Genomic DNA, 263,785 nt, shown 5'->3' with positions numbered 1-263,785 from the left:
CGGATAAAATTATTTACAATCGTATTTTTAATGTAACATCTATTACTAGTACTTAATTAAATGTCTACCGTTATTTTATGAGTAAGTTATTAAGTTATTAATTATTATTTTTATTTTAAGAAGTCAATTCCATTTAAGCATTAAATATAAACAATTTTAAAATATATGTTTTTAATATAACACAGTTATATAAATTTCCATTTATTTCTTGTACTGTTAATACTACCTTTGATATATTTATTATTACTCTTATGGGCCTTAAACTGTGTTATTTATTATAAAACGCAGACTCGACATTTTATTTTATTTTCATTAGTATATTAACAATATTTAATTGTTTTTAAAATTATTTCCCTGAATTTTTCATTATTTTAATTTATTGTTAAAAATTTGTTTGAGTACTGGCACCATTATTATTGTACAATATTTATGATTTACAGAAACCCAGCATAAGTGGTAAAGAAATACACAGTGCAATACAAAACATAGCCATTTATATCAACCACCATCCCCACAACACTTTTATACAATGTAACCGTCATTGTTATGTTCGTAACGAACGTCATTATACAGTGTATACATTTTTATTCTACACCACGTGCCGGTATTTTCGTTAAAATTGTTACTGTACCAAATGATTATCTTAGATCATTATAATATTTAATATTATGTTATAAATTGTGAGTAGTTTTCTACGCTTATCAAATCTGCTGACTAATGTGAGCTTAACTTACTATGATTTAGGACTAATCTGTAAACATCTAATGCTAACTAGTATTAACCACTACAACTAACTTTTACGAACCCTTGTTAGAAATATAATGAACAGAAATATCTATATGATCAGAGTATTTAGAAAATTATATTTTTATTTTTATTTTAAAATTTTGGACTAGATACTTTGAACTGAATTTTTACCGTTACAGAGCAATACGCAACTGGAACGAAGCATACCAAAAAAAATATGTAAAAATTGTAAGAGTGTTGCACAATAAATATTTGCATATTATGTCATAAACCAATAACGGTTATAAATAAAAATAATTAGGTGATTTATACTCAGTTAATTCTTTAAATTAGACTTGCAAACAATAATAGTGGCCCAAAACATTAAAATCATATGTTTAACTAAGAATATTATTAATATAATTGTCATTAAGCGAAATAACAGTAGAAAAAAAAACAGATTCCTATTGTTGGATGGTTCTTCAACAGACGTCGTTATAGGATATTGAATGGTATATAATATATTAATACAGATTATAATAACCTATATCTTTGTTACGGCTTAGTTGTTGTTTTTCAATGGCATAATAATTACACGAAATAAGTTACTTAGCTAAATGTTTTACTTTTCAAATTGAAAAAAATAAAAATATTTCCTTATAAAATATATGTAACGTAGATATCTACCCAATACGTTTGAAAATGTTTATATTTTCATACAACAATGAACAATAATTTAATATTTATTATTAGCATTTAACGTTAACCAAGTTAATAAAAAAGAGAAATTTAAAAAAGGTGTGGGTTACCTCTCCCCTAATAAATCTTATATTAAATGTAAGATATAGGTTACTGTTTATAAATCAAAAAACACATTTTAAGTCAACTTTAGGGGGAGAAATAGCAAATAAAATATATATGTTTTTCATTTATTATTAATTCTTCAAAAATAATATAACCTATTGAAATAACTAGTGTTCAAATTTAAAACATTCAATCTGCATAATATATAGGAAAATTTATTTTAAGAAAACATCTGTTTCTTAATTATGTAACTAAGTATATTGTAATATTGTATGACATAAAATATTATCTAGATTATTACTGAACTTTTTACCACTACCTTTAAAAATGAAGCTATGTATTAAGTAGCTTACTGTAAATTTATTACTAATAATAGACAACATCTAATAAATGTGACAATAATTATTGTTGTACATATTTATGTATTATATAATATAATATGAATAATTTCTAATTATACTTAACTCTCCGAAGAATTACAATTATTTACTGTAGTAAATATTAAGAACCATACCGTTTAAGTCTCCAGTACTGTTACCAAGGTAACAAAATATTACTTGATGTTAAATAATTATGTTTATTAATTATTATAGACATTATTTGCAAATTTTACATTATTTTATCTGTTTATTAATGAAACTTTAAAAAAAAATGTCAAAATTCCTAAGTATCTTTAATGCGGAATATTTCAACTAAATTAGAGCGGTAGATATAAATCTAATTCTCCAATTAAAACATTTAAAAAATATATAAGAAATATATGTAAAACATAATTTATTGATAAAAAAAAAAAAAAAAAAAAATGAAAATGACAATTATTATACTATTTTATTATAGACATAGGCAATTATTGTTCAATTTTTTTTTTTTTTATAATTACAAGATTAACTTTTTATAAAGGTATACCAAAATAGTATAAAACATGTTTTGAAAGTTAAATTTAATCAATTTAACTGAATAATATTATAATGTATATTTTAAATTGCATTATATAGTATAAATTTTAATAACGGAATATTATACTCTACAATATAATAATTGTATTATAATTTATAATACATACTTTGACAAAAAATTTAAACTTTATATATTCTCAAAATAAAATTAACTGATAAAATTATTGTAATATTTTACATTATTTGTCTATTATATAAAATAAAATGAAAAACCAAAATTGAAACTATATTCAAGATATAACTGACAGTTATGTCAAATTTGATTTATTTGATTATAATAAAAAACAAATATTATAAAATTATAAACATTTAACCAGACTTTTAGTTTAATCAAAATACAATAAATTATTAAAATTTTAACTTTTTTTGTGATCTATACTTTAAAAAATATTAAAGAACGGATGTATTTTAATTTTTGTCTTTAATTTCAAATATTGAAGGTACTAAAGTTGTTTTTTTTAAATTATTGATTTAAAATCTATTATCTACTACATATTTACTTCGACAGAAGTAAAAGAAGTTGTTTTGTGGTATTTAGTGATTTCAGAATATAATGAAACATAATATTATAACTAACTTATAACAATAAAGTAACATTGCTAGAATAACGTTAAAAGAAAGTTTGTGATTGAATTATATAGTTTGGAATTTTCTCATTGGCGTCACAAAACACTAAAAAATTAAAACATGGTTTGAAATCTCTAAACTCCACATAATGCCTTTAAATCAATATATCACCGCAAGTAATACCCAAATATATGTTCCAAAGTAATCGATAAATATGTCGTACATGAAAGTCAAATACTTTTATCACAACTATAAATAACATTTATACGTTCACACGATAACTTTAGTCTTTAGGTCATGGAATTGTCACAATGTCAAATTCGACATCGACACACGTATTAATACCTAAATAGTACTAACTTTACTTTTACTTGAGTTGTATAAACGACCGTGTTGTATGCACAATGATAGGTTGGCATGCGTATTTATGTACGTATACATAAATCTGACGGCTTTTATTTTCTGATCAAAATATCCTTAGGTGGTTTAAAGTTCAAATACGTCCTTATTTATTTATAAGCGTGCGATTTTTATTCCCCATGACACTAGTAATATCATCCTTTCACTAGGTTTGAGTATACTGTCCGATAATGTGTATACAATTTCGAGAATAACGAAAGTTCATATTAGTTCACAAAATAACCTAAGATTATCGATCTACGGAAACTGACACATTTCACCGTTGAAAACATGAAAAATAAATGATTTTTTATCTTGTTAAACAATATGTTTTGTTAGATTAAAAACAAAATAATATTTTAAAAAAATATATTTTTAAAATCATAGTGATGTATCTTAAAAAGTTACTGGAATAATTACAAATAGAAACATTTAATAGGTTTGTTTAAAAACTTGTTTATTGTAACTTGATAATAATATTATAATAAAGTTTTTATTTTTTTATCAAAACTAGAAAAAAACATTTGTTTTATATAGTATTACGTTTAATTTTACTGTAAGCATTATATCGATTAAAAATCACCTACAGTTAACTATCTGATATACCTGTTAATTTTTCAATAATTGTTCTAATAGATTCTCTTAGTATAAGAGGTGATATTACGGACAACATTTATTGAATATAACCAGTGAACTGCAATATCGTTAACCGTACTCGATGTTTTATTATTATTTCAAAAACGGTTGGTAAAACATTACTTCCGGCAAAGTAATATGAATTCGAAATCTTTTGATTCAAGTGTCAATATGTTATACTTAAATACCGATTTAAATAATAACTTACTGTAGATCGATAGAACTATAGAAAAACGATATTACGAAGCAAAAACGATTTTAATACCATACTGCAGTCGGTACAATGTTGCGGAAACATATAATACAATCGTAATTCATCTGGTAAGTAACTATTTTGGTAGTTTTGTGGAACCGCAAACGTCGTCTGACCACACGGGCATATCACAATGATTTATTCTCGTTGGTCGTGTGCGTTTACATTTCGCGAACGCGTAAATTGGCAGGGTGGTGGAAAATGGTCAGAGGGGTTTCTTTTGGCCGCTGGCCGGCATAAACACGTCGCGGCGATGCGACATCATTCGTCTGGGTACCTATGTCAATCGAAAAGGCTAAAGCGGTGTTTTTACGGTTCGATGCCCGAGCTGCAATTTGGTGAGGAGGAACGGTGGAAAGAGGATCGGACACGAGCGAAACGGTCTGCGTACGAAAATTCCCTAGTAAATTTCCACGTCGGGGTGAATTGTGAAAGTGTGGCGGCGACGGCAGCGAGTTTTACTGTTGTTGTTGTTTTTGTAAGCAATTAGAAAAGTTTGAGCACCCTTCGGCCCTTCGGCCCACCATTGACGACGACGATCACGACGACGACAAACGTTAGTGTTTGTGTTTGGCGAGCGGTGCGGTGCGCGACCGAAGACCGATGGCGTCGGCTCTCCAGCGGAACAACCGAACCGCAAACACGTTCACGAACTTCGATACATGCAATAACTTATCAGTGACAAAACGATAAATCGAACGGAGAGGTCGTCCGACGGGTTTTAGGTCCTCCGCGACACCACACAGACGACTCTACTATGCGCGTTACAATAATATAATATTCATATACTCTTCAAGTACATTGGATATTTTTCCAAAATCTAAAATTTAAGATAATATTAAAATAATACAATTTTCAACTACCCAATATCAATGTATACTTAACCATTTTATAATGCAGTTCTGCAAATATCGGTTAATGACCTAGTTGTTGAAGTCTTTATTCGTTATAGGTTAGTTAAAAAAAAAAATACATAATATATATATATTTTCCCGTATCAGCACCGTTGTTGACCAAATAATAATAACAATAATAATAATAATAATATTAACACACTGCGTAACAAGAATCTCTGTTCTTACCGTTTATATTATAACATATACTTATAATATATATATATATATATTGATAGATATAGATATCTATTGAAAAGATTCTATTATTATTCTATTCAATAATTTCATATGAAAGTACCGTAAAGAAACAACTTTTTCCTAAAATCAATTTCATAAGTTATAAACTATAACAGTAAGGCAAAAAACGGGATTAATACGGGACAGATTTGAAAATACGGACAAAAAGCGTCTTGAAAGAAGATTGTCAGGACAACAAGACTTAAAGTTGAAATAAAGGACAATCCTATTTAAAACAGGACGTATGGTCACTCTAATCTATGATATTCAAAGGAAATAATTGTCAATCGTGCTGTGGATGCCATTGATTCGATATTGATATAAGCGCGAAAATAAAAAAACAAGACTTGGCTCGACTTTTTTTGGAAAAAAAATCGGGTTGATTAGGTTAGGTTAGATAACCTAACCTGACCTTTTCTATCTGCTATTTTATACTTGACTACTACCAATAATAACTTATTTCTAACGCAAAAGACTTAGGTACATCGTAGCAGGATAACAAATATGCATAATAAAAAAATAGCGAGAAAGTGGGCACTGATTTGCTTACAGTATGGGTCGAGTAAGGTTCATGGCAATGAGTCTACTCGTATTTAATTTGAATAAAATGACATGACATTGTATAAGTAAAATGATAACAAGCGAGGATGGCCTGTCAGCAAAAGATATTTTAAAAGCAGTAAAATTGATATTTAAATTAAAAAAAAAATAATAAAAATTTTGGACGTCTTTTTATTTATAAATAGTCAAAAAAATAATAAAAACTACTTGAGGAAAAATAATTACTTTACTGGTTCTTTTATGTACCTAACGTTGTAAAAATGTAAGCTTCAATTGCTCATATAAAATAAATATTTCATATATTTGACTTTCTAATTGAAATTTTTTCTTTGAATAAATTAAAGAACATAAAAAAAAAGAATTTATAATCTTTAAATATTAAAAATAAATATTAAATATTTTACGAATTTCCAACTATGAAAAAATAATTTACTAATTTTCGTAATTTGGACGAAATTTGTTAAAATCCTTATAAAAATGTTTATGTGTTTATACTCAATTATTTTTTTTTTTAATTTCTTTGAATTTTTAAATTCATAAAACATTTTACCAAACAAAGATTTTTTATTGACAATCAGAAAATAATGTTTAATTTAAATTATCTAAAAATACCTTGAAAATAGTCAAAATGTTTGAATATTATATCATGTATACAAAATGATAAATAAACACTTCATAAAAATGTAATAAGTATCAAAAACTAAATGCAAAATATTTACATATATTGGTTTTCGAGTTGAGTTGCGCAAAAAAAAATGGTTTTATTGAAGGTTGGATTCTCCTGCAAATTCTCGTTATTCTAAATTTTGTTTTTCCTCGATAATTAAAAAAAAAAAAAGAAGAAACTGTTGGGAATTTTCAGTTTTTACCTGTTTATGTAAAAACTAGATTTAATTTTTTATCAGAAATTACTCTCATAGTCGATAATTTTTATTGCTCAAATTAAAAATCTAAAAAAGAACACATATCAAAATAAAATCAATAAATCATAGTTTTAACCAGAAGTTAAATTAACAACTAACTTTTAGTGTTTGTTACGTTATAAGTAATAGCTCAAATGCGATACGTAAAAAATAAAAAGTCCTTATTTTGTGTATAATTTAGTTGCGTAATGTTGATTAGAGTTCACTAGGGATTTGTAATTTTCGTTTAACGCTATAAAATAAACACTTTAAAAATAAAGTTTATTATATTATTTAAACATTTAAATAAAATTGTTATATCGTTTTAGCAAATTATAAGTTTTGAGAATAAATTAAAAACTTTAATCCAGGTATAAATGTGAATAAAAAATAAAAAATTAACTAAAAAGGTCATATCAAATAGCAATGAATTACATTTTAAAAACCAAATATTGTTGTAATATACTTATAAGTATTAGTAATTTCTTGTAATTACAAATACGTATGAATATTTGATGAACATTTCAAATCTATTTGACTTTTAAACATCTATATAAATATTAAAATATGCATAAATTGTTGCACAAAAAGAAAAGTCGATTTTTCAATAAACTAGTGTGTAAAAATCTTAGTTTTTCCTGATTTTTTGTGTCTATTTTCAGATACTTGTAATTTAAAAATGCAGGCATTTTTTTACTTTCGACTTCCTTTTAAAGTAATAATTAATTTTACCATCAAAGTTAAAAGAAAAAAAATATAAATAAAATTACTTATATATATTATTATAAAACCAATAGTAATGCTCAGATTCTGAAACTAGCGACCGACTATTAAATGAAAAATATCTTATTTTACCTCTATTCTTTCATTTTATTTTATTTCTAATAATTAAAAAAAAAAAAAAAAAACAATACGTTAGAAAAATTTTAATTTTGATTATATTATATTATTATCTGTGGCTAATGGATTATTACAAAATACAAAATAGTTAAGACACACACGATACTTCTGCAGGCGGTTATTTAGCTTCGTTTTAATCGTCTCTTGCAAATTAAAGTCACGTTTTCAAGATACAGGAATCCACCGTCTCCCATATTTCGGCGAGGGATGCTTGAATGAATAAAGCAAATTCATTATCTCTAAAATAATGCAGTATTATATCAACGATTAAAAAATAATAATAATAAAATTAAAAAAATACTAACTTTAGTATAAATTTGATCGTTTATCATTAAATTACTATGACCAAAATAATATCACGGTTCCAGGAAATAATTTAATACAACACGCCATCTACTGAATTTTACATTATAGCAAAATATATTAAATATTTACATTGTACACATACCAACCCCAAATATACTCTAATAACTTATAATACAATCAAATTTTGATGAGTTAAAATTGTGATCATTACCCTGCACATTATTATAATTATATACCATTCTGTGAATGGATCCGTGTTTATCGGGTGTGCAAAGGGATATTTGCAGGTTTATAATCATTTAATAACAGTTTTAACGTGAAATAGTGTTTATAAGTCTGAAATCTGTTAATAATGTGTGTGCGGCGTGTTCATTCGGTACAAATATTTAAGTCCGCCAGTTGAGGTAAATATTTTTTTAGACCATCTCTGTCTGTGCTATTCTAGGGCCACTCTTTCACTTTCAACAATATTTCTGGTTGCAAGCCTACGCTTTAACGGTAGTACTATTATATAGTATATTATTATATGGTTTTTTACGCGCACTTTTCGTCGGCTTAATTTATTAAGTTTTCGTTCTGTCTAAACAAAAATCCAGATAAAATAAACAAAACAATTAAACACGACATCTCAACAGTTTCTTGAACATATAAACTTTTTTAAGCTTTTTTTTTCGGCGTTATTATTTTTGAACTTTCACGTTATCACACTCAGTAAATTTAATTAAAAATCTGTAGCGAATATGCCACCTACTGTGGCGACTAGGATCAAGCGTGGAGGAGTTGGTTTCGAAATTAAAAAGTCACTCGGTGTGTTTATACATGAAAAGGGCACGCCGCGCAAGAGTTCTCCGACGACAACGATGACGGTAAATCAAGAGTCGCTTCTCCGCGAATAGATGTTCATCTCTCGGAGGTACCCACACAAAAGAAAACTATTTAAGCTCGTCACGATAACGTGCGGGATAAAAGAACGGTATAAAAACGGCGCAGGGTGGGGTAGAAAGTTTTTTCTCCTCACCCCACGACTAGTATCTTACCCCCATCCACATGGATCGAGCGAACTGCATGTTTGTTGGACTAAAATTCTTTTATGTTTCGCGGTAGGATAGTTATAAATCCTTTCGAAACCGGCCCGCGTAATTGAATCTCTTTTGTTGTCAGTTTGCGATGGATATACGTCTATAAAACAACCAGGGTGAAATGAGAATGGAGAGAAAAAAATTAATAATGTACGTTATTAAAGATTTGCAGGAAAACAGTATATATACATATATGTAAGTACATGCAGTATAGATATTTTCTTTTGTTACTAAACAGTATACACTATCGCGCTCTTGTTATAATACGCTATGCCACAGCGTTTTCATTTCATTATTATTATTAGTTATTTTAGTAAACGATTACATTTTACCGCTTCCGTGAAGACATTTATAATAATCATAACCCCCAAAATATTACCATTAATCATAAATATTTATAATAGTCATACAGCATAAATGTTCGATATTGGATAAAGATATATTTACATCTTTTAAATATCACTTATATCGCATACATTTAAAAAAGAAACAATCTTACAATTAATTTTTTTAAGTGTTTGTGTCACAAATCACAATTATAAAAATGTAATATATTAAAAGTATTTTTTTAAGACAATTGTAAGTATAAATGTTTTTTAATGTAGATATATAAGTAATGTATTTAATTCGTAAACTAATTGATTATATTAAAAAAAAAAAACATTTCTCGTATAGACCCATTAGTGTTTATTAAAATTTTTTATTTTGTATTTATTTTTATTATATACTTTATGAAAATTAACGAAAATAAACATAATGCAATTGTATAGTTCTTATAATATTTTTGTTTTTCAATTAAAAATCTTAAGATGATATCTAAAATAGTACGTTGGCTGAAACCGTTGTTTCAAAATAGCTGAAAAGTTACACTAGTCTAAAATAATGGACTTATTTAATACGCTAAACTAGCCTAAACTGCAATAATACTTTAATACAATGTTAACATAAACGGAATTTTTATATTGATAAAATGTAATTTGTGTTATTTCATGACATCATACATGTTTGCAATGCTACAGAAAAATATTTCATTGAATTTAATTTATCCATGCCAATCTGTGCACTGAAACATGGTCAGCTAAAGAAAGGCTAATTATTTTTGAAAAATAAAATAAAATAATTAGCTCTCTTTTAGCTGACCATGTTTCAGTGCACTAATTGGCACGGGCAAATTAAATTCATTGAAATATTTCTTCGTAACATTGCAAGAGGGCTAATTATTTTTGGCGTAGATTGGACCGAAGGTCATCAAACGACTTTTGGTGTTGGACACATTTGATTTACGCGTGAAACCACACGCACACGATGTTTCGAAACGCTAATTATTAGTTGAATCATCTAATGTTAGTCAACAAGTTGAACGGTGAATTTCTCCAAGTGAAAAGTTCATTTATTCAAACACATACACGAGCAATGTTTGTAGTATGTATAGTTGTAATTTATAGACTCAACAAATTTTAGAGATTGACCTTATAAATACAATGTACATATAATACTGAAGAATAGTTTAAACTATGTCCAATAGGTGACGGTGAACATTTTTTTTTTTTTTTTTTTGATTAAATGTATATTTATTATAAGTAAATTATCATCATAAATAAATACCTTATAACATTTTATTATCAGATTTTATTGATAATTATTTGAAAATATTAAACTGACAATATATAGGAAACATGTAGAAACATGGCCAAAGTAATATGTATATTAGATTTTTTCTAAAATTATAAAATACACTTTGTTGCTTTTCTAGTTGGAACTGTATAAAAAAAAAAGAATATTTTGTAACGCTAAGCCAAGCTATAGCGTATTATATTTAATATTTATTATACTTGATAATTATTCAATTTCATACTTAAATCGCTTTCATATCTAACACAACTATAACGGAAGAAGCGGGTAATTTAGCTATATAGAAATGTATTTTTTTTTTCTTTTTAAAATGATAAACTTATTTACAGTTTACAAGTATAATAGCATAAAAGTTAATTTAAAGAAGGAAAACATACTGTTTAATGAATATATTTTTTAATTTGTAATACATGTACCAGAAGTCCTTAATCAAAGACCTATTTCTTATACCATGATGCATATTAGCAAACAAATTAACGGAAATGATGAATTTTTTTTCAAATAATTTTCAAATTAATTCTTTCTTAAGTTAAGCAAACAACTGTAAAACTGTAAAAAAAAAAAAAATGCCGTATCTCCAAAAGCACTAACAGTTTTAATAAATATAATGATGTGCACGCTATCTGCTTGTTGTATTTATCAACAACTTTCACCTCCAGAGTACACTGTAAATATAAAACTATTTTAAGAGTTCAGCTAGATCTTAAAAAATGAAATCTCCTATATAAAAACAGACTTAACTAAAATTTGTATATGAAATGTATTAAAAAAAAAAATTAAAACCGACAACAGAATATAATAAATTACTGATGGTTGGTAAAACTATCATTATGAAGTAACGATAAAAATAAAATTAAAATACTTAATAATTTTACCTGACCCCGAGATTATCTTGTCTATTATTACTTTTGAAAATAGTGATTCATAAATTTAGATAAGTTTCACGAGAACCCGACTAAAAATTTCCTCGCCGTTACTAAATAATTGTCTGTAAAACGAAAATAAGAGGCATACAACTATTTTGTTTAACTATTTTTTTAATTATCATCGTTAACTGTGATTGTAAAAAGGACACAGCTTGCACCAATGGCACCGGTTTTCTAAACGCGTGACACAAACGGACCGAAAATCGAAAAGGTTTACGAATACATATTAATCACGGTTCGGTGGATTTACTCGAAACTTTTCCGCCTCCTAGGCAATCCAATTATATTATATTATCCTCGCGCGTTATATTCAGACGACGTTCTTTTACCTCCTTTGTAATTTTCCCTGCTCTTTAAAACTTTGCAACACAAATCTTTCTGTTTTGTTTTACAGTCACTTTTTTTTTTCTAGACCGTTGGATTAATCTTAGAAATTTAACTATAGTGACAATTTGCGAATTATTAGATATGCGCAGATGTTAATTTTAGGAAGTACAGTTTAACTACTAGAAATCCTAAAGGTACACCAAATCTTTTGAATTTTATTTGTAAAATAGATTTAAAATTTTAGAGATTTTTTTCCTCTTTTTATTGTGTTTTGTTAACATAGATATAATATATATTAAATAAATACAACGTCAATAAAATACGATTTTTATACTACTACCTAGCTCGAGTTAGATCTCAAAATATGAAACATTACTTCCATGTTTCTTATACTATCTGCTTTATTTTATTATAACCCCATAAGGAATATAAATCATGATATATTTATAGAAATTGGTCATACACTATGAAACGGCACAACTACACGTATCAATATTTTGGAAAAAGGCTCTTAACAGAGCCAACAATTGACACATAGTTACGACAACCAATCATAACGCAGGATGAGCGCAAAACTCCACATTTTAAACTTAAGGGTTAAATCCAAGTCTTCCCTTACACCATATAGACATCCTATACACATCAGCGGATAGGGGAAGATGAGACAAAGACAACAATGCTTTATTCATGATTGTATATCAAAAAACATCGGAGATATGACCAAATTCGTCACAAGACAAAACACAACGATCTACCGAAAAATCGATGTGTTTACTAGTCGGTACGGACATGAGTACTTATACTGGTAAGATTCGGCAGTGAGACCAGTTTCATTCCACAGTTCTTCTTCAACCTTATACCAATAAACATCGAAGATTGAAGATCAGAAGAAACACCAAGAGTGACTACCAGCGAAAAACGACCGATACGATCCCGTGTGCAACTCTTAACGAGCATCGCCACATTTTGATCGTACGGACGAAAAACGACGACAACGGACCTCGGCGCAACCAGCTATAAACGACCGATACGATCCCGTGCACAATTCATACCGAGCTTTGCCACAAATCGTTCAGACCACACGACGACTCATGGGTGTTGCGGACTGCCAATTATTTATCTCTGTCCACGGAGCTAATCAAGTGGTAACCTCTCGTTATATCCGACATTGGAGAATGGTGTAAACCGGAACTTCGACGCGGATACTCGATGCGCCACACATAGATTCGTGGTATAGAGATATAATCCAGCGTCCCGGAAAATCTACAGAGATCTACACCAGACGGGCACATCGAGCGAATCAGAAGACGAGCCAAACTCGAAGAAACCAAAACTGTCCTTTTCAGGACAACCCGTATATAAAACAAGTCCCCTCAAGTGCGCCTACCTAGGCCACGCCTAATTCGAACAAATATTGTAAATTAGACGCCACTTATTTGAGCGGGCATAAAAAAACAATATTCTTGTTCATCCCATGAAATGCAAAATTGTAAAAGTAATTTTATTATGTATATATATGTATTCAAGTATTTATAATGTATTTACTTATATGATAATTAAATTACATTATTATGAAAAAGGGTCGTATTCATATATAAATACAAAACAATTACATTGTTACATGGTGTGAACCGTTACAACTATTAAGAAGTAGCGATAAGCCTTGGTTTGATGACGAAATTCATACTGATATAATTTATACCTAATATTATTTTGTATTAATTCGTATGTTAAAAATAATTTATTATAACTAATTATTTATCTACTTATTAAGATCTTGTGATTTTTACCACATTTTTTTTGGAATCCAACAAACAATTTATTATTTTCCAATAAGTTTAAAGCCTTTGCGTATAAACTTAGTTTTCTAATTTTACATTATATATATATATATTTTTTTTTTTTGATGTAAAATAGTATAATGTTCTCACTTTACTCAGTTATTGTAATATTTATTTATTAAGCGTATAATTTCAAATAACTATCGCTCTCTGTATGTCATTTTCCACAATTACTATTATATTTTCCATTTATCCGACAGAGTGCATCATAGTTATATATATATATATATTAATTTTATAATGTAGTATAAGAGTTTGTTATGAATAGTGAGGACGATAATATTCCAATTAAATTTATAATTTTTTACTTAAAAAGTAATTTTAATAATCCATTATTATCATTATTATCAAAATATTAAAGTTAAAAATAAAATTATTACGGAAGAATGAAGAAAAAATGTTGGCTTTTTTATAATTTATAAGTACTTTGTATGCTTATAAATACTTATATATTTGAATTCACTACAACTAAAATTTAGTGTACTCGTATATATTAATAAATGCATTACTTATGGTTATTTTTTCATGATTTATGCACCATGATTGATATTTTAGTAGAACGGTTCAAAATAATATTAGAGCATACTATTATTGTTTCGGTGAAATCCACTACATGACCGTTTAATCCATCCAGCGTAAAATCACTGTTATATTATTATTAGGTATAAATTGCTGAAAGAAACATTAAAATTGCATTGTTATGTAACTCGTTAGGTACTTGTTACAGTTCTTGTAATAAGATTTACTCGTTCAATACAAAATGTTCGTAATTATTACTTCTGAACTACATTAATAGTGTATGCCTTGTTTTCTTAAAAACTGTTGATTGAGTTTAATAGTCTTAACACAATCCGAAGTCTATACTAATGGTAAAATTACATTTATTTATATTATGGCGTTATCAAATCGTATTACAGATTGGCCATTTCAATCTAAGGAAGACTGTATTACTACACGTATTAGGTATAATACGTGTTTATTCATTTATATCATTCACCTAAATTTTTGTGTATGAGGTCTTTATACAAGACACAATATCTATATTGGTATGAGTTATTGTAACACATAAAATTTTAAAATAATTAATGAAATATACTGCACTTCATTTTCACGACAGATGGAAAAATTCCTAAGTTATTTTTATCATGATCATATTAAAATTTAAGGATAAATAAAAAAACCGATTTTTAATTTTTATCAGTTCTATTGATTAATACAATTGAATAAAATTATAGGAAATTAAATAAAATTTTTATATTTATTTGTATAATAAGTATCTTAATACCTATATATATATATATATACATGTGTGTGTGTGTATGTTTTCAAAGAAAAACTTTCTTTAAAATACAAAATTAATATAAGTCAAAAAAATTAAATTTAGAAAATATTAGTATTTTTAGAGAATGCAAAAAAATGCCTATAAAAAAAGTGCACCTTATGGACTTAAAAATATAAATAATGATCTCACAGTGTAATCATAATAATAATATAATATTACTGCAAGGAATATTATACGGTTATGAACGAACAACTGGTCGTTTGCAACGCTAGAGATTATTATCAACCCACCTCCGTCTCGGGATTTCCGAAACCATCCCAGTATAAGTGGACCGACATTATGTTGCGTAATATATTATTATTATTATTATTATTATTATTATTATTATAACGTATAGCGTATATATGATGGACCCGTGGAAATCGATGAACCGCCAGCCGGTCGAGACCTAATCCAACTTTGAGTAGCTCACGTAAAGTAGACTATACGTATAAAAATAATAATAATATTGTAATATAAATTGAAATAATATCGTACCGATGATGTGACCGCATAGTTGTTCGATGCTGTAAATCGTGGTTTAAGATTTGCATAACCCATGTCGTAAGATTTTAATACCCACTCAATTATTATGTTTACCTACTACTCCTGATAAAATATACATAATATCCTAATTACTAAGTAATTGAGACTAAAGTAGTAATACGCAGTAATATGTATTTCTTGATATTAGTAGATGATTTATGTCAAAAACATCTTCATAACATCTATATACATTTTTTTTAATGATTAACGTAACAGTTACTTTTGTCATGGTTTTTTTACCTATCTGCATTGTTTTTTTTTATTTAAATGATTCCATCTAATATAAATTTGAAAAATCATCTTAAAAATTTGCTATAATAGTTATTTTTAATGTGGTTAATCTAAAAACAAAAATATATATCCTCAGAATAATTGAAAATGTGGTTTTTCAGTGTCTAAAATGTAGAATATGTTGTACAAATTATATTTTATTGTTTTTAAATGCTGTGAACATCGATAGCAGATAATCAAAATAACTAAATATTCAAATAAAATAAAAATATGAAGTGTTAATTCTAATTACTTCGGTCTATAATTCATGTCTATCACAACAAAATCTCAGTACTACAAAATTAAAAATGTTTTGAGTAGACAAATATTATTAATTTTTCTTTTTTTTTTATTCAGATAAATAAAATTAAAATAATGTTCTTAAAAAATTATATGCTTTATTTTATAATTCAATAACTCAATTCATTTTTCGAATTTGGATGTTTTACAGAATATATGTTTTAAATTACAATATAATATTATAAGATTAGGATGATATTGTTAAAATATAATTCTTGTAAATATTTTAACGAATTACATATTTGTGCATTTTAACTATCGTTGTTTTATAATATTGTTAGCAATAATATGATACATAAAATAAAAAAAAAAAAATGTACGATCTTTAATTATATTGTTGATTTACAGTTAGTTAATGTTAAATAAACACTTGAAATTAACGATCTTTGTTTTATTTTATCAACATAAGTACAAAAAAATATTACGATATAAAATATAAAATATTCATAAGCAAAAAAAAAAAATAATTAATAATGTTCATCTTGAATTATTTGAATAAAATTTATGTATATAATAAAAATATTATATTTTATCGTAAGCAGTTTTTACTGAAATGTTAAAAGATAAACTAATATTTAATAAGTAAGCTAAATGAATGACTAAATAAAATATTCTACGGTGACAAAATGCATGACATATTTTATATTACTTTAGGAATCAACAGTTTATAGTTATAATATTAATTCAGGAAATTTTAGTTATTTTAAAATTAATAGAGTTATAAAAGTTAAATATTTAGATTTGATGTTCGATTATAATATTAAATAAAATAAATATATATGCATAAAGCAAATATTGTACATCAACTGATAATTGTTTTTAAATTTTGTAGCTTAAACAAAATTATTTCCAAAAAATACTATGAATATTGTATACTCATCAATATATTGATCAACATACGTATTAAAATAGTATCAATTTATGAAAATGTGTACTTAATAATAAACACAATACTAATTAAAATATTTTAATTGTTAATAACTTAATAAAATTCATGTAAATTTACTATAAAAATATATTGATATTTCTTTGTAATTATTTATTTTATTTTTTTTTTTTGTTATTTAAAGGCTGTATATAAAGAAAATAAGAAAATATTAAATGTTATATTAAAATAAATTATTCAAAATGAATGTTTTATGCAAAAAAATATATTATTATTTATAAAGCAGCTAATTTTTTAAATGATTATGTTAAGGACTATTTAATAATCAATAATAATTTTCATATCAATACAATTTTATATATAAATTGTCTATCATAAATATAAAAGTAAGAATCAAATATTATTTTTTTTCACTATTTTTTATTTCATTAAATTCTTAAGCGTAAGGTGATAATTATCTACCTTTAACTTAATCTATTCATGTATAGAAGATTGGTAAACCATTTCATTACCAAATTACTAAATTGCATTTATTTTATATTGCTTAAAAAAAGTATTTAAAATAAAAACATACATTTGTATACAAATTATGTATAATAATTCACTAATAAGGTTAAAGATCAAAACGTTTTTATTAATGTCTTAATTTCATTATTGTAGAATAGACTAAACATCGTACAATATAATTATTTATCAATATAATGTCTAGAATATACAGAAATATTATCAAAATTGTTTATCCATGTCTTTTCATTACATAATATCTTAATTTCACGGTAACACGTATATCTATTATTTTTTATACAATTTTTTAAAACATATAATATTATAATAAGCTAAATAAAAATATTATTTTATATAGTATGTCATAAATTTTATAATTTTAAAAATATACTTTACTTGTTTTTAATAAAATAATAGTAAATTAATAATTTTCTAGGTTTAAATTAATAAAAAATATATCGTTACATATGGAGACATCAAAACCCACATTAAAAACAATTTCTCAAATAAAATAGCAAAAGAATTGGTTGAAACAACGGACCAAACTCAGAGATTTTAAAAACACTACTCTAAACTGACTAAACCCGAATCTCAACAGAAGAGAAAAAATCATAATTAATCACCTTCAAATAGGCCACATAAGGCTGACTCATAAGTTTCTTATGTTCAAAGAAGAGCCCACCCAATGCACAATCTGTGGGATTACTCTAACAGTAAGATACATAATAACATATTACTACTAACACTCCGACGAACTTAGAAAATTCAACATCCCACACAACATATATGAAGCATTAGGACTAGGCACTGAAAACATCTCAAATATGTTAACTTTCCTAAGAAATACCGACCTTTACAATAAAATTTAAACCTTCTGTTGATGATAACTATAATATTAATGTTAGTAGTAATTACGTAAAATTAACAACGTATTAATTGTATAATTTTAGTTATAGATACCACGTAATATGTATTAAAGACAAAAAATAATAACCTTTGCTGTTGATGTTTTTTTAAGTTCAATAAAAAAAAAAAATGAATACAATTATTTTATGTCTTTACTAAAAATAAATATTGAAATTACGTGGTATCACTTAAATTATGTTTTTGCTGTAGTATAAATAGCATAATATTGCAATCGGATTATTAAAATTATATAATCGAAATGAAATGACAATTTCGAAAGCGGTTAATTATTTTAGATATTACGAACAAAATAAATATTTAACTTAATATTTGAAAATAGTTACTAAACTGTATATCCTTGTTTCATTATGTTATAAATTCATTAAAAAAAAAAAAAAAATATGCTGGAATCTTTTTTTTTTTTTATATGCAAACATAATATGCATAAATCATCCATGAATGTTTCAATATTTCTCTGTTTTACTACATTTATTAAATTTTTACATTGAGTATTTACTTACCTACCAACTATTTTTTCTGACTACTCACTATACGTGGTACAACTAATTAAGTCGTATTTTAAAAATTTAAAAATTCCTCAATTAAATTTTGCTAATAATTAAAAGATACTGTAACGTCTTCTATCAAACGTACCTAGTCAAATAATTACGTTTACAATGTTCGTGATGCACATAAATGCTGTAATACATTAATATTTTAATGAATTAGTGGCAGGTACTATAAGTTAAATACACGCCTATGTAGCAAAATTGCCTACATAACACGCCGTCATACTTTATATAATAATATATTATTAAATATTAAATAATAACTAGTTTTTTTAATTTTTTTTTTTTTTTTTAACTAGAATCGTACAAGTTACAACGCATCAATTAAATATTTGTTTTTTAAACTGACTAAAAATTAACAGAAAAAAGTGTGGGGTTATCTTTGAATAAAATAAGAATCATTATTGAACGCTGTATATTATGCTATACTAATACAAGCGACTGATTAAACAATAATAATAGTCTAATGTAACAGTTATTAAAGAATAAAAAAAGTATGAGTATACTTGATAAATAACCCTGTTTATTAAATTCGTTTGAAAAACAATTTATGAAATTTAAATATATTATTATTATATTTGATTAATTGCATTATAACTAAAAATATTTATCTTTTTATAATATTATTAACCAGATAAAATGATTTTAATTATAATTTTATTTATTTAAATACAACCATTATGTAAAATAAATTATCTAGAATGTTTCATAACAAAATTTTCAATTTTATTCATTATTATGGGGATGTGTTAATTTATCTAAACTAGTACAACAAATAGCTTATTAATTTGATTTTAATTTTATGTTATTATATATATATAAATATATATTATATATATATATATATATATATAAATATTGCGTGTGTCTTATACAATGCTATACTATTTATCTTCTGTAAACACCGACAGCAAAAACTGGTGTTTTATAAATGCAATTTTTGAATTAACTGTTATATCTAGATAATTTTTGGATTATATTTTTAGAACACTACTGTTCTATACTTCACATTAAAAGTTGATAATATATAGTTGGCGGACCAAATATTTTAAATAAATGGTCTATTAGTTATGCCAGATAACTTTTAATTTTGTTGAAATTAAATTTGTATATCTATAAATCAACGAGTATATTTATTTATATTTAAAAAAAATAACACATATAATATTACGTCTAGAACAATTTTTTATACACATCATGTAATATAACATATTCCACTGAATTACTAATACTATTACATTAATATTATTATTATTATTATTATTATTATTAACAACATAGTTTTATTTATTATTTATTTATTAAGTGAAATTTTAAAATAAATCGAGTATTAAAAATTATACTCAATTTACATATTGTAATTATTGTTAGTAATCTTTCAGCTAAGTAAAACAATACAGGTATAACATTGATATGGTATTTACACATGGTACAGTTCTTAACTTAATATTTTTGTACATCATAAAAATTCCAGAGGATAACAAATTAAATATTTGAAAATTTTCTAAGATATTTATATCCAACGTTAAGGAAAACTTTTGATGAACATTTAAGATTTTCAGTAAAAGTGTTGTTAAGGAATGGAAAACGAATGCAAAACAATTCGGTGTAATTATGAAACAAAATTATGTTATTCGGTTAAGGACCGTGTCATTAAATGAACAATTTTTACGATTACATTTGAGCAGTTTTATTTTAAATCTTTACAGACATTAATTGCGCGTAAGGTTTTGTTAGATTTATCAAAGGTTTATATTGAATTGTTGTAATTAATCAGAAAATATGATGAAACATACAAAAAAAAATAAATAACTGGGTCACTTAAAAATTTATTTGTTCCAATAACATAAAAAAAAAAAAAGTTTTGTTTGTTTAACGAACAATATTTACAAGTTTTCATAGTTACTAAATCAGTACTTACATCGATAAATTGTTGACAAGGTTTCAGTTTTAATAAGATAAAATGCGTAACCAATTAGTCTGTAACAAATTATCTTGGATATACGTTATAAAATAACCATTTTCGTATTTTATTATCCTTAGATTGAACGTCAAGTTTTCAAAAAGCTTATTAAAAATAATCAAGAAAGCGATTTCACTCGTATTATATGAATTTGTTTGAAATTGACAAAATAACTATACGCGAGATTAATTATTCATTAGTTATGAATATTAAAAATCAGTTATGTTGATACGAGTATAAATATATTTTAAAATTGAACAATTGTAATCACAACAAATCAACAGTTTTAGAAATTTGTCTGATTGCAATATATTAATCAAAATAGCGAATGTTATATAAATTAATAATGTTCTTTAAACGGAAGTGATAGTTATTCGATTATGTTAAATAGAATATTAGATTAATTTTGTATATACGTGTCGATCATCACGTTATTTTGGTTTTCAATTACGTGCCCAAATAAAACCGCAGTGAAATTTAATTAGTATCATTATTATTGGTTGGTTTGTGGGTGGGTCAACGGTAACAACACATACCGTGTATGTAAGTATTCAGAGATCACATGAATGTGATTAAGTCGGTTAAGTGGTGAGTGATGTAATACATAGTACTTTTCTATGGTTTAGGGGAGATGATAAAAAAAACAAAAAAAAAAAAAAAAATTACAAAAACTTAATTACATGAAATTCAATTGAATTTCTTTCAACTTATATCCCTTGTACGCCTCTGACGTGTGTGATTATTTTCACTTGTGTAGAACTCCTCGCAGGATTCAGTTCAGAAGCCACAGGACCAGTGGCGGCGAAACAGCTAGCGCCAGTGATACGAGGCCACCTACGGCGGCGTCTACTGGACAACCAGTCGACCAGCTGGTTGTGGCGGCTGTCAGAAATGCCAGCTCAGCCATGATGCTCACTGATTGGCTGATCGTTGACTGGCGGACCCGACTTGAACCACGGCTTGCCCGGTGGCTACTGCTTTTAGTTTCCATTTCACCCGCCGACTCGACGCCGTTTATCCGTAGACCAGTCTTGTCGTCTGTTTTTCCACCAGATTTTCGGTCACCTGGAAAAAAGGAACAAAAAATTACATATCTACGTTAATAACGCACTAATAATAATTATACATTTAAGTATTGTGATTGATATTTTAAACAAATAATGTATTTGTTACAATATGTTTAAATTTCTATATTTTTGTAGAAAAAAAAAAAAAAACTATGTTTAAATTATTGTAAAGTAATGGAAGGCGGATAGAGCGAAACGAGTTATTTAGAATATCGTACTGTGATAACACTTCACACTGTCTTAATGTATTAATGAAATATTTATAGTACCTATTCATTGAAATATAAGTATAGAAATGAGTTATTTTATTTTAACTACGAAAATAATTACAAATTTCTATAATTACTATATGATTTGTGTATTTATTTACAAAATATTTAATATTTATAAAAAATGAACAAATTAATCACTATATTTTAGGTAAATTAATTATTGTCGTTCATTAGTTATGATACTTATATATTGTTATGTTGTTTAAACTTACTAACTACCTAATCATATTATTATATTATATTCTAATTTAAGTAGGAGTATTATATGGTTTTTGATAAGTTGAACAGCGAGAATAAAACTGAGGTATTAGCTTTTGCTGTACAGTAAGTTTCAAGTGTAAATAATTTCAACTTTGAATTTGAGGCGGTAAATGTGTTAAATTTGATTTCAATAATAAACTATTTTAAACGCATATAAGGTTTAGAGCAAAGCTAGCGGATAAATCAGAATCTTTTTCTATAAAATATTCTCATAATACTATGATTTAACTTTTTTTTTCTTAATTCAGTAGGCAATATTAGTTTTTATACAGATCGCTTTATAATTTATACAATACTGAAGTTCTATAAAATAGCATGGAATACAATTTTATTATTATAAAAAATTTAAAATTGTTCCAAATTACTTGAAAATGTAATTGTGTTAAAAAAATTATCATGAACCTAATATTAAAAACTAAAGTGTCTTTTTTGAATTGCAACAAATTATCTAGTAGCATTTAAAGCAAAGTTTTTTATCTATTGTTTAAATATTTAATTTCATTAAATCTTTAATGACATATTGACAATATTTTTTTAAATTTTAAAGTTTAAGACTTCTAACACTTATAAAAAAAACAATTTTTATTATTTTTTAAAATGTATGAGTAGTCTTATAGAAAAAATTTATGAGAAAATATAATTTAAGTTTATTAAGACTTTTGAATGAATAATAATAATATAAAATGTCTATAAATAACTTAAATATATATTTATTATTTTGAAATGTCTATTTTTACGTCAAGGAATAGTTAATTTAAATACTTTGTTAAAATTTAAAGTGTATATTTTTTTTTTCTTGAATAAAGAAAACAACTTCTTTTCAATACTGCGATATTGTAAATATTATGATTTTTCTCAATTATTTTTTTTTTGTTCATTTTTAATTTATATATGTTTAATTATTTTACTTAACTTAAAAATCTAAAATAGGTAATAGAACCTAGTTTTCTACCAAAAAATCCTTTTTTTGTTTAAAGCGTAACAGCTCCAAAACATGTTGTCAGACACATCAATCCACATACAATTAAATTTATTATGCTGCTAAGAATTTAAAATATATTATTATTTTTTAATCGAACCACAAAAATAGTATGATGGAACACCTGTCACAGAATTAGACCAATTAATAATAAATATTCTTTATACATGCAATTCCTTGCTTTCCGGAAATGAAAATCTTAAGATAATAGATGTTCAGTGGCAGTACCAGTAGCCATTTGGCGTCCTCCGACACATAATAAGATTCTTCCGGTGCCCGTATTCCACATCATTATGTTTGCACTATATTATTATTATACTATAGAAGATTAATTGTTTTCTATGTCATAGAACAATTCTGACGTTAATAATAATCATACATTTTCATAAAAAAATTTGTCGTTTAATTCCACACAGTTTTCTTAAAATCAAACCGTTCAATACCGCACAAACTGATATAATAATATTTACATCAATTACACAAGTATTTATCTAAAATCACATTATCGTTTAGAATTGCACTCCATAAAAGTATATTAAATCAAAATTACAAAATCATTACCAATGATTCTAAAATTATCTCAATCTAAGTATTATCAATTTTAAATTCTTTTCTTTATGTTTTATACTCGGATACTGAATTATTTTTAAATATAATTTTTGATTAAAATTAAAATTGTTATTCATCATACATTGAATAATTTTTATGAAAATTTGTTTGCTGCCAACAAATGTTTAATTTTAAAATTGTCAATCAAGTAATTGCTGTTTTAAATTATTGACCTTCATTTGATCTTTTTAACAAAAAAAAAAAAAAAAATTGTTTATAGTATTGGACGGATCTAAAATGTGTAGTTGTGAATGGTAAGTGTGCAATTTCGAATTACGTCCAATAGTTATGTAAATTTTACTGTCTATTCTATTAAAAAAAAAAAAAAAATTGTAATGAAGGTAACAAATAAGGTAAAAAAAATTAAAAAAAAAATTAAAAATGCCTATGACTAATAATAAATGAAAAAAAATTTGCTAAAATAACGATTTTATAGTGAAATACAAAAAAAATTGGAAAAATGAGTTTTTCCAATAATTGGATTATAAGAGATACTGCTTATTCCACTAAGAAAGAACTATAACTGTCTAGTTTTAAGCTCAATTTAATCGTATACTTAAAATGGGCTTTAAAACAGTAAAAAAATAGAATATAATATGTGTACAAATACGTGATTGCGTATATCATATATTATATTAATTTGAAAGAATTTTTATGTAAGCTAAAATAAATTTAAAAATTCGTTTTAAAAGTAGCATCATAGATTTAAAATATAGCTTGTTACAAAACATTTTAATTTTTCTATTCTGTTTCGATTAAATTTAGACACGTTCATAATTTTTTGCCCTGTTTGAACATCTTGTATTGCAAGAACAAGAAGTAAAAACGTGAATATTTTACATTATATGCGTATGTTATTTTTATTATTATTTCGTTCTCCTTCGACTACGATGGCTCTATGCGATTTAAATAAAAATCCTTTTGACACGATAATATGGGGGCGAGAAATACTTAAGGAATGCAATTTTGGCGAAACGTCATCGCCACCAATACTGCTATTGTTATTACCATACATTGCGACAATCATACTATTACGGAAGACCATAATGTTGTTAGACGTTTTAGAATAATATTAGTAATACAACAAAGATTGTATTATAAATATATATATACATTAGAAAAAAGTTAAACGACAACGTTTGTGATAAAATCGGTAGGCAAAGGTTGTGAAAGTATGTTTACGAACCTCGAAATAAACAATTTACTGATTGTATACGAATCAAAACAGTTTTCAGATTATCATTACTAATACTATATCTAATGTTTTGAACTACGTTTAGCTAAAAGGGTAGAACATGATGTGAAACACTCTATATTACACTCTTCATCCACCGCCAACGACAGACAGGCGGGAGACGGAATTAATGAAAATTCCATTCTCCTATATAGATACCCGTGTATAACATAGTATTGTATGCCATCAGAGCATGATCGAACGCATGTAACCAAATCTAAATCCGAGGCCGATCATCGTAGTGTGGTGAATATTATTACAAGGTCATGAACTCATATTAGTGTATGTATAGGGTATGAGAGTGTATGCTAGAAACTTTAACTAAAGTGTGTGTGTTTGGATTTCTCTTTGAATGGAAATGTTAATGAAATGGGATTTTACTCGTACAATTATTCCTCATCACACATAGTTAGGGACATAATAATAAGACGATTTGTATTTTCTTCGGAAAATCGGAAATCTCCATGAGTTATCTTACAACGCAAAATCATACGAAAAAAAATATAATATATTATGTAAAAAACAAATAAATTTAAAACATTTTGAACACCAAAAATATAAAACGTTCTTCATAAAGAATATCAACAGGTAAAATAAAATGTAATCAAATAAAATTAAAAACACACTATAAAATATATAATTAAATAATCACAAATAACTTTTGATTTATCGTAAAATCAAAGTGAAATATAAAATTATATATATTAAAATAGTTTGATGTGATAGAATATATGTTACGTATGTATGTTAAATAATTTTTGTTAGTCTTGGTAAAATAAAAAAGTCAATTTTTTAGATTTTATTTTGTTTAAAATAGAAACCATCATAGGTTTATAATTAATATATATAATTTCTCAATTATTCGGGGACATAAGTAAAGACTATAAATAAATATACTTAAAACCTCATCCGCAGTATGCTTTATACATTAAACAAAAAAAAAAAAAAAAACCACATGATAAAATATTTTGTTGGGTGAGTAGCCAAAGTTTCTATGATTTAAACCAGATCGTCTCTGTTCGTCTTTATGTATAAAATATATAATAGTACCTTTTACGTTTATAAAATTATATCGTGTAAGGCATAAAAGCAGTCATTTTTAGGTGTAATAATATTTATTGTTATTTATATAATATATTATAAACCTTTAGATAATGGTTGGCTTTTATATTTTTCAGTTTAATACGTTAATAATATTTTTAAAACAATAATTTATATCATATAATATATATATATATATATTCATATTAAAAATGAATACCTTGGTTCAAAATAATTTACTAGTTAAGAAAATTACATGCTGTTCTGTTATCCACGGACATTAAACAAAATAAAAGCTATTATGTGCGTGTCATTTATTTTTATCAAATCAATTTAATATAGGTATGTATAAGTATAAATTTAAAATTAACATATACTACATATATTTATTCACAAAGTTACTAAGTTTTTCATAAATTAAAAATACACTACATGTTTATTTACGATGATTATTGTTTATATTTGAATATGGTTTTATTCTACGAGGATTATATAATAAGCTACAGGATATGGCAATACAGAAGATTGTTGAGATACTCGTCTCTTAATTGAAATTATGTTGTAGGCATATTGCCACGAGAAGAATAGGCCACAATGCCAAAATTGAAATACATAGGTGTTCTTCCGTGAATACTATAGCTTCTAAACGTGGGTATAACATTTACATACATACCTAGTTGTACAATTTTTAACCTATATAGTTACCGACGCAATTAAAGTATAATATGATGGGTATAGATCAGAATTATTATAATTTTAAAAACTTGATAGCTATTTTGAGTTACTTAGAAACAATTTAAACATTTGACTTTTAAATTTTTATTGGTATAGTTTTATGACAAAAACCTAGAAAATTCAATAAACACAAAATATCGCATATACTTTCTTACAGTAGAAAAATATATACATAAAATTGCAGTTCGTTTTTTTTTTTCTTAAATGTTTAAATCCTAATAAAATAGACTTACCTAAACCAAAGAACATTCGTCACAAAAATTAACGGTGTCCTTTCCCAACCCCAAATATCGACAGCAGTTGTTCCCCAAGGCAACGATATAGCCCCTTTCATTTTCAATGTCTTTACCAGTGATTTATCTTTAAATCCAAACACTCTACTAGGTACATATGCGGACGAAATTGCTATTCTCACTATCGACAACGATCTTATCCAAGCCACTCAAAAAATTCAAAACCACTTATCTGAGCTAAACATTTGGTTTTACAACTAGAAAATCAACGTAAACCCAGCAAGATCCTCGCAAGTCACCTTCACCCTACGCTCCTTGGAATTCCCTCCAACGTTTATCGATAATACACAAATACCTTCTTCCAAATAAACTAAATACCTGGGTCTAACGCTTGACAAACGCCTCACTTGGGCTCCTCATTTAAAAAACAAACGCAAAGCTCTCAACTCGAGACTTCACCTTCTCAGATCTCTACTCCGCTCCAAGCTCTCCCTCAAAACAAAACGCACAATTTACATGGCTCTTCTAAGACCCATCTGGTACTATGGTATCCAATTTTGGGGCTCAGTGAAATCGTCCAACACCAGAACAATTCAGGCTTTCCAATCCATTTGTCTACAATTAATAACAGGCGCTCCTTGGTACATTACCAATGACTTACTACACAAAGACATTTGCATTCAAACATTAAACAATCTTGCTTCATTCGCTTACAAAAAAACACACAAAACTTTTAATACTCACACAAATCCTATAATCACTAACCTTTCATCTAAACAAATTCCAGGAAACCCACCCAGGCGCCTCAAAAGGAACTGGTGTAGGGACTTACTCTCTCCCTAAAACATTTTCCTTCGGGGTGTCACTACTGGGCGACTTCCTCTTCCCACCATTATAAAAACCATCAAATTTACTCATTATATAACTTGTAAATACAGATTGTAAATATAAATTGTTTTAAAATAAATAAAAAAAAAAAAAAACTTTTATAAGAAAAAAAAAAAATAATAAATAGTATATTTAGAAATAAAATTAAGATTTCTTATTAAAGATTCTAGTTATTTTGCTTTAATTCAAAACAAATTAATTATTAAGTATATCATCATTATTTTCTATACACAATGATATTTTCAAAATATTTAGATTAAATTCAAGCTATTAATAAACGTATACATCCATGGTACACCGCAATCAATATATTTCTTGTTGATGTGATAAAATAAGTTTTTGGTTTTAATTAGTTAAAGCTACCAAATTGATAAAATAACGATTATAGAAAAAAATAAAATACAATAAACTAAGTATTTTTAAAAATCAACGTATATCTGCCAGTCTTATTTATTTCGAGCTATTTTTTGTATTTAATTATATTTTTCATCAAATTCAAAACTTTAAATATGTATTACATTGATTTACTAAATAACGTGATTACATTATACATCTTAAATGTACTATAGTCTATAGTTTATACTAAGTAATTTACCATATATCTTTGATAATATTTACTATTACGATTAAAATATATACGGGAATGTTATGTACTTATGTATTATGATTTTCAAAATATTGAAAATATTAATTTATAATAACTAAGATAAGGAAATAGCTATGTTTTAAACAATTTAATTAATTTAATTAAAACATGTTATAATTATGCACGTATTTTTTAATATTAAATCATTGAATAATTTGTAAGAAATTTTAATCAACCGTAAGGAGTTGAATAAATTATAATCTACATTTAAATATATACATGACAATGTTGTTTAGTAATTTCTTTGATGTTTCAATAAAAAAAAGTTTGCTTTAATCAACTAAAAATAATTATACTTGCCATTTAATCAATTTTATAATTTAAGAAATAATTATTGCTTAAATATTTATAGTTTAACTTTACCAGGTATTACATGACTCTTCCTTTTCGTTGCTGGTGATGGTATCACTAAAAAAAAAAAATAAAAACAAATTATCAAATCGTTAATTAACTCATAGATAGTTATAGATAGTTAGTAGTTTTGAATAAATACTTTCATAGTTCTGTTTGAAAAATCCCAAAACTAAGTTGCCCCAAAGATTTAATTATTTTTCTTATATTATTTTGTATATCTAGTTAATAACATTAATTTATCTTTTTAAAACTATTTAAAAATTATAGGAATAATCCTGTAAAATATGATTTTATAATTAGCACTTTTTGCTAAAAATGAATTAAGATATTACTTTTAAGTCAATTTACACCAATCAAATATTAAAATAAAAAATTAATAAATGTTGCTTAAGATTCAAAGGCTTAAAACAAAAGACTTATAGACGAGATGTGACAAGAATTGTTTTACTAGGTTAGTGTATGTTAATGTATCTATATATTCCATAAAAATTTTAGCTACATTAAAAATTATTGAAAACATATTTAAATAATTATATTTTATTTAGATTAGTATATGTTATATAAAAAAACATGTTTAATATAGCCTGATAAAAAAATTATGTTACATATTTTAGTAATATAACTTTACACTCATAATATTATATTATATTTTCTGTTATATTAATATGTTTAAAAATGTAGGTTTTTATTGATTAATAATGTTTATTTTTTTTTTTTTTTTGTCCGATCACTAATAAATAGCAAGGTAAATGGTTATTTTTAAAGTTTTATTGTGTTGTTTAATTTTTCTACCAATGATAGCATTTATTATTTTATCAAAACAACATAATATAAAGATCAGAGACTGAAATTTTAAAATAAAGTATACTTAAAAAAAATATAAATGTATTAATGTTTTTTTTGTAATAAGAATAACAAATGTTATTTATTAAAAAAAAATAATATCCTACATGGAATAAATATTAAATAAATATAAAATAAATGAGTGATAAACAACCATAATATGATTTAAATATAAAATTGATTTGTAATTTTATTTTTAAAATAATACGAACTACACCTATTTATATCTCAAACATTTTGTTTTAGTAATTTTTTGAAGTGTATTAATAAATTAAAATTCTTTACATTGAAACGAAATTGAGGAGAATTTATTATTATGATTTTTTCGTCATAATTGATTGTATTTTATATAAATAATAATTTAATATAATATTATTCATAACACCAATCAGTCTAATTAAAAATCAATGAATTTTTTTTTTTTGTTCATACAAATTACAATTTTTATTTTTTTTGTTTCCAAAACCAAATAAATTATAGAATACACATTGAACATAGTACTATATAATTTATAGTTGTAACAATGAAGGATGTACCATCAATAGAATGTTATAAATGAATTTATCGTTAAATTTACAAGCTACAAGATATCGTTTGTGAATGATGTCTTATTTTAATTTGAATTACAGTAAAATTTTCACGAGAATTCAGTTAAAATGTTCTTTATTGCATTTTTAAACAACTTTAAAATGAAAAATTCTAAAGTACAAAAAAAAAAAAAAAAATAGTACCACAGTAGAATTACATTTTCATATTTTTTTTACTCAGATAAAAAAAAAAAACTTTTGAAGATAATTAATAATTAATAATTAATTATTGTTTATCATACTTTAAATGATTTCATACTCTAATTTAAAATACTTTCAGTGATGGGTATATTTAATTGTTTATTTTGCATTTGTTATTTAATCCTATAAATTTAGAAAGTATAGAAGGCGATATTAAATTAAATATTTTACAAAAAATCTTCAAAAATATTTTTTCTTCCAATATACCAATACAATATTATTTAAATTATTTAATGAAATAACAAATAATATAATATTTTGATTATAATTTAATAAGATAACGTGATGAGAGTAAACAATACATAATATAATTTTAATTTTTATGTATTTTTGAAATGATTCTCTATCAATGTTATCAACGATAATTAAACTTTAATTATATTCCATATTAATAAATTAACACATAGTATGTATTTATTTATCGGCCGACAAAAAATAGATATTTTTTAGGCTATTTAAAATATTAAGAATGATATATTGACTATTTTTCAAGCATAATTACACATATTATATCCAAAAGTGAATTTGGTGTTGATAATAATAATTTTCTAATAAAAATTGGAAGTAGATGCTATTGTTTAAAAAAAAAAGTAAAAAATGAAATAGTTTAAAAGGCTTATTTTGAATGTTAAATTTTTATTTATGAAAACAAATTGAGAAAAATCATATCTGTAAATAGGTACTTTATATTTTTTAACCTATCATAGATTTTTGTAGATAAGGGTTCTAAAAGTTTAGAAACTATAGGAGTGTATCAGTTTAATAGGTTAAAATTCAGAAATTAAATTTGGCGATACTACTTGTCTTTTCAACACATACTAAACATATCATTCCATCCATATCATTATATACATGACATTTATTTATATAATTATCATTACATACTCGAATATGTTTGTAACACCTAACGTATAGTAATACACAATGAAATAAAATAATTTACCTGTCGAGGGAGGAACCATTCTTGTGGTAGATGGTAACGTCGTTGTGGTCGTGGTCGTTGTGGCGGCGGTTGTTGTGGACGTAGTTGGTGGAACGGTTGTCGGCATTATTATCTCTGGAGAAAACAGAACAAAAATAATTATAAGCATTTCATACCTGTGAACGTCGTACAAATGTTATAGAGTACCATAGGGAAGGTAAGGGGTTCTGAAATCTCATCCTTTTTGTATTATTTTATAGAAAGGATGACCCAATTTTTTCAAGAAGAATAATTTAATTAGCTTTGTATTATCGTAAAATAAATTATTATAATACGCGCTTTTCACTTATATTATGCGCAGAAAGTAAGTAATGTCCACCTGATTTAGGCAGAGACAAAATCAAATGTTTAATTAAAAGGAATAGAAGAAACAAGGAGTGTGATTGTTTAATATTCCGGTACGGGATTACTATGAACTGCCTACGTGATTGATTTTTCTAATAGCCTTCTTCTATTTCTCCATTGTTTCTTTATCGATGAACTTAATACAGTATTGTTTATTGTGAGTACGTTTACCGTATAATATATTTAGGTGAAAAAAAAAATCAGTGATTTAATATACGTACCATCTAATGGTTAAAACATTGAAAAACTCATTACAAATAAGCGTAAAAATATATGAATGTAGGTATATATCGGCATATTAACAGAGAGATGATATATTTTGTTCAAATATAGCTCATAATAGTACCATACGTTACATTAAAATATTGCTTTTACAGTCGAAATATGTTTATACGTTTTGGAACAAGTACAGTTGTATAGGTTTTAAAGCGCTGGTGGTTAAATTATTGTGTTAAAACTAAAGACATGTGTAAAAAAAACTTATTAGTTTTCACGATAAGTAATACAATTTTTTAAGTGAACCATGCGAAAATATTCAAATACATATTTCTGAATAATTATATTGCTGGAAATACTCTCAACGTATAAATCGCTCATAACAAATCTAAAATAAGTACAGGCAGTTATAATCTGAGAAAGGAAAATTGTTTATTAAATTCAAACAATTATAATATTTTTTAACTCACATGTTTAAATTATGCATATTAGAGGTATTTAATGTACACTTAATATCCATTATTTTGAAAACTATACAAATAACGTTTCAGTATTTCATAAATATCGATTATAATATATTTGTTCGAAATGTATTTACAGACCAGCTATTTTAAATCTGAATACAGTTATGAAACTATAAACAAAATTTGTATATACGTAACAAAGAAACAACTTTTTAAGTAACACGATGAATACAAAACGATGATCGTTTTTGTAGTGTTATTAATTACACAATACCGGCTATTTATAATTATATTCTTCTATAGGATGTATAACCTAATTTAAAAGTAACAAAAGTATTTTTAATGAATCACGAAAATACGATTAATTTGTTTACAAATGGCAAAACAAACCGCCACGAGTTATTCATTGCATAATTAAATAATTTAAAATTTAGCTCAAATATGAAATTATAACTACTGAAAATGACGGGATAAAATAAAAATATTTGCATTAATAGAGATTAAGTTTTATGGAAGATGAAACTAGCTGTCTTTTAAATTTACAATGGACTAATTTAATGTCTACATACTAAAATTAACCTAAGTTTTAAGATTTAGTCTAAGCAATGTAAGCTTTGAAGATTCAATCCAAAATGTTTGTATCAACACAACAAATGTATTATTAATAACTTAACAAACCGTTTTTAATGTAGTTTTAAAATTAAACATTTTAATTTTGAAGTAATTCAAGATATGTATTTACTTTATATTAACTAATGAATATGTGTATTTCATAAAGCATCTAAATACATACATACATATTACATAGATACATTTTTAACCCAATTCGATTACAATAATTGTAAATATTGTATGATATGAATCAAATGGTATAAAATTAAACCTATTAATTTATATGCGATTTTATATTAAATGTTATAAAAAGTATGTACCTAAGAGCTTCCATAGTAAAAAAATAAAATTGTTTTTCAAAGATCGTAAAAGTCTCATATTTTACACACGCAACTCCAGAGAATGACCAATAACCAGAAAAAAAATATTAAAAAACATTCTCCAAAGGTTCAATCAATTTAAGTTTCTAATCGTGTTACTCAATCCTATACCAAAATCTATACAGAAGCTGCAGTAATCAAAACTCACCCACTGATCACATTTCTGGTATTTTTTTCCAATTAATTTCTACTTTAAACGCATTATTCAGCCAATTTATTAAACTCTTTTTCTTTGTTCTAACTTCTAAATGAACTCTTTGTTAAAAAATACTATCTAATATTTTTTTTTCTTTTCGTTCAATTTCTCTTAAATATAATCTTATCTATTTTTATTACACTAATAAACAACATTAATGTTTACGTTTTATAATCGAGTTTCACCTAATTTTTTTTTTTTTTTTTGACCTTAATTATGTTATAATATGTTACTATATAATGATTTATGGCATTCATTGGTTATAACTAATTTTACTAATTTAAGTAATATCGTAATATCTTGGTATATTAGAAAAATTGTGAAAATAAGGTATTTTATATCATGATTAAATTTTTAAAAACTTTTGAATAAAACAAAATCACGCTTTGTAGTAAATAAAATTATTTACTTAAACATTTTTCTAACTATAAACCAAATTTCCATGACTGCTTTAGTTAATATATTTAATTTGACGCTAATTTTATTCTCAAATATTATCTATCATATCTTGTCAATTCAATTAGAATCATTAAATACGTATTTATATAACTTTTTGTATAAAAAAAATATTATTATATTCTACTTATACAAATGATCAATAATATTAAGGATTTAAATAAGCTTTCATTTTTCTATGTTTTAAACAATTATATGCACAATACAACACTATGGGTTTAGGTTAGAATGATTTATGGTCTCAGAAAACTTTTATTTGACACTTATTCCATTTGCACAACACTTTCACCATCTTTCGTTTTTTTTTTCTTTTTCTTAAGCTTTACACGAATGTTTTCTAGTGACGAAATATTATGTGTACACTCATGATTTATGGCTACAGTGAACAATCGTCCAAAATATTGTTCTTTGTCCTTTCAAATTTGGTCCATTTGAAAGTTTATTTTATTTTTTATGTTGTATAATGCGTTTAGATAATACGAATAACAGTTAATCATTGTAAAGAACGAATTTGAAACATGCCTATTATTGAACGTTTGCTTAATGAGACAATAATAATAATACAAAAAAAAAAAAAAAAAAATCACTGCATCTTGTAACAAATATTCTTTTTGTGAAATCACATAATATGAAGTAATATACCTATGCATACTTCCCATTACACTAAAATTGAAAGTAGATACAAATTTATTATTTAATTTTTAAGACTTAGAACCATAATTTAACATTGTATCAAGCAGTTTTTTTTTTTTTTATAAATTATGTAAACCTTATATTATATAAGACACAAAAGCGATTTAATGAAAATAATTTAAAAAACGAAGTAACTGTATAGACACGTTGTTCAAAATAATTTTTTAAAAAATGTAAAAGCAAGATCGACCTATTTTATTTATTTCTATTCTCCTAGATAGCAGCACTATTGCTTATACGTAGTCATTTTTGTTTTTATTATAATTGTAACACTGGTTTATATTTTAAATTACTGTCGATTAGGCCAATATCGTAATCAAATTTTAAAACATTTTTAATAGACCGTTATAATATCTTTGATAAAACGTAATAATGGATAAATGCCACATTGCCATCGTTATTTGTATTACTTTAATGTTGTACAAAATATCTACAGTGTAATTTGAAATGTAATTGAGGTGCTACTGTAAATTAAGTATAAAATAAAAAGCGTATTGAAGTTATAAATTGTATTAAAAATGTTCTACATATACATCTACATTTAATTATTCTAGAAATAATATTTGAGATAGAATTATTTAAGTTCCTATTTTGACGTTTAAATACTATATATATATATATATATATATACTCAATATTGTATAATCTGTAAAACAAAAACACAATGATCCAATTTTAAATTAATATTTTTTCAAACCAAATCTTCGACAGAGATTTTAATTTCTCATTTTATCCTTTATTTTCTAACAGTTACAAAAAAATGTGGCATTTTTATTACTTAAATAAAATATATAAACAAGATATAAAGTCAAATTAAATGTAAAACATGAAATCCATCTGAGAAAATTTGAAGCTGCTCGTCATGGAATAGTTTTTAATACACAGTTAGTTAAAATAAACATATGGTAATATAAAATAATAAATGTTGATTTCGGTTTCACAAAAACTCTTGCAACTCTAGCCTTATATATTGGTATAGCTTACTACAAAAGGTAATTGTAAAACTATAATTTAGGTATACACAATTTAAGTAGAAATTATACTTAAGTGTATGTATAGGGAAAGTACATAGCCTCAAAATCAGATCTTGTATTTTACATTTTGTAAAGAATTATATAAATAGGTACAAAAAACTTTTAATGTATAGCGACCAATGTAATGGAAAGAATAGTAACATTAAAATGGCTTTAATCTATAATTTTATTATATGTTCTGACCATTTGCCTTCCATAGAAATACATCATACATTTTTAGTGTCTGAAAACTCCTACTTATCTTGCGATAGAGATTTTAAAGTTATTAAAAAACAGAAAAGTATCATCTTGTAATATATGTTTCTAATAATTAGATTAAAATAATTTGATATGCTCGGAAAAAAAATCCTCCAAGGCAATAAAAAATACTTAAGACAATTGTTTCCACTTTACTTTTCGAAAAAGATATAACTATTAGAAAATCAAATGGTGATCGATATAAAGTAGAATAATTAAAATGTCAATGGATTGTATTTAACAACTATAAGTCTTACTAAATGTTTTATAAATATTCAAATAATATATATTTTACATTATCTTGTGCGCATTTAACTAAACATACAATGGATAAGTCAAAAATACTCAAAAAGCTCTATTCTAATGAAGATAATCGTATTGAAAAAATAAAATACGAACAAATATCTTACTGAGCAATTGAAATTTATACCATCTATACATCGTGATTTTTACAAAAAATATTAAACAGAAAAAGTAAATGATTATTTTTTTTCAGCTAAATAATATTTTATTTTAAGACATAATAATGATTTTGTTATGTTTTATTTTCAAACAATTCATTAGTCTGTATTAATGTATTGTTATTGTTTAAAATGTATTACTATAAATTATAATTGATTAAAAAGGTTAAGTGTGCAATATAATATAATTGATTTTTTTTTTTTTTAAATATAATCTAAAAATCCCCTCCTAAAAAAAAAAAAAGTTAAAACTAAAATATTTCATGTTTATGAAAATATATTTAGTTTTAATATGATCCTCAGTACTGATTTAATTTGAATGATGGTTGAGTGGAATAGGCCGCTTTGGCGCTCAGCTCTTAATACACTATATTATATTTTCCTTCAGATTATATATAATATATCAACAATTAATTGGTTTTTCGTTGATATAGTGTCAAAAGTTAAATAATAAAAATAACAAAATCAATATACTTTAAAAAGACATTTTTTTCCCTTACCAATTACTTAAAAGCCACAAGAAACTTTCATAACAAACTTAATTAATCATTAGTATGAACCGTCAATTATTGTCATGTTTTGAAAGTAGGACACTTGCACTATAGGAAGGGTAATTTTGGAAAGTAAAACATATTTCTTACACCAAGGATTAGGAAATTTTGAAAATAGTTTGAAGTAATTGTTTTGTCAAAATACTTGATAATAGATGAAGTAACTTTCCGGTTACCTATAAGGACATAAATACGTATATAAAACTATTGATGTAGTATATCTAGCTGTAAATGTTCTAAATAAAAGATAATTTCATGATTTGGTAGTATATTATATTAACTAACTTACCACATACTGTTGTTTTATTAATTTCAATATATTATTATTAAAAAAAAACATATAAAATACAATTTTCAATAAAATATCCCCCCAAAAAAAAATTCTTTATATTTAAATCAGAATAAGTATTCAAAAGAAATATGATAAGAATTTTTTTTTTAAATTAATTTAAAACTACTATTGTATTCAATTTATATTCTATTGAAAATAAAATATCCTTTGTTTAGATTTGCTCGAGAAAACTTTTTAATAAGATACTCTATATATATCAAAAATTAAAACTATTGAAAAAAATAGATTTTTTACATTATTCGTAATGTTATCGACTTATTCAATAATTTTTCGTTTTAAATAAGTAAAAAATATAATATAATTATGTATTTGTGAGTGCATATAATCTTTGTGTTACTTTCTTATAGTTCCTAATGAACAAAATATGTATTTAACATATATTTTTTTATTTTTTTTTTTATTTAAACCTACTTATGTTACGATAACTTGATTATTATTTTTATTTAGATAAACAATTATCAGTTTCAGTAAATAAAACTTGAAATATTTTTGTTTATCTAAGTATCTTACCCATTGTATGTAAATATAGTTTTTTTCTATAGAACTATGTATATAATATATTAAATTTTCTGCTCCAATAAGTGATGGCAGGTAAAAAAATAATTATAAAAATTAAACGTAATTTTAAAACTTACTTAAGTTTTCAAGGTTTAGCCAAATTTGAAATATTTGAAAATTACCGGCTATAATAGATAATAAACAAAAACTCTGTTTGTTCAAAAATATCAGGTATTATTTTATTTTAATTTTAACTATAATACCGGACATCACTATTTTGCAAAAAAATGCATTATTTAATTTTAATAACGTGTTCTTAAACATTTATTTTATTTGTATTTTAATATTAATGAGAATTGGATTTTGAAAAAAATTATAAAGATCATTGAATCTAATAAAAAATACATGGTATTTGAATCTTGAGTACATCATAGATACATTCAGATATTCTCATACTTATCTTATCAACCGTATGCCGTTGATTGATTAATTATCTTATAATGCAGTTTTCTCAAATTGTGCTATATAACTACTCTTATGCAATATTTTAGTTCAAAAATTAGTTCAATTTATTTAACAAATTTAGAATATAATGTATAATTAATGTGTAAAGTTCCATGAGGCTCAACAGTTAAAAAAATCTTCATTAAAAAAAAACAAATAAATAAAAAAACAAAAACATCCATAAATGTAAATCCTTAACAACAAGAATAATTAAAACAATGATTTGAAATAGTCGTAATGATTTAATCCACAAAGTGTTTTAAAATAAATATAGTTTATCAATTCTACCAAGAATATCCTGAAAATATCTATTGGAATTAGTGATCCGTCATTCGTCAATCACTCGTCAATACCACAATACAGCATTTGAATACATTATAACGATGACTTATTTGAATATTATTACAGTATAATTAAATAGGTACAATAGTATATATAAATTTATCAGAATACAGCGGCGACCGAAACAAATATTTTATCGAAACTAAGTGCAATGCAACTAACGTATTTGCGGGAAAAAGGGACTAATATATATATTCAATTTTAATCTTAATCGAGCTACCATTATTAACTATTAAAAATAATAGGTTTAAATGAATTTCACATTATATATATTATTAGATTAATATATTTTTGATTTAGTGCAGAATTTAGGTTAAATATGTGTGGACAGAAAAATTTAAATATTTTAATAATTTGCAAATTATATCATATTGAAACACAAGTATAACGATACACTAGGTATTACCACTGTCTACTAATACGATATAAACTTCAAATTTCAATACCTAGGGTAATAGTATAGCCAAACATAATAACGAATGTTATACTTATATTATAACCACGATATATAAATGGGTTATGAGAAGGGCACTGTGCGAAATTCAAATTTATAGCGAAAACGGTCCTCATACATTTTTTCTGCACCCGTGCACTGCGAATGTGTCCTGCAGGGTGTGGATATTATGATAATGGGTTTGTCGTATTTGTATAGTACTGCTGGCTTCGGTGAACGGTGGATATTACTAACACCTGTGTGATAACGCCACCATGTGTCGTCAGTAGAGGTCACGCGTCATTTATCCCTAGATGGGACAATTTAGAATGGACGCCCACGAAAAATAAATAAAATATTAATAAAAAACTCGATAAAAAAAAATAAAAAAATAGTATAACTCAACCAAGACATTTTTATTTGCTAAAAAAGCACTTTACAAAGGATAACAAACTGTTATCTTCTGTCTTAATAAATGGATATATACATAATATATAGCTGTTTACTGTATAGATTATGTGAATTTAAATTAAACTTTAAAGCCACGCAAATTAAAACGTTATATTTACAACCAAATAACCCTTATAATAACCGGTTTAACTTATTTCAATTACTAAATAGATTACGGTTATATTATAAAAATAATATAATATATTGATATTAACTATATACATATTTCAAAAATTAAAATAAATAAGTACTAACTATTTATAATTGTAAATAGGTAAATATGCTGTTTAAATATAAATTTCGTTGTAAATAAATTATTCCTTAACGGTTTGACTGAATCGCCATTGAATAAATAAAAAAAAAATGTATTTTTTAAATTATAGTAATATGATCACTACCAATAATGTATACAATAAATTACTATTAAGTATTAATTAATTGTCATTATATTTAAGTTATTATACTTCTTTATTATAATATTGAGTTTATAGTACTTAGTATTAACTTCAAATGTTAATGCATAGTGTAAGTAAAAAAGGTTTACTTTGAGTCGAACATGTATTCATAAGAAATTTTCGGAAATAAAACATCACAGGTTTGTCTGATGTATTATAGCTCATAACATTATATTATCAATTATGTATTTTCGAGTTATATACTTATCAGCTATTAAGAACGAGTACCTTTAATAAGTTTCAGAATTATAAACTGATATAAAAAAAAAAAAAACATTTTATTTCCCGTCTTTAAGTTTTCAATATGATTCGAATTCCTTTCATCGTTATTTATTATTATTATTATTATTTTTTTTTTTTTTTTACGACTGAATGATCAATAGAAATATACGATGGCCAATAAACGGTTTTGGACCATTTGCCAAAAACCCTACTAGGCGATTCGACCTTCTTCGTTCTTGCACGCAACGACATTATTAGGCTCCTACCAGGTGTAGATTATTACCCGCTGCGAATACTGGAACTCATATCGTTAAAACCTCACTGTACTTTTTTTTGTTTATTTCTCACTCGGGTTCTAAAACCATTGTTATTTTGTTTTCAAAAACACATTCCAAACCTTAATCGTTTGAACTTCATAATACCATTATAACTTTTGTTCGGAAACACATAAACATAGTGCGTACCATATGAATGGATATTCACGTATAACAATTATTACTATTTAATTCTGTTATAAATCCATTCCATTAAATATATATTATATAACTAAACGTAAACTCACGCATTTTGTAGTTTTTTTTAAATATTTTTTAGGTAGTAAAACATGTAATATAATTTTATAAACATTAATATTTTAAGCCATTTTACAAAAACCAACTATGAATTTGTTTATCAAGTATTTTTAATTTTTTTTATTTATTTAGTATGATGTTCTTTACTAGTAATTAAATTATTTATGAATAATAGGTATAGAATGTTGATTAAGTTTAAAGATACACAAATTTCAATTTTTACTTGGAATAAAGAATTTTAGAATACTGTATAATGCCAAACACATTAAATTCGCATATATTAGCTTTATTTTTGAATTTAAGATATAATATAAGTACTAAAACTTTCATTTTTTTTTATTACTTTTATTATTACCTTCAAATCCATATACTTTTAAAGTAATAATTCCAATAAAAATGAAAAATAGTTTAAATATGAAGATTTATTGAATTAACTTTTAAATAAAACTATAATTTTATACAACACATTTTAGTAGGTACTTAATTCTGCGTATTAAACTATTTTTTTTTTTTTTTTTTTATAAAAATTATACGGCATATTTTTCTTTAATATTTATCTTATGATAATTTTCAAATTCTTCTATTTATTAGAATAATATTCGACAATCACTAGTGCGTTTAAACATAGAAATTCAAAGTATTACTTGATATATTTTAATCTGCACTAGAATTAATGTGAATCTTACAAAAAATTCCCCTAAAAATAAAATTTTAACTAAACCGAAATTATTTAATACTCAATACTGAAATTATTTTTTAGGCAAAATATGTATTTTTACAAAGGTATAGAATTATAAGTTTAGCATCTAAAATCTAAATATTTAAATGTAATTTTAAGATGATTCATGTCAAATCAATAGTTTTAGTACTGAATACTTGGTATTTTCGGTTAAGCTTGTTATTTATTTTAAACAGGTTAACTTAGAAGGTCTTAAATTCGATGTCACTATTATTTATTCTTTTAAAGCATACAACACGCTCACTAATCATTGTTGAAAAAATGAACCACGAATATCGACGTATATCGTTTATAGTTATGTGCATAATATTTATACAAGTAGTTATAATTCAACAGCATGGCCTATAAAACAGACCAACTCACGACAAAATCGCGAAACCACCAAAGTTTGCAGTAGCATCCGTACTGCACGATTATACGATCAGTGGTGAGAGGATTAAAGAAATACGAAATAGTTAGCGACCCGTTTAAAGAACACAGTTGCCGTCAGGCATATTTATTATCATTTTACTCTTAAAAGTTGCCACATTTTACATAATAACTCTACTCAAGTTATCGTAATAATTTACATAATTGTTTCAAAAAAAAAAAAAAAAAATTATAATTTGCACAATATTTTTGATATTTTGATGCGAGCTTGCAATAAATAGTGGTTCAGAAGTTCGTAAATTAATAAACTTCGTAGAAAACAACACGGTATAAATGAGCAAACTCTGCTTTCAGATAAATTATACTGTTGGAGTACCATTATCTTTTTTTTTCTTAGTTCGTACCATAAAGAGAAAAACGCTTTTTTTTCGCTAAGTCGAAATGTAATTATTTTAATGGTAATCACGGTATTGACATAAATAAAATACAGATTAATCCGTATATTAACTAGATATAGAGGAAAAAATGTCCACTAAAATGTATAATACCTATTAAAACTTGTGTCATAGTTTCTTGGTAAAAAAAAAAAAAATAAATTAAAAACAATTTTGAATGAAACAAACACGTTGCCATTGTATTTAGTTATACCGATTTTATACATATAAACATATTTAACATGCGTTTAACGTTTAAAAGACTATTTTTTGACGTTATATATCAGGAATGTATTAATAAAATACCACGTTAACTATAGAATTCGAATGTAAGTGCACTCAGGGTAAGTTAATTTCAAATAGATTAGTACAAGGTGCTATCGTTAAAACAATAAATGTGAGACGCTTTTTTTTAGTGTTTTAGCGAAAAAATTAAAGTAGATTTTTTATGCGAAAATATACCTACTCGGCGCCTTCACATTCAGAAACGTTTTTTAAAACATGATTACAGCTTTTATAATTTTTACCTGTATATCGTAATTATGAAATATTAACTTAATGTCAGAAATATTTTGATACGTTTCGTTTTTTTCTACATACCAACAGCTTAGAAGTCTATCTTTATAAATACGCTCTCTAGTAAAGTAGGTTTTATGAGAGGATTTTGTGACCATTGATGAATTTATGTGATAAAATATAAATAAAAATAAAATAAAAAGTTCAACATTATCGTATACGGATATCACGTTTTATTATATTAGAGATTTCGTCAAAAATAACTAAAAAGTGCAATGTTAACTTAGTAATATTTATTAGTACAACTTTTTTTTTTTTTTTTTTTTTAACGAAAATATGTAAAGAAAAATGTATAATAATAATTAGAACAAAGTGTATCACATAGTTGTAGTATATTACATTAATTGTCCGTTATTTCTGTCACATTATGTAAATAATATTATATTGTAATATATAATAGGTATATTGTACGAGTGATATTAATTTAATATTATGTACCATAACTGGTGTACACGCGTAAATATTATACTCTTTATGATATAATTATTGATATAGGTATTATAAATATTTTTAATTCAGTATGACAGTAGTATTAGTATAGTATTATATGTATTTATTATTAAACGATCGGAATGTATACGCAAAATACTATTAATTATTATGCAATACCTAATGATTCCGGATATTATAATGTAGAAACCCAATGTTGCAATGATAATCAAAATCAATTACCTTAGTTAGTAATATATATCGTATAAGAGAACAATAGAAAGGGTTGACGTAAGTAATGTGCGGGTTATAACTGTATAATATCAAGCTGATCTTTAAAATAGTTAATTTATCAGACGGCACAATTATGAATAACGTGGCTGAATTAGAGTATTAACACAACTGCAAAATTTCATCCATAAATGATAAACGAATTATAAAAAAAAAAAAAAAAAATTGTAATTAGTTTGTATTTTAAAAACATGAAAAAAAATTTGTTTTATTTTACAAGGGCATGAACTTTGTTACAAAATGTAATAATCCACAACAAATTTACTAACTATCAAATATTTTTTTCTCTGTATCTAATTTCTTTAAAAATGTATGTTTAAACCTACATAAAAAAATAATATATCAACTTCCGACATAATTTTATAATTAAATAATATATAATATATAACTAGTTAATAACAATACAATAAATTATTCAGTGAACTTACTGTGCACTCGTACTGAACTATTCGCGTGTCCCATTGAATTCCTCGCTACGCACCTGTACGCTCCCAGATCATTTTTATCCAAATTCTGAATATTAAGATACATATTTACTTTGTAGTTGTTCTTAACTTCTTCTATAAAATACTTTTGCCTGAAACATAATATTTAAATTATTACAAAATTAATAATTTATTAATATAATTTATAATACATTTAATAATTTAAAAAAAAAAAAAAAAAAAAAAAAAATATATAAAACGGTTTTATAATTAATTTTAAGGCTGAACTATTTGATATTGTTGTGTGTTTTGATAAATACACTATGTTATATTTTAGCATATCTATTAAAACTCAAGTAAAGATGTATTGATGAGTTTATTTTACTGGAGAATTAATGGTATCGTATGTATATATATAATAATTACGTGACTGTAAATATTAAAAGTTCTTATCTATGATATGATTATTCGCTGACAGATAAATACCAAATTTAAAAATATGGAAAGTTATTTAAACATACAAATGACTTAAACTTGTACGTACATTAAAATAAAATGAAAATACAATATAATTTATATATTTGTTTTCACCAATGACCTTATAAAAATACACGGAGCTAGAGATGGGACGATACTGGTTCGGCAAACATATTGATTGTGGTTGAATGGTTGTTATTAATAAATGTAGCAAAGTCATAAAAAATAGTTAAGCGAGAACGTGTGATGGGGTAACATAAAAGTACAAAACAAACGTACATAAAATGACACATATATCTTGATTTGTATTATGTGAGTGTGTGTGTATATATATATATATATATATATAATTCGGTTAAGAGCACAACATAAATGCCGTAATAGCAGTTCACACCATTACATTAATACATATTTTTATAATATTATTACTAAAATACGGATAACTTTCATAGTTTAGAATAATAATTTGTATTGTGCTGCATGATATCTCATCCAACGAAAATTTAGAATCCTACATTGTAATTTTATGTATACAATGCAAGTGAGGTTACCTGCATTATTTACTAATAATACATATATTAAACAAAAATTAAATATAAATGTTTATAATTATATGGCTTTAAATGTATTATATATGATACTTTGAGTTTATTTTATATCCACATTGCCTACATATCAGCATAATAAGCTTCTTCAATTAAATGGTTTTAAATATCATAACAACATTTTATGTAATGATGAGAGTTTAACAATTATTTATACCACCATCCAGACATCCAGATAATACAATTCTAAAATATATGTGTGTAGTCTTATAGTTATGTGCTACCAAAATAAAACTATATATAATAGTAAATCGATATACTTCAGTAATTAACACTTTCTGTTATATTTTTAAAAATTTTAAATATTTTTCTTGACAATCAAATAATTAATTGTGTTTAAATTGGAAAATTAAATATAGTTGTATGTTTATTATTTTCAAGATAATACTATTGGATGTATAATCGATTTATTTAGTTAAATATAATATTAAGTAATAAAACTCTATTGTTCAACTATATGTGTTTAGGTGTGCATTTAATTGAATTTGTATATAAATGTGTGTTACCTAATTACAAAACAAGATATATAAATATACCATGTATATTTCATTAATTTAAAAAGTACAGAAACATTCACAAAATATCAAGATAAATCAGACCACTTTTCTTTAACTTTCATGTACCGGAGAAACTGTTAAAAGAGTACCATAACCTGTTTATTTTATTTCATTCACTAAATATTATATAATAGTAACAAATATGTTTTTCTAAATTATAAATTAGAATTTAAAAATATCACAGGTACTTTAAATTTTAAAAATTTCTTTTCTTTTAAACTCATCATTGATACATTATCATGATTATTGTCGATGCCACTTGGCCATAGACAAAGATAAGGTTATGAGGCATTGAATACTATTGATATTTGGTAGGTATGACATTTTAAGCTTCAAAAATACACATTTAAAAAAAAAACAGTATATTTTAAATTATATGCATGTATAAACAAACTAAAGTTTTAAAATTTTGATTGTATCCTTTAACTCAACATTTAGTTAACACTTATTTACTTAAATTGTGTATTCTCCTATTAAAAGAAAAAAATATTTTTATTTACAAAATTAATGAAGAAGATATTTGAATTTAATTTAAAATCACCTTTGATGTTTACAAATGTTGAAAAGATTCGTATTATTATTATTATTACATTATATTACTCATAGAATAAAACTTTACTTTAAAAATGTTCAAAAACAACACGTATTTGTATTTTGTAATCTTCATTAATATAATGGTGTTTACTGATATTGCTTGTTAAGGTTAACATAAAATATACATAATATATAATATATTAATTTACATTAGTGTAATATGCAAACAACATAGAAACAGTATTAATAAAAATAAATAAATTAATAAGTGGCTTTAAAAAATATAACGTTAAACATAAAGAAATACAATTCATTTCTTTGTATTACTTATACGTACAAAAATAGGTACTTAAAAGAAAATAGTGAAAACAGTTTTGATATCTTAAAAGGTTGTTTTCTTGCTTTAAAGTATAAGGATTCCTTGTATTATAATAATACAATAATATTTAGATATTTTTTTTCCCATTTTTTTTTTTCAAATGAAAATGGAATTACTTTTGGTACTTTATACATAAAAACTTTGTACTTTCAGAATAATTGTATCTCAAAAAAAAAGAAAAAACATCAATTATTTATTTTCCATATAATTTATCTATGCTGTATTGTAGAGTATATTTTAATGAGGTTCCATGATCCTGAAATACTATGATATATGTTATTAAAATTATTACTAAAAATTACACAAACCTATAGTTCGAAATCTATTTTTTTAAATTTTCAAAAAAAAAAAAAAAAACAGTACTTTTGTTTCATGGAAGATTTATTAACAGAGTACTAAAAAAGACCCAACAACTAATTAAACTTTAAAAAAAAAAAAAAAACGCTGTTTTCATTTTGTTTTATAGGAAAAAACTAATTTAAGTCTAACTCTAGTATAAAATATTTATTCCATAATTAAAACTAAATAAAAGAGAAATTGAAATAATAGAGTGGCTTAAGTTGTATTTATATTTGTATGATATTATTAAAAATGCATAGGTAATTTTTTTATTTAATGTTTACAGAGATTGTCTAAATCAAGAAAACGTATAAACTAAAATTTATTTTTTAAGTAAAAATCTAAAAAATATTCAGTTTTTATACCCAAAATAGAATAATTTAACACAATTTCCTTAGTAATTAATTCATACTAGAAAGAAATCTAAAATTTAAATTAACACTATTATTTTATACAAATTCATATCTGTAGTTCAAATTTGAACTAAATTACATATTATAATAATGAATAATGAATAATGATGTTTATTTTATTTTGTTATAATTTAAAAACATTATTAGTGGTAACTTAAACATTTACATTTATTATGAATTTTACTAAACGTAATGCTGCAATCATATTTTAAAAATATTATGTTTATTAATTTTAAATAAATATCTATTTTTTCATGAACCAATTCACACAGTTGTATGGTAAAATTATGTTAAATCATAAGTAAATATTATAATATGGTATTAATAGGTATAATTAAAATAAATTTAATGCTAACAATATGATAAATACAATATTTTTGTAAATCAACATTCAACATACAGTAGTACTAATAATAAAATTACCTAAATTCGTTGATTGAAATGTTAAAAAAACATATCATGAAATGTTCCTACAGTATACTTGTTATACAGGCTGACAGACCATTTTCACTAAAAATCGTTTTTTGTTAACAATGATATCATTGAACTCAAATTCAACACATCCATTACCACGATTTACTCGACACTTTGGTATTATGCAGAGAAATTCCAACCCTTTTTTATTTTATACATTCTAAGTGCAGTCCCTTATATCTGAACATATCAAATATAAACTCGAAAAATGCACGTCTAATGGAATATTTTAATGAAATTTGATAGAAAAATGATATATGCCACCGTACGCTAATATTCCAATTTCATAAGACCAGTTGTTACCGTTTGTTATTGACGAAAATAATGTAAGAATTGTGTGGGTTATCTTAAAAATTAAAAGTAAGAGTAAAAACAAAAAAATAAAATTGACATAAAAGTATCTCTGCATTAGATTCGTTTTAACACTATACGTAATAGTAAATGTCCTCTCTCTGCGATCGTTTGAAAAATATTGGTAAATTATCATTACAATATACATTATACGATATAATTTTTCATTGCATATTTCTGCATGTTTGAACGAAATCAAACGCCCATTTTTATATATATTTTTTTTTTTTTTACGCGCAGCATATAATAATATAAATCTATCCTATAGCCACAATATTTACTATACGTACATGGCGTTGGCCGAAAGGTGGTCGTATATCATACAAAACCATCGTTTAACAGACGATTTCCAAACCTCTCCGACCCGCTCGTCGTACGCCGGAGTTATCGTGACAATATAATAATATTTACACACACACATATATAAACTCGATAATGTATGATGCGTGCGGGTGCCGACGTACACGAACGCATTATAACATATTATTATACCGACACTAGGACGATAATGGGGCCGTAACGACATGTGGCGAGAATAGAATAAAAAAAAAAAAAAAAAAAAAAATATGTGTATAAAAAGTGCGACGGCGGGCAGCGGAACTGCATCACGGAAGAAGAATGATTACGGTCGGCCGGCGGCGCGGCGCGCGTTAAAACGGTTTTACGCGTCCGCAGTTCGCGCCCTCGCGCCGGCACACGCGTAGGCCCCGTAAGGGGGGGGGGCGCAACGTGATATAATATATAAATACAAATAACAATAATAACGTACGTCGCCGATATAATATATGTATATACGTTGTAGGACAGTGCATATATGTCTGAGCATTCGGAGGACGGGTACGTGGTTAATGGCGTGAAAATATGTGCGTGTGCGCGACTGCCGGCGGTGGTCCGCTCGCCCCAGACCGGCAACTGTCGCGTGTTTTATTGTTGTGTCGGACGCGCGACCGAAATTTTCCCGGAAAATCGCACACGATATATTCGATGTCGGCATTTAATTACGTCGAAACAAAACGAAGCGATTATTCATCAAACGGTTGTCGTCTCTCAGCTGACTACCTCCCCCCCACCAAAAATCCGGACCGTCCGGAGAGCGCCGAAACGCACTGTACATTCTATAACACAGGGTGATTCCCTCTGTTAATGTAAAATCGTTTAAATGGTACTGCTCTTTTTGATATTTGTGACTTAGGAGTGTACTTACAAGTACCGTATTTCCATAGCTCAGATATTTCATATTGCTATTTAAAACCTACTCATTTGAGTATAAATTTCTTAGGTATGTAGACATTTTCAAACGAAAGCCGTTCGTTTTCCGCTTTGCGTACTATTGACCCGGACAATTTACATGGAAAACGTCAACGTACATGAATTGAAATACTAACGAGTTGTTTCTAAATAAAATTAAAAATCTAAATAGTTAAAAAAATCGGCCTTATAATAGTTAAATATTTTCGAAAGCTGGGATTTTAATTCAAATGCATGCTATTGAAGAAAAAAAATGGGGAGGTGACCGTTGTTGGCAAAACACCCTATATACCGTTAACCACATTATAGTAATGATGCGTTCGTTCGATTGTTATTTCCTTCCATCCTCGCTATTCGGTATTGTACTGCATGACGATGCATTATTATTACTGCTATACTATATCAGAATCAACTAGGTCGTCTGGAACGTTTTTAATTTTATAATTCATTATAAATGATGTATTATGGTACCTAACAATATTATATCATGGTCAACGAGATTTTTCTCTCTCATACATCCTGAAAAATAGGTAGACGTGCTGCTTTTTAAAGCATTATTATTGTACCTATTTAACGTCTTTGTCAGACCTATTATACGTCCCATATCATTCGTTACCTATTGGAATAGGGAATCGGATCTGTCTTTCACGGTGATGTAAATAAACTAAATTGGATAAGTAGGTACCTATCTCCTGTATTATAGTTGTCGAGTGTATCTCGTTATTGAATAAATAATTTAATTTACGTGTTAAATATGAATTCAATAATAAATATTGCGAATGAAAAACGATTCTAAGATAAGACGATCTGTCTGCCTACGTGAATATGTATCACAAAGTATACTATACGTCTATACGATATATTTACATTAAAATCACAGATTATTGAATTAGTTTCAACTGAACTCTTTAAACTACATAATTTATTACATTATGCATGTAATAGTATATAATATATTTATGGTGTGAATGAGTTCATGGGAACTATAAAATAAGTAGTAGCTCAAAAGTAATTTAAATACTTTAAAAATGGCATTGCATGTAGTGGTATGGATAACAAAATAAATTATAATAATATATTATGTAAAAGTCTCGAGTTCAAACGAAAAAATTAATGAAATTATAAATAAATAAACATTATTTTTAAATAATGATAAAATAACTAAAATAATAATTATTCTTTTAAATATCTAATATCATCTAAATTTTAACTTAAAAAAACTTAAATTTTGTTTATATACTCGTATATATATATTTAAGCTATTACATTATAGAGGAACCTATTATATTACATTTTAGGTGCTAGCAATACAAAAAAATAAAAATATTTTTTAAATACAAATATTTTCAACTTTTTATGATTTAAATACATTTTAAACAACAATAAGAAAAGTATATTATGTGGTCGAAATAATGAACTATAATTTTGCAAATAATACCATACTAATCCACTCAACTTTTATAAACATTTAACTTTTTACACCAGGTAATTAATAACTTATTAATAAAAAGAATTTTTGAACAAGAATTAACATTTAAGTTTACCATTACTAAATCAAGTTATATTTCAGAACATAAATATTACCATAATATGCTCAAAAAAAAAAAATAAAAAACAATTAAGTGTTACTATTATAAAAATATTGATCTTGATTGTCTTAATAAGTACGTAATGTGTTAATTAGATTATTTACCATTAAAATTTTTATACCATTGAAAAAATATAATAATACGTGATATAAGATTAGGTATAATAATATAATTTAAAAAAATGTAAAAATATATTTTAACGAATTTTATTATCATACATAAACATTGTAAAATTTATTATATCAATAACATAATTTTTAAAAATGTAGTTAATTTATTGCCAAATATGTTTTTAATTTCTTGACATTTTTTTCATAAATCATTTCAAATTAGTATAATAAATACCTGATAGATTGAGCTTATTTTTTTAAATTAATTTATAATTCAAAAATAATGGTAAAAGACCACGATTTCAGCTTATTTCCGTGATTTTTTATCAAACATTGACAGATATTTTATTATATTTTTCAATAAAAAGATTATTCTTTTGGATGATCGATGGAACAGGAAATTTTGATCAGATAACTAATTCCGCCTTGGCCTTTACCCCAAAATATGACCGTTGTAATTAATTGCATGATAAGGAGTGTAAGACGTGACTCGACTCGGTTATTGAACAACTAATAATAAACAACAAAAAAGAAATATATTATACATTTCCATCCTGTGCGCTGTCATCTTCATCTTGTTAACAGATTATACAAGAAAACAGAGCATTTTCCATTTGCTTCTGGGTAGTTTTTTTCTTTCACTATTTTTTTTCCGTTTTATAAACAAGTGTTAGTAAAGAAATGAACGGCTTAATTAAGACTGGGAATCCCGATTGTTTTCCAACCTTTTACCATCGGGTATTTGATTAACGGTATTCCCATGGTAAACATTTTTGTTTTCCATACAGGTAGATAAATTATAAACTTCAGGTTTTTACGTTTACACATTTATAATACATTATTATAATGTCTGGGAAATAATAATTCATCAGTTGGTTTGCGTACATACGTACAATTCAATACCTCAATGTATTGTTTTGCTATTTTGCGAGTACCTATTGTTAAATAATAATGATACACCTTTTTATGTTTCACATAAGCTTTTAAAATACGAGAAAAAAATGAACACACACAGTTTTTTTTTTTTTTAATTTGAGTTATTTATAATATTATAAAATGCTTAAAGCCTCTTAATTAAAATTATAAATTTGATTATTATTAATATAAACTTGTATCACACACGGTAAATTTATCACATTTTAATTAAGTTAACGAAGTATTCTTTTTAATTCATTTTAGGTTTCTAAACGTCGTTCGGAGATACTTTTTATCGATTAAATATTCGTTGTAGTTTATTGTATATATTTAAAAATGATGTATAAAGTGATTTTTTCTTCAGTAATTTTATAGAAATAATATACACACTTATAATTTTTCAGTTAAAATAATTTATTCATGAAATATTCATGATATTACCACCAAACAATAAATTGTGAATTGGATCTTATTAAAATTAAAAATGTATATGTTTTAAATCGTTTAAATGATGAATATTTATGCAAATAATTTCATAAATTACTAAAAAACTGAATATTTAATTGTGATTGTACTATGTGTATTTAGCCTGAATCAAATAACATAATTTTTAACTATTAAGAGTCATATACATTTAAGTAGGTATATATTAGTAGTTCAATAAATATATGAATAAGCATATATACTTTGTTTCAAGGGAGAGATTTAACTAGACAACAACCAGTTTTCGTCCAACACCGTGCATGCTCCACCAACAAACCGTCTAATGTCCGGTGACTCGATCCAACACCAAAACATATTTATACAGAAAATAAATAATCTCAAATTTTAACGAATACGAATACGTTGTCGCTATCTTTCACGGAATAATAATTATTTATTTTTGTAACTGTTATTTTTTTCAATTCAAAATGGTTAGATACATAAAATCTGAAGTTATACCAACAACAATAATTATATAATATATTATCCATATTTATTATGCAATATTATTATATTAACTATAAAGTAATAGTGAGTAAGTAACATAATAAGTAGTAATATTTAGTTTTACTCAAAATTGATTAAAGCTAAAAAATCAAAAATTCTGTACCCATCCAGCTTAAAAATAAATGTATATATTTGTGAAAATATGATTGATTAAAATTAATGAGAATAATTGTGTACACACGTCATAGAATGTACATGAGTGAATACGTAGGTTTGAGAATTTAAAATAGTAGTAATATCACTTAACATATACTACACACAGTCACAAATTGATGATGATTATAACTCAGTCCATGCAAATTGTTAAAATTTGGAAATTATCGTGGTCATGATCGTCGCGTGCCGAACAGTCGATCAAAGGGAAAATTGTGTTTTCATAGACATAGTCATGATGCGCAGAACTGTAAGAATCTCTTTTGGTACAGAGTATAGTACTTACCCTTGAAGAATCATTTCTCCTTTTTCATTAGACCAGTAATTGACGGAAAGTGGAAACGACTCTACAAAACACTCCAGTCGTACATGTGTATGAAGTGGTGCACTTACAATCTGATTCGTCACCCAAACTATTGGTGAAACTGCAATTTTAACAACAAAATATAAATAAATACATCAATTGAACGATTAGAACTATACAAACTCAAAAAAATAAATAAATAAATAAAAATATAAAAACATAATACATTTAATAAAACTATCAAGGGTTTATTTACCATCTTATTTTGAATAGTGGACAAAAAAAGAAATTTAAAAAGAATATATCAGATACACACAATGATTTTGAATATTTTTACTCTGAAAAGGGGTGCTTAAAAAATTTTGTGTAACACAATTCATCGAATGCAAATCGAGTCAAGTGGGTATCCGAACTTTTCAGTTTTTAATTAGTTTTCGTTAAGTGTAAGAGTAAAAACTGATACGTAGGTATTAAAATATGAAAAATAATTAAGCAAATTTGGTTTTATCTTTTAGTATTGTTTTCTAAATGTATTCTTATATCATTGCATAAAAATTTAAAGTTATGTTAATAATAAAACACAATATATAACCCAAAGAATATAAAATAAATTCTTATATTAAATTTAAAAAAATATGTATTACAAACGTATATTAGTATTCAATTACTTGATGACATATTTAAAAATATTTATTGTTCTATGTTGAGGTTATATTTAGAATAATTTTAAATTATTTTACATAAAAAATATCTGCAGTAAGCTAGTTAAACATGGAATATTTCTATTAAATTATAGACCTTAAAGATTATCAAAAAATGTATATTCTCCAATAAAAAAAAAACCATTTTTATCACCTAGTAAATAAATAAAATATATTATTAAACATTGTTAATAAGTTGCGTGGTTTAAAATTTATTAGAATTGTAAAATGAGCGTTAAAAAAAATATTAGTTTATACGTACTATCTCAACAGTTCAGTTTTACATTTAACACAAATAAAACATATTACATAAAATTATTATTAAAAATGAATGGATCCCATATTTATTTTGCATAAATAATACATAGTATACGAAGCTTATATAATACATGTTACACCTGCCAGTTTATCAATAGTAAACTACCTATTTTGAATTATTTGGGTAACAGGGACATCATCGATCAAATGTCATTAATTATCAAGCATCATTATTAATAAATCATCTTATGTATAATATAAATTATGGTTTATACATCTAATATGAGCTGAGCCAAATAATTTAATTTGAAAAGTTTAACGTGTTTATATTAAAAAAAATTAATTTATACTAATAAATCTGGATAGAATTTATTTCTAAATATATATCTAAATAAAAATAAAAAAATGGTCAAAAACGTTTGTATTTAACTCATTTGGATACCTATTGAAAATTTGACATTATTCCCGTTCGCAGTATTTATCGTATTTACTATTAAATTCACAGTTATTGCCAATTGGGTAAAGTGCTTCAAAATAGTTGAGTACCGTATTGTAAATAACCATTTGGTCAATAACAGTTTAATGAAATGTCACCAAGTGTGTTTGAACCACGGACGGTGAATATTTCGTGTAATCCAAATATTCAAATTATTTAATTAATTTTCTGATAACGATTTTGTGGTTTTCTGAAAAGGGACTCGATATTGACCGGACGCTGAATACTCACAGTTAACGTTTAACGTGATCCTCTTGCTAACAGCCGGTGGAACATCGTTAGACGCGATGCACAAATAATGTCCCATCTGACTGCGGTCTACTCTGTTAAGCAACAGCGGTTCTCCACGTACTCTATCGACTGGTCAACAAATAATAAAACCATGCAAAATCAATATCACTAGGTAGGTATTTCAAATAATAATTATAATACTGACATACTGAACCTATTATTTACACTTTTAAAAATATTCAAATGACTAATAATCGTTAGTAGTTATAATATAAAATATAAATTCAACGTATTTGACGTACGGATAACGAAAGAAACAAAGTAGTTAAAAAAATAGCAGTGAATTAATTTAAATAATTTATAATAATTTATAATTATTAAAGTATAATAAAACACATTTGGTATAATATACCAATATATTATATTGAATGAATTGTACGCTCAATAAAACATAAAAAAAAAAAATCTCTCTTCAATATTTTTTTTTCTGAAAATATAAATAACAAAACTAATAATGTTTATTCCTGATTCTAAAAACTACGTTATATTGTAAATTACAACTAAATATAATTAAAAAGATGAAATATCAATTAATAAGCATGTACTAGTAAAATTTGTTTTACTTTAATAACAGTTATCCCCTATATTAGCCAAATACGATTAGTAATCAAGTGATCTTTTTTAGAACTATAGAATATAAGTTAAAGTATGTGATCAAAACGGTTTACAATTGTCAAATAAAAAACGAAACAAATAGAACAGGAAAAGAGTAATAAATTAATGGTCTGTTTACATAACGTAACACTTTAATTTTTATTCATAGGAATTCAAACAAGCTTATATTTTCACTGACGTGGATTTAAAACTGTACACCCATCAGAAAATGTCACAGTAAATAATAATATACTTATTAGATGTACTATAATGTACCGTTATCGGCATATTTTATTTTGAATTAATATTTCATAAACTGTAATAAAAATGTCAAATACTACTCAATGTCAAGTTCAATTAATAGTTTTTTTTAAGCATACCTTTTACAGATATACAACTTTAACTTATAACGTGAAAAGTAAATATCAGAATATAAATATAAGTCATTAATTCATAAAACATCTAAAGATTATAGAAGTGTGTGTACTCAGCATGAATAGTTCAAGGAAGTATTCGTGTTTGAGACACGAAACAATAACTATTTTATGAGATATATTATAATTAAATTCTATAATAGTGTTCAAATAATGTGTATATATATATATATATTTATTTTTATTTAAAAGTAGGTTAAAAATACTACTTAAATATTTTAAACACACCTAAAACATTTCATCCTAAGTTTATGTGAATTTAAGTTACACACATACTGATTAATGGCAATTATATAACTAGAAGTACATACTTAACTCTTTGAATCAAAATAAGCTGATTAATTTAATATAATTATACACATCTAAACTCATCAAGTTTAACTTACTTGACCTCTATTATAACTGTAGATATCAAAAACCTATAATTATATTACATGAAAATTTCATTTCCGTATTTATATTTATCTTTACATGTGTTCTTAATTAAATATAACATATACTGTGTATTCTAAACATAAATATATTTACAGGAAATGTGTCTGTAAAGTAGATATAGCATAAAAAAAGTCTAAAAAATAATCACATATTATTATAAGTTTGAAAATTCAAAGAAAAATAAACATAAAACATTATTTATACGATTTACTAATTATTTTTAAATTAAAAAAAATAACATTAATGTATTTTTGTAAAACTGTATGTACAATTAATTAAATATTTGATTCATATCATTAATAACAATATATAAATACGTCATTATTACCGAACTGCGATATTTTCATATTTATAAGTAAATACGATATTATCGTATAATAATATTGGAAAATAATAATAATTTAAAAAAATGATTACAGATATAAATAATAATTATATAATATGATACATAATAAAGCAGTTTTACTTTTTGTTAAAACTAATTTATGTAGTTTTTACCTATTATATACTGAATTAATAACAATTAAATAAGAACGCTAATTGATTATTTATAGAAAAATATAATTGGAATAGTATGATATTAATCTCATAAAATCCCACGATTTGTTTATTGTACACAATTATCAAAATTAAATAAGATAATATAAAATCAAGTTTTTTATTATAAGATCACAATTCATTGTTGGGCTATTGGCATACTTCAAATGGCTATTATTATTTCATGTCATACTTAGTCCAAGTAAAGAGAAGATTACATTTCAACCCACTTTATCAAAGACAAAAGCAGATCACCTAAGTGCGCATTATGTGGAAAGTAATAAATTATGCATCTAACATCAAAGAGATCTCTATATTACAAATTTCTTCTCGGACGTCGATAAAATAATCATCCAAACCATTTTAACCTTTAAAAAAAAAAAAAATACATGATATACCTTCCAACTTTCACACTATTCTGATCAACCAACTTTATGCCTATTTTTGATTCCTACTGTAAACTACCAAACAGTTATAAAAATAAAATATCGTTATAAACATTTTTCTCAAATATTAATTCCTTGATTAGTCTTCTTTTTTTACTTTTTACTGTATTATATAAGCAATATATTCCATAGTCTACAATTAATAATTATATCTTTACCTCAAAACTTATGAATAATATAACGTCATTATTGTATTTTATTGTATTACCTATAACTTTACACCTTAAATACTCTTCAATATTCTAATTATGTTAAGAATAACTTAACACTAGTATCACTAATGCATTGCTCCTGACTCACATTACCCATGTCTATAATTTCACATTATTTCATGTACTTACTGTACTAATTATTAGTACATTATATTATATAGTTTTTAAAATAAGATATAAAATTCCTAGTACACATATTATATTAAAAATTGTATTAAAATTATAAAAAAAACGTAATTGCTCACATGATGTTTTTTTTGATTTGTTGTTTCTTATAGTTATTTTATGACCATCTTCTCGTCTCCAAGTAATTTTTGGTAATGGATTGCCTTTAGCCTTGCATGCCAACGTAGCATTTTCACCTTCATTTACAGTGATATCAGATATGGTTTCTTCGTCTTTGATGTCCGGCGGAACTGTTAATAATAAACAAATATGTAATATAATTTTCATTAAAATTGCGTATTGACGTAATAGTTTTAAATTTTAAATATTACAAGTTATTAAACAAGATGCTAACTTGTAAAAAAACTGTATAGGTATAAAAATATTTAGGATTACTAAAAAAAATATTAATATAATGACAATAAGGTTTAAAAAATAGTCTCGGCCAGTAGTGAAATAGATTCTAGGATAAGTGGAATCTATAAAGAAGAAAATAGTAATATCTATAATAACAAAAAGGTATCAAATTCTGGGTCAGCCAGAAGAACTCTCCTACACGAAATAATGTAACCTAACCTTACATGTAAGTCTAAAATCTTGCATTTATGAAATGTTCAGTTTCACATAAAATAAATGAATTTTTTTTTTAAATAATAATATTTTTAAATGCTAAACGTTTATAAAATTAATTTAAACTTGTTATTTTAAAGATTAATAATGTCTTATGGTCAAAAATAAAATGAAATTATCACATAAAACTTGTAAGAGATAAATTAAGAGAAAAACATAATATTTAACTGTTCTTTATTTTATTCATTAATCTTAAATCATGGTTAAATATAAAACATTAATAGAATCTAAAATAACTTATTAAAAATCTATATTAAGAGAAAATTTAAAAAAAAAAATTATGAACTCATTCGATAATATGAAGTAGAATACTCGAAATATGTTCAAGAATTCAAAATATAAAAACAACGGAATTAATTTACTACAAGAAACAAATTCTTTGACAAATAATTATTGTTCTTATATATTTTATTTGAGATATCTGTATTAAGAAATATTTTCTAGTTTTAGATCAAACATGGATATAATACTAGGCAATAATTCATTATCAATGTACTAACTACCAAAAAAGCATAGAAAACAAAAAAAATCCACATACATAAATATTCCATTATACGTATGTTTATAAATTTATAATATAGGTACCTATATAATCATTAATAATTTAACATAGACAGTAATTTGTTTGAAATTCTTAAAAAAAAAACATATAAATTGAATACTAGAACGAAATATAGATTTGCAATAAATTAATTGTGGAGGTTCGTTTCATGTATTTATCAACTATAAATAATTTTATTTTTATAAGCTTCGCATTTTATTATTCAACCAGTTTTTTAAACATTTTCATTTTTTTTTTAAGAATCAACACAAACAAATGAATTAGATGTATTTTTTTTTTTTTTTAACATTTATTAGAATATATACAATCTGTAATAATGGTTACAATAAGCATATGGGTTGAAATACAATTGTTGTGAATGCGTGAGGTGAGTAGCAACCCAGCGGTAACACTCGACTGTATTTAGATGTATGTTTATCAAAAACGTTATGATATATATTAAAATTTGAATAATTTTCATTTATATTTAATCAATTTATAAAAAATTGAATAATGTTGTTCAAGTCTGTTACGTTATTTATACGAAATGAATTTTTTTTTTGTACCGATTACTTTATTTTTAATCAATTTTAAAGTTATTAATTTGAAATTAATGAAACTAAAGTCATTAAAATCTATTTTACACAGATAATGATTGGGTATAGTACACGTGAAATCCAATTAATTTAAACTAACTCTAAATATTAAATAACATTAGAAATTTTATGATTTTCTACATTATATAGGTCCATACATCAGCACTTTATGCTATTATTATCTTAACATATATTAAAAAATATTGTATAAATTGTTTGGGTTTCATGTTTTTCCTGTTATAAATACCCATGTAGAGGACGATCTATACAATTTATAGCTGCGTCACCAAAGGTGCTGCTATGACACAAAAACAAACCTTATACACACTGAAAAACCATATCAGTTAATTTTAGTTTTATCACGTACTGTAAACAGAAAATTTAAATAACCCCGCTCACACATACTGTGTTTAAACTTTGGGGACTAACAAGTAACTGGGAGCTCTACGTTAATGTTTATTCTATACCGTAATAACATCTATAATTTGAGTTTAACAGATTATACACTTCTTATGTATTTCTGTATGGTGGTCACCAATTTATGTTTACAGAACCCATGGGTAAACATAACATCATACCCAAAAAATATTGTCACCTTCTTAACATATGATATACATAATTTGGACCCAACAAATTAATTTTATAATAACTAAAACAACAACAAACCAATAAACCTTTACGTATTTTAATTTTTCAATCTAGCTTAATTTTTAAATTAGTAGTTTAATATATTTGTATATAAATATTCAAATATTACACATAAAAATTAAAAATTACATTAACTTTGGACTACGGTACAATTATTTATACATTTTGGTTAATATTAAGGATTTTGTTAAATTATAAATTTTAAATAAATGGTTTATATGTAAAAATACAATCTATTTTTAATATTTTGAAATTACTGTTATAAAAATTTAACAGGAATATTTATTTATTTTTTCAAGCTTTTTTACGAAGTAAAATTTTTAAATGATATGTTCAGAAAAAAAATCAAAAATATAAAAAACTGAATACTCTACCATCTAAAAAACGTTAGTATAAATATTAAGTGGATCTTTCAAGTATTTATATTTATTTTTTGAATAATAAGAAAATATTAAAATTTATCTTATCAAAAATTCGTTTTACGTAAATTTACGGGTTTCTTTACTTTATTTTACTTTATTTTATTCTTTTATTGTTTATTCTGATTATTTCAAAAATGTCTATGAATTGCTTACTTTTAATCTCCTATAGTTCCAACAAAATCCGATTTTCTATCAACCTCAAAGTTGAAAATCAAGCATTTATATGGCCACAAAAGTTGATGACAGACAAAAAAAAGAAGCAAATCACTGTAAAATCAATATAGTCGTTGTTCTACTCAGAAATTACATTTTGTCGGAAATTTATTATGCAAGTATGACCAAACTATATTATATAGTTATACTATATTATACTATATTAACTATATTTTATTCTATATAATATTATAGAGTTTTATTGTAATTTGTGACTTACCTAGTCATGACTATCAAGTATCTATGACCATCTAGCTTGGATGTAAAATATGGCTATTTTTTATGGTTTGTATCATATAAATGTATCTTATTGTTGTCATATTTTAAGTTGAAACAAGAGTATCTATAAAATAATAATTGATGTCAGATACTGTAGTCCGACTACAGAAAAAACTTGAAAATATATTAATAATCTTTTAAGTGTGTAAATAAACACCGTCGTTATAAAGTTCATTAAATTTTAAAAACTAAAATCGTTGAATATTTTGCATGAGAAACATGACAAAAAAACCAAACAAACTCTTGACTGTTATTTTGTAGAAATGGGTTTCAAGTACGTGCCAAAAAACCCCTCTTTGAAAGTAAAAATATTTGTCAGACAATAATTGCCATCTAGCTTTTTCTTTTTGCTACGAGAATAAAGTTGAGACCAAAACTTTACAAAAACCCGGTATAAAAACGAAAAATAACTTTGGAAAAATAACTGTTATTTCTCTAGTTATGACCCCAGTTCAGGTTATATTCTCGCTGCCAGTGTACTGAACACGTGTTCGTGGTGTAGTTATAATATGAATATTAAATAAAGGGAAAAATACAAGTTTTTTTGTAAACGCTTCACTAAAAAATTGTAAATATTTTTATAGTATGACATTTCGCATTCGTTTTGTGAAGACCGCTGTTGAGAGTAATTGCATACAATGGCCAATTGGTCAAACAAAAAATATAGTATTATTTTTATTAGAAATTTTTTAAATAAATTGCATAGTTTAATAAATAATAAATGAAATTTTTACCATAAAAAAATACATCATTGATACTTTAATAATAATTAAACTGTAACCATTAAGATTTGTGTAAAATAAAATATTAATTGTATACTTGATAAGTATATGGAGTTCACTATTATCATCTTATATTGTATGTACGATGTTAACAATACAAAATGAAATTCAAAAAATGTACAAGTCAACTACAATATTAATGTTGATTTGTATAGACATTAAACAGTTTAACGAAATTAATTGTCATTATTGTCGTTCGGTAAATGGCTTACAACCAAAGTCTGCGAGAGAGTGTAACAAATGAGTGAAAAGGTAGAACAGAAGTTTCTGCCGCATAAATGTTTATCACCACAATAGTTGACCGCATCATTTATTCTGTCACACAGATTCTGACAACCAAATAGTCCCAAAAGAAAATTTTAGTAAAATATTCTAATGCATGAAATATTTGATTATTTTTTCAAGAACTTAAAAATAAAATAGTTTGTATAATATTATAGAAAAATATTTATGTATATATATATATATATATTTTTTTTTTTTTTTGTAACATCTTTGCTTTATTCAAAATAACTCGTATAATACAATTAGATTATTTTTTTTATGCACGAACATTTTAATATTGATGAGATAATAACAATTTTAATTTTAATTTTTTTTTTTTTTTAAATTAAAAATTGAATAAACGTTTTATGAGCACTTTAGTCAACGCTATTATCATTTTATCATTTTTCAAATACCATTATTTATTTATCTTTTTTTTTTTTAACTCTAATAATAACATAATTTATACTAAGTACCTGCGCCTGTGCACCAATGATCGTTAACATAATTTTCATGTAAACAACGAAATGCGCAGTAACTCCACGTCGATGACATTTTAAACTCCGTTTAACAATAGGAACATTAATATTATGGCAATTGACAAATTTGAAATAAATCGTAGACAGAAATAAACTCACTCGAATTTTGTCATACACCGCAATAATTGAAAAGCTTTTATGTTTTCAGCAATTGCAGTAATAAATAATTAAACGTCGTGTTTGGAATTTTTTTCCAAAAATTATAATCAATATCTGATATGAAATGGTCAACTTAACGGAAATTAAAATCAATAAATGATAAAAACAATATTCTAGACAAAAAACTAATAAAATATAAACTTAATGTATATATTAACTCGCATAGTGGATTTATGCAATAATTTTAAAACTGGTTAACTTACAGACCACTCAAATGGTTTTCTATCTCTTTTCGTAAGATATATTTCTGACAAAAAATAATATTGTAAATATTACTTTTATATACTTTTGAAGGTAAATTACAATTTATATAGACAATTCAGTTGTTGAATTATATTTTCGACCATTTAACTAAAATTAACTGATTAAAAATATTTTTATTTATAAATATACCTATACTTTGTAAATATTTTATTATGTGATTAAATATTTTCATAATTTGCTAAGTTATCATATATTATTTTCAAAAAAATACTCAGAACTAACCATAATATAATATTACTTGATATTATTATGGTTAAGATGTTGAAAAATTAAAATTCAACATATAAATAATAACGTCATATTAGTTCATATGTATATTCATGCACTATAAAATAGATTCAAATTCTATGTCCGTAATATAATCATGCCTATAATATACATGTTATTATATTTTTATTTTTGACAGTTTAAAAATGATTTACGAGTTATATGTAATTGTTTTACATTATTAATTATTCAAGTTGTGATGTAAACGTAAAAAAGTAAACTGTCAAAAATTACCTTTTACGTCAACACAGCCAATTTGTTTCTTCATAACATTCGTATTAATTTGACACATGTAACATCCTTTGTCGGATCTTTGCAGTTGCCGAATTTTGAGTCTCCAATATGTGTTATTATCCACATCTATGTCTATTCTTCGGTTTTCCGTAACCACACGTTCATGTAAACTTAGAATGGTTTGATCTTCTGCTTTTAACCAGCCAACCTAGAATATATATACATATTAATATATTTGTTAGTTTCATAAAACAATACTTATTATTGCATAAATGATAATATTATAATATTATTATATTATGAGTAGAAAACAATTATTTTACAGTAATCAAAACAGAAAAAAATTATCACTCCACTTTAAAGTAAGCTTTGAGTAAAAATATGTTAAATTAAATAATACATTACTGTTTAAATTAAATTTCAAATTGTTACAGTTGTTGTGTATTTTGTGAAAGCTATTATGTTTTTGGTGGTCAACAATAAATTTAACAATTTATATGTTATATTATATATAAGCATATATAAAGCAAAAAACATAATTTCCAGTATTATTAATTATGACGAGAAGGTAAAATATATTATTACTAAAGTTTTAAGAAACAATATAAACTTCATCTTATAGTGTTTGTATATATTTTGTTAAATACTTCCAAGCCAAACTCATATTAAGATTATTTCATGACTTTTTAACTATAACGATTATAAATTACAATTTAGTTATATTTTGAATTAATAATTATGTATAAATTGCTCTATAAACTAAATTTTGGAAATATGAACTAATTTAAAATACTGCATTACGCGTATACGAGCATCTTTGTCTTAGTGAACTTTGTACATATTGGCATCAGTGTACCTTGCATTATGAATTAATACTACTGAGATAGGTAATCTACTTTTGACAGAAAGAAATTGAAGGGCTTGGAACAATAACCAGATAAATCTAATTTTTGAAATTATTCGGAGTTGATAAAACGTGTTTTATTTTTATGATGAATCAATGTTAATCATTATAACAACTAAGATTTTTCTTTTTTTATTATTATTATTATTATTATTTTGTTAGGATAAATATAACAATGACTTAAAAATGACTTAACTTTATTTTATCTTTAGATGCAAGTAGCTAGGAAAATGATGGAGCCTATTGATTTATCTGATTGTTGCATTCCACAAATTATTTTTCGGGAATATATATTAATACCTAGTAATTAAATTATTTTCAACATACATTTTAAAATTTTTATTGAAATTCTTATGAGTAGTAACAAAACAAAGACTTGGTTTAAAAAATGAGTTATCATTAATCCAGGTTTATCTGGTTGTTACACTAAATATAAAATCAAGATAAGTCAAACCCCACTATAAAATACATTTATATTAGTCAAATTCGACTGATAATAATGTGTATGTAATTTTATCCTATACAATAAATCAAGACAATATGAATTTCAAAAAAAAAGTGAATTTATCTGGCTATTTTTCCAACCCCTTCAATTGGTATTGTAGTTAAAACTGCTTTCTATACTTTTTTGATATCTCTTAAAGAAATCTCTGAAATTTTCATCAAAATTGATTAAATTGTTATCGAATATATAACCTACGAATATAGGGAAATTGAATTTTACAGTACATTTGAACAATAAACAACAAACAGAATTTTTTGTTTTATTTTTATTTTCCTTAAATTCATCATTGTCTACAAAACTATAATAATTTTATTATTATTATGTCTTATACGAAAGTGAAAAAACCTTGTTAACTTTCTAAGATTTGATAGTTTTATACTACTATTTATGTTATTCTGGTCATTATTATAATCGAAAATTATTATTTTTCAATATTTTAATTTGAACATTATTTTTTTATTAATTTATCACGTTATATCATGTTATTTTATTTTATTATATACACTTCCATTTTATGAATGTGAAATGCCATCATGAATGCAAACTTTATAAACACACAAATACTAATAATATACACTTTATAGTTTACATTTTATAAAAACCCACTTAGTAAAATATAATAAAGCATAAAAACCATCATAGGTTCTATAATAGTAATACTTTTTATTACCTATTTTATTTCCTTTTTCATATTTATTAGTATGTATTTTTTATCCATTCTAAATAAGCTTTTGCAGTGATTCATTTTTTTTCGTCTCTCATTTTTTTTTTTATTAACACACACAATTCTTCATACAAATACAATTGATACATTAAAACGTATTGTATATGAATAACTGTGTTTGAAATTAGAGCATTAAAATGGTCCACAATTCTTTATAATTTTCAATAATGCACCCTTTGCATTTAAAAATATGAATTAACGCTTAAACGCGTATATTTCTCCGTTATTTTAATGTACTTTAATGTTTGTTAGAGTGATGTATTGTATTGCTAAAACGTATACAAAATTTACATGAAAACATTTGACTTATTATTAAGCAGCGTCTAAAAATAACAATGGATTTTTCATTTTTCATTACCTACTTCACTATTAATTATTTTTATTTAAATAAAGGCGTGAAAACATTTTATATCGTATAATATTCTACTTTTTACTCTAAATGATTAGTTTGTAATCACCTTATTAATTGTAATATTATATTATTATGTGAATCAAATAATTTCATATGATAAATAAATCGAAATGACAATTACCAAAAATATTAACAACATTAATTATGTGAACAAAATAATTTAAATCGTAAAATCGAACGTGTATACCTATCCTTACTTCAGAGTTCAGATGTTTATAACGTTCCGAAGATGTGTGCCTTAAAATATTTAAAGCGCTCTTTGTCGCTAATGATTAGATACTGAATTAATATGGATCATAATTATAATTATTATGGTTTAATACATAGGTGGTTATAATAAAATACTGAACACATGAGTTGAATATTTGAATCGCGGAGAAATGTTAAGCTAATATGATAATTAGCTATCGTCGAAGGACTCCAACCTGGCTACTTCATGCAGACAGATATAAATGAACCGTACGAATACACATATCTTAGACACAAAATGTCCAACCTTTGCGTCTTGAATGCAGCGCTCTTTATGGCATGCTCCAAATGTGATCGTGTCGCTAAGACCGTGGTACGGAAACTGTTTTGATGGATATATGTTGTTTGAACCTTCTTCACACTTGAAAAAGCCCGTGTCTTCCGAAACATATTTATTTTATCAGTTAATAAGCCATTGCGAACTTAACAATCGTCTGTGCTTTTGGCATTACTGTAAACATAGTTTTTACTGTAAGAACGTTCTAGTGAGTAATAATAAATGGGATTCGTTCATTCGTCAAACACACCATTTTTGGCGTTAAAATACGTGCTGAGCGCTATTATTGTGCATTTCAGTGAACGCGATCGTTTTGGCTCTTTTGAATAGGTTGTGAAGCTGACAATAATCTCACTCATGTCCGTCATTCCGAGTAGTAGTTGTTTTTGTGTTTACGTATTATGTTTGACATGATACAAGTCGAGATTGTAAAAATATGTAATACATAAGACTGTATTTATTCTTGAAAATTGTGTCAGGGTGTTTTTATCCAGTGACATTACTAAGTTATCTATTAATATTACTTTTTTTTGATTTTAAATTTAATAATTTGCAAAGTTATTTATAGTTTAATACAACATTGAGTGACAGAAATCAATTAGAGTTCAAGTTCTTTAATACACTAATTACAATATTGCACTGTACGTGTAATGCAAATTTTGGCAAATAATTTATTTATCAAACGCACGTGCTTATTGAAATAGTATTCAGCAATCATACACGTCATGTGTACTTTGAAAAAATATATTGTATTAAATTCAAATAACAGAATACCATAGCCGTAGAAATAATTGCTAATATTAATTAAAATGAAGTCGCATTCGTATCACGTGCTAGTTGAAAATGCAATGTTAAGTATTGTATATGTAATAAATCAAATACCTATTATATCTACTAATGCAATTTAAAATGTATAATCAGATACATAGAACACTTAACAGCTTGTGTATGGAAAAACCATGAACACAATGTTAATATACAAAATTAATTAGATTACCTTCTTCAGTTACCTTAAGTTGTGGTGATAAACGTGTCAAGCGTATTACAAACAACTAGTGATGTATATCTAAGTTTTAAACTATTTTAAAATGCGCACTCTAAATACCTACAGTATTTAATAAATTATTATAATTACTTAAAAAATGAAAAATAATTTCACACAATATTAAATGCTAATAGCACTAAAAGTGTTTTACATCTAATCTTACAGACAAATTGAATACTTACAATATTGTAATTTTAATAGGTATATATAAATATTAAATACCAACTTTACAAGTAAGAAGATAATTTTTACCAGTAAAAATTACGTGCAACTAAAAATAAAAAAAACATAAATAATTTTATTAACTATGCGTACATTTGTGTACTGACAACGTGGAATAACGTTTTGTAAGTTAGATTTTTTTTGTGTACAGTTTTTAGTTATTATAGCGTTGAATAAAAGAAACAAAAAAAAAATAATAATTAAAAAAAAAAAATTAACTGTAACTGTAAGTTTTTTTAAGACATAATTTATAAATTATAAATATTACATATATTATAATATAATATATCTACACAGCCTATACAAAAAAATACGCATAAATATTATTTTTTACTAAATATACTAACTCGTAAAAAGTTGCTAAAGTTTAATTTAAGTATTTAGTAAAAAAAAAAAGGCTAAATATTGAAGATATGTAATGATTAAAAAATAAACCAAATGCCAATAATCCATTTACCAAGTATTTAATGTTGACTAAAAAAAGGCAAGCACCGATCTGTTTTATGGTAGGCGTTGAGTGGATCACACTGTGATGTATGTATTTAATTTAAATTCAACGATATATCATTATATACGAAAAAAAAATTCAAACAAATCTGGTCTATCTGTCTTTATCTCTAAGTTCTCTTAGTAAACTAATTATATTTTATTAAAAAAACTAAATTGTGCTTATGTGTTTTAATCATTTTATATATCCACGAGAACAACTCATAAGAGATTTTTTATTAATTTCCATACACTTTTATAGAGCAAAAATATTGGTATCATTGGAATTTATAAAAATAAAATAAAAAATTTAAATTTAAAATCTCTATTGAAATAATTAAATTAAAGATATTAATACAAAGCTATAATAGGAAATTTATATAGACAATAATGTATTATATTATTTACTAATATTAAAAGCAATATATTTCATTAAATTAAAATTGTTTGAAAGAGTATATATTTTGTCTTTAATGTTTTAAAACTGTTCTACCTGGACAATATGTTTATGTGGGCCGATCATATTAAAAATTAAAGAAAATAATCTATTATAGGTACTTTGATATCTCCCCAGTTTATTATTGTTCTACGTAATGAGCTTAAAAAATAAAACTTTAATTTATATAAAATTCATAACCACATAGTCTTATGGAACTCAAATTTACGGTAAAGCAAAATTTTCCAATATAAAACCTACTAAATTTATATATCTAAAGCAAATAACCGGATCTCCTAAGTGTATGATTAATAATGCACTGCTTAAAGACATATAAATACCAATGGTTAATAAACTGACAACCTAAGATTATAACAATTCCATTATAAACTTAATTTTTTGAATATTAATGTAAATATTCAAACCAAAATGTAAATTAATATAAAAAAAAAGTAACAAAATACATGTTAGAACTTAGAAAATTTAAAAATAAAAATATAAGTCTAAAAAAATACAAACCTATTTTATGTAGGTATATATTTTATGTTGTTTGACAGTTGTGTTATTGGGTTTAAAAATTACTTTGTCCATCTTTCGTTCGTACAGCGGAATTCTGCAATCGGATTTCGTATTCAAAACACGGACGCTCTGCACAATGGCCTTACAGGACAGACTGTTTTATATTTTGATGTTTCTACCTCTTTGTTTGTCGATAAAAGTAAGTGAAAATGATCAGAAACGTGAAGTATTTTAAAAATTTTTGCACAATACTTGCACTGAAAAATCACATGATTGTTTAGAAAATGGCCCGCAACTGCCTTAAGTGTTTAGAGAAAATCCGAAAATTTAATAGATTTAAGGAGTATACTAATAGTAAATACATCATAAAATTTCATAAAACATAATTTTATTTGTAATTCATATAATATTTATTGTGATTTTTAATTTACAGTTGTATAATAATACAACTATTTTTACGATATTGGTTTTTTTAAATAAAAAGTACAACTGTAATATTTCTAACATAATATAAAATAATATACTATAATAGTTATTAACTTTTATTATTACAGTATAATAGCGTATATAATATAATTGTTATTCTTTAAATATAATTGACGAAGGCAGATTATATCATATTTAATATAATAAATGATGATGAGCAAATTGAGATTTAAAGAAAGTGATAAAGCAAGGTGACATAATGAAACTATATAAACTTTTGTATGACCATATAAAATGTTTAATATGGTATTAAACGGCATTAGCCTTTAATTTATATATACTATGTACACTGAATCTTGTCACAAAACAATTACAATTTATGTTTTTTTTCGTATTAAAAGTTGATTTTATAAAGATTTAAGCTTAAATCGTGATTTCTAAATTTTTTTTTTCTAAAAAACCACTATGGAGTCGTATAACTTAAAGCTTATTGTTGTGGAGATTCTTTAAAGTTTATAAAAGCTTGCCTGAAAACATATTATATTTGTTTTATATTTTTGACATTTTTTTTGTAACTACTGAGTTTCAATAATTTCTGCTTTGTGGTAGAGCTTATAACAAAGTTTCAAATTTCAAAACGATACAAGTACCCTTTAAAAATCTTTGATGGATTTGATTCGAAAAAAAAAAATTGTGAAAATATATATCAATGTATTATTATAATTAAATATTTCAATCCACTTACAATTTAAAATTAACTGAACTATATATTTTCTGTATTTTAAATGGTGAAAATATTACATTCCATTATGAACAAAAGAAATCGTAATTATTATTATGTGATAGAACACCTTAATAAATTTATCGTGTACATTTTTTAAATAAATACTAACTGAACACAGAATAATATATCAATTATTATGGCTTAAATTAAATAAAGTTTTATAAAATAATATTGAATGAGAAAAATATATAATATGTTTCTGATAGAATTATAATTTTTAACTTTGTACTACCCACATAATTTTTTTGGGTATCAAAAACAAAGTACGCACTGCAGAACGTAGTTTTAGTATGATAACGACAATTTAATCATTATGATAAGGATTTTTTTTTTAAATCTCTACAATATCAATACTTTATGTTTGAATATTTAAAAGACAATATTATCATTGTTTGTCTTTGGTTATACTTGCATAGTGGTTGAGATTTTGTTATTTTTGGTAAAATTTAGTAGTTATTTACTGGATGATAATTGAATTTCGATTTGCTTATAATATTGATTGAATTTAGATATGTTTTTGTTTCATTTTAAAAGATTCTATTTTTAAAAGCATTTTATATGATTTTGATTTCTGTGTATTCAACTAAACTTGGTTAATAGAAAAATGTTCATGTTATCTCCTCAAATCCTAAACCATTTTAACCATACATATAGTTTTTATTTTCATTTACATTTATTAATTTTATTATATTGAAGTATAAATGACTTTTAAATTTAAATTTTGTGCATTTTAACTATATAAGAATATAACTCTTATACTTGTTAATAACTATAAGATTTAAATTTTAAGCCCCGATATGAATGATAAAAAAGTATATACTCACACTGACAAATCTTAATTGAATTAATTTGTATATTAATATTTTGTTTTAAATTACAAACAAATATATAATTTAATATTTTAAAGTGTCAACTCAATTGATAGTTTAAATTAATAATATTATTAATTATTAAAAACGTTTTAAAATGTAAATGCAAATATTTAAAACGAATATTTACACAATGAACACAAATCAAAAACTGAAAAAAATAATATAACAAGTATATCATATGTATAGTATAATATACCCATGTAAGTATTTTAAAACAATTTCATCACTTTTATTTTTGATAACTTATTACTCAGCTAATAACAATTTATTTCTAGAATTATTGTATAAAATCTTTAGTTCAAAACGAATCCAAGCAATCCAACTGAATTATCAATCGTCCCTTACAAACGGGCGGAAAACAAATTTATAATTAAATGTCACTGCAAAAGTGCGGGCATTGATCACACCGTCTTTTTATATAAGTAAACTCAAGGAACGCTCAAACAAGCGTGCATAATATTAATGTATTATTATAAAAAATATTTTTATTTTTTTAAATTATTCAAACCCGGTACCAAATTATATTGTTTACCATAAAAACTTCGTGTGCGTAACAATAATACTCGGCATACAAACACAACGGTTTCACATCATGGCACAGCGGTTGACCTGCGGATTACGGGTGGACGCTGCAATATGCGATAAAAGATCAAATAAATATGACTTATGTTTTAAGTATTAATATTAGAAGCGCGTTTGTCAGCGGGGAGAAATGCGGAAGATGTTTTTCCGAGCACGGACGTTCTTCGAAAAAAAACCGTCTCAAAAGGTATGCGACTGGCTGGCGACATAATAATAATATGTTTATCAATAAATAAAAATAAAATAAACAAATAAATAACGTTCAACACGTGTCTCGAAACTTCACAGAGTCAACCAACTGTTTGTGTAATATTATGAGCAACACTCGGGGCATTATTGTTATATTATTCCCAACACCCGACGATCTCTCTTTTACTGGTTATGTCCCACATCCCCCCTCATTTAACGTTTAACGGTGGTGAAGACACTATTTACCGTAAAGCCTTGAATATTTCCAGAACTTTCCTCGGTGCTGTCACCTCAAACTAACACCCTTCTACTATTATTTATAGTTAAAAATTTGTTAAAATTATGAAAATAAACTGTAAATGAATAAAATAATGGCTGAAAATAATTATCGTAAATATATTTGCCTTCTTTTTTCTTTTTTTTTTTTTGAAATTTTGACTGCTGTAAAATAATAAAAAACTTAAAATCTACTATTACGTTAGTGTTAATATCATATAATTATTATGTATTTTCAAAGGTTGCATTATAAATTGTATTATATTATAAGTACTATAAAACCAATAAATTCATCGTTTGGCCTAGAATCTAAAAATATTGTACAAATTTCCTGGTAGTTTTTATTATAATTTATTTTTTATTACTAGTATTATTATTTTTCATTTTTTTTTTTTTTTTTTTTATAGTAACTATTATAAAGCGTTAAATTATATCAATATTTAATCATCTTAAGTTATTTAAAATATTTAACTTTTACATAAACTTCAATAGATATTACCATGTATCTGTTATTATTATTAGTGAACTATTAATTATATTCAATTGAGTACTTATTATAAATATTTGAGGTTAAATTATAAAAGGAAATGAAGTATAGTAATTAAAAATGTTTGAACAACTAAAATAAGGATAAAAATAATAAACTGAGTTTCTTTTCTTCCAATTTAAAGGATATTAAAAATGTAAATTGTATGTACTCGTAATAACTAATGATAATATAATATATTTTGTTTTCATAATTATTTATGAATACAATGATGTATTTGTTAATACATAATACAAAAAGTAGGCAATTAAATTAAAGTATTCACAAATATTTAATAAATATGTTTTATCTTTTATTTAATAATATTAATAATTAAATAATTAGTTTTTTTTTATTTAGACATTCATTGCAAGTCTGTATGAATTTAATTATATAAAACAACTCTAGGGAAATAAATGTGGAAAGAGAAAATAAGATAAATGAGAAGGTTTTATATAACGAATTGGACAGTTTATGACTCTTAATTCCCAAACGTCCAACAACCACTGATATTAAATTAAAAAGTGATATTTTATTAGAATACATGTCTTATCATAATTATTACAGTTATAATAACAGTTTTCATATCTATATATCTATCTATCTATCTCTCTATATTTAGTATATATAAATATATATGTGCGCGCGCATGTGTGTGTGTGTGTGTGTGTATTTGTATTTAAATAATAGAACTAACGATATTAACGAAAATAAATATTGCAAAATTTGAAATTTTCAAATGTATAATTAATATAATATGTAGTCATAGTCTCCATAATAACTGTATTTGTAATATTATTGTGTTCTATTATCAAAACTAAATAGTTAGGTACTTAAAAATGATTAATTTAATGCTGTTTAAAATAATATATATTATTTTATGGAAAGATCTACATTTACCGGTAATACAATTGAGTATACATAGTACTATATATACTCAATGGTAATACTTATGTTTTGAAATTTTAATTTCACTAAATGAAAACAAAATAGTAAATACATATTTATTATTTACATGAAAATAAATTCAAAACCACAAGGTATATATCTAAAGTGTATATAAAAATTAAATTAACGTTGTTTTACTGTATGTGTTACAGGTTGGCTTCTTTGTGCTACTTACAACACATCTCTATGCTATAAAAAACATGTATTATAATAAAGATAAAAACTTCTATAGGGACATTTTCATTTTTGTAATAACCGTCTAAAACTTATAAATACACTATTCGTAAAAAGGTAAACATAAACCTAAATTGAGTACATACGATTATATACATATTTTATTTTTTTATTTTGTGTAAAAAACAAGTAAATACTATTTAATTTATTATTCTCTTATTACTATGTTTAAAATAAATATGCGTGGAATTCTTTGTTTAACAGTTAATTATCAATTTTGTGCGAGTATAGTGACTAATAAGTAACAAAATAGTATTATTTTTTTCCAAACTTACTTTGTGTTCTCCAATGTTTTTCACAGAACACACCAAAATCGCTTCCCGCCCCAAAGCGACAGTAACATTTTCCATGGGATTCAAAAACTCTGGCTCTGGCCCATCTTTTTGCACGTCTATAACACAATGATAACAAAAACATCAGTTGATTAAAAAAGGAAAAAGAGTTGTTATAGTTTTAAATTTTTTTTACAGATCTGTGTTCTGTGTTATACTGAATTTACAAATACACGCACGACACATAACATTATACAATATACGTACATACTGAGTAGTTCTTTTACAGAACAACATTCATTATTTCAAAATCTATTTAAGTTTTTGCAAAATGTTTTTAACATAAATTCTAGATGAAATAAAACAACATTTTTTTCAAAACAAATTAAATTTTTCATATTTTTATTTTTACTTTTTGATTGAAAACTTACATTTTTAATTTCATAATCTATAGCAGAATATTTTTTGGAGTACTTTGATACATCAAGATCGAAATTTTGACGTGTAGTTTATGAGTTACAAGTAAATAAATTTAGGTAAGCAGAGTAGTAGATCAACATTTCACGGCGTACCACCCTCGTATCTCACCACCACTCAAAACAAAACTAACTTTAAATACTTATAACTCATAAAGTTTTCGTTGGAATTTCAGTTTTTATGTATCAAAATACTCTGAAAAATATTCTACTTTAGAATATAACATTAAAATATATGTTGTTTTTCAAATCAGTTAGAAGTTAAACGAATTATAATAATAAAAATATTGATAAACATATTTATTTAAATGAAAATTATCTTTTATTTTGATTAAAAATTATGTAAAAAAGATGTTTTCAAAAACATTAATGAATTTTAAAATAAATGTTGCTTAATAAAATAATCGTCCTATATATAATATAATGTTTATTGTGTAATATGTATATTAAATCACGTGGTAAATATATTTTTTAATCTGATATCACTCAACTGTCGTTTATAAAAAATATGTAATACGTATATGAATTATAATGACATGAACTTATCAATAAAGTTGACATTAATTAAAAATGTATCAACACTAATCAGACACAGTCAAAATACATCATACTATTTAAATGCAATTGATTCATTGATGACTACTTTCCCAATGTCGATATCACATTATACCGTGCTATGGCACGATTTCTATGGAGTTTTTGCTGAAAGAAATTTACGTTAAGTTTTATTTTGCTTGACTAATATCAAAATATAATGATTATGAAGAATGATATTTAGCTCGTGTGGCATACGTTAAGAGACGTTACCAGTACCACACCTACGTGCACTTCAATGATATACATTTTGATATTCTGAAAGTATGTTCTTATTGAAAATAAGTATGGAAAATCATTTTTTCTTTACAAAACAATTCAGATACATACTAACGCAAACACTATGTAAGTGTGAAACACGACTGAATCGTTGAGAACTCTTTCATTTCTCCCTCTTTCGTCAACCCACTATCACTACGGTCGACTTATATACACATGCCCTCAAACTCACATTTATTCAAAAGTTTTAATCAAACTAACGACTTTAATTAACGACGACAAGTCTGAACACACGAGATTCGCCTGAAACTTAAACTTGTTTTTCGTAATGAAACGGTCGTTTCGTCGAAAAGACATATATGCTGATTTTCATAGTGGTTGAGTGTCGAATGTGTATTATGTAAAATTTAATATAGTCTACATTTCATCAGCCTATTATTAAACGCATTTATTGATCTCACAAAGACTGCGTGTTGTTGATAAAATGGTTTCTTGTGCGTGCTACCTACGAGACTGCAACAGCAAGTTTCCAAATGTTAATAAACCATTGTTGATAAAACCTACACATAAAAAAGTAGTTAAAATTTTATGCGCTTGTCGTAAATATTTATATGGGTGATGAAATTTAATTTAATATATTTTAATGTATTGTAATGAGTAGTTTTTTGTCTGCAAGAATTGCTGAGATAAATTGGTAACGATTATAAAAATATACAAATATATTATTAATTATTGTGTGACGTCATAATTTTTAAGAAGTGGTTGGTTTTATTAAAAATAATTAATATAAATATATTTGTGTATCTTTATGGAATAATTTTTGTCATGTGTTTTGGATATAATTGTAAGGAGTCATTCAATTTTGATAAAAAAATATAAATATGCAAATTAATTTAAACACCCTAAGTTTCTGGAGTAATTACTTAAAACATAGAGATTTTAGACTTAGTAAACACTACAATATTACATATTTATTAATAATATACATTATGTATATATAAATATACGTATTTTGTGCGTCTAGTTTGACTTCAATTTAAACTTTAATAACCTAATACATTTGACAATCCACAAAGCTGTAAGTTAGTATATGAACCTAGATTCCATACTGTTTTAGCATCAAACTAAACTAACATTTTTTCGGATATTTCAGCGGGTCTTTTGTGGTTGTGTCACTGTACTCGTTTATTTAAACTTTAAATGCCTTTAAATAATTCACTAATTGTTTAAAATACTTTAAATTGAATATAAATATGAATAATTTAAAAATTATCTTTCTTGAAATATTAAATATTAATGTTAATTGACATGCAAAAAAAAAAAAAAAAAATTATAAGTTTAAAAAAAAAATGTTTATTTTTTTGAATTAAATTAAGGAAAAATCTTTTTAAATACCTTCAATACTTTTAAAGAAATGACGATTCACTGTTAAAATAATCAATATGCATATATTAAATTCGATTCGTTTTGTTGTATAAGAAAAAAATCCGAGTTCGAATGACGATTAACATCTATGTAGCAGGACAGTAGGAATTAAGTTGAGTGATGCACTTCTACGTAATATGTATATTTGTGGTCTTATATCGGTCTCATGTCTAATTGTTTTCGATTCATCAATATCGGAATATGGCCTAATAAACTACTCCTAACTAACTGTCAAAGTGTTAATTATTTACATTTTGATTAATAATGAATAAATTTATTCAGTAGTTTCCTATAAATTATGTTAACAAATTAGCAAGATTAATTATAAATTCATATTAACTCGACTAACTTGAGGATATTGGTAGAAAACTATTTGAACTTAATATTTAATATACTAAAATATGCTTCGGTTTTACTCAATACTTTTTTTTTTTTTAATTTCACTGCGCTTACTAGCTACAGACAAGTCGAATTAATTAAATTGTCTTGCTTAACTATCATTGATGAAGCGTATAAATATCTAAACTTATTGATTACAATTAAATATTGTTAATGAATAAAAAAAAATTTAATTTAAAAAAAATCTTAGTAAATTATCATTTTAATAAAATAAAATAAATTAGCTTTTCTAGATCAGATAATTTTATAAAATTATCTGTTTCATTATAATTACAGAGCAAATATATTCATATGAACACTAAAAACAATTTAAATGTATAACGTTTATAAGTTTAATATATAAAATATTCAAGTTATTCGATTACAATAATACCTTACATAAAATGTATTTAAACTATAGTCTTATGATAAAAAACAAATGTTCATGATATAATCAGTGATTTTAAATTTAATTCATTATTTTAATAAAAAGAATTCTTTTGGATGTGTTTATACATAATAGTTCAAAATTAAAACTACTTGTAGTATCATAGGTTCTACCAATAATTGAAAAAAATTCATAATGATAATAATAATGATACTATAATTTAAAAATGTCGCACTAGTGCCATTTTAAGAACAAAAATAGATAAATATAATAACGCAATAGTATAATTACTATGGTAGATACATAAATCAAGATAAATATTTTAAGTATATTTCCGTAAATAAATATTAATTTAAGAAAATTATTTTATTGTATATGATATTATTTTGTGTTACATAAATTATTTTATAAAAACATTTAAAATTCGGAGCAAACTGAGTAGAGTGACGGATGTATTGATTTTAAAATTTTTTGTTTTTTTTTTTTTTGCATGTGTCTTGTGTAATCCAATTGTGTAGGTAATCATTTCAAATTTTAAATATAAAATTTCAATGAAATTTGTCCAAATCGTATAATTAATAAATTATTTTTTAGTTAAAAATTAATAAAATTACAAGTGTTAAAATATAATATTTTAAAATGTAATACAAAATTATTTAGAAGTTATCTGTATTAACTTTGTGTTGTTAAAAGCCAAAAAAAAAAAAAAATAAAAACATTTCACTGCAAAAAATATTTGAATTTATTTTTGGTTAACGCGTACGCTTAGGTTAACCAGTGTAGTACATAAATAAATAGAAATCACTGTATTTCTGTAAAATGTCTCCACATACCTACATCATATAAATATATAAATATATTCTTACATATATAGATATTATATATGTATATGTGAGTGTGTGTATTATTAAACAGAAACGTGAGGCATATGTATAAATATACATATATTCACATTATTATAATAAACCTTTAATGATGTACACTGTATATCTGAAATGGTAGATATTAGTTTTACTGCGTTTTTTTTCGATTCTCTCTAAGCATTTGAATATAACTACTTGCGAACTAATATCATCCGTAATTCCTCGAACTTTTTTCTAGTATTATGAGTATTTTCTTTTTAATATTTTAATTATTATAATTATTATTTTTGTTTTGAAATCAGTCAGTGCATTAAAATATGTATGTTTTAATTTAACCACTATGTAAAACGTCAAGTGCTGTTTAACCGTTTCGTGTAATTCTTTAAGTACTAAACAATTTAAAATTAAGTAATCATGTAAAGTAATTTATTATTGTTAAATGCAATATGTTTGCAAACACGTGTGTATGGTAATACTGTGTGTGCATGTAAATGTTCAATTAATGTAGTAACCTTTTTTTTATAAAATTACAATTTTTCATTTTGTATACTTACTACAAAAGTATATAATATAGCATGTATGTATTTAACATATTTTCTGTATAATTAAATTTGTTTATAAATTAAATACGTAGATTCTGTGTAAAATTAATTATTGAAATAAATCTTTTATGTCAATCTGTAAGTGATAAAAGAAGTTAAAGAAAACCATAAAATAGGGTTTAGTGTTTAAAGTATATTAAAATGGCGTTTAATTAAATTAATATAGAAGAACGACTTGCGTGAAAATTAACAATTTACATCAATTTAGATAATTGTTTGGTATCATGTATTATGGCTAAGGGGTATTTTTCCTTATCAATTTATTATATTACATAAGATTTATTTAATTATTTATATAAAATATAATATAATTTGTAAACTGGTGACTGAAAATGATGCCATATAATGAAAATATTTAATTAAGAATTACAATTAATTTATTATAGAATTTTACTGGAAAAATGTTAAGTTTCACAAACAAAGAAATAATTTCACTTTGGGATTTTACACTCTCAATTAAATTTTACTTTATTTTTAAACAAATTATTTTAATTACTGTTTAAAAATATGATGTTGCTTATTTTTAACAGTATTCTTTAAATTATTATTATTATAGCGTATCATTAAAATCTAATTTAATCAATCTATAATTATAAAAAGCTCTATAAAGTTATTTAACACTTATTAGAAACTAATAATAAATTGTTGATAACACATACAAGTCACTCTAAAAATAACTTAAAAATAATTTGAGAAAGTTCTTATAGGCAAGAAAAAGACTAAGTTTTCTAAAAGTTGAGTAAATGTTTCACTGCTCTGCTGAAATATTTTTACGAGACCTTTGAAACTCTAAAAAACTTGAAAATAACATTAGTTGAATTTTTAAAATTATTTTCATATATCTACAACTTTTGTGTCCAAACTGCATTGTTTTAATATTGGCAAAATAACATTTTTAACCCTATCTTTAACGAAAAAAATATTTTATTTGATGATTTTAACAAAAAATACAATTTAAATTTAGCATACATTTTTTTTTTTTTAAGTTTTATGCTAATAAATGTATTATTAATTTACAGAATATTTGATATCTTATTATTTGTTAAAATAGATATTAAATGCAATTAAATTAATTAGCTTTGTATATATTGGCTAAGTACATATATATTTGTCTTTATATAATATATTAGATAGTTAAAATAGTTATACCAATAATCAGGAAGTTATAAATATATAATATGTACTAAAAAAGTGCACAAAAGGCTACTTTATAGATTTTTTCTTTTTAAATAAACGACTTGACGTTCCCGTTGAAGAATGTTCAATAAACCACTGCGCGCTGAATATATGAAATATAATAGCCTATACATACACATAAAAAAAACATGCAACTTCTTTATAAAATATTTAACAACTATGAAATACAATATTCAGCACTTATGGGTGACACTTACCATCTGAATTCATAATTTTTGTTATTTTTATTAGTTTACTGAACAATACAATATGCATTATAAATCACTTTATAAAAAGTACGTATAATATGTAATATATAACTGTCTCTGAGATTCGAAGATTTTTTTTATATGCTTAAAACATATAATTTATATTCCAACTTAATAATATCGATAACATTTACAAAAAATATCGAAAGTAAGTTGAATAAAATATTAATTAAATTGATAACTTTTTAATCAATCACACACAATAATTTATTAATATCAATTTTTTTTTTTTCAGAGTCTAGCGAGTGAAATATGATAGCCGATACTGGTTAGTTTTTGAATAGGAAATATTAGATTTTTTTATGTATTTTTGAAAGAAATGTTCGATAAAAGCCAATAAGTTTATGTGAACTGTGAACTAGTTTTAATATGGTGATATTATTATTTTTCTCATTGCACTTAAATTTGGTGAGTCTTAAAACAATTTTTATACCAATAATTATATTCTAGAGTAAAATATTTATTCACAAAACTATTATTGATTTAAAAAATCAAAACTGTCAAAAACTTCTGAACGTAGCTTGTTAAACTAATTTAAAAATAAAAAAACAACGATAGGTTTAGAAATACCGCGGTGATGGCGTTGGCGGTAACCCACCAATCGTTTCTCCAATGAATAATATATACGTATAACTACCGAAACTCTGGCCATAAATATCCATTATCCACTTAAATTGCGTTTCCGTGCGCACTGCCGCGTTCACCGTCCCGAAGCGGTACTATCAACCACAGAAATACCTTTATCTAAATGAAGTAGGAGGTGGAGAACCGACAAAAATAAAACATCCTTAATTAATTAAATACTCTAAACGTAGCCGGACGTAAAAGAAATCACACTAGCATATGCATAATATCATAATAGTAATACATTTACGTTACATAGAGAGAGAAGTAAAAAGAAAAGATAAGATATGTGCATTTGATGTAGTCGGGAATTTAATAGTTTTCATGAATTTCACGATAAACGGTACTTTATATTTTTCACTACGGTTCTTATAATATAATATTATTGTAATGTGATTAGTGTTGTTAGTCGTCACTTGTATGATTGTTATTGGACTATACTACAATCGATGGTAGTTGGTTGGTGTACGTAAATGACGACAGTTCAATAGGGCTGATTAATTCGTATGACGTTCAGTTTAGTCTGACTCGGGGCTTTTTCTGGTTGTGCGGTCTTGGGTGATTGATAAACAGTAATAATTTCACGAGCTACGTCCATTATTTTTTTTTTTCACTAAATTCAGCTGTAAAAAACTCTGTTGTAGACTACGCATAAAGTCCCTTGAAACAACAGATAATATACGTGAATAATTGTGGCACTCGGTTATTCAAACCTCATGCATAATATGATATGAACATTATAAAAAAAATAAAATAAAATAAAGATAAGTCCATCTGCTCTCAATGTTATCAATCCTTCACCACCAAACACATAATAATGCACCGTCGTAAATACGCTCACTAGAGCTACATCATTCTTCACTTGACATTACAATGGTAGAATTTCATTTGAAGAGGACGATTCTGACTAAATATTATTTTATTTTCTTAAAAACCGTGAGCAAGAACGACCGTATTGAAAAAAAATAAATAGAAACACTTTTTACAGTTTTCAAATATTTTATAAATTTTAAATTCTAAAACAAAAATAGTGTTAATATACATACCTACTATAATAATTTTATTGTTGAAAAATAAACTCTTAGTGCTATGATTAAAAAAAAAAAAAAAAAAACCCATAATATTTCAAAACATTTAATCAGACAGTACTATATATATAAATTTTATTAAAATCCTACTGTAACAGTGATAGAAAAAATAAAATGAAATTGTCATTTAACGAATCTCCACTGTCAGTCATACACGACTGATACATTGCTGAATTTTTTCATTTTATTATATTGATAACTTCATAATTTAATTATTCGTGTTTATATAATATCATCATATATATATATTATACTAATAATATGCGTATAAACTTTGTAAAACATAGAATTGTTTGCATAGAACATTTAACGAGTTGATATATTGACACATTTCTACTAAAAAGGTATTACTCGAGTGTTTTTATTTTTTTTTTTTAAATTATTTTAAATTAAAGATAAAATATAACATTCGAGAATATTGTTTTATAAATTAAAATATATAAATGAATGTATAATTCAAATGTAAGCACATTCATTAGTCTGGGTTACAAGAATCTTAATGTTATTATTTAATATGTTTGATAAAAATGATTTTCCATTATATTTTTAGATTAATAATAATAATCTAATTTTAGCTTATTGAAATATTATTATAATATAAAAAATAATATTTATTTTAAGTCTTTTAAAAAAATTTTAAAATATATATTTAAATAATAATTTTAAATTGAGGTAATTCAGTAATAATGTTTAATAACTCTTAAATTTTAGGACTTTGATAATTTTCGATTTTGTTAAATTTAGTTATTTTTACGTTAAAATATTATATTTTTTATAAATTTGTACTATTATATTGTACTCGTACTTAAATTAATCGTACATGGTTATGTAAGATATAAGCATTTATGATTTTAAATAAAATATGAGTCCAATTATCGATAATGATATTATAATATAATAACTAAGAACAACATACTACGAAATAAATCCTCAAGAAAAAAATTAATAACGCTTTAACACTATTATTATTTTTTGTTTTTTGTTGATTCTTAGGCAATAATTGTATATAAAATCAGTACCATGTACCATATTTAGTTTTTTTCTATGTCTTGAATACATTATCTCAAATTAAATACTTAAACTTCTATGTATTATGTTTCATTAGGTTAGTTTATGTGAAATTCTTGATTAGAAAAAATATTTGAAAAGAGATTTGTTGAGTTGAGATATTTTAGTATTAATTGAAATACATTTGAATTTCATTGTTTCACAGTTCTTGCTTTAAGTAAAGCGATGTCAAATGATGAAATTCCATTGACTTTGTAAACGTAGCGACTAAAGAAGAAATTCGGATTCGTTGTTGCGCAATAACTTCTGAGTGAATAAACCTTAAATACGATCTGTAAATATCCACCAACGACGTTTCACCAAAATAGTAAATACACATCTCGACAATGAAAAATCGTTTACCCTTAAAAACACTTGAACTTTAAAAGTCCAAGCGAAAAACAGCGATTTCTATTAAACAGAAAACTTGAACGGCCTATATTATAACTACACAGTTTAATACAACACTTATATATAACATGAAATAGTTGTCGGAAGCGTTATCATGTTTGGGTAAATACCTGATAGTATGTATTTGTATGTTTATAGCATTTTTTAGCAAGGAGATTAAAAATGTTTAAGGGGGAATATTCCACTCAAGCTCATTTTTTTCCATGTAACACAAATCAGTAATTTTTATGAAAATCCACCTACATTTTATGATAACATGACCAATTTTTATGTGTTAACACAATATTATGTGGATTTTCATAAAAATTAATGATTTGTGTTAAATGAAAAAAAATTTAATTTGAGCGAGATATTCCTACTTAAAATTATTAAATTTCCCTGCTGAAAAGTGTTGTGAACATACAAATACATACTATTTAATTATATTTTCGATCGTATTAGCTTTAAAGATTTTGAATATTACGCTAATAATTTACAATAATATCTATTGTTTAATCTTATTTTCGGAATATAGATTTTTTTATTTTAATTATTTTTTTTAAATAATTGAGAAACCATAATTTAAAAATTATTTTATAAATGGCACGAATTCTGTAGTTTTATTATATTCTTCACCTATTGCACAGTTTATGTTAATGATCTTTCAAAACAAGATTTTTCAGCGTGGTGCACTCTCGGACTTATTACTTAGTACTAACTTTAATATTGTGATAATTAAAACTTCACCGGTGCGATATTATTTATATTTTTATCGTGACGGTTTTTTTCTTCAAATAATTATTATCCTCGTGTTTTTTTTTTCAAACATAACAGTGACCGTTAAAAAAAAAATAAACACATATTTTTTCTACAACGTCACATGTAAATAGGGTCCCTTACAAATTACACTTTTTTTAAACCTTTTGTTTATTTTCTTCTCTGTTTAAATTTGTGGTGAGACCCAAAACTATGGCTGAAAGTCGTATGTTTTAAAACGTTACAACACGATTATATTATGTACACTAACCGGCTACTTTTGAAAAAATACTTTTGTAACAACAAGTGATATTTATCTTTATTATGTATTATATTAACAAGAATATTTATTTTGATCTTAACATTTTTAATAATTAGGTCATCTTACACATCTTCTACAAAAAGTACTATGTACTTGCAATTGTTGTAGTTTTCTTTACATTTTTATTGGGATTCAACACTTTTTGCTTTATGGTTGTATTTTGAACAACATATTTTTTACTTGGTGCGGAAAGTTTTGGAAGGTTATGGTATATGATCCTCTTATAAAAAAATTGTTATTTCTTTATTTTTTGCTCAATTGAGTTGATTTTTACTGAGTTTTTTTCTGATATTTCATCATCTGTCAATTAACTTTGAAACGCCTATTGCAATGTAGTGTATAATAAGAAATAAGAAAGCAAAAAAATCAAAATCAAACATAAAATTGATTGACATAAGTAACATAGTTAAATTCATGTTATTGAATGTCATAGATAATTTTTTTTAGTGTTATTATTATTATTACGTCTAATGTATCAAGTGATGTTGAGAATTCATTTTTCAAATGACATAAAATAATAAGTTTCCTGTTGTTTTTATAACTCAAACACTTTGAACATAATTAAACGATTTATAAAATAAATTTAAAAGAACTGTAGAAGGTAAGTAAATTAGTTATAATAAAATAATTTATTAACAAAAAAAAAAAAAATTAAATTTTTTAAAATGATTGATCATTTTAGTGAATTAAAACATATTATTTATATTTTTTAATCTATACAATGATTGTTATTTTATTGTGATTATCAACATGAAAATAACATGATTTTTGAACAATAAGAATATAATATACACATATTACACATGTATATAATATGCTGAATTCTATTAAATTATTTTAACTCCTAATTCGCAATGAAGTATAGGTAGTATTAAATCAAATATCAAAACTACATTTATACGTTCAAAATAACTGTCTATATTTAATTCTGATTTCATTCTTAGTAAAAAAAAATATAAAAATATTTGAACACATTGTGGGTTGTATAAAATGCTTTAGAGCATAAAATGTATTATATAGTATTCAGTGACCAATATACATTTAAATCTGATAATATTATGATGTAATAGAGCATTTTATTTCGTTAGATGCTGTCCTGTTAATAAAGTGATCCCTTTTTTTTCGTTGACAGTCATAATGTTTTTAGGTCTACTCTACCGAGTAGAAGAGTCATTTTTTGTTGGCGATAACTAAATATGTGGTCAGTATGTGTGATCGTCAAAAGTCTAAAGTCCGTTTGCCAATATCTAGTAAGACAACTATTTTACGTGAGCCATGCAGAAGTTTGTAGAACAGATGGTGAATAAAATAAATTCGGGACAACGTCGTAGTAGTTTCCACTCGAGTAAGTAGTCGTTCCAATTGTTGGTCCAAACGAGGGACTAGAATAAGTGAGTCAGGAAGAGATTAAGTTATTATACTGATTTGGCAAATTTAGTATTTACATTGACGTTTTAGACAAAAAGTTGGATCGTCAGAAATTTTTTCCTTACTCCGATTTGTCGTCATTACTTCATAAGTGGATTTAGTTAAAAAGGCGTTCGATCTCAAATTTCCCGTGCTATTTAATTTAATGTTATATACAATTCAAATAAAACAGTTATTTTTTTCATTTCAACATTCATTTAATTTAAATTAATCATATATGTATCAGATCATGACAAAAGATATAAAAAAATTTTTTATTGAAAACAAAATTATTCATCTATTTTCAATCCGTATTTACTTGTCATAAAATCAGTAAAATTGTATGAGATTTAAATTATGGGAAGAGTAAATCAGTTATTGGTGACACTCAAAATATATCAAAACTTATACGTATGCCGATTTCTTATATGTATTATATTTACCTAGCTGTTATACTATACTATATTTGTGATTGTACGATATAATCTATACTTATTAACATAATATCAAGATAGAAGTGATTTTATTATTAAAGAAACTGCAGATATTTAAAACTGCTGATTAATTGTTAATCTCTATGAAGTACCTATTATATAATTTGAAGAATTCTTAAAATATTTGAAATTATCCATATGTACAATAACATTTATATAATGCCATCGGAGAACATTAGTAATCGATTGTTAAGTTAATAACCAATTTTCCGATTATTACCTCTTTTTTGGGTGCTTCTTATTAGTGTAGCCATAGCGCACGTAACTACATCACCAATGTAGCCACCATCAAGACGCGTATATATGTTTAGTTAAGTCTTATTCAGCAGGAATTGTTAACGGCCTTCTTAGCTATTTCCTCGAGTGTAATATTAGAAATGGGAATCCGGTGTGCAATACTTGAAAAGGTAGGTACACATAAATAATGTCTCTACATACCATTTATTTTAAACTTTTTCATTTGTATCTTTACTTGCCATCTATTAAAAACCCCTTTTCCTTTTTATTCGCACCCATCGCGGCTCACCTCGAATAATTTGACCTACTTAACGATTTGAATGCAATAGCCAAATAGAAAATCTAAATAGCTTTTCTAACTAATATCCGTCCACCTTTATTTTTTCGCACAAGGAAAACTATTAACTACCTTATTTTAATAGGTACTGGCTGTAATTGCAATAATTACGATAAATTTTATAATAATCCACACGTCATTTTTCTCACAAAAACATATCACAAACCTTAGGTTACATTAGCCTAATCTAAGCTTTACCTATGTGCCATAAATGTTTATTAATTGACCTACATTAGTTGTCAGCATAAATTTTATACTTTATGTATAATTTATTATATCATATTAAAATAACTAAAATTATTAAATTGGATTTGAGTTTACTACAGTCTGTTATTTTTATTAATGTATTTAATGAAATTAAATCAAAATCAGGCGATGCCTATTTTTTTTATGTTTCAATATTCAAAAATATTTCTTTTTCTATAAATTAATTGTAATATATATTTGAACTTTTATTTACATCCATAATAACATTGATCTATTTAATTTTCATGAATAATTTTCAAAATCACACTTTTATTTTTATCATTTTTATTGATAACTTTCCCTGTTATGTAATTTAAAAAATGAATATTGTTTGACCTTATATATTGTACTTTTACCAAGTTCATCCCTTCTTTTAAATAATGTTATTAAACCATCTATTTTTTATGATTTTTAATCTGCGTTTATTTGACGAGGTATTTTTGTATTTTAGTATACTTGAATTAATTATACATATAGTTGCATTATAATTTATGAGAGTTATTTGCACCGATATTATGATAACATCTGACTTATTTAATATTATCTTTCACTTTTCCTGATTCAAGTTTAAAAATAATTTAACAATTTAATATTTATATTTGGCCTAATATTATTATGATTAATTTTCACGTGTTATCTCTGTAAATTAACAATTATATACTATAATGATACAATCATCAGTTATAAACGACGCTAAAATAATGCAATAGGTATTATAAATAACTTCGTTTTTTATAAGTTTATGATCAAGTATGACTATTATGAGTAACTCTATTATACTTATATACACAACTAAAAATCTCAATTTTGTCATGAAATTTAAATAAGTAAACCACTTTAGATTTAAATTTATTATTTTTTGAAAATATTAATGTAAATATTTTCTATTATTAGTATTATTTAATTTGTTTTGATTTTATTTAACAATTCACATTACTGAATTTTAAAATGTATTAATTTATTATTATGTCTCCCTGAATAATGCTATTATCTTATGAGATGTCTAATTAGTAACTAGACTTAAAATTAAACAATTACAGTTATATAGTTTCATTGACATAATTAATAATATTATTTTTATTATTTACAAAAACTACTAAGCTTAAAATTATTTTTTTAAGTTCTATATCATGAAATAAATCTATCAATTTCCCATTTAATAATACAGTTATATTAAGCCGATATTCAGTGAGTATGATAAAATCAATTAATTGGAAATTATTATTTAGCATAACTAAAATTTGAGAAAAATGTTGAGTAATTAATCTAATATTCAAGTGAAAAATAACAATTTTGTTTTTATTTATAGAATATGATCTTAAGTTGATCAGTTTTAATATCATATACATTATTCAACTCATTTATAGTATCATTTAATCGTAAAAAGTTTACATATCTTTAATATATATATATTATATACTTTAATTAATTGCAGAGAAAAAACCTACCTACATTATTTTATTCAGGCTTATTGTAAGTCTCCATGACTTTTGTATTATCATATTTTTGTACTTATGAGTATATACCAGTTAAGCTCATTCGTTTATATTTATAATCTTATTCTTTCACCAATAACTTGGATTTCTTCAACAATAGTCTTTTATATTTTATCAACTTATTATTAATTAATTTAGATTTTCATTGTTGATTTATCATCTTGAAACTAATTAACAGTCCATCTTTATTTTTTCTACTTCTGTGATAAACTTGTATTATGTGTGCTTTAATCACACTACATTAAGTTCTCAATTTTTTGTTATATCTTAAACTATAGTCTTTCATTCTTTGTTACGAATTATAGTTAGATGTACAATTTTGAATGAAATTTTTAAAGGAGTTTCTAGTCCAATTGGTCAACTTCAGATTTTAATTGTTTGACTTCTGTTGTAAATTTTTCATTATTTTTAAAAGATATATTGTTTTGTTTTCTGAGTTCTTTAATTTCATTAAATATTTTCTCTACTGTAATATTTAATTGGTCAAATTGTTCACTCATATATTAAGCTGAGTCTATTAATTGTTAGATATTATCACATTTTTCATAATTGATCAGATTTACTTTTTATTTCCCCATTGTGCTTCACAATCACTACAAACCCATTTAAATTTGTACCTTGAAAATTGTAATGGGAATCCGTTTTGTAATTTTAGCATGTTATTTCGTCTTCTTTGATTAGATTATCTTGATATTTTATTCAGTCTATTGTTATGTATAGTTAAAATTTAAGTACCATATTATAATAAAATTCATGAAATATAATCACACTAGATCTGTACAACTGAAAAACTAAAATAATATTCATAACAATTACTAAATAAGCGAACCAAACATAAACATATGTATATGTATGTTCATATCGACTGTATAAACGTTACCCATTAGTTCCTATACACATGCTTATATTTTAAAATTTATTTACAAATTCAATGTTTATTCCTCGTGGTTTAATATTTTAAGGGATATAAAATTTAAGATATAATTCTTATTTGAACTAAAAACTTAAATAATAAATTTAAAATACCTAAATTAATTATCAAAAATTACAGGCAGTTACTTTCTAAGAATATGAATGTAAACTTTGAACATATATACACAATATTATCTTAAAGAATAACAATGATTTTTTTTTTATATATAGACAAGTAAACTAGCACGTATTTAATTAAAGTTTGATGTGATTTTATTTTTGGTTTTATCGGTCTTTTGAGATAATTCAATTGTCGACATCAACAACGTATTTGTTTTATCTCTATAAATTAGATTTGTCTATCAATGTGCCTCTTACACAAATAAATAATAAATAATAATTTTTTTGTTTCTTAAAACTCAGGCACTCATTCAATTCCTTATAAAATATCATTGTATTATTTTAAATTTTTTAATATTGTAAAATATTTCTCTATTATTTCCATTGGTTAACAACAGTGCACACACATCAATTTACTTTAGTTTATTTTAACACCATGCCATTAATTTAAAATTTCATTTTCATAATATAATTCTAAAAATATAGTATATATTGGCACACATATATAATTTTGTTATACTCAAGTATCAACATGATATATAATATTTACGGTAAACGTTTATATTATAGATTATATCTATTCGTAATTTATAAACATATAAAATATTTATCCGAATTTATTCCTATCTCTTACAAAATGTATTAGAACAGGTTTGAGTCCGTATAAAAGCACATCAAATAGATTATGATATAATAGTAGAGAAAAACTATTTTGATATAAAACCGACAAACATTAAACACACACTACAAATATTTTTTACTAAGTAAAAAGCATCATGATAATCGATTCAAAAACCATTATATTTTATTATTTAAAGTCAAAATATAAATATGACGAAGCTGACACTTTAGTAATATTCTTATTTTATTTATTTCAGATCATGTTTTTCTACAACACGTGCAAATTATTATTTTTCGCTCACAATTCTAAAACTATAATTTTACTGAATCAATACGACCGAGATGGCAAGATAAACGCTTGTTGGTAAGGCGAGATAAAAAACACATAGTATACAACTATGCTGGTTTTACTCGTAAAATTGCAAATATTCAAAATAGTCCACCATATTAAATTAAATAAAACTATTGGACATGAACATAATTTAATTGGTTCTTTATTATATATATATGAGTATATAGCTGTATAACCTATAACTTCACTGATATGCATCGAAAATTGGCACCTGACAATATGAAGTGATTAATGTTAAATTAACTGAGCTGAACTTAGAGCGCGTTTGTGCCATGCTTTACGAGCAAAGACACTATAATATATGTAATATTTAATGCAATTTTAATATCATTATGTTGCCATTAATCTGATATTCACACATTAGAGCTATTAGTTTATAAGTGTATAACTTTATAGCGATTACATAACTTAACATTTTGTATGTATTTCATGTCAAAATAAACAATAAACTTTCAAGATAAAAAAATATTGGAAATTTGTAATTTTTTTTATCAACTTTATTTAATATATCAAAAATTGTATTTCAAATTAATACCGTAAGCAGTTATTTTTGTATTACGAATAATAATTTACTATTTACTCTACTAAATATTTACTTTTTTTTTTTTTTATTTACCATTTTCACATAAAATAAATAATATTATTCTGAGTAATGTATATAAATCGTCATTTTATTACCATCTTAAAATATAAACTACTAAACGTTATTATTAAATAAATAAATTATGATAAGTACATAGTTGAATATATTATGTATATTTAACTATGTACTTTGTTTATTTTTTACGTGACCACAATATAATAAATATAATATTGCATTGTATACACTACATTCGGATTTTGAATTCCATTATTTTAAAAATTACCAAGGATAATTTTTCAACTATAATTATTTCACAGCATTAAGTCGAATAACTAAATAACAATTATTTTATTTACGGAGTGATATTATAATAATTTTTATAGGAAATATAAATTTTTATTTTTAAATATTTTTATTATTATGTAATAGTAACACATTTCGCATTAAAGCCTACTCAGACGGAAATAGTTAAATACTGAGGTGTTTAATCCTCTTGTAGTGTACGGTTTTGCTAATAAGAGCAGCAGTTGCATATTATTTACATTGTCGTTTAAATACCCGCGGGGCGTAATAATGCGCACCACGCTAATGTAATGCGGACACAGACTCGACGGCACAATAATAAATAAATGATAATGATTCGTTGTGAAACTAATTTCAAATGTGCGGCATAAAGTCGGTTCACGATATTGTTGAATTTTTTCAGAAATTCACAAATAGTTTGAGATAATTACTATTATTTTTTTAATGGTTTTTTTTTTTCAAATAAGGTTTGTCAACTTAACGCAATTTCTTCAAATATTATATGTTTTGTCTAATTTTCTCTATTCCTTACTAATATTTAGAAAACAATTGTGTTATTAGAGTAATGGTGTCAGTGTAACTCACAAAAACTCTTCTAACAAAAATAAAGTTAAACGAAATTGAAAAGTACTTAAGGATATTTTTAAGATGACCAAAATGTTTAAAAAAAATTTCTCCTCTAGTGAATTTAGTATAAATATTTTGAGAAAACTTCAAGTATATTATATGTATAAATATTTGATTTTGAATTACAAAAATTAAAAAGTCAATTTTTTTTTTTTGACACGATAAAGTACCAATTAGATTCAATTATTTTTTTTACCACTAGGAACCATTTCTGAAAATGGGGGTGGTCTACCAAAACTATTTTTCCTTCGAACTAGTTTTGTAAGATTTTAGTTGAAATATTGAGTTAAAAGTAAAAATAATAAATATATGAAAATTTAAAAAATTTAAACTTTTAAATAATTTGCAATATGTTGACATAGGTAATGTTAATATAGTACTTTCGAGACTTAGTAAAGTTCACAAACGAATTTTAAAAATGTTTATAAATCTTAAAAATAATTACACGATTCTAAAAAATGAAATAACCATTAAATTAAACATAATATACTTATTATATTATTAAACTATTCGCTTATCATTTCTTCTTTACTATATTAATATATTATGGCATTGTGCAAAGTCATTAATTGTAAACCATTTCTCTATAATATACCACCAAATTACGGTCAATGTGAACTAATAATGTACAACTACACATGCATTTAAGTTATATATAAATATTTTCACGATTAAAGACGAATTTAATAATTTATATGAATATCGAGAAATGGTAGAAGATAATACTTTAACTCAATAATATAGTGACACTTGTCTCTAAAAACGTTTTGGCCATATCTCATATGTATATATTATTTAGTTTAAACACAAAATATATGAACTGACTATGCAAGAGAGATAAAGATAAGTCTTTAACGGGTGCGTAATATATTGTAGGTAAAGTTGACATGCGTCTCACCTCAAATTACCTTTGGGAAAATGACCGTACGAGTATACCTTTTGAAAATTATCCATGAAGTTTCTTCGAAGACCGAAACTCAAGTATAGCCTATCTGAAAGGACGTGTAGCGTATATGTACTTATGCATAAATACTTATATTAGTGCATTCATCGACTTAAACTCAACCAGAGTTCCACGAAAAGTTCAAGGAGGTAAAGGAAATTTATTTTATCCAGAAAAAACAACAACTATCCTTTATTATGATTATTACATCATATTCGAAATAATATCGAATTTACTGTGAAGTATTTGGATAATATTAACAAAGGTAAGACTGAATTTTATGAATTATTTATACATACATTCACATGTAAACCCGCACACAGATACGATTCTAGTACTTAATACACTATTTAAAATATCCCGTATGATCGTATAAAACTTCTTCAGAACATATTATTATTGATCGATAAAAATTAAATACTTCATGATTTTACTTTGAGTTAAGTAGCTTTTAAGTGAATTTAGTAGTTCAAATAAGTTATTGTCCCAAGCTTAACGATGAATTGGTGATTAACTTTTAGAATACTATATAGTTTAAAAAGAAAGATATTAATTAAAAATAAAAATATATTATGGATTTTAAATATATTATAACATATTAAATAATTATTTTAAAAATAGTCATTGTAATAATATATTATAACCAAATATCTGCTATTACTAAAAACTATACGTGTTTTATTTATTATTTGGTTCCAAAGAGAAATATTTCAATCAAATATATTAAAAACCAAGATTATTTATTTTATATTTTGAACAAAGCAATGAATATACTAATTTTACAATGATGTGTGTGTATTTATTTTGTTTGTCATTACATTTTGAAGCAGTAAAAATACTTCGATTACCAATAATGAAAGTGGTTTTAGATATAAAATTATATCTAGTTAATTAGTAAGAATGTCAAAATTAAAAAAATCTTATTCAAATATTTTAAAGAATAAAAAAAAAACAAAAAAAAAAAAAAAAAAAAAAAAAAAAAAAATTGATAATAACTAAGATACTTAAAATTATCATCAAATATCTTAAATATCTAGGTATATTATTATTTTCAATTAACAAAAAAAAAAAAAATTCAAACCATTAAAAAAAAATAAATGAAAAAATGTTTTTTCTATAAATATCGTTATGAATTATTTGTGTGGTAGATTACTTGAGAATTAAATTTAAAGCTTCTTATAAGTTGTTAATTTTTCAATTAAAAATTATTAAAAATCCATTTTCACAATATTTTTTTTAAAAGCGTTTAAAGTTTAATTTTTCACGACGTTGGAAAATACCCATAAAACAATTATTTATCCACAAACAATTTTTGATATTTTGTTATATTTTAAAAAATCATAATAGTAGGTAATTACTATGTTTATATAATTATTTTCATTAAAAAAGTATTTTTTTTTTTTTTATAAATATCGATAAAAAATCTTTGCATGATCAATTTTTCAAAAATTTAAAGCAACATCCCACATTCTAATTTTTGAATATTTCTCTTAAATTCGTAAAAAAATATTAAAAATATGTAAGTACAATTTATATACACAAATGTATACTTGCGTGTTTGAAGTTAAAATTGTTGATTAAATAAAATTAGTAAAAATTAAAAAACATAAGAAAATTACATGGAAACCGTAATATCTAAAAAAAATATATAGGCTTTATTTTTAGAGATATTTTAAGTTAAAATTTGGACGAAATTATTTATTTAAACAATAAAAATTAATTTTAATTATTTTTTATTATTTAAAAAAAAAAAATTTGTGAAAATTAAAACTATCAAATAGGTATACCTATTACATTATCAAGAATTGTATTATACATGATGCAATTTTTGGTTATTAATAAACATAAATAATATTATCATAATCATTAAATACTGATAATATAATAAATCCAATATTTTCGGAAAAAAATTGTATAAAAATTATATAAATATATATATTATATATTTTATATAAAATATTATATATAATAATACTAAAACAAATAAATTATTTTAATTATTATTATTTACTTAATGATATTCTTTTTTTTAAATCGTTTTTTTAAACCAATACATACACACATAATGATTCACTTAAAATCTAACGTACAGTAAAATGGTACCTACTTGCCTACTTTTTTTATTCTTAATAATTTTACAGAATTCAGAATAACGTTTTAAATTAAGAAGCCAGGTTAGATAATTGTTATTTTTTTAAACAAACAGTTTAAAAATATATAGTTTAATAAATTCAAATATATTTAAATTACTAATTAGAGGATGCATTGTGCAATACCTTGTGCATATGTTACATCCAAATTTTGGTCATAAATGATGTAATTCACTAATCTCTGCACCCACAGTAAAATGATAACTATTGTTCTAGAATTAAACCATTATCCACCGGAAGATGTCAACAAATGTAAGTCAACTTAATACCTTCTAGTTGATTGATCAGCGCTTAATACATTTTTAGTTGTTCAGCATTATTTCATAGAAATACAGTTTGGTATAACTAAAATATATTATCTGTTTAAATTCAATCTATTACTTGTTTAGAATTTGACATTATTATTGAAATTGTATTTTATTACTATTTCATTCCTCGTAGAGATTAAAGTTTTTACATTAAATAATATACAACTTAAAATAATGAAATATTACAATTTTCATATTTAAATAATTCCTATACTGTTATTGATAATTATTAATTTAAATATCTATGTAGATACACTTCTTTTTTTTTAACTATTATATAATCGTATTTAATTTGAATAATAAAATAATTATTTAATCAGAAGTATATTTTTTATGATAATTATAAAATATGTAAAAGTACTATCGAAGTATTTAACGGTGTAATAAAATGTGAACTATAATTGTAGTTTAAATTTGATTTAATTATGTAACACATAGTACCTATTTAGTATTAAAAGATAACAATTATTTTTAACTATATCATAAAAAAACAAAATTCAAACATAAATTGTACATAATCGAAAAAGTATTTAAAAAAAGAATAATTTACTCAGTTATGATAAACATATTATTTCATTATGAATTATTACTATAATTTATTTACAGTTTATCTGTTTCAAAAACTAATTTATCTTTAAACTATTGTACATTCCATCATAAAAATATGTTCTATGCAGTTGTGACTACTTTTTTTTTTTTCAGTAAAATTACTGTCATTAAATGTTTTAATTGTATTTATTATTATGTTATACTAAATATAGGTAAATCATACGTGTATTATAAACTCCAATGACAAAATTCATAATACAACCTATAGTATGAACCAAATAGTCATAACATGTATTATATTTTTATATCATATTAAACACTTTATTGTTCATAGAGTGAGCAAGTTCGGAAATAATATTCAATGTCGTAGCAAACAATTTCATAAATGTAGACATTCTGAACCAAAAAGTCGTCGATTTTAGTGTACGCAACAAAAACAATAATTTACCTTAACTACCGCTACAAGTAGTCACACAAATTAGTGCATTAAGATATTCTTTTCGAAAATACGGATAAGAGTGTATATAATACATATCAAACCACGTAATATCGTGCTATATACTTGAGCTAAGGTCTCCAATTAGATGTATTAGGATTTTGTTTTTAAAAAACTTGGCTAGATGATGTATTTTTACATTAAGCCTTTTTTATACGTCTAAAAAACTTATCACATTTAAATAGGTTTGTTACTGTCACAGCACCTCAAAATCATGGAAATATTTATAAATACAAAGTCTAAAGGTACTGTAAAGTTTACGTCTTAAATAATTGTATCTGAAAACGTTTTTTTCTAATTTTCTAATTTTATTTACATTTTTTTTTTGTTTTTGATTTGTAAATAAAGCGTGAATTCGTATGCATTTGCATACTTATTCTGGTTGATCGTATGATATGTTAAATGAGCACAAAATTTGTTTCATAACATAATGATTTTAAAAATGAAACTTTTTTAGTACATATTTTATCATATTTAGAAGTTTTATGACATTTTTTTAAATATATATTATTGCTTACTTTAATATAAGAAAAAATTACTATATTTTTGTAGTTTCGATTATTGTCAAAATAAAAACAGGTTTAAGCTGTTTTCCCAAATACAGCCTTAGACTAATAATCGGGGAAATAAAATATGTATACCAAGATAAGAAAATATCGATTACGGCCATGATTGAACATTGACATTATTAATTAGTTCCCTATCTTTAAAAAAGTATATTTTTTATGCATATTTAATATTTTTAGAGTATATTTAGTGGTTTTTAATGCACATAAATCGGAACTTTACATATAAATAATGAATCTATTTTTATCATTGAGATGACCAGTTATAAATTATTATTGTATAGTAATAACCCACAACTCCTCCCCTACTAAAAAGAAATTATTAAATCGTAAAAAACTATTGAATCAATAATAATTAAATAGTTTTATTGTGATTTTATGTTTTTATCGAAGATTTGAATAATTTAAATATTTAAATTAATTAAATATTCAGCCAAGGCAATTACTTTTTTCTTTTTTGAAAATGAAAACTACATTTGAAAAAAATAAAAATATTATGTGTTGGAGACAAAAGTTTTTTTGAGTTTGTTGATTATTATTTAGATAAATCCTCTAAATGCCAAAAATATTAGAAAAAAAACAACATGAATTATTACAGAAAATAAAAAATAATGTTTCAAGTACAATATTATTATGTTCCTACATTATTTTAATCGTTGATATTGAACGAGTAGAAAAAAAAATTATATATTACATTACATATATATATATATATATATTATTGACTACCGGCTTCACTTGTTTGTCGATTATTTTGTGATCTGTCTATGATATTATTGTTTTGTTGTTGCCCATATTTATACGTAATTTAGTTAGTCGATGACGAATTATTATTAAACCGTTATTAACTGGTTACAATAACGTTTAAAACCATTAAGTAGAAGAATAAGAAGCACAAAAAATAGAGATGGAAAAAAGTAAATACGTTAATAAAAATGAAGTGTATAGGTATGGATTATATTTTTATAGTGTTGGATATAAGAAACGGTTCGTCTTCCTTCGATATACGGATGGCATGAAGTGCGACGTAAAAGATGGTACGCGGGGCTAATATGGTCGCAATAAAAAGCACGCGGCTGGAAAACCCTATATTATACGATGTGGTTTTTTTTGAACACCTTTTCACTATATTTGAATCATATAACCTGAAACGAATACCTATTATTATTGTTATTGAGTTATATGTATCAATAGTTAATGTATTAAATATTTCCTTCATTTATTTTTTTTAAATATTTTATATTTTTTATGATATTATATTATTTTATTTATTTTGCTTAACTATTTATTTTTTTTTTTTTTATCATAAAGCTCTATTGGGACGGCATTGGTTAGTTATAAATCTACTATTAAAATGTTTCGAATATTATCTTTATAATTATTATCACGATTACCGGTAAAATAAAACAAGTGTCGATTTAAAATAAAAGAAAAATTTGAGCTAAATGTGTGAACCAAACATTATTTAGTCCAACATCACAATTGATATGTAACTAAATAATACTATATGATGTAATAAAATTACAAATTAATATATCACCTATTGGCTATTGACAGTGTTTTGATAGGAGTATATTTTGACCTTGACTTGAATAGAAATGTAGCAAACATAAATGTATGTGGTGTAATATATTATGAAATTTATTTTAACAATATGGAATGGGAATTATAATATTATTCTCTATCTTTATTTTAATACTATAGGTATCGTGATATTACCAAAATAATATATTATAAAAGATAACACTCAGGGTTAAAGGTGTTTAGTGTATTGTTTCACAAACCTAACTACGTAACCCTAAGTGATCACTGATGGAGGTTATGAAAATAGGGTTGTTTTTAGTGTATCGAATAATTATCATAGCTAATGGTCAATGTTAGGCATGAAGAGGAAAATGCCATATAATATTAACAATAAGTGACCAAAATAGTATAACGAATTATTTCACACCATTGTGTTAATCAAATAATAATCACCGGTAACATAAGAATATTGATAATTCCGCGTTGCTAGATGGTGCGTTTTAGTGAAAAACATTTTACCTATTTATTATATTATATTTGTAATTTAAATATTACATTTTTTCTGTTGACAAATACATTTCGAAACGTTTACAAAATTGTATAAGAATACTTTTGTTTTGAATCGCTATATTAGGTATACGATATAGTAGAAATATTGCGTTACGATTACTATTACATGCCTATTATGAGATCGTGAAATTAAAATCGAAAGACGAGTCGGACTCGTAAAAACTAAAATAACATTTTAGATGACACATTATTAGTACGATACTTAGCCGTTCGAATTAAAAGCGACCATAATAATACATTTCTAACGGCTGTATTCCAGCTGCACATAATTACCACTATATTTTTAATTGCGATTTTCACACATTTTTTACGACTATTTTTCGTATTAAATAAAGTACGCTAAAACTCGTTGAAGAGTGTGTAGTAGTATAGTGAAGTGTTAATTTATTTATTGATTTTGAGAGTGATTGTAGAAGTACATATTACATATATTTTAGAGTGTATATTAATCATAAACTTTTCTATTACGTTTAACTATAGAATTATTATGTAGGTATACATAAATATTGTATATATAATTTATTTTTAAACGTAAAATGGGAATCAATAGCCGTGACACACATAAACACATGTTTATTGATAGTATACTGTCTATAACACACAATAATATCACAAAATATCGTCACAATTTCGATCATCAATTTTCATTATTGTAATTTCGGTACCTTATTATTCATGAATATTGCAAGCATAATAATTTCAATATTACCCTATGGCTCGAATACTCGTTTACTGATACGCATAAATATAAAACCAGGTATATAAATGTATGTATAAGTATAACGGGACGTATTATGCATACACTTTAAAATCGCCATGGTATTATAACACTTGCGCGTATAAGTTTAATAATTTTCATAGAATTTAAATTATTCACGAAACCCGATAAAACGTAAATTTCCGTAACAATACGAGATCAATGTGAAAACTAAACCTAATATAATACTAGAACATTATTTTAGGTTTTATCTCGGGTTCATTCTCTGTATAACGCAGTGACAGCCGAAAAAAAAAGAAAGAAAAACAAATCCTCGCGCGGGAAATACCCATTTCTTTATATAATATACTTAAGCAAGTGAATTTAGAGTACAGTCGAAACTGTTATACAACCCTAGAGGCTCATCACCTCTGCAGTTTCATACGGCAATTGGAACCAACAGTTCTTGAATCAAATCCATGTTTAGCGCTCTCACTACACTCCACCCGATTCGATTTCTTCCACGTATTGCTTATACATAGAAAAACCACACCTGAAAAACCTCGGCTGCAAGAATATAAGCATTTAAACATTATTGACTTCATGTGCGTATAATGTGTGCGAGTATATACAGGGTGACGATTTTATCAACGAGCATCCAGTATTTCTGAGACAATTTATTTATTTTTTATTTTTGAAATTTTAAGACATGCACAATAAACCAATTTATATAACCTTTAACTTTTTCACCCTTAAATAGTTTGTGAGTGAACTCGCCATAAACTTTTTATTTTTAAGCGACAGCATACGTGTACTTTTAACGCGTAATACTCCATGCCACATGATTTTATCTCAAACAACAGTTTTCAGACAATATAATAGTTTTAATGAACTTATAAAACAAAATAATTTTTAGTACCTAAAATGGTTGATACAGAAAAATACGTATTTAAAACACCATCATTTAACTTAAATGCATAAAGTTAGATTCTACTTGAGCTGAATAATTTGATTTATTTAACAACTGATTTTTGATTCTATTATCATTATGAAGATGGAATCCGAGTATTTAATAATAAAGGTTTACCGTGTATAGTGTTCTGAAAGTTTCAACCGAAGTTTTTGAGAATACTCTCAATACCACATGTAGAATAGAAAAGTTTTAAGGAATATAATTTGCAAAATTAAGAGAACTATTTTCAACTTAGTTGATTAAAATATATATGTTTCAAATTAAATTCAATAATAAAATTAACGACTTTCTCTTGCACGTTTATGTTAGCTCACATGCATTATTTAAAACCATTGTTATTAATATATATATATAGGTAATTGAGTGTTGAAAACTATAAAATATTTCAACCAAGGAGTTTTATATTATAATATATGATTTATAATATAATTAACAATCGTGTATATATCAATATATATTGAATAACTTAACTAAATATATCGGTAAAATTAATTTAACATAAATTTACAATTTTCACGTATTAAAATAATAATCATCAAATATAAGGATTTCGTAAAAAGTTTAACTGTTTGAATCATAATCTATGCTCTGAAGACTAATGCATTATTTTTAACATTTGTCTTTATTATATTAAAACATCAAATATTCAGATTCCCAGAAAAATTTGAACTGCATATTGGGAAACTTAATTAAATTAACGTCAATATAGTGTTCTTAAGTATCAACATCTTTTTAGTAATTTTTATTTATTTTAAAACGAGTTGCACAGCATAGATCAAGTCAAAGTGCTCCATTACTCTAGTAGTCAAATTAAAAAAGAATACACACATGTTATTTAGGCTATCAGGAGAATAATAGATAATACAATTTGTAAAACTAGTTTTCTTAAGAAGAAAAACCTATAATTTGATCAAAAACTCTGAATTGGCATTTAAGAAAGAAATGTTCAACCAAATGTGTAGTGAGTATGCTGACCTACAGATGTAAAGCGTGAATTGTAGAACATTAGAAAGATAATAGACTACTTGTTGTGAAAATGAAGTTAAGGAGGAGAATAATAATGGCAGTTTGAACTGAAAAAAAAACTAATGAACAAATATTATCCTTAGTAAATGAAAAATAAGAGATCATCTAAACCAGTATTTTTCAACCTGGAGATCGTCAACTTATTAATTAGGGTCGCTAACGTACAATTTAAAATTCAAATCAATGCGAAAATGTATAAACTCAAAGAGTAAAATAAAGTAATGAAAAAATAAAATCAATAAATATAAAACAATGTATTGTGTACAGTACTATTAAAGTAAATAATAATAATATATAAAAAGTATATAAAAAAATATGTAGGAGGGGTCGCTAAAAAATTGAAATTCAAAAAGGGAGTTGCCACAGTAAAAAGGTTGAGAAACGCTGAATTCTAAACTATTTTTAAGAAAAACAAATATTTAACTATAATTTTTGTAGAACAAATGTTAGGCAAATTAACTATAGAGAAATCTTCAACCTTTTTCAAAGTGTTATAATGTCACATCCTAACTGCGTAATATGCATATAAAACATTATCAGTCATTAAAAAATATGATACTTCACTTGTACATTTGGTATCAAATGCATTTTAAATACAATTTAAGCATTTATTTTAGTGAATGAAATATACCATAATTATTTGTTTATATTCAGGAATACTTTTAGTAATATTTAAGGTATTTTTAAATTATTTATAATAGGTTATTTTAATAAAAAGAAGCTTTTAAAATGGGTTATTCAATGAATTTGCATAAATATATCAATATATTTAATTCCTCTCTCTCTCTATTTTTTTTTTTTTTTATCAAAATAATATTCAGAATTAATAAGCAAATTTGAAAAAAGAAAAGAAAAAAACAACAATGATATATATGAGGAGAGAGGCTATCTACTTAATATAGTCTATAGAACTCAACGTAATATTTATCTCAAAGAAGTTCTTTAATTAAAAATGATCCAAAAAGTAAATGCTGTTTATTTCATGCATATATAAAAATTTAAATTATATGATAAATATAAAAAAAAAACAAATGTGCATAAATGTTATGACATAAAAATTAATTTTCAATAATTGCAGCTGTAATTTACGGGCCATGCACAAAAAAAAAAAAATATTATGAGTGAAATACATTTTTAAAAATTATAAATTAAATATTTTCAAGTATTATATTTTTAAAACATAACATGGTACTTAACACATTTTAATTGCATTATTGACAGTTAAATTTAATCTATAGATTTTTTTTTTTTTGTTCGAAAAACAGCAATGTGATTTTATACAAAATAATGTGTTTGTGATTCTTATTCATAAATATTTTATATTTTACTAGAAGAACTCCACACATAATATTTGGTTTTCATCATAACAAATTAGCATATTATAAAAATTTTCTTGAAATAGAAAAATGTGTATGAACTTAATGATTAAAAAAATGATTTTCATGATCCTATTTATGACATAACGAGAAGAATCACTTTCAAAAATATTACCAAGTATATATATTATATAATTTACACCATCTTGATAATTGATAAAACTGAAAAAATACATTATTTATTTTTTAATCGTCCACCAAAACTATATAGATATATTTCGTATAATTGTATGCATTGCGTCACAATTGCATTATAACATTTTTTTGCCTTTTATTCTATAATCTATAATATTACATTACAAATTGCTCTAATAAAATATGTAGATGCACGTACTCGTATATCTATAATGTTTATCAAATTATATTAAATTTACATTTATCTTTCTAAAACAACAAGTTTAGGGTGAGATGTAAAATTCTAATAGTATTCGTTAATAAAAGAAAACCCCTGTTTCATAATCCAATCACGTATTTTTTATTTTTTTTTTTTTTGCATACGCCTCTAAATTAACTGCAATGATTTACAGCCGGTGCAATCTGAAAGCATAAAAAAGGGTGCAGATTGTAAAGAATAAAGATAAATAAATGATTTATGCATATCATAACAACTTTTTCGTTATTATATTCTTATGAAATAAAATACGTTTAAAAAAGTATTTTATACTTTAATGCCAATAACAAAAATCGTAGTAGATTGTAAATATTTCAAAAGATTTTTATCATGATAACTTATTACTTATCTACCAAATAAATAATGTGTATAATGTGATTGATCATAAAAAATGAAAAATGAATGAATTAAATTAATAGTAATTGTACTTCATTTTAATTATATACATTTTATCATAATAGTTTTTAAAAAAACATATTTTTTATTTGTAATAATACTAGTATTATCGTTTAGATGTTATTTTAAAATAAATATCATAGTATGGAAAAACTAATAAACATATTATTTCAGATCATATATAGAACCAAATTTACCAATAGTAAACTTTTGAAAGGACCCATACTAATGTGTTTCAAGAATAAATAATCATAACATAATTTATTATTTGAATGTTTGATACTATTTGTGTATATTTGAAAATGCATCTTCGTAATTGGTAAAGTTTTATGACAAATTACTTTTGAAAACAGATATTTCATACATTTTTCTTTTTGTTTATTATGATCTGAACTTGTCAAAATATTTAATAAAATACTTGTTTATTAATTTATAAATTAAAACATAGATAATAACTATCAATGTCATATATCATTAGATACCTGCAGTGTTATTATTTATCAAATACACATTAAGACTACCTATACTGATTTTATATTTCTATTTCCCTGTTTGTTCGTATCTGAGTATTACTGCTGAGTGACTTCTTTCCTCACGTCTCCGTGTCCTTATAGTTAGATATTATATTATATCATTAGTATAGTTTATTTTTTCGCACAAATGTCCATTGTAAATACATTTACAGATTGTATATAATCAAATAAATGTTAAAACAAAATTACCTGCTATATATATGTAAACAGCTTTGTAATGTTTTCTCTGTTAACTATAAGTTGGACGTTTTTAAAAATATTCATTTAACAAGTTATATGAATACTTTTAAATATTTCTAGAAATATGTACTTCGTAGAATAGTACTATAAAATTAATTAAAATATACGAATATAGTCAATCATTGTAAAGAGAGGTATTTACAATTAAATTAAGTGCATAGTATTTTTAATAATAAAATACATTTTCTCTATGTTTGTAATAATGTCATGATAAAAAAATATGTGTGTATATTAAAACAAAAAAAAAAAAATCCTAAAATAAAATATATTATAATCCGATTTTACTAAATATCAATAAAAGAACGTACAACATTTTAAAAATAATTAAAACTAAAACTGTGCACCAAATCATGTTACAATATTCATAAAGAAACGTTTTTTACGCATTTTAGTTGTTCGAATATTAAATTATGGATAATTTCTAATGAACTAAACGGAGATCTTTTTTTCATTGAAATAATGCAGTACGTTATCAATGTAAAAAATCTGTTTAAAACGCTAGCAGTAAAGGTACAATAAATTCCTTTGAAGTTAAGTACAAAATTATTTTGATCGTGTTTCTCTGGTTATACGAAATTCACTAGAAAATGGTTAGTAAGTCATCAAATTTAAACCCCGTTTTGTTTTAAACGAATAGCTACAAAAACATTTACATCATGTAATTTCATCCCCAGGATTAACGAATTGACTTAATACGTGTTTAGGTTGAGGTAACGAGATTGAGTGCAGATTCTGGGTGATGCTTGGGAAAAACTCAGGAATTATTTTATTTTGAATTAAAAAATATTGGATTAAAATTGCACGGCGTCTGTTTTTGTAGGTACTTTGTTTACATTAAAAAATACCATGTAAATACAGCCAATAGGGGCTGTTATAACATCCATATCATCCCCTCTCTAAATACGCCCTTTAATATAAAAATGAACAAATTTTTGTGTGTATATTATTATTTCTAAAATTAATATATTTCGAATAATCTGTACGTGATTTTAATACCTGATCAATATTATGATTATAATTTCATGGATAACGACGTCTATCAATAAGAAACGATACCGATTTGTGTTGCAATTTGTGTTGTAGTACACTATATACCGCTACTTAGATTTTGGATTTAGATTATCACTAATTATTACTATTTGAGACAACGACACTGTTTGATGCTAACGCGAGAAATTGTATTAAAATCAAATGACGCTGTTCGGAGGTTTTTTATAAAATTGAGAAGAAATTAAACGCCCCTCGCCTTATGTCATACGCATATATACCTATATTATTATTGTTATAATTATTTATGACCGAGGTGGTAGAGAACTTTCAGAAACTTTACATGTGACGAGAACAATTTAATTTGTTATTAAAGAGAATAGACATCAATGTAGACAATAATAATTAGCAGTGGGGTGAATCAGAAAAAATCTCTGATTTTCATTCGTTAAATTTTCAGTGTTACGACTGCCTTTTTATAATAGAATACGATGGAATTTTCTCAAAATGTTGATAATAATATGTATGTACATTTTAGCATCAAAATTCATATAATATTTTTTTAGCTAGCTAGGAACCTAAATATGATTACTAAGTACCTATGAATAAAGATGTATTGTTTACGGAGAAATCAAAATTCTTTGAGAAAAAAAATTGTAATTGTATACGGTGATTTTAACAATAGTGAAAAGTAAATGTGTAAGGTTACACATATACTCATATATTAAGTTGTTATATTAAATTACAATCATTTTAAATCGGTGTGGAGTCTAAATTTTAAAATATCTTTAGCTTAATTTCTCAACATCACATAAAAATGTTAATTGTATTTATACAGCTTGCTGTTGAAATGCAAAGAATTTTTATAGATAGAAACTGACACTTGAAAAAAAATTAAAAACATGTATGTATTATCACCATTATTTTTGTTAATAAATTTATGATTTCAGCGAAAGCGCTTAAATACTGTTATATTTTTTTAAGTAAACGCATGTTTATGTGTAATAAATGCTAAATTTATTTTGTTCATTAATATGCACGTTATACCAAATATTTGATTATAAATAAGATAAATTGAAAAACACTATTTATGTAGAAGGAAAAACCGTTTTCTTAAGATGTAATAATTTATTTAGGTTTTTTTTTTTTTTTGTTATTTATTTACTTTGTTTACCATCAGACATATTTAATTTGATACGAACTAGTGAAATGTAATTGTAAAAAATCGAACTTATTAAATTACCATAAAACACGACCCGTGTACAACAATAATTTGAGTAGGTACCTAATTCGATTTTTAACTATTTAATATTCTTTACGCACATCAGACTCAAAAATGTTGAAATGTATATTTGCCTTGGGAATCGAATACAGTAATTCTGTGAACGCATATGAAATAAAATATTATGGATCCATATCCACGTATTAAATATATTATATGTATAATACATGAACATGATGAATACCTTTCACAGCATTCAAATGTATACCAAAACACACGTTATTAATAAGATAAAACAATATTATTCTCTGTTAGTGGCCCCTGAAAATCATAAGAAATGTCAAAAAAAAAAAAGCATAATATATTATACTTTAATGTACAAACAGAACAGAAGAAAAACAAATATTTCATTAAACTCCTAGAATAGTAACTTACGTGCGTCGTTTTAAATTCATTATGTATTATCATGGATCCTCAATACACAGGTATAATTATATTGTAATTACTTAGCAAAATTAATAATAATTATAATAATATAATCTTTCGGCATACTACAGATTCGTATGCCCCAGCAGTCTCATTTCATTCCTTGCTCCGTGTATTGCTACCATGTCATCCGTAAATTAACATTTTATTTCAATATACCTTGAATTTTACTCGGTATTACTAAGTGTCTTGTCTAATATTATTAGCATCTAAATCCTCTTACATTCCCCCGTTTGGTATTAATCTGTCACTATTTCACCGTATCAGAGATAGACAACGTTTTAATTGTTATCTACCAATTTACACTCGTTTTACTGTAAATTGTTTTAAATTTTTCCTGTAAAAAAAAGTACTTGAATTTTCTATTTTTTTCCAACACTTAAACCACCTCCCATCCACCCATCACCAAAGTAACGACTTGATTCTATTTCGCTACCAGAATTTAGTAACCAACCTCAAAGTTTAAGTTAGAAATTATTGTACCGAAATAAGATGACAAAAAAAAAAAAAAAAAAAAAAAACATGCCCATACACCATTGTAAATCGATTACATTTATCATTCAGAAACTAAAATATTTTAACTTTTTATATTGCACCAACTCAATAAATTTGTATTTATTTTATACTTTAACGACCTCATTTTTATTTTTATTTTTAAGTAAACATCGTATAAATAATAAATACAAACCAAACCGTTATAGTAATTTCAGAAAAATAGAAAAGCTATTATTATTTTATTTTATTTTTTTTTTTTAATGAGTAACTATTATATTTACGATGTTTGATACAACACCAGCTGGTTGAGGTTATGTAATCTGATTATAGGTGCATAAATCCACGGCTCAATGAATTCAATTTGTTCAAAAATTACTTTAGGAGTTTTAATTCTAATTTTTAAAAGTTAGGAAATTTATAAGCACATAACATATATACTTTAATTAAACAAGTTTTAAACCTTAACTCGGATCTCAGTGGATTATATTTAATCAAAAAATACCTACTTTTCTCGGCAATTTATTTACTAAGTTTTTAGTTATTGAATAAGACTTAAATTGTTAGTAAACGCAATTTATTTTAGTTGTAAAATACACTATTTTATATTTTTACAAGATAAACTTGTTGAATAAAGATGTTATACAACATTCCAATTTCATACATATTATTTTCAACAGATAGGCATATAGATATCAATCCTCCACAATAACTTTAAAAGACTATTTTTATTAAAATACAGTTTAAAAATATATATTTTTCCTTTATTCAATGTGTACTATTATTACAATCATATTTTGATGTAATAAATGAATAGACATATTTCTACAAATTTCAGATTTGACGTGTAAATATATGTAATAAGTGTGTATGTATTTTATATAGTTCCAACATGATGGCCATCATAAACTGTATTAATATTAGATTCAGTATGTAAATATTAAATGGGTTTGTGTATATTATATTAAATTTGAATTGTATTATACTATGATTCTCATTATTATATTTTAAATAATAAACGAATAACTTGTGAAAAATTATGTTGGTTAGATTTTAAGATATGCATTTTGTTGATGCTATATAGTTTTCTATTTAAAATGTTTATCGTTTTTCATACATACATACAATACAATTTTAATTACTCTACACTGTACAGTCAATACGTTTATTCGGATTTTAATTTTTTTTTTTTTTTTATGTAGTGTTAATGGAGTTTTCATAGTATTTTAATTTAAAAATGGTTGGTTATACTTTATCTATATTAATATGCAATTTTTTTTAAGCTTAACACATTTTTTACTATGAAATATTAAATACACTATTTTTTCCACTTTTGGTACCTAAAATTTCTCTTTTTTCGCATTACCAAGTATTACTGCAATAAAGATATTTTTAAATATTTTTGAGGAAAATTCTAATTATTAAATAATGATTATAAATTAAATTAAATTATATTTTTTATTTTATTAAAAACAAGCATATGTCAACTGGATCAATGACTAATAATATTTTTTTCTAGTAATAGTTTTACGTGCATAATAATACGTTATTAATGGTTGTTAGAGATTATTAAATTTTGTAGTTCATATTTTTGTTACCATAAATTATTTATATCGATTTTGGATATTATTTGTTAGCAGACTATCTCACTTTTTCCTAAAAAATGGTGAAGAACTCAAAAATATTATATTTCACTATAGAAACTTCCGTTTATCTGTATTCGATGAGAAAGAGTTAGACTGTTAAATGGACTTCAAATGCTGAAAATTCGATTTTATTATTTTTACTTATTAGATAATCGTATGTGTTAAAACTAATATTACATAAATAAAACACAAAATAATTTATTTTTTTATGAAAAAAATATTTTGCAAATTAAATGTATAGACATAGATCAAACTTCTGATTTAAATAATAGATTAATATATTATATAATATAGTTAAATATCCTATAATTCCTATATGTTAAAATAACTTATATATAAGTATAATAGTTATATAATGAATATTTCTATAATATGAGAATATACAAGTAATTTATTTGTCAAAATAGTTTCATATAAATAAATTAGTATTGACTCACGAGTCTTCAAGTCAGAATGATCATCAAATAGTGATTAATACTTAACTAATTTTTATTTTAAATGCCAAATTTGATTTTTAGCTATATTTTGTGTAAATATAATAATGATATAACAATATACATTTCAATACGATCATGACGTAAGTAATAACTTTTTAGAGTTAATTTTATGAAATTAGGTTCAATATTATTACAAATATCAAATTTTTTATTATTACCATTATTACTTCAATAAAATGTTTTCTCCACAAAATTATGAACTTTTATTTTCATAAAAATAAAAATATTACTATCATCTTCTCAAATGGGCCAAACGTGAGAAATAACACATGAGTGAAAACTACAATAAACTTCAAAAAAGAAAAAAATAATACCTGAACTCAAATATCTAGATGATTTACCATAACGATACAATTTTTGAATAACTTTAATTTTTAAAAGTAAATTATTATTTATTATTAATAAATTTCAAATTTTATCATGTGTTTTTTTAAGTATTGATAATAGTTTAATTTTTATTTTATTTCAAAAACCATTAATACTGTAACTAGCTGCCTACACAGTATACCATACAATAGCACTGCAAAAAGTACGTGCACAGTACTCTTAATACTATTGTATTGGAGGTCAAATATTTAACCAATGAACGTAACATATTGTTAGCTGTGTATTAAATACTTTCTCATGATTTAATATAAGTTTACTTTTTTTTTATATGATATTAGTATTATATTTATACAGAAAATTGATATATATTCAATCTAACAAAGAATAAGTTGTTTACAATGGTCTGTATTGTATTTATTATTGTATTGTAGTAGGTATTTAATTTTACTTTTTAATGAGGAAAAAAATGTACAAAAGACATTAATTACCAGACTTTTGAAAAAAAAAACGTAATATCGTTTAAAAAAAAAAAAAAAAAAAATTATAGTGTTATATTTTATATATCAACGTTGTCTAGCATTAATTTGAAAATCGTGTATTGGATACGTGTACCTAAATCCTAATACGTAGGCACAGGTCAAACCTTAGTCGTCGTCTCCGATAGATTTATCGATTTTCGACGGTATGAACATTGATCTCAGTGTGTATATGTATATATATGACCGATGCAAGCATTTAAAAATATTTATAAGGTCGGTATTGTTTATCGGTAGCAGCGGACGTCGTTCCAGACAGTGAGAGATATATCGTCTCCGTCGCCCTCTGCTTCTTATGTATGTGCGTGTGTGTATGTTTGTGTATGTTTGATATATTTCTTGATTTCGGGTAGGCCGCCAATGGTTCGACAATGGCTCCGAGTTGCGATTTATGGCGAAAATAATCGAAGAACGGAGAATCGTGTGAAATATACACGCATTAGCAAACACTCGCGTATTCTATAACATATGGGCGTTATAGTACAGTATGAGTATGCAATTGTATAATAAAATATCTAGACCTTTTTAAAATTTAGAACTTCGGTAAATTGTAGTTAGACGCATTCAATAATAATGTACACGAATAGTGAGTACTATATTATAATACTCGTATGTCTTACTTACTTATTTATTTATTTTTTATTATTAAAAAAAGTTTGCTTTGTTTTTAATGTAAATTAATCAATATATGAATATTGATAAATCAAAAAAAAAAAAAAAAAAAAAAAAAAATGAAAAAAAAAAAAAAAAAACAAAAAAAAAAAAAAAAGAAAAGTGTCATGACACATAAGAATATGAGGTATCATAACATTGTTTAGAAAAATAATTAAATCATTATTTTTTTGAAATCCTCTTTATTCAACTGGAACCTATAGCGCTTACTAATTTGAGACATAATCATCAAAAATGTTTGTATTTCTTTGTAACTTTTATAATTATATCTTTCTCATACTGTTTAAGGTAATATCTATAAAATATAATTTTATAATATGTTTATGTATAAATACAGATATTTATCTATTATTTATATTAAAATTAACTTAAATAACTCAGTCACTATTGTTTTTTTCACTTAAGTTATTCAATATTGTTATTTAAATAAAAAAATACATTAATATAGAAATTTAAAAAATTATTGCGTATTTCCACTTTTTACTGAAAAAAAATTCAAAAATGTATGTTATACAATTTCTTTTTCTATATTTTATGTGTCTTTCGGTGTCTTAATTTATACTTTAGTAGTTAATAGATACATATCTCAAGGCGTATTTATTGGTTATAATAAAAAAAAACTTGTATTACTCAACTTAAATTATTATGCATTTAGGTAGCTAGCAATTGTAGTAATATTAAATATAATTTATAAATATTTCTCACAATAGTATAGAAAACTTAAAACTACATGGCTTACGAAATCTCACTGATTTCGGAAAACTGAGCACCAAATCAGTTATCTTTTGGAAAAGTGGAACCGGGACTAGCAATAATGATGACTTACGGGAGAATATCCAAAGCTATCATCAAAAAAAAAATGAAAAGTGGAAAACGCAGAAAAATATAAAAATATATCATCTATATATGGTGATTCAGACATAAACGTTCATTAAAGAATTCTGTAGAATTGAAGAAAACGAGCAGAAATCAAAGGTCTGTCTGACTTAGAAATCTAGAATGAATAGCATTACGGTCACGTTTTCAAGATATATCAAAACAGTAATCATATAATGTATAGGTAGGTACGGTATTCTATTAACGGTAACGCATATACACATGTACATAAGACACGAAAACAGGCAACCGCGTACAAACATTATAATGTGGGTTGACAAAATCGCAGTTTGTAGAGTAAATTTAAAGTAATTTCGTTACTCGTGCAGAAAAGCTGGATTCGAATGCTCTCGCGCAGTGACAAGATTACTGTATACTTCCAACGCTGCGCGATGTATGCTCCGTAAGAATAACGGTTCTCCGGGATATACATAATATTATATCATAATGTATTATCACGGGCGGTGGAAAATTTGGCTCTTGTTTGGTTCGAGTCGATATTATTTTATAACATATCTAGCATATTGGATGTATAACCTCTCTACGCGTTATAGAGCACCACGCCTGGTTGGATAATTAAAACTATACTTTACTCCACGCCGAGGAGTGCGCGTACAAAATTAATGCACATAACTCGCTGAAAACTTTTGGCGCATAGGTGGTGATAATATACGTAACCTTTTGAAACACCTCACCGCTACAATTGGTGGGTATTTGTTGGATAAGAACCTCCGGGTCGTTGTTGATGGGGAAAGGGGGAAGGGGTTATCAACGAAAACTCTACCGTAGACGCGTTTTACACAAAACAATAATATTATAGTAATAAAGTGTGGCCGGATGTTTACAAAGAATTAAACGAACATCGCTTCAAAGCAACGTACACACCAATTAAATATTATAATCAAATGCATCACAATGATGTGATTTCAGAGTTTTAAATCATATTGTTTTCAATAAGGCATATGAATATATATTTATATTATCTATAACGCTTATTTACTTAATTCGTAATTATACAAAATTTATATTTTACGATATTACGATTTTATGACGTAAGCGATCAAAAATAATTATGCGATGGTGTAGAAAAAAAACTAATGATTTGATTTCAAATGTATAGAACTCATTTTATTACAATTTAAACAAAAGTAAAAATAAAATAATAAATATTCAATTTTTAAGTTACGTTTATCAGTGTCATCCATTATTCATCGTTTAGCATTATTGTATTTAATAAACTATTTCGTTTTAAAATCAGCTGATATAAAACTATAATAAATTTAATATATTTTATATTCCAAGAACTAATAAAATTAATTAAATAAATATGAATTTTATTATAAATACAATTCGTTGTATTTAACCGATTGCTATTTATCATATAAATTAATATGCGCTCAACTAAATGTTGCGTTTTTACATAAGTTACTTTTTATAATGCATAACATCATGAGTATAAAATTTTATTTTTACTTTGTTAAATAAAATATTTAAATATACAACGCAATTTTCATAAAATAACAGTTAACTTTGTCTTTAATTTGTTTCCAGCCCACGTGTAAATCAAGCCATTTTCTCAGACTATTATAACCTAATGTAAAATCTCTAACAATATTTCTAAAGAAATATTAAAATGTGTTTCAATTATTTAAAAAAAAAAATATCACTTATACTTTCATAATGTTTTCAGTGTACGTTCAATAAATTGTTAAAGATAAAACTAATGTTAGAGTAGAAGTAATAGTTTTAACTGTTTGATTATTCAAGATATTTTAGCGAACATTTTTGAAATGTCAATATTTGTTGTGACGCGCCGAATAATAGTGAAATTAAATAAGATAATAGTTATAAAAATGTGGCATGTTTCAAATAAATAATTATCTTAGAGAAATTTGAATGAAATATAACTTATAAATAAAATAATATTTTAATGTAATATTTTATGAATATCAGAATATGTCATCACTGTACTCGTATTCATTAATTTTTAATGCTAAACACCGTTGAAAATACAAATAGTTAATCAAATATATTTTACACGAAATACTATTCAAATACTAATGCCATGTTGAGTATTTAATTTTGCCAATCTCATTTTGATGTATTCCTTTCCAAAATTAATGAAACTATAATAAAATAACAATTTTATAATATCTATTAAAATTAAAAATAATTCTTACAATATGTATGCATACTACAAGTAGTTATGTGGATATATTATAAATATTCAAATTTGAAAACTATCAAAATATCCAAAAAAAAATAAAAAAATAAATATCATATTATAATATGAGAAATAAATGTCTGATGAAGTGTAATTTTAATTTAATTGTAATAATTGATATGCTACATAAGTTACAGACGAGTTAATGAATATTGAGAGTTTAGAATGAAAATACCTATTTAAAAAATCAAATTATTCAAATTATTGCTGTTTTATTTAAATCCTTGAACTTCTTTTGAAATAAATAATTTTCAATTATGATTGTCGTATATAAAAAAATCAGCGTAGTCAATTTGCGTCGAGTCTCGCTATTTGGGTTCGCTGTAATCAAAACTCAAAATAAAAAAAAAAGTGACAAGTTTTATTTAAGGATCAAAACATCTACACTATCTACAAGTAGAAGCTTCTAGATTTGAATATATTTTTTTTGTTTAGTCGAAACAAAGTTTTAAATTAAATTAACGTTTACCTAATAAAACGAAATGGTTGAAAAAATGTGACACAAATCACATAATGTTAAAATTGAAATTATATAATGACACTAAAATGTATAGTTTTTTTTTTTTGCTATTTAATTATCATATTTGTATTGTATAGTTGGGTCATTGGATATTGTCTATTATTTTTTTTTTTTTTTTTTATCACTTGTTTATTTTATCATATGTATAGGTATACCATTTGATTAAATTACTATTGACAATAAGTAATAACTACAAAATTCTATTAAAATCAATATTAAGTAACGCGTTGAATTGATATTAAAATAATTTAGTTCCATATAACTCTATTAATAATGATATACATGTTTATTTATAGTATGAATGATTTATCATTGATAATTTAACTTACATGTATAAAAAAAAAAACTGTTTTTTCAAAAAAATCAAGTTAAAATGTATATAAGTTCACATTTACCTCTAAAACAAAGTATAATTATAATATTGTCTATAAACTGTTCGTAAAATAAAGATAAATATGCCTACGACACTTTTTTGTATATTGTACATGTCAAAATCCATGCACATATTAATAATATATACTGCAGATATTGCAGATTCTTACTTATATAGGCATGTGAATAAAGGCACTAAGTAGAATGCCGTCTCTAGAAATAGTAAACTTGTTTCGAATACGTGTAACCATATGAATACGGTGAGCAGGAAAATGTTTTAGACTTTAGAATGTGTATATTATTGTAATAAATCATCATGCCTAAATCTTAACTACAAACTTATTCGTACAGTTAAGACTCTGCTCTCTGTATATTTATAAATTTACGGCCACACGGTACTCTTGTCGTAGATATTATTTTATATTATTATATAAATCTCTTATTTTACACCGCCGTGGATCACGAATTTAAGTCCACTTCGCGTTGTTTTCAGTAGCAATAGATAAAGGATTTTCGTCAACGATGGTCGATAAATCATTTTTGCTTCTCTACCTTTTTTTCAAAATACGCACAACTTTGTTTTGTTCAAAGTCATATTTATGTACATGCATTTATAAAAAATAAAGGCTGTGCACCAATACGTAATAAAATATCTAAGCCCAAAAATCAAATGAGAAACAAAATATCTAGCAATTCGAAATTCTTATTAGGTGCTAATAAATAATAAACCCAGTTAGCATGTATATTACTCTAGATGCGTATAGATCTAAACTGTTTAAAAATAATCTACCCAATGATTTAATTCCTTACCTTGATATATTTGATATACAACTACCAAAACACACCGACATATTAATCAAGCCTTCCCATATCTATTTTCTTTAAAAAAATTGTTTTTCTTGTAAATTTAAAATCAAATATTCTGTAATAAAACTTTAACATTTTTAGATTATGATGTATATTATAATAATTTCAGAAGTGTTTTTTTTTTTTGGAATTCTCCTTAAAATGAGCAATTATTTTACTCCCAGTTTTATTTAATTTTGTGTTGAGACTAGGTTATATTATATATAATTTGGAAATTTATCAATAGAACTTAAAAATTGTAAAAGCTAAAAAAGAAGAAATAAGCATGAAAAAATATTATGCAAGAACAAATGCTAAATATTTAAAATAACAAATACATTTATTTGACTACGATTATTATAATAAATGCCTTCATTAAATTGTATTGAGTTTTATTTTATATATAATTTAAAATACGAAGTTTAAAAAAGAAAAAAAAAAGAATTATTTTTAGAAAATATAAAATACTCAAGTTATACGAATAAAAATTAATGAAAATTGAGGAAATACGCATTTTTGATTATTAAACCAATCATTGTATAGCTGTTATCTAGTTCGATTTGCTATGGATCAAAAACAAATGAAAGATATTTAACTCCAACAATTTTGTTGTCAAGCCTTACTTATCAACACTCACTTTGATTCCAAAACCCAATTACTAGTACCTAAGCCTCTTTATATTTCTTACAGCCAAATTAATTTCTTGCCTTTCTTCAATAAAATTCTTGAAAGATTAATTTTAAAAACAATTTTTTTTTTTTTTTTGTTCGCTCGCTAACACTACTAAATTTTAATTTGTAAGGAATGCTTTTCATTCCATAATACACCAACTGAATAGATTATTTGATTTATTTTTTCGATAATAATAATTTTGAGTTTAATTAAAATAATAATAAAGGTAATTTTAATAAAAATTACAATTGATGTTTTAATATTGTTATAGTAGTAAGTGTTAGTCTATCGAACGGTTAAAAATGTAAGTTTGACGTGCTCAATTTACTAAAATTGTTAGTAAACATTACTGCAGTTTGGTTGACCGCAAACACGCACGTACTTGCTTTGACAAGCTTTCTTCTCTATTCTTCATGTCAAAATATGAGCTAAGAATGTATGATATCTAAAGGTATGTATTGATATGAATATTATCTTTATTTTTCAATACTTATATCATGGCAATAATAATAGAATACATTATATCGTTATGATAACATTGTTATATGAATTGAATACGAGTATATACAACTCATCATCTATAGTATCGCGTCATGTACCAGTTACACATATTATATAGTAGTATTAAGAGTCATATACCACTCGTATATCAGTGACATCTGATGAATACATTTATTTAAATACGGATTTTTGAACAGTACCTAATCAATAAAGATATTCCAATAAGTTAAGTAGTAAATCATCGAAGAAAAAAAATACATAGTAATATATACTAGTCACGCAGATAATTAAATTGATTCCTAATTTTTGGAATATACTATATATATATTGAAGGTTTTAATAATGTGATAAAATTACGTATAGTTTTTTAGTATTACTCGGATAATACACATACATTTTTTTAGGAAGAAAACAAAATTTTTTAATTTTTATAGTCAAATTTGTATAAGCTGTATGATTTATATATTTTAAATTATTAAATTTAATGGTGTTAATTAATGAATACGCATTTACCGATTATAATTTATGGTTTGTATAATTATATATTTAGCGTGTAACTATTGTCGAATACTAACAATTTATACTAAAATATAGTATTATACTATATAATGCTAGTCGTTATGCCTACTTTATAATAGAAACTAATAAGTATGAGACTAAAAAAAAAAGTAAAACGGCTTTCAAGTGTAAGTTATATTTTAGGTCTAATTAACATTGAAATATGGAAAATAAATACCAAAATGTTTTTCGATTATAAATGGCAAAAGTATGGCAAAAATGATTCTTTTGGGTCGATTGCCTTCCCCCTTAACATCATCTCTCATTATGTATATGTATTTCATTTCATTGTACGCTTCTTCTCATTTCTCATCCAACAATCGTTTGAGTTTGTCGATTCATGTCTGTGCATTTCTCCGGATTAAACATTTACGAGTTATTAAATACAATATTCAGTAGAATTAATATACACATTTCGTGTTTTATTTGAAAAACTTTTCTATACTTATCTTCACAAACATAATTTTCACTCAATGTATAAAGTAATAACATTCAAAATGCATATTTAAACTTTTTAATAGTGTTACATTTTCGTTTTTGTTTAACTGTAGTAAATTATACCTCGAGGACACGGGAATAAACCAAAACCTTTAGACTCGGTAAACGGGGAGAAAAAACACAACATACTTATAATGCGAATGTTACGCTCATATTATGCTGGAAACCAAAATTTTACGCATTTGCGGTTAATAACGTCTCGTCGACTACACAGTGTAAAAATAACGTAAAATACGAGTACACTGAGGAAATGTGCCGTTTACATATTTATAATTGCTCGACGAGGTTTTATTTATAATCAAAATTGTGTAAAGAAAACTCATTGCTGCGCGTCTCCTGAAAATAAACGATATTTCACGTTTTTTCAAATACAACGGCGTCTCAAGTCTTTTAGTTGGTCGAAAATATAGCGATATTTTGGCTTATCCAATTTCACACAAGCGCGGTTGATTAAAAGGAGAAAAAAATCTCGTCGGATTCAATCTCTTACCATGCCACAATCACGGTGAAATATATTATCATTATAACTAAGTACGTCATAACAATAACGCATTTTCTTTATGGCACACGAAAAAATTTCACCTAGCGCAACAAAGTGTTTGAGACCACCCACACTTAAAATATCCTCAACGACTCAGAGATATTTATATACCTAAATAACAAACTAACACTTTTTTTTTATGTACATTGGCTAGTTTTGGACGTTGTGGTAGCCTTTCTTAACGATAGGTATGCAAAGTTAAATTTATTCTGTCCATAAAAATACAGGCGAAACCGTCATAAAAAATGATATCCATATAATACGTATATCTGACCAACGGGTATTAGTTGTAAATTATTTGATCGGTATAGGATAGCTACTCTGACGTATTTACATGCGTGTGTATATGTATCATATATCTGACGACGCACCCCGGAAAATTGTGATAAACGAGGGACGGTGATAAAATGATTCCAGATTGGTTTGATATTATATGCATACTTACAAGTTATCGTTATTTTATGTATGTACATGAGCGGTTCACTCATAAAACGCAATACATCGCAATATTGACGGTCCGGAGTCCATCGAAATGATAGCCACGAATTGTTATTACATTTTACGATTCACAGTATTCATTATGAATACTTACGAAATATATACATTAAGAGAATAATATTATGATATATGGGTTCATCATTGTATACTATGCTATTCAATTTGTACATATTTAAAATTACTATCAAACTATCTGATTGAAAAAAATACCATTAATGATAGGACCGATAATAATAATCGTTTGAATAAAATTTTATTACGTTTTATTCTACAATCCGACGATAGCATACATTGTTCAACGAAATTTGAAATTAATTTTTTTTTTTTTTAATTTGAAATCATTAGATATTATGTTATGTAAAATCTGCATCAGATGTTTTGTATATTATTGAACAAATTATATACATAAAAAAGCTTAAAATCGATAAATATAATGACAACACAACATTAAATTGAAATTATCTATTGATTTCCGCGTTAGTTTTATAAATGTAACGTACGATTACATGAACATTTTATCAAGAATTAAAAGCGATTAAAATGTTTAGTGTTAATGATAGACACTTCGCACACATATATTGCAGTTTATCAACGGTTTATTGTGGATGAACCGTGACATGCATGGTTGTCATTTTAGACGCGAACCAATATGTCTGATACAATATTACGTCTGATCATGAATAATTGCGTTTGAAAAACCATTCTGATCGGAGGCCGTTTATTACTGACTAATAAATCACATTTTGTGTTAAATACGTGTAGTGGGCTCATCAAACTTAATCGTTTCATATGACAGTTTATGTAGAGTGAATCCTTCTATATATAATGCTGTATAATAACTATATTTCATACGTAGGGTATCAGTGCTCATGTGTGTACATTTCTATATACAACATTAGTTCGGGAATAAAAACTTTAGCTGTGAAAATGATTATCATAAGTAAGTTAAGAATTTCAGTAAAAATACCATCCTTAAAAAATACGAATCTCAATTTCCCGTATTACACTTTTGCGCAGTGAAGAGGTTTTGATTTTAGTGTGGTATGTATAAATCATAATACAAATATAAATATATATATATATATATATATATATATATATATACATGGGTATAGGTACGCATGAAATATCGTATTGAAAATAAATGCAATAATGCAAATCATAATGGTTTTCAAAAAAACCTTCATGATATAAGATTTCAACTGAATCTTAAACCGAGGTTTAGTAATATATACTGCAGTATAATATACGTTTAAATGTCATCGCTATTATTGTTGTTTTATTAATAACGAGGTTTTTTTCTTTCCGGCGTGCTGCCATAAATTTCGATATTTTATTTCTAAATATCTTTATAGTGTAATAAACGGTCCGACGCTATAATATCATATATTATAGTACATAATACTGTATCGGTTCGCTTATAATACATTGAAAACCTTCCTGTAGCGCACTCGTTAGAGAATCACTTTATTATTATTTTTTTTTTTTTGTTTAAATTCTTGTCACACCAACAGTTAATTCTACGTCTATGGTCAGTATTTTCAATGCATATCTTTAAACACACGTAAACACACACATACGAATTGTAGATCGCAAGTAGTTCTGAACTGTTATATTGTGGCGAGCAGAAAGCCTTGCATCTTAACGATATATTTTGACTGTATCACACAATCAGATAGGCTACCATTAGATTACCATAATTTTTATATATACCTGCGTCATTTTAAATCGAAAAACACACTTTTTCATTAACTTCGTGGTATAATTGAAGAAAAAAAAATAAATACCCCAATAATAACCGTTTACCAATTTCTTATAGATTTTTATCCTTTTTATTATTATTATTAAATTACATTTTGTGTTGTTAGCATTGAAGTTAAAGTAAAATGATGAACTATCAAATATAAAGGTAAAAAAATTATCACACAAATAGCAGTGCTTGTACTTACATTGTGTTATGATATTTAATTTAGATATATAAAATATCTCAACTTTAAAATGTTCATAATTCACTTAAAAAATAAAACATCATAAAAATAATGTTGTCATTTTTATGTTTGTTAATAGGTTAATTTATTGTTCTACGTAAGTTAACAAAACATCGGTTATTCTTAACGTAAATAAAATTGTCTATGTATAATGTATATTGTATATAAAAACGAAGGCAGCATAATTATTTGTTTGTATGATATCATTTTAAGTCTTTAGATGTCTCATAACATATTATTTATACGTTTATACATACACGATAACTGGGTAAACTACTGTGAAATAATACTATTATTCTGGTTTGTGCAAAAAGAAAATACTCAAATATTATGTAAAATCTAAGAATTTAACATTCAATAAAAATATATGTAAATATCATAATTTTGAAATTAATACTTTTGTAATGAAATAAAACTAATAATAGTCTAATTAAATAATAACTGAAGTTTCAACTAATTTTTTGGTATTTTAGTAAAAACATGTAATGTCTTATATAAGAATAAAACACAAACTTAGGATTGTCCACTCCCTATTTATTATATAGAGCAAACATTTTTGTTGAAACAACATTATTGTTTATTGGCTTGTTAAAACCAACTTGTTTAAACTAACTTTATTTCAAATATAAAAACTTTTCGATACGTTTTTAATTAGTTCAACATTGTTGATTGAAAAGAAAAGGAAAAAACTTATTCAGTACGTCGCACATAGCGGTTTGAGACTTTAAATGCGTGTTGAATGATTTATAAATTGTATTTTCGTATCCATGGATCGAGTGGAAAATTGCGGGTATGCTTTGTAAGTACACTCCGTTAATCATTTCCTAGAAAGAAACAGACAACAACTTTTTAATCATTACTTTCTCTAATGTCTTCATCATCCAATATCCTACGAAACTTATGGATGAATCCACGGGTTCGTAAAACAAAAAAAGAAAACACAATATAAAATGCGTTAAAATAAATTAATAAAAAAATAAAATAAAAATCCAACCTATAAACCTACACAGACACACAGCCACAGAAATATTTAATACATAATATAAATATAATCTGTATGAGCTATTGTCTATAGAAATACATATATATGTAAAATTAAGTAAAATTCGATGAAAAAAGTTAAGAATCATTGTCGACTAAGTTACTAACTCAAACCGGGCTCATTACTTATTCAAAAGTTTTTTTTCTCTTGTTTATAAACCATAAAAATTCTCAGCAGTCATATTTACACACACATAAATTAGTACCTGTGTGAATGACAACAATGATAATGGTATTTAATTAAATGCCTGTTCTGGGCTCTTGTAGACATTATATTATTATATTATGCTGTAGAAATTTGCTTTTTTTTATTATTGTTTTTAAAATTGTAATTCGTTTCTGTTAGTTTTACTTGTGTGAAAAATGTATATAAACACACATATACATATACAAAAACATAGTAATATGTTTTATTAGACTATGTAGACTTAAACAAAAAGTGCATCACCATTGAGGAGCTTGTGACACAAAAACTCATCTGAGATAGTCCGGGTTTAGCGATAAAATATTATATTATTCAAGTTGGTTTTTTTTATTCATCGAAAACTAAACACATTTATATCATAACAATTTGGGTACTTTTTTTTAAATTTACGGACCTACCTATCTACGTATAAACCGTTCTTCTTAACAAAAGATGATTTTGTAATATAAATTTTAATTTGAATTATACTACAGTATCACGTTCTAATAATATTGTAATGTTAGATTCAGGATAAAAATATTAATGTGTATTTATGTAAATTTGATTTGAGTTATGCATAAGTATTATTTTACTGAGCTTATACAGATGTTAATTTTTATTATTTATTTATTTATTTTTTTTTTTTTATCAACAAGTATTAAGTCTAAGTGCAGTGATTTAAGAGTGTCTTTCTTTTTTTTTTATTGCGTTCTACCCTTCAATGTCGTTAACATTTTAATATTCAATTCTATAGAATATTATAAAATTATAGAATTCATGAAATGTCCGTAACTACTAAACTCCACATAATTGGCCATATTTTTCATATTTGCATAATAATATTTTATTAATTCGATAACGGTGAATAAAATATGTCTGATAACAAAATATTTGTATGATATGACCCATTGTATATGTTTATAGGTATTTATTCATTACGTAATAATGTAATAATTATATCCCTATTTGTTTCTTAAATTTATTTATAAATTCACTATACTAAAAAAATGACACGAGATAATTATTTTTAGCAGAATAAAATGTTAATATTTTTTTTATTAGGAAACACTTATAATAATTAACGACAACTCACGAAAAAATTACGCACGGTGAAAGTATATATTACTAACTAAAAAAATTAATTAATTAATTAATTTATTTATTTATTAATTAATTAATTAATTAATTCTATTAAAATTAATGACGAATAAAAATTATTTGTTTATTTAATTAATATTAACAATTAAAATATTTTAGCTTTTAGTAATAATTTATGATATTAATATTCATTTGATGTCTTAATGGTAAAATGATTAAAGTCTTATAAATTACTTTTTTATTTTGAACAATAAGTTTCTATGTCATATCTACAGATATCTCAATTTAATAAAATAAAAAAATATAAACAATGTATATTATATACGTATATTCAACTGTTTTTCAAAATACGACAGTAGTATCAACTATTTATTTTTTTAATCAATTAAATCTGAAATTGTATATATTAAAACATAATAGAATATACGTGCTGGTAATGAAACGGTTTAGAATACATATATATATATATATGACTAATATATCGTTGATGGTTGTAAATTAGTTTTAAGAATATGTTAATTGATTTAATCGGATTTATATAAATCGTCTTAGGGTTTAACCATTTTGGCCGGAAACCAGCGTACCTGACGTCAGATGTACCCCGCACATGTAATAGATTCATATATACAGCGAAATAAGACCGTCTCGATGTTTTTGGGCCAATTCCAAGACCATATTCAATACAGTTTAGTGGAGTTAGACGGTGAAAATTAATACAGGGGAGTGTCCGGTGTAAAGAAATTCATGAACATGCCAATTTTGCCACGTTAAAAAAAAATAGAACATCTCCGTAAAGGCAGCTTTTAAAAATCGATTTATATGAATACTGCAAGTGGTACAGGTGGTCACTTAGAAACAGAGTTTTGGAACAAATATATTATATTTCAACATTTTGAGAAGAAAAAATCGTAATATATTATTAAATGATTTCTGGATTTGTTCCCGAATAGTAGAAATTAAGTTGAACTTATTTTCGTGACAATTAAAAAACTTATTTTTGAAATACTTTCTACGCAAATCCATCGATATAATGCATTCTTGATATTGGTTTAAATTATCAAAAATTATATTACAATAAATTGCAAGTGAGTTTTGTAAACAAAAATAAGCATTTTCAAACCTAGTTAAGTAAGTTTGAATCGAATTTACAATATTTTTGCGAGAATACAACAAAACCTGATACTATTACTTACGAATAGAAAAATAACATTTATATTACCAATGATCCTTTTTTTATTCTTCATTGTTTACATTCTATTCATTGTAATTTTACAATATATATACGATAAAATTGTATTAACGTATTATCGTTTTTCAAAAGATTTGGATTCTTAGTCCCAACTTTTTCACAGTATATGATAGATTATAATATGTACACTAAACACAATAAAATATAACTTCTAAGTATTAAAATTTTGAAAAATATAATGATTTATTTTATAACTATTTGTATTTAGTATAATACCAAACGTCATAAAACAAACAATATAAGTATAAGTGTGATTGTAAAAAGTTGTTATCGCGCGCACGACAATATACCTCCATGCATTTCTCCCGGGAAACAACGATGGTGACGTCAAAGTTGTAACAATAAATTAAACCAATAATGATTATTATTAGGTACCTGTTATTTCAGTTTTATGTGGAATTGAAAACGCGCGATGGTAGATTATACAATATTGTTACGATAAAAAGTACACCGAACCTAGTCGAATGTTTCAGTTCACAAAGCAGCATACAATAAAGACTTTTAATATAGCATAACAATAATACAAATTATTACCGTCCCGAGTGTTTTGGCCAAAAACAATAACCCTAGTATAATAATATTACGTCCAGAAATCCGTTAAAATGAATTGGTTCGATTTTTAAACGCATATTAATCTCTCATTTGGTATTGCGTTGTGGTTTTGCGCTCCAGCCATAATATTGTAATATTTGTGCATAATTACGTATATTCAATCTGTCCAACTATCGATCATACCAGTATAATATAATTATTACAGCACACTCGTTCGAATGGAAATTCTTAATATTTTTCACTTTTTGTGTTTTTAAACATAAATTATTATCAATTATCATGATATTATACGTAACATATACCTATATATACCCATATACATATATAAATATATATATATTAAAGAAAGTGATGCGAAGACAAAATAGTTTATGCGCGAGACGTTTTGGTCATTTATAATATAGCAACCATATTCGTATCAGCGTGCATATACGAGATAATAATAATATGTAAATAATTAGGTATTTCGACGCCGTTAAATTAATAATAATAACATATATATATATTATAGGATATATCTATTATAACAACGTATTCTGAAGACTGAATAATATCGATAATTATTAAATGGTTTTGGAACTGTTCGTGCGCGTAAATCAACGTCGGTTCACCGAGAGTACTTTATAAAGTTTTAAAGAAATTGGAACAAAAACGGCCGCTTAGAATGTTTTCGATTAAAACGCACTTTGACCGTGAAGTGTTCGTCCAAAGACGTTAATATGAACAGATGCCGATCGTTTAAATTTCCAACACGAATGTCGAGTGAGAATTGGAGCTATTGGTTTTCTCGGATATTGACTAGTATTCGTTTCAGTAAACACTTAACAAAAAAATTGACATCGCAGACTGTAGTCGTCGTACTATTCAACGGATGGGAAACGACGAAAACTCAAATAACCATATATAACAGTAGTCGTCGAAATAGTGTGGTTATTGACAACGATATGTCACGGTTTTATAAAAAACACAGATCGTATCGATTTCCCTCGGAGCAATTGAAACCGACTGGAGCGTGATTGTCACCTCACGAAAAACTCTAAAAAGGTACCCAATATCGGTCGACATATTAATTTTTCATCTATGCGTTACGTCATCTTTTAAGTGTATAGAGTATGGACGTACAGTTTATATTTACAAAATTCCATATACGGCATATGTGAGCATAAAAGCGGCCAGTTCAAAGTGTATCGTTATATTGTTGTTGTTTTTCGTAAGTACGACCCGGAAAATCCAACTGCAGAAAGTTTTGTTCCGACCGTATAATAAATTATATCGGTGGGAATTGCACGGACAAAATAGAGCGATATTATAAATCGACGACGGTGATCAGATTTGGGGGATTGATAAAAAATCTCCAGAGGATTACGTGTGGGATAGAGGTGGTGGCGGCCTTGTTGTTTTTACTTGCCATACATAGGTAAACGTATGTGTACAAGTTCAAAACCGTAAAAAACGACTTCGTACGTACGTCCGATATACGTATGAAAGACTAAATCGTACGAATTTATTTATACGTATGATATGCGCGCGTGTATGTATGTGTGTGCGTGGCAAAGTTGGCCCTATGTTAGCGTTGTTGAAAAACGAAAGTTTTTTTGGTCTATGACGAAATAAAATGAACACAAAATACTGAGAAATTCTATTTTTCTTTCACTTTCACACTTGCACAGTAAGTAATTGTTTTAACCTGACCTAACCTAGTTCTAAGACTTTTCGTTTGTGACTTATCGGCGTAGTTGACCTCCGACAGCGACTATACGGTTATATTTCACGCAGTCTCGTCGTGAGAGTGTTTATAATGTAACTTCTCGTCACGTCCGTTCGGAAATTATGTATTGAGGAAAATAGTTTTTATCGACATCATAATGTAACGAGTAATAAATTAAACGATACAACTTATAGTGTAATACTTATAAGTTTTATAATAGCTACGTTAAAAATAGTTAAAACAATGATATAAATGTTTAATTTTTCATTCTTTATTTTAATAAAAAACAAAAAAATAATTTTTTTATCATCTGTGAGAAATTTTTTAATATGATATACTCATATTATTATATAAAAATGAAACCACACGCACGCCTATTCGCCACATTTCGTTTACGACCCAACGAATGCCGCACGCACACTGTGCGTTATAATATACTTTCACACATCTGTCCATCATTTGTGCAGTGGCGGAGGAGATGATCTACTGCTAGAACCATTAAGTCCGTATTATTTTAGAATGTAATAAAAAAAATTAATTTAGTCCCATCGTCCTCATAGTTTAACTGAAATCAAGTTCGAAAGGTCTAGACACGTCCCAAGCTCGGTGCCTGATGCAATGATGGTGGCAGCAATACACGTTCACATTCACACTCAGTCCTGCAACCACAGTAATTGAGCTTGTCTATTGTATCCGACCCAAATGCCATCGCCACCTAGGTTTTTATTAATTTTATCGAAACCAAGTTTTTCAAAGTGTGTTTATTACACCGACCCTCATTTCATCATACACATACACTCTCACGCATCTTCAACCACAAGCATCGACCACTCTTCCTCGAATCAGCCCAAGTAAACTGATACCCTTGGGTCAGGCTTAATTAAAACTCTATAATTGACATGCCCATACAAAGTAAACTCAAGCGGGAAGACATATCTAAATGCAATAAAGTACACATTCATTTTTTTTTTTTTTAAATAGAAGTAAAATAAAAAATTCAATGTATTTTATAAAAATGACAATAATTTGATCATATTATATTTATATATTATATAAAAAACATTTCAAAAGCATTATGTGAATTTTATTCGAGATTTGTTTACTTCATCGAGAATTTAATGTTATACTAATTATTGAATAATTAAAATATTTAACTTTTTTCTTCATGCGTGCGCATCAAGATCATTTTTTTTTTTTTATTTAAATCCCCCCCCTTTTTTTTTTTTTTTTTTTTTATTTAAATTAAATTTTTTTTTTTTTTTTTTTTTTTTTTTTTGATTTTAACTAACAAAGATTTAATTTTATTAGCATTTGATAAATTTAGTATAAGTTTAAGTTTGTATTTATGTTTGTAATTATCTTATTTCAAACATTTTGCCAACGATTTTATAAACTTCTATATAACTTGTTAAATTTTTAAATAATTTTAAAACAATGTTTTTAAATATGAAAAACTTATAATTTCAATTTTTTTAAAAATAATGTACCTTTTTACAATTTAAAAGCATAGAGAAGAATTCAATTTAAAACAATTTTATTTGCTGACTATATATGAAAAATAGGGAAAATAAGTGTAATATTACATTTTGTATGCAGTTAGAAAAACTTGAAATAAATTTCAAGTCATATTTTTAAAGTGTCACATAACCTTTATACTTGAACAAAATATTTATAAACGTTACTATGTGATTTTATATAAGCATCACGTATAAAGTGAAGAGTAACTTTCATCATTATTGTACTATCTATTCTTCGGTTCAAATATGATGGTACTACTTCAGGATGACATTGAATTTTTTAATTTATTGTTGTTAATCTTGGTCACTCTTTTATGTTATCCGCTTCACCATGCTAAGCCAGACAAAATCCAATGACAAATATAATTCACTAAATTAAATTATATACAGTCTATAATAATTGTCTTCACATTATTGTTTTATTACACACTACTTCTGTAATGTATTATTAAAAAATTAGTCTTACAAGTTACAACAATGATTATCAAGATTCCTCAATCATATCATTGAATATAACTGAAAAAGTATCTCAGAATTTTTACAAATATCGATTATACAGTATTCTGCATAAGTCATAAGATAATATATCATGGACTCAGATAGCTATTATATTATACCTTATAGGAATAATCAAAATCTCTACTGTGTCTGTCATGCTTGGTTAACTAGGACCCTATTATCGCATCGCTTTTCAGAAGAATATGATATTCAAAAACGTCAATTTGTCAGACTTATTAATCTTAGATAGTAATTTTTGTTCATATATTATCTTAAACATACTATTGATGCGTAAATATTAAAGTTTAACCAATTATCTACAATAATAATGTTTCAACATTTTTTTTTTTTTTAATAATAACTGAAATTAAAGCAGTCAGTTTTAATTTCAATTAATGTTATTGTGGTGTACAACTAAGCCCATCTAAATTTAAATCTATATGTTAATTAATAACTAATAGCTATTTTTTCAATAAAATATAGAGTTAAAATTAAATTATGAAACATTTTCATAAATAATAAAAATTAAGATAACACAAAGATTATTTACAACTTTTCACAATTAAATTATCTGTTAATGTTTTTTTTTTTTTTTTAATAAAAGTTAATTAGTTAATTATTTTGTTCTTTGGTATAATAATTACTCCGCATTATTAAAGTGCGTTGTTTTATTTATTACGTAATCTTTAGCTGTACAGAGTTTGTTCTAAGCAATTATCGTTATAATATATAGGATATAGATAATTAATGACGACTATTAAAGTATTTATTTTTGTGATCTTACCAGAACTGCTGACGACAACTACTGCAACAACCAACAACAAAGTCCTAGAGCTCCACGAGTCCACTGCGACTGCATATGTAAACGGCTGCATGTCTCTGAAGATTGGACCAGCTTCCGTAATTTAGCCTTACATTTATGCGTACTGCATATTATGTTTCACGTTACAGAATTTTGTTGGAAATCTGAAATGAAACCCAAATTGAAATTTTGTATTACCATTTTAATAAACTAAATTGGAAACACAGAAATAATATTGATAGTAATAAGTAGGCACTCACTGTTTTGGAAACGTTAAAAATATTTTTATTTTTAGATATTGGCTTATAAAGAACAAAGTATTTTCTAATTTTTGCTGTTGTATATAATTTCAATTACAACATACTGTTTAATTTTTTTTTTTAATTATTATTATTATTATTATTATTACTCGTTACGTTGCTGAAGTGCGTCAATGTATAATACAATACATACAATCAACTTATTAGACAACAATAATGGTGAGTAGTGACAAATATGTGTATATTGGTATGGTAATTAGTATATACAAATATATGACATAGGCAAATGATTAACGCACTAGAGCAGTGCTAGTCTTTGATGTTGACACTAATCGATCTCAAGTACACGCATGCTTCACGAATTATACAATGCATGCTGTATAATTATGTAATATAATATTATTATTTATTTTAATATGTAGTAGGTACATATATATATTTTGATGTGGTTTGTAACATAGTCAAGTGTTTGTGATTCAGCTATTTGGTCTCCCAAATGATCTGGTCATGTTGGAAAATCTGGGCACGAATCAATTGTTTCCGGCGTTTAATTTATATATATATATATATATATATTTATATTTATACACACAATGATGTACTGTATGTAGTCTATTCCTTACTAGAATTTGTCTCATCGATCGTTTCAAAATCTGTCACGTTGGAAAACCAAATCCGGCCAGTTTCTCTTGGAATTAAATTTTAGTGATCAAAATAATAAGTCATAGAAAAAATGTTATTGCCCAAGTATCAAAATCACTAGGTGCAGACGTTAGTTGGTACTGGTATGAATAAAGACTATACATGTACTGAAATTTTATGTGTTTTCCAAGGTTGTATTTATTTTCCAGTAACTTCTGTTATAGGTTATAGTGCAGTAGTTTACAAACGGAGGAGAGGAGTTTCCTCTAGGGGAGAATTTAGATACTGCACGGAGGGGAATATAGTGATAATAAAGTCTCTGTAAGTCTGGCTTTTCCCCACTTTTACAAATTAAAAGCAAACAAAGAAATTGGTTGGATGTAGGAAACGATATGCGTTGCGTGTTATCAAAAATATCTCGACGGATTATGGACTTGGTGAGAAAAAACAATCACAAATTTCCCATTGAATTTATTTAACTTATAATATTTAATATAAAACTATTTCTATAATTTATGTATTAAAATTGTACAAATTATATTATTAATAATTAAGTTGATTTATAATTAATTTTTAAAATGAAAAAAAAAAGTCATTATTAGTTGTATAATATATAGTTATTTTGTATCACAAAAAAAAGTCTTTTTTTTTTATATATTTTAAATATTTTTTAAATGTTGTAAAATTAAGTGAAGACGTGAGATTTTTGAAAAGTTGCAATAGGAGAATAGAATAAAAAAAATTAGAAACTATTGTTATAGTGTGTGAAGCATGTAGTTATATCAAAACTGATCCCAAAGTATCAATCTCAAATTGAATTTATTTTCGACGCGATCGAATTTTATATTATATCATCTCCACAATAATTGCAAAATGTATTATTATAACAAAATAAATTATTGCAGACATTAATGTATACGTATTTCAATAATATGAATAATTTTAATGTTATGAATTATCACTTGACTTTTTGCTTGTTTCGTTATCGTACTAAAAGTAATAATTGTCATTGGATGTATGTTTCATACACATTGTACATACTACAAGTGTAAAGCAGTATAATATACAATTGCGTTTTCATAAAATATAGAAAACTTTTCGGGGTTTTGAAAAGAGCATATGATAATAATGAAGATGATAATAATAATAATAATAATAATACGGAGAAGTGGTAAAGAATAATTGTTTGGCCACTTGATTTAACTACTCAGTGGATTTTCAGTTAAATATAAGAGTTCCGGTTGTTAGTCGTTCGGTTGTTTTAATAATTTTATTAGGTACATAATAATAAATCTTCCTAATCGTAATATTTCCGACGTAAATTTTTTTTTTTATTCTATTGTATAGTCTGTATGTATGTAAATGTATTTTTAAGAATATTATATGTTTTTTTTTTTTGTTTTCTGTAGTTTGTGGCTTAGAATTCTACAGTATATCGTTCATTTCACGTATTTTCTTCTACACTCACAAATACATATAATTGTGTTTTTATTTTTTTTAAATTTTATTTTATTTTATCAAACCTCCAATGGAAATTCGTAAAAGCATTTTCACTTGTATCATTATTTACGTGCATACTGCATATATTAATGTTCCGAAGGACGCAAATTTGAGTGGGCTACCGTTACAAATTAACTCGCCTTTGATCAGACATGCTATTAATTTATTGTGTTAACAATGACGGTAATAATATTATTAAATTAAAAAACAACAATATAGTGTTCGGTTGTAGTGAGGTTTTATAAAATTATTTAATGTGGTTAAATATTCAAACGATAAAACTGTTATGTTGCTTATACGTGAATAATAAACACGAGATTGTTTCAACGTTATTATTTTTATAATTATTATGTTATAGAAAAAATATTTTAAAATTGACGAAACATATTATTTTATCCTAAACTACATTATTTCTGAGCACAAAAATGCAAAAAATCAATATATGATTTGATTCATACGTCATTGTATATCAATATACTGTAATTTTAAAATAGTAAAAGTTGTGATTTATGAAATAGTCAATCAATACTGCAGATACATAATGGTAAATAATAAATAGTACAAGCATTTGTATAAATGATAATTTTTTAATAGATCATACCTGTATAATACATAATATGAGACTAAATAATAGCAATATAATAAATCACAGATTAACAACAAAAAAAAGTATGAAATATTATTTTTATTTTTAGGTTTTTATTAATAAATTTGAATTTGAAAAAAAACAATACATATTTATATTTTTTCAAATTAACTTAATCACCAAGTAGTTAATAATTATTTGAAACAAAAATATGATAATATTAATTGATGATAATTAAAGACTATGTGTAATTATTTGCAAATAATCTGCTTTATAAGCACATATTTTTTAAAGTTTCTAACTCGATTATCGTGAGTTTGTTTCAATAATGGTGGTTACTGTCTTGCGATTAATCATTTAATTATTAATTAAGTAATACGTTTTTTTTTTTTTTTTTTTTGTAGGATATTAAAACATTTTAATTAAGACAGGTAAATTGATTTTTGATTAATTTAAAAATAAATGAAAGCAGTTATGCCATCCCTACTCTGAAATGTTTGTTGGCGGTCAACTAATTAGGAACTGAGTATTTCAAAAAAAAAATTATATTTTTTAATCAGGAGGATGAAAACTTTTTATTTTAACAGTAGTAAAAGTTATTTATTGTTTGTAAATTAAAAATACTTGAGTTACGGTTCCAATAGTTTGGTATATTTATTACATAATATATTTTCTTTTCTTTAGTTATCTATGCTTTTTCTTTTATCTCTTCAGCCGTTATTTCAGATTCAACTTTAAAAATGTTTGAAAATGACTTTTTTATTTGCATGGGTCGTAACACTTGTAACGGTTATTGACTATTATATCACTGCTACTTATAGTTTTTGTACATTTTAATCGCATTTTTATAATTATGTTAACTTACGTTAAATAAAATCAATTCAAAAATATATTTTTTAGTAAAAAATATAATATACACTATTTTCATATACTATCCATTTTCGCATTTTCAATTCAAAATAATCTGTAGAAAATATATCATATATAATTTAACTAGAACAATATCTATATTCATCTAATTGCTTCTAAAGTGTTAAATTTCTTTATTGCTTCACTCATTCATTTACAAGTATAATATAAATAATATAATGGTATGCAAATATTTTATTTTATTATATATATACACGTAAAAAGACTATTTCTGTTGTAACAGATCTCTAAACGCATATTACATTTTGTAAGACGATGATACAAAAAGCTCTTCTGGACTAGCAAATGTCATTCTTTTCAATACATTATTATTGTTTTCCTTTGAACTTTATGTTCAACAAATGTAAATATATGCATCTATTATATTATACAACGTCTTACATTTGCACGGAATGAAATCGTTTTAAAACTGAACTATAAGACCGTTGTTCTTACATCATTGTCTACGTATATATCAGTATAAGGTTATCATTATTATTACTATAATGTATTTTAAAGCATTTTTATATAGTTTGAAGAGCATACTGTTAATAATATATTTTTGTGATATTTATACACACACACACACACACACACACACACATATATATATATATATATATATATATTATGTGACAGTGGACATAAACCTATCATGTGAATCGTTCAAAATAAATAAATAATGATTTTTTTTTTCTTCCTTTAAATTTACAGTAGTATAATACATACTCGTACATTTATTGTTATAATACTAAATACTATAATAAGGTATGTTATAAAGTAAAGTTAGAAGTAAAAAATATGCTATAATGCAATTTTGATGTAAATATTATAATATTATAATATATATATATATTATATATATTATATAATATAAAACAAACGCTCAAAAAAAAAAAAATAATAATAATAATAATATGTTATAAAATTAATAAAAGTATTAATATATATATTTTTTTTTTAACTATTCACACTATTAAAATGTTTTATATGAAACATCTACATGGTATTTTAAATTTTCAAAACTTAATGATATTATATATTCTTATATATATATATATATATATATATATATATTTGAAAAGCGTCAATGCATATTGTTATATATAATAAAAATATCTAAAACATACCATAAACATGCATTTTTATAGTTGAAATATCATCAATTTTATTCAAAATATGCAAAATAAAAACATCACAATGTACCTCATCATAAGGTGATTTGTAGACATAACTGTAAAAAGCAATAATCAGAAGTCGAAAAAAACATACTATTGCATATAAATCTTAGCTCCACTTAAAAGTGTATTTACTAGGTTAAAAATTGCATAATGCATGTTGATCAACATACATCATTATATCAATACTTAATTAACTTTGTGGTAAATGATTGCCTTGTGATGAACTACTATAAAAATTTCATATATTATATTAACGAAAGAAATACATAGAAGGAATAACTTATATGTTTTTTAATGTAAATTTTCATAATTTATTAATACAATCCTTAATAAATTAAAAATATGATCTTCTAGGTACAAGTATTTTAAATTTTTGGAATACAATTAGTGCATATATAAACCAAACTAGAAGTTTAAATATATATATGTGTATCTTATTAAAAATGAAATAGTTTTTAGCAGAGTATGCAAATACTATAATAACGTTACAGTGACAAAAAAAAACGATTGAAATTTTTAAACCTAATTATAACGGAAAACGATAAACTTAAACAATTAAATAACACAAAACAATATACAACAGTTAACAAAATATATATCTTTAAACAAAACATAACCAACAATTTTATATATTATAGTATATAATTAATAGTTATAAATTAAAATGAATATACATTTTATTATAACACTGGTTTCATGAAAATATTTATTTTACGCGATTCATTTTTATTTAACCAAGAACTAATTTTATTCCGTATCCGGGCTATTTCCACATTAGATGTTATTATAAAATTTAATAATTAATAGGTAAGTATAAATAAGATAATTCTATTGCCAATAATTAATAATAATTTTAACTATAAAAATAAAAATTAGTGATGCTCCATAGAACCGGGATTACCAATTATTATTTTTTAAGAACCACATTAGGAATCTGAAAATGTTTTGTGGGCCATCAAAATTGTAAGTACATATTTTTAACATATAATGGGTATTATTTTAAAATTTAATTTAATGAAAACATATTATATTATTACATTTATGGTATGTATTCTTTGTCAACGGGGTGGATAAAATTTGTTCAAGGGCCGTATGCGGCCCGCAGACGGTCATTTGGTGACCACTGCTATAGAGTAATGTCCTGCAATATTAAACTGAACTACGGTCAAAACTAATATCTGTCCGATAATATTCATCAATTTATGTCAATTTGTTTTCGGATGTTACAGTGCCCACAACATACATTCAACATTTTTTATTACAACTTTTAAAAAACAATTCATTTAGAGATGTTTATTGAATTGGTTAAAGAAATAAAATTTTTATATACGATATGAGTGAAAAAAAATATAGAGACCACCTGCTCAGAATTGTTGAAGTATCTGTATTGGACAATTTTATTATTTGTAATTTGTAAATTTTAAAATACTAAAAACAAATTTTAGTTTTAATTATTTATAATCTTTCTGGCTAAAGTTTTTTATTTTTTTGTCTTGTAGGTTAGAGTCGAACGTAGCTTTTCTGGTTTAAAGTGTATATTGTCCGACTTCAGAAGTTTAATTTCTAATTATTTATTAGAAGATATATTAATTGTTAGCAAAAACAATCAATGATTTATAAAATGTATATTATTTTTTTTTTTAAATGAATTTATAAATATATTTTATATTGATATTAGGCATAGGTATTTATTTTGTTATTTGTGAATGTAGTTTGTACTATTTAATAATAGTAATATCAAGTATAATAAGTATAAATTATGCATTCTATAACTCAATATCTCTATACGCCATAGTACGAGTATATTAGGTATATAGATTGCCAATATAATATTTTAATATTATATTATAAAAATATAAATTATAGATGCTTATTATTTTGTCAATTGTAGTAAGGTATAAATAAATGCAGCTAAATTATGTCAAATAATCATTACAAAATATAAATTCCTGTAATCCTGTGTTAATGTCATTTTCATACACAATATTGTAAAAATGTATTTCTGAATAGCAATAAACGCAAAACTTGAATAACGTTTTAATTCTAAATAACAATAAACGCAAAAGTTAAACAACGTTTTAACTCTGAATAAAGATAAATTCAAAGAAGAATGACGTTTAAATTCTGAATAATGATAAACGCAAAATTTGTATAACGTTTTAATTGTAAATAACGTATACCTAACGAATTTTTTTTCAAATGCAAATCCAAGTTCTCAGAGTAAAATTATTTACAACACATTAGATAAATTTGATTAAACACATAATAATAATAATAATAATATACAACATAATTGTATTATGTTTTCAATGTAAGTGCTTATATCATATCTACTTAGTCATTATTATTATTATTTTTTATTTAAGTTTATGCTTGTTTGATTTAATTAGGTTTACTCAATAACACTTTAAATTTTAAAATAAAATAAAATTTTATAAACTATCGATTTGAAAGTATATAAAAGAAAAATTAATATGAATTAATTCCCGGAGGAAAGTAATAAATTCACCAGGGAGGGGAGAAGGCGATCAATATTGCATGTAATATTGTATTATACAACTTTAAGTTTATAAACTATTATTTCATGATCAAATAAAAGTTAATTTATATCATTCAATTCACGTAATTTATTTGTATTTAACTTATAAATTATTGTATTTATTATTATTTTTTTACTTTTTCTAAAAGATATTTAAATCTATTTAAAATATGATGATTTTCAGCATAATATTAGCAGTCTCATTGTGAATTTTCACAAGTCGAATGTATTTTATGCTGTTATTTTATGTCATCTATTTATACATACTGAAATATTATAATATTACCTGACACTATTCATTTTAAATTATAAAATTGTTTTCAGAAAAGGTATCAACTTGTTCTAACGATGAAACAACACATATATAAATGGTATTATTTTGCCTATACATGTCGCCGTGTTATCTTTAAAATATGCTACAATAAACTAATTTTATTTATGAATACTTATTCAACTAGTTAAAAATGTATAGACTTTATTTATTATTTTAGACAAATAAATAATAATACAATATTAAATATCAAGTATACAATAATATAATACTATAATACTATAGAATCTTGTATATTTGTTTGTTGTCTTGAAGTGTTTTTATTTATTTATTTTTTTTAATTTAAACGTAAATGTTATTGTTATTTATGAATTTCGGATGGTAATCATAGCGATGCTATGAAAAATAAAAATAAATAATATTAAAATTATGTACAAATCAATGTTATCAGGTTTTTAGTAAAATGACTTTCAAAATCTAGTTACTCCTTATAACTGGATAGTGTATTAACTTTTATAGATACGCCTTATATTACATATTATTACGTAAATAATTTGTATAAAAATAGTATAATATTTATTAGAATTAATTAATTATATAATTAATAATAAATAACTTACTTGAAAGTTGAAGGAAAACCACCATATCATTAAATATGATATTCATTTAAATAACATACATAATTATAATACACATCGCATTTTATTATAATTTTTCTTTTACTACGAGCCAATGGAATTTTATAACGATATGATAATACTAGTCGTCAATTAGTCAGCCCAAGCATACGTACGTAATGAAAAATGATATGTATTGTGTAAAGAAAGAAAACAATTGATATTTATAATGAACAAATAGTGAATAAATCCGTGTATCGACGTCCAATGGTTACTGTATAGCATTATAATACAAATTGTTAAATTATTACCAAAATTAATCGTAAATGTTTAATTTTTTTTTTATACCATTTTGTTTTTTCCTTGTAAAGGTGGATTTTTTTTTTTCAGTAAATATTCGCAGTCACGGATTTGCGGCTAATAATATAATAATATCATAACGACCGACCGCCACCGCCACTGTCGATGATTTATGTGCGTGGGTGTTGTTTTTGCCAAAATACGACAGGTAAGTCGAACAGTTTTTGAAGCGAAACCCGACCGGTGGCGGTGGTGGCAGTGGTTTTGGACCAAAACGCACGAGAGGGTGGCCGAGGCTGACGCGATAAATCTTACCCACCAAAACCCCGTACAAGCGCGCGAACACGCCCACTCCGCGTTCGGCTGCAACGCTCTACAGTGCGCGCTGCGAGTGTGTATGGTTATTATTCACCCGACGCCGGAAACGATAGCAGCGCCCAACGTTTTAATCAAACGGATCGTCCGATTTACATACACACAAATGTATATGACGCGAATAATATATTTTGTCTGTTTAATAATAATGGCCATTGGCCGTTGTAGCCGTGACCGTGTAATAATATAATAATGCTTGCTTGTGTGTGTGTGTGTGTGTTTATGTGTATGTGTGCGCGCGTGTCAAATGTAACTAATATTGTAGTATATTGAGTATTGCACTATACAATAACTATCTATCTATTATTTATATTGATAAAAGTTATTGTGTGTCAGCAACAACCGAATATATTGCACGTACACGTGGAATCCCATACACGAGGATGTACACCTCGAAGCGATTTTTAATTTTTGCAATTTGACTAAAGGCTCAGACAGAAATTACATTTGGCTTATGAAAAATCAATATTTTTTGTTTGTATACGATGGCCATTTTGTCTAAATTAAATAAAATATTTACTATAGCTGTATACAATTATTGTACACCTGTATTTTGCATTCGGTCAAAACTGTAGAAATAAATGTGTTAAAATTACTATGATTTGTAAACTTTATTATAACGGATTTTAAGACAGAATAAATCTACTGGAATAATATTGTCACGGACAACGCCGTGCAGAATCAACTATATATTTATAATTAATAATAATGTATACTTCATTATAAAAACCTCAAATGAATAACTTACATGCATATTCATAGTCTTCAACAGAATCCAGAAGATGTTTGTCAATAGAATTTTTTATTTTCAACACAATTAATTATACTGAATCCAATTGACACACAAAAACTAACATTTTTTTTTTTTTTTTTTTTTAATTAAACTATTACTATTAGTAAAAAAAAATTAAATAACTATTGTGATTGGATATCATTTTAAATATGTATTATATACTTGATAAAAACAATTAAAATAATTGTGTTCAAAATTTGGGCAGTTTACATTTCAAACAGTTTAATAAGGTGTAAATCCACGGACATTTATCATGGTTTTCATTGTACAGGATCAACTTGTATAACTAAAGCAAAGATTTAACAAATTTCGTGGTAATCCGATGACGTCCGACTGAGAAATGAAAATGGCATTGAAGAAAAGGGAATGCGGTGGACAAATATAGGCAAAAACAGCTATGTATGTTTATGTCCAAGAAATGTTTACGCTTTTTTATATTTATACTTGACGAACTTGAAAATTACCTATAAGTTTAATATCGTAATAATATACAATCATTATTAATTTATTTATGTACAAATTTAATTTTATCTGTTCTTCGTTTATGTTATAGAATTTATGATTTTGGCTAAATAGGTAGTTATGAATAGCGCGTAAAAAATAAACTATTGTAGGACTTCCACCAATGAATCAATAATAAAAACCAATCTAAATTAAATCGTTTTCAGGAAATATACTATTGAGTCCACTGTTTTATTTCCATCGTTATTTAAAGGCTATAGATTCCGTTACGTTCTAGATTTAATGTTTGAAATTATCAACAATAACAGATTTTTCAATTTTCAGTTGATTAATTGTAGACATAATGTAATAATGTACTGACATAATATGTTATTTAGATCAATATATTGAATTATAGTAAATGTTTTTATAAATAAATTTAAATTATTTTTTAAATTATAATTTATTCGTAAACGTGTATTATGTAAGTATAATATAATATATATATATATATATATTATATCGGTTCCTTGAATAAATAATATATAATATTGCACCTATATTTAACACTTTATTACAAGATGACTAGTTTTATACATTTTTTTGATAACAAATTCAGTAGTATCTTAAGTATGTTACGATAACGTTAGTGTTTTGGTAAATACTCCGTTATGTTTAATTGAACTGATGTAAAAAAAAGATTTATAGTTAAGAAGGATTAGCTCAAAATCTCCATTTCATCTCTCTGAAAATTCTTGGCCATAGTTGAGGCTATAACGGGAAACACTTAAATATATATTTTAGAACAAGGATTGTGTCTGATCGTTACTTAATTATTGCATTCATAAAATCTAACTAGTGTTGAGAATATATAATTAAAAATTTATCTAGATTAAAATAAAATTGAATACATCTTTATCTATATAAATATCAGATAATTTCATTAATTTTGCAAATATCCAGTGATATAAGTGTAGGTATTAGATAAAAAAATAAATATATCATTTAAAACATTTTAAAATATAAACATAAACATAAAATAAAATAGTTTATTGATTGGAACATGTGAAATGTTATTCTCTGATTTAACAATACAAAAAAGCTTAAATTTGAAAAAATAAAAAAAGTTAATTTTTGAATAAATTTCATTAGAAAATAACAAGTCAATCTCTGAGTTAATAAAACAAAAAATCATTTGAAAAAAATAATGTTTTTAATTTTAATTTTTTTTTTTTTTTTTTTTTTTTAGCCTATAAAAATAAATTAACTAGATAAGTACTTATAGATAACTATAATTTTATTTATATGAAGATGAATACTTATACATTATAATATGTCATGAGAAAAAAATTAATAAGTTATACATTTTGGTTTAAATGTTAATATTAAGGTGCGTATTAGTTACAGCAATTATATACGATTTTCCGGAAGTCAGAATTTTGTTGTCTACACTGCTCAATTATTCTGGTAAAATATTACTATTGTAGTTTTGAGAATATTGAGTTATATTGTAAATTTCTTTTATTATTATTATATTGTGGTAATATATTATACAAACACTACCACTACGCCTGAGAACAACTTTGGCAGATTTTTATACTCAAAAATAATATCTATTACATTCGAATACCATATACTGCAAAGGATGGAAAACGGTTAAAATCAGATTGTACCATGTATACCACAATAAAATGCGCATGAAATCCTTGCTTTATCATCACCTTTGACTTCTTGTCTTTCTTTCCACATGGTAAACATATACTAATTACAAAAGATTTCACACTAAACTAAATTCACAATCAAATCTCCTAAGATCTACGTATTTCTCAAGTGAATAACGTTGTCAATCTTTGATAATTATTTATTCTACTGATCGATACCAAACCAGAATCACGATCTCGGCGAAGGCGTTATTATATTTAAATTCTCGCCTTTACGCAAATAAAGCGAAATATTCTTCAAAAGTTACGTAGGCATATAAACGAAAATATGTACACACACATATTGTTGTAACATCACCATCAGACGAATTTGTATAATTAACAATTTATACCACCGCAATCGCAGAGCGTCGCGAGTAAAAATTACAATAGTAATCTAGCTGATTTTACTTTCTCGCAAATGCACTTTGTTTAAAATTTTAAAGGAAAATGTTCAACGAAAATTGTAGTATGTTGGTAATTTTATCTTAGATGGGATATACAGCCGATTTAGATATTATTGTCATACTGTAATATTAAAGGTCACGATGCAGATCTAACACCGTTTATTGAGGCGATAAATTCCGTCAAGAATAGAACTGCATTTACAATACTATGATCGATTTTTAACTGTAGGATCATCATTGATTTAGATGTATATATTTACGCTCAGCGTGCGCAAACGCGTCAGTGAATGTGAATAAACTGGTCTTCGTGCCAAAAACACCATAACATCTATTCATCATAAAATGCCTGATTAAACGGGAGGTGAAATACACACACGCATATATTCCGACACTTACTCACCAACTGACATACATATAAACACACATATTCTCATACGACACGAACGCATATATTTTATCCTATTAAATAGCGTGACTACTGACATTAAACCTTTATGTTGCGGCATTTGGAGACCACGTAATATTATTATCTATCGCGCGCGGATTGATCCCGGAAATATGATATCAATATTATTCCGCGAACGTTCGAGTAATAGATCAGTGTCGAATGACGAAATTATTTATGAGCAACATTGTTTTCGGTGTGGTACAACAATGATGAAATACGATTAAAATTTCTCGGTTCTCGTTTCGAAATTTGTTTGGGGTAATATCATACCACAACGAAAATTTACTACTACGATACATATTGTCAAGACTAGAATTATTCGAAAGATATAATCATTATATTTTTTTAAATATAAATACGTATTGTAATAGTGTTGTTTTCGTGGTTTTTAAAAATCCCATTGCATTAATTACTGCATCCGGTCACTGGAAATTAAAACCACCTAATTCGACTTGTATACACCACATATCATATTTTAATGATGATTGTATGTATATTATCATGTTGACGTTAAACAATGCCAATTCGTGTAATTATTTCACACCAAAAAATAAAGGTTATAGCAAACTCTTGATTGTTGGCTGAAATACCATTTGACAGTGGTATATATATATATATACTTACATAATACGACGAATATAAAATAGTAGTTACGCGTAAACAACCGAGTGAGATATGTACTTACAACGGTCACGACCATGTCAAGTATTGTGTTCGAATGGATGATGGTTGTGATAATTGAGATAAATACCTACAACAAGGACTTATAGGTCAACTGTTTTTCGGCAGAAACGGCATCTCTGCTCCGGTAAATTAAAATCACGTCATATATATATATATTTAAAATCTTCCATTGACGTTAAAAAATCTGGTCAAACGTATGATTCATAATAATATTTATTTTAATAAATCAATAAATAGTGCACACGATTTCCGCATCTAAATAATAGCAATATAATAATGCAATAGAAGATGAAATGCACACGAAAATATTAATATGATAATAGTGTAGTAGTAATAATAATAATAATAATAATAATTATAAAAGTAAATAATAGTAATAATAGTACCATAAAACGTGATTTATTTATTGATTAATACCTAGTGTCGTATGTTCGGAAAACCATCATAATATCACGTTAAGTCGATGTTTGATTGTCGTTATTTGGTTTTTGTTAATATTCGTCAATACAAATGAACTTGATCATTGATTAATAAATACTATCAATAATTAGCAATCATTAATTAATAATAGTTTTTAGTTTTTGTTTATTAACTATTCAGTTATGTCGATTAGTGTAACGTTTTTCGATTGTATATTCTCGTTTTTCAAGTTGAGAGTTTCAAGATGTTTAAGGAGCGCTCTTTAGTTTTAATTTTCGTTTTACGCTCATTGTATAATTTCCGCTGAGTACCAACATTCTTCAGTTATCGTTCTCCATAAACAAATGCGTGCGTTATTCGTTGAATGTTTTAATTACATTTTTATATTGTAATAGTGGTTCCCGGCCATTAAGTGAACTATCAATTTTGTTTTAAAATAATTGGAAATTAAAACACGTTCTTCTTATAGTTGCCTATTAAAAAATGTATTATGTCTTTTAAAATGTAATTATATAAATAAATAATAAAAAAAAAAGAAAACACTACTGGAAAAATTAAATTTCAAATTTAATAAAACGTATGAAACACACAATACATATTTTATTTAATATTATTATTACGATGATATTATTATATTATAAATAAACCAATTTATTTCATTTTTATTTTGCATAACTTATAGTATCATTAATTTAATATAACTAAAATAATAATAAATACAAATCTTAGGAATAATAGCTATACAATATTGTACTGTTTAGTTTTTATTTTATTCAAGTCTAAATCATTTCTTTGCATTAAAGTCGACGTTGCTATTATTTAACACTAACATTATTCCATGCATATTATTTAAATCAACTCATCTTTATAAGATATTTATTCTGTAAGTATTATTAATCTATAACGATTTCTTATTTGTATCATAATTATAATTGAAATTGTAATTATAAACGTCAATATTTAATTGCACAGTATTATATATTATCTGCATTCAATTTGAGCTATCATACTATATATTAAAAGTTAATAAAAAATAAAAACTTCGTTAAGCGTATTTGTTTTTAAAAAAATTATAGAACCTTGCAACTATAGTAATTTCACGAGTATACACGTTGTGTATGCATATACTATACATTCCCATGTAGACGACCACATCGCAGGTATCCAATTAAAGTAGATAATATTAAAGTATATTTTATTATTCATCTGAATGAAATTGAGATTGCGTATGGTACGGTATGATAAAGTGTGAGCCTATACAGAAAGCCGTTCATCATTCGGAATTCATAGATGTATATCTAATATGATAATAATAATAGTAATAATAATGCGTTGTATGTTGTTATCGAAAATTGTGTGTTGTTCAAGAGCAAATAGGTACCCACAAGAGTGTTTGACGGAGTTCATAGCATATAATATTTGAACTGAGAAAACTTGTATAACGTTATTTCTATCGATTGAAATACGAATATTAATTAAACTAAATGCAACTAGATTCCTTATTTTGATTTGGTTTCATATTATAATTTATTACAATCATATATTATGTTTTTGGACCAAACAAATTAATAAATAAGCAAATGATAGCACGACAAAAACGTAAGAGTATAACACATTTAACATACTAAACATATTAAAGTAATATTGATTAACTAACAAAAAAAATAAAGTTTAGTTTAACCTTACGAAAAGCATATTTTTATTTTCAATAATTTAGTTTTAATTTAATATAATTACATAGTATATAATACATTAAATAACAAGTTTATTTTGATATTTAAGCAAGTCAAATTTAATTTAACTGAAATATAAATTTGATATTCACTTTTTAGTTTACCTTTATTTCATATTTAATGATAACCATTTATATATATTTAAATTATGTTTATATGTTACATTATTATATAGTTTATATATTTATAAATATTTATATAAACGTTGACATCCATAGCCAACTTTGATTACTTTGAAATCATAATTCTGCGCACTAATTAAAGCCATATTTAAAACAGTTTAATATTTAATGGTTCGTAAATTATTGTTTAAAATTAATTTATAAATTCAGCTTAACTAGTTTATTTTAAGATTTAATTAATAATCAACTTTCAAATCATTTAATTTTGTTTAACTTATACATTAATTATAATTCAGTTAAAATAATTTTATATTTATTTGGCCATCGTTGGAATACACTTGTAAATATAACTAACTTAAATTTCACGTTTTATAATAATGATTAGTATTTGTTACTAATACGTTTAGTTTGGCTTTTAAATATATTATACTATGTATTTAATCCTAAATCTAGATAAAATAAGTCGGTATGCTGATAAATTTTAAAATTTAACTATTTTAAATACATTTTGAATTCAATTTCCTTGAATACTTTCACTTGGTAAAAAATAAAACTAAAAAGGAATGCTCAGCCTAAAATTCAAATATATTTTATTACATTAAATATATATATATATTATTAAATCACATTTATATATTGAAGTAGAGCACTCTTAAATGCTGTTGTTTGAATGTGTATGTAATGAAATTTTATTTCTTATTTTCTCAAAAAAACACCACCGATTCTAGAAATGTAAATTTTACAAATTATGTAAAAATATGTAATACAAATGCGATTTAGGAACCTTGGCAATAACAATAAAACTCCCTGTGGATTTATAGTGCCTACGAGTGCTATTTCGTGAGTTGAAAATATATACATATTTATAAAAAGTAAACTCGTTAAATTAAAGTCCAGAAATAAAAATTTAAATAGTAACATTTAATTATCTTCCTAAATAATGGAATTTAGCTATTATTGAGTCTGTATACACTATATGTATTCAACACGATTTTAGAACTCTAAATTATTACTGAAATTACTTAATACCTGCATAGAACAATAATAGATAACACTAATGTATACTTATAAAGCAAAATATTTTATTTATTCATAATATTGTTATTTATTAGTCCCAATAGACTAATGATCGTTTCCAGACTTATTGAACTATCTGTATATTAATGTATGTTATTAACGATTAATGAATTACTTTCATCATAATTGTATAGACGAGTATAATGTTAATAAAGAAATATACGCCACTTGTTAATAGATTGGTATAATATTCTTATTTTTTTTAGCTTAACGGTGATTGTGAACTGCCACAAAAAATCTTCTCCGTCGCTAATTTAATCGTTAAGCTTTTATCTCCTAACTTGATATCTTTAACTACACTGTACCATTCCACTTCGTCAAAGGTCTACTTAATGGTTTTATTTAATTCATTCATTTACACATTTTTGATTTTATCGTTTTCGGTCCATCATTTTTGCCAAACCATAGCAATCTATTGATTCTTATACATGTTTTATAATGTTTGGTTTCCCATATAAAACGTATAGGTCTTCATTTCGCTTTTAATTTCGTTTGTTTCTAAGGTTTCATTGTGTACAGAATAAAATGTATTTTTTTTTTTTTTTAATATCGAAAGTTTTTTAATTTCTCCAAAATCCTTTTGTTGTAGACCATGTTTCAAATGCATATATTATTAGTAGCTATATAAATGAATAGTAAATAAAGTAAAGAATAAGTTAGTTATTTGTAGTGTTTACCTATATTTCACAAGAAAATACATATACAAAAAATAGGTAACTCTCGACGAAATTTTACAGGACTAAATGTATCATGATGAATTGTAATAGGCTTATCGGGTTTACAATATGAAATTTACAAGACACTTTAAGGATATAGATTCAGATATTTATCAGTATGTGATATCTGGTAATAATGAAATACATAACTAGATCATCGAAACATTGAATAAATATAAAAATAAAATCGATAGAAATTATGCTAACAGTAATATAGAGTAAAAATAAAGATTACATTTAGTAGTAACAAAACTTAAGTTAAAAATGAAATATTTATTAATTAATAATAATATCTAATTATATCTACTATATTATTAACTAATTAAAATAGTAGGAATCATTTACTTTATATTTTATGCAAAAACATAACGAATTTTTTTTTTTTTTTTTTTTTTAAGTTACAGGCCATGAAGGCCTTTTTCCGATTTTACCAAGTCTTTGCACAGTTTTCGATTATACGCATCTTTGATTTTTTTCGTTCCTAGGTTTTCTAAATTTTTGTAAACTTTATCTAGCCATCGCTGACTGGGCCTCCCTATTTGTGTTTTCCCACTGAGTTTATTTATTAGTACTTTATGTATTAGCTTATCCATTGCTCCCTATACACGGCCAGCCTACTCTAGATTTTTAGCTTTCAGACATGTTTGTATTTTTAGTCTATTAAAAATGCTTTCGATTTCTTCATTTTTTATTTTTTCATAACTTCTTGACTTTGGGTATAGTACGGGACCATATATCTTTTTTTAAATATTCCTCTCAAATATTAGAATTTTTAGTTTATCGTATTTTGTTGTTGACCAAGTCTCACAAGCATGTATCATAATAAGGCAAAGTAGGTAGGCTATATAAAGCTTTGTCTTAGTTTCTCTTGACAATAACCTTGATAACTATTTGCTTCTTGTTATGTGATATTTTGCTAAAACAAGTCTCAGATTAATTTCATTGTGCATTTTATTTATTTGGTTTATAATGTTTATATTAACCTCTAAGTATTTAAAACTTCGACTTCTTCAAATAAGTAGTGTCCAATCCTGAAGCTTTGAGTAACTATCGGTCTTCTTGTAACAATCGTATATTTTGTTTTATAATTTTTTGAAGTTCCATTTTTCAATATTTTTTTCTAATAATTTAAGAATAGTTTATGTTAACTTTACTTTGGAAAATCCACTGAAAACAATTTTATCAATCTAGACTAACAATATATTTTTTCCAATCATCATCATTTCTATAATATTTTGCGTTTCTCTAATTAATTTTTCCCTGCTATACAAATAATTATCAAACTATAAACTGAAAAAATCATAATAACAAACTAAATATGTTCATCAATTTTAACAAACAATTTAATGATAAAATTAATTAAATAACTTTCAGTCTTAGATTAGAGTTCCTATTTTTGTTTCTATATTTTCTCTAACACAATTACTGTGAATAATAACTTAAATCTAGCAATTTACTTTTTATGATATTTGTATAATTTTTACTCAAAATAATGAACATTTTCAATTTACATAAAATCTAGATATACTTTACGGTCGATCAATGTACAAAGTATAAAATATACTTAAATTACGTGAATTATATAATTTAACTGCAACTATATACGGCTAAAATATCCAAACCAATTTTAAAATCAATTTTTTTTTCCGATAAAATGACGAAAAACTGTAGCAAAAAAATTAAAAAATAACAAGTTAAATTATTAACATTCAGACATTTTAAATACAGAAATTCACATTTAATATATCGTGAATAAAATAGTTCAGAAAAATATTTTAAAATATAATTACTGTGCATACATTTTTAACATAATTTATTCTGGTGTTCAAATTGTAGCATTTAAAAAACAGCTAATATTATATTATTCTACACATCTTTTATTTTTGTTTTATTAAATCCAGATTTTGATTCGCATTCCGTATGCACAGTCTTTAAAGCACTATTAAATGGTTTGCATTTTGATCATTTACACAAGAAATACAAAATATGAGCTGTTCATTTGTCATCTTAAGTATATGCCATTTATTTATGTATATATAAATAAAAATATAATATAGTCATCTAGAATAATAATATAGGTATCATTATTGATACATGCACATATATTTATAATGTAATTAGAAGCATGGACAAAAGATGTTATCGACTGTCGAGTATAAAAATCGAATTACATTTTAGTCGATACAATTTGTGTATACAGAGCGTTAAACTTAATCGAATCAAACTCTAAATTATCCAGAAAAAAAAAAGGTTTTTAGTGAGTAAGAGAAAAAATTACAATCAAATAATAACCATATCTATATATAAATGTATACGTTTATTTTTTATTATTAATTTTACATTATTTTAAGTAATGAAATAATTCTGTAAAAAAAAGATTATAGATTCTGAGCGGAGCAATAAATGTAAATTGAATTCATTATAGTGTATTTTATTTTATTATATGTTTGAGTACACGATGAGTTGTCAATAAAATGCTTTAATTTTTAAAAATAGTGATGGTTTTGAATAAAAAATTTGATCTAGTAGCTATGTACTTCAAAAAGGTAAATTTAAAAATTGCCCAGTGTTTACTTCTATAATTCATTAAAGGAAAAAATAAACAAAATATTAAGGAAAAACAGGAATTTCACATAAATTCAATTTTTGAAAAAATTAATTTTGTTTTTTTTATATAACTCGAAAACGAATAACAGTAGATATTTGAAAATTTTTACAAATGATTTTACTTTTGCTTTCTATTTACAATAAAATTTTCAAAATATTTCAACTATTTTTTTTTTTTTTAACTATTTATACATACGTATAAGAAAATTTCAATTTATTTTAGTTTACTTTTTATATACTTCCATTAAAAATTATTTTAAAATGCTTGAAAATTTAAGTAAAAGTTTTTTATAAGAAACATTAATGATCTATAGTCGTAATATTTATTTAACCTATGTTTTAATTTAGAAATTTGACAAACTTAATAAATAATTGCAAAAATTAGTAATTGTTTTGTAATTAGAAATCATAAAAATTTCTCGTTTTAAACATTTAAAAGAAAGTTCTTTATTAGTTTTTTAATCTATACATGAAAATAAATTCTACAGGAAATTCAAATTATTTTTTTTATGAGCATTTCAAATTCAAATATTTGCAACATTTAATATTTACCGAAAAAATAATTTTTTCTTAAACAATTTTTGATATATTATGATTGTATTTTAACAAAAAAAAAAAAAAAAACTAACAATAAATAATTGAAATTTTTACTAAATTTTTATATCATCATTTTTATTATACGATAACAATTTAAAAATTTCTTAACTCTTTTTGAATTATTTTTAGGTATAAACATTTTCAATGTTTTTTTCAGTTTTTTGTTTTCTTTTTATATCGATAAAAAATTATTCATTGGCTTAAAATTTTTGAAAATTTAATAAAAGATGTCATAAAAATTATTTATGTATTTTTATAAAAATATTAAAAGTATTTAGTCAAATTTCTTTTTATATACGTTTTAAGTTAGAATTTTATTTATTTCATCAATATCAGAAAAAAAATTAAACTGTTTTGTAGTTTGAAATTTATAGAAACTTTTATTTTTATAAATAGTATTGAAAATGTAATGCAAGATTTTTCATAAGTAGTTCAAAAAAATAAATGACTTTAATAGGTACGAGTATATAAAAAAAAACATATCACCTAAGACTGATTGACAATATCCGCTCAGAATCGTTTTTCGTATACAATGATATATCATTATATTCAAATTTAACACACCTATAATAGTAACTCACTTGACACTTAATGTAAAAAAGTTCAATACTCACATAGTCACATATCTACCTATTTCTAAATTTTTTTTATCTATTTATTTTTTTAAGTTAGCGTTATTTGAATGGTAGAAATATTAATTTAATATTCTTTAATTGAATATTCTTCTAAAAATATCTATAGATACCTTCATATCGAGTTTCAAGTGATTAGTTAATTGTTAATTGTTGTAAGCATTTAAAGCTTTAAAGTTTTGAAGATTTGAATTATAAACGTATATTTTGTGTAATAGATGCATCTATTTATCACCAATCCACGTATTAAAACTTTTAATATTTATGAAGTTATAATTAATTAACTTCTCGTTATGAACTTGATGTTTATAAATTATAAATAAATGTTGTTAGAACTAAATTTTGTCTTAGGATATTAAATCAAAAACATTTTCATTCTTAAAGGTAAAAATATAAATCATATTATTAAAATGATAAAAAGTAGTAAATATACAATTTTTTTTAAAAAAATAAACACTAAGTGTAATTATGTAGTATAATTATTTCCTCTTCAAAAAAAAAAAAAATAAAATAAATAAATAAATAAATATTTGTTGCTGTTCTATCTTACTGACATAGTTTTTAAGCAAACCCAAAGTGTTTAAATTTGATATTAAGATGCTTGCATAGAAAACAAAGGGTGTCATTATTATTTTCAACGAGCGTAACCAACTATGGTCTTTCGCACTTTCACGGGAAGAAATTAAAAATTAAATAAAGAAAGGAAAAGTTTTGTACCAAGTCTCCGAGAAACTTCCGGTCTGAAGAGTTTCATCCTATTTTTTACCACTAAATTTATAATAACATCGTACAGCGTTTTCGATTTTTACACTGTAATAAAATATTTAATATGGTTTTAAAATATTTCATTTGTTAAAGAAAATAACGGTATTTTATAAACGCTTAAGACCTGTGAGAATATACCGTATCTTATTAATATATACCAATCAGGTACGTTGAATGCACTGCACATATGCAATGTCTTATTGGTAATTGCAACATAAAATATACTACGATAAAATTGGAATTTTTCCAAAGAAAATAAATATGATTACCTTTATTGTTGGCATGTTTAGCCTGCTCAATAACAGTAAAATTACGCGAGTTATTAAACAAAGCGTGCATAAGTTGTAAAATACTTAATTACAAAGAAAGTTTTCGGATTCCGATGACACTAATGTTGTAGAAAACTAATCGTAATCAGTAATTTAATTATTTTTATTACAATTTTTTAATAAAAAAAAAAATCATACTCTATTGGTATTTTATAATATCCTGATTTTATACAATAAAATGAAACATACTGTACATCGTATTATTATAATTATTATTGTTATTACCGTAATCCATTTTATCGCGGCTGACTTGAAACGATATTAATGTTTTAACAAAATCTCTAGTTTTTTGAAACTGACATTTTTAGTGTTCTCAGAATATAGTTAGAGCTCCGTAGAAAGACTCATTAAGACCGTTATAACAGAAATACGCAGATTCAAAGCAGCAATTTCCCAGTGTAAAAATACAATTACAATTGATAAATTCCACGAACGGATCTGCACGGTCGGTGATAACCTTAATTGGTTAATCTATATATTCCTCTCGTGCATGCAGCATCTATTAATAACAAACGTGACTCGAGGAAAAAAAGTCGATTGTGTTCTAATAACTTTCCTCGATGTTTCGGGTCGGAAACAAAAAACCGATTTAAAGACGAACACAAAACTGCACAGAGGCTGAGAAAAATCCTACTGAAACCTACGCGTGAGTAATGTCGAACGTTCGGACCGAGGCGGTGGGTGCAGACACGTTATTAGTTTTTTTATTTCAACACTTAATAATAACAATAAAATTACATCCGACCATTAAAGTGAATCGAAAAATGTTCAATATATGTATATTAAACCAACATGCACACGCGTCGGGTACGCGGAAAGCGTTAATACTCACCGCGCACGAAAATAATATTAATATTTTATATTCGTGTTGTAAGTGTATTATATTACACGGAGTTTCCGGCGTCGTCGCCAGCCATGCAGTCTAAAGCTCTTACGCTACAGTTAATATTTTCAGTCCCGAAAGAACGTAGTCGCACATTTGTTTTTAATTATATTATACGACTCGCGAGCATATATTATTTTGTATTATAAAATACACATAATCTCGGTGAACGCTGGCGGAACAGGGAAATTAACGAGTCGGCGTTTGAACAAAACATAACATAACAAAAAAAAAAAAAAAAAAACCATGAAATTGTGCACAATATTACGCCTACATAATTTGTGGCTGTCTATCTGTAACAGGGTCAAACTTTATTATTATTATTTAATGTCTAAGTGGATTCCACGAAACGCCGTTATTAATGGTGTTAAAAAATGGACGAAAACATCCAAGCTGCTGTACAAGCCTTGTACCTTTACAATATTATTGAACTGATGTAACCGCGGTAATTAACGTAGCGATACAGTTCGTGCGGTTTGTTCGAATAATGACACAAACATTTAGATATCGAACGCAATATATTTTGCTACTCGCGGTAAACCTAAAAACGTAACACTAAACATATTCTGAAACATTTGAAATATCGTTATACGTATTTTATTATTATTATTATTCATTTAAAACACTTTTTACATTATCATACCTTGGCAGACGCCTTTAATATTAAGATAAAGAAGGTAGATGTGTTTAAACGAACCAATCGAACGAGAAGACTCTACACGGAGTTCATCAATATGCATTCTCTTAATAACGTGGTGTTTTATCCTAGTCCTCGACGAATCGCGCCCACCAGTTACACGGTTCACGACCGTATTTTATGAACATAATATAATTGCCAGTGTGACAAAGAAAGATGCCTAGGTACCCGAGAATGGGTCATAGCTATTATCATAATAATTGTTTCTGCGGAACAAGGCCGTCGGATTATCATTATGGCTCGCGCAATTGTCCCATAGGGCGTAAAGGTCACTCCCCGCCGTACAATTGGCAAGATGGTAGTCCTCGGCATGTGCGTACTTTTTCTCAGCCTGATGCCGAGAAAGCAATAATAATAAAAATCGTAAATATAACGTAAGGTAGATACAGAACTCGAGTGAATCGCCATTAACTCGTTATGGGCCGACAGTTAAAATAGTGTTATCGTGTACGTAGGTACAAGGCTACACCTTAGCTTTTGGTTGTAAACTCCTGTATAACGTTCATAAATACTAGTAAGTAAGTGAATCGTATTTCCATACCATTATTTAATGGCAACTATTAAAGTCCCAAAATACTGCTAAAACCACTTTCGGGTTCTGTTAGACAAGAAAAAAAAAATAAGGAGGAAAATAAAAAATGACAAATTATAGTTAGTTTTAAGCTATTAACTTTGACGGACATCACGTAGTTTTCCAACCATAATTGCGTCATAATAAACACATCAAATTATAAGAATGGGCGTATCCACACATACTTACCTACGTACTATATTATTCAGTGTAGGCACCGATATAATAAAATATATATTATAATTATTGGTAATTTAGTAAACGATTTATTTTATGTCTATGAGGTGTTTAGTGGTTAAAAGTAGTTGTCGAACTATGTGTTATTTCTGGTATCTGGTGGAAAGAGTGAAGCGTTTTATTACTGAAAATGTCGACGTATAATTCTGGCCAATTATTCAAGACTATAATACAATATTATATGTGTTTGGATAATCCTTTGCACAGGGAAAGGAAAAGCTAACTCCAGAGCCTTCGTGCCTTAACGGACTGTAAAGAACAAATAGAAGATTGAACGCAGTATGAAACCATTGCATACGTCTTTCCGCTAAATCACGTAGTACGTACCTAACTGGCATCGAAGGTTTAATGTTACTCGTAATAATAATATGCAGCTGTGTACCGGTTGATTTACGATGCGTTGAAAGTGATAAACTATACACAATTTTGTATTTTATTTAATCGAATCGTTTGCACTGGACAATAATTATGTACACGAGAACGGTCAACGTGACTATAAACTATAAAGTACGCATCCACAGTGTGGTACGAGCGGGTTTTAGTATCATTACGGCTGGGCTACTATGTGCGCGGATTCGCTATTAACGCGTAGAATTCGCCTAATATTGTACGTTATATGAATCGCGAGATGAGGGTTTCATATACAAACTCTGACCACACGCACTCCTGCCTCTGCACATGTAATGGTAATAATGCACGTGTAATACGTTATTTTGATTATAAATCACGAATTCGTATTACTGAAACTGTAAGCGCGCGCAGTCTCGTCCAATAAGCTTCACTAATTTAAAAGATTAATTCTACTAATTGGACCGATGGAAACAACTATAATAATAGTATATGCGGTGCACGAACGGAACGTTGCCGATGGGGTGCAGGGCGGCACGTATGGTTATTCTCCTGCTAATCTGTAAGAAATAATCGACAGATTACTGAGCGCAACGATGATGTATTACACCATTGCAATGTATATACTCGAATATTGTTATGTATCGACACAACATTCGGTTTAATAATAATAATACATTTTGAACGCGTGGACCACTTGATGGGCAATGTTGCGAGTGCGATCGAAGAGATTATTACCGTTGTCAGACGGGATCGCGAAATTCGAAAACGTCAAACTGTTTGAACCACGTCAATCAATTTTTATCGTCTGTGCCATTGTCTAAGGCTGACACGCGTACGATAACGTACCGTATGTAATTAACCTATACCACTCGCATTAAAACACAAATATCATAAATGCTTAAATAATAGTAAGTATATATTTAATATGTGTAACGTGTGTACAAAGATATCACACGTCTGCGGATTCATGGAATATTATATTTCTTCTCAGTTTTCTGTGAATTGCATTTTAATTTGCTCGCCAGTTTGTTTAGTTTTCAAATATAGAAAATAAGAGAAATTAAATTTACTATTTTATTGGTAATGCTTTAAAGGGGGATTTAAACTCGCAGGATTATACGATCGCAAAGTAATGAGTATGCAAATGCACGAACTTACGGTTAGGTATCCGCTTGTCATCTAAATATAGTTAAAATATATTATAATATATTTTTGGCCTTATACAGAGTGATTATTTTAACGTGAGTTATCAATCGATATCCCTAAAAATGTTTTAAAAAATCAAATTACGTTAAACAATGAGATACTTCACTTTGGTACGCAATAATATAATCATAAAAAAATCATAAAAATAATAAGTAGACATAAATTAAAAGAAATTGATAATAAATAAAACTTTTTTTTTTTTTTTATCGCAATAAATTATAGAAAATAATAATTAAAAATAAAAAAGTTAATGTCTGTAACGTTAGAAGATTCGCCGTATATATATTTATTATAATATAAGAGTGTTGTGTTTCGTTAATTGCCAATTCGTATCAGACATTAAAATAATATTAAATAATAATACATTTAAATAAAATGTAAACATAACTAAATTTGTATTTATTTAAAACAGTAGTGTATGCTAATATAATAAGAAAATTGGAACAAAATAGTATAATGATACAGCAAATAAATTTATAAGTATGACAAACATCAAAATAGGTTTATTATATTAAATATTTTTAATAATGACACTTCCATATTATCATGGCAACAATTTTTCTTAAAAATTAATATATTTATGTAATATTTTATTGAATCATAATTTTTTTAGACGATGCTATTCTCTATGATTAATTTTCTTACATTATTTTGCTAAACGCTATTGTTTTTGAAACAATTTCAAAAATTAATAAAGCTTCTCTATTTTGCCATAAATCAAATTTAATGCGGCACAGCAAGGGCTCGAGTAAAATACCTTCAAAATTTTATCAATATTACTTTCACATATGACTTAAAATAATTGAATGGGTATTATCCTAAGTATTTTAAAGAAAAATACACATTTAAACCCTGATAGCTTTTATATATTTTTATTTATGGCATGTTCATTTACACAAAAAGGTTCATGAAAAATACACATTTTGTACAAAGCTAATATCAAGGTCACTTGAATTGAAAGTAAAGAAAATTTCAAATTTTTAATTTTTAAAATAAATTGAATAAAACTATAAGAATTATTGTTATTAAAATGAAATTCAAAAATTCTGAGTGAGATTTTATATGTTATTAATTAATATGCATATTTTAAATTCTTATATTTTAACTTTTAAAGTCATAATTTGATTTATGTGAATTGAAAAGTAAAGATCAACAAATTTTTCACTTTAAAAATGAAACAAAACTGAGATCATAGTAATCAAAAGGCTCATACTGAGATATGATCAAATTATATATAAAACACCGTAAAAATCCACTAAAATGCATTATAAAAACGTTTTACCAAAACGTTTTGTATCATAAATTAAATATCATATTTATACAATTATAAAATAAAAAAATATGTTGACCAAAGTATTAAATACTATACTTGTAGTTGTTATTAGTTATAACTAATAGTAATGTCAATTATTCCTGTATTAATAAAAAAAACTTAAAAATTAATAATATTATAAACAATAGGAAACATTCCAGAAAAATGTAAATGAAATTTAAACACCTCAAACATTTTGTGGAACGTAATAATTATATTTTCAGAAAATTTTTAGGTTTCTTAAAACGAGAGCATTTTTTTTTTTTTTATCATAATACGATTTTCTATTTTCTGTATTCGATATTTAGAGATAGGTATTGTGTAATTCGATTTTTATTCTTCTACCAGCCTTATTTCTAACCATCTGACAGTTAACTTTTTATTTTTGTCGTGTACCTACTGTAAAGGAATTTTCCGGGAGGTCATGAATTTTTATCTTAACATTTATTTTTATTTTTATAACGTCCGTTTCGATATCTAAACGTTATAAGTATATTTAAACCATGCATTTATTATAGCTATATAGTAATTCTAAAATAAATAGATTAACATTTTTCAAAAATACTATAATATGTATATATAATAATAAAAAATATGAGTAAAAAATACCACTCCCCTTCAATCAAAATATTTTTACTACACGGTTATAATAATATTGTTTTGTATGAACGTTAATACTTGTGTATAAGTGCATAATAAAGTTGATAAATATTTGTTTTGAAGACTTGTAATCATCTGTTATCTGAATAATTTCGAATTTAATGATAAATTCAAAATAAATATCTATTATAGAAAAAATTAATGGTATTGAGTAGTTATTGAGTAGTATTGAGTATACTCAAGTATTTTATTTATGGAAAAAATGTTTCTATCGACGTATAAAATAATTTAAATTTTAAATCGATAATTTTCTACTACAAAGTTCCATTTGAATGATGAATATAGAAAGGTATTCCGAGTAGCACAGAACGGAGTCGTGCTTATTACATTATCAGTTAATGAAACGGAGACGCTTAAACTGACGCAAATTAGTTTTAGGGCAATTATTTATTTGTGTATATTTTATGTTATCCCTGTAAAAGAAATAATAGAATAAATTAGAATAACTAAATAATAAATTTAATTTCTCATTATAGTACAATTAAAATTTAATTTAATTCATCACGTAACACATCGAATGGTTGAAAATGTACTGTTTCATTAAATCGAAATATTTATCAAAGAATTTTAAACATTTTTTTTTTAATTACTAATAAATTTAATAAACACTATTCCTAATTTTTTATTTGAATGTTGTTTGTTTGTTTTAGTTCTGAATGAAGAGATAAATGCATTGATTTTGCAACGATGTGTGTTTTTTCTTGTTTATTATCACCTTTTGGGACACTAAAATTCTTTGATTTTCAAAAATTGGAGTGTTTTTAAGTAGCAAATTAGATTCGTTATGTACCTTTGTGAAGGGGAAAAGAGTAGAGAGTAATAAATGTTTATCGTTGAAGAAATAAAAAAAAATAAAATTGTAAAAGGGAATTTTTACGTGAATCCAATTTTTGATTAAACCAATTTTTTTTTTTATGTGATCCAAAAAATGAATTACCACCGACATTTGAATTTTTTTTTTTATAAACGTCGATTACAAAATATTTATCTGGTCATAATTCTAGATGAATGTATATGATTGTATAAAAATATGACAAAAGATTTTATATCCACATAAAAATATTAAAAATTTTGTATATGTATTTGAAATCAAAATCGTTAAAAAATAAACAAACTATTTTATAATTAAAAATTTATTTTAACTTTTTTTGTAATATCAAAGTTTTAAAAATTGAGTACAAGCTTCCTCATAATTATAGATCTATAAAAAACATAAAATTCAAAAATTATTAAGGCAATTTTTTTGTTTGGAAGAATGTTAAATTCGAATTGTTGAATTTAAAATTAGTAATTTAATCAATTATAACAATGCTTATTATTTTATCATAATTTAAAAACATAATTCGTAGAAAATTAAAACTTTCTCATAATATGCAATTTACTATACATTTTATTATTACGCAATGACGTTTTTAATTAATTTTAAGATGGTATCTATTTATACTATAAATCCATTTTTATTATTTTACAGCACTCATAAAAACACATTAATACATTTTAAGTTATAAATGTTGATAAATATTATGGTTTGTAACTATAAACATATATTATTATATTAATTAAATACTTAAAATATAATAAATGTAATATTTCCAAAAAAAGTTTTACTAACCTTCCATAACATTAAAAGATCGCATGACTTTTAATAATTAAAAGAAATTATAATTTTTAAACTACTGTATACTCGTAAGTGTGAGAAAAATAACTAAAAAATTAATTTTTATTTTTTATAGACTCGAATATAAACTTAAATTCATGTTGCATTTCTGCTACTATATATATATGAATTACATATTACATAATTTCTAAATAGTATAGCATAGTATTGAACTAAGAATATTTTTACATATTTTTCTCTGTAACAATATAAAATTTGAAATTCAGTTCCCCACAAAAAAAAGTAAATAAAATAAATACTTTTACATATTTAATAAAAATTTATGAAAATAACTACTGAATGTTAATATTTATCTTTAAATTGAATAAAAAATAATACATAATAATAAAAAACAATTTAATATATTATTTTTTACTTTACATAAATGTGAAAAATCTTTATTTAGAATATGAAGTCAACAAATAGTTGATAAACAATTTAATAAATAATAAACAAAGTGTAAATAACAATTTATTAATAAATAAAATTAAAATTTTTTATAAATTGAAAATTTAAATAGCTTCAATAATTAAAATAAAATCTTTGAATAGAAAGAAAAATAATACAAAAGAACTAATAAAAAAACAATATTATAATATTTATATAAATGTGAATTTTTTATTTTTGAAGTCAAAAAATCAACAAATAGATATATGTTTATAAAACAATTATCTGTATAACAAAAATTATGTAGGTAATAACAAATTTAATTATTCAGTTTCTTTTGTGATTATAACAAACGATATTTAATTAGACAATTTTTACTCTTACTAAAACACAAACTCTTTATGCACTTAGAACAGTGTAAAAAAGTAAAACCTTTACAAACCGACATATTGCATCTTTGTCTTTTTTTAGTCTATTCTGGCCAGTGACTTACATAATCAAATTATATAGTATCTAGAATATGATTTACATTTCTAACTATTTTTTAAACAGAAATATCAGGTGATTTATCAGACCTTTTTAAAGCCCTTCCTCTTATAGGAGTAAATATTTTATCAGTAGTGCACAAAAAAGTGCCTAGATATTCTCTAAATTGAGAAAGAGATATTGGCTTTCCTTCTAATTTGTTTTGTTCAAATACTTTTTTAAATAGAATCCAAGAATAAACAACAGTCAAATCTAATATATGATAAAATATTAATTTATGGTCCTCATTTTTATTTTATACCACCTATATTTGCATCTATTAGATCAACGCTGCACACATATGTTTATTGTATAAATGACTGAGTTTGGACATGTAATTTTAACTGACTTCTCTTGTTCTTTAAAACATCGTTTTACTTCATTTTCTGGTTGTCCTCCAACATATGTAGAAAGTAATGTAACTAATCTGTTGTCTTTTCAAACAATTACACTTATTTTTGTACCTTGTATTTTGGTTATGCATTCAACTGACGTTCCTCTATCTCTTTTCATAAGTTCTTTTTCTAAGGGAAATGGTAAATGTTGTAATCGATTCCTGTGTACTATACCTAATAAAAATATACCCTTACTTTTTAAATATATCATTAAGGGCGACGAAGTGTAATAGTTGTCAAAATATACTTTATGATTAAAATTTGATGGTATTATGTTAGAACTTTATCCTAAATCTGGTTTTTTTATTTAACCTATTTTCAATATTATTTTCTTGGCCACTATAAATCTCATATGCAAATCCAAATATACCAGCTAATACTAGTAGTTTATATCCCCATTTATTATTGGTATATATTGTTTTAAAAATGTCTGGATTTTGTAGCACAGAATTGTCAACTACTGAAAATGACTCTTCAATGGGTATTGATTAGTATTCTTTTTAAGTGTTACAAGTATTGATCTTATTCTATATAATCTAGCATGTCCTACTTGGCTTGGTGAAATATAATTATTATTATCAGAAAATTGAAGGAATTGGCAGATTTTTTCAAAGCAATTAACTGTCACTGTTGATTTTATAACTAAGTTTCCTTCATTGGACGATCAATATCGACGAATATTTAGAACTTGTGCAATAAAAGTCATTATACAAATGTTATGGTACCTTTGTAATCAGTTTCAGATATATTTAAAGCTTTACTAGGAAATTTTAGAACCCTAATATACTTAGTAGTTTATTCACAAAGATGACTCATAAGATCTGAAGTGAAAAAGTAATTAAAAAAATCTAGTGATGTTACTAAATTTAAAAAGTTTCTAGGAATTTTACTTTTTTAATAAATTCAACATTTGTTGAAGCAATAAATGTGTTTTTTCAAAATAACCTTTTTAATGGGATAATTTTTTTTTTATTAATTGTTGTTATTTTTAGTGCTAGATTTATGGTAGACAATGATGATATTGTTTTATTATTTTGAGTAGCTGACTGACAAGTATAACAAGAGATGAATGGACATGTTGTAGATTTGACATAGATTGTGAATTTTCAAAAGAAAAAGCAGAAGGAACATTGATGATAATAATAAGATTATTTAAAATTTGTTGATTTACCTTTAATACTGGAACCATTATCTATTTATCTATTTATCATGTCAAGAAAATCATTTTCATATAATATATCTAAACAATCCATGTTGTCATCAACATAAATTTCATCAATATTCTAGTGTTTCAATTCATCTTTTGTTCACTGGGTAAATCCAAAAATAAACGATTTTCTATGAAACTATTGGACAGCTTTTTGGCCATTACAAACAATTCATTAACTGGTAAATATGAATAATAAATATAATATTATCGTTTAATTTATTTGTAATGACAATTAGTAATAAAAAAAAAAAAAAAAAAAAAACTGAAATTAATAATTAGAAAACGTTCAAAAAATTAGGTAACGTATTTATAAACGAAACGATTAACGAACGCAACTAGCAACTAGAATACTAATACAATTAAAATATAACATTATAGCCTGTAGTTTACCACGCGACGCCATCAATAACGTAAAGTACTCGTTCCACACCGTGTAGCACATATTATGCACATATGAAATTCGTCGATTTTCTAGTTTATCATCACTCACAAAGTTAAAACACCATAGTGTCTACATATTTAACAAAATAAGCTTGTGGAAGAAATTTTTTTCGTTGGTCTGATAAGAATAGTAACGTTGAAAATATTCAATAATAACAGCTGTTTTCAGACTAGTATGCTTCTATACGTGACTGCCAACTTCTATACACTAAATAAACACCTAAATATTATTGCCTCATTGAAAAATCAAGTTTGTTCCAACTCTATGATGTATGTAGATTAGTAATATACACGTTTTATGACATACAGTTTAGCCTTACGCATTAAATATCCACACAAATATGGTGTAGCAGATCTGTTACTATATTATGTAGTAAAGAGTTCACACACATACAAACATAATAGTGACACCTAATGTACAGTAGAGCAGTACTTAATTGTATATTTTTATTAAATATGATTTAAAAATAATATTTAAAAAAAATACAGTTATATTATAGTCATATACATTATTTTCATGCGAGATAATGATATACTCTGATTAATCAAATTAATAGAATGTTGATTTACATAATAAAACCACCAATAAATATTTTTTAATAATTTTACTTAATTTTAAATGTATTTTTAGGTACATACCTTTTTGGTATTACAAAAAATGTTTACAACATTCCGTATTCCACAAAAATAAAATATCTTTGTCTTTATATTGAGCATCGCTAAGTTCACAGAATTGATATACTATGCTACCAAATAGGTTAAAAAAATATTCAATACAAAATCTATTTTATGCACACTTTGGGTTAAACAAATAAGTATGCATGCCGTAGGTATAGACAATTTGTAATAATATATCGTTTAAAATAATATTTGTATAGTTCAAATGTTCAATTGTATTCTTCAAATTAGATTTCAGAAGAGATTTTGTATAAAGTATAAATTAGTTTTGTGAAAATAAAAATAAAGTTTTTCGTTCTACGGAAATAAAAAAAACAACTATTTATACGAGTAGGTAGTTTTTTATTACACTATAAAAAAAAAAAAAAATATTGAAGATATTATCACGAAAAAGTTTGAATTACCAAAGTCTTTACAAAAAAAAACAATAAAAACTAAATATTTTCAATATTTTATTATCTTTGAAAATAAGAAAATTAATAATTTATTTAAAAATTGTATATATTTACAAATCATTGAAACTTTTCTCGACTAATTACTTAGTTTCAAGGATTTTTAATACAATACTATTGTATTATTGTTAAAAAAAGTTTAAAAGTATTAAAATTGTGTTAGATTAATTAATATAAAAGTATATTATTAATAAGAAAATTTGAAGAAAAATATTTTGCTAAACAAAATAAATCGATAATATTATTTTAAATGCAATGTTGCATGAAATCTTCTCTTCAAAATGAATAAACACATTATCTATTAATTATTTTCATTGCCTTATTTTAATTTTTTTTACTTTGTTTAGTTTCTAGTTATTTCTTAGTATTCTATACTCTGTTATTTTATTTTATTAAATAATTTATATTTTATACCATACTTCAGTTCAACATGAGCAATTAAAATACAGTTCAATAAAATATATATATTAATGAAGATATAGAGAAGAAAAAAAGATCAACATGCTTATTTGGAGTAAAATCCATTGATTAGTGACACTTAAACGGGAGTAGTTTTTAATTATCTGTTTTTTATATTTATTTATTTTTTTTTTTTAATTTTGTAACAAGTCCTGGTACTACTACTTTTTTTAATGACGCCTTGAGTTACCAGGTATGGGTTTACTTTGAAAGGTTTTTTATGAGTGGATTTTGGTGTGCTTGAAGATGATTGTGAACATTTTTATAGTAGCATACAGTTTCATCTACCACATTTTTCATTAAAAGGTCTTTATATAATGTTTAATTTGATATGAACAATGGTAAATTTGTTATTTTCCTCAGGGCAATATTCTGGAACTGTTGTATTTTATTGGTATTTGAAACTTTTTTAATACCCCATAATTAGAGGCCATAGTACCATAGTATTTGAGTAATGTTTTGTACGCAAGAACTTAACTTTTAATTTAGAATATTTGATGTTTATCAGTAAGGTACGTAACCTATGGAGACGTACATTAAAGGTTTGTCTCTTGATACTTGTATGGATATTCTAAGTTATATGTTTAGGCGTTTATTCAAATCAAGTCGTAAGACATATCTAACAGTGTTAGATGTAAAAATATAAAAATATAAAGACAGAAATTGGAGTGAAAAGAGTAAAAAGTTTAAATGTTTAATGTACTAATTTATTTGGATTAAATTTAATTTTTAATACGAGTATTTTGTACTATTTAGACATTGAATTGAAATGATTCTGAAGATTTGTGAATCTTTAAATAACAGGGGATTTATCTATCGATTTAACTGCTTTGTCATATACATAATCGGCTACAATCATATTTTGGGAGATATAATAGTCTGAAGTATAGATAATTAAAAAAAAGGGAAGAAAATATTCTATCCTAGGGAATACCACCAAAATTTTTCTCAATTTTTGAGGCTTAGAATTCAAATTAAATTTGAAAGTGACATTCCTTTAAATAAGATTTAAGTAAAATGAATAAAAAAAGGAAGAGAAATTATTGTAATTTGAAAAGTAATCCTTCATACCAAACTCTACCAAACATCTGGCTTATGTCAAGAAAAGCGCAAGTGTAATAATACTTTATTTCTTGAGAAAATGAAATTGCGTCAAGTAATCTATGTACCTAATACATTTTACTATATGCTGAACAAAACCAAAGTGTGATTCTGGTAAAATCTTATTAGTAAAAATATGATTTAATAGATTTTTAAGTATCAGCCTTTTTTCAAAGATTAAATAAAATTGTAACGGGTTTATTGGCATCTAAAAGAATTATTTGATTTTAAATAGTGAAAAAGTTATTAAGTGAATATTTTTTTTTATTGTTTATATGCAAATATATTGTTTTGATTAAAACTTATTATAATTTAGATTAATGAGTAAAGAATTATTTTATGCTATTTTGATGATTTGTTATACAATTAAATAAAAATTAACGTAAGTTAAATTTTATAAATACTTTTACATACAAATATGTGGTATACAATTATTAAAGATATTTTAATTTTGTTTATTGGAAATATATATTTTTAACATATTTATCTGTAAATAATATCTATAAAAATATTAAAAATTTATTATAAATTAATTTAAACAATTATATATAAATAATTAGTTTATATTTAGAAAAATAAATTACACTCATATTAAGTTAAATTGATAAATTGTTATTATTATTTAAACATAGATCTAAGATAACTCTCAGTAATAAAATTATCATAAAATATAATAATTTAAAACAATTTAACAATATATATTATGTATAGTTATGGTGTATATAATATATATAAGATAAACATATTTTATAAATTGTGAAATTTGAATACAACTAAGTTAACTTTGCGAATAATTTAAGAATTTATTATTTTGTCAATATAATCAATAAATAATATTATTAAAAAAAACATCATCTTTATAGTTATAATTAAAAGAGAAACTAAAAATGAAAATGTAACAGATATAACGTAAAAATAAATTAAAACCATAGTTTTATTTTATATCATGTTGAAAATATTCATAGATATTATTTTTGAACAAAATAAATTAAAATTATAAGCAATTATTTTTAAGTCGTTAATTAAGAATAAGTTGGGAAAAATTAAATTTCCTGAAAACTGTTTATACAAATTATAAATTGTTTGTATTTAAAAAAAAATGTTGAATTTTTAAAATTTGTTTTGGTAGTAAATGCACAAAATATAAATAATCATTAAGTTTTTAAAGTCTTTGTTTGTAAATCGTGTTATTATTATTATTTTTAAGTCAATTTGTATACATTTTTTTTATTTTTTTTTTGTTCTAATAAAATAGAAAAAGTCACGTACTAGTTTCAATAACGTAAAAATGTAATTTTTAATAAAAAAAATAAACAATTTTAAGATATTTGTTTTTATTTAAAAAAAAAATCACTAAGAACACTAATAATTACTACCCACTTTGAATATGTATTGTTTATCATAAAAATACGATCGACACAACGTGTGCAATGTAACGGATGTATCATCGCCCATAACAATTATTCTTGTCATTCACCATCGATTCAACTTACTAAATACGGACATTTTATATGGTTTATAAACATAAGCTTAGATGACAAAAAATGTATTGTGTTGTCATTTTACATACCCAATGAATGTATATTGTAGTTACAATAAATTAAAACTTATAATTAAAATAATTTAATGCAACTCGTTTTTTATGGTATACCTATTTAATATTATTATCTGTGTGCTCGAGGTCACAAGATTCCTATCAGACTTTGCGATTGACGACGCAAACAGAAGGATTTTAATTAGATAATAATTTTCCATCATTACCCGGACCAGATGATCAACACTCGACCTTGACAATTGGACAAGCGCCTAAAAGTTGTATATAAATATGAGCGCATGTAAGTATAGCGATTTCAAAGTGTTTTAACTTCGTTCGAGTATCTTTTACACTGATAAACATAAATCCATGTGAGAAAAACATACACTGAAATAATAACAAAATGTGCTCAAAAATGTTTATATCTGTGTTCGTGCTCATGACTATGGCAGGCGTGCCAATCTTCGCAGTTGAAGGAGACGATATAGTAAAGCCCGTGGATAAGAACGAGGATTCTCAACCGGTTATCGGGGAGGAGATCAGAAAATATATGTCAATTATGGAGAAAATCAACATTGACCAAATGATGAACAACACTAGATTGATGTCGAGTAATGTCAAATGTTTTATGAATGAAGGACCGTGCATAACCCAACTTAAAGAAATAAAAAGTAAGAATGTATACGGTTTGAACTACGAATCAATGAAAGTATAATAACCTCACTATCGTATAATAGGAATATACTAACAAGTAACAAATAAAAAATAACATTTCTTTAGTAAACAAAATATTATATATACGTTCCGATATTTTTTTTTTTTTGTTTAATGTTAAACTTACTAGATATTACCTTAACATGTGATTTAAAAAAATGAAGGAAGGCTATTTGTATGCATAGTCAATGAATATTTCAATATACAAATATTTTAGTCATCATAGATAACCATAAACATAATATTATTTCAATTAGATAATTATTTGTATTTTTGCATTGGCAAAATAGTTAAAAGATATCAAAAGACCACATATTTTTGTAACACTTAGTAAGTCAAAGTTATCGTGAAACTGTTATATCAAATTTAAAAATAAATATCAAAGAGTTATAACGAACATTGCGTCATCCTTCCTACTCAAATGACAAATATATTGCTAATTAACCATATACAAGCAAAAAATCCTTACTTGACTTAAATTATAAAAGTTATAAGTTAGAGTAACATTTAAAAAAAATATTTATTATTTTGAGGTTGACAACATCATTGTAAAAATATGTATTTAATCCAGAAAAAAATATGCTTAAGTGAAAAAAAATATTAATGGACATTTTTTTTAAAAAATTAGTATTTTTTTTTTCGCCTAACATTTTTCTTATAATAAAAACCAATTCAAATATATTTTAATATAGGTATGGCACTAGTTCTGGTAAAAATAGTTGATTTTTCAATGTTTAAATGATTTCAGTCTGAAACTGTTATTATTTAGTACAGAATATATAAATACACATACACGTTGAACAAACTGTATACTAACAATTTCACCAGATCTAATTTTCAACCTATGAGAAGTTTCGGGCGTACTCGAATGAATAATCAAAGATATTTCGTTTGTTATTGGCTAACGACTCGAACGGGATCTTACTTTTGTACTTGTACACAACTTCTTACTGATCTTTATGCTAAACGTAACTCTTGTATTAATAGAAAAACAAAACTCCAATAAACGTTTTAAATTCAATTTAATCGATTATAAAAGTTTTGTTTGTTTAATATTTACATGATTAAAAACTTTAAATCACTCAATAGTTACTATGATTGATTACCGAAATCTTCCATGCATCGCGTCGGTTAAGTAGTTGTTATTATTAAAATTTACATAAATATCAGTTACAATTTATCATTTGATATAAATGCTATATTCAGCTCAAAGGGAGGTATACAGCCTAATGGATTTTCGTGTTATAAAGCATTATTATTGTGTTCACTTTAAAGGTTTACTTTATTATACTTAAAAAGCTTTAAAAGCAAAGAAACTAGTTAACAAAACCACGTTGTAAAATTAGTGTATTATGTTAAAAACAAATAAACATTTAATATTATGATTACTGGTAAAACTGTACACATATTACCGACAATAACGTTAATATTGATATTTTCATTAAATAAAGATACAATGCATATTATCGTAATAATTTATAACATTTTGTATCTAAAATATAGATTTTTAGACACGGCAAAAGTAATCAAAAATTAAACTGTTGTCGGTTAATTGTACTTTATAAAACGTTATGTGTATACATAATAATATAGTAAAGAGGATTATATAAGTATGCAAAGGTTGTTCAGCTGTGGTATTAAAACTACACACATTTAATTCGCAAATATTATGTTCGTATCATTTTTTAGTACAGTCGTTATTTATGAAGTATAGTGATAATTATTCGTTACAGAAACGTGTATGCATTCAAAATAAATATATTATTTATGCCGTATAATTTGCGACGAAAACACAGTTCAATTGATTACTTTATCATCGAAAATTTTTTTTTTATTTTAACACTTCGTACTTTCATAATATTGTAATAAAATAAATGCAATAAAAAAATAAAAATAAAACACGTTTCTGCAATATGAGAACGTAAAATTCCGGGGGTGTGCGGAAATCATCAGCAGTTATGAAAAAAGCTGTACTTTACGTATCATAACGCTAAATAATGGTATGTTTTTCATTTATTTTAAAACTCAAACTTTACTGAAATTCCTTTAAAAAATATCTTAAATTAGGTGTATACAGACATAAGAAACAAAAATAGGTTCGATGTATGCTATTACTAATTATACATTATAATTTTATGACGGAATCAATGCTATTTTGATAAAATCGCTTTGTTCCGTAACGATTTTTATTAAATCAATAAAAAAAATAAAAAAGTAAAAAATAAAAAATAAAAAAAATAAAAAAAATAATTAGCAAATAAGCAAATAATTGTTGCCACTAAACAATAAAAATTTAATCAAACAATTCTGTGATTATTGTTTATCAGTTAAATAGTAACATTTAAATCGAATACAATATTTACAGATAATCAACCTTTTTTATTTCTATAATATTTTGAACAATTTTAAAAATTCAAAATCCCACTATTAAATAAGTAGATACGACGACAATCGAAGACGTCACAGAAAGATAATATGAATTATTAATTTATGTAATACCAAATAAACCTAATTTTAGAACTCGAATCATTTGAGCCTAAATCCTTTACCATTGTTTTTTTTTTTTTTTTAATAATCATTAACATTAGCATAATGTTACAACAACAATGAATTATGAATAAATACATTTGAATGAATTTCGTTTCAATTTTTTATTTTACATTTCTTCTTTTAAATTAGTATCTGTTAACTAAGTAGCTTAATATAAACTAGTATTATATAGATAGATACATAACATAATTACTTTTTTTTCTGCTAAAAATATTACTACCTGTACCTATAAATAAATAACTAATAACCATCTTGCTCTAAAGTGTAAAACAAAATGTATAATACTTTTTAAAATTATTAAATGTTTAAAGAAAATTAAACTTATGTAAAAAATAATCAGCAAAACAAATTGTAATTTTTGACATTTTTTGTTATTCTCTAGATCTTTCTGTTTTTTTTTTCTTTTATGCAGTATTATTAATCAACAGGTTTAATTTGAGCGCAGAAAATTAAAATGCGTATAAAATGCATATAATTATATGCACATGTTTTCAATTTTAATAATATCTTTATTTTGATTTCTAATATTAATCAATATAATATAAAATTCAATAATATTTAAACAGTTGTTTACGTATAATCATAATCAAAAATCCGTAATATCATTAAAATCAAAGACGTTATTGAAATGAATTTTTATTACACGTATCAATAAATTCTATATTTTAGTTCGACAAAAATAGGAAATGATGTATAAAGCTTTTAGCCAATTGTTATTCTTACTAAAATACTAACTCCTTTAGAAAAATAGTATATCATTTATTGTTTTTTTTTTTTTTTCAAGCCCATGTCTATCGGTTTCCGAGAGAATGGTCATATTTTATAGCTCATTAAACTAATATATGATTGTATGTATTTTTTTTAGAAATGTTACCTATGTTAGTCAAAGATAGTTGCTCGTCATGTACCAAAGAGCAAAAGAACATGATGAAAAAAGCAATTGACTTAATGAAGTCTCGTCGTCCCAATGACTACGAACGACTTTCCAAATTTTTTGACCCAGAAGGAAAATATGAGGAGAAATTCTTAGAAAACTTAAACAAATCGAAATAATTCTGTTTATTTATTTAATTTTTGTTTTTTGATAAAATGTGCACATAATTATTTTTCATATTTTATAACACAGTACCCAGCTAAATATAAACGTCTGAAACAACACCAAATATTGTGAAATTATAATTATTATTATTATTGTCCTATAAAGATTTAGAATACGAGCAAAGTAGTTATATAAAAACAATTTACTTAGTTTTATTGTGGGAATTCAAAAATATTGGTACTATAATTAAAGTAAAATAAATCAAAAACAACCCTTATCATAGGCGTATTGTGTTTGACTGAAAAAAAATGTGTTTTTGTTTATAAATATTCAAAATGTATAGATTATGTGTTAAAAAACCATAAACAAATATTTTATATACTAGTACCTATATAGAGTAGTAAAAACAATTCCATGTAAAAAGTCATACAACTAATCACAATATTGTATGATTCATTCGTATTGTATATTTTGATTAGATTTTAATTTATTTAATATCATTCTACGCTAAACCTATAGGCTATAAAATACATACAAATATTTATTAAAATATTAAATACATGATTTAATATTATAAACATCGCACAATGGTATGTATTTTTCTAAAAAGGTTAACGTTATTAACATCCAATAGATTACTGGCCGTAATTATTATTTTAAGTCTACGTTTTCGCATGCGTGTAGTGAAGAGATAAAATGAATTGTTGACTGCCGCAATAATAATGCTACAATTACGGTACAAAAAGGGATCGACATTTTAAAATAAACGAACAAACATAGGAAGAGTATTTAAAAAAATAAAAAAAGAAAATATTAATAAATACTACAATATTATGAAGAGTGCTGTTATAAATTTGAAAAAAAAATAACGTTTAAGGTTCTCGATAAAATTGCAAATATTGTAGTATAGTTTGTGCTTATAATTAGAAAAAGGGCATTTTAATAACAATAAATAAAAAAAAAAAAAAAAAAACAAATAAATAAATAAAAAAGATAAAAAAGAATGTCAATTTAATCCAGACGCCTTTCATAAAAAATAATCGATTTCAGATGATTATTCTACCAACAGCTAAATTTCTAAAATTTAATTAAAATAAATGTGGTTTTAGAGGTATCCGGTGTTTCAAAGTACAATATACGAGTACACATAATATAATATATGCATATGTATAGTATCTTAACGTTTTTGCATCATTAAAAATTATGAACATTGAACACTACTCCTACGCACAAGGTGTTCGAAAACAGCTAACAATAATTACATTGAAATACATGGTTGAAGATTATGAATTTCAATATGAAACACATTTTTTCAGCGTACCTATTTTATTGTTTTGTACTCAGGACCTTATCAATAGTTTTATTAGATAAAACGTTGGCATTTGAACAGATATGACTACTTGAGTCAGGAAAATGTTGTCGGGAGAAAACAACAATAACAATGAATATCAGATCACGTTTGGCTGCAAGGATTAATTATTATTATTATTATTATTGTACTTATTCACGTCATTCGAACCACGATTATACTGTAGAAACTAAAAAAAAAGTGACAGAGGTTAATTTTGATTATGTACGGTATTAATTTCATAACTACAACCATCGTTATGTTATAATATACAGGTTAATATTGTTCAAAACCGTCACGGTTTTATTATTATTGCCATATTATTTATGAATAAAATTAGGCTGAATGCTTTAATAATTGTCAAACAAAAGTACTATTTTAAAAATATATTTTGATCAGTGTTAAAATGCAAAGGCGTTATATCATACGAAATACAAGGATGTATATTTTTACCATGTAGTTTTTTAATGTTTGTTATTACAATTGGCAGAGGTTATTGAACATGAATTTCAGAAATATTTAATTACTGTTCAGTTTTAAATTTAACCAAATTATTTTTTTTAAATACTGCGCATAATAATATTATTATAATTCACCAAGATTTTTCAACTGTATCATGAAACTTAATTTTTAATTAAATTGTATTGGAAATGTTGTCATAACTAAATTATGGTTTTAGGACGTTCTAATGTCAGTACATATAAATAATATGTTTAAAAAACAATCATTTAATGTGGTGACAAATGGCTATTGTAGACATTTTTATATATCTATGTACATTGCATAGTATCGTTATTTTCAAAATACAAGACTCCAAACACTGGAATAAAACCTTGTATTTATAATTCAACACAATGTCTATCTAACTAAATGCAATCAAATGCAACAGTAAAGGTTTAATATATCAAATTAAATGCTAAGTTAATCATGTTTTATAAAATTGCTGCTTGTAAGTATTAAGTAGGTATGGAAAATGTTTTAACTTATAATTTTATGTCAACAATAACGTCTTAAACGCGTTAAACATCGATTTATTTTTAGTTATAAATTAAACATCTATCACTCAAACACTTTGTTCTATTACTTGAACCTTTAACATTTATTAATCAATTTTCTTACCTCGTTCTTCCTATATGCATTTGTAATAATTGAAGAAAATTCAATTTTTTCTAAATTAAAAAATAAAATTATATTTTTTTTTTGTATATTTTTAATTTTGAAAATATAACAGACTTAAATAATTAATCACTATTATACTATTGGTACCTATTAATTTAAAAGTTGATTAAATTTGCACGTTGAAATGTTTACGATTAAAAATAAATTATCTAATATTTTATGATATTTAAGTGACTCCATATTTTAGATATAAATTAATGTATTCATTTAAAGTTGTATGTTTGAAACATTTATAGTACATAATACTAGTAATGTTTAATAAAAACATGTTTACAAACAAACATAATTTAAAATACATCGTGAAATTATATATTTATTTATTTAAGCATTAAACCATGTTTTTATTGTATGAATCTATTAAATAAAATGTTTAGTATTTTAAATGATAGTAACTTTTAAATTCTTGAATTTCGGTCTGTCATGTAAACATGCAGTGAAATCGCACTGGTGATTTGTATACATAGTGTACAAGTTTTACAATTTATATTATTTTTTGATATACTATTTTTCTTAAATTTTGATTCTAGAATGTTATGCTACAACCGATAACAGAAAAGTTAGAGTTAACTTATAGTAAACAAAGTAATCGTTTCCGGCTACTTTTAGTATGGTTTTATAGTGGTAGATAGTTTTGTTTGTGGATCTGTCAAGGGAGTTTAAAAGTAACGTACACTTATTCAAATATTATTCATACATCAGGCATTCAGTCATAGTTGAATTCTGAACAAATATATACCCTGAACCAAATAATATAAGATTATATAAAAATCGTTTCTATATTTTCCGAGCTATAGCTATACCTAAATAACTAGATTTTTAGGATTTGTTTAACGATAGTAGATTTATTTTCATGGCTTTGTTTTACATGTCATATTTTATATTATAAAGTTATATTATCGCGAATCGCGCTCTGCATTTTCACGATTATGCTACTTTTTTTTTAAATTCAAGTATACAAGTATACAATGTTTTAACTAGAACATCTTTCATTATTATGAACAAATATTTGATATTAATTATTTTTTTTTTTTTTTATCATACATGGAATATTTTCTAAGGTTTTTCTATTTTAAAATTTAATTCACTAAAAACTGTTGTTTAAAAAAAATTAAAAAAATCAACGACTCAGTAAAAGTCAGGTATTTTTGATTTTTTATATTTATAATTATTTCATTTACATAAACACCTTAAACTCGACTTAAGAGTAATAATCATGAAAGTGTAGATCACAATTTTATTCATCTAGATATATGTTACGGGAGTGATAGATTGAGAAAACAAATCTTCTACCACGACCGCTTAAAATGTTACTTCCATTCAGGTCGATACAAACTAAGGTTAATTATAGGCATTAAACTCCTTTGAGAATATATAAACACGGTTAGCGACTTAAGAACTTGAATGGAAAATAAGGAAGGATTTTCACCTAAAAAAGATGAGGTTATTTTTTTTCTTATCTGGATTTAACCAAAGTATTCAAATTTTTAATGGATTAACCAATTCGATAAAAAAAAGTATAACATTTATATTCCAAAAATAATTTATTTACTTAAAAATTCACCTCAACTCTCAATAAGTTAATAACATAACCACGAAGTGGAATTGTCAATTACGCATGATGTTAATATTTTATAAACCACCTATCACGCACAGAATTGTTCACTGATAATATAATATGTTGACTTTTAAATTTTGAATTCTAATTAGTCATACATAGTAATATAACATACGAAATATATGGTACAATAGCCGATAAACAAAAAAATAAATGGTAGATTATTGAGTAAAATATTATTATAATTATCGCTGTTTTGTAGAAAAATTAGCATTATACAGCAATAATATTAACGATACATGAAATAGTCATAATTATAATACGTTTATAATATTTAAAATCGTTTTCAAAGTATTTCTATTTATAAGACTGAATATAGTTTTTTTTTTTTTTCAAATATTAGAATAAATTAGGCTTACATGGCGTTAAATTTAAGAGTATTAAAATTTTCTATGAAGTTAGTAAAAATAAAAAATAAAAATAATTAAAAAGCAAATATGAGGAGTAGAAACTTACAGCAATAGCCAATATCGAAGATTTTTAGTAGAAAAAAAATAATCTCAATCTATACGACTATTATATGATAACAATTAATAAGATAAAACAGACTTGTTACCGCTTTGCTTTAATGTAGACGTCAATCGTACCTTGTAGTTTAGTAGGTCACTGTAATGGATGTGTTAAATTTGAATTCAATGATAAATTATTATAGGTACACGATAAGAAACAGTCCTGACTGTAGACGGTCGTTAAGTTATTATATGTTTACAATATAATTCACGATTTTGAAAAATTTTGTTATCGTTTAAAATTCAAATGCTTCTAAAAATAATTGTAACTTAAATATATTTTTGATAAAAAAAAATGTTTTCTTCAAAAATTGACTTTGTGAAAACATTTTTGTTTTTAGCCGTTATATTTTGATAAGTTCTGAGAAATTTCCATTTTTGAATCCTAAATTTATAAACCGGATCCATTTTAGTACCAGAAACTTTCTACGACGTTGATAATTTGAACATGTTTTCTGTTAAAAAGTGTCTTTATGTACAAACAAAAATCATACACGCACATAAACATCGTTTTAAAACTCTCGCTCCATTCATAATCTGAAATATAAATGTACGAATTCCTACACAAGCGTTTTAGACAAGTCAACCGTATAATTTTCTATTCGAGTGTAATATATTTTATAGGTGAGATATTATGCGTGTTTTTCTGTGAATAGTTATATATATATATATATATATATATAGCATATTATTAAACGCGTACAGTTTATGGATTACCATCGTTTATTTGTACGCAACCAGCGTGGTTTCTCATAACAGGTTGAGGGACATTACATCATATTTGATTCTGACAAAGCGCTGAATGTATTAACTGTGATGTTACATATATATATATATTTCTTCGTTTAATGTTTAAAATTATCATGATCAATATAAAGAATTTTGATTTTTGATTTTTAGTCACCCACAATGTAAACTACTATAATATTATAACCGTTATCCCATCATAGCTTGTTCCGGGTAAATAGTATGAAATAAACCTAACATTATAAGTGATTTTAATCAAGTAATAAAGTAATAAACTCAGTTATAAGTGAGTAAACTGAGTAATAAATCAAGTATTTATAACATTTACAAATATCGGCATATTTTATCATTTCCATGATGGTGTATAAATGATTATTAATCATATAATATCAAGTTATTTTTTAACAGTAAATTGTTTAAAACAATATTTCTTAAAACATTTATTCTACTTTTAGACTTTGAGAGAAGTAACTTTTCTTTTTTTTTCTTTTTACTCCGTGAAAAAACAATGACACAAAAAAAATGTGGAAAATCGCACGACGTTCACATTTTATCCAATATGTCAATTAAACACATAATATTATCATAAATGGTGTAAGAATTTCTACTTACATTTTTTCTTTAAGAACAGTAGTACAGAAACTTTGCGTCTTTGAGTGTATTACGTTTTTATATCCACGTTGCAAGAAAGCGTACGCGTCTAATTTTGTTAAACGGTAGGGTCTTTGCACGGTGAAGTACAGGAACTTACATTCGCCCGTATAACATATTATTGTACTATATGTATGAATATTATTAGTATTATTTACTCGTTTATTCAGTGCGGCACAGAACCCTAAGATATTAGACGTTTTATACGTGGATAACGTCAAATACGACAGAGGAAGACGCCCGCGCCGACGCAAGGGTCTTAGATACTTCTAAAATTTCATTAACATTGCCTGAACTAAGTGCACAACGCCCGTGCCTGTTATTCAATATACTTAATGATACCATTATATTATGTGCACACAAATCACCAACATCGCAGCGCTTCATTACGAATTTTAATTTTCCTTCTTTCACTCACTGATAGCCCCATCATCATTTATGGGCCGTACTAAGGTCGTTTTTTGGCGAACTTCTTTTGAGTTTTAAGATGCTGAAACAGGACGATTTTAGACCGAAAACCAAATATGTATTACGATTATTTATCGGTTTTATCGACTGTTGCAAAATGTCACCTCTAGTTGAGCCGTTTATGCATTGTATGCCAATTAAATAGGCTGTCCGATAAGTCGTATAAATTCAGACCATTACGTCATAGTTCCAAACCATGCAATTTTAGTACTATGTACACTCGTTTAACTTATCATTATTTTATATTGTATCATAAATGCATACAAAATATATAATAATATAAAATTCTTAACTATACAAAACAATGCGTTTTAGCGCCATGTTAGTTTATTTCAAGCACACTAAACCGTGATGAATTGTTCTTAATAATTTAACGTGGCCAGTGGAACGCGTACACCATCGACATATATACACATAATACAATGCGTAGTATATAGTGTGTGAAAGATATGAGGTGGAGAGGATGAGTCGATGAAAAAACGTAGAATTATCTCGCTTTTTTTTCTTATTCTTATTATTTTGTTTTACCGTCTTGCAGTATCTGTAAAAACCTATTAATCCAGGTGTTGGCTGCAATAAATCGTCTTTTGTCGTCCCAAACGCGTCGCGGAAAAATCTAGTTGATATATGTGCCGTGGGGCGTGAGTAAAGTAAATACGAGATTTCCGACAACGCTTACCGGCGGACGGGGTGGGATAGGTGTATGGTGAGCAGAAAAACGACGAGATACCATCGTCCTCAAGGATGTCTACTAGTGTTTTCTATACGCATACGACTATATATAATGTATGTATGTGAGTGTAGATAACGCGAGCGCGCCCGGTTGGTTTCCCAAAACGACTCCAATTCACGGAAGCGATTTGTAAAATATAGCATAAATATATACTATTATATTCTCTTTTTATATTTCCGTTTCTTTAAGAAGCTCGTTTAAAAACTTGCCGAAATTAAAACCTCATGGAAGTGTTTGGGTCAGCATACAAATTATGAAGTAAGCATAATTAAATTATGTGGAACATTATAGATTTACACTTCATAGTTATGTTTTAGCTCTAAAACAACAAATTTTCCTTTGAGGTTTTATTTTTTCAATTCTTATGAAATTTAAATAATAATAATACTGCATTTTCAAAATAAATCATTTTATTTTTCCTTTTGGATTTTATGGATTTTGAAAAAATAAAAAATAATGATAATCAACGTTATTCCGTACTTATCTGTAAAAATTACAATAAATTTCTAATTCAAAACACAAAAATGTACAAAAATATTAATTAATACTATGGCCTAAACATTGTACAAACCCTTTATGAAATAAAATTTTTCCATCATATTACTCATCGCTGCATAGTTTGCACCTAACCTTAATTCAACGACCTAATGTTTTTTTCGATTGAAATAAATTTATATACACAAATTTCTTGACTAGGTAAATTGTATATATTATTATCTAATCAGTTTTACTTTTGTGGCTTTAATTTAAATAAAAATTAGAACAGCTGTTATTTTAGAACCTCAAAATCGATATCATTATTTTATACATTATGTAATATATATTCGATCACATGACATTTTCGATAAACAAAAATTCCTGAACGTTTACTTTAAGTCTAATTTTAAAGAGCGTTGTCAAAAATACGGAAATTGATCGTAAACTACAATTGATATATGGTTTCAAATCAAAATGTTCTATTTAAAACAACAATAATCACAAAAAACTTATAAGCAATGCAAAATACCCTCAATTCATCCTAATATCACTTTGCCATAAAATAATATGATAATAAAATGCTTTTTTTTATTTGAAGTTTCATTAATTAATTTCTTATTAACGAGAAAACCAGCAACAACATACTAGGTTTCATATTTTATTTTTATGTATTAACTATTATATCGTTTTTGACATTTTAATATTAATTTCGTTTTAGTGACTAAAATATTATATTATATATATATATATATATATATATAGTTAAATACTAAACATGATGATAGTATGAAACAATTTCAAGTTTAACTATGCATTCAAATTCATCATATTAGTAAATAATGTTATAAATAAATAATATTCAAAACAAAATCTAGTTTGTCTGATTCGAAAAACATTTGAAATGGAAATAATAATATTTTTACTAGTCCAATTAGAGACGTATTGATATAATATATATATATATAAACAGACGTAGTTAGAATTTCATTCTCCCTTATTTCTTTTTTTTTACTAAACCATAAACAATAATGCAAACATTTAAAAAAAAAAAATAATACCGCTAGTTACATTAATGGCATTTGTGCGAACCCACTGCGGGAGACCGATGTCCGTTATACTGCCGAAGTAAATAATTCATAGTTACCCTTGTCTTCAGACCCATGGAGGGGACTAAAACGAAACTTTTTTCCCTTTTTTCTCAAAAACCCGGTGGACGAAAACCGAGAGTACTATGGGTTCCACTGGGAAAATATATGAGATACACGCACAATACTCTTACACTCGTATACTAGTTATAACATATATATGTGTGTGTGTGTGTGCGTGTGTGTGTAGCTTTTACGAAACTTTGAGCATATATCAGGTACTTTAAAAATTTAAAACCACTCCAATACGCAAAGATGTCAATTTGTGGCCATTGCGCACTTAAGCTATGACGACGATTTAAGTTTCTAACTAGATATGATCGAAAAAAAGTGAATGTTATCAACTCCAAAATAGTGTGGAATTGAATATTTAAAATGCAAATTTTTATTTATGTAAAACACCGTTTGATGAGGCCTCACTGTATCCACATAGTCCATCATACTGCAGCCTCCCATTCAGTCCATTAGATAAAAACCATTATTTAGTGGTTCAAACATAGTACCCGTGAAGTAACTTTGCATATCTAGCGATAATAAATTAATATTATTAATATAAATGAAAATGAGGGATTTGCAAAATTCAACGATCGGATAATTTCTCATAATGATAAAATATACTCGTAAAGTGCTAAAATGTTTATGTTTAAATATATAAGGTTCTCATAACAATGGAAAGCCATCAATAATAATTATGATTTCAAACGATAAACAATCACTTTAATACTATGCCTAATAATAATACGATGACAAAGATAAAATAAATTGAAAACCATATTTTCATTTGTAAACACATAGTTTAGCACATCGCATTAATTTAATATGTTTATATATAAATATATATACTCGTATTTATGAATTGCATGATTCGTATAAATAAATAAATTGTAAACTATGAAAAGAGCACTCCTACGTTTCTTACAGATAATTTATAAACATAATTGTATTTGAAATTATAGTTTGTTTTTATAAATTCCAACTAGACTAATAATCAAATATTTATACGTCAATAACGATAAGATTTGAAGTTTTGGTAAAAAAAATTAACATTAGGAAAACGTTCTTGGTGCATAATATGCCTTCACGCGTACCAAGAATTATATTTAGGGACCTACACTGATAATTACGTGCTCAGATAACTTAAAATGGTTCCACTGTTGTAAAATAACACTAAAAAACATAATATAAAACCGTTGATAAACATGGTACTTAATACGTATAATGAAGACGAGACTATAATATGAATTAAAAATTGCTGATCGTAAAAAACAAAACTGTGACATGTTTTATTATTATTTTTTTTTTACGTTAAATCGTTTATAGGCTTTTCACGATCGAAAAATTACAAAAAAACGACAGAATATATACTCTATGTGCGTGTGTGCGTGTATATACACACTTATAATATACGCAATATGCATTAGAAAATGATCGAAGATGAGAATTCAAAGTTCTCTATACTTTTTCCTCTACCCCTTGAATTCTAGTGTTATCACAATATTCGTAGTAAAATGTACACACGGTTGCCATGTTTACAGTTATCCGGATTGATATTGTCAAAGTTTTGTGTCTTGGGCTTTCTTTAGAATAAAATACCTACAAAAAAAAAAAACCATTAAAGGACACCAAAATATTACCAAACTTTTCGTTTTTCCCCTTAATATAGTCAATAGGAATACATATGTATCATATCGTAATATTATCATTAAGCATGTAATTATGATGTTTTATTATTTATCAATAATATACAATCTATATAATATAGTTTCTAAAAATATATTTTAAAGAATCTTTAACTACATGGTCTATCACCAAAATAAAAAAATAAAAATACTACATCCTATTTCAAATGCATTTATTTTGTCATTTAACACACTAGTCTAATATAATATATACACAGAAATACATGAATAACATGAATAATTTATAATACTGTCATGGTTATATTTAAAAACAATACAAGTACGCATTTGTTCTAGTTTTGTATTATTGGTTTATTATCTATGACTATAAAAAAATCCCTTCAAACCCTTCAAAGATGTTTGTGTTACCATACTTTGACGTAGTTAACATATTGATTTAAACCAAATGGTATTTATTATTGAACGGTTCAATGTTTTTCTCTGGCAATTGTCCCATATTTAGTGTATTAAAGTTTTTATTCAAAAATATGTGCGTAGGCCTCTGACTTATTCACAGTGTGTAAATTATAATGAAATGTCATGTATTATAAATGGTTACATAATAGCATACATATTATAAAATAGTATTAACAATTACAAATATAAATATTTCGTTTCATATAAAAATCTTAAAAAAAAAAAAATAAACAAATAAACAAGTAATGTATTCGCACAGTTTTTCATAAATATAACATTTTATATTTTGTTTTCACAATTAAGATTCTAAAATGTTATAATATAAATGTATACAGTAAAACAATAGCTCGTTGTATTTTTTGTGTTTTAGGAATTTATACAATATTTAGTAATAAGGTTTTTACCAAATAAAAAATTCTATTTATATACTTACTAAAGCTACAAGCTAACTTAATTCTTAATTCCTTTTGGATGCAGACTTATCTAAAAGGGATTATCTAATATGTAAGTAGGATCTTACCAGAAATATATGATGTCTATAATATGTTATGGAAAAAGCAAGCAATAGAGTATTCTGCACAATGTCCGATTATACGTATTTGTAGTCAAGATATGAAAAATTCTTTACTGATTAGAAAATGAACACAATAAGTAAATCAAGGTGGAAAATAAAAAAAAAAAATACTAAAATGATTAAACATATAGCATAACTAATATAAAGTATTTGTTTTAATTGAAAACAAAACAAATTAAAAATATTATTATACGAATACCTCATATTATTTTTTTCATATGAATTATTATTTTCAACAATAAAATTGGGCAATGCATTTTAATAATTATAAAATTCAATTGAATAAAACGAAATTATATTATGAAAAAGTTAATTATTAATTACAATAAATACAAAATATTATTTTATTCGTTATTATTATTTTTTATTTATTCTAACAGTAACCTGCACTGTTATTGCACTCAAAGTTACAAAGCAGACTAGGATTTTCTTCTATTACGCATAATTTTATATTTATAACTATCAACGCTTAGTTTCCCAAGTTGAAAAATTTCTATAGCGTATAAAAATGTAAAAAATATATTCAATTAATTTAAGTGTTTTTATTAATTTTATTAAATTCATATTATCCACTGTATTTTTGACAAGACATAATTAGCTCAGGAGTTGTAGGAAATATTGAAGTTGTAAAATGAGCATTATTACACGTGGTTAATATTTTTCTGGCATTGTGAATAATTCCTACAACATGGTAATATTATATTGATTTAAGTATATTATATTATAATATTGTATATAGGTGAAAACCCAATAAATAAACATTGAAATTAACATATTACATAGTGACTTTTTTTTTTATTTATTTAAGTAATTTACAATCTATACAAAATTATATACAATGAGCAAATTTGATAGTTAATGTAATATAAAGTAACGTAACAGAATTTAATATTTGTGGGCAGGCACTCGCAGCAGCACCACCCGACAAACATAGTGATTATAGCAATTATTTAAATATTATAAAATCAAGATTTTTAATTTCGAAATACAAACGATTTTATTAAGTATGCATGTCACATTACCTTAACCATATTTACTGCGCGCAAATTTTAGGTTGAATGGAGCTATATTTTCGTATATCAACAAAAATCTATTACGAATCTATCTTAATAGCTTTTAAATTTAAACTGCGTTGATGCAAAACGATAGGCTTGCAGATTTTTACAGCTAGTTTTTTTTTTATTTATTAAATTTTACAGTGTATATCTTTAGGTTTTTAAAAAAACCTGAATAATACACAATCGTAAAAAAAATATGTTACAAAAATCAAACATCCGGGGAATTTTCTAAGATACAAAACTGGAAAATGCATATTTTATTACAGTTATTTAGGCATATAAATAGTATGTGAATAAAATTTTATATCATTCTAATATTTATTTATTGACTGCAAGTAAATATAACTGAAACTCTATGGAATAAGTCATAGTTTATCAGAATAAGTTAATTTTATAATAAATATTTATTGCACATAGTAATGGTATACTAGTACAATTCCAATTATATATAAATATTAGTTGTTGTTAAGGCTGCACTTAATATTAATCATGTGTCAACTACTACTGTTAAGTATTAAAAATACCATATTATGTGATGAATAAAATTAAAAAAAATATTTTTTCTATGTTTTATAAAAGTGCTAATTTTTTTTATTCTTTAAATACTATCAATTATCAAAAAAAAAAATCAAATATTTAGGTGGAGAGGGTAAAAATAAATTTTAAAAGTATTTTCTAGTATTTATAATTTATATATTATTCGAAGAACATGAAAAAAATTCAAATAATCGAAGTTTTTAAATAACTAAGGTTTGAGTTATATATATATATATAATATACATAATATGTATATATTATATATAATAAAATTTAAAATGCATTGTATGTTGTGTTTTAGTTATAGATTTAGAATAATATGCTATGTATATTGTATAATTGTCTATATTTTCAAAAAATAACTAACATAAAAAAAAAAAAATAATAATAATTTTTACGAACTAATTTATGTACTACTATTGTAGATCACATTTAAACATTTTTACAGATATAAAATCTATTTTTATGTTAAATCTAGTAATTTCACTCTTATATTACTATAAGGTACATTGAATTTATATTAAGAATATATTTTGACTTAAAGTTGGGGGTCATTCTGTTAATTTGTCCGACACCGAGAATGTTACCATGACGTTATTGGTGCGTTCACGTGTGCGTGTGTGTGTGCGTCAACCGGTGTAGACCAGTTCCCGGAAATTAGCGATTATAATATGTACGTTATCGGAATCGCGGTGGCTTGTGATCTATTAGTAACATTAGGTATAGCCTATTGTATAATAAATGTATTGACGATAAAAATAACTCATTGTAAATTATATAATATAACTAACGTTAGTTTATAGTTTGTTCATCGATGTCATTTATTTTTTAAACGGGTTAAAAAACTTACCTACAGTTTAATCCTCATCTTCTCATATCTAATACCAAATTGACATCGACATTCTTATGTCAACTATATTCAGTAGAAACAAGACATAAACATGTACCGATGTATCTGTATGTAGTGTAGATACTCTCAATTTTTACTAAATAATTCTTCATTCGATAAGCATGAGCTGTGGCTTAAAATATAAACATTAAATATAATAACATGTATTATTAATTATAATGAAGGACCCACAATAGTAAACCATACAAATTAAGAATATATATTTTTTTATATTTCGATAAAATGCGAAAAATGAATCTTGGAAAGCATATCGCTGTGCAAGGTAATGTGATACAAAATAATAATATTACTATAATAATTTTGCATGCAAAAATTAATTATCCATTTTAAATAAAGTAACTATAGTTTATCCTGGATCAACATCTTTAACATCTTTCTTCACACAATCTTCCCATCTTAGGCGTGGTCTACCTAGTGGTCTCTTTCCTTTCGGTTAGAAAAGAGGTTAGAGGTTGATCCAGAAGCAAACTGGAGAGAATTAGCAGAAAATAGAATAAGTTGTAGAGAAATTTGTTTTGCGGGATGGTCTTAAAGGCCGGAAAAACCAAAAAAAAAAAAAAAAAAAAAAAAAAAAAAACTATAGTTTATACTCTAAATACCATCTGAATAAAACAGCTAGTGCAAATATAGTAACGGTTAAAATAAAATTCAATAAAGGTTTTATCTATATTAATCATATTTAATGTTGAATGCTATATAAGTATGTGTATATTCAAAACTTCGATAAGGTTGTAGTATCAATGAACTTTTTAATTTGCAAAAATTCTAAGAAGACAATTACAGAACAGAAGCTATTTAATTTAACTCCATTTCTTGAATCATTAGGGCATCATAATATACTCACTACTGAAACTTTTGTTTTTAAGTTTCATTATTTGATTAGGTCGTGTTCAGCGGAAAATGCGTGGCTTACTTGCTAGAATAAGTTTGCGTGTGAGCACACGTTAAAGCTGAAGAGTCACTTAAAATTTAAAAAGTTTTACAAAAATCAAAAGCCGTGCAAATTGTAAAATACTGCATTTTCTAGTTAAAAAAAAAATCACGGGAGCCATAGCTATTTAATGAATAATTATTAATTATGTATAACTATAATATATTAAAGTCGATCAATGTTTGGTTTGGAACCAATTTTTAAAAAAAATTGTTTTAATTAATATGTTAATATTATGTATACCTTGACTTTAACAATCCGATATTCATAAAAAAAAATGCAATAGAAATATGGGTTTTTTAAACAATATTTCGTTGAAATATAAAATTAAAAATTGATTGAAATTGTTTTTTTTTCTTTGTAAATATATAGATTTAGTTATAATTTTAGTCATAATATACCTTAATATATATATATATATATATATATAATGTGTATAATAACACGTATCGAGCAGTTTTGTAATGATCAGTTAATAGCAGTTTGTATTTATATCATTTTTGCCATTCAGAGTATTGCTAAAAATATTCATCATTTCAGAAACACAGTACCAACTAAAACTGTAATATTTTATCCGAAAAGAGATGAACGAGTACATACGGGGAAGCTATATATTTTTGTTCGATACATTCTTATTTCGGATAAATATTTTTAAAACTTTTCAAACGTATTTTATTATTTATTTATTTATAATTCTGCTATTGGAGAGTGTCATTTATACGATTTTTTCATACTCTAGAATGAAAAACTTTTAGTTGTACACTAAGAACTATGATATCTGATAACGAAATATTTGTTTTATTTTCTATCGATCGTGAATCGATTAGATGACAAAATTAATGTTAAACTATTCGCGAGAGTCTGCAATATACATTATCTATATTATATTAAGAGCGATAGTAATAATAAATAAATAGAGCACGGATTTATATGCATAAAAAAGTATCAAAATATGCCAAATAATATGCAGTAAAAATAATGAAAATATGCAACAAATATGCAAGAAATTTTACTTTATTATTTAAAATTCACAAATAAAACAACTTATAATAATTAGTTATTTAAATACTTAATGAAAAATGTTTGCTTTAAAAAGTTATAATTTCGAATTTTTTAAAAATATGTAACAACCATTTAATATACAAAAATATTCAAAAAAAAAAAAAAAAATTACTATTAGATTCAAATTATTGTGATTTGTGAAGATAACTGACAAAAATCTAAAAAAGTGAAAAAGAAAAAACTATGCGATTGCATAGAAATCCGCGCTCTGCTTATACGATATTCATTGACGACCTTGAATTATTTTACAAATTCAATAATATATATATATATATGTATATTGTATATAATATATATACATATGATATTATACATGTACACGTATTATACGTTTACGTGTATCATTAATTTAACAGTAAGCATGAAAGTATAGTGAAATTATAGCCGTTATACTCTCATATATTTTATGCGGGTAAAAAAAAATTTTTACAATGTAAATATTGAAAATCTGCGTAGGACGTTCACCAGTCGGATTTTCCAAATGTCAAATTTACACAATTAATATAAGCATATAATAATATATTATGACCAAGTTTGTTGTTTTATCACTTTTTACGGCTCGTAAACACGTACGTCGCACGCACATACGTCGGCCGTATAAAATAATAATAATAATAATAAATTTAACAATATAATACGATACAGTCGATTTAAATTCGACGATAACGGAATTATGCGTCGTTCTCTTGGGTACAGTACATGACCGTAAAAACGAACCCACCGCCGAATACATGCATTATACGTTATTAATAATAATAATACTTATTACGTGCAACATAACAGTTGTCAAATGCAGTGCAATATTTTGTCCAACTTCGATAATGTATCAATATTATCGTATCAATGTGAAATAAGACAGACTAATATTAAAATGGATATCAAACATAAATCGTTATGTTTATTTGAAGGCATTATAATAATTGCGTTTTTGTGTTGGATATACAATGGACGAGTAAAATAACGAGCAAGATACTTATCATATCTTGAATTAATGGGTGATCAACAATCGGAATTTAAAGATAAGAAAATGTCAATGTATAAGTTAAATTATATTTATCAAGGATCGTATATCTAATCTGGGACAATTTTTATCACTAATCTAGGGAGGCAAATTGAGATTTAAAAATTTGACTTCATCGTATTATATATCCAACATTTGTACATATATTTATAAAATATACGTTTTCTTTTAACAAATATTTAAGAAAAAATATTTTTCAAAAATAACTCATTAATAAATCTTGTTTTAGATATCTATTTTTCTGTAAAAACATATTACTTAACAATTAATTTGCATTAAGAATTAATTACTTATTTACTTGTTCTTGTAGTATAATTAATTCAATGAATTTATAGTTTCATTCATCTTTAAATACACACGCAGTGCATAATGTTAAGTATATTTTTCTTTCCTTAACTTTTAAAAATCGATTTATAAATTAATCTGTTGATATATCTTTGTATCTGTGAACATGATATTAAATCTTTATTCATTCGTGATTTAATCCATTTTCATAATCTACATTAAAAAAAAAAAAAAAAAAAAATAAAAAAAAAAAATTAAAAAAAAAAAAAAAAAAAATCATAAAAAAGAGAATTTATAACCAAAAAAATAATATATTTATATAACTATAATATTTATACGATGCTAAATTTTAATTATATAGGCATATTCTATTAAAAATTGTTATTAGGAATTATTTTACGTACGTAAATTAATAAATAACAAAATATATTATAGCATATATTTGTCTAATATCTAACATGGAATTTTAATTTTATGTATTATAATTTTTAAAACATTAACATAATAGTTAATACAATATGTAAATACAATTAGAAAAAAAATAACATTTAAATTAATTTAATATTTTAAACCATAAATTTACTCCATATCCTATATTTTATTGAAGCCTAAGTGATTAACCAATATGATTAATATGATTTAATCATTATTCAGTAAATAAAATGTTAGTATGATGTTTTATAACAAATCTTCTGTTAATATAATATAAGAATATAAATGCATAGTCATGATAAATAATTAACAAAGTTTACGCCATACGTTTATTAATATTACTGAGATTAAAGTGAAAAGTTACACGTCAAACTAATAAAAAACCCTAAACGCGTATACAATAATCTTCGATGACCATCCAGCAGCGACATTTGGCTTATATACTTTAATAAAAATTATCGCTTAAGTATAATTGTTATACAAAAATAAAATTTAGTTCAATTCCAAGGAGACGGGTGATTTTTCTTATTTGTCCCCCTCAAACCCATTCATTAATTCGACACACCAACGTTTTTTTTAGTAACTATGATGTATTATTTTTAATGATATTAAAATATTTGGCACGGCGTCTAGTATAGGCAATTTAGCTACACTTTTGTCGTACATATTTTATGCCTCAACTATCTCAGCCAAATAATGGTATTGTTGTTGTTGATAGTAAATATAATATTAGAGATAGTACTTATTATGTTATTCTTTGTTAAACACTCATTATACACTTCAAGAACACGAATTAAGCACTGAAGAATATCTTCACTACTTTTTGTTTTTTTTTTTTTTGTTTTTTTTTTATTGTTATCTTAAAATATGAGAAAATCACAGAAAATATTCTAAATATTTTCATTATTAAAAAAAAAAAAGTAAATAAATTTAAATCAAATAGTTATTCTATATTTTTCTAGAAACATAGTATTATTTAAAAAAATAATAAGTGGTTTTTTCTAATTGTTTATAGACATTTAACAATTTTAACTTTTCATAACCAACTAAACCAATATTTAAACGAATGCTTTCTACATTTTTAAAATTTAATTATTGAAGATAATGATTTATACAATTTTTTTTACAAAAATATAAAATTAATACAATATTCAAACATTTAAATTAGATTTAGACAATTTTTAAAAATTATAAAATATTTATTAATAAATACTTATCGCAATGACTTTCAAATTATCATAGCTCCTATATTATATTCCAAACATAAAAACACAAGCATCATCCTTATTAGTACATAATTCTTAAAAAAACATGGCTCTAATCGTTCTGTACGTACATCGTTTAGTTTTGATCGTACCAAGCACTTTTTTAACCTATTTATTATTTTCTGCACTTCAAACAATATCAGATCAATATCTTTATTTTTTCGCTCTGCAATATTTGAAAGAAATAATCAAGTCAATCTGATATATAATCTAAAGAGACGAGTATAGTGTTTCGAAAATTTCAACTCATCATATTTATGAAATATTCAGCTGGACAATCTATTTCCATAAAAATACTTTATCTCATACCTTTCATCAGTTAGTCGTTTCCATCGCAATGAAAATTTTTAAACACGAATTTTTTGTACAAGTTTTAGATATTTTTATTTTAAAATTTGATAAAGTACAAAAAATGATTATCTAACTATTAATAGTAATTCCAGATTATATTATGAAAACATGTTTTTAATCATACTATATAGCATACTAAATGATTTTAAAGCTGGGTACAATATTGTAATAATAAATATACTATAATGTAACAACCAGACCTATTTATCCACTTTTAATATTTGCACGGCAATAATTAGAATTCAGTCATAAAATTAATTATACTATTAACACATAAACGTTAAAATAAAATGTTTTTATACGTTATAACTGTATATATTTAGATACTGAATATAAATGAACCGGCATTTAAAAATTGACTTATATCATATCATTACTAAATATACCAATATATATGTCTATATGTGTGTTTGTCATATATATATATATATATATTATATGACTGTAAAATAAAAATTAACACGTTTATTTTTCATTTGTTTTTAAGTATTTTATAAACCAAAAAAATTTAATATACCATTTAAGCTTTTTTTTTTCAACACCGAATTCTTCAACCTCTCTCTATTATATGCATAATCCGAGTCTCTATTCCAATCTGGTCTCAGTTCCTACAATCTAAATGTCTCTTTTGACTACATCTAACCATTGTTGCTTCAGTTTATCACGTGAACTTTTTCTGTTCAGTTTATTTACAAGTACTGTCTTGACAATACTGCTGTTGGCCTTTTAACGTGGCCTGCCACTTCAATACTGTTCATTTTAAAAATTAAATTATATTTCTGCACCTTTACGTTTGACATTCTCTCACACTCTTGGGTATTAGGGTTTTAGGCGGAAATATTCTTAACACCTATTTTTTCAATAATAATTAATCTATTTTAATTTCTTGCTGTTATAGCATATGCACAACATGTGAAAAACACAGCTGATCTGAGATACATGTCATATAATACTTGTTTGGTTTTCCTACACAATAATTTTTATTTTAAAAAATGTTACATAGTAATATAACATAAATTTTCAACTTTTAAACAAAGTTAAATTTAATTATATTTACAGTTCTTATTATTGATGTCGACCTCGGGGTATTTAAAAAGATAAACTTGTTGAAAGGAAATATTAAAAACTTCAAAATCTAATATCTAAAAGACATATATATTTATATATATTATATATAACGTTCAAACTATTTAAGGTCACATTTTTTAATATTTGATATAATTTATGTGCACTGTTCGTTTGAAAATGTTTATTTTTTCATATCCTAGATATAAGATTGAATATCCCATCAGTTAGATTAGAGTCTTCTAGCATTAATAATTCTTTACAAATTCAGTTTTCTCCTTATTATTTTTAAGTGATTTTATGAACATTTCTATTTTAGCTTTACTTGATTCCACTTCTTCATACTCTAAGTTGTTATTTATTGCTTTTTTTTTTTTTGTCATCTCCTCTTTAACTTACAATGGGATCACTATTCAATAGTTGATCAAAATATGTCCAAAACTCTTCTGTTTTATTTCTAATATGCAATTAAAACACAATAATAACAACCCTTATTTTTTGATTAAATATTAATTTCAAGAGCTTGTAAAAAATATATTTCAATATTATTTAACTTCTACAGCCATAAAAGTAATAAAAATTTGTTTTTTTTTTTAAGTTTAAATTTTTTTATAAAGCAACTATACCTATCACAATTTTAAAAACTGAAAAATCGCCTTGTTATTTAATATTTTGAAAATTCTAAGTATACAAAACAATAATTTAACAATATACTCTAAAGAACGTAGTATGTATTATATTTGAATGATTTTTATCTAACAACCAAATATTTTATCAAAGAAGTATTGAAAACATTTTCAAGCATTTGGAAATATCTTAAAAAAGAGAAAAAAATTATTCAAAATTAATATTATACCTATACAAAAAATTGTTTTATTAATGATTAGTGTACATATATTTTATCTATAGTTATTATTATCGTCTAACACAATAAAAATAAATCAATTTCTTTTTTTATTCAATCAGTGTCTTGAAAATCATTTTTTAATTTAATTTTTAGTACCCCAAGTAGCAACAAGATTTAATTTCTGACTAAAAACTATCCTCGAAGTAGAATATTGAAGTATTTTTAATTATTCAAGAGGTAACGACTGGATCATAAATGAATCTTACATCAATTCAGTATTATAAAACTAATATGATAAAAATATTATTTAAAAAAAAAATTGTATTGTTAAAATATTATTTTATGTTATCAATCAATTCAAATTCCTTTATAAAAATAAAAACAGTAGGTATCAAAGTTAAATGAAAACTTAAATTTTTGTCACGTGCTAACAGATACGTATTTATATGCATACTTTTATACATTTTTATTAATGAGGTGTATCAACCACAAAATTCAACACCAATTTAAGTATTAATAAAATATAAATAATATTAATAAAAATTTGATTTTGTTGTTTAATCGTTTTTATTTAACGATATTTTCAAGATTTATTTCTAGCATACAATTTTTTCCTGAAATAAACTGATAAACAATGCAAATATTTTATTAATTATTTGAAAAAAAAATTACAGTTTTATAATATTGTTAAGTTTATTACATACTTATATACTTATTTCTTCCAGAAGAATGTTCTATCTAAAACGGAATTTTTAGTTATCATATTCTTTGTTTGTCTCCCGTAGCAACGTATTTAACAATATTATGTATAATATTATATTAAATATATAACTTTGGTATACATTTATTAACTAACATTAAATTAACATGTATAGCATAAGATCATAATATGAACATTTTATGTGGTGGTAGATGAAGACACTTGTTGACCGACAGTTTTTGCACCACTAAGCACACATAAACACACACGAACACACATAAATACGTATACACATACATAAAAAGGACGTGGAGTGAGTGAACACATTCTTTTCTCCCTCTTTTTTTCCTTGTATGTTTCCTTCCGGTGTGTTCCCTCTCTACCACTCTCTCAAACGGTCACCAATTCTTCTCCGGCATTTCCATTACTATCATTTCCTGCTATAGTAAACACACACAAAGAATAACCCCTCACCATATATTGGCCGAACACTTATTAGCGGAGGATAAACTATTTTCGTCTACTGCCGATAAATTAGCGCAACTTATATAGAAGTTTATATATACACACGATAAAAGCTTTTTAAGATCAATTTGCCATTTTCTGAGTATATAAAGTATTTTGTTAGATCGAGGTTAATATATTTAACAGGGTCATATAAATGATTGAAGTTATAATGAAGTGATATTTATATTTAAACTGTAATTTCTGTTAATAGTACTATCATTTAATATAAAACTTATACGAAGCATGTACGATTAAAAAGTTCCTCTACCACGGAATCGACTTATTTGTTAGAGATAAGTTATTATTTTTTAGAACATTAAACTCGTCTCATCGATTTAATATGATAACCGCCTACAAATTGTATGTAGCAGTTATATCAATAAATTCAGTTAATATTTATTGAGCCACAAAGAATATATAGATATCAAATGCATTTACCCGACCAAAATTAACTACTGAACGTAAATAACGTCTGCATTTTTTTTAAACACGCGTACGTTATACGTAAACAGCAAAATTAATTAATATTATCGCAGCTAGTGCATAAGCCAAAAAATAAAGAAATAACCATATACAAAATCATTGTTATTATTACCGAGTTGTAAATAATTTTTTTCGTTGTTACAAAAACGTTATGCCATAAAGATTCCTGCTGATTCGTGAACAATCTATCGCTCTTGGATGGTGATGGTAAAAGATTAAGGATGATTGTAGGTTGGTGGTGGTGAAATGATGCAAAAAGAAGACGGTGTATTATACATAATATATAAAAAGGACCCTGTAGGATCAAGACCGTGGAGAAGCGAATGCGAGGCTTTCTAAATCGTAAACCATAAGTCATTCAAACGTATCGTTATATATATTATTATTATTATATATAACGAACAGCGCAATCCCAATCATGGATCCCGATATAATACTGATGGTCTTTCTATTACAAGTGACATATTAAACTTTTATATTGAATTTATATACTCGACATTTTCATATTTTTAGAATTGTTGTTCACAAATAACATATAATAAATTTATTGACAATTGCCACATGAAAATGATAATATTAATAATAATAATAGCAGTAACAATACTCTGTGCAAATATATTATGTCCATTCTAAATTCAACAAATTGCTTGCGTTTTAAATAATTGGATATTTAGACGAATACATATATCCGATTTACACCTGAACAAAACTCTGATATACTCGTATACTGCAGTAGTCAGACAAACTTCACTCATGTGGCAAATTCAGTTACTAAAAAATGTTTATGCCTTTTAAATTATATTTATCGTTAAAGTTTCAAATTATTTTATACCATATATTTTAATCACTGTAATAGCATATAATTAATTTATAAATACAAAATGTTAGTTGTATTATGCAAGTAAAAGTTGAACATATTATTCATTTAAAAATAATTGAAAAAAAAGTATTTAAAATTTAAATACTTAATCACTTTTTAATGTTTTTCACACTATAAGACGTCTTAACACATGAAAACTTAACAATGTCCGGTAGATTGTGATAATTTCAGTGATTTATGTTACACACCTAAGGTTTTTGAAAAGGTACTTAGATACTATTATGTATTCGACAGCTTCAATAGTTACTGTTTACTGTTCAATAATATCCTTATACGAGTATATTGTATTTATTAAAAAAAAATTTAAAATTTAATTTTTTTGTAAATTAATCGGGTCTGACTTGTATCTTGTATACATATCAGTAAAAATTGATTTATCGTTGTAAAAGTTTCTTATAAAAATTAAAATAATTATTTTGAAGTTTTTGAAATGAAAGCAGACATATTTTTTTTTTTTTAATGGAGTAAATTAGCCATTGGAGCCAACGTTCAGTACTACTAATCAATATGTTAAATTATATAATATATTACATTTGCCTCTGAATAGTATTTATCAAAACATAATAGATCCGTGGATAATGTGTATATAGTATTAATCTTCAAATTAAAAAGAAACTATTCATTTATATTATTTCTTTAAACATTTATAAATATTTTATCCGATGATCAAACACTGGGACTAAGATTTCACTTTAAGAAAATATATTAAGTTTCAAATTTTTGAAAAAAGCATCACAAGTACAGGGTTTCTTTCTTTTGTCCATCAAGTATTTAATAACAGGGGAAATATCTTTTGGTACTTTAGCATTACGATGCGAATATTTACCTTTTGAAATGGTTTTTTTTTCATTCATATAATATATAAACTGAACATCTTTAAAGAAAATGAAATACGAGATTACAATTTTACTAGCCACCCAAATAATATATTTTATTAAACCAACTATATAGCATATACCTATTTTAAATTAAATATGTTTTGATCAATGATAGTTTAACATTAATTACTCATGTATAATTATAGTTTTGAACTATTGCCTACTACTAAAAATAAATCATTTGTATATATAAGTATAAATTTAGAAAAAAAAATTATTTAAATGAAAATTTTAATTTACGACAAAACTCTGCATGTAATTGAAAAAAAAAACTTCAGTATGCAACAAATCAAACGCCCCTTTCTCATGTAGTACATTTTATCACGATTCAGCTATCCATTTTTTATTTCTACTATAATTATAATTTTATTTTGTTTTTTCTTCTGCATGAGGAGAATTACATTGTAAATATTCATAAGTTATTATATTAATTTAAAAGAAAAACGTGTTCTAGATTATGAGCTACCCTTACTTGATCATTACTTTTATTTTTAATTTTAAACACAACTTGCTAATTTGTATATTATACTATTTAATCTAGCAAGAAAACATATTAAATAATTATCACAAAAAAAAAAACAAAAAAAAAAGTCATAAATTTAGTTTGTTTTTTTCTATGTTATCTGTTCACGATTGTGCCAAAAGCATTACATCTATAACATATTTTCATATTCATAGCTTTGATATAAGTTCATCATATATCAAAAAACTGATTTTAATATGTCTTGAGAGTAATGAGAAATCAAAAAAAAAAAAAAATAAATAAATAAAAAACATCATAAAAATAGTATCACAACACACTAAAAAAAATAAAATAAATAATAATAAAATATATTTTACTATCAAATTCAGGTTTATATATTTAAGTTTAACTAGTTTACAGATAGATTTAATGAATGATCGAATTATTCGCAACTCTAGAAATGCTCTGATATTCAACATCAATACATTCAATGCACACAATATACTTAAGTTCACATCGATTTTAAGTTAAAATAATATATTTACTTTATTCGCATACAAAGTAATTTTTCGTTTTTTTATTCGATATAGGTTTAAACATTTTTTATCAATAATAACAATAATAATAAAAATTAAAATTATAGTCACCTCATTGATTACTATTTCAAGCAAAGCTTCTGGGAATTTTGTAAGGATAGAACAAATATGCAGTTACAGGTTAGTGACAGGCAAATATCTCGCGTCTATCATTTATTGGTGAACATAATCCATTTTATTTTAAAACCTTAATATAGTTATTTTAAATTCTAAATTCGTGAAGTATTTGTATCTGTTTGCGAATTTATCACACTCTTTCTAAACAAGTAACCCTAAGTTTAATAGTCTTTTCTAATTCGAAAACCACCTATGGAAGTACAGAAGTAATTATAGAAGTGATTCATGTGTTTTAATTCGTTAATAATAGAAAAGATCAAACATCGCATATCATATATGATCGAATATTATATAAACTAAACTGTACTGAAATTTAAAAAAAACTATTTAATATATTCGTGTGTATAATGATGTATATTATATCAAACATGCAATATATTTTGTAATTTAATCTCATCGTATTAAAATAAATTGTCCTTAAGACTAAAATAAACAAAATAACTTTTTGTATTACAAAAATGTATTAAGCCACTAAAAATTATCCGTACAATCATTTCATACACAATGCGTATTGTGTAAATGATTGTTTAAAGCGATGAAAGTTTACTTTCCAAATGAATTATATACGTATAATTATCGTAGAGTCTGTAGTATTATATTATTATTTTAGTGTGCGTTTACAAAAAAAAAGTACAAACACGTTTTTAAAAGGAACATTTTTAATGTATGCAGGTATATAAAATCAGTAAAATAATTTTGATATGTTCAAAAATTCAGTATGTAAATTTTACTTATAGTGGTTTAAAGCCAAATTCTTTATCTTTAGCACCATCAAGTACGGATGTAGAAATAATAATTCAAACAAACGTATTACGAAGGAATATTGTTTTGTTCTTGCAAGAATATTACAATATTACAGTTGACTTAAACAGTAGAAACTCGAGATTTAATGTATATTTGTATAATAATCAGAAAAATTCAATATTCATCATAAATTTGAAAAAAAAATCTAACTAATAATGAGTACTTGCGAAGTTTAACTATAAATGTTAAATAGAAATGGAAAATTATATTGAATTGATTACGGCCTGATATAATAATATTAAATAGGTATTTTAAAACTATTGGTTCAAAAATATTAAAATCGTATGTAATCATAACATTTTAAATTACATTTTCTATTTAATTTTTAATTTGTATTTTGTTTCGACACGTTATATAAAAACTATGTACATATAGTAATAACACAAACAACTGATTATAATTACAATTGGTATTTCAATTTTTTTTTTTTTTTAAGTTAGAAACCATTTAAATAAAAATATCTTAATAAAATGGTTACAAACATATTAACAATAATCACAATAAGGATAGCATTTAAATTGCTTATTAATATAAATTATATCTGTGAACATTAGCTGTATAACATTTTGTTTAGAGTACATGATTTTATTATTAAAATATTATTAAAAATCACTTATTTACCTTGTACTAAAAAACACACATACCGACAAGATTAGTGAATGAAATATCCTAGAATGATTTGTCACAATTGTCCGGATCACAATGGAACCGGACACACATAATCCTATCAAATTATTGTATTTTGTATTTACTCGTTTTGTTAAATATATATATATATATATATATATTAATGTATATATAATATAGTATATAAAATACTCTTTTTTTGATGTGGCGAAATCTACAAGTAAAGGCTATCCGAGAATACTGGAAATAATATTGAAAAATTAAAAAGACTTATATATTATGTTCCTCAATGTCTATTATTTTTTCAAAAGTAGATTATTTACGTTAATCGTGATTTTAATTTTAATTTTAAATGCATGATAACAAAATTCGATTGTATACAACAAGACTATTGTAGTTAAAATTATGCCAGTTGTAATGAATCATAAACTTTACCTTGAGTATTCACTTCTAAAATAATAATATTGATGATAGAGTATTAAATTGATTGAAAATTCCAAATTAAATTCTAGGAATTACAAAAAAAAAAAATATACGCATTACTATCGTTTCAATATAAACAGTATTATAATTTTAAACAATTTAAACTATTTTATTATTTTATTAATTTATTAATATCAATCAATACTTTATAAATTGTTAACATTATGTTATATTGAAATGTATTACAGTTTTTGAAAACACCGTGCATAAATAATTTTAAGCCATTAAAATACTACAACATTTAAGCAAAATATTTATTAATTATTATTTTTTTTTCGATATAGTTTGATGAACATATACATTTTTAAATTTATAGGTATGCCGGAGGTAAATATTTTTTGATAATTGCAATGTATTAAATAAGTTTATGAAACAAGTTCATTGTTTTACTATTATTTATTGCGTAAAATAGTATCACAATTTTCATTCATGACATCATAGCCTACTATATTATCTAAGTGTATCGTATACATGACAAGTTTTTTTATTATTATTTTTAATATATCAATATAATTAATATAAATATTAAACAATTTTTTTTTTTTTTTAAATAAATATAATATATTTTAAGGATATTGCAACATTGAAATATCTCAAGATATTTTTATTTTTATGAATGACATTTTTGTTTTTTTATTTAATTTATTTATCGTGTATAATATACGAACTAAAAATGTTCAAAAATATGCAACAATTGATATTAAAAAAAAGGTATTTATTTAATTTAAGATAAATATAAAAAAACTACATTTTTATCGTAAATACTCTTAAAGAACACAATTCTAATGATGCCTTAAAATAATTATAAATTATTAACTATCTGAATAATAATATATTTGATTTTAATTTTTAATCCATTAAAATTCTCAAAAATGTTTTGAGATATTAAATTGATAACGCATGTTGCCATTCAAAAAGTAAAATCTTTTAAGTGAACAATGAAAAACGTAATAAAAACAATTTTTTTGGGCCAAGTAATGTACAAAAAGTCGGCACTATGTTGCAATTCAAACAAAAAACAGCCTTTTTCAAAAAAATTGTTTCGTAGAAAAAATGTTCACCAAAATATTAAATTAAAAAATATTTTAAAACATTTTCATGTTAATATATGTTTGTAATTGAAAAAACGACCATACTGTGTTAATTTATTAAAAATATTTATTTTTTTTTGCAGAATTAAGATTTAAGATGGTATTGATTTGTACAAAATAATTTAATTCCCATATTACAATTATTTTATTGTTTCAAAATTTAACATAATTATAACTATTAGATATTAATCTTGAAGGAATATTTTATAGACCACTAATCGGTTTTTAGTATCTATGTAATTATTTATACATATTATATATTATTATGTGTATATTAGTTATGAAAATATATTCTGTTTAATTTTTGTATTTATTTTTTTTTAGTCTTTGAGTTAATTCTGAATGAAAATTGCTTAGCAGATAAAAACCTTAATAATAGACTTATATCTCAAGATATTATTTTAATTTATAATACTTTTAAAATGTGTTTAATAATTCATTATATTTAAAAATTAATTAATTACTTTTTCAAAATAATCAACATTTGTATCTAATTTTTCTACTTGTATATATTTAATGTGGACAACTTATTTAAACAACTTTAACAAATTATGAATCTTTACTAGTTCATTTTTAAAGTTTTAATATTTAATAAAAAAAATTAGGTTATATATACATATAATGGTTTACCTAATGGGATATTGTTGATAATCTGTAATAACATTTTGATATTGAGAAAAAAAGATTATTGTTATTATCTAACATTTTTATATATATTTTTATAAAACGTTAAAAGAAAATTTTTAGCAGTTATCCTTCTTCTGTGCAATATATTAGTGTTAAAGAATTTTTAACCGACCAGTAGTGTACATATTCCCTCTTTATCTTAATATGGTACGGCTATTGGACCATAGTTGATCTTTTTTTTTACCATTAGTAGATATCGAACGCGCATTAAACGAACTGCAGCGCACTTTCGCGATGGATAGTGCTGTTTTACCTTATAGTTATTTTATTTTACATACAATTCTTTTTTGCAATGTTTTCATTTTGTTTAAATTTGTGTTATATTTCAATTGAAACATGTAACTTGTTCAAAAATAAATTATTTATATAAAAATTATGTTGTGTGCACAATGCACATAAATATATTTTGTCCAAATATATTATTCCTATTTTATTATATATTACAATAATATAAGATTCGAGAATTTTTACATTGGTTGTTTTACTATTCTGGCTATAGTGTAGTCTAAATAAAATAAATTTATTATGTGAAATTGTGAAAGGAAATATGACATTTGGACTTACCTATATTATCTGAATTTATCGTTTTATTTATGAAAAGTTTTATTTTATAAAATGTAATAATCTTTGACAAATATTGATATCATAATATTAGTGCTCAATTTAAATACCATTTACTTTTGTGTTAATTTTTTTTAAGTTAATTTTTGTCGCATATATTAGTAAGCGTTTTGAGAATTTTAATTGAATGTTTGTTTGCATATTTCAAATAGTACACCAAAGAAAGAGTTTTCATAATTGATAGTTAAAAAATAATTAAATAATTTAATTCAAATGTAACTAAACATTTTTTTTTTTTTGAGTTGCATACTTTTATACATTCTTTGAACATTTTTAGTATAATAAATCTCAAACCCTAAACATTTTGATCAGTTAAAATGTATTCGTTTATACTCGTGTTCCTACACGTATATGTATTATATTTCACAAACTTTTAATGACCTTTATTATATTTAACAGTCATCAAATAATCCATTAGAAACCTGAATATTCAGTCCCATTATAACTTTATTTTTGGTTTATTTAACTGATTTTATTACTGTATCTGATAATTTATACTGTGTCCAAACGTGACTCTATTTTGACGTAACTAAAACTTTTATCTTGAATTTGTATTTTACACAAAAAACATAACAAATGTTCATGCCAAATTAAGAATAAGTTGTGTGTTTTAGTTGTAATAATATTAAAGTTCATTCACGTGCAAGTTGTATACAAAATTCGTACATATATTGGTTTTTATTTATCTGTATAATATTGTGATAAAATTTATGACAATTAATTTTAATGGAAATACAATTTTACATAAATATCATTACCAATCTGAATATTTGCATTTTGTGCTTCAATTTTGACATTACCTACACATTAAGTAATTATAATAATTTACGCACTTCTTTCAAATGAAATCAAAATACAAAAATTAAGAGAAATCTTTCACAAATGAATGTAATTAGATTTGTTTAAATTTTTAACACTTTTTAATATTAAACTTCAGTACTACTGAATGAGATCAAACTGAAACTTATTAAAATTTACTGAAAGTTATATAAACAGTGATTGAAAATTTAACAATTGAATTACATTACTTATACTAATTAAACTAGTGATTACCTACTGTGTGGATTATGTTATTGTAAATCTATTTTGTTTAGTAATGAAAATATAATTTATAAAACGTATTATTGATGGTAAGTAAATAAAAATATAGTGTATTCATAAAATGATTCTAACCACAATCCTTATAATTTACTTCTGTAAAGAAAATTAAGTATAAATAAATATTATTAATGGTTTATTCAATACAGTTATGAATGTAATTTGATGTTATATCATTTCGAAGACTTAGTAAAGACTAATGATCAATAATAAAAAAACTCAACATCAATTTGTTGATGAAAAAAAATATTATATATATATATCGAGTGGTCAAGTTACTTTTATTTTAATTAGAATGTTGTAATATTAGTCTTGATAATAATATTTTCTACAAAATTAAGAATGAAGTTTTAGATTTCAGTCTCCATCCACAAAATATACTTTTTGAATTTATCATATTATTTTAATTTATAAAAAATTATCATAACTCAAAATTTAGAAATAAAATTTTTATAACTATATTCCAATATAAGTAAATTGAGTATTTATATTTCTTCGTTTAAAGACTTCGATCAAAGTTCCAAATGAAAGAAATATATCTAAAAAACGTTTAGATTGATAAAATTATTTCTTAAGACGCGTGCTAAAAATAATCATAATATTTTTGTTTTTATTAGCTACGAAGTTTACATTGATTAATAAAATTAAAATAATGCTTAAAAAAATAATTAATACTATATTTGTAATACAGAATTTTACCACAGATTTCGCAATTTTCTGCATGTTTTCACTTATTTTTTTTTTTTAGATATTTCATTTATATTTGTACTCGTATTATAACATTACAATTTTATTTTATTTTTACAATAATAAATTATAAATTATTGTTCAACAAGCCACGAGGAAGTCACGTTGTTAAATTATAACGGGATACGTTTTAATTATTTCCAAGCGGTTTATTGACACGTGTACGTTTCATATTGGAATGTAAACAGCCACTTAATTGATAACACACGAAGAAAGTTCGGATCTCTAAACGCGTTTTCTAATAAAGCTCGTATCTGTTATTACGATACAAAACCAAAACTGTACATCAACTTAAACATATATAGTATTATTGGGTCGTCCACCCACCACAGCGCATAAGTTTCAAGACGCGTTTAATCTAGAAACGACGCGTCACCCCTTAACATGCATCGTTCTAGAACCGTGATACCGAGGCGTTTTATTTTTTCCTTTCTTTCGATAACGGTTCACTGCACTTTAATACGGCTATATTATGCGGCTTACTAGTTCTCGTATATTGGATAATATGACGAGTGATCTTTTTACGCCGAAACAGCAGGATTTTTTCGATGACATTATTATGCACTCGACTCCGGAAAACGATTATGTCGATTACTCAACGACGTACGGCACCTTTTATGGCGTTAACGAACAAAAGTACGGTTCGACAAACTTACCTGTACACGCATATGTGTGTCAACGACGTGTGACCGGAATTTGGGTTCCACCGGTAGAGGAAATTTGTTTTGAAAATATACGGTTGACGAATGAAAAACAAAAAAAAAATCTACGAATTCAATGATGCACAACCGTGGCTACTTTTTGTCAATGTTTTCGACTGCGACTAGATGGTCAATGAAAAACCACTGTGACGCGCGAACGTGCGTGTTTGTCGCGAGACGGACCACATGGTGGAGTTAAGCCGAGATGAAAATCTTACGGCGAGAAGGGATGGACGTGGCACATGGAATTACAGTCAACTAACCTCGACGGGAGAATATCGTGAGCTACGGATGATGTACGATCGACGTTTCCGATGTCTCGGCGTCGATTTTCACGAACTTTCCGTAGGGAGCACGTGAACGGAGAGGTGCCACACACGTACGCTTGCAACGGGCGGGCACACCGTGTCAGATACCGCGAGACGACTGTTATCCCACTGCCACCACCACCGCCGTCAACGCCACCAACGACGATCACCACCGCGGGCGGCGGCGGCGTCGGCGACACGCTCTGCGGCGTTTTTCGGTCCAGACGTGCGAGAGCTCCGCCCACGTCACTCGTGGAAAAAAAAATCCTCCCCTACGGCGGTCTTAAAAGTGGAGAGGGTAGAGAGGGAGAAGGGAGAGTTAGGTAAGTTGCCGAAATTCCCCGATTACCCAGGAAAAAACCCCGAGACGTCCCGTCGCCAGAACTCCGCGTCCACAGCCTCCGTCGCGCGTTCCCACATCGGGCCCCTGTCCGCCACGTTCGCGATTCCATCGTTCGTCACCCGAAAACAGGCGACGTCGACGACTGTGGAACTTACGCAATCGGTTTGACACGTTCGGCGTTTCATTATTATACGCTACGTTAAAAATAAACATTTTTACTTTCCACCGGCGAACATAATATTATCACATCCCACGCGATAAATTATTGCGTTTTTGCAAATAAAGTCCGTCGCTTGACAGCTGTTTGTCCTCCTCAGGCCTTTTAAACAATAACAATACGCTTAGAACACTAGCCATATAAATATAACATAATACGTTTGGTGGAAATCATCGACTTTAACCAACCATCGTTTGAATGATACTGAAAAACAATGTACGTATTTTTGGATTGTACTCCGTCTCGAAACGTAGTGATATTTTATGGGTTTTTTTTTTTTTTTTTTTGTCCCCCTGTTCTAGAGTATAGGGACTATTTAATATAAAAATAGGTGCAAGTAAAAGCTTTAGTACGTATACGTGAAATACTATTACTTTTTTGCAATCGTTTACCAACCACATAATTGGCTATATCGTCGATACGCCTATCACACGTCAATGTTTCGTTGTAAAGTTTACTGAGCAAAGTTTCTCAAACGTCAAATTAATAATTTCCTATACAGTTTTTATTCTGTTTTCATTATAAACAGTCAATTCTAATGATTTTTCAGTTAAAAAACACAATAATTTTTAGAATGTTTAAGTCGTGACTTATTATTTAAAATAAATTTATAAAAATAAAAATACCTTCATCAAGATAATTGTATATTACATTTAACTTTTACAGAAAGATTTTTAAGATTCCCATGGTGTAACAGCATAATATACTAAATTTTTGAAAATATTAACAAAAAAGTTTTTGTCATAAAAACTTTATCACGTGTTTTTAATTTCGTAGCGGTAATAATTTATTAATAATCTAAAAGTTAATTTCTTTTTTATATGTTTTAAGTTTTTATTTATATATTCAATACGCTATTCATCGATTACATAATATATAACAAATAAAAATTAATAAAACAATTTAAACTTTAAGCATACCCAACAGTATACTCAAAACAGCAAAATATAAAATTCGTTTAAAATGCATTTCATGATCAAATACAATATTATGTTTCTCATAACAATATTATTATTGAACCTGTATAGGTTAATAATGTTTTTATCTTATTTCTAGGTATACCCTTGTAATAGTTTTTGTTCAAATTTTACGATAAACCATAACTACTTAAATTTAGTATAAGTACTTATTGAACTTGTTCATTCGTCCATCAAACCGAATAATATGTTTTGAATATATGTGTTTATAGTAAATCAATATGGATTATATTATGCTATTCCAAATATACTATCAATTTAAAGGTTATAAAACATAAAATAGTGTATCTATATTAATAATTAAATTGTATACTAAAGAAATTCTATAACTAAATATATCATATGTTTTAATTAAAAATAAATAAAAACCAATAATCATTAAATTTTGCCTCAAATTAATTTATTTATGAAAAATTAACTTTAAAACATGCATTATAAAACCCAATCATTTATAATTAATTAACTAGATCTAAAATTAATTATTATAATATCCTTTATGTTTTCGTTAGATTAATATGACTGATAACAATAATATATTTAGGGTTCATGATTTCAAAATCCTTCTATAACACTATTCTATTTTAAACTTTTATTTAAGATATAATCTCTATTATTTTGTTGACATTCAAGTAAAGTATGATTTACTATAATATGTATAGTAGGCAATATTGTACATACCATACGCCCTAAATATTCTCAATAATATAAATAATTAACTTGTGACACTCTTTTATATGAGTTTGTTTTCTGGTTAGCCGTTTATTATTGTTTATTCCCTATTTTTTTTTTTTTTTTTTTTTAAAGCATTGAATCTGTACGTATGGGATTCGTTAGTATTTTTCTCTTTAAAAAGCCCTTAATCGATTTAATTTATGTTGTTTTAATATGTTTCATAGATACATGATAAAAACCTTAATAATTAAATTATATAGTGTATTTATTTGTTTTCAAAGTTAGTTACGATGCGTAGTACTTGCTGCACAATATTATTATTATACTTGTTTATATCACAATTGCGTGTATTCAAGCGATCGTGCTTAATAAATTTAATATCCTATAAAGCACATTATTTAGCATTTTACAGTAAAGTTATAAGTCGAGTTACTTTTAAAAATATCATTTATAATATGATCGATATTTACCAATTTAGATTAAACAAATTAATATGCAACAATATGTCCGTATAATGAATATACAATTAATACCAAACGTAAATCTGAAGTGAAGTAATTTAAATAGGTATTTTTCTTTTAAAGAGTATCTGATATAATATCAAATTTCATAAATTATTGTATTTTCATATTATTTTTACTCCAACTTATTTTGACTTATTTCAAATCATTTAATATGTTGATTGGCTATTGCTTATAGATAACAACAATATTATTTGTATATTATAATAAAAGAGAATAAACTAATTTACTTTTTATTAGTTAAATAATTATATAAGCTACAATTAAATTAAGTATAGTCCTGTGGCGAGCATTTATTAAAAACAATGGGCATATTTTGTGATTTGTTTAACGTGAGTCAGAATAGCGATTGTTTAAAAAACAATTATGAGCGAAGTACAATTAAATAATTAATACTTTAATTAGTACTATAAAATGTTTACTAAAGATTGCCATCAACTTATTTAAAAACATATATTTAAAAATTAAATCATACCTACAAAATACAAAAATACTCGTAAATCGATAAAAACGTAAACTTTTATTTTGTAAATCAACCTACCTACCGTACTACTAATACAAATATAAATAATTAATAATAATAATATTATGTATTAAAATATTTTGCCATGGAGGGTTTTCACACTGATGAGCCTCGTTTCTCACGTTATTCATGTTATCGTTATCTTTTGCTACCAAATTTACTTAATGTATAAAAATATAACAGATAATAAATATTTTTTTATTTACATTAAAAAAAAAAAAAAAATATATTTTTTGTTATATAGGCTGTCAAAGCATTCAATTTCCATTATCATAAGTTATAACCACTATTTTATTACAATGATTAAAACATCTAATTATGAAACCTACTCTTAAATGACAATAATATTATCTTTATTACAGTCTACATAAAAATAACTTTAGCTTGATCTAGTTTTTTTTTTTTTTTTTAATTGAAAAATTTAAAAATAATAACTATATTATTATTTCTATAAACTTAGTGTTGTTAAGCGATAAACCAGTGCGCGTGTTAAAAAATAATTTGACATTTCTCTTATGTTTACATAAGAACGAAACTTTATCGAAAATCAATAATTTTATTTTCTGATTTTCACTGCGTCATTAAATATTGTATACATATTAGATGCTATGAAAACTTTAAATTAACTTTGTTTTTAAATTTAAAAAATAAATTATGAATAAAACAAATTTAAAATGTGAGCATCATCAAGTACATATAAAAATAAAACATTATATTATAATCAATTTATCAATTCAAGGTTCGTCGTAAATTGTAATAATAGTGATTTAAACATTTCTTTAATGTATGAATAATTTTTTTATAAAAATTTGATTAGATAATTTTGAGTAAATTCGTAATGATTTTCAAATTATTTTCCGGTTAAAAATATTAAAATTTTTTATTTTAATAATTAAAACTTTAAGATTCAAGATTGCTCATACGTTTCTCTCTCAGAAACTTAAAAATCTCAAACACATACATTTTTCTTTGGCCATTTCAAGTTCAAATGTTCATGATTGTATGCTTAAAATATGAAAAATTAATATTTTTAATTATTTTTTTTGTAACTTAACAATATATTATACGTTGTTACTTATAAGTTATAACGTATAAACACTATGAATATTATTTATACTTAACACTATGAAATATTTATTATACTGAGATTATTTTTAACTATTTATATTTTAAAGTATAAACCTATTTACACGTATTCACGGTACGTTGGAATTTGAATTACCTATTATAACAATATAATTATAGCTAGTAATATTGTGTGGAATAATACAAAACAATAACTTAATTAATATAATATAGAATACGGGATTTGTTTGGCAAAAACATAGCTTAACCTATTGTGTAACTAATAGAAAAATAAATAATTAATAGCCATTACTATAAATGCTATAAATATAACTAATAAAATATTTTCAGATTATATTTAAATAAAAACACCTGGATGGCTAATTACGATCCAAACTATGGAGTGCAAGGTGAAATAATCATTAATGTACTGCGTACACATATGTACACAAAAGCACTGACACTCTAAAAATAATACAAATGCTTTAATGATGATTCTTATACTACTCCGTAATATGTAAACATAAACTTACGATCGCATTGCATACCTTTAAAGTTTCATTCAACCAATACTCATAACTAGTAGAACATGCAACTTAAATTATCCAAATAAGGATCAAATGAAATCTTTTCTGTAGCATATTTCTTACTAAAATATATCAAGACACATATTCCATTCCAGTATGTACTTTTATAATATGATAATTTTGCTATTCAAACAAGTACCTACTACTTGAGTCTTCTAACATCCGGGTATAATTACTACAGGATTATCTACCTCGTACAATTTAACAGTTAATTACTTTTTTTTTTGCCAAACGTATTACAATTAATTTTAATTCTTATTGATTTTTTTTTAAATTTAAAGCATTATTATTATTTTCGTGATTTAATCTAAGTATTGTATGCATTAATTATTATAAGAAAAGTTATTAGGTATGCAGTATAATTATTTAAATTATTAGCAATCACTTAAAATCATTATATATTAATTTTAATTCAATCATAGTATTAAAGTTTTCAGTTGACAATCAGTGGTCTGAAAATGACCTATAGTAGCTACAAGTGTCGGGAAATATAGAATCTAAAATTACAGTAAAATTATTAACATTATTAGCAATTATTATTACTTTAAGTAATCTAGCTTTTATGACAAATATAAAACCTATACAAATACATTATACTGTGAATAGTAATTACGATAAAAATCGTACTTACCTATGTGGTGTACAAATTACTTCAGTTCTATAAAAATAACGTAGGATAAAAGTACATATTAGCTCTATAAATAAATTAATACTAATTGAATAAGTTCTTTCTTATATAATCTATATATACATGTTACGGCAATGTGGAATACTAAATAATGTGTACTTTGCCCGGTTAATGTGGTCCTGCCCGGGCAATGTGAAATTGAGAGCTATGGTTTTTTTTTTTTTTTAACAAAGTAATATACCTATTTGTTTTTATTTTTACTATAAATTAAATTTTATTATTACTTACTTATTAATACTATAGATTTTTTTTTTATGAAAAAATGATTAATAATTTTATATTCATATACCATAATATTTCAAATATTTTGATGGAATAACAAAATAAATTTAATACATTTTATCATTCTATTTTTATTATAAATTATAATTTTATTACTACCTATTTATTCGCACAAAATTTAGAAACATGACACTTGTAATTACATAGTCTGTCTGCTCTTCTACTCTTGCATTTATTCGTTTTGTAATCCTGAGTACAAGTACACCGAGCATATCCTTATCTTTCCAAATTAGAAAAGGAGCACGCTTTTTTTTGTAATGCAATATAATTAAAAATTAGGTCTTCTATCCATACACATTTTTCTTTAAAAATCGTAAATTGATTTTTCCTGTACATTTATTGTAGTTTTTCTTCAATCGAACTGATTTCATAGAAGTATTCTTTCACTAAAATTTAAGTATTTTAAAATGTCGATAGTGAACTATCTACATCAGGAATTTTAACTCTGACTACTCAATAATTCTTTTACTAAAACTTCCTTCAAAAATAGGTACAGATCGAAGACGTACAGGCTAATTATATTTAATTACGAGAAGCAGCCCGCTCCTTTTCTATTCGCAAAACGAATAAATGCAAGTGTAGGAGAGCAGACAGACTATGCAATTCCAAGTGTTATGTTTCTAAATCTTGTGCAAATAAATAGGTAGTAATGAAATTATAATTTATAATAAAAATAAAATGATAACATTTATAAAATTTATTTTGTTATTCCATCAAAATATTTGTTATATTATGATATATGAATATAAAATTATTAATCATTTTTTTATAAAAAAAAAAAAAAAAAATCTTAAGTATATATAAGTAATAATAAAATTTAAATTATAGTGGAAATAAAAATAAGTATACCTATTAGTTTGTTAAAAAAAAAAAAAAAATCATGGCTCACAATATCACATTGCTCGGTATTCCTGCATATTGTCAACATATATATAAATATACATTGTTGTAATGATTTTGGTCATAAAATACTATCTCGTGAAGATTTATGAAATATCAAAGAATATATCAATTCTATGTTGAACAATACCAACTGGCTACTACAAGATAAGTGAAATTAACTTACATTTGCATAAAGTTTATGTATAAAAATTAGACCCGAAATACAATTGAAAGGAAAAAATAATATTACATACACCATTTAGACTAATTCAATTACTTAGTGACATTAAATGACCCAGGACTAATAAACAAATATACCAACCCATTACCCATCATATCATATCACCATTGATTTATTATATAGAATATAATAACTCACTACGCCGCTTAATGAGTGTAACAAGTAGCAAAAGGTCGTTGTGGAATGTTCATTTTCAAAGATTTGTTCTTAAGAGTTACGTTCGGATCATTGAGCATTTTGCAAACACTATGTTTCACGCATCTCTTTCTTAATATATTTTTTACGAAAATGCCCATACTTTAAAACATTTTTCTTGTAATTTATATTTTGTATTTATTTTATTCTGCTACAATGTCCTTAGAATTATAGCCAACAGATCGCATAGAGTTATTTTCCTATGTAATGATTCGTCATTTAATTTAATATATTACCTATAATTCTGGCTAACTGACTATTTAATGACAACATGTTTATTATTAATTATCTAAAATATGCACCTATACATACATCAAAAAATTGCATGGTATTTTGAATTATTTTTTAAAATTTTAAAAAGTACTCAAAAAAGTAAAATACATTTTAGGTACAACGTTTTTAATTAACAAAAAAATATGTTTCAATATTATACAAAATTACACAAATTATAAAACATTTATCAAAAAAAAAAATTATAATAATAAAATTCTCATTAAATAAATTATATATTATTAATAAAAGGCTGCAGTGTATTATATTCATTTTAATAAAGGGGTCATATAGGTAAATGTGATTAATGTATTAATATTATTAATTACGGACTTTTTTTCTCTGTTTAATAATTTCTATTCATACTACTATAATAAATGTATAATTACATTTTACACGGGTGCATCATCCATTTTAATATTAGTCTATCGATAGACGACGACTAAAGCAACCATAATACAGTATATTATTGATATGTAAATTTAAACCTTTTCAATTACAGAGATTAAATGCCTTTATATATGGGTGTAATTTGAAAATTTTTTTATAAAAGCAAACTTATTTTTTGTTGATTTACCACGAATTAAATTTACTTAATCGTGCTTTAACATAATATCACAGCTTAATATTTATAACGTAAAAGTCTCAATAACATAATTGATGGTATATATGTTATGAAACCAATTTCTTACTAGTTTTATTTACTTGTATATTGGATGATTCGACAACCATTCTCACTCCCAACTTTTCAAAAAAAAAGAAAAATAGCTTACAAATTCAAACTTTAGAAATTTTTAGGTACCATATTTTATACTTTTATGACCATATTTTAAATAACTAAGATTTTTATACCATTTAAAGAGTATTTTACCATTTTCTAGCTGTATTTGATATCAACATTTTTTTTTCAAAAAAGAACCGACTTTACTTCTGCAAATTTTTTATTTATTAGAAGTTTCTGAGTATAACGTTAAATATGTGTCGTAAGAATGATATAGTTGTAAATATTTATTTTTTTTAAATTCTTCTCATTATGTTCAGACAATATTTTATAAATATTATGAAATTTTATTAAATTAGTATTAATGTAATTTTCCAACCACCGTACATATCTTGTAAATATATTATCATCTATAGTTATTATATTATCTATAGTATATAGATTAGAATTAGCATATGAATTAGTTATTACTCAAATACATACTTTTTTCAGAATTTTTATTTGAATGTATTACATTTTTAGTAAAGGTTGTCTACTTAATAATTTATTTGGAAAATTTCGATTAAAAAACTTAAGTAGATTTTTGATAACTTTTATTTGGTTAATTATGAAATAACTTTTCTCTTACATTTTTAGAGAAGATATATAATTCCTTTTTACCTTCTCCCACCAGTTTTACGTCTTAGAATTTACATATAAATAACACATACACATGAATATTAAGTTAATCACATATTTGGGACAGTTTTCAAGAGTGTAAATTTTGTATAAGTAGTATTAATATAATTTTTACTCCCACATTCAAATTGTAGCATTATGATAAATGAAACGGTTAACTAGATAACACTTCAATATTCCGATTTATCGATATAAAAATTACAAGCATTATATGCATTTAAATACAGAACCATAGATAGCTCATTATTGCTTGTAAATCACACACGATAATAAATTGTTGAACCGTCGTATAACTAAGAATCGAAAAAAACCAATAGAACTCTGTGGTTTGCGTATAGCGTTGATATCACAATAAACAATTTGAAAACAATGAAAAACTACACACGATAATTTATTTTTCCCGCTATAGTTCCATACGTGATTATTTAACTAGTTGACCGAGAAATTTGCAGCTATACGCATACTATTAAAGATTAATGACGTGAAATTGAATCGAAGTCAAACCACATTCCGTGACATCTGTAGTCATGATTTATAATCAGTGTAATATGAACGGTCAGTAAATTACGTTACCAAGACTAGCGGTGAATTTCAGTGGGACATTATATAAAGTATTCGTTATCATAAATGCGTAACCTACTCTAAACTTGAAATAATTTTTGAATTAAATAAATATAGCAAACAAACAAAAACAACCCAACAAATAAGTCAAATTTGTTGCGTGTAAATACAAACACTTGAATGTTTTGATTTATAGTAGTTTTTTCATTTTTACACAAAACTCGTCATTTTTGTTAATTAATTTTTTTTTTTTTTTTTTTTAACAACTAAAATAACAAAACATTGCAGTTTTTAGCTAGGTACGTACATCCAACCGGAACATAAAGTTGAAGTATTTATTGCTATCTATAGTGTAGAATGATGATGAAAAATAGGTAGGTATTTGACAGTCCATACATTAATTTCAAACATTGAATAGATATTAATTAAAACCGAAATATATAAATACAGTATACAAGTTAATGTGTTGTAATAGAAATAAAACAATACAATTTTCTTATGTACATTGACTTGCTTTTTTATTTAATTATTTTTTTTTATTATTAGCATAAACATCTTTGATATTTATGTCAAAATATTAAATTAAACTTATCTTAACACTAATAAAAAAATAGTCGTAGTCTGAAAAATGTATAAAGTAAATATAACTGAAATAAAAATAAAAATAATAGTAATATTAATACAGATAATATTATCTAAATTAGAACGAGTTACATAAATAAGTTAAATATTAGAAACTGTGAGCTTATTTAAAAGGACGTCGAGTAGGAGGCTTAAAAAATTTCTTATTTTCATCAAAAAACTGGAAATTGTATCGGAAATACTGGTTGAGCTGCATTCATGTTAGTATTCGATGGGTCCGAATTTAATTTGGTGACGTGTCGATAAATACGAGTCTCTTGCGTTTGAGGATTAACGTGCTTATTATAACTACACCTTACGTATATTTTTAACAAAATACTTTATAACACAAGTTATTTTTTAGATTATAAACTGATATTGATGAATGCAGTTATATCACGATGCTTTGATATTCTTTGATCTGATTTTTACGAAACAAAATGTTTATAAAAAATTTGCCTATATCTTCTTTTATTTCTGTCTATTTTTGAGCTATTTATAAACATTTAAAATTTTCTATTTTTTTTTTTTTTTTTTTTGCTTGATTATTTAAAATTTTAAAAGTGGATAAAAAAAAAATATGTGTTGGAAAAAAATAAGAACAGTTAAAAGGTTTCTCGTAATTTTTTCATTTGCTAACTAAAAAATGCCAATAAAAATCAACTTCAATGAAATTTGTAAAATCTTGGAAATTTTCAAATTATTTTTGTAGTTAAAAATTGATTGAAATGTTTACTAAAAATTAAATAAATTATTTATGAGCATTTTAAGCTCAAATTAAGGTGAAATTACATACAAAACTATGAATAACAATAATCATTATTTTGTTATATTTTAAAAACTCAACTCGTGGGGACATAGCATTTTTGTATTTCGTGTATATTATTATTATATATTATACACACAATAATATTTTAAAATTCATTGCTTTCAATAAAAAATAATTCATCTTACTGTATTTTTAGTATTAAAATAAATTTCTTTATCGAATAGCAATAAGTATAAACATTACATAAAATATACTTAGTAATATATCGGCTGGTATACGGTTTTTTTTAAGAATAGCTTATCATATATGATGATAGATTATTGAATCCAAATTTAACATAATATTCAATGACTCAGAACTTAGAAGACACCTAATATACAGCAGAGTATCACCCACTTGCCTTTAAGCTATTTTTTTAAATATCATGAAACATTATGTACGTTATATGTAACGTACATTAGCTTAAAAATAAACAATAATAAAAATAATTTTTGTTACAAACTGAACATTTTGGAATGCGCAATTAAATTTGATAGTTATTAATAATAAATTATATTATAATATAGTTAGGTTATTATGGCTATTATTTTTGTTTTCCAACTATTCGTATTCGCTCACGTGTTTTATGTATTAACCAGTTAAAATAGCTATACGTTATATACGTACACCATAAGTAGTTATTATATTGTGGATAATAAACAGCCAAGCACAGTTCTATTTGTTTGCTATGAACATTTCACATAATATTATAAAACGTAAACGGATATATGAACGTTTCTGATCATTTTCAATCAATAACTGAATGACGTATGATTTACTCGTAATTAAAACAACCAACACTAATATCATTGATATGATTTACGAATTTACGAATGAATTAATTATGTTCACATAGTCTATACTTATTTTTTACTTACAATGCCATTTTTTATTTTTTTTTATTGTTTCATTCATTGTATATGTAATACGTTATTATTTTAATCAATTAACAAAAAGAAATAATACTTTTTTGAAATATAACTTCATTGTTTTTACTTTATTTTAAGATATCCAAATTAATAAAATAATGTAAATATTTTAATTTTTTCACATCAAAATATTCTAGTTGACTTGCTTTAGTATTACAGTTTTTTCGTAAAATTATGTAAGCTTTAATTAGATATTGTATTAAAGATTGGGGTTTAATATACCATTTGATTACAGAAAAATAAAAAAATAATTTTGCTAAACATCGTGTAATTTTAAAACAAGTACTGATGAGCTATAACAAAAAAGTTGTTAGAAAGTAATTTAAGTTTAAAACAACTAGTATTTTAATTATATTAATAATGAAATTAGGAAATTAAATAAAGTTAAAAATCTACAAATAATTGAATAATTACAACAATTAGTAAAGTTGTTTAACTGGAAAATGACTAAAACATTTCCTCTTATAATAAAAATTAATAAATTAAACTTATAATTTTAGTTTTATACCTAAGCTAAACTCTAAAATATCATTTGTATGATTAAAAGTCTATATTATCTACATTTATTTACTTTTTATTTATTTATTTTTATTAACATATACAGCAGATATTTTATTAATAATTTGGCCTTTTTTTTTAAATATTTATTACTGTTATTGTTACTTGCGTTTAACAATCCATAACATTTAGTATAATTTACAATATTCATTCTAATTCAATTTATGTTAAGCAAATATAGTGGTTTATTTTTAACATATTTCATTCAGCAATAAAGCAAAACTTTAACTGTAAGCAACATTTTAAAATATTTCATCTATTTTAAAATAATAATGATTATAAAACATCTATGTAAATTTGGCTTAATTCGATTTTAATTTTTTCAAGTTTAATGTACTGCTTACAGTTATGTACAATAAAATTCAATAAAACTTCATAATTATTTCCTAAGAAATTATTATACAACGTCATTTTTTATAGATCTATTTTTAAGTTTAATGATCTTGTGACTTGAAAAAAAAATATTTTTTTAGTTTAATGATCAAGTAGTACAAAAGACTACAATAAGATGAGCATTAATGGCGTAGTCCAATCTACTTATATGCATTGTACTAGAAGAAAAACTTACTTGAATAATATTGCTGAGAAGACCATGATTGAGACGTGAGAATATGTAGTAACGAAAGATGAGGAAATGTCAGGAAGATTAAGCTGGAGGATAAAAGCGTCGAATAGAAAAAACTAAAGACAAGACCGTATATCAGGATGGTCCTATAAAATATTTACTATTTTTTCTTTTTTTAGAGCGGCTGACTTGCCTAATGGATGAAATAGTCAAGTAGAATATTATTGCATTAATAAACGAACTTAATATTTCAAAATGAAATATTTGTAAATCTTATGAACCTAAATTAAATTTTAATTTATTTTATTCAAAGTAAAATAAACATTAATCATTGAAATACAATTTGTTGGCTAAAAGATAAAATTAAAATTAAAAATAAAATTGGTATAATAATGACAATTAATCATGTTATAAATGTATATATTTAATACTTCCAGACAAATAATTAGTTTTAGAAACTAAATAAATATTTTACTGCAATATTATGTATATTAATATTTGAATACTACAATGTGTTAGTTTAAAGTATGATTTTACTTCCAATAATATTATATTAAAGTTATTTTACATTAAAATTAAAAATTAAAAACTCAATATCTAATATAATTTTAATTAAATAACTAAATAAGAACAACTGTACAAGAGACATATTATTATATTTGATAATATATATTATGTTATTATTATTTTAAACCGTTTAGATATAAAAAAAAAAAAAAAAAAAAAAAAAACAACAACAACAAATAATATATAATAGCAATCAAATATTATAATATTATAACTGTTAAATTAAAGTATCATTAATACTATAAATGTAAAATAATAACGAACACATATATAAATATCATTATTATTTTAAGCTAAGCATGATCCAATAATGTTGAATTATTTTTTTTGTTTTTGTTTTTTTTTTTTTTTAATTTATGGCATGTATTTAAAAAATATTAGTGATAAACGTAAAATATAAAACCACTTGACAACTTCATAAACAAGAATGGCTGAGGCTTATGAATGAAGGAAGAAGTTTCTTTGCAAATTTAACCATTTGATAAACAGAGTTTCTAAGAAAAAGTTAGTTGAACTTCAAGTGTTTTCTTAGAATGTTGAATTGAGTTGATAACCACTTTGGCATCTGACTGTAATCCCTTTAAAGGTGCTTACAATGTCTCCCTCGTTAAGTTCATATATTAATCAAATGTGTCCATATATATAATAGACCCAGAACAAATTGTTGGCTAAACTGTGGAGGCTATTTTTGGTTAAAAATTGAAATTCTTCTAGCGACCAAACGTATTGGAATTATTTATGGATTGTATTCACTATTTTATTTGGCTTACGGTAACCAATATACTTGAACATGATTTATACTCACTAGTTAAAACAGTTGCAAGTGATCCACTGAAAAGTAAAAGTTTGTGTGGGTGTGTATTTTAATTAAATTGGAGAATTCCTAATTACTAGCATCCTAAAATTGGTCTGTATAAAAAACCTTAAACACAATGATATTGTTTCTTTGTAGTGAAATTCCATTGTAAATTAATTCTTATCCGTTTCCATTTCGTTTCTCACCATAGCACTGTTTCTCTCTCCCACTGTTTTTGACCCACCGCCCTACGTATGATTTGGGTTTAGGCTTACTTTCAGCGGCCAAACAGATACGATGCAAAGCCTTTGAGAATGTCGCCCATGAATAACGTGAAAGTTTTTGTATTAAAAACGCCGTGACGAAAGAGGAGGAACACGCTTAAAAATGTCGTTACGCCTCGCAAACACGTCGTTCGTTTTGAAACTAAAACCGATAATTTACGACTCTAGTTGTACACAGCAATTTTTAAAATGAACTTCGAAGCCGACGGTGCCACTGCCGTCTTGCTCCCTTTCAATGTCAATCGTCAAAATTACACTTTTTCTGAACAAAAACTCTTTACAGTATTTTTTTTTTTAACCTCTCTCTTCATCTCCAATAAACACCGAAGGTAGTTGACATTGTTTCACAAGTACAACAATTTTAGAAAACAGAACTAACGTAATTTATTAAACTCATACAAAAACACTAGTTTGGCGTTCGGAAATTTTTAATATTTAGTACAAGACAAGTAGGTTTATATTATTGTACGTTATTCTATTAAACAAATAGATAAGTAATTTTAGTTTAATAACAACCCGTTGTGTGCAATTACTTTAAAATCTCTATACATACTCAAAATAAAATAACGACCAATACACGATATTTTTAGTAATAAAGTTTGATTATTAATGACGTAATAAATGATTCTGAAGATTATGTGGGTATAGTCTAACTATCAAGTTTATATAAATGTTTCATTTGAAATTACATTTTATGTACTTAATTAATGATTAATGATTGTATATAGTTAAGTTCTGATTCATTTGAATAACAATAACGCATGTAACCAGTTAATTAACTGTTCTGTAATACGCAATTTTTCTTACAGTCACTTTAAAAAAAAAATAACGTTTAGACTATGGCTTTGGACGTTGATTAAGTACTAGTTATGAATGAGGATATAAGCCGATTAAATTAAATACTCATTAACATTTTTATATAAATTATGTAACTTATAATTGGTAGCATAATTATATAGCTTACATAATATGTAGTAATCATAATTTAATACTATAATTTAACTTTAGAGGGAATATTAATCCTTAAACACCCTTTCAGACAGGGATTTAGATACCCTGCATTTTTTTCTATAGCTGTGTTTAATGGTTTGAATTCTCTAATGATATTATTTATATATATATATATATTTATTTTTATCATTATTTGTTGTATTAAGCACATGTTTTCTTAAAAATAAAAAATAAAACATATTTATTTATTGAAATTGTAAACTTTTAACTGCGATGATTTTCGTTCGCCAATCTTCTATACTATGAAGTTTTGTAAAGTATTACTAATAATTCATTTTATCGCCATGAAAAAAAAAAACGTACGAAAAATTATTTTAAAGTACATATTAATATTTTCAGAGGATATTTCTGTTCAAAAAAAAAAAATATATGGTGCAGGTGTTTATTTTTGAAATAAAAAGATCAATCATGTATTTGTATTAATAACTCAACTGTTAATTTAGTTAATCAACTGAACACATATTTACAATTTAAACAAATTTTAAATAATGCATGTTTATATGCCAACAGAATACTTAGAAACGTTAGAATCAAGTTCTAAGATCTTAAAGTTAATTTTCTTGTAAAATGTAAGGTAGTTATTACTTATTTAAAACTTGTTTTTGACAAGTTATTATATTGAACATTCTTGTTTCTAAAACAATGAATGTTCCTTAAGATTAATGATTTTCAAACCATCGGTTTGGTGAAGTTTAATAGGCATTCAGTTATTTTTTATTGGTTTGCCATATTGTTGATTTTAACTAGTTAATGCTTACGTAAAATAAAATTTTCGGTTATGCTTATTTAAACGAATAGCACATAATAATATACTTGTTGAATTTACTAAATTTAACTTTATATTTTTAATAATATGATTATATGAGTTCTGAACATTTCATAACTTAATTCTTGTTTTCTTTAAAATAGGCAATGCATATAGATGCATATAGATTTGCCTATGTTCCATATCTAATGGTTTAGTTACATTGTATAAATTAGTATTAACCGGGGCTCTTGTAGGATTATCATAATTTCATATTAATCATTAAGAACCAATATTTTGTTATTTCATATCTTACAATAAAATATGACTATTTTTTTAATGTTCAAACATATAAATATGTTAATCTTGTGTAATATGTGATTACAATAATTTAATTTTAGTCAAAATTATACTATAATTTCATAAAACTATTTTAATATTAAATAAGTTTATTTTATTTAATAAATGTATTTTATGAGTTGTTGAGTTTTTATTTTTTATTATTCTATATTTCTACGATTGAATAATCTATAGTTAAAATAAAGAAATAATGAGATAGTGAAAAAGACCATTAAAAGTATATTTTCCGTTATTAAATAAAATTGGTCTAAACAAAATCAATACTATGATGACACCGGTAAAAATGTACCTTAACAATGCCTTCAATTTGTAGATATTTACGAAATTCGACAGAGGCAATACGTTTTTATGACATTGGTTGAGTTGATAAAAACCTGTAAAATCTGAAAAAGTTATTTGTTTGTATGGTTTTTTTTTCTAATTTAACCCCTAAAACACGTAAACAAGCATAGGTTCAATATTTTAGGATACATAGGGATGAAAAAGATAAATTATTTTCCCTTACCATAAAATATAAATATGTTGGACACAGACAAACCCGGTTACGTTGGTCATTTATCGTTAAGAACGAACAAATATATAATATGTGGATGTTATTATATGGGCATTTCGGGACGAAGCGGGTAAAATGAAAAATGTAGTATACAGTGAGAATTTGAATAATTTTTTATTATAAATAGTTTTAAAACATAAAAACTTTAACATTAATTTTAACTTAGTAAATTTAGTAAATTTAAATTTTAGTATTATATGCTTTTAACACAAATACAAACACATTATAGAATGATTTTTACGAAATGTGTTCAAAAAATATACTACATTCATTATTGATTTTGGGTACAATAGTTAAATATATGATATAATATAAAATAACATAGTTAATTAACTTATAAACGAATTTTGTAAAAAATATAATTGGTACAATATTGATAGAACACAGATGTGTATCATTAAGAATGATAAAAAACTTTTTTTTTATTCCTCAAATAACTACAAGTAACTTAAAATCTTGTTTCTTATAAAATTATTCATAAGCAGAGATTCTTACTTTTTTTTTTTTTTTAATTGTCTCGCAAGATTTATAACTTTTTTAAGAACTACGTTTTTATGTTTTGATCAATTACACCATTATTATTTTTATAAAAATAAATAAATTATATCGAAAAGTGATATGCTAAATAAAAAATATATTTAAATAAATTAAATATATGGCTTTTATGATGATGGTATTCTTTTAAAATCTATCCTAAATTATAATTGTTTCAGTTATGTATATTATAATTGAACAACTTAATCAAAAATGTGATTCTTATAGTAGTTATTTTAAAATGCAATCAATTCCATGCAAAACACGATCATTTGCAAACGTTTTTGAATAGTATGTTCTTAATGTATAAACAAACAAATAACATAATTAAATGTAAATATTTAAAACAAAAATTAATAAAATATCTGATTGTAGACAGGGTAAAAACAAATCAAAAATAATTTCGTTCCACTTTTATGGGAACAAACTTACTTAGCGTTAAGTACACAATGAAAAGAGAAAACAAAGACTTTAAAATTGGAACCAAAAATTGAATTACTTTATTTTTATTGTTTGTATCTACCGTTGACGTGCCAAATAACAAATAATTACAAAAAAAAAAAAAATTAAAAATATATAAAACATTGAGAATAACACTTAAGTGAATGAATAATTCCAACTCAAAAGTGTTATTTTATAAATCTTATTTAAATTTAGATTTTAATATAGATTTCTAATCAAATTATTTCTAAATTAGTACATTAAAAAAAAAAAAAAAAAAACTAAATTAACTATAATTAATATATTTATTATTATTATTATTAATTTTTTTTTTTAAAGTATGTATTAGTTATAAGGTTGATTTCCATAACAATAAATTCATAGTATATTTATAACGTAACATTACATGTTTCTAATTTACTAACCATATATAGATTGTAAGCTTTTCACGATCAAAAATATTCAAACTAACACAAATGTATGGTCTAAAATATCAGTCAAGCATAATTGTGTAGTGGTATTTTCACAAAATGTAACAATATATGTTTAAATATCCTACCTTCTCTTACATATTTTATTAAATAACAATCAAATAAATTCAAATAAAAGGACTTACCTATACCCTAAGGAATTTTACCAAAATCAGTACTATAAACCACCTTAAATTGTATTTCTTTCATTTGAAACTCGATTTTAATTTATGCCGTAATATATAATGACTTTTTAGTGACACATTTTTAGATCTTTTTACCTAATATTTATTTTACCGGCGTAATTGTTATATAATATGTTTTAAACAAAATACATTTCTCAGTGTATAATCAAATAACAGAATGTATTTAAATATTTTCGTTTTTATCTTATAGATTTAACAAGAGACTTTCGAAGACTAAATATAAAACAAAAAAAATGTGTCACATATAAAATATAAAATAATTTATTTTAGTTAAATTAAAGTATTCTATTTTTTCGAAATATAAAAAAAAAACATTAAATACTAAAATATAAGAAAAACAGTATTTTTATATCTTACAGAATAGATGATTGTTATATGATAACAAACTATGTAGAAATGGAAGTATCCTAGCTGCTTAATGCGAATAGAAAATTATTCAAGAAAACAATAGATGATATTTTGATAATAATATCATATTATTATGATATACACATTTGTAGGTAATATAATGATATTTTGATGAATGACGTTTGAATATAACATATAGTTCTGTGTTTTTTTATTTAAATGCGAATATATATCGTAAATATACATCGCATACTAATACACCAAGACACACGTTATCCCATTATGACATGTATTTCCTACAAATACACTCATCAAATAGATATCTTTGCAGTTTTCACGAATGCGTGTATATTCACAACGTTGGTGTATATGTATTGAAATACGCTGTGTGTGGGTTTGTGAGTAAATAATATGCATTAGTCTGTCGAGCATGAGAGATGGTAATTTTCAGGGGTAGGGGAGATTTATGAATTACTCTACGGTCGAAACTCTTCATTGCACTGCAGCAACTGCATCGTGGTTAATCAAAACTTTTATACGTTTGGTAAGGTAAAACTCAACGTGTGATCTAAGGAATTTCAATGTAAACATACATACATACACACACGTGCGCGCGCTTACGTATATATTTATATACTAGAAATGTGGAGAATACTGTAGAGATAATTTCGTTTTGGCAAAAGTTATTGTTTACTCGCGACGGGGCGATAATGGTTGTTGTGAGAGGGTGTGTATATATTTATGGGGGAGGAGGCGTCTATATGTATGTTTGTCGGTAGCTAGGTAGTTAAGTGTGTTTAACGAGCAGAAAAGGAGAGGTAGGTATATTGAACAATAACATCGGACGTTTTGTTCCAGTAAGTGCAAAGAAATGTGTAAAAGAATTTCGGGAAGGGATTAGAACATGCAATGAACACAGTGGTAAACGACCGGTGATGATGGTTAGGGAGAGTAAAAATGGTATATGTTTGCGTGTGTGCGAGAAAAAGAGAGGGAATAAGTTAGATTTTAGAAAAATACGTGGTGGTGTGTACATGGACCAGAGAAAACCATCTCCTGTCATGATTGATCGTAGAGAATTATTCAACGTGCCAACAACACGCCCAGCCAGTCGATAATAACATCGTGATTGAACAGCTTACTTATTTTTCGCTTCACAATTCCCCTTTCCCCCTCTTTCTCGCTTGCTCTCTCACACTCTTAAACATATACACATACACACACACAAACGCACATAATAAACTTTCTTTACATTCTCTTCTCCCGTACTACCCACACATGCATACCGGTAAAAGCCTTACCCCCATCCATTCTAACCCAGCTAATACTGGCCACCACTGATAAATGATAAATAATTTCAAAACAATAACAATTATATAGATTATAGTACTATTTCCATATTATAACATGTTTTGAAGTATAGGTGCTTTACTTAATATATCATAGATTTAATAGATTTAGGTTCGTGCACAACATTTTTCGGGTGTTTGATCCATTACAATGGATTTTAATGTTGTTACGTATTACATATACGCAAGAGATGTGAGATATCCTTTTTATTTTTTTTAGGCAGTTAAGTATCAGTGATACGATCAGAGATCATAGATGCCACCATCAATGGACACGCACATTATTAAACCACACGCAGTCAATGCGCCATCTACCATAACGATCGATATCAACTGTATAATATATTGTTACAACAAAGCAGGCGGTTAATAAAAAAGAAGTAAACGATAAAAATAACAACCGTGGACAGTTCGCAATTGAACAGTAACTGCATAAATGCCGACTGGAGTGTTATAAAAAATACTATAAATAAAATATGAAAACCCACCCAAACCTGTTTATTGGAGCGTTTCGTTTTAGAGTTACTACTAAATCGCGTTCGTGTCTTAGCGATTAAGTTCCTATTCGTGGCACCATGTAAGATGTGCGAGCTATTTTATTTTTTAAACAAAACAATTATTAATGGATAATTTAAGTTTTTTACTAAACACAACGTTATGATATACGATTTCAGCAGAGACACGAAAAATTAATCAACATTAAAACGCATTGACGATTCTATGTTTCACATACACACAGATTTGTATTAACATTTTAAACTCTTACATTTGAGTTGAGACAATAGTTATAATAATTTAACCTGATGCATGTTCATCTAGAAGTTTTTGGAACAAAAATTAAATAAAAACGCTGACTTAAAAGAGAAAATGAACCGAGACGCTGATAACAAAATTCCGTCAAAGAACAAAGTTGTTAACTATACAATTTGATATTATATTCAAGCTCATATGAAGAAAACAAATTTATTCTCTTTTTCAATAAACTGTATGTAATGAAATATATGTTCAAGTTAATCTAGAATAATCAAAAACACAGATGTAGTATATTTTATATTTCAAATATTAGAGAGAAAATTACTATAGATATACAAATATCATACACTACACATATTATTATATTTGTAAATGTAAATAAATCAATAAATATATAGAGATTTTTCATAAATCTATAATAATCAATTATTATTACTTAATATTCTAACGATGGGTATAGCCGACAGTTTTTAAGAAAAACAATATTTATAATGCTAGTTGTTTTTGCTCGGAAGTCTAATTTTTTTAACTGCTTTGAAAGGTCCATTTTTTTTTAACTTTATACTATTTATTGTTTACGGTTACTACGCAGGTAAGTAATCAATCAATCTAATACAAACATATTATGATAGACGTCTCCTCCTGTCAGTAAAAATATTTTAATTAATCTGATAAATATTTTACATATTTAATAAAACGTGGTTAAGTGCTTGTAGATTTTACTCGACTTTTTAACGTTCAATTAATTTAAATTACAAACCAATAGAATATAATTAGGTTTATGTATTTTTATTTTTAAACATGTTTAAATTAAAAACAAATGTATTTTGTGATTTATAAATTATATCTATCACAAAAAATGCCATAACTTTAATAATTTAAGAGCACAATTTTACAATGGTTCTTAATAATGGCTAGTATCCAACAATATTTTGAGCATACTTACAATTGTTGTGGTGTACTCTAAATAACTTTGCATTAAAATGATTGTCATTTAAATACTTTAGAGCTATGTCCATGATGTTTTCAGAAGCGGGAAGCGCATTTACTAGAACCATAATAATAGGTTTTGCTGTCTCTATAAAGAAAAAAAATATGAAAAATAAAAATATATACATCTGAAATGTACATGAGTCATTATATAAATGTTTAAAGTACTTTCTAGGCAGAAAACCAGGATCATGTATGATTTGAAATCATCAGAATCAACAATAGCACCATGTGGGACTACAAAACCTAAAAATAATTAATACGAGTAATTTTATAATATCGATGGATTAGTTAATCGAGAAAAAGCATACTAACCTCCTAGTCCTTTTATTCTAGCATTGGATTTTATCACAAAACCTGAACAGACAACTAGCTATAATGCTATGATGGAAAATATAAATATAAAAATAATAAAATTATACAATATTGTATATAAATAGCAAAAATAAAACAACGATAAAAAAAAGAACGGATTAAAAAAAAAAAATTATGAAAAAAAAAATGTTAGAAATAAAATTAAAATTATTAAAACTCACTATCCATATTTTATTAATTTATTGTAATCTATAGTCGTTCAAATCGGCGCATCCGAATTGAGTCTCAAATACTCTGGTCTATTCGCAGGTACTACACTAGATGGGTCTGTGATTATTTTAAGCGAGTAACAAAATGTTTTAAGTAAACATGCAATACAAACAAAAAATATATAAGTGAAAAAATGAATGAAAAAAAATGTGGGAATAATTAATCGATTTGAATTTGTAAAATTAATATCTTATAAATTCTTACCAACACAAATGTAATTTTTTTGAACAATATTTTATTATTAGTGGTACTTAACTAGTGTCTGAAAAAATCCCGGACTCGACTGGGATAGTAAATTTTTATTTCGAGACTCAACTCAGATATAGCCATTTCTACGCGTATAAGTAAATTATCAGTTATTATTGAGTAAATACTCAATAATAATGTCAACCGATGTACATGTATTTTATGTGACTACATGTATAGTATCATGAACAACAATAATGTATTAAACCAAATACGTTCTCAGTTATAAAAAAAAAAAATAAATAACTATTTATGATGGAAATGCGTTCAAAGTGGAAAACACTGTCAAAAACACAGAACATCGATGTAAAAATCATATTATAGTTAAAAGCGAGTTAATTATTAAAGCGTTGTCAGAGCACTCACATAGTCACATGCGACTGATGCAATTATTGCAGTCGGCGATTCGAAAAACGAAGCTATACACACACAATAATTATTATCACAACAAATAATTAGCGCTACACAAATACCACTTGAAGTGGTGGGAACTATGCCATCAATAATTTCGATTGAAAATACACACTTCACTGATTTCGGAAAGAGACGACTACGCGTTTCTTTCGATCTAAAATATTTTTTTTTTTTTTAATTTCTGAACAATTTAAAATAAAAAAGAAAAATGCCGCGCTATGTTTGTTGTATAATAGTGGTTCATAAAGTTATCAAAAAAATATTTTTTCTACATCTGATAACCTAAGCATAATGGGCTGTAATGGTGATGATTGGTTTGCTGACGAGACGTTAAACAACATCTTTCATTTTTTAACACATATTTTCAAATAAAATTAAATACACATGTTTGTCAACGAAAACATCTATTGATTAACGACTTTTTAAAATATGAAAATAAGTCTAATTTAAATCGAAAATAAATTGACAGATTTTGAACGTAATGTTTTAACACATTCAAACGTATATGTTTCCAAAATACATGAAACAGAATAGTTGTCATTTTAATTTCACACAATATGTATGAAAACATATCAAACAAATTCTAGAAATGTCAACAAAGCATAAATCAAATCCTAATTTTTCTTTACATATGTTGACGGTCCTTACCGCCGGCTGTGCCACCATGCCATGTCATACACACCTTTGAAGAATTAAGAAATAAATGTTTTTCTCGTATTAAAATTGACTGTAGTCATTAACTCAGGATTTTTATAACAAAATTTTAATTGAACTATTGAGTAACATTCCCTCACATCTCATTTTGCCACTTAGTATAGAACTGTTTTTCCAACAAATCCAGCTTAACCTCTGTTTCACATTATTAGTTTCCTATTTATATTTTCCTTCTTTGTCTCTGATAGGCCAAATTTTATTTACCTATCATTCTATTAACATTTCATTGAATGACTTGAATGACTACTCCTATACCCACTCTCCATAATAACCTTTCAATTCGTGACATTCCCGATTTTATCTTCGATTTTCCTAAATTATCACCACAACACTCACATCTATTGATTTTTTTTTTAAATTTTCCAAGGTACCCTTTAATATTCAGAATACTTTATTTATCAACGATAAAATAGTATATAACGTATCTTATAATTTTTTTTAAAATACAGACTATAAAATAATAGATAAATAGTTATATATACACATTGCTATTTAATTTATTTCTTCCAAATAAGTATTATAACCATGTACATTAAATTGTCAAGATTATATTTTTAGTAAAAATTTTAAATAAAAAAATAAACCAAGATGCTTACTTCGTAGTATTATTTTTTCCATGTTTAACTGTCTATTTCCGATTAATGAAGCTGTTGCTAACTCATATGTTACAGAATTCTCACTAAAATAATTATTTTACTTTTTTTAAATCAATGTAGGCATAATATAGTTTTAAATAATACTGATTTAATGACCCACTTTGTGTTTGAAGAAAACATGACAAATGAAATGGTATCATCTTTTGTACTTATTGTGAAATCAATTCCAATACATTTGCACGGACTTTTGATATCTAAAAATATTTGGTAATTCGCTATTAAATTAACTTTTATATTTAATGATTTTTATAAATACAAAGTTCATTCTTTCTCAAATATTCAAATCATCTAATAAATATAATTTACCAAAATAAATATTTTTCATAAGGTTATGCAATTATAATGTAGATGAATACACATTAAATGTTTAAAATTTAATTGATATACATAATACATAAATAATAATATTAAAACAACTTTAAACGTAGTATATAAAATTGAATTTTTCAATATTTTAAAATGATTTATTGTAATTATAACACTTTTGAAAGGTGTTGTTCAAAAACCAAGTTTTACTTTTAAATTTATCTATGAGGCCTAAATAAGTTTTCAAGTATAATTTAATTTAAAATATAGTGTTGTCAATTATTAAATTAATTACAGGTTTTAACAATGAATTCAGTATACGATATTCACTTGTAAATTGACTACAATAATCCGTGGTTGATGGAATATTTGACATGTAAATGGTATACCATCTCCCGACAACCTTGAACAGAGAAACTTTTTCAATAAACTATCTAATACATTCTTGCGCACTTTATGTAAGTAAGCTTAAAATTTAAACGCATCTTTTTTTTATTTTTATTTTTTTACTTTACTTTTTCTACCGTTTTGGTGTCATAAGCTTTGAACGTCCCACATGTCGATTTCGTGTAGTTAGGATTTCCAAGCCATTCAATATTTTTTAATTGGTCAAACGGCACACTTATCAAGACCGTATCGGGTTTCTGGATATTTAAATGCAACGCAAATGTTAATTTTAAACATCCTAAAATCGTTGCACTTGATAACAATTCTCGTATTGTTGACTCCATGGTTTTTACACTAAACCGTTTGACGCCATAATAACAGAATATTTTGCAATTTTGATATGCATTTCATAGTGCATAAATCAATCTACAACACTTGAACAAACAGTGAATGGTACTATACAGCAGTTCGTTTAATTGCTTGGTAATTATAAACTGATAAAATACTTTAATGCAGCCTTGAGCACATATAATAATAATAAACCATTTATAAGCTCTATTATACAATGTCAGTTTGCTTTTACAGTTTATTTGTGTTTAACATATGGAACTAGGTGCCAATGTTTTTAAATTTATTTATAATGAACATAATTGTATGATATGGTAGGATGCAAGTTTTACAAGTTTATACATTATTAGTGCATGAGCAAGGTAATCAATATTTTTCAATAACTCTTAAAACAATATTTATAGATATATTAATTAAAATGTATGCTGAATTTAAAAAAATAAAAACAAGTCACCGAAAACTCATCACTAAATGTATTAAATAAATTTATCACCAAATACAATCTTAGTTTTATCATATGATAATATTAGTGTAGTACGTAGACGACTTAATATCTTCAAAAACAATGAAGAAACAAAATAAACTCCTCATATTGAAAATCAAACTTGATATTGTTGTATATATTAGCAATAAACTTGCTCTACTTAAATTGTCATAGTTATACATACTCGTATATTATATAAATAGTAAATCGAATAATTATTATTGTTATCGATTTCATTAACGACATAGTAATTTCACAGACATATAATCAACTTCTTCATAAAGAATTGTATTTTACATATATTTTTATATAAGCAATTTATTTAAATGCAAAATCAATAACAGTCTTGTATTTTTACGACTGAAATTATAATAAATCTACCTATAGAAATTCGTTTGGTATAAAATTCAAATAAATAAATACTTCGAGTTCATAGATCGATAATAAATGTAAATCAGTCTCTAGTACATAGTAAAGGAATGTGCGTAGCTATAAGTCATTAGATCTATACATATCAATAATACAAACAAATTAAAAAATACAATAAAATTATTTAATAAAAATATTTAACACGAATAATGTATAATATTTCTATATATTATTCTTTACTATAATTTGCTTAAACATAACTTGATTTTTTAAATTCTTTAAAAATACCGATATTTTAAATAAAAACTTTAATAATGATAGTAAATACACACGCAATACAATTTATACAGCTACGCAATATAAAAAAATTACCTTTTTATTAAATTAATATTTAAACCGTTAAGGATATTTTACTTATTTTTTAAATTCCCGTATAATATAGAAAATAAATATATGATTTCCCATGAAAATATCAGAATAAGATTAAAATATTGTACTTAAACGAAAACAATTTTTTTATCTCGCTATAATAAGTATTTTTAATAAATTATTCACTAAAAAAGTCAACAAATTTATAATTTGAAGTATATTTATTATTAAGATTAAAGTAGATATAGATATAAAATAATTTGAGTTGTCCATTATTTCTCAATAAAATATAATATATTCTATTTACTAATATATCTCATATGATTGTATAATTACAGTATAAAATAAATGTATTTTTTCATGCCAATTTTTAAGTAATAAAATATAAAATCTGTTTGACAGCAACACATTTCCCTGAAATTTTATTTTATGTATTTGCTTTTAAATACATAGTTTTCAATAAATATACAATACATATAAATAAGTATACCTATCGTTACTATTTGGCAGTAATTGATTATTCCATTCAACTATAATGCATTTCATAATAATAATTAGCAAGTATTTTCTCGTTAACATAAATTATTCAAATTTAGTAGTTAGATTGTTACGAGATCATATAAAATACAATAATTTTATAAGTCTATTTTATTTGACTATTTAAAATGATTAAAAATCATTTTTTTTTTTTTTTGATAATCATTATATAATTAATTATTGTTTTAAATTTTCCATCATAAATATAAATTCATAAATGGCATTCAGTTATTTCTCATTTATTTCAAACTATAGTTTTATTATTTATTTCAAAATAAATGCAAAATATCAATCGTTTACTATATTATATCAGTTGTTGAATCAACATATTATTATCTATATACCTCAACATTTAAAGTAAGCCTCAATAAAAATTTAAATTTAGTATGAAACTTTATTAAACACAAATAATAACAAGCATAAAAATAATGAATAATAAATTCTTAGTGCAAAAAACATTATTATTGTGATTTGTCTGGCAGGATCACGAAGGGTTACAGATTATTTATGTTTTTATTTTGTAACGTTCCTGTTTTATATTCACCGTCGACTGGGCACAATGCATCAAGATTACAGAACAAGTCAGAGGATTTGCTGATAAATTGAACAAAAACGTGCAGCGCAACAATTGTATGGACTAAAAAAAATACCGAATATGACAGTGTATATGCATTTTAAGGTTAAATAAAATCAAAAAAAAATATATATATATCTACTACCAGTGGGATGTCATAAATTCGTCTTATTGTAGCGGGTAACAATTATGATTGTAGATAGATGATTTTTTTTTTATACATTTTAAAAATATTAAATTATCATTAATTTATTCTGTTTTCATAATTACATTATTTATTATATAGTATAATATTATGTTCTAATTTTTCCAGGAATTAGTTTTGGGTAAATTAATTCAATATATTATAATGTAAATGAATCATTATTATTAATTATTGTATACCTATGTATATATTTCATATAAAAAATATACGGCATCATTTATGCTAAAAAGATGAAAATATTACAACAAATAAGGAGGTTTCCAAGACAACACAGGCAAGGATTTCTTTAATAATAATAAAAAAAAAAATAATTAAATTAATTTTAAATTGTCCAATAAAATATATTCAATAAATATTTTGTTATCATATTAATAGAATTTGATATTAAAACATAATTAGTTTAAAACTTTTATAAGCTAATTAAATAAATAGATAATTTACATATAGTGTGATTCACAAAGCATAATAGTTCATCTCCATTTTTTAATTTATTAATAAATTAATATAAATTCTGATTTTTTGCATAAAAATATAAAATAAATAACTAATATTTTTTTTATAGTTTGCTTATTTTTATAAATATTGATATGTTTGAATTTGAATTTTGATATACTCGTATTACGTTTCAGAAAATGTGTTTACTAAATAATTTACTATAGAAAAGTGGAGATTTTCATTTGAAAAACAAAAGTTTGTATTTCTATAGGGCACTCTTTAAGAAGTACAAAAAATTTTAAAAGTCAGAAAATAATGTCTTTATATGTATTCAAGAATTTTAAGAATCATATTTTAAATTACTACACTATTAAAAATAAAAAGGGTTGATCATGATTGGTGGATACGCTGTATAAAATATAAATACGTTTTTATAAAATAAAATAATTTATTCTAAACACATAATTATTTTAAAGTTGAACATGATTTTTAAATTTATTATTTCTTTAAGTATTTTATTTTATTTTAAAATAACAGTATAATATATTTTTTAATCACATATTGTAAGGTATATATTATGTCTTCCGACAAGTGGACTGTATGTATTAAAATTAGATATATGTATAGGCTAGGAGATGTATTGAAAATATTAATAGGCCAATATAAATTATCCAATGCACTAAAATATAATTGTGTGAATTTACAATACAATATTACAATATTAGAATAAAATTATTTCAATAAAAAATAACAATTGATAAACTTATAAAACAAACTCTTACCGCGTACTGCGCCACTGCAACAGCCGATAATGAGATTTACGCGACAATCATCAACGTAAGTTAAAAGTTCACACAATAAATTACGCGGAAATTACCAACGCAATTAAGAACGGTGACTGCTTTAGACGATCACGGCGGCCCGTATATTATATAGGGACCGTCGTGGATAGATCAGCAAAGGGGGAGGGGGTGTCGCATCTAGAATATTCGGGCGCTGTTGCGGTGACATGGGCGCATCATCGAATGATCGAGAATATTATCGATCATTCCAGATCTGTACCCAACACATATGATTATTTCAATATAGAAATAAATATAAGATATTGGTGTAATCATAATAATCAATCGATATTCAAAAATAATAATAATAATAATAATGAGAAAAGTAAAATTCTGAAAAGTCAGTGAAAACCAATTTAATATAGCATAATTTGAAATATTCCCTAGAAATGACAACGCTAATAATCTATTAATTTTCTAGTAAGTTATATAAGTGCAATCCAAAGAATTTTAAATAACCGTTTAAATTTTAACTTCATTTCTAATTTTATGTTAAAACAAATTACATACTATTATATTGCGTTTTTAATAGTGTAAAATTTCGACATTTTTTTCGAATATAAGTAATATTATTATTGTTTATTATTATTTTCAAAAACATGAATAAAATAATTTAACAAAGAAGTCAATTATAAACAAATTACATAATATAGAAGTCATAGAAAACTAATATTTGTTACTATTTTGTGTAATAATAATGGTTTTAATGTTTATTATTTATTTATTTATTTATTTTTTTTTTTTTGATGAAGTTTGCCTACATTTTTAATTTTATATTCCAAAGTCTTTTTGAAAATGTTGACAGTTAAATATCATATTTCCATCGAGTATTAAATTAATTGAATCTAATACACTTCCAAGAATTTTTCCTGGACAACTCAAAGACCTAATATCAGGATTTGATCAACCAATAAACCTAACTATTAACTATCTGTCTCATAAACTACGAGAATTATTTGTAAATAATTAACTTATTACACTGTATTTATATAGATTTTGATTGTTTAAAAATTTTAAATAAATCTTTAACTTGGTAAAAAATATTTTATTTTTTTTTCAAACTAAGTATGAGTATTAAAATATAAGCTATTATAGGTAATTACTTAATATAAATTAGATTAAAGATTTTCATAAATTTCCATATTTTTTCCTATGAGTTTTATCGTATGAACAATAAGTACACAATACAATTCATAACTTTTGTGATAAAATACTCAACATTTTTAGTTCATATTTTTAGACTTCTTAGATAATTTATGAGTTTGAAAATGAAACATTTAGCATAATATTTATTTTTTTTTTTTATTAGTCAATGTCAACAATTATTTAATAAACTAAATTGCGTGTTTGTTATTAATACGATATCGATCAATTTGAATAAAAATTTTCAATTTTTATTTTAGATTAAAACAAAGGATAACACGAAGTATACCACGTAATGTATTATGTTCATTATTGTTTAATATCAATAATAGTTCGTATCGGTGAACTAATACTTTTTTGTTATAGTTTTTTATTCCTAAGTGAATATCTTTAAATACATATTAGATGATTTCATTTTAAATTCATATTGACCATTAAGAATATTTCTTCTATATTACTTAAAATAGCTATTGGAAATTAAATCTTACTCAGGCAAATCTTGTCTAAACGATATCTCGTTCTAGGTGTCAACAATCAGTATTTTCTGGTTGGTTTCTAAACATACAAGCCAGTTTCAATTGATATTATCGTTAAAACCCTTTGACGATCAAAGTAAGATATAGCGAAATCTCATACAAGATTATTATCACGGCCATCAACGTTTTAAAGTCCTCGATTTACTTAAATGTTAAATCTAATATTAACTATTGAGTGTAGTATATACGTGATATTTTATCGAGAACGTTTCAATGTATCATCGGATCGATACACGTGTATTTTATCGTAGCATATTATACATCTCAAGTTCAAAAATATGTTGATGTTTAAACAGTTATTTCGTAAAACTTTGTGCGTATGAAATAATTGTATGGTATGTCGTATGTGTACGTATTTCGATGAAACTAATTCAAATGCTGTCGCCGTCGACGACATTTATTGAATATCGATTACATCAGAAGTATACATTCGCCTTAAAATATTGTTTGATGTGGTGCTTTAAACGCGAGGGCCGGGGATACTTTCAAACATTGGACATTATATTTAACGAGCGTATTTTATCTGCGCGCAGTTTGCGAACTCAATGGTAAACTATTTGACGCCGCACCCTTTAACTGACAAAATAAATAAATACTGATAGATAAGAAATAGATTACGTGGTTAAACGCGTGCAGAGCACGGCCTTTACGAAGATATACTGCGCACCGTTACGATATCAAAGTCTCCTGTTCGCAGACCACATGACTGACATCAAAGAACTGATGTCCGCATTAATCACGCGCCGACCGGTATATCGCGTTTCTAAAACTATAAAACCCGTAAGCACACTACAACGGTTTATTATTTTATTCACTAAAACACCGCAGAATATATGACTAGCCCGTGTACTGTGTATACTATTACAATGAGTGGTGCCTACATTAATACGAACGAACGTTTAACCACCAGCCGCTCTGAAGGAGTGAGTATCGAAAAGAATATAATAAATATTTATCTTGGGTTTAACGATTTATCATAATATTTACGATGATTAATTCGAACTCGGTTCAATCCAACAATGGTTATTACTAATATTTACGTTTAATTTTCGATCTCAATACCGTCTGTTACAAATGTTTCGAAATGTTGATAATGTATACTTTTTTTTTTTTTTTTTTAATGCCTTTGCAAGGTATTGCATTTTTTTTTTTTTGAGTTTCGCCTTTGTATCAAAATTATGATATTCGTTGTGTTTTTTTTCTGACATATATAAATATATTGACAAGTTAATAATTAAAAAAAAAAAAAAACAACAACAACAATAAATAAATAATATATTAAAACGTAGAAATATGAGTACATTAATATTATCGTTTCATAGTGCTAGAGAAACTGATGTTTTAATTTTTTCACTATGAACTTAATGAAAACTTGTATAGTGAGTAGGTAGGTGATTTTTAAACAGCATGACGTCATACATGTGTGCATATCTCATGATTCTCGTCTCACTCACAAACACTATTAATTAAACAAACGTGATAAGTGCATACATAAATCGTAAATTCCAGGAACGGTATAATAATATACTCGTATTAAAACACCTTAATATGTTTAAAACATTTTAGTCGTTTGAATACCCTTCTATAGTACTCATAAAAATGCATTTTAGACGTCTAAAGCCCTCTTTAAACATAGCAGACGATACAAAAGTGTTTAAATATGCAAAATAAATGTATGTATTTCCGAGAGACATTACTGAACAGGATAATTGAGTCATAATTTACTTTTAGGGTTTTGTCTTTTCCATCTCCATGCAGCGTTTCAAACAATTTTATACTTTTAATAAATTGATCCTCGTGATACTTCGTTTGTTATTATTTCATTATTAAAACGATCGAACGTCTAACTGTTTGACACTATTATTACGTTAATAGATAGTTATTATTATTATTATTATTATTATCATTATCATTATCATTATTATTATAACCATTACCGTTAAACGTGTAAATCAAGTTCGTAAAAAATATACAATATTTTGTTTTTCGACAAAGAATCAACAAAGTCTTTGTTAGTCGAGTACATAATAATATTTGAAACATCACAAAAATTGTCAATGGACTGTTATAGACGAAATTTTAGTCTATTTATTAGTCTATTTTTTTATTCTTATCGTAGAAAAATATGATATATCTAAGATTCCACCTGGATAATTATTTACTCAATAAACCACCAAACGGGAAGCCTTTATAAGGCCAAGTAACTATTAAATATTAAACTTATTGTTAAACGATTACTTAAAAACTACATGAATAATAAAAGAAATATGTATTCGTTTTCTAAGTTTGCAGGCAGACACTTTTGTGTGAAAAAATATATACATACATATCATATAGATCTCTAACTTAGTATAACTTTGCGTGAACTCAACCCACGTTATCCCGAAATGTCAAAACGTGTACCAAGCGATGCGTATTAATTTGCTATAGTATTTGCAAATGTTTTTGTGATGTTTGTAAGCCACCATGGTTTAGCAACAAACTAGTGTTTTAACTATGAACTCAAGTATTTTTTTTAAATTAAATTATGTATTGTGTAGTTTATATTGTTTTTCAAAAACACCTAATCTTAAACAAACTGATAAATTTAAAAAGAGGAACTTGAAATATTAGAGTAACTTAGATATGATTAAAAGTAACTCGTTATTTATGTTAATACTTAATACCAATAAAAATCAGTTAAGTTAAAAATTAAGTAAATGAAAATTAAATTTAAAAAAGCTAACTTAATAAATTTAAATTAACTAAACTTTTAACTTAATTCTAACTTTTTAACTCGTTTATGCTCAGACTTGACTATTCGGATGTGAATGGCTTACATTGTGATTAAACTTGTTGACATACACGGTGATAGTAATAACCATCAACGCTCGATTCTCGACTAATGGTTCAAAGTTAAAAATATTTTTTAGATAGCCGAAAAGAAAAACATTTTTCAAAAATTCATTACGGTTTAGGATGCTTGAAATATGTATTTTATTAAGTGAATCGATACGTTGTCCACCTTCTCTAAATTTAACATCTGTATATGCTAACTGTTTCATAAATCATAAGATTTCAACCCTTCACAATAACTAAGGTATAACCCTTCAAGTTTTAAAAAAAAAGTACGAAATCATTCCAAATCTAAAAATATAAGTTCACATTGAATGGCTTCCAACACGATTTCTTTTATGTGTCATCTGAGGTCAAATATTTTTTTTTGATAAAAAATACAAAAAAATAAAATTATAAAAAAATGAAAGTAAAACTAAAAAATTCAAGTGATGAAAATTTTAGTGGAAATTTTCTTTATAGAGTTTTTTATTAATGTTTTCTTTTCGAATATCTTATTCACTTGTTATTTTACATGTTGACATAGTGAAGCGTACTATGATACGAAACACGATTTTTAAATAGAAATATTAAGGAAGCTAATAAAAAATAAAATGTTTAAGTAATACCTTTCTTTACGTATTGTATTATTAAAATAAATCAATGACTAATCTTTGAATAAGTATAATTTTTTATTTGCATATAAGTTCCTACATCTTTTCATGTTAAATATTTTATTATATACTTGGTTCTTTACCAACACTATATTTTTATATTGATATCCGTAACTTTTTTATTTATTACCTTATAAGTTATAATGGAAATAGAATTATTTATGTAAATTAATATGTAATACATGGTAAGTTGGATTTTATTTTTACTTAAACTACTACATAAAACTACATACATTATGTATTTAGAAAAAATATTATTTTTATTTTTATTATAATTTTTTTTTTTTTTGTTTAAATTGAGATAGTATAAAACATGTTAATTTATTGAGATATTATATATTTATTTATCACTATTATTTCTGTAAATCAATAACCATCGACGTATATGATAAAAAAATAAAATTTTTATACCGTAAAATACCCATAAATATCGGAATACAACGATAGCAAATAATGTAACCTTTGAGTACCCATAATCATTGTAATAATCGGTTTTCGTATAGGCGTTTAAAATCATCGTTTAACAAGTCCTTACCAAATAAATATAGGTAGTATAATACCACTAATGTGTTAATGCGTAATGATACGTGATGAATGGTTGTGTCAAAATTATACGTGAAACTCTAAGTCAAATTGTTTGTAATTTCAGATGCTCTTAATTGACACCCGTAATCATATTGTAATGACGACGATAATAATATTATTATGCAAAACGTTTTCCACCAGCCCGGCTTCAGTGAAATCTTGACTGTTTAATTGGACTACTATTGGCTGAGACGTGAGCCGATTATGCACAGAGAGTTTTGATACAGTTGATCAACGCCTTAGTTGTTATTAAATTACGCGTATCATACGTTTATACACACGCATCACGTTCAGTGTTCCATAATTACATGCGAATACTGTACACGGCGAGAGCGTTTATTTTCCTGTCTCCGTGTTCCATCGGTTTCAATCGACGTCATACATGCAAATTGCAAGTATTTTATAGTAATATAATTTTCTGAAACTCGATCCGAATCGATTATCATAACCATAAGTAGAATTGTTTTTACTTTTCAGTAGTAGGTAGGTACGCTAAACAAATCCATTTTATCGTTTACCCTATGCGCGTATTGGATATTAGATTTCTTTCTTTACTTAATAAACCCCAACGGTTTCGCAGAAAACTTTTCTGCCATCTGTCATAAAATATGTTTGAAAAGTTTAAACGTCAAATAAAATGTAATATGATTTTTGACGTGAACTGTAAAAAAAAACAATGATAACAATAACGATAAACCCCGAATTCGATTAAAATATTAGTATATTTTGCTGCATTACAATACATGTTACGACTAATGTGCATATTGTATTATTGTAAATATTTTTTTATTTTTTTTTTTAAGTTTCCATCTCCATTCGTCTAATTATATCACACGGCTACCGGCGATGTACACGATACGACGATGTTGTTAAAATGTAAACTGTAGGTACACATTTCGGTATCGCTTAAATATTATTACGATTTTGAAACGAGCGTATTACAAGTAGAGAACATAAGTAGAATTCTGTGACAGCAGTTACGGTCGCAGCAAAAATAGAGAGATGACACGATTTGTGAAATTTTCAGAATATTAAAAAAATAACAATAAACATAATAAAAGAACACGCTCATTGCGCTAGGTATTGTTTCTCATCACAAGCACCAAACTATGAATGACAAAGTTAAAGAGGATATTATATATATATATATATATATTTGTGTATTATACTTAATATGAAAATACGCTTTAATACGTTTTTGATGTACCTACAGAACCGGTGTCGAGCGGTGATTTGTATTCCGTTCATCGGAATATGAAACACACATAGCGTGGAAAAACCAAAACTAAACAACGGGAAAACTTTATCAATTTTTGCCGGCCTTCCATGGGGAAAACCCTGATCCTTCACTGAGTACAGATATGGAGCCTAACTGTGAAGGCACGGACACACTTTGTATGCCAGTCGAGGGTCGGACGCGCGCGTGTGACTGCCGCGCCCTCCCCAACCACTCCAGTCACGTCGGTCCCTAAACATCGGATATGCGTCTCTCTTACTCTTTCTTTCTTTCACTGTCTCTCGCAATATCTATCGTCGCTGTTGGTCTCTATGTCAATGTTTGACTATCTCTGTTTCTCCGAACGACTTTCATTTTCAGAAACCGATTCGTAAAATACGCACGTGGCCAGTAGCGTTGCGCCGCAACAGATGTGACTCGCCCAATATAACGCGTTTTCCAAGTGAAATTCGAGAGACATCTCACCATATAATATATCCGTCAGTGAAACATGCAACGCGATAAGAGTACGTGATAATAATATATAATTATATTATGTAGTTACAGTACAAAGCGAATAATATGATATACCGCCGACGACAGTTCGCGTACTGTTGCTGCGAGAGGCTATATCGTATTCGATCGTCAACCGGTTGAGAGACATTTTCGAATTTTTCATTACAGTCTGCACACCTATTATTATTGGTCACTTGAGATCAGTGGCGTATCCATGATGGGGTTTTGGGTGTCAAAATTTCCTTCTTCATGAACCTGAGATGGTAAATTAACTTTTATATGAAACACGGTTTTTTATATTTTTAGAATTTCGACTTGGAAATTAAATTAATATTTTTAAAAAGTTTCAACATGTATTATATTTTGACTACAAAAATAAATATTTGATACCATGAAGTAAAGTGTAGTAAGTATAAATTTTCTAACCCCCCTCCCCATTAAAATTTCCTGAATATGACACTGTTTGAGATTTTATAGTAGACGTCCACAGAGCACAGACCATCCAAGGAGATGATGGTGCACTGTGCATACTTCACTGTATCTTGCGTACATTTCATATTAGTTGCACACCAACAAAAAAAGAAAATAAATATGTTTCTGATGAAATTTTTAATTCGTTACAGCTGTAACATGCATACGTTTATTTGTGAATAGAAAATTTAGTTTAATTTGAAATTGTACTTACGGTGACGATCGTAAGAAAACAATAACCGGTTTCAATATTTCAAAACGAACGCTACGAAAAATTATTTAATCGAGCTGGAATGTTTGTAAATTGATTCCTGTCACTTCGTGGAAAACTTACCCATTAAAAACTTGTTTTTTTTGGACATAATAAATTAAATTATGATGTTTATTATTTTTGTATTTATTATTTAACTAATGGAAAATAAAATCAAAACTTTTTTTATTGGAAGTCTAAAAATGATTTTTTAGATGTTTTATAAACATAGTTGTAATTAAATACTTTATTCGTACAACCTTATGAAAAAAAAAATATAAGAACAAAAATTAAATGTGAAATAATTAATAACAAATGATTAACTGATTAACATTTCAAGATAATTAATTATAGTATTAATTTTGTATAATATATATATATATATAATATATATTGTATAAGATTTTATTTCTCACAGTACTTAATACGTTTCATGTTACAATTCAATTCCTCAATTCCAACTCCATATTCCATTTGAGTTAAAACAGAAATACAGCAAAACAATTAAAACAATCGTTGCCATAATATAATTTTAGCGATGATGATTATATTTATCATGTTTTATTTTAATTTGACAAATTAAATAATTTTATGAATTTTTTTTTATGTTTTTAAATCGATTTTCAGTATAATATTTATATGTTGTTTTTTTTTTACTTGATAACATAATTGATATAAATCAAAACTTTAGACAATTATCATATACAGTTTTTTTAGTTATACTCTTTAGTATAGGGCCTTCAAATAAGACTGTTCAATTGTTATCATTGTCGAAATGTCATCTGTACTCACTAATTCAAACAGATAGCACAGATAATTTAATTAAAAATATGAGATATAAAGACGTTATCAGATTTTTAAATTATCCCACTGAACTTCAAAATATTTATTAAACAATTATTAATTTTAATAAATTGAAAGCTTATCCAGCTTCCTCAGTTCCATAAATATAATTTAAGTTATACAATGTGGAAAACACTAGAAGGCTTCAGATTTTTCTATTTTCTTATATCGGAATAAACTTACGAGTATTGATTACTCTTAATTTATTTTATTTTCTAAATTGGATGGACATTTTAACTATTGTATGTTTGATTTATATGTACAAACTCTTAACTGTGTTTTATAATTAATTAAACATCAATAATTATTTATAATTGGATTTATTTTTATGAGATAATAAAATTTTTCTATCATCACACGTTTACCACATGAATCGATAGTATCTATTGTTATTATATAATTTTCATAAGTTTTCAATAAAAAATTAATGAATTTACATTAATGGATAACTTTTTACTGTGGTTTAAATTAAATTAAATAAATAATAGAAAATCATTTAATTAGAGAATATTTTATTACTTAATAATTCTTTACACAATAATCTATACCACGCATTATGGTTTATTACACTAATAGAATCGTATTTATTAACAGAATTTAAATATAAGAAACGTGATTCAAAAGCTAAATAATATTAATAAAAGTATATTATATTTACACCTCAGTTTTACTAAATTAAGAAAAGTACCTATAGTACTTTAGAAAAAAAAAGTATTCATTAAAGCGCTATAAAAAGTATCATACCTAATATTATCACCTTTACCTTATTATTTTTTTTTTAATGACATTTATTGCATTTTAATTTATTGAAAACCTTTTCTATAATTACTTTTATAAAGTAAACTAAAATTAATATTTAGTTATGCGTAATAATAATTAGTAGATAACATTATTATTTACTACTATTTCATTATGAAATTATATTCTGAAATATGGTACATAAAAAATAGCTACTGAATGATAAGTAATTTTTAATAAATATTTATCTTATTCCTTTGTACTTAAAAAAAGGTTGAACTAAGGATAAAGTATACGAGTTATCTTTTAAACTTAGAAAATTACTTAAGTTTTATGTCTTCAATTTATTTTTAAATGCAATTAAAAGCCAGCATAATTTAAAAAAAAAATTCATAGAAACTATAATCTTTAAATTTATATTTGATGTAATATGTACTATATAATTAAAAAATAATAATTTATCATTCCTAAGAAAATATTATATTGTAATTTTTATAACTCAATGAAAATGTAAGTTTATGGTTATGAAAAATTTTAAAATTAATTAAAAGAATCGACTATTCAAATTATTATTTTTTGCTCAAAAATGTAATTGATTATAATTTTAGATAATATGGTTCTGAATTTCATACACAATATACGAATACTTAATATATTAACTAACTTACACCATTGTTTAACTTGTTCTTACATACATTGTATGTAATTATTATTATTATTATCATTGTATGATAATGATAATCATTTTTCAAAGTATTTTGTATTTATAAAATATATCTATATGTAATACGTATATATTTTTTATTGAGTACTTACAATAATATTTAATTAAAAATAAAAATTTTAAAACAGAAATACCTCCATTAATTCAAACAAATAAATGTATTAAAAAAATGCATATAAACCATATTTGCGAAAATTTCCTATCATTTCAGAAGTGATATTAGTAAAATCATATCACAGCTACAATAACTGCCGTAGCCTTTATAAATATAACCTATTATCTATGAAAGATGCACAAACCAAAAATTCAACATTTTAGATTCTAAAGGGAGCGATTAATATATTAATTTTACAATAATGAGTGTTATTTACCTTTATTTTTATATCCATCATTCTCTTTTGGGAAAATAAATTTTTTTGGTTTTAAGCTTCGAGAGAGATTTGGAGTAGCAAATTAGATGTAATTGGTACTTTAGGAGTTCAGGAGTAAAAAATCCAAAGTTAATTTAAAAATAACCAGGAAATACAGAAAACTGAAGATAACAGAAACATCAGTATTCAACAAAATCAATTTTGTTTTTTTAAATTTTTGATTTTTTTAGTTTGTTTTCTTTAAACGATTATAATATATTTTTCACTAGTTAAAAACTTTAAAAATATATTAAAAGGTTCCTTATAAATTACTTATTTACCAATTAACAATATTAATATAAATATATTTTTATATTCAATACATCCATAGTCACAATATTTTTTTTAAATTTTAACAAGGAAAATGTTGACAAAGTTTATTAAAATTGCGAAAATTCGAAAATTATTTTGTTATTAGAAATGTAAAAGAAAAATATATTTTTATTGTTAAAATTTTATAAGTCAGTACAGAGTTCTCGTAAGTTTTTCTGTTTAAATCAAAAGAAAAAAAAGTGAACTGAAAAATCACAATACTTTTTTATGTCTGTTTGTAAATTGTTATACCTAGTTAATAACAATAATATTTACTATACATTTGTTGTAATATTAATAAATAATATTTTTTATTTATTTTTTGTTTTATATAACAATATGTGTAGCGAATGTTTTTCTTTAATATTGTATTATAAATATGAAATATCTAATGCTAATAACAAATTGTCTCCATTTAAAATCATTTTTTGCATACAATGATATAATATGATTGTCCATTGAATTTAAATCCATTACGATGACCCGTTAAATATCTAATTTACAGCCAATAATGAATGCGCCAAGGTGTAATTATGGAACAAAGATAAGAAAAATAAATGTTTTCAGTTGTCTTAGTATCATACTCGCATATTATTTAATTAACCTAACGCGGGAGAAGTACAGGCACATTGAATATTATGCAGTACTCTTGTTTTTTGTCATTTTAAACTGTTACCGCGTATTATATATATTTTTACAAATACAGCAGCAATCGTCGCGAGATAACTAAATAATAATAATAATCAGATACATAAAAAAAAAATAAAATACGGACGCATTATGACGGTTCTAAGAAAAAAACTTTGCTTGTCATCGGTTTTCCCACTCTCTCTCTCTCTCACTCACTCTCTCCGTCGTTTCAGCCATGCTCGCCTACACTCGGTGTACTCAACCACCATCAGCTCTTACGGCGGCTGAGGTATTTTATAATATGGTTCATGGGATGCGCGTTGGTGGCGGTGGTAGATAGGGTAAACGGAGGTCGGATCTCGATTACTATAAACCATTATTACGATGTTCATTCGTCTGGATTATCGTATTTCTATAGGCCCATCAAATACCGGTGGTGCAGACAGGACGCATGGATCCAGTCCAGAATTTTCCCACAGACGGCAGGGGTGATGATGATATTCAGATAACATAATATAATCTTTCCCAGTCTGCCGAACACACGCCGGGCAAGAAATCCCTATATTACTATTACTATTATTATTATTATTATTATTATTATTACCTATTAAAAAAAATATATACCAAATCGAATTATTGTTGTGCGCCGGCATTCTCTGCAACCACTGAAAATCCTCGGGTTTATTATATTATTTATTTATTTATTATTATTTACGATGAAAAAATGCGCTAACGACGAACCAAGAGTCTCATTTGTACCGCATGAAATGTATACTATCTATATACATTATTCCCTAACGGGAAAACCGCGCTGTAAGTCCGCGGATAACAAGCGTCGATGCACGCACTGAGGCTGTTTTTTTTAATATCTATCGTAACATATATAATTTTATGACTGGTGATCTTATTGTTGCTATCAATTATTTCAATATTTACGATCTACTACGGACACTCAATCGTCGTGTTCATTAAATTCTTTTGTGCACGCCAAATTCTGCATGCATCCAAAAAAATAGTTCCGTATTGTCAAGATACATGAAATAGGTTTAAGAATTGAGTTAGTGAATCTCCCCGATTTGCTCCCTCATAAGTCAAGTGGTATGGATTAATAACTCAAGAGTTCACCACAAACCGATAATCCACTATACGGATAATACAATTTTAAATAGTTATAACTTATAACTAATATTTAATCGTTAAAAAATCGATTTTTATGCATATACATTTTCAATCAAGTACTCTGCGTTAAGGATGTGAAATTAAATATATATATATATGTATGTGTGTGTGTGTGTGTGTGTGTGTGTGTGTGTAAATAATTATAATTATAAATACTTAAAAAAATTACTGTAAACACAATTTAAAAAGTTGTTTAATGACTTCGAATTATAAAAAGCAATTATCATTTCAAAAAACATTAATTGGTATTTATCAAAAAATTAGATTTTTAAATTCTAAACACTAACTCAATACGTGAATAATAATTTATGGTTAAATAAATAAATTTATAATTTTTCAAGTTACAATCAATAAAAGCTAATAAGCAAAAAACAAATGAGATTTTTTAAAATATTTACCAATCAGTTATACAATCATCGAGTGAGCATAATATATTCCCAATCTATTTCAACAACAATTCCTGAAATCAAATGATTCATTTTATGACACTATCAAATAAAAAAAAATTACACATCTGAGCCCCTGACACCCTTGAGAGTAATTCAGATTTGAAACAAACAACTTTAATTTCAGCACTCGAGACATTCTCAGTTACCTTACTTTTTATTGAGTTCAGTATTTCAAAATGTCGGACATGATAAACTTCTACTAAAACTTCTACCTATTAAGTTCTTTACTACCGTCATTATACATTTTTATTATTACAAATTTATGATTCTTGTGATTTTTTTTTTTTAATATTACATTCTAAGGTGAAATATTTTTTTGAAAAAAACAAAAAAAATTTAAACAATTAAGTAAAAATATATACTGAATGTTAAACCAATAGCATTTTATATAAAGCTTTTTACATACATAATCAATACAAGTTTAGTAAAATAGCAATTAATTGAGTAATGAATAAGATGTTGAGAGATAACAAATATTAATTTATAATTATAACTAGCTATAAATAGCGTACTATTACTAATAATTAATATAGAATCTTTTTAATATTCTAACATAAATAATTTAATGATTTGAAAGTATAGACTAATTTAGTGTTCACTATTATAATATGAATATAATATTAAAATTTAGAACAATAATTTGTTTTATTAAATGAAACTAAATTTAAGTAATTATATTATTATATATAGACGAGTTCGTGATAATTAAAACCTAAGAAAATACTTTATATCACAAAAAAAAAAAAAAACAAATAAGAACATTAATTGCATACTGTCAGTTGTCTTGTTCAGTGGAAAATGTGAATTTTTTATTTTTGTGTTTCATATAAATTATATTTAAAATGATTAAAATCATTAGTCGTTTTGTTTGCATATTGTAAACTATAACAACATGTTTACAGTACGCATAACAATAGCAAATTTATTCACACATTTACTATAACGTGCATAATACAATAATCATGTGGACAAAATTATCTGAACACGATTATTTAGGTCATGAACATTATACTAAATGTCTATAATATTACATGCAATAAAAAAGTAATATCATAATATTTGTTTAAAGTTATAAATAAATCATTTAAAGAAATATACAACATTGTATGTCATTGAGTTAAATCAAGGAGAGAGACGAAGAGGTGAACATTATTTATTTTCTACCATCGTAATCATGTGACTGTAGCCATAGTGACTCTAGTAAGAACAGATAGTAACTCAAAGTAGTAGTAACTCAAAAAAATATTCACTAGTTATTTTAAGATACATATATTTATTGATTTGGTATCTTTTTAAAAATAACTTATCTATTTGATGTTCTATTTAATTAAGTATAAAAACAATTGCAGACTTGGCTTAACTTTTCGCTTCAAAAAAAAAAAAAAAGAATAAGTGATTAGAAATTGTTAATGGCTGCTATTGTTGTGGTATCACAAACAATTTTGTAGATACGCATCAGTTTTTTTTACAGACCATGAAACCTTTTATTGTTTTTATCCATTTCCCTTAAAAATTCAAGTCTAATGACTTCCACAAGAGTGAGGTTTTTTCTGTAAGTCCTCGAATAATAGTATACCCATTTGGTCAATAAAAACATTATTAAAAAAAAAAAACACATAGATTACTTTTGATCCAGCAAAAAAGTTGCTGCCAGCACCCATTGTCTAATAAAGAGTGTCAAATACGATTTCAAATTAGACCTTTTCCCAATCAATATTAACACCAAAGATATACTATTATTTTATTTTCAAAATCTTAACCTAACCTAACACGACTGTTGCCACAGATTTATTAAATTAAATAAAAACAGGTGGGCAATTAAGTACCACTCTTTATATATAATAGGTAGACAAATAGTTACTGCTTTGTTGTACGACAAATATCGAGCTGGACACTATTATGTTATTATGGAAGTGTTATATTTGAATTAAATGATATTTTATAGGATATAAAAAACAGTGCTGAGCAAAGAAAACTCGTCAGTCTATATCATTAAGTTTATTTTATATCTATTTTGATATAGCTATTATAATTATTTATTTTAATTTTAGTAGTATTACCTACTGTATAAAATATAGATTGATTTTTTTTCCAAAAACATTGGCTTGATTATTATATTTTAAGAATTAAATTTTGAGTTAATAACACCTCACTATAATTCTGTTAGTAAATTAATAAATACATTGTAAATGGTATAGTTATTTCACTGAAAATTACTTGTAATTACTTGTAAATTTTCGGATTTTAAATAATTTTGTAATTATTTGAACTTAGAATGCATACAAAAAAATTTTACTGATACATTTTTAAATTTTATCCAAATATAAAAACAATAAATGAGGGTTATTGTATTAAATTTTCAAAATTTTGATCCAATTATCAATTTTTTGTGATTTATAAAAAAAAATTAAAATTTTAACTGTCAATATTTTAAAAATTATACTATTTATATCAAATTAAAATTTAAATATCTTATGAAAATTTTAAGTATTTACCTTCATTCGTTTTTGAGTTACCTACACCAAATCATCTAAATATATTGTATTTTATCAATAACTAAACTCGAATAAACATTCCTTTTTTTCTTAAAGTTTTCTATTATTAAAACAAGAACTGGGAATTTCCGATTTTTGATTCTCAAAAATACCAACTAATTCCTATTTGTCATTATAAATCATCACCTTAGTTGAAGATCGTATCATTTTTACAGCCCCAAAATGTGATGATTAAATACTAACAAAAAAATAAAAATAATAAATGCAATGTGTTTGGCAAAAATTAAATCAACCTATCATTAATACTTTAAGTAAAATAAATTACTTTAATAGCAATATTGAACAAATGTTATTTCATAAAATGTGCTGATTAGAGTATTGGTTGATTTCCGTCTCCGCTCAGAATCGTTTTTTATATTAAATAATATATCATTTAATTCAAATGTAATACCTACATTAATTACAATGAGATACAGCACATCTATTTGACAGCAGAATAGTAATCAACTTACCCAAAGTTTCTTTTAATATACCTACATAAAATGAGTGTTACCTAACAAAAGGTCCAATATTCGATACTCATATTTTATACATATAAATTTGTCAATATAATTAATTTTAAATATTGAAAGAATCATTATAATATGTATCATATTATAATATAAGTAAATATTATTTATTATTTTTTGAACCTTGTCATTGTAGGATCCAATTATATTTTTTTCAAAGATTAAAAGCGTAATTCCGAAAACAATATAATACTATTCGTGTAATGGAAAAAATACAATTTTAAACTTTATATAAATGTTACTTTAATAAGATTAAACGGAGTAAATGAAAATTGATCTAAGTATGTTATTTAATAGAACAGCGAATTACATTGTTCTAAATAACTTTATATCGTATTCAATAGCTCTATGGAAAATAAATTCCTGTAGCCCATAATCAATAATCGTATTAGAAAATAATGAAAATTATTTACTAGTCTAATATAGACTTAAGTACGAACAGATCATTTTGGATTAACAATTTATCAAAAAGTTTTTATTATTAAATTAAATATTAAATTGTTCGTTCAACTGAATTATTCACCTTGTTATTTCCAAAGGATTTTAACTGAATATAATTATTGATGATAATAAAACCAAAATCAGTATTTCTAAAAAAAAAAATCGGCGGAAAGTAATATAAATATAATATGAATTGTATTTAATTATTACATTATAATTTATTTAATTATATTATATTTTAACTAAATCAACTTATATGATATTATTTTAATTTATATATTTTTTTTTTCATAGAAAATCTTGATACATATCATAGGAAACAAAATAATGGAAATTCCTTAAAAGGGAACTAAAATCACACATTATAGCAAAGCAGTTTTAATATGACCAATAATATAATATAATTGTATTAAATCTGCATAATGATGATAAGTCATTCTCATTCAATACTAATCAACTTAAAAAAAAAAAAATAATCTTTTTTCTGATCAAAAATTCTTAATAATTTATAATATTTCTATGCTAACTATTTCTACTCGTTATTCCGATAATATATCGCGTACAATACACATCGGTATCTATCATCTGAACTGGTTTAATTACACAATTTTTCATTGTGATTATATTTTCATTGTAATTTCGCAATAATTATATCGAATTATATGTATAAGTTTCTGTTTTTTCACCTTCACGTTGGTTGGTTTATTAATGTTGGCCATCGGTTTATTTTCAGAAATCACCAACATATAGATATCATACGATATTATAGTATATAATGAATAATTATTATTTCTTGTGCATGCCGTAGAAGGTAGATAAATTTTATTAACGATGCAGAAAGGATCAAAATTACTGATTGTCATAATTTCCCAAATAATAGTAATAATAAGTGGCAATAGAACGGTGGTATTTGTTATTTTCTATTATTTTGATATTTTTTTTTTTGTTTACGTGCTTTAAAGTTTGAGTGTAAATAATTTCGTCAGCCTTTTTTTATCGCATGTTCGCTACTGTCCGTGACGTTTGCTACGTTGACATTTCGGCAACTTTGCGGGCGCCACTAACCATGATATAGTTCTGACGGTCATACATTATTATGTACCGTAATAATATATTGCGCGACGATAAAACAATAATGACTATGGACTATGATGATGATAATAATATTAATAATAATAATAATAATAATAATAATAATAATTATACGATGCGGTAGAGAAAAAACGCGCGTGCAGACTGTTTAAAACCCGTCGGCTAAAAAAAAAAAATAAAAGACGCCCAGCCGAAAACGACTAACTACGCAACACGAACTTCGGTCGTCGCATCCATGTTGTCAGGGCGTGTGCGGTATATAATATAAACTTAAATGGTTTTTACTCATATATTCCCACCCCTATCCTGTGACACACACGCACCATGACCACTATATTTCACGGCGGCGAGCGAGGGGGGTAGAAAATTAGCGCATATTTTATACACCACATATACACATTATTTTAACGTTAACAAACCGCTACCCGACCTTACCTCCGAATGCGGCGTCATAAGATCGCGATATACATAATACGGTATATCGTGATATTACAATAATTATTCTAATACGTATACAACCAAGTCATAATTTCGTAACTCAAAACTGTTTTTTGCCGAGACTCGCGGACCCGTTCACGAAACGCCCGCTCCAGATCTAGCGCTCGCACTTAACCCCTCCCCAAAACGAAAATAATGGCGTTTATTATAGTATTATTATGTACGATATCATTATTATTATTATTATGAATTCGGTGCCACCGCTTAACCGTTTTTGGGGGTAAGTCCGAGCATCTCACTCGACATTGTCGTCGACTAGCAAGACTTTGCAGTGCACGCCCTTTTTGTATCTGGTATACAATATACATACTACGATATTGCTCACAATATTGTTGTTATTATTATTATTCGTGACCACATTGTCAGACGCAGTATGAACTCGAAAAAAACCCCACGTAGTCGTATTATCGCCAAGAAAATTTGGTCCTGCGTTTAATTGCCCAGCTATCCGGCAACAAGATAATCACTTTCTTTTCTTTTTTTTCTTTTTTTTTTGCCTTTGTTGAGTAATAACTTTAATTTTGTATCATTATTTTTTATTATTAATATTTATATAATCATCCTGATTGCTATCAATATCGTAGCGCATAATAGTTTCTGTATTATTATAGTTCTTATGATAAAATAACCATATATGATCGCAATAAATTGAAATATTATTGAATTTTGCCCATAGCATTGTATTCGCAATTCAACTCATAATGCATTATATACATATATATATATATATATATATCAATCACAAAGCAATCAATGAAAAGTAGTAAACTGAAAATTACAATAGTTGGCAGGCTAATGACTAATGCATATCAATAAATTTTCATCATCCTTATTTTAAAATTTAAATTTAAATATTGTGACAATATTATATTAAGTAGACAAATGTAATTTTTAAAATAAATTTGAAATTGTATATTATTATAGACGAATAATTCAAAATATTTTTTTCTTTTAATAAAATACTAAGAAAATTAAAAATTACCTCATATTCTTAAAATCTAAAGTTTAAAATGCATATATTATAATTTCTAATATTTCTTAAATATAATTTTGTTTAATTAATTTCGAAAATTTTAAAAATTTGCTAAAATCATACATTTGGCTTTTGGCATTTTAGAATCTTGTGATTTCCTCATTCACACGCAAATATATGTCTAAAGATTTACTTATAATGAGATAAGTGTTTTACTCGTGGCATAAAAGTTTTTTGTACTTAGAAATTGGAAAAAAAAAATAAAGCCAATTAGGATATCTTTTAATATTTTATAGTGGCGCAGTGATTGGCCTCGGTCACTAATGTGTTCCGGGGTCAAGTATCGGCCGGCGTCGCTAGTTCTCGGTTCTCGGATGGGTGACCACCCGAGTTCTTAGTAACGAGTCCATGGCCCACGCGCATACACCCACATGTTCCAACTCTACTAATCAAACCTTACAAAAAAACCTTACACAAAATACCTACTGTTCCTATGCACAGCTAATGGCTTTAGTTGTCGGACTTAAAATAAGATCAATAAAAAAAATAAAAATATTTTATATTTGTTTTAATTGTAAATATATATATATATATAATTGTTATAATTGATATGTTTATATAAGTCCGTGAATTTTATAAATATTTTTATATTTCTATGTATATATTTTTAAGATTTATAAATGATTAGTTTTAAATAAAGGAGTGCTATAATAATAAACTAAACTTTGGCTATCATTTTTATGTGTGTTATAATATCAAAACCATCAAAATTATACGCCAAAATTACATCAGTCACCTCACATCTAGGATAAAAAAAAAATGTATTATTTAAAACCGTATAAATGTAATTAATAATCAAGTCGGCATAAAACTATATAATCATGGGTAAAACATATAAAATAATTTTATAAATTTCTTTCCATACATATTTTGAGAATTTAGGGTCTTTGAAGTACATAGATTTATTAGAAAAAAAATGAGTTAAATCATAGACTTTGTTATATTATTATGTTATATTTTCTGATTTTTGCCTACAATCATCAATTTTTTATCGTAGTGAGTTTAAATTTTTTTTTAAACTAGTTCATTACGATCAAATAAAAAACGACCGTCAAAAGCAAATGAGTAAAAAGCTACTTTTATATAATTTAGTGTTTTCACAGGAACTATAATAATATTCATGTTCCACGATAACTGTATAAAACGATTATACAAAAGCGCAAAAGCCGGAAAACTCGGCGTAAATTATAAAAAATTAAAACTTTACTTTTAATTTTTTTTTTTGAAGCACATAACTTTTGAAATTATTTACGATATTACCACTAATTACCACTAAAGTGTTATTCAGATAATCGATAGTGCAGTCCGGAACGGTCTGGGGAATTTATGACTAATTTAATATATTATTTTTATCCTTTGACAAAAATATTGTTATTTTTATATGTACCTCATATTATAAATAACTCAAAATGTCTGAACTTACAAACTACAAATAAGAACCAGAGAATCAACAGAATTGACTCTGGAGTACTCGAAATATCATTTATAAGGACAATTTATTAAACGATGAAAAGCAAAAATACTCTGATTAAAATGATGTAACTATTAAAGATCCGTTTTTATAGATAGTAATAAAATGATATAAGAACAAAGTTTATTTTTTTCAATGAATCACTTGATATTGTCTATTGGGCACCATGGCAAGAGAACGATTCCAATTAATTTACAAAAATGTTTCTTTTTTCAATTACATTAGATATTTAATGAAACTTCTTAGTTAAATTGTCTAGATATATACAATACGTTTTTAATTGCAAAATAACAATTGTATAATTATAAATGTATTTGTTTTGAAAAATTAGTCCCTTTTTGTTTTTTAGTGTGACTTTCCGATGTTCTCTCCGTGTACAGGATAAGAAGTTTTTATTGTTGCTCGTAGACGATGTTTATTGTGTACATCATGTGCACAATAAAATGCGTTCGCCACACGAATTTGAATAATAATACGACAATATAATTTTAAATTATAGATTAGTATCAAGTATGAGTTATTAAAGAAAAAAACAGATCACAGTTAAACTCTGGTGAACTTTATACATAAAATATATCTGACTAAATTCGCTTAAACTTTTTATTAAAACATCTGCAGTAATACACCTATAATATAATTTTATATTACTAAAACATACGAACCAGATATTATAATAATATTATAAGAGTATTTTTAGAAAACAAAATTCTCGTTTGATGTACCCTTATTGTAATATTTGTTATATACGTACCGTATGCAAATTCGACTAAAATATAACTTTACCATAATATAATACTATACTATAATATTTCCCATAAAATGTTCTATTAGTACACCGTATTTGTTTTCATAAATCTCACACACCGTCTATCTGTATGATATAATATTTATTCTTCTGCTAGACAAGACTATCCTGAACTTACTTAACTATTTGAATACTTAACGGAAATTATATAAACCTGTAGTATATTCACATGATTACCTCTATATAATATGGCCATTTCAAATTTTAATGAAACTATTTTTTATTTCGATGAACCAAAAACTTTGACTTATATAAACTATAGTATTCCGTCTGTACTCCGTTAATAGATTTGGTTCTAAAAAATATTTTTTTTTGAAAATATACGTATATCTATAGATTTATATTTTGTGTAGAAAATTATGGAAATCTTTTTGTCGTGTTCGTCTTCGTCTATCGAAAATAGACAACCCTACGTCACCGGTGTGCCCTTTCTTTCCCACTTGTAAAATAATATATTAAACTATTATCATATTATGCACCGTCAGCCGCGTCATCCGCATACAATATAGATATATAATTTTATTCTTGTATGATAATAGAGGTAACAATATACAATATTATAAAGCGCCCATTCCGACTACCGAATCGTCGTTGTTTTATTTATGAATACGACGGCTGCAGCAGTGCTCAGCAACAGCGTTTTACCGTGCGAAATCAGCAGGCGATTATTAAAACACCGTACGTGTATGTGGAGAGACCCGGTGCCGGTGCTGTGTGTGGGGGGGGGGGTAGGAGATAGTCGTGATGTAGGGTACGATGGTTTAACCGGTAAAGTTTTTGAGAACTCGAAGTGCGTCGTTCGAATGTCCATAATAATATTATTATTGTTGTTATTATTATTATTATTATTATTATTACTTTTCTCGCAGTGGAAACATAAACGAACGGGCGGCGACAGCTGGTCAAACATGCACGCGTATAATAAACTATTATCATTATTATTCGTACATGAACCGGCAGAGAAATCGCCCACAGACTTAGGCTCGTTGTCGTATAAACACTTCGGACCTTCGGCGACACCCGCTGTGCAAGCGCCATCCGCCACTGTATATGGAAAATCATTTTTTGTCGCCGTTAGTTCCACATTTGCCTCTTATTATATCTGAATGGAAATTTTCAGGCACAACTCTTTTCGCACCCTAACGCATTCCGACTATTCAATTATTTATGAGCCTACGCCGCAGAAGCGCACGTGTGACAATGACGGCGGTAGCTACAAAATAAGGTGACTTAACCTCAGAAGAATTGTGGCATTTGATCATAGTTGCGACCCTCGGTGTGGTAACCGCTTCGTATATTATGTGCTTCTACAATATCAGTCCATCTTTTTTTCGCCGATAAAATGAATTATTTTTTTATACTTTATGTATTTTTTTTTATATATATATATATTCTGTTCATTGATTAAACTTCCCATTTACTTTTAAATTATTTATAAAGAAACAAATAATCCTAAGTGCGTTTACTCTCTAAAATAAACTGGAGGTTATATTTCATGTCTCTTGCTGTAGTAACGGATTTAAAACATTCGACGTCTGCTCTCCGATTCTAATACTTTACGAAATCTTCGGACATATTGCGTTTTATTTGTTTTTTTTTTTCACTCCAAACCATATTCATTTAGAAGAAGGAAACAACCCAGAAACATTTTTTTTATTTATTTTTTTGTCTAACGTAAAAGTATTATTTTATGTCGTGGTTTGTGAATTTTTTTGGTCTCTTTTTTTTTTCACTTTTTTTTTATGTAAAATAAAAGTCTGTTAAATCGGCCTTTTAATACTGTGAGACGGAAAAACTGATGAAATACTTTTATAAGAACGCCCACAAAAATCCATACATAATAATATTGTCCTTGTCATACACACGTTGATTTCGATGACATGGCGTCAATTTGTTAACTGCTAAACGGAATATGAAACGCTATGTAACTTAATTCAACACCACGATAAACTTATCTAAGCAACATAAGGTCTATCATATTACCTTTTCTGATTAGTGGTTATAGAAATTATGTAAAGATAAATTTCAAAAAATACATCTTATAGATTATAAAAATAATAGTTATTTCAAACACAACCTATAAGATTAACGTGCATGTTATAGAAAAAAAGTAAATTTAACGCAACGATAAATTGATTATTTCCACGTTTTTCGAAGTAATAATTATATAATATATGTATAAAAAAAATAACTTGACTAATTTTTCGTTAATAACACCACACTATTCCAAAATAATGGTATTTGTTTTAAATAACTACACACTTTTCATTTATTTACGTCATTATTATAATGCTTTCACTTTAAAATTTTACGCTAATGGTTATCACTTCAAGTACTCATACACCCATAAACGTAAATGCATCACTTATGTTATTTTTCTAGAAACTTATCAAGTATAAATGTCCTGAAATAATCATTAACGTTTTCGTGTTTTTAACGTTTTAATGAACAATTTCTTCAATTTAGTATATAACTTATTTAGTTCAAGTTGTGTAACTCCTAAGTACTATCACAAATTAGCTAAGCTAAATTGACTGAAAAAAAAAATATAAAATTTAACTAAAAGTTCTTTAAAAAACATTATTTATAATATATACGTATTTACAACAATAAGTCATAAGTACAGACTTCAATTAATTATAATTCTAGATTACACCACGAATAATTAAACCTTGAACAAACATACTATATTCGTATTGTCATTTATTTGTATATATTGAATAAATTCGTTTGTATTTAATTTCAGACATGAATATTAATTTAAAATTTATAAATAAATACAATAATAACATAAAATATCATGCTATTTTAAATAAATAAATTTAATTTTTTTTTTAAATTATAATTAATAATTAAATATATTAGATTTGAAACACTTTAGAAATTATAATATTTAATAAACTGATTTTCAGTTTATTTTCAAAATGTATAATCATTAAATTTTACAAATTATAAGACTTTATACAATTTACACAACTTTCCATCTATTATTTAATTATTTTAAATCAATAACGAATCATACATACATTTTAACAAATAACATAAACTGAAATAAGATGATAGAAAAATAAAAAATGTATTTGAAGAAACTAAAGACAAATTTCTCCTCCTGGACCTTTTATGTTTTTACGTTTACAATTTAAATTACTGCGCATAAACTATACGTAATCTAGTACAATGTGTTTCTTGAAATATTAACGTTTTCGTAGGAAAAAATTACTTTTCAAGAAAACGCGATTCCAGTATAATAGTCAATGTAATCAGTAGAATATAAAAGCATTTGACCATGTCTCTGAATACGCCGTTGTTATTTTAAATAGACATCTGTCTTATAATGAGTATCGTATTTGAGCCATATGATTCTTTAAATCGAAAAAACTAAGTATTTAAAATAACGTTTGCTTTTTTGCAAGGTGAACCATGTTTTTTTATCAATTGAAAAAACATTGTATGATTTGAAAAAACTTATGCATTTGGCTTGATTATAAGATTTCTGTATAAAAATAAGAGTTTTTTTTTGTTTTTTAAACGAATCGAGTGAAGTAAATATTGAATGTTATGCTCGTTAAGGCTAGACTGTCAAAACTTTAGTGAAATATTATTAACCACACAATGAGCCTGATGATATTTCTTTGACACAAAACATTTTTTGTATATGAAATGTACTAAGATAGAAATAATAAAACCATTTGCACAGACTAATTGGATACATAACTATATGTATTCTATAACTATAAAATATAAATATGATTTAGTATGTATGGGAATAATTGAATTTCATATAAATGTATAAATGCGACGCAATTGATCACTTTCTTTGTCTGCATAATATTATTTTCAGTATAAAACAATTCTTTTATTCTCCAACACTTGATAATTGTATTGATACATATGATTTACTTTAAAATTATGTTTATTCTAAAAAAATAATATTATAACATATAATTATTTAAAATTGTTAGACAAAAATAATTAATCAACATAATACCTACTCACAAAGAATAAATAACTTTTAAAATATATTTTTAAATTCTCAAATTAAAATTAATTAGTATAAGTATCTCGAGTTAATTTTAGACAAATATAATATATAAATAAGTTATCGATATGGTATAATAATTAAATAATAATTGTTAACAGACTTTGTTCTTTTTTTCAAATTCAATGTTATTTATTGAACTTTAAAAGAAAAATAAATTTAAATTAAATACCTATAGGTACATGGTTGTACATATTATACGTTTATCGATCTACGTTTACAAAAATCTATGCTGCTAAGTCTTAAACTCTTAGTGTGTCAGTTTAAAAATTTTTAATCTTGAAAACAAATCAAACTTGACTTATAGTCTGTATATAAGTGTAAGAACCACAACTTTTTACTAACTCATCACTAGTAGTATTTATATATTATACTATAGAGCTGCTGCGTTTAATCATTTCTTTGGATTTAAGCTCCGGAGACTATGACATTTAAGTATGTGCATTACGTCAGTTCTAAAATGTGAATCATTTTTAGCGATCAAATGTGTCATATCTAGTATAGGCTTATAATTTTATCTCTCCCAGGAATAAATTCGATCTTCAGGTTTTTACAACAATGCGTATCGGTTTTGAGAAGTTATCATCTAAGTTTATAATTTATAACTTAGATAAGTTCAATAGAGCAATTTTTTTTTTTTATATATTTAGGTTCTTTTATTAATATAACTTGCTGACCAATATTTAATGCATATGATTAAATAAATAATTATTTTGTAATTGTAATATTAGACGAGTATTTATTTGTTTAGTGCATATTAAGTTATGCACAAACTTTAACCAATTTTATTCAGTGAGTGGTTATTAAGTGATTATATCAATAGATTACTACGTTCGCGATAGGGATATACTGGATTAAACTGTATAAGCACAATAGTATAATATGTTTGTTTAGATACGATTCATGATCACAATAAATTATCGGTATTTTTTCAATTATTTTTTTTTTTTT

The 263,785-nt window shown here is 24.9% G+C and overlaps 3 protein-coding genes across 4 annotated transcripts; 1 reads left to right on the top strand and 2 right to left on the bottom strand.

Moving 5' to 3' along the window:
* Nucleotides 1–21,438: 21,438 nt before the first annotated feature.
* Nucleotides 21,439–207,227, bottom strand: LOC112590845 (lachesin-like). 2 transcript variants are annotated; one of them, XM_025334420.1, is made up of 11 exons: nucleotides 206,767–207,227; nucleotides 132,295–132,476; nucleotides 75,618–75,733; nucleotides 64,727–64,934; nucleotides 58,969–59,139; nucleotides 56,006–56,134; nucleotides 54,302–54,440; nucleotides 44,885–45,033; nucleotides 32,107–32,220; nucleotides 29,542–29,586; nucleotides 21,439–22,278 (listed from the first exon to the last, which is right to left on the bottom strand). In XM_025334420.1, the coding sequence occupies exons 2-11, from the start codon at nucleotides 132,383–132,385 to the stop codon at nucleotides 21,986–21,988; spliced, it is 1,455 nt and encodes a 484-aa protein (XP_025190205.1). In that variant the 5' UTR covers nucleotides 132,386–132,476; nucleotides 206,767–207,227; the 3' UTR covers nucleotides 21,439–21,985. The 2 variants fall into 2 exon arrangements, with proteins under 2 accessions (XP_025190205.1, XP_025190207.1); XM_025334422.1 differs by having other exon boundaries at nucleotides 21,986–22,278; nucleotides 207,075–207,227.
* On the top strand, nucleotides 170,051–174,214 carry LOC112590846 (putative odorant-binding protein A10). Its single transcript, XM_025334423.1, has 2 exons — nucleotides 170,051–170,390; nucleotides 173,849–174,214. Exons 1-2 carry the CDS (start codon nucleotides 170,123–170,125, stop codon nucleotides 174,034–174,036), a joined length of 456 nt encoding a protein of 151 aa, XP_025190208.1. The 5' UTR covers nucleotides 170,051–170,122; the 3' UTR covers nucleotides 174,037–174,214.
* A 22,080-nt stretch (nucleotides 207,228–229,307) lies between the features above and the next one.
* LOC112590847 lies at nucleotides 229,308–233,092 on the bottom strand. The gene is made up of 7 exons (XM_025334424.1): nucleotides 232,867–233,092; nucleotides 232,682–232,754; nucleotides 232,146–232,239; nucleotides 231,986–232,068; nucleotides 229,746–229,787; nucleotides 229,599–229,676; nucleotides 229,308–229,518 (listed from the first exon to the last, which is right to left on the bottom strand). Exons 1-7 carry the CDS (start codon nucleotides 233,080–233,082, stop codon nucleotides 229,355–229,357), a joined length of 750 nt encoding a protein of 249 aa, XP_025190209.1. The 5' UTR covers nucleotides 233,083–233,092; the 3' UTR covers nucleotides 229,308–229,354.
* Nucleotides 233,093–263,785: the final 30,693 nt, after the last annotated feature.

This window comes from Melanaphis sacchari, unplaced genomic scaffold (assembly GCF_002803265.2).
Source record: "Melanaphis sacchari strain LSU unplaced genomic scaffold, SCAv2.0 Contig120_pilon_pilon, whole genome shotgun sequence".
NCBI classification, from domain to species: domain Eukaryota; kingdom Metazoa; phylum Arthropoda; class Insecta; order Hemiptera; family Aphididae; genus Melanaphis; species Melanaphis sacchari.
This window is presented reverse-complemented; position numbering and strand designations above follow the sequence as displayed.

Excerpts from the sequence above, each read along its gene's own strand:
- LOC112590846 (XM_025334423.1), top strand. The coding sequence starts at position 170,123 with ATGTGCTCAAAAATGTTTATATCTGTGTTCGTGCTCATGACTATGGCA. Across the intron at positions 170,391-173,848 it reads CCAACTTAAAGAAATAAAAA|AAATGTTACCTATGTTAGTC; the intron begins GTAAGAATGTAT and ends TATTTTTTTTAG.
- LOC112590847 (XM_025334424.1), bottom strand. The coding sequence starts at position 233,082 with ATGGAGTCAACAATACGAGAATTGTTATCAAGTGCAACGATTTTAGGA. Across the intron at positions 232,069-232,145 it reads ATGTTTTCTTCAAACACAAA|TGAGAATTCTGTAACATATG; the intron begins GTGGGTCATTAA and ends TAATTATTTTAG. Across the intron at positions 229,788-231,985 it reads GGAAAAAATAATACTACGAA|GTTTTGTGATAAAATCCAAT; the intron begins GTAAGCATCTTG and ends TTGTCTGTTCAG.
- LOC112590845 (XM_025334420.1), bottom strand. The coding sequence starts at position 132,385 with ATGCAGCCGTTTACATATGCAGTCGCAGTGGACTCGTGGAGCTCTAGG. Across the intron at positions 54,441-56,005 it reads GATCACGTTAAACGTTAACT|TTTCACCAATAGTTTGGGTG; the intron begins GTGAGTATTCAG and ends TTAAAATTGCAG. Across the intron at positions 22,279-29,541 it reads GAAGAGTCATGTAATACCTG|GTGACCGAAAATCTGGTGGA; the intron begins GTAAAGTTAAAC and ends CCTTTTTTCCAG.